This window comes from Myodes glareolus, chromosome 3 (genome assembly GCF_982192425.1).
Source record: "Myodes glareolus chromosome 3, mMyoGla1.1, whole genome shotgun sequence".
Lineage (NCBI taxonomy): Eukaryota > Metazoa > Chordata > Mammalia > Rodentia > Cricetidae > Myodes > Myodes glareolus.
Genome location: NC_142028.1, coordinates 67,523,376 through 67,749,086, shown reverse-complemented (window position 1 = coordinate 67,749,086; position 225,711 = coordinate 67,523,376). Strand labels below are relative to the sequence as shown.

At 39.6% G+C, this 225,711-nt stretch overlaps 3 protein-coding genes across 12 annotated transcripts; 1 reads left to right on the top strand and 2 right to left on the bottom strand.

Moving 5' to 3' along the window:
- Positions 1-1,713: 1,713 nt before the first annotated feature.
- Zmym4 (zinc finger MYM-type containing 4) lies at positions 1,714-120,738 on the bottom strand. 6 transcript variants are annotated; one of them, XM_085686597.2, is made up of 30 exons: positions 120,346-120,737; positions 88,335-88,380; positions 70,552-71,073; positions 68,756-68,817; positions 68,235-68,405; positions 60,386-60,470; positions 59,901-60,156; positions 53,441-53,615; positions 53,127-53,339; positions 49,796-49,946; positions 49,233-49,348; positions 48,613-48,888; positions 48,033-48,183; positions 47,163-47,335; positions 44,640-44,790; positions 43,335-43,475; positions 43,022-43,059; positions 42,016-42,160; positions 38,206-38,324; positions 35,897-36,068; positions 33,237-33,290; positions 32,329-32,508; positions 31,829-31,923; positions 20,647-20,818; positions 20,397-20,492; positions 18,868-19,019; positions 13,254-13,365; positions 11,585-11,833; positions 5,104-5,233; positions 1,714-4,054 (listed from the first exon to the last, which is right to left on the bottom strand). In XM_085686597.2, exons 1-30 carry the CDS (start codon positions 120,382-120,384, stop codon positions 3,847-3,849), a joined length of 4,650 nt encoding a protein of 1,549 aa, XP_085542723.1. In that variant the 5' UTR covers positions 120,385-120,737; the 3' UTR covers positions 1,714-3,846. The 6 variants fall into 6 exon arrangements, with proteins under 6 accessions (XP_085542723.1, XP_048290344.2, XP_085542724.1 ...); XM_048434387.3 differs by lacking the exon at positions 120,346-120,737 and adding an exon at positions 79,012-79,070 and having other exon boundaries at positions 88,335-88,367; XM_085686598.2 differs by lacking the exon at positions 33,237-33,290 and having other exon boundaries at positions 120,346-120,738.
- Positions 120,739-155,599: 34,861 nt separating this feature from the next.
- On the top strand, positions 155,600-171,659 carry Sfpq (splicing factor proline and glutamine rich). Of its 2 annotated transcripts, XM_085686603.2 has the most exons (13): positions 155,600-156,518; positions 157,133-157,321; positions 157,629-157,930; positions 158,034-158,129; positions 159,869-160,065; positions 160,169-160,253; positions 160,583-160,700; positions 161,472-161,520; positions 161,600-161,721; positions 164,017-167,225; positions 170,264-170,307; positions 171,108-171,192; positions 171,572-171,659. In XM_085686603.2, exons 1-10 carry the CDS (start codon positions 155,706-155,708, stop codon positions 164,152-164,154), a joined length of 2,109 nt encoding a protein of 702 aa, XP_085542729.1. In that variant the 5' UTR covers positions 155,600-155,705; the 3' UTR covers positions 164,155-167,225; positions 170,264-170,307; positions 171,108-171,192; positions 171,572-171,659. The 2 variants fall into 2 exon arrangements, with proteins under 2 accessions (XP_085542729.1, XP_085542730.1); XM_085686604.2 differs by lacking the exon at positions 164,017-167,225.
- An 18,895-nt stretch (positions 171,660-190,554) lies between these two features.
- On the bottom strand, positions 190,555-208,305 carry Zmym1 (zinc finger MYM-type containing 1). 4 transcript variants are annotated; one of them, XM_048434382.3, is made up of 8 exons: positions 208,174-208,305; positions 203,970-204,219; positions 199,415-199,589; positions 194,478-194,628; positions 193,755-193,892; positions 193,584-193,621; positions 192,791-192,931; positions 190,555-192,601 (listed from the first exon to the last, which is right to left on the bottom strand). In XM_048434382.3, the coding sequence occupies exons 2-8, from the start codon at positions 204,170-204,172 to the stop codon at positions 190,616-190,618; spliced, it is 2,832 nt and encodes a 943-aa protein (XP_048290339.3). In that variant the 5' UTR covers positions 204,173-204,219; positions 208,174-208,305; the 3' UTR covers positions 190,555-190,615. The 4 variants fall into 4 exon arrangements, with proteins under 4 accessions (XP_048290339.3, XP_048290337.3, XP_048290340.3 ...); XM_048434380.3 differs by having other exon boundaries at positions 190,555-192,931; XM_048434383.3 differs by lacking the exon at positions 208,174-208,305 and adding an exon at positions 202,609-202,788 and having other exon boundaries at positions 190,555-192,931; positions 203,970-204,103.
- Between the last annotated feature and the right edge of the window lie 17,406 nt (positions 208,306-225,711).

The following is a 225,711-nucleotide window of genomic DNA, read 5'->3' as shown; positions in this document are numbered from 1 at the left end:
CAGCAGTTCTACTGGCAGCACTTAAAAGTAAACACAAGTGTGCAGACACAAGGGTTCAGGCTCACACTTCCCTCCTCTCTGCCACTTACTTCAGTGTACTGAGACACTGCCTCTAAGGCAGATGGCAGACAGCGAAGACAAGGAAGAGTGCTGGGGAGGATGACAGCCCACTGCAGCGCAAGTGGGGCAGCAGGGAGCTGGACTGGCAGAAGACTGACTTTACTATTGCTGTTTTTACCACAGCACAAGTCATACTGAATACTTCATTCTGAGATGCAGAAATAATCTACAGATTAACATTTTGGAGGATCTACAATGTTGAACGTAAGGACTCACATGTATTTGAAACCAAGCAATTAGTGTATATTATAAAATTTAAAAATCTGGGGCTAAGGAGATAGGCTTAATTGGTAAAGGTACTTGTGGCCCAGTCCAATGACTTGAGTTCTATCTTGAACACATAGCAGAGGAGAGATCTGACTATACCAAACTATCCTGACTCCTAGACATGCATCATGGCATACAGACACAGACATACATATATACCTACCTACCTACCTACCTACCTACCTACCTTTGTGGCCAGTGAGATGACTCTGTGCATAAAGGCACTTTTGCTGAGCACTTGAGTTCTCCACAGAACACACAAAACAGGGAACTGGTTCAAGTTGTCCTCTGACCTCCACATGCACTGCTATTGCAGGTGTCATGAATACAAAAACACACACACAAACTATATATATATGGCTGATAAGACAGCTCAATAGATCTTAGGTGCTTTGCCAGCAAGCCTGACACCAACGTTCAATTCCTAGAACCCACATGATCTGGAAGACCCCAAAGCCTGCAACTCTCCCAGTAAGTTACAATATCTCACAATTAATAATATCTCAGGAATAGTGGGTGATGAAGTACCAGGATGGACAACGCTAGTATTGAAGAAGGTGGGGTGCACTGGCGCCTCATTCACAATTGCCTGAGCTTTCAAATGGCCACTATAAAGGACCTTTGTATTCACATGGAAAAACTGAAAACTCATTTGAAAAACCTATTTTATACATTCCATTTTGGAGAAAGGAATTTTATAAACTTAGGAATGTAATAGGGCATACACAAATGGACTCTGTAGAATTTAGTGGAATACCAAGACACTTCTAGAGCCCTAGAAAAAGCACACTTTATTCCCACATCCAATGTCATGACACTTACCCCAAGCCACCTCCTCTCTTATAGTTTCCTGAGATAGGGTTTCTCTGTGTAGCCATCATGGCTGTCCTGGAACTCACTCTGTAAACCAGGCTGGCCTCTAACTCAGGGATCCACCTGCCTCTGCCTCCCAAGAGCTGAAATTAAAGGTGTGCTCCACCAACGCCTGGTGACTCTTACCGTCTCAAACACTTACAGTCTTGAAGAGGTCTGCCTGAAAGGAGGCATACATATCACTTGGTATTTCCAGCTGTTGGAACTTTTAATATAGTTAAGAATGTCCTAAAATGGAAACAAGTCTTGAGAGAAAGAAAGCAAGTCATGAGAAGATGCAGGGGAGCAATGCATTAACTGGGCTGAATAAAAACCAAGGAACTTTTTTGAAAATTGCTTTCCTTTTTGTGTGTGTGTGTAATTTTACATCTCTTTGATCATACCAATAAGATCAAATAAAAATATATATAAATTTAAAATTCTTTAAAGTCACAAAGAAAAAGAACTCACCCATCAAATACAAATATACTATTTTATTCTATGGGAATAGTTCTGTGGTTCCTGCAAAGGGAAAATCCAAAGACAATTAAAGACCAAGGAACAGCAGGACAGGACAAGTTCAGGTTCTGTTTGTTGGTGTTTTTTTCTCACCCTCCTGGGGGTGGAGGTGGGGGTGTGTGATTTTTACATAATTTTAACAAAAAGTAAGTAATTTGACGCAATAAACAGCTACATTTATGAGGAATGACTGATGATCAACCAGTTTGAAATTAGTTTAGGGGTCCGAAGCCCCTGCACTAACATGCAGCTGAAGCTCTGATACAGTCACTTATCTGGGTAGTGGTTGTTCTCTTAAAATACATTTTTTTCTCTCTGGTATTTCATAACAATTTATCTACTAAGCTAACAATATTTGTTTTGTATACAACTATAGATGGGAAATGTTAGTGTTTGCACAAATCATAACTGATACAGCGGGACTGGACATCTGGTGTTTCTGGATGGTTTATTGGTGACTTATCAGACAGGTGAACTGCTTTCCCTCCAATCAAACAAGGTCTGGAAGGAAGCAGTTTCCCATCAAAAATGACAAACACAGATGGAATTAGTCATACAGACTGGGGCAGATTTACTTCTTTCACACAGTTCTTAGTAACAAAAAGGAGATTCGTTACAGGCAGAGGACAGAACCACCAAGTACACAATGTCAAAAGGCCCATTTAAAATTCTGTTGAATTTAAATGACTTATTTGTTTAAAAACAAAACAAAACAAAACTTGCTACCCCCACCTAATCTATGGGACTACACTGAAGTCTTTCACTTCGGAAGAAGCTTAGGACTCCTCAGTTCCACTGTAAACTCAAATTAACTTCAATTAAAGAAGCTCAGTAATTAGCCAACATTATTAAAAGCTTGATTCAAAATTTTATAGGGAAAAAACTGAGAATGGAGTCTGATAATGTCACATACACCTATGCCCTGCAATCCTCACAGAACTAAGACTGCTAGAATCTGGAATAATGCTGCTTATGGATATGTACTTGTACTCTAACTCCAGCATCCCTAACTTTCAAGTCCTTAGGGCAACAAGGTCAACTTCCAAATGTTTACTACGACCTTCCCTACCATAATTCAGATAGCTATGTAATACTGTGTCTTTGCGGGATCTCCCAAGTTTGTCAGAATCGTGGAGACAGAGTATTCCATTTGAAATGACAAGGGCCTCCAGAAGCTGGTGCAAAGGACAAGAAGAGTCACTTGGAAACAGGAAAGTAAAACAATGGAAGAAAAGCTGCCATTGGGGGGAAAACTGGGAAGAAAAGGAGCCTCCACTTCTGGGCAGCAGAGCTGAGGCTATGAGACAGCAGCAATAACGGTGTGCACCCAGAAGGAGGCTGTTAGTGGGCTTTCAATAATCAGTTCAAGACACCTGGGGTCTAAGGGGCTCCACAGATTTTCTGTGTACATGATCAGCTTGTGGACTATTATCCTTTTACCTTCAGTCACCCACATCTGAGAAGGTAAGACCAAAATGAAAAGGGGCACACTAACAGCAGTGGAGGGCGTTTCCCCAATGCGAGGGGCCTTCAGTCAAAGTACCAAAGGCTTCTATCCTTCACATATGTGGGTTGGCAGTGTAAATCAATCAAGACCACTGTCTTTTTACAAAAACATGAGTATTTTTATTGGATCTTCAAGGCTGAGTCCAGTGTCCTTATTTGATGTCAGTCTCAGCTCTGTACTGATTTCCTCCTGACTTTCATGGACAACTTGCTCAAACAGCCTACTGCAGCCAGGGTCTCACTCCAAAGCTACCCCTTTCTAACTAAGGTTACTATAAGAATTTTATACAACAGTTTTCCTTAAAAATATTCCATAATTTCTTATTCCCAAACAAAATAAGATTACGCACCACTCAGAAATTGGTTAGTCATTCGAAGATGTCTACGAACTCTCTCCCTGCCAATCATTCACACTCCTCCCTTCAGGTTTCACTTGCAGCCACACTGTGGCTCAGGAGCTGCCTGTTCTTCACGCCTCACAAGCGAGTCAAGAGGACTTGGGTTATACATCTTCCCGACAGCTGAGTGCATTCACAGCTTGGTGCACACCAAAGAGCATGAAAACAGGAACTTTACTCCATCTTAATCTGATAATTCAACATCAGAATCTTCAGATTTGGCTTTGGCAAGTTCTTCATGGACCTCCCTCACCATGAGAATGCGCGTCAACATGGTGTCCAGGGTTCCAGGGTCTATCGGGAATGTGGAGTACCACATGGGGCTATTAGGAACACAGGAGCGCTCAGGCTGAAGGTAGAATACATCATTCCTCTGCTTCACACTTTCAGAACTACCGACAGGAGGGAACGAACAAAAGAGAAAAAGGGAAACTGTGATCAGAACACAGGAAATATACATCATTCTTTCTTATATAATGATTCTGAACTTCTCCACAGGAGTAGATAGGGACACAGGCATTCTCCTCCCAAGAGTAACCTATAACTGAATCCAAAATGGTAGACTTTAATAGAGAGAAAGCACAGCTGGATGTGATGCAGACACCTGTACTCTGTACCTGAAGGTGAATGAATGAGGATTATAAGTTCAAAGTTTGAGGCCAACTTGAGATACATGAGACCCTGCCTTAAAAAAAAAATTAAAAAAAGTGGTGGCACATGCCTTTAATCCCATCACTCTGGAGGTAGAGGAAGAAGGATCTCTGTGAGTTCAAGGCCAGCCTGGTCTACAGAGTGAGTTCCAGGACAGCCAAAACTGTTGCACAGAGAAACCCTGTCTTGAAAAAACAAAAGAACCAAAAATGAAACATAAATCAGGTCCTTCATTTCAAATGCAGGTAGGAGTAAAAGCATGTCAATTCAAGAAAAATGAATCCGGAGGTCACCTAATGTCATTATTTCTTTGATCAAAAAAAGGACTTTTAGTATGAGTCACACATTATAGAAAGAGACTCACTGAAAACTTTCAAGCCTGGCTAAGACTGTATGGCTAAGTGGGAGAGCATGCCTAGCATGGTGATAGGCCTGGTAAGACTCCAGCTCTTTAAAATACAAAACTGAGTATCTGTAAAGCCTCCCCCTTATAGGTTTAACAAAAACCAATCTCAGATCTTGTTTTCTATACAAAAGATAAATATAGATTAGAATCTACAACACTGCAAAAGACCAAATGAGACATAAATTTTGCTTTGGAAGACATTTTTGGAGAAAAACTTCGTGAGAAGAGGCTTGCTTTTTAGCTCCAAATCCAGGCAGATAAAAGGATGGAGAAAATAGAAATCAGAGGCAGACCCAGTACCACAGGCCAACTATGCTTCTGGTTCCCAAAGACTTGTGCTGGGTGGTGAGTGCATTGTATTCAGAGCACAGAAAGAGCCCTTACCATTTTGACAGGTAAAATTCATAAAGTCGAACAGGACATCTCAGTGGGTTGTCAGTATTCTCCGCCATCTCCACACCCACTGGAGCCTCGTCATCTTCATTTCGTTTCCTCTTGCCAATTGTTAGTTTATCTTGAGAAAAAAAAAATCAAATGTTTGTATAAGAGAAATGCCAACAGACCTAGTGAGCTTTGCTGCAAGGCCAGAGATCCTGTCACTCCTTCATTCAACAACACTCCCTGAGCTCCTAATGTGCTAGGTGTCATTCAAAGTGTTCAGTTTATACCCTAAACACTATGCTTGTACTGTATCACATAAGTTCCTGTCCCCATCAACATAGAAGAGTGACGTGGCAAAAGGGACAGTGTTGGTGGTATATCTTCCTTTGGAGTTTGCTTTGTTAGTATACTGGATTAGGTACATGGTTCAGGGTTTCATACATGTTTCTTCTCCAGTATTATTAGGAAGAGTTGCCCTCTTTCTATTTGGACTTGTTTCTCCTTTGGGACATGAGCACTGACTCAGTTCTTGTTCAAATTCCTTCTCCTTGTGTGGTCTAAGAAAAAACATCTTAGGAAAAGAAAGTCTCAGCAGAGTTGGTCATCTGATAGGACTGGCCTCTATAGGGGCTGGGCTCTCAGACAATACAGAGTGCAGGCATAGGAGGGAGGTTGCTGCTTCTTATCTGTCCATTCAATCTAAACAGAGTTCCCAAGAGCCAGAGTGGCTCATGTGTTTGTGTGAGTGCACAACATTGTATACATATGTGGAGGTCAGGAGACAACTATAGAGAACTGATTCTCTTCTACTTTCCATGGGCAGGGGATCAAATTAGGTAATCAGGGTTAAGCAACAACCACTTTCCCTTGCTGAACCTCCATTTTCTTTTTTGGAGGCAGGTTTCTCACTGACTTGCAGCTCAGTCATATGCTACATTGGCTGGCCTGGGAGCTTCTGAGATGCACCTGTCTATGCCCTGCAGTACTGGGGTAACAAATATACATGGCCACTTCTGATTTTACAAGGTGTTGGAGAATCTTCACTCAGGTTCTCATGCACATTAGGCACTTTAGAGGCTGAGCCATATCCCCAACCTATTTTTCTTTTTATTTGTGGGATGGTTCTCAAGACAGGGTTTCTCTGTGAAGCCCTGGCTGTCCTGGAAACTCACTCTGTAGACCATGGTGGCCTTGAATTCAGAGATCCACTTGGTCTGCCTCTGAGTGCTGGGATTAAAGGTGTTCACCACTACACCCAGCCTCCAAGCCATTTTTTGAAGATCTGTTTTTATTTTATATGTGTGAGTGTTTTGCTTGCATGTATATCTGTGTACAACCTTCATGCAGTGCACACACAGGCCAGAAGAAGGCAACAGACCTCCTGGAAGCAGAGTTACAAACATCTGTAAGCTGCCATGTAGATGTTGGAAATAGAGGTCCTCTGGAAGAGCATCCTTTTGCAGAAAATTCCTTTACAGTTTGTGAAGATTTGTCACTGTGATTGGTTTAATATAGAGCTGCAGGGCTATAAGCTAGGCAGGACTTCTAGGGACAGACAGGACTCAGAGAGTAAGAAAGGCAAAGTTGTCAACAAGACACAAAGGAAGCAGGATGGGCAGTTATAGAGTAAAGGTAATTGAGCCACCTAAAAGAACGCAGATTAAAAAGCAATGGTTAATTTGTTAGAAGAATTAGTTAGGAACAAGCCTAAGCTAAGGCCAAGCTTTCATAATTAATAATACGTCTCCGTGTCATCTTTTGTAAGTTGCAGCCCAAAGGAAACGTCTGACTATATATGGCATCCAACGTGGGTACTTGAATATCCAAACATAAAGAGCCTGAGAAAGCTAAGAAACAAGCTAAGGACAAGGAGCCAGTTGTGGCTTTCTAGTCCTGCAGTTCCTTAGGTGGTTAAGTGTTTGGCATACCAAACATGTGGTAAGCTGAGTCTTGTGGCAGCTAACATGGCAATTTAAGATTTGTCTCATGCAGGAAAAAAGAATTCTGCAGGTATTCAGTAAAGATAGATCCAGAAGGGGAAAAAAAAAAACCCTAAATAGGTTATAGTGTGCTTTAAAAATTGTGCATAGGGTTAAAAAAGAAAAGAAAATGGGTATAGTCATAGAAAAATATTTATAAATAATAAGATAGTCTTTAAAGAGAGAATAAAATAATATAGACAAGCCACATAAAGATATAGAGTGTGGATCCTAAATGGTGTCTTACGGAGTTTGAATTTTTGATTGCTGATGAGGAAACAACAGCTGCTGAGAAACATGGAATTCTAACAGAGACTGCTGGATTAAGAATTCTAACAGAGACTGCTGGATTAAACCATCCTAGAAATTTTAAGAGTACCTTAATTTTTTGTTTTGCTTTGTTATTTTGTTTTTCGAGACAGGGTTTCTCTATGTAGCCCTGGATATCCTAGAACTATCTCTGTAGATCAGGCTGGCTTCTAACTAATCCACTTGCATTTGCCTCCCAAGTGCTGGGATAAAGGCATAAATCACTGCCGCCCAGCTGCAATACCTTAACTTTAAAATGGAAGTCAGGCCAGGCGGTGGTGGCGCACGCCTTTAATCCCACCACTCGCAGGCAGATCTTTGTGAGTTCGAAGCCAGCCTGGTCTACAAGAGCTAGTTCCAGGACAGGCTCCAAAACTACAGAGAACCCTTGTCTTGAAAAACCAATCCCCCCCCCCCCAAAAAAAAGTCAGAAAATGTATTGCTTTGGGGAAGAGGTTATTCTTTCATTTCCACAGAAAACAAAAAGCTGTGGATTCCTTCAAGGTCGAGATCAGGCTTCATGCTTCATCAGGGAAGACCCCTGAAAATCCAGGCTACAAATATAAAGAAATGAACCTTAAAAACTACAAGACAGGAGATGCGTATTTTATCAGCTTAGACATAAAACAAATTTTAAAAAAAATCATCTTTAGCTGGCTTGTGTACAACACACAGTTCATACTTGTGTTACTGCAGATATGCATGTTACCTCTGAAAGTTTGTTTCCAGAACAAGAGGACCAGACACCAATGAAAACAGGCGGCCCAGCCTCTCAGAGTGCCTCTGCTGCAGTTTCCTCAGGGTTCTGCATTCAGAACAGCTCCCTCTGATAGCTGAGGCGGTCCAGCTCCACACTATTCTAGCCAGGACTACAGAAAGCCTTGCATTTTTCAATTGCACAGAGACAGAACAAAAAATGTTATGGCTAGTTTTCCCAGAACTTGACAATTTTCTCAAGTTTCCTAAAGATGTCACTGCCACAGACAGCAGGAAGCACATGTAAAAACCACAGAGGGAGGGAGGGAGGGAGGGAGGGAGGGAGGGAGGGAGGACAGCAAGAAACAGTTATAAAAAGGTAAAAGTGAACAAAAATACCAAAAAACAAACAAAACCAAACAATGACAACAAAAACCATGACACCCACAATCCCAAGAGGTGGGATGATTGGTTTTTGGTCGCTCAATGGGTTATGGATGTTTGTCATCATTTAGTTGGATTTTAGTTGGGTAACATCATTTATTGTTACTAGTTATGGTCAGAAAGCTACACAAAAATTCAAGGATCTCTTTCTAAAAGGAAAAAGGGGATATAGTCCAGAAATGAGATAAAAGGGTAAATAACTGGCTCTACTTTTAAACAATCACTAATCTCAAATATTTTACACTGCTATGGAATTTTGTATATTAATATAAATTTAAGGTTATTTTGTTGCAACATACTGTACACTTTTCTACTCTTGTTTAAGGTATTATATCTGTATAGCTTATTTAGCAATGTAATGTAAATTTCTAGTTCTTGAAAGTTATTACTACAAACTATTTAGAATAATAAAAATGCAGGTTAGTAGTTAGTCATTTATCACAATTAAACTTGTAGTCATATTAAGTATGTTTGCAAAGACCTACAGAATATGGCATTTAAAATGTTTTAATAACCTGAAGCTTTACATGAAAGGGAAACATGTCTGTTTCTGGCAGCAACAATTTACTTAAAAAAAAAAAAAAGATGATGGGCATTGAAAACCTTCCATATGGAGTTTGCTTTATTTATGGCAAAAGCAAGTCATTTGGGTAGGAAATTGCCCTTGCCTCAACGGCTGACAGTTGGAAATAAGGCAACTGCCAAACTCTGCCAAGACAAAGTAGGCCAGTCCTTCAAAATTCCTGCTTCACAGAAAAGTCTGTCAGATATTTTAAGCCTGTAGGCTAAACATGAATGTTCCAACATTATATAGCAACTTTGGGGTGACTGTCCAGGCAGTCAAATGTCTCTACCGTTTCTATGGTTTTAGAAGTTTCTTGCTCTACTCAGGTAATATTATATCTTTCTGGTGTCTTTGATGGAGTTGAAGACAAGATAGTTAAAGTTTTCCGTAGTTATGATAGAAGGTAAATTAGGTACAAAACTTTGGACTCACCAGAACAGGATAAATAACAGAGTACTTTCTCTGAATACACATACCAAATACAAATGAAATAGATATTGTAAATGTAATTCTTACCTGATAATTCTTCTTTACAGTTTTATTATGTTAGAGTTAAAACCTTTCCTTTTTATTTAGACAAAAGGGGGAAATGTTGAAGAATATTCCTGTACACTCTGTAAAGATATGTCACTGTGATTGGTTTAATAAAGAGCTGAATGGCCAATAGCTAGGCAGGTAGTGGTTAGGTGAACTTCTGGGGATAGAGAGGACTTGGAGAGTAAGAAAGGCAGAATTGCTATCCAGACTTAGAAGAAACAGGATGGGCAATTAGAGCAAAGGTAACTGAGCCACATGAAGGAACACAGATTAAAAAATAAAGGTTTATTTGTTGTAAGAATTAGTTAGGGACAAGCCTAAGCTACGGTCTCTGTGTCACTACTTGTGAGCTGGCGGCCCAGAGGGAAGTCTGACTACAGCATCCAGTGCTCTACCACTGAGTCATCTGTCAACGCCTTCCCCAGTCCATTTTACAGTCATTCTTGACAAATAGTTTAGGGTTCTTTCTCTCCAGCTACCTCCACTATTTCTTTAAAACAAATTCACTTCAGTTTCCACCAAAAAATGCCTTGCAAGTAACTTAAAAAACAAGTTGAACATAATATGAACTTTGTTTTTTTTTTTTTGATTTTTCAAGTCAGAGTTTTTCTGTAGCTTTGGAGCCTGTCCTGGAACTAGCTCTTGTAGCCCAGGGTGGCCTTGAACTCACAGAGATCCACCTGCCTCTGCCTTCCAAGTGGTGATATTAAAGGTATGCACCACCATCACCTGGCTAATATGAATGTTGTTAAGCACCCAATCAAAAGTGGCAATATTAACTGACCGCCTCTCATTCATCCAGCTAATATCACCTATGAATACAAAGCAGACATTAAGGAGGAAAAAGAGGTCTATTTTTCCATCCCCCAGGAAGCTGAGAAAATTGTATTGCTTCAGGTCAGAGGCCACCTTGGGATATACAACTGAGTTCTAGGCCAGCCTGGGACACAAAGTGAGATGCTGTCTCAAAAAAGCAAAAACAAAACAGAAATACAAAGTGGATCACAGAAGCATCAAGCTAAAGCCAAGAGACGGACTCCAGGTGAAAAGGCAAGATGATCTTAATATTTTTTTAAAGTTAAAGGACAATTGAAAACAAGCTAATATGGATAGGATACATGGAACAACTATTCATTGATTTTAAGTTTTCACATTTCAAGTATGTATTTTATTCTTAAAAGTAGTAACAAAACTTGAAGAACTTGATATTGAAAAAATTAAGGCATTTGTGTCTATATGTGATGCACGAGCATGACGGCTTAATGCCAGCACTCAGATGGCTGACTAAAGAGGATTTTCAGGGGGGAAAAAAAAAGAGGATTTTGAGGTCAAGGATAACCTGAGCTATTACATAGTAAGATAAGGCTCAAAAAGACTAAAGCCAAACACAGAAAGTTTGATTTCTAGTTCTAGAATAATAGCATTATTTTTCAGACATTAAAGACAAAGAGTCACTTTGTTTGTTTTTGAAACACATGATCATAATCTACTTACTAAAAATGTCACTGCTCACTCAAGCCAACAATAGGTGAAAGCAGTCTACTTTAGGCTTGCTTCTAGGTTCCTTTAGAATTTTAGAATTGACTAAAAGATGCTAATTAAAACAGGATGTTCCAGTCAAAAACAAAATCCCAACAAATTAAATGCTAAGCAAGTTTCCTTTGATTAGTAATTGCTGACTGGTGTACCTGTAAATCAGTGACCTCTTCTAAGCATTATATATGTAGGTTACTTGGGATTTATCCAATTAAATCAGGGGGCTTTACTCAGTTACATCAAATTTCTAACATAAAGACAATAAAAACAAACCGAGGCAGTCTTCTCATTTTGAAAGATTATAACCTACTTGAAAACAGAGAAAAATATTGAAATGTTATAAGCAAGTTTCGGCCCTCCATGACTAGAATGAACTATCTTAGCATTTCAAACAGAACTCTCATCTCCAGCAACACACCTGGCTCTGACTCTTGCTTCTGTAAAGGTGGGAAGAATCTCAGGTATGTCATCTTGGTGCTGTACTTCAGAGTCCTGGTCCGTCTCATCACATGGGCAAAAGAAAGCTTCAAGTGCTCAGTAACATTCTTTAGTTGGAAATATTTGGTATTGAAAAAAAGGAGGGTGTTTAACAGGACAATTGGCGAATAAGCACCCAGCTGTTTGCATTCCCACAAATGCTCTTCTTCGATGCGAGAGAACATGTAACCTAGACAGGATGGGAAGAACAAAAGTATGTGACCTCTCAAACCCACAGAAAGAGCATTGCTCTCTCTCTCCACCCTTTTATACAGGCAAGAGAAGTGGCACCAGAAAGAACAGGGCAGAAGGCTCCAACTAGACAGACTCAAGCACTGCCCTGTGAGCAGTGGTTACCATTCCTCAGAAGGCCACCTGCGTGGAACAACTTTTTGTTGCAGAAAAGAGCCAGAGACAGTTTTATTTATAGACATATTCCAGTTTCATTCAATTTCCCTATCACAAAATATTTTCTTTAAAGTTTATAATCATTTAAAAACCCCAAAACCACTTTTAGCTCAGACAACAGAAGCAGGACACAGGCAGATCTGATCCATGGGAAGTTAACCAGCTCTTGCCCAGACCATCAAGCTCACCATTTGCCAGTTCCATGTGTTTAGTTACTAGGGAGGAACAAGTGGCTCCCTCCCTCCTATTCTCCCTCTCCCTCTCTGTCGCCCTCTCTTGGTTTTTCGAGACAGGGTTTTTCTGTAGCTTTGGAGTCTGTCCTGGAACTTGCTCTTGCAGACTAGGCTGGCCTAGAACTCATGAAGATCCACCTGCCTCTGCCTCCTGAGTGCTGGGAATAAAGGCGTGTGCCACCACCACCTGGCTTCCCTCTCATTTTTAACTTATTTTAACATTTTTAACAGCCATGTTCCTTAGGACCGACTGAAGCAAGGTCTTAAGAAACTGTACTAATCCTTGTACCTGGCTCTCCATGTCCCTTAAATTCAGCTCTAACGCAATGCTCTTTCCTGAACTGTCTTTACTGCTGCTTCCATATTCTATTCTTGGAAGATCGATCATCCCTGAATGTGACTTTACTACTTCCAAATCTATGCTGTAAGTCTCCTCTCTATTAAGTTCATCATGTAGCTCAGAATGATTCAGAGGTGCTCCAGAGCTCAACAGAAAGCACACATTGGTTGTTATACTAACTCGTCCAGTCAGAGCCTGAGAGCCTGAGTGAATCACAGGCTTCTCTAATGATACCAGGTTAAAGAATTCACGGATAAGAACAAGCAAAGACGTTCAGCACATGCTGACAAAGATCATCTGTGCATGGATAAATCAATAGCAACTAGTTTATTGACTCTACCAGACAAAACCATACTAGAAACATAAGTATAACAATGTAAATTTTTTCAGGTGTTAATCTCTATGTATACTGTTTGTTACTTTATAGTAACTGTTCACAGTGTATTTTACTAAAATGCTCCACAACAGATTAATCTAAAACAATCTCAAAAACTCAACTGCAAAAAAACAAAACAAAAAAAACCTCAACTGCATTACATCAGGACAGATTATATTGCAATATATGAAAATATTTTAAAAAGCAATTTATAAAAGTATACCATAAAAATAATTAAAACCAATTCCCTTACCATTAGGAAGTATTGTAGGCTCCCATATTTTCAAGAGTTTGGTAAGTTCAATCATAAATCTGGAATAGGGCTCCGTAAAAATGTTATCTATTCTACCATTTTCAAACAGGTACTAAAAGATAAAAGAATTAACACATACTGGTATAAAGAAAGCTCAAGATTAGAAAACATCGTAAGAAATGGTTTCCCTTAATGTCTGCTTTTGTAATGGTCTATCCCACACAGTTTCTAAGCATTTTACTGTAGGTTAAAATACCAGGATTCAAGTCCAAGGCTCTGTCATGGAAACTGGTCATTGTCCTTGGCACAGAATTTGCAAAGGAAAGTTCTTTATAAAAAGTGTGGGTGGTACAGAATAAATACTAAAAGCAAGAACCTGGAGCAGCAGGTAAGAGCACTTACTGCTCTTGCAGTGGACCGAGATTCTGTTCCCAGAACCCACTCAGCAGTTCACAATCATCAACTGTAACTACAGTTCCAAGGGATCCAATGTCTTCTTCTGACCTCTGTGGGGTCATAGACAAACACAGAGACATACCCAGGTGCACACACACACACACACACACACACACACACACACACACACACGTATATAAAACAAATACACATAAATAAGTAAACTTCTCAAATAAGAACCCTTTACTCTTGATGAAATTGACCAACTCTCCTCTCCTAACGTGTACTATGCTTGCAAATGTACTCACAGAGCTCTGTCTGCCATTCCATTAAAACAAACTTTCTCTTGAAACAATACAAACTCAAATTTAAGACCTTAATTGGGTGGGGAAGGGGCTGGTGCACACTGGAGAGCTCCTCTTACAGAGAACCTGAGTTCAACTTTTAGCACCCACATGGTGACTCACAACTGTCTGTGACTCCAGTTCCAGGGAATTGGACACCTTCTTTTGTCTTCTCTGGGTACCACACACAGACATGGTGCATAGACATCTATGTAGACAAAATACCCACACACATTAAAAAAAAAAAAAACTTATGGGGGGTGTGCTAGAGAGATGGTTGGCTTCTCTTGCAGAGAACCTAGTACCCACATAGTTGCTTCTCTTGCAGAGAACCTAGTACCCACATAGTGGCTAACAGGTATAACTTCAGTTCCAGGGGATCCGAAACTCCTGTCTGTCCCCCATGGACATACTTTATGCACATGGGATACAGTCATACATGTAAGCAAAAAACAAATAAAAAACCCTCATATACATAAAATACAAATGAGTAAATCTTTAAAAAAAAAAAAAAAAAAAAACACCAAAAACTACTTGGGACCTTCCAATCACAGTTCTCAACATTCTGACCCACACTCTGAAAGATTTTTTTGGGGGGGTGGGGTGGGGAGTGGACTGATGGGGAACAGGGTCTCTCAAATAGCCTTGGTTACTCTATAATTTATGTGAAAACTCACCAAGCTCTATCTGCCTCCCAGGGCTGGGATTTAAGGTGTGTGCCAGTAAACCCAACCTGAAAGGATCAACTATTAAGAATATTACAGAACAAAAAATAAAGAAATGCTTGGATAACACACAGTCAAAACAATACTCTGGCCAGGTGGCACACGGGGCAGATCTCTGTGAGTTTGAGGCCAGCCTGGTTTAAAGAACGAGTTCCAGGACAACCAGGGCTGTTACACAGAAAAATCCAGTCTTGAAAAACCAAAAATCAAAACAAACCAAAACAAATCTGTACTCAGGGTACAGCTAAAATATAAATCAATTAAGACAGAAAATATAATAAAGGATTATAGAACAAAACAAGGTATAGTCTTAATTTTTGTAAGAATCTATTTTATTTTTATATATATGTGTTTGTGTGCGTATGTGCACATGTGAGTACAAGCCAAAAGGAGATATTGCTTTCCCTAGAGATGGAGTCGTAGGTGGTTGTGAACTAAGTGCTAGGAACAGAAGTCACACCCTCTGAAACAGCACAAAGACTTACTGAGTCGTCTCTACAGCCTGAGCATTCAGTATTTTTAAGGTATTTCTCACATCTATTACAACTTCTTGTATCACTGACTATTTTATAAACTACAGAAATTTATTTCCATTTATATTTATCCAAGTCAATAACAAATATCCATCACTTCAATAAGAATTTGAGAAAGACACAATTTATGACCTTACTTGCCTGATAGTTTTGTTATTAGACATTAGATTTTTTTTTCTTTTTCCCCTCACAACGTTAGGTACTGAATCCATTCCTTGTATATAAAAGACCCAAGAAAAGCACAGTGACCTCATACCCTAGTCCCTATTTTTCTTCAAAAAAGTAATTTTCCCAAGTTTAAAATATAGAAGAAAGAACTACTTAAATTTAGCTAACAAAGCAACTATTAGTAAGATGTAGAATATGTTAATCTTACCAAATACATACTTTAAAATACATTAAAACATGTAAAATGCAAGGCTTTACAGGTGTCTTCACTCTGGGCAGAAAGGAGATAAGAATGCTAGTGTCTGCCACTCCTATTCAACACTGTTCTGAGAGCTCTAACCAGAACTATGCCAGAGAAAACTATAAACCATTCACACAGGAAATTAAGTTAAACGTCATCCTACTTGCAGATGACAGGACACAGACACGCACTTACGACATACCAGTAGTTAGAGCTAACATGTAAGCTCAGCAGGTAATGGAATATAAGCACAGCCTCTTTTCTCTGAAATACCACCAAACAATCCAAATAGGAAATTAATAAACAAAGCCAGGTGGCGGTGGTGCACGACTTTAATTCCACCATTCGGGTAGCAGAGGCAGGCAGATCTTTGTGAGTTCGAGGCCAGCCTGGTCTACAAGAGCCAGTTCCAGGACACGCTCCAACGTTACTGAGAAACCCTATCTCGAACAAACAAACAAAAACCATAAAGAGGGGCTGGAGAGATGGCTCAGCAGTTAAGACCACCAACTGTTCAATTCCCAGCAACCACATGGTGGATCACAGACATAGATGCCCTCTTATGGTATGTTGTCATGCATGCAAATAGAGCAGCACTCATATACATAAAATAAATAAATCTTAAAATAATGTCATAAAGAATAAAATATTTGGACTAGAGAACGGCTCAGCAGTTAAAGAGCAGATGCTGTTCTTGAAAAAGACAGAGTTTGGTTTGGTACCCAGCTCTGTTCCCTCCACTTGGGGCGGGAAGCAAGAGGGAGGGGATGTGTGTTTACATCCCCCTATAACTAAAGCACCAGTACTCTCCAATCTATCTTCTGGTCTCCATGAGCATTAACCTCAGAGGCACAGCCATCCTTAGATAAATATATGCACATACACCTAAGAATGAAAACTGTTAAAAAACAAAAAAACAAAACTAGGGAAGACGTAAATCAAACTACAAGCTATAACTGAAGGTAAAAATTACAGAATACCTAGGTAAATGGAAAGATATTAAAAGATTTAGATTTGGTCAGATAACAATATTCTCCAAATAATTTGTGCATGCAACATAACCTTTCTACCAAGGCATTACATGATACTCCATTAATATACAATTTTTATGTATTAATGCATGAAATGTAGTGGACTGCGATGACTATGTAAAAAGCATGTGCTATGCAAGCAGCACCTGAGTTTGTTCCTAGAGTCCTAGCAGGCTTAAGCTAGGTATGTAAACCAGGCTGGTCACCAACTCACATGATCCTTTCTGCTTTTTTTAAAAAAAACAAAATGCTGGTCAGTAGCACTTTAATCCGAGCACTTGTGAGGTAGAGGCAGGCAGATCTCTGTGAATTTGAGGAGAGGCTCGAATTCAGGAACAAGTTGCAAATTATATGTTTTATGGACCCATTTTGTTAAATAAAAACTAAATAAAACAGGGATGGGGAGATGGTATAAGAACACATGTTGTATAAGCATAAGGACCTGAGTTTAAATCCCTAGCACCCAAGTATAAGCTTTGCATGGAGAGGTGTGCCTGAAACCCCAGACCTGGAGTGTGGAGTCAGGTAGACCCCTGGAATTTGACAAATCAGAACTGAAAGAGCAAGCTTCTGGTTCAGTGAGAAACGCTGCCTCAAGGGAATGAAGCAAAGTGATACAGATACCTGACATCCAGGGCATGCATGAGCACCCACACACACATTTACACACATGTACCTGTCTACCTTTCTCTCTCAGACAGAGGCACAGACACACACAGCAAAGCAAAGCAAAAATATTAACAAAAAGCTGAAGATACTGGCTTAGCAATTCAGAGTACATGATATTCTTGCAACAGACATGGATTCTGTTCCCAGTACCTAAATAGGAGCTCATAACTGTCTATAACTCCAGTTCCAGGGGATTTACCCCCCTTCTAATTTCCGAGTGTGCAAGGCATGCACATGGAGACAGACATGTGGGTACTAGGAATCACATGCAGTTCCTCTGGAAGAGGAGCCAGTGTGTTAACAGCTGAGTCATTTCACCAGACCACAAGTTACTTTCCTTTGTTTATTTGAGACAGGTTTCTCTATGTAGTCCTGGTTCTGAAGATAATTCTAGACCTAGAACTCAGGGATCTTGCCTCTGCCTCCTGAGTGCTGGGATGACAAGTGTATCCTAGTCAACCTAGTACCTACTTTTGAAAGTAAAAAACAAAACAAACAAAAAATCCCACCTTGTTCAAGGTCAGACTAATACCACCCAGAGACAATAACCATTGCACACATTTTTTATTTCACCTTCTTATGAATTCATATCACTATGCCATTACATAGTAATAAACATAATTTATAATATAGTCATGTATCACTAAGCATTACATTTTTTTTTTGAGATAGCGGTCTCACTATGTAGCCTAGGCTGTCCTTGAACTTGCAGTTCTCTTTCTTCATCCTAGGCAGCTGAGAGAGCCGGCATATACTATCATAACCACATTCTAATTTATAAATAAAACAACTGGTTAGATACTATGCTCTATTTACTAAATCTTACATTTAGTGAGCATGAATTATACCCAGTAACTTTATAAACTTGTCAGAACTTCAACTGTGATGAGTGATTTTTGATTTATGACTATGCAATTGCCCCAAAATTTGTAATTTTCTTGCTTCAGCAACCCCAGTTATAAGATTATAGAGGCATGAACCAAATGAGTCCTAGCCAGACACAAATGTTAAAGAGATGTTAAATAAAAACTAGGGAGAGAAAAAAAGGTGAAAACATTCCTAAATACTGCACTCAAATTGCTGTGGAAAGTGCGCATTGCCTCCAGCTGGTAGAATTCTCACTGTGTAGCACTCTTATGAACAACTGATCTTTTTAAATGTATGTACTTGTGCATCTATTAATTTACTTTGTACTATTAAAGTGCAAATAAAACATTTACACGTACAGATGCAGTCACCTTAGTTGCTTCTAGGTAGGCTGTTATTTATGCCCTTTTTGTTCATTTAACTACAGAATACACGATCCCTTCCCAATGTCTATTATTCTACCAACAGTCTCACTTTAGTTTACAAAGGCTATATGTAAAGACTTTTAAATTGGGACAGTAGATCACTTAAGGAAAATGTTTAACAAATAAATGACAGTATACACTTATTTTCAACAATTCACAAGTTATCTCAGATGATGAAAATCACAATCAAACGTATAAGTTATTGAAGCTGATACCTGCTGAATTCCAAGGCACAAGTATAAGATACTGTCTGGGTCATATTTTTCACCATTTGGTCTCCGCACCTCTTGGATAAACTGGCATAATCCCAAACTCAACTCAGCAAACGTGCAGGACAGAATATCTTCCTTCAGCTTCATAGAGCGGACTGTGGAAAAGTAGAAGACATCTGAAACATGAGCTTGCAGAAATGTAGTAACACTACTGTTCACTGAATCAACACCAGTACCACTGTGCCACCCGAACACTGTACTGGATCACAAAGCATGGCTAACCAAGCGTGACGTTACAGTACTCAAGAAGCTGAGGCAAGAGAACTAGCCCAAGCCACACAGAAAAATCTCAAATCCATCAACCAAATAACAGATCCTGACTCAAGGATTTTTTTCAAGAAGAGAAATACAATTTACTGCACATGGTACAACAGATACTATAACAGAAAGTCTGTTTAACTGGGACTCCATCAAAGGAAACGAGGAATCCAGGCATAGTGGTGTATGCTTTTAATTACACCAGGTGGGAGGCAGAACCAGGCAGCTCTCCTTTGAGTTCAAGGCCATACTGGTCTATATGACAAATGCCAGAACAGCTAAGGCTACATAGAATATTTTTTTGTAACTTGGGGTTTCAGTAATTTGCCACGGCTGATATTGAACTAGTAAGCTCAAATATTCCTCCTGACTTTGCCTCCAGATAGCTGAAGATACAAAAACTGTATCTGGCACTGCAGCTGGCTCTCTTGGTTCCTTCTATAAAGACTAGTAAACAACAGGGGAATTGTTGCAGGCACAACGTCCAAACATAGAATCTTAAGAGCATAAAGGTAATACTTGATTTTTAGGGACTATGAGTCATCACAACACAGCAGCAACTGCCAGTTCTGACGAGAACTTGTATACTCCAAGACCAGCAAACAAACTACTAGCAACAAAAGCCAAAACCAGATATAGTGATCCAATTGTAAGAGAAAGGGTATAGTTGGAAAATCTCAAACCAAAACCTTTAAATAAATTAGCAGTAAATGAAAGCTTATGCAAATGTGATTAAATGGGGCCAAGTTCCATCCCAAGTACACAGCAGGGTTTGACAGTGTTGATCATGTGATTCTGGCTTTAGAGACAGGAAAGATACAGGAATGAAGGGGCTATGAAAATTCCCTCTGTTGTTAAGGATAGCTGCTGAAGCTAGGCATGTGGCAGGGGGAGTCTCTTCCTCCATCCTTTGCAGTGCTAAGACTAGCACATCTACACATCCGGTCGTTAACAAACTTATTAGGGTCCAGAGAGATGCTCAATGGTTAAGAGCACTGGCTCCTCTTCCAGAGGATGCAGGTTCAGTTCTCAGCAATTAACTGCCTGTAGACTCTAGTTCTAGGGGATCTGACAGCCCCTCTGGAATCTGCATGCACCAGGCGTGCAAGTGTTTCACAGATACATATATAGGCAAAACATTCATGCACATAAAATATTCTTTAAACCTCAATATTAAAAATAATTGATAGGAAAAGATACAGAAGAATATTTACCTTTACAACCTTGCTCTGAGGATTCTTGAGAGAGTGCCTGGTCTTGAACACTTCCTAAGGCATCAGAACACGGACTAGGAGAGGCATGTTCACCTCCTGATGGGATAAATGAGACAGGTAAATAACAATAATGAAATGGGATGAGTAAAGCCAAGCTCTAAGTCTTATGGGTTAATCCTTCTTCGAATATATTTATGACTTTGTTTCTATTTCCTGTATCTGCCTGACACAGAGTGTACTGAGGACTTACCCCCGCATTTCAGATCTCCTTGTTCTTCCTTGGCATTTTTCCATTGGACCCAATTCTTCCAGGCGTTCACCCCATACATATACTTCAGTGTCATTCCAGACACTGAACAACCTTGCAAGGCTCCTTGAATAAGACTCCTGGGTTCCACAGGCACTACGGACTTCTTCCTTCCCTGTGAGAATTCCAAAAATTCGCAAACTATAAAATTCACCCTTGGAATTTTAAGAATCTGAGTTCTCAGACTTGCAAAGTGAATAATCCTATTGAATAAGGAAATTATTTTTATATCCTAAAGATTCAGAATTCAGAGCTGAAAGGGTTCTAAAAATAATCTACTTTCAGACATGGTGATGCACACCTGTTACAGCACTTGGCAAGTGGAGGCAAGAGGATAGGGAAAAGTACAAGGTCATTCTGGGCTCCATGGAAAGTTCAAGGTCAGCCTGGACTACATGAGACCCTGTCTCAAAACACCAAGAACTCATCAAATCCAATTCATATAAAAAAGAAATTACTATAGTAATTATCAACATTTAGGTAACTGGGATATAGCCATTACCACGTGATACAGTACAAGCTCACTTCAATAGGTCATATTCCAAACTATAAAATAAGTCTCAATAAATTCTTTACACAAGATTTAGACTTAAAGCCAATAATGGAAAAACATCAAGAAAACTCTCAAATCATAAATTGTGGAAGGAGCAGCGGGTTGCGTTCCCGCCCGGATCCTGGCTAGCTTACCCCCAAAATAATACACGGAAACTGTATTAATTTAAACACTGCCTGGCCCATTATCTGTAGCCTCTTATTGGCTAACTCTCACATCTTGATTCAACCCATTTCTAATAATCTGTATGTCACCACGAGGTCGTGGCTTAACGGAAAGATTCAGTATGTCTGACCTGGCAGCTTCATGGCAGGCGGCTCTCTGACTCTGCTTCTTTCTCCCAGAATTCAGTTCTGTCTACACCGCCTACCTATGTTTTGACCTATCAGGTCAAGCAGTTTCTTTATTAATTGACCAATGAAAGCAACACATAGAAGACCTTCCTACACCAATAAATTAATAGTACACTTATAAATATTGCATAGATCAAAGAAGAAATTGTAGCTATGATTAGAAAATCCTGTTAAATGAAAACCATAAAACTTTAAAAAAATACTCTGATGGAGCTAATGCAGTATTTCTGTGATATTAGTGGAATATTCAAAATACCTACAAGCTTCTGCAAAACTTAAATAGCTCTGGCATTAACTTAGGCAGAACATGTGTCTAGCAATCATGAAGCTCAGAGTACTAGTAACAGTAATATCAAAAGAAAGAAAACTGGAAGAAAAAGACTCATAAAATCCACAATTTAAACTTTTTGTCTAAAAAAAACTAAAAGAGAAAACCAGATTAAAGAAGGCAAACCATGACAGCACACACCTGAAATCTCAGCACCTGGGAAGCAGAGGCAGGAGCATCATTGCAATTTTGAGGCAAGCCTGGTCTACTTTACAAGCAGAAACCAGCCATAGCTATACAGTATGAATGTCTCAAAATGACAAAAGAAAAGGAACAAGATAAAGAGAAAGGGGGCTGATGTAGCCACACAGCTTCCCACAAATGATGTGTCTTTAACAACCTACAAAGGAGGTGAGATTGCACCTATAAGAAACCTTAATGAAACTCATTGGGTGATTAAAAAAAAAAAAGACACAGAAGTAGAAGGAAAGTTAGCTAAGAATAGGAAGACAATGATTGAGACTAGGACAAAAAAGGAAATGGATGTGTGTCACATGCCATGTGAGTATTTCTGTATAAGAATATGTGTATGTGCTATGGAAAAATCCTCTGGTACACTGTATAGATTTGTCACTCAAATTGGTTTAATAAAACACAGATTGGACTGGGCAAGAAGTATAGGTGGTGACCAAACTAAGGATGATGGGATGGAGAAGGGCATAGAAGGAAAGTCACTGAAAAACAGGGGTGCAAGATGAGAATGCAGTACTTATAAGTGTAAGAGTTAGCTAGTAACAAGCCTGAGCTATCGAACAAGCATTTATAATTAATATAAACCTGTGTGTGGTAATTTGGAAGCAGCTGCCAGCACAGGGAGCGGGTGGGCAGGACAAGAAACTTCTGTTTACATGTGGGCACGCGTCATCTAAATACACCATGTGCTTGTATGAAAATACAATGAAACCGACTTTTATGTTTAATATGTGCTAATGAAAACATTAAACAAAGGAAATAAAAACAATGGGGAAAGGATTTTTTAAAAACTGATAAAATGAAAGTTCATCTTTTGAAAAATATTATTAACATCGGTAATTCTCCAGCTAGAATGAGTTAGGATAAAAAATAAAAATATAAAATAACAAGAACACTAACACCGAAGAGACAAATGATAAAGAATATTATTTATAACATTATTGTTTTTTGTTTTCTCGAGACAGGGTGATAATTCCAGTAGTCACAATGACACACACCTTTAATCCCAGAAGCCACACTAGTTGCCACAGAAACTGGGCGGTGCATGCCTTTAACCATGGTGGTGTATGCCATTAATCCCAGCCCTGGAGAGGAATATAAAACGAGAGGAAACAGCACTCACACACAGTCTCATTATGAGATTTCTGGATCGCCATTTGGGACTGAAGTCGAGGTAAAAGCCAGTGGCTTCCTGTTTTGCTTTTCAGGTCTTCAGGTTGAACCCCAATTTCAGTCTCTGAGTTTTACTAATCGGGCTTCAACCAGGTTTCTATGTAGCTTTGGCGTCTGTCCTGGAGTACGCTCTGTAGACCAGGTTGGCCTTGAGCTCAAAGAGGTCCGACAGTTTCTGCCTACTGAGTGCTGGGAAAAAGGTGTGTGTCACCACCACATGGCTGCTAATTTTAACTCATGAACTGATACTTAAATTTAAATAGAATATTGGAACTGGATTGAGGGCTCAACAATTAAGAGCACTGGCTCCTCTTGCAGAAGACATGGCTGTAATTCTCAGTATTCACATAGCAGCTCATAGCCATCTGTGACTCATTTCATAGGACTCAATGTCCTTTTCTAGACTTTTTTGGTTCCAAGCACACACGGTATACAGACATACATAAGGCAAACACTTACATAATTAAATAAAATAAAATTTTTAAATTTACACAGAATACTGCTATACCAATAAATTTGGTAACTTACAAATAAAAAAAAAAGTATTTACTCAATATAGTGATGGACACACACAGTGTCCCAGGCTGAGTTGGAAGAATATCAAATTGAAGCTCTGCTTAGTTTACAGAGTAAATTCAACACATAGCATGGGCAGCTAATTGATACCCTGACTCAAAACAAAGACAATTAAAAGGACTGAGTATATAACTCAGTGGAAAAGCACTTGCTTGGTATGCATGACATGGGTTCAATGCCCAGAATATATATACTCTTAAAAGATACAAAGTAAAAAAAAAAAAAAGCTTATAATAGAAAAGAACAGATAACCTAAATCCAAACACATCAGGTTTATAATTTAAAACCTTCTCACAAGGCGAGGTGGAGTGTTCACCATATGTGAAAGCAGAGGCAATAGAAGAACTTAAAACCATAACAAACCAGTGCACGCCTTCAATCCCAGTGCTCAGGAGGCAGAGGCAGGAACTCCATTAGTTCAAGGCCATCCTGGTCTACAAGAGCTAGTTCAGGACAGGTTCCCAAAGCTACAGAGAAACCCTGTCTTAAAAAAAAAAACAAACAACACCATAACAAACCGTTGTCACATCTGATCCAAAATTATATGAAGAAAATACATTAGGGAAAATGTATTTCACCAGCTTAAAAGACAACAATAAAAGAGACATTGGATCACTAGATTTAAATAAAATTCAACTGATAAAAGTCTACCAGGGTGAAAATTTGCAGAAAACTCAAAACAAAAGAAAACCTACAAGGGGAGCTGGAGAGATGGCTCAGAAGTTAAGAGCACTGGTTGCTCTTCCAGAAGACCTGAGGTCAATTCCCAACTACATGGTGGCTCACAATCTATAATGAGATCTGGTGCCCTCTTCTGGTATGCGAGCAGAACACTGTACACATAATAAATAAAGATATCTAGGTAGGTAGGTAGGTAGGTAAATAGATAAATAGATAGATAGATATAATGCAAGGCAGATTAGGAACAAAGCAAAGGTTTCTCTACTACTGGCCAGTATACATAGTAACATCCCTGAATTTCAATACAGGAAGAAAAAAAAGTAAAGGTATTCAGATTAGGAAGAAAAAGCTAACCTAACTTTATTCACAGATAATGTAACTGTAATGTAGAAAACTCCAAGAAATTTAGTGGAATGAAATGTTAGGAAAATAAGGTGAATATAAAAAACATTCAGAATTTTTGTAAGCCAAAAGTAAAATTTAAAAGTAGTATGATTTAAAGTATAGTGTGGTAGCAGAATGGGTAAGCTCAGCACTTAGAAGGTTGATTTGGAGGATAACAAGTTTGAGGTCAGCTGGGTTACTGAGTAAAAGCCTGCTCCAACCATTAATTAATATAAATAAATAACCTAACTTAATTGTAATGATATTAAGAATATAATTGATATTATTATCACCTTTAATAGAACGATGAATTGTAAATACTCATGAAAAAAATCTGTAAGCACTAGACTCATAAACATCTGAGACATTGTTGAGAGAAACTTAAAGTGACCTAAATAAATGGTCCTGAATTGAGAATTCAAGTACCACATAAGAAACGTGGGGAGATGCTGGGTAGCAGTGGCACACACCTTTCTTTAATCCCAGCACTTAGGAGGTAGAGGAAGGTGGATCTCTGAGTTGGAGGCCGTCAGGTCTACAGAGTGAGTTCCAATATAACCAGAGCTACACAGAGAAACCCTGTCTTGAAAAACTAAACCAAACCAAACCCTGGGAAGAGTGCAGTTCTGTGTATCTGGATAGAAGTAGACATACCAATGGGACAGGATATGTAGGGACAGAAAAGGCAGATCCATAAAGCTCAGTGAGCCATCCTGTCTCAAGGTAAGGTGGAGGGTGAAAGCAAAAAACTTAGACTTCTTGTGTCTCGGTACGTGTGTGCACACATGTACACATGCATACTCAGGTATACACTACACAGTGGCACATTAAACAATTAAATAAATCGGGGAGATAACATTTTTATAGACTAGATGGAACAACTGCTAAAGATGTCGATTCTAAGATATATAATATGGATTCAGGAAAACCCCAAAGAAAATTCCAGGTGCTTTTAAAAAAATTTAAAAATCAATAAGGTAAAATTAAATTTATAAATATGAAAACTGCAATTTAGAAAAACAATACTAGAGGCTGTAGAGATGGCTCAGTGGTTAAGAGCACAGATGGCTCTTCCAGAGGACCTAGGTTCAATTCCTGGCACCCATATGGCGGCTCTCAACTGTCTGTGACAGGAGATCCAACACCTCACACAGACATACAAGAAAACAAAAAACAAACTAATGCTTATAAAATATAAAAAAAAGAAAAACAAGACTTTACTTTCAACTCCAAGACCTACCGTAAAGCCACAATTTTAAAAAAAAAAAATGGTATTAGGGGTTATAGAGATGGCTTAGTGGTTAAGAGCAAGGACTACCCTTGCAGAGGACCCAAGCTTTAGGTCCTAGCATCCGTACTAGGCAGCTCATAACCACCTGCAACTCCAGCTCCAATGGGAATCTGGTATTTGTAGCCTCCTTGGAAAATTGCACTTAGTTGCATATATACAGATAAATACAATTTTTAAAAATAATAAAAATCTTTTTTTAAAAAAGAAACTTGATAATGGTATTAAAAATATTTTTTAAAAGAATCAATACAGCAGAATGGAGACATGAAAAATAGTGTGTGTGAGCGTGTGTGTGTGTGTGTGTGTGTGTGTGTGTATAGAGGGGGGGAGAGAGGGAGGAAGGGAGGGAGAGAGAGATGTTTACCATTCTTTTATGTAAAAGTACAAGTGTGTAATTTGTTGGGAGAAAGTTGATCCTATATATGTGTGATGCTGTAGGAAATGGATGGCCATGTGCAAAAAATTCAGCCTTGACTTTGAACTCCTGAAGAAAAATTTAGACAAAACAGTCCAGAAAAATCAAAGAAAAAAAATTCTAAGACTTCTAAAAGAAAACAGAGCTGGGCAGTGATGACACAAGTCTTTAACCCCAGCACGTGGGAGGCAGAGGCAGACAGATCTCTGAACTTGAGGCCAGCCTGGTCTACAGAGCAAGTTCCAGGGCAAGCTCCAAAGCTACACTAAGAAATGTAAATTTAAGAGTATTTTAGACACCACTTGTGAGACAATGACTTTTAGTTAGAATATTTTAAAGCATGAATTATCAAAAAAATAAAAACTAGTAAAGCAGAATTTCTCAAAATTAAAATATCGTATTTGTTAGTAAGAAAATAAAGAAGGAGGCTAGAGAGAAAGCTCAGCGGTTAAGAGCATTGGTTCTTCCCCCAGAGGACCCAGATTCAATTCCTACCACCCACAGGGCAGCTCAACCCTCAGCTCTCAGCACTAACCACTTAGCGGTCAGCGGTCCGTACTTGGCACTCCTTCTCAGGCCTCAGGAGTCAGCCTATAGGACTTAGCACTCAGCACTCAGCACTCATGACTTAGACTGAGCACTCAGCACTCAGCCCCCAGCACTCAGCACTCCTCTGGAAGCCCCCATCCTCTCCTGGGGACCTCTGGCTTGTGGCTCAGCCCCCCTCCCAGAGAGACACCCGGTTCCTCTGGACACACACACACACTCAGCACTGAGCACTCAGTCCTCACCAGTGACCACTCAGGACTCGGCATTCAGCACTCAGCACCTAGCACTGAGAAATCCTCTGGAGGCTGAGTGCTGGGTGCTGAGTCTCTGGGGACCTCTGCTTGTGGCTCAGCCCCCCTCCCGGAGAGACACCCGGTTCCTCTGGACACAGGGCAGGGCAGGGCAGGGCCCCAGGGCTTTTATGGAATTTTATTTCATTTTATGTCAGGGAATGGCGGCCTCCCTGAGGGCGGGGAAGGGCAGGGGACCCCGTGTCTGTGTCCGGGAGTGTGTGTCTGTGCTGGGGAGACGTTCACCCTTGGATTTTTCGGAAAAATCCGGGCCTGCCAGCCAGCCAGCCAGCCAGCCAGCCAGCCAGCGTGCCCAGGCCTCTGCAGCCCGAGCCGGCCGTCCCCCGCCCGGGCCTCTCTCCGGGTGCTGGGTCCTCCCGGCGGGGATGGAGGCCGCGTGCTGGGTGCTGGCCGCCGGGGGCCGAGTCTTCCGGGCCGGCTTCTGGGCGCTGGGTCCCCTCTGCTGAGTGCTGGGGGGGGGGGACAGGAATTTTTGAAGAATTTTTTAACAATGAGAAACGCGGATCTGCCGCCCAATAGTCTGTCAACTCCAGTCCCAAGAAATCTGACACCTTCATACCAAATATATAAAAATAAATACAAAGAAACTGGACGTGATGGTGCACACCTCTAATACCAGCACTGGGGAAGCAGAGGCAGGCAGAGTTCTGAGTTGGAGGCCAGCCTGGTCCATAGAGCAAGTTCTAGGGCAGCCAGGAATACAAAGAGAAACCCTGTCGGGAGGGGGGGGACGGGGGGGGGGGAACAACCACAAAAAGAAAAGACAGTGTGCTAGGAAGATTTTTGTCAACTTGACACAAACTAGCGTCGCTGGGAAGAGGGAACCGCGATTGAGAAAATGCTTCCAACAAATTGGCCTATAGGCCAGTCAGTGGAATCAGTGATTGACATGGGAGGAAACAGCCCACTGGAGGTGGTGCCACCTCTGAGCAGGTGGTCCTGAGTTTAGAAAATAAAGGTGAGCAGACTCTGTATCAGTTCCTACATGTAGTTTCTGCCTTGAATTATCTAGTATGCTCCACGGCCTTGGGTTCAACTCCAAACACTGCAAGTAAAAACAGGAATGAATGAAGGATAGTCATAGGAGAAAAATTCCTGATTGAAGAAAGGGATTATGTCCACATAAAAATTCAGCAGTATTAATGTTCACCTGTAATTTCAACACTTGGAAGGCAGAAGCAGAAATGCTGAGTTTCAGGCCAACCATCCAACAAAAACTACACAATGAAATAACATCCCTTTCTTCTAAAAACACCCAAACAAAACCAACAGATACAAAACAAACAAAAAGCGTACAACTCACTGACAACCACCACTCACCATACATCCAAAAATGAGGTGTGTATACTTAAGACTCTAAGATATTTTTCCAAAGATGGTTCACAAATGGTAAAAATGCACAAGAAAAGATATTTAATAACTTTTTGTCACTAGAAGACACAAACAAACAAACATATTACAATCTACTAGACAGGCTAAAATCCAAATGGACAAATGTTAGCAAAATCATGGTATTTATGAACTGTGCTACACTGCTTGTGTGCATATGAAACTGAACACCAGAGTGTAAGCTTTTTTGTGTGTGTGTGGTAAGCTTTTGTAAAGTTTAAAATACACTTAGCACAAAACCTAGTAATTATTTCTAAATACTATTCCTCAAGAAAATGAAAACATGTTTATGTGAAAATTTACATTAGAACGATCCTAACAGCTCTCCACATAGCCCAAAATTTGCATCACTTGTTAGGCAGAAACCAAACGGATGAACTACTGAGACACAAAGCAGCATGGATGAAAGCCAAAGGTCCTCGGCTGTCAGAAAAGGTACACTATGAAGACAATACCATATGATACTACTTATCGGTATTTTCAGTAACATCAAAACATTACTATTTTGTATTGATCTATATAACAAATTGTGGCTATCAACATCTGGAGATGAGAGTGATTACCAAAGACTAAGACATTTTTCATGTAATTGCTCAGGAGTAGCAGTGATTACACAATCTGTTTATTTGTCAAAGCCCACGAAACTATGTTTATAATTTATGAGGTTTGTAAATACAACCAAAACTCAGTTGTAAAAAGTAAGGCTACTCTTGTTACATGTAAGAGGCACAAGTGATGATAACTGCAAGGAAACACGATTTCCCAGACACAACTGGACGAATGCACATATGAGTTCACAGACCACACCAACAAATACAAGACCAGATGGGGTCCCAGCCCTAAGAGAGGGAAGTGGACACGGGGTCCCATTACTACCCAAGAAGTTATTCTAAGAGTGAAACCCACAAACAGAGGAAAAAACAGGTTTTGCCAATGGACTCTCCCTGGGTATATCAATCACACTACTGGGTGGTTGCATGCCCGGGGTAGTTGGCCAACACAAAACAAACTGACCAGTATTTTTTGTAGACATTTTTTTTTCATTTTAGTTTGTTTGGCCTTTTCTTTTTTTTTGTCTTTTGCGTGTTTAATTTTCCTTTTTGTGAGTTGCTTTTTTTTGGTATGTACTTCATTTTGTTGTTTTTGTTTGTTTTGAAAAAGAAAGAACAAGAAAATAAAGTTGTGTGGGAAGGAGTCTACAAAAAAACAGGAGGGAGAAACATGATCAAAGGATGCTTATATGAAAATTCTTCTTTTCTTTTAGACAAAGTTTTTCTATATAGCCCTGGTTGTTCTAGAACTTCCTCTGTAGATCAGGCTGGTCTGTCGCGAATGCTGTGTTTTTTTCTTTTTTTTTTTTTTTGTTGTTGTTGTTTATTTGGTGAAAATGTCTTCAACAAAAAAGTTTAAGACTACTATGTTTACTGTGCATATGTGCGATCAGGGTTGCTGGTAAGCAGAAGGGGAGGAAGGAAAGATTGAACTCAGTGAGTCATCTTACTGTTCCTGTCCTCTCTTTTGGGAAAACCCTTTCAATATGAAAACCAACCTACATGAATTTAACTAGTATTACTTTAACATAGAAAAGTTAACTTTTGATAAGAACATGTAAAATTAGCCAAATTTAGAGTTTAATGACAGAAAATTTAGATGTTTGTTTCATTTTTGGTTTTTAAGAGTTTCTCTGTGTAGTCCTGGCTGTCCTGGTACTCACTCTCTCTGTAGATCAGGCTGGTCTTAAACTCAGAGATTCTCCTTCCTCTGCCTCAAGAGTGCTGGGACTGTAATATTTAGAATTTTTAATGATCTTTAGTGATATGTATTTAGTGTATGTATGTACAGGTCTGTGCAGGAATCCCTAGAATCCAGAAGAGAGTGTTGGGTCCCCTGGAGTTCCAGTTATAGGCAGCTATGAGCTGCATAACATAGATGAATAATAAAATTCATGTCCTCTGCAAGAGCAGAAGATCTTAACTGTTAAGTTGTTTCTCCAGCTCCTGAATTATTATTCTATCTTAAAATTATTTACTTTTTATTATGTGTGTGCACATGTGCTTGCACATGAATGTGGACCTATGCATGCTATATGGTATGTATGTGTGTGGGGTCAGAAGACAACTTACAAGTCTCAGATTTCTCCTTTTACTACATGGGTCCCAAGGTTCAAACTCAGGTTATGAAGCTTGGTGACAAACACCTTTATTCTCTATGAATATACCTCAATGGCCTATTAAAAAAAAAGATTATAAAAAGCTCTCCCCCACACTTTTTTTTTATTTTATGTGTATGTCTGTTCTGCATGTATGTATGTCTATGCAACACATGTGTTCAATGTCTGCAGAGACCAGAAGAGGGCAGCTAATCCCCTTGACTGAAGTAATAGACAGGTGAACTGTCATGTGGAAGCTGACAATCAAATCTTGGTCTTCTTTAAGAGCAGCAGCAAAAGCTCTTTTACACTGAGCTGTCTCTCTAGGCCACTATAAAAATCTCTCCTTTTTTTTTCTCTTTTTTCTTTTTTTGGTTTCTCGAGACATGGTTTCTCTGTGTAACAACAGCCCTAGCTGTCCTGGAGCCCGTTTTGCACATCAGGCTGACCTTGAACTTCCAGAGAGCTGCCTGCCTCGATCTGCCTCCCAAGTACTGGACTTAAAGGCCTACACCACCATGCCCAACAAAGGTTTCTTTAAAATAATACATCAAAATCTATAAAGAGAAAAACAAAAGAAAAAGTTGTGTTTGAAAAAAATATGTAATAAATGACTTTTTTTTTTACACTAAGAAACAAAGGCGCAAAAAAACTTACATGTATGAAACAATACATGAAAATATTTGGTTTGGGCTGCTACAAAGCTCTGTAAACAGAAAGAACTAATAAATACTGCTAAAACAAAGGAATACAAATTTTAAAAAATTAAGCCTCTGCTTACTCTTCGTCTGGGCTGGGGGAAGCCATCTCTGTGTCTCCTTCTTGTTCGGGAACGTGCCTGGATTCCCTGTCCTTTATTAAGTGGGTCAAAGGATTCTGCAGTAACCAACAGAAAGCACAATTGAAATATGTAACAGATTTAAAGGGAAGCCAGAAAAAGAGAAGTCCTAATAATCATTAGTCTATTCTTAATTTGTGATAAAAGAGCTTTAACTATACACTTAAAAAGAACAAAGAACTTAACACATAAATGAAAAGTTCATTATCAAGGAAATCTTTCATAAATAGTTATTGTTGAAAAGATTTTTTAAAATTTCAAAAAAAAAATCAAATTAACCACATATAAGAACCTTATAACAGACATTTACATTTATAAAGTCAGGAAACTCTTGTGCCCTAGATAATTCCTAACATATCACAACTGCTTAATGATGCAAATATGTAACCTTGATAATCTTATGAAATAGATGGCCTTCAGTAGTCAGGTTAGGCTGCACAAACCTGAAGGAAAATCTGCCTCCAGATCTTGTTCTGTTTCCCCTTTGGAGAACTGTTTCAGTTCTGAATCAGCTTCTTGCACAGCATTTGACTTTAAGGCATAGTGATTCAGCTCTTCCTCCCAGCTATGCGGCGTTGAAACTGCCTCTGATTCAAGATCACCGCTATATGTGCTTCCTTGGTCTGAAAGTGATGAAAACAGGCATGATCTCTTGACATATTTAAAAACTCTAATGATTCCCTGCATGCTGAAAACTGAAAGATGATTGACAGATAATTACCTAGGCACAACTAATAAAATAAGTGTTGTTGGAAAGAAGACTCCATCAGTAAGTATTTGCTTTGTATGAGTTTCATCCCCAGAATCCATGCTTAAAAAAAACAAAGGGTCAAGCATCATAGCATGATGTAATCCTAGCACCAAGACAGCAGAGACAGGTGAATTCCTGGTGTTTGCTGGCTAGCCAGCACAGCCTATCTGGCTAGTTCAAGGCCAGTGAGAAAACACTACCATTCGCCACCCCTCAATGGATGATGATTGAGGAAAGAAACCCAAAGATGTCACCTAACCTCTATACACATTGGTTACATACATGCATGTATACCCATATTCACATGTACAGATACACACACACACACACACACAAAGAATTCAGCATCTTGTTTAACAGCTTCACACAACTGGATTCCTATTCTTGGTGAGCACTACAAAGCATCATCTCAATCTTTAAAACATTTGACGCAGTTATTATTTGCATTACAAATTAGCATAACAGTCAGTTTGTGTCCCTCATAAATTAAATTAGGAAAAATTATAAAATACTAAACCCAAGGATAATAATGTCTATGAGTTTCTATTATTAGCAGAGCACAGTATTTCTAAAAACTAAAATATATTTGTAAATACAAACCTTTTTCAAATATCTTGGTATCTAGAAAGAGTTCTTGTTCAGAAGTTTGAGATTCTAAAGAAGAAAAGCAAAAAAAAAAACCACATTGCATCTTAAATAAAATGATTTCGTGATAAGTACTACTCACAATAGAGACAAACAGACTAATAGGTAAATAGCCTTCTATACACAAGGCCAGGTTAATCATATAATGAAACATCTGTAATAAAAGAAGTTAAATCAACAATGCTGTCAGCAATGTTTACACTTCTAGGTAGCAATGTGAACGAAGCATGATGAAAGGGATTTTACTTTTGATTTTGTATTCTTTTGCTATTTGAAATCCTTTTCTAGAGTTATATATGCACACACACACACACACACACACGCCAAAAAAAAAGCGATCTTTTTTTACTTTTACCTCTAAAGGCCAAAAGATTTTGAATAAAAATAATTGTTATATGAGCATTAAGCACACAAAACTGAGGCCAACATGAGTCAATGAAAAATAAGGTCTTTGAAATGAAGTTCAGAGATTCAACATAGAAAAAAAATATTTTGTCAGCTTACTCAGGAAAACATTTTGGCTTTTCTTTTGTTTTTTACTGAAACCAAAGGGAAATTACTCCCACGTCCCATTTCTCTTTACTATATTCCTTAGCCACTTTACTTTACCTAAAGTGATTCCAAATGTTTATCTTGAAGTTATCTTACTTTCTAAAGCTTTTCTGATTCAACAATATACGAAAGCAAAGATATTCATCGTAAGACAGTGAACCTGCTAGGCGTGGTGGCACACATTTTTAATCCCAGAACTCGGGAGGCAGAGGCACATGGATCTTTGTGAGTTTGAGGACTGGCACCAAAGCCTGTCTCAAAATACAAAAAAAAAAAAAAAAAAAAAAAAAAAAGACAGAGAACCCAAACAAATGCTGAATAGCAGTGTGATGGAGAAGTTGCCCCACCCATTTGTGGAGACTAGTTTTCGCTATTATATAATTCAGCTTGGCTATATGAATCTCTTGCGTGACCATCTCAAATGCTAGAATAATCAATATGTGCTATCATGCCTGTCTACAAAAGGTAAATTTAAAGTAAGGTTTATCATCATCAACTTTTAAACTAAATATAGCATCAGAAGTTAAAAGTTGTTCAAGCAAAGGGATAATATTTTAATATTCTAATACATTAAAGAAGAAAATCATAGGAAATACTGCTAATAATAAATAAGCTTCTAATGAACTCAGTATGTATGATTTACAAATTTGATCAGTTAAGAGCACATTATACTCTTGTAGATCGCTCAGTTCAGTTCCAAATATCTACAAATGTCTCTAACCCCACCTCCAAGGTATCCTCTTGGCCTCCTTGGGTATTGCACACAAGTGCACAAACCCATGCACAAGACATATACTTATATGCACATAATTAAAATTCACACAAATCCTCATGTGGTGGTGGGACATGCCTTTAATCCCAGCACTTCAGAGGCAGTGGCAGACAGATCAGTTCAAGGCCAGCTTGGTCTACACAATGAGTTCCATGACAGTCAGGGCAACACAGAAAAACCCTGACTCAAACTACCACTAAAACACCACCCACCCCATTGCCCCCTTCCCAAAAATACAAAACCACAAACCTTTGAAAGATTCAAACCTGATGATAACACAACAGGAAACTTTGCATTGTTTCTCCATGTGTAATAATGCTCAAAAATTTTCCTAGTACCTATTAAGTAAAACCAAACACACCAGCTAGCTGGACATGGTAGCCAACGATGGTTAACAGCGGGGGTGACGGGAATAGAAGGATCAGCAGTTCAAGAGCAGTTTGGACTGCATGAGACCATGTTTCAAACGACAAAAAACAAAACAAAACAAAAAAAAACCCTCAAACCTCAAAATCTATCACTGAGTAAAAGAAAAAAATTGGTCTTTGACTCAAAAAACACAAAGAACATTACTCAGTTCATTTATAACATATGAAAATGCTTTTGTGCTTCACATTTCAACAACTGAATTTTCTCTATATCTTCCTGTAACTATAAATTAAGATGATACAATCAAGGTTAGAAAGCTTCCTGGAATACAAATCAGAAAGTTCCTTTTGTGTTGTGGGCCAAATCCTGGTTCAACCATCTCTTAATCTCTTAGCTCGCACTCTCTCGCTCATATATATATATATATATATATATATATATATATATATATATATATACACACACACACACACACACACACACACACACACACACACACACACACACACACACATATATGCCAGTACAAAACTAACATCCTATTTCAATATGAGAAATGTCAATTAAGCAATACTCCCTTCACAGTCTGGTTCGGAAGACTAAATGCAGGAAAACATACAATACACTTGACTATGAGGAGCACACAAGAATAAATAAATATCTATTATCATCATCGTTATTCCAAACTAACAGAATCAGACTTCTCTATAGGCAACTGAGCCAACAGGCTTTCTGTCCTATGCTTCTGTTTAGTAACATCAGCATGTTGTTGATTATAGATTACGAATTATATGCATGGAAAATAGATTTGGATAAATGGATTAAAATACAAAAATAACATGAAATTGAAAATTACTTCAGATTAAAGTAAATTGTAGAACTGTAGATGAGCTTTAAAAAAATCTTTAAAGACTACACCAACCTCCCTGGGATAGACTCTTCTCCTTCTCTTCATCCTCTGCAATCATTTCTGCCATCTCAAGGAGATCTGCTTCAAATGGATGTGTAGGAAGCTTTTCTTTAATGTCTTCAATACTCTCAGTAGTTTTATCTTCATTATCCACAGAGGATGGAATAAGCATGGGAACAGGCATCTGAAAGAACAAGAACCAAACACACACACACACAACTGTTCACTATCTTATTTTTATAAGACAGGGTCTGCCACTAAACACAGAGATGGCAGACTAGTTTGACTAGCCAACAAGCTCCAGCAATCTTCCTGTCTCTGACTTTCAAGCACTGGAAATATAGGATACAACTATGTGTGGCTTTTACATCAATGCTGGGCTTTGAACTTGAAGCCTGGTGCTTGCATAACAAGCACTTTACTGACTGAGCCAACCCCCCAAACCCCTGAGGGTTTCATATTTTAAAATTTTTTAATTTATTTTTATTTTGTGTGCATTGGTCTTTTCTATGGGTGTTAGGTCCCCAGGAACTGGAGTCACAGACAGTTGTGAGCTGCCGTGTGGATGCTGGGAATTGAACCTGGGTCCTCTGAGAGAATAGACAGTGTTCTTAACCACTGAGCTATCTCTTCAGCCCCCTGCCCCCAGAATTTCTTACACAATAGGTTTGTTGTCAGAATCTGTGAACTGGTGTAAATATTAAAATAAAAAAAGATACATTCATTGCTAAAGTTATGAATCTTGGTAGTTCATTTTTATAAGGCTAGAATGAATAAAATAAATATAAGCAAGAAAGATGATTAAAAATAAATAAGCAAGGTGGGCATGGTGTTACAAGCCTTAAAACCCAGAACATGGAAGGCAGAGGTAGATGGATCTCTGTGAGTTTGAGACCAGTCTGGACTACAAAGTGCTTCTACAAACAGTCATGACTACATATTGATACTCTTTCTGAAAACTAAAAACAATTAAAAATAAATAAATAAATAGTAAGTACTTTTCTGGATACTCAACAAAGTGCTTCTGAATCCTTCAAAAGAATAATTCTACAACATAAAAATCAGTTTTGTTTATATTTCTTGCTTAACATTTTCCAAACTATCAAATGAGAAATATACTTAATAAAAGATGAGTACCTTCTTTTAGCTGTAACTACACTTCAGAACTCTTTTAATTTTTATTTCATTTATCATCATCATAATCATTATGTTGTAGCATGTTCTTTGGAAATGTGTGCCATGGTCAGAGGATGATGGATGGAGTCAGTTCAATCTTCCTACCTTTACTAAGGTTCCAGGGATTGAACTCAGATCAGCATCCTTGCTTAACTGGACAGAAAGCACCTTTACCAGTTCAATGACCATGCTGGCCCATAATTCAGGATTCTAACATTCGTAGTTTCGAATTTTTCTTTTCTATTTGAGTGATCTCACTACCTTTTTTAGTAGTGGCATTTCATTTGTATTTGCCCGAAGATCAGAAAAGTAAAACAGTCACACTGGCTAGCATTAAAGACCAGGTAGCAATGACACACACCTATAATCCCAGTAGCCACACCAGTTTGCCATAGAAACCACGGGGTAGGTGTGTATGCCCTTAATTTGTTAAATAGAGAGGATTATGAAATGAGAGGAGACAGCTCTCAGTCTCAGTCTCATTCTGAGATTCCTAGAGGCAGGTTCACCATTTCAGACTGAGGTAGAGGTTAAGATCCAGCGGCTGGCTATTTTACTTTTCTGACCTACCGGTTTAACCCTAATACCTGCCTCTGAGTTTTTATTAATCATGGATTTACTTTATTTGTATGTATGTTTTGCCTGCATATAAGTATGTGTACCACAAGCATGCCTGAAACTCACAGAGGTCAGAGGGAGGCAGCAGATCCCCTGGAAGTAACTGGATTAACAAATGGCTGAGCCACTATATGGGTGCTAAGAATAAAACCCAAGTCCTCTGAATCTCTAAAGTACTTGTTCTGTTACTTTGAGGCAAGGTCTAACTCTAGCCAAAACTGGCGTGGAGCATACTATATAGCCAGGCTGACCTTCAGGTGGCTTCAATCCTCCTCCCCCAGCCTCACAAGTACTGGGATTACAGTTGTGAGCCAACATGCTACATCATAATGTTCTTTCAAAAGATAAAATATGAGCAAAAGAAATCTTCTACATTCTCCATAATAAATAACAATAGTAAATTAACAGCCATCAAACAAAATCAGGTATATTTTACCAAAACGCGAAACATTTCATTACACAGCTGTAAAATTATAAATGAGGAAAATGCAAGTTAAATTAGATTTAATCTTTCAATGATTACTCACAGGAACTGGAATCCCAAAGGGGACAGGAGTATACTGAGTATAAAGATGAAGAGGTATAGGAACAAACACTGGCACAGGGACTGGTACCACCATAACCCGGGGCTCACTTGGAGTATCTTCTAATGAAAAAATGCACACAGAGACAAAAAGAGTTAGAAACAATTTAATGAAATTCCATCTTAAAAGAGGAGAGAATTTGTGCCAGGCAGCACACACCTTTAATCCAGCACTTGAGAGGCAGAAGCAGGCAGATCTTTGCGTTCAAGGCCAGTATGGTCTACAAAGGGAGTTCCAGGAAAGCCAAGGCTATACAGAAAAACTGTCTCAAAAACACAAAAATTAAAAATAAACCAAAAAAGGGGGAGAATTTACATTTAAGAAAGGGCAGGTATTGAACAAATCATGCTAAGAATTAAATATGTGTATGTAGAAGAATGAATAACACCTCGATTTGTTGCAATGCAAAAATCAGTCCAAAATGAATCAGAAATGTTCATGCAAGGCAAGCAAAATAATTAAAAGTATGTAGAGGAGAAATAATTCAGGATACTATTCTGAGGAAAGATTTTTCTTTAATGTTTGACCCCCAAAAAAGAGGCAACAACATATAATTGAACAAAGAGATTATATCAAACTTAAAATGTTATACAGAAAAACAATTCGGGAGCTAAGGAACAAGTTACAGCAGGGCAGTAGTGGCACACACCTTTAATCCCAGCACTTGGGAGACAGAGGCAGGTGATCTCAGTGAGCTCAAGGCCAGCCTGGTCTATAGAATGATGTTCAGGACTGGGTTCATAGCTACTGGAAAATCCTTTCACAAAAAAAAAAAAGAAAGAAAGAAAGAAAGAAAGAAAGAAAGAGAAAGAAAGAAAACCCCAAAACACACAAAAAACCCTCACATAATGTACAAAATATTTGCAAATTATACATCTGACAAAAGATTACTATCTAGAATATAGAAGAAATTCAAGCAAATAAAGAGCAAAAGAACAACTAATCTGATTTACAATTGAGCAAATGGTCTAAGAGGACATCTCTCCAAAGAATACATATAAATGGACAATGGTTATAACCGCAAGAGTACACTCTAATTGAAGACTCTGATTAAGCGGTGGAAACTTAAGGAGGACTCTGATCAATGAGGCGGGGAGTTACGCCCTTATTAGGACAGCATACAGTAGTAGTTTTTCTGTTCTTAGAAAATTGCTTGTTCCCACAGATACTCATCTAAATGTCACTCACATCATGTGGTAACTGGGTTCAGGGAGTGGCATCCTCAAGCCTGTGTAACCCCAAAATGTTGTGCTAAATAAATCTTTTCTGTTTAATTAGCTGACTTGGATATTTCATTGTAAGGAAGTAACTATGTCAATAAAAATGAAAAAATATTCAGTGTCACTAATGATCACCAGGGAAATGCCTATCAAAATTATAATAACAGGGCTGGAGAGACAGCTGAGCAAAAAAGTGTACTTGCTTGTTCTTAAAAATGACCTGGGTTCAGTGCCCAGCACCAGCATCAGGTGGTTCAAACTACCTGTAACTTGAGTTTCAGATAACTCAATGCTCCCTTCTAGCTTCTGTGGTAATTTATTTGTACAAGGTGCAATAAAACAAAAATAAATTTTAAAAAAATTAAAGTGAAATATCATCACATCCCAATGAGAATGACTACTACCAAAAAAGAAGGAAAAAAATTCTGGTGAGGACAGAGGAAGGGGAACTCTCTTAATACTCCTGGTGGGCACTACAAATTAGTACGGCCATTATAAAAATAGTGAGAAGGTTCTTCAAAAATATGATGATTCCCAGGAGAACCAACTATGTAAGGGGAGCATGTCCTCTGACACGCTCTTCGTGGCACATGCATGACCACACAGGTAAGACAAAGAATGAGTCAACTCTACTGAAAGGAATCTTTCAAGTAAATTTCAGGGAATATGTATATTCACTGTTTAGGAACAACAGCCTACATGATGACAACTTTTCATCTAGGATTCCTTTCTAGTTTAAAAACTCTAGGACCTGTGGTTGGCATTAAGAGAGGCTATCAAAACAAGCAAAGAAGATGAAGGCTATGAAAGGAATTTGTGGGTAACTGTCTTCAATGTGCAAAAGAAATGGAAATTAGTATTTCTTTTTTTCTTGGTTTTTTGAGACAGGGTTTTGCTCTAGTTTTAGAGCCTGTCCTAGAACTAGCTCTTGTAGACCAGGCTGTCCTCAAACTCACAGATATCCGCCCATCTCTGCCTCCTGAGTGCTGGGATTAAAGGGGTGCGCAACCACAGCCCAACTTGGAAATTTTTATTTCTAAGAATAGTGAGTTTATGACATTCCAGTGATTACCTGCTCCAGCATTTAAGCTCAGCTCAGCACAACTTGAAATATTACTTAACTCTGGCTAACTGTGTCAAGAAGAATGGACTTCTCTGTCTCTGCAAGCACAATTAAAGCTTTTAAAACTCACTACAAGGGCTGGAGAGTTAGCTCAGTAGTTAAAATGATCCAGTTTCAAATCACAAAACCCACCTGACAACTCACAATTATCTGTAACTCCTTTCAGAGGGGATCCAATGCCCTTCTGACTTCCACGCACATACATACATGAAGGTAGGGCATTCGCACAAAGAAAATAGAAACTAAAAACAAACAAAAACTCACTAGGAGAGGGTAAGTCTCTAATATTTCTCATTAGGGGCTAAATTCCTGGTGAGTGTAGGCAGAAGGATAGGGTTGTTCTTCAATCAGTTTTCATTCACAACATGGAGGTTCTACCCAAAAACAAACAGCAGACAGGCTAAGAACACTGGGATTCTGGTCACTGGCCCCAGATCACATACTGAGCAGGATGACTGTTAGGAGAGGCTGAGTAAGAACACGGCATAACCCTGTGCAGAATTCAGAGAAGCAGTGCAGAGATTAGATAGAGAAAGACCCTAAGAAAGTTTGGAACCTTTCCAAGGCAACTGATCTTTTGTTTTAAGACAAAAGGTTTCACTACAGGTAGCCCTGGCTGCCCAAGAACGCATTATGTAGATAACAGACTGGCCTGAAACTCAGAGCTCTGTCCTCCTCTTCCTCATGAGAGCTAAGACTGAAAGGCAAGCATCACCACTCTTAGCGCAATTGACTTTTGTTTATTTGTTTGTTTTTTGAGACAGAGTTTCTCTGTGTAGCTTTGGTAATCCTCGAACTCAGAGATCTGCCTGCCTCTGCATCTCAAGTGTTGGAATTGAAGGCATGTGCCAACACCACCTGGAGCAACTGACTTTTTAAGACAATATAAAGGAATGGAGATAGGTGTTACATGCAAAAAGCACAAGGCTATACACACACCACTAAGTGAACACATATGAAAATGAGAAAATAGTATTGAGTTAAGAGCACATTAAAAAACTAAAGCATCTCTGAATTCAAATCCCACCTACATTACTCTAAAGCTAATGTCGAACAACACTGTATTATGAATTAGCTTCTTTCTTTTTTTTCTGAGACAGGATTTCTCTGTGTAGATTTGGAGCCTGTCCTGGAATTCACTCTATACACCAGACTGGCCTTGAACTCAGAGATCTGCCTGCCTCTGCTTCCCAAGTGCTGCGATTAAAGGTGTATGCAACCACCACTGGGCATATTAGCTTCTTTTTGAGCTACCTTACTAAGTTTCAAATAGAAAAATACCTTATTCACAGGCACATTGTGCAAACTACACAGGGAAATAAATAGAAGTAACTAATCTAGGAAACAGTACTACTGGGGTAAGCCAATGATCTCTTTCCTTAAATAAAATAATAAACTCAAGGAACATACCCGTCTGGCATTCTTTGTTTTGAGTATGTGGTTTACATGAAGTGGCTTTTGTCTGTGTGATGGGTTTGCACAATAAAGCCTTGTTCTTCAAAAGCCTTGGAGGTTGAGAAGGTGGAAGTTTCAGGGCATCTGTTTGAGTACTTGCCTAGGTTAAAATAAGAAAAAATTCAGAAACCAAACAAATTCAAAATGTTTTGAGTAATTATTAGAATTTTAATTTTAAAAGACTTATCACTGGAATTACATAGTAAAAATAACATGCAAATATGCTATTTAATAAATCAGATCTATTTTATGCCTGAAATATTACTAGTAATCAAGGAATATTTTAGGAAGCATCACCTGACTCAATGTTCTTACTGTATTTACTTATCAAGGAAAACTCTGACATCAGCATTCTGTAAGACACTGATAATCAATTCAATGGGGAGTGCTATTATTTCCTGACTGAGGTAGAAGCATAGTCTTAGAGGATGTAACCAAAATTAAAGGAATCACTTGTGAACACTCAATGTAACATAAAGGAAAGGCTGTAACTGTGGTCCAGGCATTTAGAGTTTGACACCAAAAACAATTAAAAAGTAACTCAAACATGAAAATTAGCCCAGAGGCTAGGAACATTTTCAAGAAATATCACTGTTTCATTCATGAGTTTTGTTCATTATTTTCTTCTTTAATCATTTTAAAGACAACGTAGACAACGTTGAGTGAAAAAAGTTAAACATAGTTATGATCTACGTGTAATGAGAGAGAGTATCATAATAACAATCTGTAAGATGAAATGACCAAATGCTGTAATTTACTTTAATTACACATAATTTAAAAACTCAGTAATTAATTTATAATTACCTACTAAGCATTCAAAGAACTAATGGTATGTAAAAAAAAAGCCTGATTAGATAACAGAAATTCTATTCAACAATTCTTTTCCTTAATAAAGTAATTAGCTCAGACATATGTAGTGAACATATATGAAATATACAATAACATTAATAAAATGACTTACATCCCCAATGATTTTCGCTGTTACTGTTGGAACTGCACCTTAATAAAGATTAAAATATAAATTTAGAATCTTTAAAATTATTTAAACACTAGTATTAAAGCCAATTATCAGTCATGATCATCTATAACTTTCTACACAATTCAGTAAAAGCAAGCAATAGCCTGCTTCTATACTAATAGTAGTATAAAACAAGGAAAAAAAAATATAGAACTGGAGGAAACACTTGTGCACCCTAGTGGTGCAGTAAGCTGCCAAGAGGTATATAGAGAATTTAACTCCAATTGTAAAAAAGCCAGTTCAATGCAAACTGTACCTTGTAAGACGCTGTTGGCATTTGCTGTGGGCTGAGCAGCAGGAGCACTTGCCAAAGATACCACATTAGCAATAACTGGAGTTGAATCTTTTCTGAGTGATGGGGGACCTGCAGATGCAGCTTGAACCATGGAAATACTTGCTGGTTAAAAGAGAAAGAAAGAAGAGAGTTCGTGTGACTTATGTTTTATACAAATCAACAGACCAGAAGAGACTAATGTCTCCAAGAGTAAGTCTGAAGCAGAGGAATAACTCGGATTTTGTTTCATCACTTCCTGACCTTTTGCCTAAGGTAAAGTGTAGTGTCTTTTCTTTCCCACTTAATTACTCAGATTTGGTTTGCTAGTTTTTGATTAGTGAAACTTAAGTCTCTCATGTACTTTTCCTTTGATTAAAAATACATCAGTCTCACTTAAAAGCAACAAAAATGCTAAAGGCAGAATTTCAAACAGTGACAATTACAAAGTAGAATTAATGGGAATTTAAGAGAAAGATGTTTCTTAAATCTTCCCTTTATATGTAAAGGACTTCCTAAGGAGTTTCTAGAGTAGGCCCTTACCTATCCTCACAGGGATACTATACTTGAACTCTTCTGAGTTTCAAAATAGGAATAAGTTGTGCTCCAAACCATAAAGCTAAATTCTAAAATTTTATGTCCAAAAGATGTATATTGTTGGTTGTTCATTGGCGCAACTCTTACTGTGTAGCCCAGGCTTGCCTCAGACACACTATGTGGCTCATCCTCTCCTTGAAGTCTTGACCACCTAGCTCAGTAAGACCAGAGATATGGTATCTCTAAACCTAACTATATATGGTATACTTAAAGGGCCATGTGATTTAGTCTTTATTTCTTTTGCTAGAATCTGAAATCTGTCATTATGGAAGCCAGGGTGTATACATAATTAAAAACAGCAAATGCCATTCATTCCCAGAAAATTGAATATGGTTGAACAAGTATTCTGAGTATTCAATAAAATGATGTAATTTAAATAGTAAAGATATTTGTTCAGTTTTGTTATTGTTGTTCGTGCTGCTGCTGTTGTTGAGACAGGACCTCTCTACGCAGCCCTGGCTGTCCTGAAACTTGCTATATAGAACAGGTCGACCTCGAACTCACAAATATCTGCCTGCCTCTGGTTCCCAAGTGTAAGGATTAAAGGCTATCATGATGGGCTTGTTAATGGTATTTGAACACAGTAAGGTTTGTATTTCATAAAATTATTGACAATGTATATATTCTAATCTGTACAAGAAAAGTAATTAACTCCTTGCACTGATTAAAGTTCATTTACTTGTTACATTTTACCTGAATTATTTTGTAAAGGTTGGTCACACAAAGTCTGCTGATGGCAGAACATCAAGATACAAAGCAGGTTACAAAAGTGTTTTATTTCGCCTCGCCATTTCAATGACTCACTGAGTTTACCCTGTCTCTTGCAACCATCACATTTGGCCATCTAGAAATGAAGAGAGCAAAGAAGGAAAGTTATCAGAGGCTGAAGAGATGGCTGAACTATAGGAGCATTTAGCTGCTCTTCCACAGGACTGAGGTTCAATTCCCAGCCTCCACACAGTGGCTCATAAAGGTCTCCAGTTCCAGGGAATTTGATGCCCTCTTCAGGACTCTGCAGGCACCAGGCATACATGGAGCACAAACACACATGCAAGCAAAACACCCGTAACACATAAAGTAAAACTAAATAATTTAGGGGAAAAAAAGAAACAAACTAAATATCTCTACAGTCTGACAGAATAAATCAGGATAACAAGTAAGAAAATTTAGAACTTAGCTTACAGATTTTTTAATTTCAAAATTTAACATGCTATTTGTTTGTATGGATATTTTTAATCTGACAAGATAAAATACTTGATTTATTTACAAAACTTAAATCATAAACTCCAACCTGACTACCCTAAAATAGTAAATGTTTCTACAATAATGATTTTAATAAATGTGTGTATGTGTGTGTATGTCTAGTACATGTGATTGTACATTTTAGAATATGCATAGGCAAACACGTGGCGGACCAACACTGACATAGGCAGGAGGGTCCTTCCTCAATCACTCTCCATCTTATTCACTGAAGCAGTGGTCTTTCAACTGAAGTCAGAGCTCATCAATTAGTACTATAGGCTTGCTCTGAAGGACTCTGCATCCTATAGTGGTATATTATTTGTGTTTTAATAAATAAAGCTTGTCTGAAAATCAGTGCAAAGCAGCCAAGCTAGTCCATACAGGCATATGGGAGTGGCTGCACACATCTTTAATTCCAGCAGCCACACCAGTTAGCCATAGAGGCCAGGCAAAGATGATGCATGCCTTTAATCCCAGCACTAGAGAGGAACATAAAACAGGAGGAGACAGGTCTCACTCTCAGTCTCAAACTGAGGATCTGTGGAGGCAGGATCGTCCATTTTCAGTCTAAGTTAGAGGTAAAAGCAAGTGTCTAACTGCTTTGCTTTTCTGATTTTCAGGTTGAACTTCAATATCTGCTCTGAGTTTTTATTATTCGTGCTACAGCATCCAAGCACTGGAATTACATGTGGCCTTTCATGTGAGTGTAGAGGATCCAAACCCTAGGACTCACACTTGTACAGCAATGACTTTAGCCACTGAGGCAACATTACAACAATCCTACCAATGACATCATTAAAAAAAAAATCACTTTTTAAAAACCAACTTAAAGGGCTGGAGAGATGGCTCAGTGGTTAAGAGCACTGCCTGCTCTTCCAGAGGTCCTGAGTTCAATTTCCAGCAACCACATGGTGGCTCACACCCATCTGTAAGGAGATCTGGTGCCCTCTTCTGGCCTACAGGGACACATGCAGGCAGAACACTATAAAAAACATTTTTTAAAAAAACCTACACAAGCAAAGGAGTGGAGATCATCTTTTAAAAAAAAAAAACCAACCAACTTATATTATTAGAGAACACACAGTAAGTATCAGTTTGAAAACAAAGTTTTATCCTACAAGTTGGTTCAATAGGTAAAGGCACTTACTGCCATGTCTGATAACCTGAGTTCTATCTGCAGGAACCACATGTTCTCACCTGACCTCTTTCCATACATGTGTATGGCATGCATGTAACTACACCAACACACATACGTGAACAAAAATAGATCAATGTAACAAAAGTAAAAATTAGTAAAAACAATTTTTTTTAAATCAACTTGGGACTGGAGAGATGGCTCAGAGGTTAAGAGCACTGACGGCTCTTCCAAAGGTCCTGAGTTCAATTCCCAGCAACCACATGGTGGCTCACAACCATCTGTAATGAGATCTGGTGCCCTCTTCTGGCATGCAGGCATGGAGGTTGAACACTGTGTACATGATAAATAAATAAATCTTTTAAAAAAAAAAAATCACCTTAAAGCCGGGCGGTGGTTGCGCATGCCTTTAATCCCAGCACTTGGGAGGCAGAGACAGGCGGATCTCTGTAAGTTCAACACCAGCCTGGTCTACAAGAGCTAGTTCCAGGACAAGCTCCAAAACTACAGAGAAACCCTGTCTCAAAAAACCAAAAAAAAAAAAAAGACTATTTCCGCAATGTCTTAAACTCAAACAAGATTTCTGTTCTTCACAATACAGAAGACAAATTAATTTATTAAAATTAAAAATTAATTTATTTAAATGAAAATTATTAAAAATACTTTAATGCCGTAAGTCAGCTGTATCTACTACAGAAAATTCTCCCACGTTGTACTAATTGTGAAGAAACAAAATACTTAATATTAAAGACATTTTAATAATCAAGTTATTCTTTGTACATGAGATTAAGAAAAGCTAATCTCCCCAAACACAGACATGTGAATGATTATTTCTTTACCTGATAAAACAAAACTGTATACTTCGACATGCATTCTTCACAACAGAAGTCTTCCACCTTCCCACCCAAATTATTCTGTATCAGTTTGGGAGATGTCTGTAAACAGTAACTGCACATTTTACAGTGACTTCCCCAGCGTTTCCCCAAGTCATGTTTATAAAGCAATTTGCAACCTATGAAGTCAGGAAAGATAAAATTAGTAATGGGGCAAATAATTACATTAAAAAAGTTTATAACAGCACTGTATCTCCATACCTGGGACCTAACCAACAGGCAGGTCAAGAAATCAATTAAAGCATCAAAACTAACTATGTGTGTGTGTGTGTGTGTATTGAAATATATGTCATGTATAGTAAGGTTCATTTCATAAAACTTTTGTTTTATTTGAAATGTGAAAATACACTAGGCTGTAATATGAAGTGTAATTATTTTGTGTGACACAGATCAAGAAGGATAACACTGCCATTTTAGAGTCAATCGAACCATTCTTAAACATGCACCTCATCTAAATAAAGAAAGCAATTAACTTCCTTTTGATATTCCTAGTCAAATGATTTATATTCAAAAACACAAATTTAAGATGTCATGAGAACTTAAAAATGTCCACCTTGACATGAGTACCTAAATGACTTTGAGTTCTCCATCAAATTAATGAAGTCAAATACATTCTGTGTTACCATCTTCTACATTGTACTTTGAGGTTCTTTCACTTCATTTTAATAACTATATAAAATTAAGACTACATAAAAACAGCAAATTATCAAAAGACTTTATAAGCATGTACAAAGGTAAACTGGCATGGTAATCCATAGACAACTACTTAAGAAACCATGACCAATGCTCAAGAGTAAGATGACTTTTTCTTTTTACCTTCACTACAAAATGACTTGTCAGCACCTGAGAATCGCACAGTCTCCTTTACAATTTTCTCAATTTTACAATATTCACACATTGCCATTACATTATTGATTTTCTTATATTCATCAGAACAATTTTTGCCACAGAACTGAAACATTTTACCCTGTAAAGAAACATTAAGCAGTAATTAGACATTTAGTTTGTTATGAAAATTTTCATCCTTCAAAAATACAGGGTATGAAGTTGGCCATGAGGCACAAGTCTGTAATCCTAGCACTCAGTAGGCAGAGACAGACAGATCTCTGTAAATTTAAAGCGAGTCTGTCTACATACTGAGTTCCAGGCCAGCCAGAGCTACACAGTAAGCCTGTTTCAAAAACAAAATACCCAAACAGTACAATTTTAAGATAGAAAAGAAAAATATATTTACAGACAGAACCATTTATATTCAAACTCTTATGAATGTATACTTTCTTGTATTTCCTTTGTATTTTGTAGAAAGAGGAACCACAGCTGATTTTAAATTTATAATCCTCCCCCCTTACCCTCCTATGTGCACAAGCAACCATAGCAGCTGTAAGTTCACACTTACCTTGTAGTCAAGAAGCTCTGGTTTTGTGGCAAAAAGACGATTACAGTGTTGACACCTAAGCTTTACCACACTTCGTGCAAACCCAACATGCTGGGACTGGGCAGCAAGCCGCTGGAGACCAGCTGCAGCAGAGCTGTTGATGGAGGTGGGGGACACAGCAGGAGTATTCCCTCCACCTGCAGAAACTGCTGAACCTGTAGGGATGCTCACAATTACTTGGCCCTGAGACAAGGGCACTACTGAAGAATTCATTCCAGTTGGTTTGTTGAACAAATTCTGAAAAAGTAAAACAATAAAAATAGGTCTATTTAACCACTTGTTGAAGAAATAGGAATTATGCCCTTACGTATGCCAAGCAAGGCTGTAGTAATGCAACAAGCTAGCTTCCTTGGCATTGAACACCTTAAAACTGAATGGTGCAAGTCTCACAGAAAAAAAAAATCTAATAATCTTCAAAACTACTATTCTCCCAACAGTGTCATTTAATTTTATGGAGGACAGTTAAGTGACTTCTAAGCTGAAAAGTTATAACAGAAACATACAACCCTGGTACAGTATGTTTGTACTACTACAGGAGGTGAGTCACTGACTGAAGAAGAGGAAGATTCCCGAAGTCCTACCTGGAAAGCTACCACACAACTGTAGCTGCAGAAGTTGCGTATACTTCCATCTGACATGGCTAGATGATACTGAGGGATTGCTGAGGTTTTACAACTGTTACACTGAACTTGTACACCTTAGCAAATGAAAGTAAAAGCTATGAGTCACACATGAACCTATGAGGAATTAAGTATCATAGACAAAAATTCAATTTTTAGATTAAGCTATAGGAACTGAAGCTAACCTCAATCATGCCACATCTATCAAAAACTAACTGAACATTTAAAAGTTTTAAATTTTAAATAGTCATAATCTACCCTGGAATTATAAAATAAAGGGATCTTGAAATATATTGGATGTGGACAATGAAGATACATTAAAGAGGGTATCTGTAATCCATTCAGTAAGGGGGATGCATAAATAGGTAAGCAATAAATAAGATAACAGGTAATATTTTACAATAAAAATGTGAAATATAATTGCCCTAAAAATCAACTAAATTTAGACAAAAATTTGGGTCAGCAAAAAAGTAGTAACTAATTTCCCAACTATTACAATTTATAGTTTATGAAAGCAGTATTACCTGCAGAAGTAACCATTTTAACTCTGTAAGCAGATAAGCAATTAACAGAACAGAAAAGTTCTGTCTTCCCCAAGCTATTGGTATTCTCAATCATTTCTGCTGAGGATCTCAATGATTTGCAAAGCGCACATGGTGTTATTTTGGCTGATTTCTAGTAACAGAATAAAACAACATTCATTTTTACTAAATTCATAAGGCATAATTCTTTGAAATGTTTAAACTTAACTCTGTTGAAATATTATGTGTGGTGTTAGGAATCAATCCCAGGGCCCTGCATGGTGCATTTTCCCCCTTACTCATGAAGAATTTTAAATCAGTAGTTTCCAAACGAGCATCATTACAATCTTCAGTAAAAAGCTTCACAATGGGAACATATATGTTATTCTGAAATTCTGAGTTTGTATATTACATATGTATGCACACAAAAGTGAAAAACGTTTCACAGAGCAACATACATCATGGAAACATTATGCTTTCATATACCTACTGTATTTCATTAGAAAAGTGTTAGATATAATCTAACAAATTTAAGATCTGATAATTGATTATAAATATTGTTTTTAAAAAATTGTTTTATACACTAATACAACAACTCTCCTTTATATTAGCTGTAAAGTGTAAAGCACTTCCTACAAGAGCTGCTACTTAAAAGCAATGAAGTTTTAACTTAAGGAAATCAGTAAACTTACTAGAAAAAAACAGTATCAACCTTCTCCATCAAATATCAATACATTCATTGTAAGCAGCAAGATGGGAGCAGATCTTGTAAACAAGGAGTCTGACAGAGTACTCAACAGAAGATAATTGTAAATACTATTACCTCATCACACACTTAAGAAAACACTGTTAAAGCTGTAACTAAGAGATTTTAAGACTGTTTTACCTTTCTATGGTAAATTGCAAAATTGATACAATGCATTATTAACATACACTTCGCCTGGAATATCTTCTAATTCCTAGATCAGAACTACAAACACAAACCTAATTTAAAAGGCATGAGTCAGAACTCAACTTTGTGAAGCTTTTGCTGACACACCCAGTCCCACCAACTATGTTCTCTTCGTGTACACAGTACACAAAACTGGAACTGGACTCAATGTTTAAATAAATTAAAAAAGAAAAGAAAGTGGCAGCAATAACCATCTATAACAAGCCAGGATCTGTATTAGTGTTTCTGCTCTTTACATAATCCTGAACACAGTATAGTTTTCATAGCTATTAATAGGGTTAAAAAAAAGCAAAGCACAACCACCTAGAATCCATGTTTTCCCTATGTAAAACTGTACCTGAACATACTGGATTGGTCTTACCCAGTACATTAAAAATCTTTGGTTTGGCGTTTTGCTGTTGTTGTTGGGGGAAGGGTGTTTGTGTTTTTGTTATGGAGATAGTCTCAATATGTAACTCTAAATGGCTTGAAACTCACTATGTAAATCAAAATAGCCACAAACTCACAAGTGTCTTTCTCTAACTCACAAGTACTGGAGACTAAAGATATGTAACACCATGCCAGGCCCGAACATATTTTAATAGATGAGAAGTATTTCAAAAATTAAAATTTAAAACTCATTCTTAAAGTAAGATGTTTTATTCTATTTCTCCTTTTACAAAGTATGACTAAACTTTTAGTGCTTGACACAATATCAGTAAAAGAAGGGCTTCTGAAAATGTTATTTTTTTTTCATTTGTGAGAGAAAAACATTAATATATATTATATAATAAAGTTGAACCCTTTTAAAAATTATACATTAGATTAAAAGTGAAATTCCTATAATTTTAAAAATGCAAAGTTGAATTTATACAGCGAGTACCAGGCCACCCAATGCTACACTGTGAACAAAAGAACTGAATGCAATAGTAAAACCTAACTACACTATTCTCTGATTTTGGTGGACTATATACAAATTCACTATGTATTAAATGGGGGGGAGAGGCCAATCAGCAAATGCAATAAATAGGAAGCCACTGCAAAACACAAAATATAAAAGCATTTACCATCCCATTAGGACAGTAGTCCTCAACCTTCATAATTCTATGACCCTTTAATACAGTTCCTCAGGTTATGGTGACCCCCAATCATAAAATTTTCATTGCTATTTCTTAACTCTAATTTTACTACCACTATGAAATCATAATGTAAATATCTGTGTTTTCCAATGGTCTTAGGTGAACCGTGAGTCATTTCGACCCCAAATGGGTCATGATCCACAAATTGAGAACGACTGCTTTGGGGTTCCCAATTATGAAACTAACATTTGACCAAAATTTACTGGTAAAATATGAAACAAAACACAAAACAACATAAGAGACCCTTATCATAGAGTTCATCCAGTTTATTCTCTGCATAATTCTAATTCACAAAGTAACAAATAACCCTCATTTATTCCATTTCATAGGAGCACTCAGGAGGCAGAGGCAGGTGGATTTCTGAGTTCGAAGCTAGCCTGGTCTAGAGAGTTCCAGGATATCCAGGGCTGCACAAAGAAAAACCTGTCTCAAAAAATAAACAACAACAAACAAATAAAAAACCCTCTTTACTAAGATTTTTACTTTCATGTTTACAACTGAATATATGATTCCATTTGCAAGAAAATATATGTTGTGCATACACACACACACACACACAATCTGGACCATTTTCGTTAAAAATAAATAAACAAACACACACACACATCAAAATATATTTCAAAGATCAGAAGGATACACAATAAAAAGTTAAGACCAGTTATTCTTAGGAGATATATTTTTGCTTTATGCTTGGGTTATTTAAAATTACTATTCAAAAATACAAATCACATCTGAAATAAAAGTCATGCCCTAGCCAAGCATAGTAAATGCAGATAATTCCTGCACTTGGCAAACTTAGACAAGATGGAGGCAAATAAATGGACTGGACCATATAACAAATTCCAGGAAGACATGGCTACATAATGAGACCCTGTCTCAAAAAACAAAGCCACACCCTATGCATTTCTTTTTGGTTTTTCCAGACAGGAGTTTCTCTGAGCAAATAGCTGTCCTGGAACTCACCCTGTAGACCAGGTTGACCTCAAAAACACAGGCCTGTCTCTGCCTCCCAAGCCGGGACTAAGGCATGAGCACAATCGCCTGACTAGAAGATGCATTTCTTAATGCATGTACAGAAATTGGGACAAAGAACTCTATTTCAGAACATTTAATATATATGCATTTGGTAAACACCAACTACACGTAAAAATATAACCAAATGTCTATCTCATTATTTTAAACAACTGTGTCAAAAATAATTTCTACCCAAAGGTTTTACTCCCCTGAAATGAAAAAGATACCAAGATTAAATACAATCAAATACCTGCTTGTATGAGGTGACACACATTGAGCTACAAAACTTCTTAGACTGTCCCTCAATCTGAAGTACATGGCACTGTCCAGAGCCACTGTAACAGTAACCACCACAGTTCTCACAACAGTTCATAGTCAGGTTGTTAGCAGAGCGAAATTTAGAGAAGCAGGCATCACTGCAGAGCTTATGGACCACGTTCTGGTAATTAACTTCATGTCGAATCTAAGAACAAAGTAACACCGAAACAACAAACACAGAATCAAACACTGTTCTCTAGGCATAAGCAATAAACTTATTCACCCAAGAATAAAGAGGTAACTTACAACAGCGTTCTTCTGACACATGCTGCATTTGGTTGAAATGCTATTTGTATTTATGGTAACAATGGGTTTTTTTTTCAGTTCATATGTTGACAAGCATGACTGACTGCAAAAATCCTTACTGGTGGTACTATTTTCAAACTGCGCACTGATCACATCCTTTGGATTTAAAATGTCTCTAAAATAATAACAAAGATAAAATAAGTCCCAGGATATCACATTTACTTTTGTGTGTAAAGCAACAAAATAAAACCAGGCTTATAGCAAAGGGAAAAGACATTACAACTTTTTTATTAAACCACTTTTATTTTCTGTGTATGAGTGTTTTGTATACATGTATGCCTGTGTATCACTTGGGTTTCTGGTGTGTTCACAAACCAGAAGAAGGAGTTTAATCCCTGGAACTGGAATTACAAATGGCTGTAAGCCACCATGTGGATGGTGGAAATCGAAGCTGAGTCCTCTGAAAAAATAGTCAATGCTCTTAATCACTGAGTTATCTCTCCAGCCCCCTGGGTCACTGCAATTTAAATTTTTATGTGTGTATCTGTCAATTTGTGAAATATATGTGCAGTATCTATGTATGTGTGTAGGTAGGTACATGTGCACATGGGATTTCAAGCCCTTAGGTCAATGTTTGGTGTCTTCTTCTATCCATCTCCACTTATTTTCTCAACTTGGAACTCAATGACTGGCCAGCAAGCTCTACAGATTAACCCACGTCCACCCCCAACCCTGCAGCACTAGGATTAGAGAACCTTGCTGCCAAAATGGCTTTTCCTTGAACACTGAAGATCGACACAGCACTCACTGAGCCAATTTCTCAGCCCTGGAATTTAAACTGTGAAATAAGTTTAGAGTTCTTCTCAAAAAATTTAGAGATTGTTGAGTTCTTTCTTAAATAGGTAACATACCACTTACTACATACAAGTATTATAACAATGTCTTCAAAATTAAAAAAAAAATACATTGAATGGAGCCATGTGTAATGATTCTTGCCAGTTAACTCCTGAATGCTGACTCAGGAGGCTGAGGCAGGAAGATTGCAAATTCAAGGCTAGACATGGCCACACAGCCACACAGTGAGTTGAATTCCAGACCCAGACAAAGAGTACTGATGAATAGCATCCAATGTAGAGGAGATTGAACATTTTAATTTTCTTTTTTAAAACCATCTGTATTTTCCAAGTATTCAATAAAAAATAATTACATATAAAATTATTTTCAAATATGTGCAGGATCTTGCGTGTGTGCGTCTCCATGTATATTGTTCCTTCTACCTTTTTTGCATCTTATTTTTGTTTTTGTTTTTTATGTGCAAGTATACTCAATGTGTGCACACCACAAAGGCTGAAGTCAGAGAACAACTTAGGGTTCCAGGACGTGAATTCAGGTGCTAAATCTTTGGAGCCAGTACCTTTACTCACTAAGCCATCTTGCCAACCTCCAAAACAGAGTCTCTCATTGAACCTGAAACTTAAAGATATTCAGCTAGACTGGCTGTCCACTGAGTTAAGAGGATGTACTACTCTATGCCTTCACAGTGCTGGTGATTTGAACTCAGCTACTCAGAGGGCACCCCGTTTTACAAATAAGCTATTTACCCAGTCCTATGTGATAGAGTTAAGCATGATTACTTAGATGTCCACAGCTAATAAAATTTAATATATAACCATTAGTAATGTAGACAATGAAGAAAATCCCTAAGGATTAGGTTTCCTACCACTCCAGCATATATCAAGGTATGGAAGAAACATTTCTCACTGATCTCAATAAATTTACAGACCAATTCTTATGAAAGAAAAAAGGGAAATAATCACAATTCCATTAGCATATATTCTGAAAGCTACAAAAAAATTACAAAAATTCTATGAATATCGTAACAAAAATGTGATCTGACAGAATCCACAAAATTATATTCCGAATTATTTATCTAAGAATTAAAATTAATATAAAACTTTTTAAGGTTCTTACTAAAAAAAAACTAAACATTAAACAATAATTAAAAATATAATTCAGCATGATAATCCTAAGGGTACGATAATGGCACACATACATTTGGTGGTAACTAGCAGCTATCTAATCGCACTTACGGCCGGCTCAACAAGAAGAAAAGGATGTTTAGTACTGGAAATCTAGCCAACTACCAGGGCCTAATGAAGTCATGGAACTTAGATGAGAACCTACATCTGCCACTTAACTAAACCGGAATAATCCCTAAATGTATTCTAAATATTTATTCTTGCACTCATAGTTAAGTGCACTTTTTACTCATTATTAAAGAAACTTCCGTTTGTAATAGACAAAGACCATTGGAAAAAAATAAAAACTGATCAAAATGTAGAAAACAAGAGACTGAGTGGTGTCCAGTAGGAACTAAAACATTGACAACACAGTTCCCACATCTGAGCTCAGAGATCCTTGCAGCAAAGGGGCAGTACTGCTCTAATGACTATGTACATTTACAGAGGAAAGAGCAGGAAAAGTCAAGTGACAAATAGGAAATGAAAGGTCTGTCAGTGGAAAAGGATAAAGCAAAATTGGGGGGAAAGTAAAATAAAAAATGAGAATAAAAAAATGTAAAAAGCCTGAGAAGACAAGTGGGTAAATAAACAGTGCTTAAAAAAAATTAAAAGAAAAATAGAAATGGAAGAGTAAAGAATAAAAATAGATAAAAGACTAAATGAGTGAGGTAAAACAGATAAAAACTGAAAACATTGAGGTAAGGCAAAAACACAAACATTTATTTTACGTATTTCTTATTTTTATTTTATATATAGAAACGTTTGCCTCTGTGTATATATGTGCATCATTGTGTGCCTGGTGCCTGAGGGGGCCAGAGGCAATATTGGATCCCCTCGACCTAGAGTGAAATGGTTAGGACTCATCATGTGGGTCCTGGGAACATAAGCAGGGTTCTCTGCAAGAGGAGCAAGTCACCATTCCAGCCCCAGTCAGAAACAGTTATTTCTGACAGGTAGGGAGAAAAATCTGTCTTCAGATAGATCAGTGATAACCACAAAAGGACAGAGAAATATGATAAAAGCAGAGAAAACTAACATGCATGAACATCAATATAAAGAAATATATAACCAATCATGTGGCTGGGAAGACAGTTCAGTCAGTAAAAGGCTTGTCGTGATAGCATGAGGATCTAAGATCGATGGCCAGAATCCAAATAAACAGCTAAATGTGGCGGTGACCACCTCTAATCCCAAAGCCAGAATAATCCAGACAGGAGGATGCTAGGACAGGAGCATTCCTAGGAAAAAATGCCAGTCAGCCTAGAGTAACTGGTGAGCTCAAGGTCAATGAGTCAATGACATCCTGCCTTTTTTTTTTTTTTGGAGTTTTTTAAATTTATTTATTATGTATACAATATTCTGTCTGTGTGTATTCCTGCAGGCCAGAAGAGGGCACCAGATCTCATAGACGATTGAGAGCCACCATGTGGTTGCTGGGAATTGAACTCAGGACCTTTGGAAGAGCAGGCAGTGCTCTTAACCTCTGAGCCATCTCTTCAACCCTGTCTTTTTTTCTCTTCAAATTATTTAACTTTATGTGCACTGGTATGAGGGTATCAGATGCCTTGGAAATGGAGTTAAAGACAGTTTAGCTGCCATGTGGGGGCTGGGAATTGAATCCATATCCTCTGAAAGAGCAGTCAGTGCTATTAACCGCTGGGCCATCTATCTGTCCAGTCCCAGGATATTCTGTCTTATAGAAAGTATACAGAATCCCTGAGGAGGACATTCAAGGTTACCCTCTGCCCTTTATTCATGTGCATATATATGTATACAGACACCTATACACATGTGTATGTATACATCCATAACCTCCCCTATACGCATACACATTAAAAATATATACATGGGCCAGGTGGTGATGACCTTTAATCCCAGAACTCAGGAAGCAGAGACAGGCGGATCTCTGTGATTTCGAGGCCAGCGTGGTCCACGAAGCAAGTTACAGGACAGGCTCCACAGATATACTGAGAAACTCTGTTTTAAAAACCAAAGGGGGGGAATGTGTTTGTGTGTGTGTGTGTGTGTGTGTGTGTGTATTTATGTGTGTGTGTGTGTATGAAAGGAGACATATTTCTGATTACCAATGTGAGTTTTATATGGTAATTTAAAAATAAGTAATAAATCTTTAAAGAAGTACATATGGTTCTCATGAAAGAATTACTGACATCTTGGAAATTACTGGCTCCTAAAATGATTAAGGATGTATAAGTTATTATATCAGACAATCAGATTTATTGCATAAAAAAATGGCAAACAAGAAAGGTAAAAATAAAAGGTAAAATAATTATTGTTTTCAATCTAACTTAATCATATAATAATTTGAAAGTACTATACTAGAATATGAAAACTTAGAATATAGATAAGTATTATTTGTTTGTTTGCACACCAGAAGAGGACAACAGATCTCATTATAGGTTGTAAGCCACCATGTGGTTGCTGGGAATTGAACTCAGGACCTCCAGAAGAGCTCTTAGCCTCTGAGCTATCTCTCCAGTCGAAAGGTGGAGGTTTAGTTTTTGATTTTTTGTTTTTAGTTTTCAAGACAGTTTCTCTGTGTAGTTCTGGCTGTCCTGAAACTCTCTCTGTAGACCAGGTTGGCCTCGAACTCAGAAGTGCAACTGCCTCTGCCTCCAGAGTGCTGGGATTAAAGAAGCGTGGCACCACACCTAACTTTTGAACAAAGAACTTTAAAATATACTAGTAATAATCACTGTGTTCCATAATAAATTGCTTCAATTTATTCCTTAAATTGTAAATCACCAAAAACACCAATATTATTATTTAATCAATTTTAACTTTGAACAAAACTAGATGAAATTTCCTACGCTATCCAAACAAAGCACATGGCTCTAGATCACTTTTAGACACATACAAGTATTAAAGACATTCACCAGATAAAACTATAAGCACTGAAGAACTGCTCCAAACTGAATATACCTTTTCTTAAATGAACAGTATCACTAAAATATTTTAACTTTCACATTTTTTTCCAGATTTTGGAATATTTGCACAAATATTATTGGTTAAGCACCCCTGATCTGAAAAATCTTAAGAATGCTCAAAACCACAAAATTTCTGAGTATGTTTATTATTTTAAAAGTTTTGAATACTGGGGTTTCTATTTGTGATTCTCAAACTGGATAACCTTAAAAGAAAATCCCAAAACAAAACAAAACAAAAAAAAGTAGCTGTGGTGTTATTTTAAGGAATAGGAATATAGCAAGGTTACCAAAACAAACAAAACTACAACTTCCAAAGGAGAACATGTCCAGTCTACACTGAGAAACATGAAACACAGTAATTTAAAGTGCGATGCTACTGGATAATACAGCCAAATTTAACTTTTCAGTTATCCCTGAGAGGTAAACAAAAACAGATGTGCAAGGATGATTGGGAGATATCACAGTGATTATGGCTGCCCTTCCAGAGGATCTAGGTTCAATTCCCAGCACCCACATGGCAGCTCATGATAGTCTGTGTCTCCAGTTACACACTTTCTTCGGCTTTCTACATGTGCCAAACACACATGTAGGCACAGATATACACGCAGGTAAAAACACCCATGAAAATAAAATAAACAGTAATTTTTAAAAGTTTAAAAGAGATGTGTATAAAAGTAAGTTATGAAAAAGTATCTACATATACTCAAATTTCTGTTAAGCCTATGGTCTAACCAATTCAGAAGACAAGAAAACTGAACAAGTGTAAACCTCAAAGATAATTAATAAACTGTAGTTTAAATTGAGAGGCAAAGAAGTATCATTCCTTTTTCTTTTTCTTGTGGGGGGGTGAAGTTAGCCTCTCTATGTAGCCCAAAGAGATCCGTCTTCCACTACTAAATGTGCTACTACACCCAGCTTCTCATTTTTTCTGAGTTGTTTTAGTAATAATTTACTAACCCCTTATAAAATTTATAAGGGTGATCTTAGTATTTCTCAAAAACATCAAGATAATTTTAATTAAGTCAAGACTTTTTTGCTATTTAAAATTTCAGTAGAACTTCTAAAGGTTCAGAGATACTAGATAAAGTGTATATATGCACTCACATGCATGCACATATGAGAAGTCATTTAAAGTTAGACAAAAATTTAAATATATTGCAACTATAAAACACATAGGAAACCTAACTGTAAATATGTGTTGCACCTAGGATCTATTGTCAGCAACTGCAGAAAGAACTGCTGCGGTGCTAGAAAAGTAAAATGTAAGGAAGCTTTACTAATGAAAAGGAAAGGGTTAATTTCAAAATCACTCCTTAAACTAAAAGAAAGCTGAGCACTTCCTACTCAGAAAAAGCTGAAAGCAGCAACAACATGGTGGCACTAAATTCTGTGGTATTCCTTTAAAAAAGAAACCATAGTGAAGTAAAAATTCAAATATAACACACAGGTTAAAAAACAAACATTAAGAAAAGATAATTTAGAACTCTGTTATACTTTGAGCAACTTGAACAAGTCTTCTTGGTAAGAGGAAGTGGCAGGCGGGCAGGTGGAACTGTGTATCCAGTGAGGCACAGTGTGGAGCAGAAGAGCTGAGTAGACCCTTTCCTCTGATAAGCAGTCTGCCCCTTCTGGAGGATTTTTTTACAACCGGAACAGGAAACTCGAACAGCTGTGGCTGGAACTGAAGGAAGCATTTTATTCATGCCAGGTGATGCCAGAGAAGGCTGAAAGCCAGTAGTCAACTGTGGAGCTTTAAAAAAAGGAAAAGAACATTGAAAGGAAAAAACTTACTTTTGATCTTGTATTTTATGCATCAGTACTATTCTAGAGCTAGTTTGGAACCTGCTATTATGGACTATACAATATAAAGGATTCTAAATGAACAAAGAACAGCCTGGTTTATTAACATAAGTAGAAATGACCTCTGATTTACGTTGGCCAGAACAAACACAATTCATTTATTCAGAGCTGATTCTTACCAAGAGGACTGCCACTGACTGAAAACACAGCACTAATTTTCAGTTCCCCCTCTGGAGTTTTTTGCTGTTGGCCATGACTATATTCCTTTAAAAAAGAAAAACAAAATAAATATAGAGAAAAGACTAAATTCCAAAAGAAATCAAGACATTTTACTGTTGCTGCATAGAAGTGGAAAATGTTTGTAACATTAACATTAATAAATAATGACATACAAAACAGTAAACAACTTATAACTAACAAGGGCAAATTTGCTTATATACGCTGAGAATAAGGACGAAAAAAACAAATGCTAGCTACCAAAATAGCCTGATGTAGCACTACTAGACTGTTTGTAAATTATTTCTGAAACTTTTCTTTAATATTATAATACTGTAAATTTTTGTTTATTATAAAAGTAATACACAATCACAATAGAACATTTATTTAGAAATAAAGAGAAAACTTCTATTCTGAGTTCCATCACCTCAAAAGGACTGCTGTGGCTCTGTGGTATATTTCTTTCCAGTCTTTTCCCTTTTCTAGTCAAAGAAAAGTTTTGTTTCGTTACAGTTATAATTATTCTAAATAATTTTTTATGAACTCATGTTCTGCTTATTGGAATTATTATATATTCTTGCATATTTCTCCAAAATAACATCTAGTGGTTAAATATCAGCATTTATAAGACCTGAGTCCAAGAACCAGTAGTCTAGGCAGTCTAAGAATTCTAAAAGAACATTTTAAACACTATATTGTTGAAATAACTAGAAAGAAAAAAATTTAGATTTATTTATTATTTTATATACATGAGTTTTTGCCTGAATATATGTACACTACATGCATGCCTGGTGCCCATGGAGGTTAAACAAGGACACTGGATCCCCTGGAACTAGACCTACATATGTTTGTCAGCCCCACTATGCAGATGCTGAGAAATAAACCCATATCCTCTCAAGAACCAGCCAGTACTCTTAACCTATGTGCCAAACTCTCCAGTCTAAAATGAGTTTTAAACACAAATAAACATTGTAAGTCATTTATAGACACCATACACCAGAATTCCAGTATATATTTTTCAGGGCTATTCTTTAACTGTACAATTATACTTTTCACATGTAACAGCACTAAGTAATAGTTGTTTTATAATTTTGACATACTTATTACAACAAAGCTTGCAAAATAATAGAGAACCATTATTAGAATCGTGGGTATCTCCGACATACTTCCTTTTGGTAGTGGGTATAACAATATACTATATAACCTGAAGGAATATTGATATTTATTATATATACACAGTGACAAGTCAGATTAAACAGTTGAAGCTGACATGAAATATGTACACAGGACTCAGGCACAGAACAAAGAGTGCCCAAATCCTTGGCAATTAGGAGAGCATTGTTCTTTTGGTGCTAGTTTTGTTTTTGAGGCAGGGTTCCTGAATGGCCTGGAACTTGCTAAAAAGACTATATGAGGCCCAAACATGCTGCCTCTGCCTCCCAAGGATTGGGATTACAAGTATGAATAATACAGAATATTTCTAAAAAAAAAAATTAAAACTTACTCAAAACTCCATGACTAATATAATATAGTATTACAACTTTTTAAAAAGGCAGCATCAGTACCATTTATTTTTTCTGCCTTTTCCTCAGGTTCTAATAGAGGGATGCATGGCACTGACATGTAATGGCAACAACGTTGGTATACTTAATGTTTACACATATTCAGCACAATGAGCGAAGGAATGCAATGATGAATATTACACCCCCACCCCAGTTTTTCAAGACAGGGATTTTCTGTGTAACAAAAACCCTAGCTGTCCTGAAAACTGCTTTGTAAAGCAGGTTAGCCTCAAATACACAAAGATCCACCTACCTCTGCCTCTGCTGGGATTAAAGAAGTGCTCCACACACCCTGCTGATGAATATCTTTTATCAAGTAGAATTACTAGGTTACAAGATCCATCTTAAAGATTTTTGAGACATTATAAGATTGTTTTTGTCCAAACAAAACTGATTTTTAGGTTGTTTGGGGTTGATGATTTGTTTTCTTTTTTCCTTTTTGTTTTTTAAGTTTTACAAGAAAGGGTTTCCTTGTGTGACCCTGAGTGTCCTCGGAACTCAATCTGTAGACCAGGCTGGCCTCTAATTCACAGACAACTACCTGCCTCTGCCTCCCTAGTATTGAGATTAAAGGTACACACCACCATGCCTGGCTTTCAATCAAAACTGTTCTGACTCCAATGGGGGGAAGAGGGAGAAGAACAATTAAAAGATTTTTCGTTCTTGTTTTCATTTGCAGCTATTTTTAATGTTCACTTACAAGTGCATTATACTATTACAATATTAACCTCAGTAGCATTTCTCATCAACATTTTTTCTGACTTAAATTTTTTTATGTATTAAGAGGCTTCCATTAATGCCAAAATTTTGACAATCTTTACCTTTGTGATTTCTTCTATCTCTTACCAAGTTTTACTTCCATAATAAAATAATAAGGAAGTGGTTTCACTGTTTATAATACAGTCCTTTAATCCAGGGATCAGCAAACTTTATCTGCAAAGGGCCAGATAGTAAATATTTTTGACTTTGCAAACCATATGGTCTGATCTCTATCACAACTGCCCAACTCTGCCCTGGTAGAGCAAAAGCACCCACAGACAACATGTAAATAAATGAACATGACAAAGTTCTGATAAAACTTTATTTCTAAAAGCAGTGGTTGAACAACAGAATTAAATATATGGTGGGTTTGATTTGACTAGCCACTGATAACTTGCCGGTGCTAGTTACAGTTCACTCGGGATTGGTAAACTTCTTTGACTAAATAGAATTTTTTTTCGTCTTAACAGGATCAATACAACATACTAAATCCTGAAAAAAATTTTATCGTGGGCTATGCTGTTATCAGTTTGATTAAACTTGCATCATACTATTCTGATGAAACTATACAATGTTTAACTGTTTACACGGTTTTCCAATCAACCTCTCCAAATACAACTGAAAGCATGTATACACCATATATGCTTATGTGTACACTTACTCCTCAAAACATCAGAAGCTAATCACCAGGATGTTTATGATATCTGTATCTTTAGGAATAGTCGACACCATTAACACTTTTTACATTTTTTTAAAAAACTAGTCTCATCATCCATGCGAGTCATCTTCTATCTCCTTTCTAGTTGCTACTGATAATACTGGCTCTCAACTGGAAAACTGATCCATAGAACTTACTGTTTTTTCTGTAATTATTATTTTACCTTCAACTCCACTTAACTATCAAAAGTTCTATTAATACTCTGACAAAACTATTACTTTATTTCCCATTTCTATTACATTCTATTCTAATTTCCTTTATAATACATTAGCATGTTTTGTGCCAAAGTAAAAATGCTAAGATCAATAATCTTTATTATTTTAATAGTTACAAGGTTCCCATAATTATGCTTTCAGAATTTGTGCTAGCATAGTTATTTCCTTGCCACAATGAACAGAATATACATAAGAAATGTATCATGAATTATGTGATATATCATTTGGTATATAATAAAGATACAGTTACTCAAAGTAACACTGTTGGTGAAATATCCCCTTTTTTTTTTGGAGACAAGGCTTCTGTGTGTAGCCTTAGCTATCCTGGAACATGCTCTGTAGACCTCCTGAATGCTGGGAATAAAGGTGTGTGCCACTGCCACTTTTCATTTTAAGACAAGATCTTACTGTATAGCCCTGGATAGACAGGAATTTATTATGTAAATCAGGGGCTGCCGTCAAACTCACAGAGATCAGCCTATCTCCAAGTATTGGGATTAAAAGCAAGTACTACCATACCTGGCAGGTACTAATTTTTTCTTAAATATTGACTTACCCTGACATACCTATACATATATTTGAAAGGACATTTCTAATACAAAAATTCTTATCCCAGAAACTCCATAACACTTGGTATGTCTATATCCCCTACAATGACTAGTAAGCCATGCTTTGTAAGAAAAAAATACCTGATGACTCCAAAACTTTCAAAAACAAAATAAAATACAACTAACTAAAAACCTGAGGTCAAATAAAAATTGCTTATCTTTCCCTTGCTGAACACAAAGGAAGGCCTTATTAATGCCACAGGATAAACGATGTTGAAAATGAACATCTCCTATGGCCAAATAAATGACATAGCTCAAGCAAGTCTATGAACCATTATTGTGAAAATTAGGCAATTTGCTTTTCCATTTTCATTTACTTCAATAAAAGACTAGTTCTCTCTTCATGACTGTGAGCAGAAAAGAAAATAATGAAGATATCAACATTAGTAATATCTAAATTTCAGGTCCTATGGAAAAATAAAAACTGAGATCTTTGGCTTTCTTTAAGAGTTTCTCTTTGAAAACTTTATCTAGACCGCCCCCCCCCCTTTTAAATCAAACCGCTAGCTACAGAAAAACAGTCTAACAAAAATAAGATGTAGATTATCAACCTAGATTGATTCTTTCCTGGCCATTTGGCCTTGAATAACTAAATTAAGCTATGACATTTAACTTCCTAATGTAGACACAGGATAATATACACTGTACTTAGACCACAAACTCGCAGTTGTTAGGAAGATTAAACAAAATAGTAAATATGAAAAAAATCAACAACTATTTTTTTAAACTACAGAAAATACTATTGTAAAATGCAATGAGATTAGAATGAATAAATGAATCTGAAAAGCCAAATGATTTTATGCTAGGTAAAAGAAACAAGAATATGACTAACAAGTAACTAAACACAATGGAGTAGAACTGAGATACATATACAGTCATTTCAGCAACCTAGTGGTCTGAATGTAGACCAACTTGAACAGTAAAAAGTACACTGAAAGCAAAACTACAAAACTAAGCAGAGAGAGAAGTCACTAGTAAATGATGATCAAAGAAAAAGGTAACCAGAGCCACAAATTCTATCAGTACGTTATGTTTGTGACACCAAATAAATAATATTTTGTAATTCCTACTTCTGGGCTATTAAGAATGAGTAAAATTAATAAAGTATTACACAGTACTGAAAAAGGAAGAAATTTGGATTTCAGTGTGATGGGAAAGGGTATAAGAAAGCATGCAGGAAATGAGGGGGGAGAATGTAGGCGGGAAGGGGAGAGTGAAAAGGAAAGAACCAGCATCTAGAGTTAGCTATAATTTGGTCTCTTCCCTTGCAGGATCTCTGGAACTACCACAGGTTTAACTGAAAACAGAAACAACTGCTCAGGGAAACCTACCTCTAGCAACTCATGTGCTGCGATTAGTCTACTGTAGAGACAGCACAAAGACCATTCTGTGACCCTGTATCTATCAGAACCTACCCACAGGACTGCCTACTCCCAAGAGACCAAACAAATAAGTACTGAGCACCTGAAGCAGTTCTTCCCCATCATTATAAAACTCAATATTCAGTATTTTATAACATATTTTTTAACTTTGAGTACGTGTATAGAATACAGGCACCTCTATCCATTCCATGCTATTGATACTCTCTAGCCACTGGAAGCTCTGTTTAAAATCAATACTAATAATTTTCCCCATACCTTCTATCCCCCACTTATTTAACTTGACCCTTTATCCTGAGGAAAGCTCAATGGGTCACATACCAAAGAAAGAAAAGCCTTCAGTACTCTGCCAGCATAATGATTTCTTATGAATTTTCCTCATCCACATGGGGATATGAGAGACTTAGACATGGTTATAATCTTCATATGAATGCAAGGACACATGAATTTTCCCAGGCAATCAGGACATTTACACCTAATTCAAATACCCAAGATTTCCACTTCTCCTGTTTCTACAAACTACTTTTAATCTAACATCTATTGAAGTATTTTCAGATTCCTTCTACTGCTTTGTTGAGCCAACTGCACTCATATCTACCCAATTTCTGTAGGTCTATCACCATCCTCATTTCTCTACCTGTTCCTTAGTGTTGTTAATTCTTGTCTGAGTTGTCACCTACCTCAATAAAAAATTTTGTGTCTATCCCTTTAAGAAGCACACAAACTGAAGAAATAGAATAGATCTCACTGAATTCTCTCTCTGGAGTTAATGAGCCACGCTCTGGTCGAACAGTTCGTAATTTATGGTACCTGGATCTTCCATGGTCCTTGCCACATACGCTATGCTGAACTAAATCACGTAGTATGAAACTTCCTGCTACCCCATGAAAAGATATAAAAACAGACATTTTCCTTTGTTGGGGTGATTTCTCTGAAGATTTCTTTTCTAGGTTTTTCCTTTCATCGTGTCATAGCAACTATTTCTCCTACTCCCACTTATTCATTTATTTATTAATAACTGGCTGATTGGGTGATTTTTCAGGATAGGGTTTCCTTTGTGTAGTACTGGCTGTCCTAAACCTCACTCTGTAGAACAGGCTGGCCTTGAACTCACAGAGGTCCACCTGGCTCTGTCTCCCAAGAGCTGGGATTACATTTAGGTGTGTACCACTACCCCGCTTACTCCTACTTTTAAACTATCCTTATTGAAGCTCTTCTCCAAGCTTTAAAGGGAAGTCTCTCTTTTCCTTTAAAGTCCTAATATGCTGTTTCTGATATACTGTATTGTGACTTTTGAATGGTCTACCTCACATGGCTCCTCTGGTCATGGTGCACCAAAATAAACACCATTTCTGACAGGCAATTATGAGTCAGCGCCTTTCAAGTAATCACCTGCCACTCCTTCTGTATCTTATACTCTATACCTGCCTAGTCTTTTCTCTCTTTGATCTGAAACAGGGGTGCTCTATAGATAACGATTTTGCTCCCCAGGAATATCTGGCTCTGTCTGAAAATATTTCTGTTACAACTGGAGAGGTAGAAGGCTACAAGTGGCAGCAAGTATAGGTAGAGACCCCACAAAACACAGAGCAGGTCGTCATAACAAAGAACGTGCTTCTTCTAAATATCAGTAGTGCTCAGGGTGAGAAATCCTGCTCAAAGAAGCCTTCACGAAAAATTCTTCTAAACATATATCATTCACAAAATCCCTTATACAGCAAAATAAGGAAAAGGTAAGCTTTCTTAGATACTATTTCATAGAAACAGCTAATCTGTGTTCTCTATTTTTTACTTTCTGAGTTCATGACATCTGAACCAAATACAGCCTACCTTCAAATAGCTGCTACTACTATATATTCATCGTTTAAATACCTTCCTACAGTTCACAGTAACTACAGCCTATGGTGTAGCTTCTTTCTTCCATTCCAACCACTGCAATGCCATCAATGGGTAACTTAAGTGACTGTAGAATTTCACTTGCAGGACTCCTATGACTTACTTCCAGAGCAGCCTGGAAACTGCACAGCTAGACCCTTATCCTTACTACTCAACTATCTTAAATTTAAAATCATGAATCACTCACCAACGCCTCCTTTCCAATAACCTGGTTCTTCAATTAATTAACCCATCCAAAGATATTTATGTCCACTAGCCCTCCTGAAAGACAGTTAGAGGCATATCTAACCTGTACCTCCCTCATCAGTAGAAGAAGGCTCTATGAATTAAATCATTCCACAAACCCATGTGCCACCCTCCTCCTAAACTTTCAGCCTCTTCTGTTGTCTCAAGTCTTGAAACCTCAAAGACTCACCAGTCCCCCAATTCTGTACTAAAATGCTCACAAAACCCACAGTGCTATTAAAACAGAGAAAATTCAAAGTCTTAATTACTCTTCAAGGAACACTTTCATGTAATTCTTGCTATAGTCTTGCAAAGCAATTCAAGTTGCTTCAATCACAAACTCTTTTCATCCTGTCAATAAACTATTTACTTAAGCACTTCCTCTTTCAAATGAGTAAGTTGATGTGTGGAACAAAAGGAAACAAGGAGGGGGAAAGGTCAAATGTTTACTTGAGCATTTTCAGGTTCATCTTTAACTCTGTCTAGTAGTCCCTGCTGAGGCGCCACTGCTTTGTCATACTCATCATCCAAAGGTTCTTCTTTAATTCTAATATTTGATGCAAAGGAATTTCCCAGTTCCGAACCAATGGATTCTTTATTGGCAAATGGATAGCTGGAGTCCTAAAACACAATATAAAGGATTAATAAATATTCAAATTTAAAAAGTATTCTTCTTCAGGGTTAATACCCAAAGAAAAGCTCACTGGAAATGAATTCTATGGACATACATCAGTGTCCCTATGCCTAAAAGCTGAAGAACTACAGGTCTAAATATCAAATGCAAATAAAGAACCTAAAAGCCAATGCTTTAAAAAAAAAAAAAAAAAAACTCCAAAGATGGCCTTATGCAAATTTTTTTTAAAAAAAAATCAGTGCTCTTTCTAACACAAGCAGAATTTTGAAAGTGACATAAAGAAAACTTTGACACTTGCCACGGTTAACAGCAATCTACATACACACTGAAAACTTACCCTAAAGTTTGTTTCTGGGGTTTGTGGTAAATGAGTATGTAATGTTTCTTCAACTTGATTAGCTATTGAAAGAAAACAAACAAACAAACACATGTATATGAATAACAAATCTTATAAAAAAAATGACCTAAAAGACTATCATTTGAAATCATCTCACTATTCCAACAAAGAGTGAGTGCGCTAAGTTCCAAAGAACACAAAGTTTCATTCAAAGTTCCACACAACCTACTCTCCCCTACCATTTAGCCTTACCACACAGCTTTCCTTGCTCAAACAGAACGGTGACTTGATTACTATGCTCTGAAAATTGTTTGTTCTCCTCTGTCACTCTTATAAATTTCCCAAGTCTCTGCTTTCTGTTCTAATACTTAGTTTCCAGACTCTGCTCAGTTCAAAACTCACTTCTATAGGAAAACATCCCTTGTCCACTAAGTCTCTCTCCTAAGAATTTCAAGTGAGTTAGGAATGTGGTTCAGGGGTAGAGCACTTGTCTTAACATGCCAAAAGGTCTGGAGTCTAATACAAAGCATGTAAGGGAGCTAGGCAAATTTAGACTAGGTGTGGTGGCTCACACACCTGCTAAACACTTAGGAGACAAGGTAGGAGAACTGCAGTGAGTTCCAGGTCAGCTTGGGCTGAAGATTAAGACTCTGTCTCCAAAGTGAAAAGAGCAATCACGTTGACTAACACCCCAGTTATCTACTCGTCTATTATCTTATCTTGCACATACAATCTTGGACTATTCAACTTATTAGCACCTCTACTTTCTACCTGTCTTGTCTCTTCTATTACTACACAAGTTCCTTCAGAAAAGACTCCCAGAACAATATCCATTAATAGATAGTAAAATATATAGATAACCTAATCAGATATATTAGAAATAAAGTACATCCTTGAACAATCTTTTATATAATAAATGTTCAGCTAAACAGTTACGCTTCTTCACAACACTAATTTGTTCTTTCTGCAATTTATTTCCTAAGATTGTCTGAAGAAGTACATGGATTGATATGGTGTAGCTTGCTTTCCTAAATATCAATTTAACATTTAGGAAAGGATTATAATCTTGTAAAAGAAAAAGTCCTAAGAATACAAAGATGAGTAAGATACAAACTGACTCTCAAGAAACAAGTCAATAAATACTAAATAAGGCATAAAACAAAATTCTGTGGAAATATAAGAAAACCATTCTTAGGAATGACTACAAAGTGGAAAAGATTTATGAATTATGCTTCATTGGATAAGAAGTAATTTTATAGGTGTATATATAAAGAGAGAGTAAAAATGAAACATCAAGAAAGGAAAGTATACAAGAAATGTGTGATACATTAAAGAACAGGACTAGATCTAGATGGGTACATTGTGCAAAGAGAATTGAAAGGAACTTCAATGAACTAAAACAGAAAATGGGGTACTTTGTTTCAACTCTCTAGTTTAGACTAATAGGATAGCAATTTAACTCAGTGCATACAGCAGAAAGACGCTAAGCCCAACTTCAGATTCTAAAATTCAACCAAAGAAAATAAAGAGGCGATACAAGCATCTTGCCTTTCATCAAAATATTGCAACTCAAGAAGGGGAAAAACTACGGCTTAGAGCTATTTTTCAACCACTTATACCACAACTAAATGTTATGGGGAGAAATTCAATCACTTTAAAGAACAAGGACAAAATAAAAAAGAGAGCTTACAAGGAGTTTAAAACTGTTCGTATTTCACTTAACATTACAAGTAATAAAAGCTCCATTATTGGTACTTTGTTATTGTGCTTTATGGCTCTATTCCAATAATTATTACCTGCTTTATCAAAAAAACTGCTTTTCAACCTTGAATCCAAACCTTTATGGGGTTTATCCAACCGTTTTTCACGTTCATGATAAGTTAAGTCTCTATTTTTCTCCTTTCCAGAAAATGTCTCTTTGCTGTTTTCTCTTACTAAACAAAAATCTTTCCGTATTGATTTAAAGACAGAAACCTGATCAAACTGTTTAGGAAAGTCTTTTTTTAATTTATTTTGAATTTGTATTTCGTTTTCATTGTCTGATTCATGATGAGAGGCTCTTCTCTCTACTTCCAAACTATCATCAGTATGAATTGAAGAAACCAGATTGTCCTTTGAACTAAAATCCTGTTCATCCTCATTGTCACTACTAACGACTGGAATTCCTGCAAGATCCCCAGAGCTCAAAAAATAATCATCTTCGTCCAGCAATGAATTTTCAGATCCTGTTTGATTCGGCATTCCATAAGACATGCTGGCAAGGGTAGGAGTTAAGTTGTGATCTGTATCTTCAGACATTTCTGTATCCATGACACCACCTTAAAAAGTAAGAAACTGTTTAGACAAGTGACAGTACTGAGGATGACCGCAGTTATAAGGTCTGTCTGCCATTTAAACCAATATATTTCTTTTTGTCAAACAAAATATAGGTAATATTACAATATTAATCATTTAGCATCTCTGATGAGAATATCCCTGACACTTAAGGAAACAGGAAGCTTAAACTTGAAAGACCAACTTCAAGTTACAAAGAAAACAACATGATATTGAGAAAGGAACACCAACTTCGGAAACAGACCTATTTGTGTTGAAATTACAGAGCAAAAAAATTCTCCATCTGTATATAAAACAATTTAATACTCACCTTGGAAATTAGTTTTCTGGTGAGGTTTAATGACAATATTTATAAAAAGCTACTCACAAATTAAAACACAGAAAGGAATATGAAAGTGATAATTATAATTTTTATATTATGTGTTCTGCAGAGTTGAGACTAAAACACTCATAATAATTTAACACAGGTCTTTAATCCCAGAATCCCATTTTTCTCTGCACTCACACAGATTCAATAAAGTAAAAGTTTACTATGCTAAGTACGCAAACATAAAAATAAATTTAGCTAACCTGCTACCCTTCATAACTCTAAGCCAGTCTGTCCTATTACAAAGATTCCGCTTTCCTTCACATACCTCTTTTTTAAACAAGTTTTACCTAGCTTTACTTTAACAACAAAGCATTAGTTCACTTGTCTCAGAACTTCCCACTAGAATTACCCACAACAACCTTAGAGTCACAGCCAACTGACTGTGTAAAAAACTTATCTCTTTGATATTGTACTTCTTCCTACATATTAATTTATTTTATATTCTGTTCATGGCTTCAATATTAGTTCTCCAAGATTCCAGGTTTCTTGTTTCACATACTCAGACTAAATTATTTTATTCATTTGCAAATACCTTGACTTGTGCTATTGACTTTTTCTTTCTTTTTTGGAACCATGGTACTTCAGGATGAAAGCCAGGAGCTTGTGCATTCTAGGCAAGCACTTTCACACAAAGATATACCCCAACTTTAACTTCCGCTTTTCTTCCAAGATAGATTTAGTGAGGCTGGAGAGATGGCTCAGTGGTTAAGAGCACTGACTGCTCTACCAGAAAACATGGGTTTGATTCTCAGCACCCACATTGTAGCTAATAAACCTCTTTATTAGCTATTGTAGCTAATAAACCTCTGTAACTCTAGTTCCAAAGGATTCCAAAACCTCCTACTGAATGCACAGATATATGTTCAGACAAAAAAATAATCACACACATAATATAAAAATGAATAGAACCGGGTGGTTGTAGAGCATAGCTTTAATCCCAGCACTTGCAAGGGAGAAGCAGGTGGATGTGTCTATGAGTTTGAGGTCAGCCTAGTCTACAGAGCGAGTTCCAGGACAACCAAGACTGATTCATGGAGAAAACCTGTCTTGATAAACATGAATGAATGAATGAATGAATGAATGAATGAATAGATCCCAAGATAGATTTAGGTACCTACATTTAATTAGCTCTCCTCCCCTAAGAAACTCCAACTTACCTAGGCGCAAACTCATTCACTCATTTCAAACATGCAGTTCTTATTTCTCCCTCACTTGAGTAAATGATTAACCAACTATTATTCAGGAAAAAAAATTACTTCAATCCTCCTTTCCCATGAGTAAATTCTATCAATGATATTACTTCATGTCTCTAAAATTAATTTCTTCTATTCAGTACCTAATTCTGACAGTCCAAATCTCTTCCTGTCCTCTACTTTCAGTGCACTAAATCCACTTAACTACCTACAAAGTAACTGCATTCTTACAATTCCTATGCCTAAATCACATTTAATTGGTCCAAGAATAGGCAAACAGAATCTTGTCAAAAACAAAGTCAAGACAGAAAATATTAATAGCATATTTGTTTTATCAGTTCAAAAAGATTTCTGTGGTTACCTCTTTAACCTAGATCTATAATCTAATAAAAATCCTTTATCTGTTTATTTATAATCACGATGTAACTATGCAGAGTCCAAATATAAATTTCCTTCAAGGTACCTTCTCCAAAGGCATGTTTCTAAAATGTAAGTTAGTCCATAACCCTTGATGATCTCCCACAGTCCCCTTTCTATAAAGGCAAGCCGCAGCCATTCATAGCACAAATGTGGTAAATAAGTACCACCACAGTTTATAAAGACAAAATGCAGGGTAAAAAGTCTGATAATAGTTGCTGTTACTTACAAAGCTGCAAAGATGATTGGGGGGAACCTACTAACAATATGACAACTGGGGTGGGAAATCAAGATTGGGAGTTCATAATAAAATCAAAATCAGAAAAATAGAAACCTTTATATGTTTACATCAGTAAAATGCTTGATAATTAGTGTGAAATAAAAAAAATGGAAAAATCCTAATTGTATGCTTTTCAAAACAGTTCACAAAGGGTTAGAGAGACTGCTTAGCAGTTAAGGGGACTTGATGCTTTTGCAGAAGACTTAATACACTTGTAGAGAACTTGGGTTCAGCTCCCAGCACATATATGGCGACTCACAACCACCTGTAACACCAGTTCCAGAATCTGATGTCCCATTCTGGTCTCTGCAGGCACCGGGCACTCATGTAGCACACTTACATACATGAAAACACCCATACGCATAAAATTTAAAAACTAAATCTTCAGAGCCAAGTGTAGTGTCCACTCCTTTAATATCAGCACTCAAAAAGCAGAAACAGGAAGAGCTCTGTGAGTTTGAGATCAGGCTGGTCTACATAGAGAGATCCAGGACAGCAAGGACTACACAGAGAAAATCTGTTTTAAAATAAATAAAGGCTACAGAATTAGCTCAGCAGTTAAAGAGAACTAGCTGCTCTTCCAGAGAACCTGGGTTCAATTCCCAGGATTCATATGGCAGCTAACAATTGCCTGTAACTCCAGTTGCAGGGGATTCGACACCATCAAACAGAAATACAGGCAGACAAAATACCAATATACACACATAATAAAAATAAAATAATTTAAAATGAAATCACACAATAGATGGTAAAAGGATGCTAAATTCTTTTTTCTTTTCATTTTTGAGACACGACTTCTCTATGTAGCCCTGGCTGTCCCAGAACTGGCTTTGTAGACCAGGGAAGTCTTGAACTCATTTGATCTACCTGTCTCTGCCTCCAAGTGCTGAAATTAAAGGTATGCATCATAACACCTGAGACAGACACTAAAATCTGAGGGGAAATGTACAATAAAGAACTCGCAGATGAGGCATCAACATGCCTATCTTCTCATGGCACACAGCAGAGACAGGCAGGAAATGAAAGACTGCACAGGGTGAACAAAATTGGAGACATTTTCATAGCCCTGCTTTCCAGTTACTTAAAACATCATCGAAAGAGATTAGGGAGACATACAGCCCAGCATTCTACCAGACTATAACCATTCTAAAGTAATCTTCTCTATTGAGCAAGCCATGTACTGTATACTCTGTAACTGTTTCATGAATGAAATGCATATAATAAGGTCATCAATTTAAGTTCTATAATAAATGAAAAAAATCAACACTAACAAATAATATTGCAAGAGATTTTTGATACCTATTTACATTAACAGGTAGGACAGAAAAAGACAGGCATTCGGAAAAACCTGACATGAAACTCACACGGAAATTACTTCCAGATAAATCTAAGTTCAAAATTAAAAAAAAAATAAGAGGGGGGAGGGGACTGGAGAGATGGCTCAGAGGTTAAGAGCATTGCCTGCTCTTCCAAAGGTCCTGAGTTCAATCCCCAGCAACCACATGGTGGCTCACAACCATCTGTAATGGGGTCTGGTGCCCTCTTCTGGCCTGCGGGAATACAAAGACAGAATACTGTATACATAATAAATAAATACTTTAAAAAAAAAATAAGAGAAGCCATGTTACGATTATTAAGTCAGAAGGTAATAGCCAATATTTTAATGACAAAAATATCAATATAAAACACAAATTTACTGAATAAAAATATAAAACAAAAATGCAACTACAAACACTAATAAAATTAATCAAAAAACAAAGGATAAAAGGTAAAATGACTTCATTACACTACATTGCAAAGGGCAATAAAGAAAAAACCAAAATATATAAAAGCAAGAATTTTAATAAACATTCCACACATAGGAAGAGACCAACAATCAACAAGAGAAATGTCAATTAATAATACAATGACTACAGAATGACAGTAAGACAAGAATGCTACAGGACAAGGTAAACAACTATGACCCCAAGGCCATGAAATATAGAAAGAAAAGATTGTACCAGAGATTACATGTGGACTTTGGAAAGCCTAAAATATGTACTGTTAAATCCTTTGCAAAAAATATTTTCCAACCCTTACAGTTAAATACTGATAGGAATGAATATAAACAAAAAAGAAGTTAGTTTGAGACCAGTCTGAGCTACATAAGAATTTTTGTAGACAAGGCAGACAGACAGACAGGCAGACAAACAGACAAACTGGAAACATTTCTTTTCACCAGTGAAGCAAATTAATTACAGTACATACACTAATAAGACTATTACACAGTTACCTTTAAAAATGAGGTGGCCAGATGTGGTGGCACACATTTTTAATCTCACCCTTTAAGAGGTGGATTTCTGTGAGTTTTAGGCCAGCCAGGATACACAATGAACGCTTCCTTTCATTTTTTTTTAATTTGTTTTCATATTTGTTTGTTTGTTTGTTTGTTTGTGGCTTCTGTATGTAGTAGCCCTTGGCTGTCCTGGAACTCACTTTGTAGATAAGGCTGGCCTCGAACTCACAGAGATCCACGTGCCTCTGCCTCCCAAGCACTGGGATTAAAGGCATGCGCCTCTACTGCCTGGCTCCTTCTTACAATTTGAATGTGGAAGTCAGAGGACAAATTTTGGGAGTGTGTTTTCACAACTTTTACATATTCCTTTGATCAAACTTGGGCTGTCAGGCTTATATTACAAGTGCTTTACACATCAAGCACTTTTGCTGGTCCTTCATTTAAATTTTGCTCCCTTGTCAATAGGGAATTTAAAATGACATCATTTTCTTTCTTTTCCTTTTCTCATTTTTTTTTGTAACAGAGACCCTGTTCCAAAAAACCAAAACAAACAAACAAAAAACAAAGGAGAACATGGATATCAATACCCTAATACACACTGTTAGGTCCAAAGCAGCCTCCCAAAATAGCAGTGCTAGTAAAGATATCTTAAATAGAAAGACTGTTGTTGTTACTGGGTAAACAGAAGCCTAAAGATTCTGTCCTCGAGGAACCTCCCTTAACCCACCCCTTCAGCAGGGGCTCTAGTTCCCAGTCAATCCAACAGCCTGCATCACCTCAAAGACTCCCACCCTGCTGACTGTCACAAAGCCCATTTGCTTTTCCATCATTTTGCTACTCTCTGCGAATACATGTTTCCACACATACATGTGCTCGGTGTGCATATATGTACACACACATACATGCATGTACACACATACAAAGTGAGAGTTAAGTCTTGGCAGTTAGGTCCCCAATAAACCATTTTTTCTACCCGTGGAATGGTCCAAGTTTGGGGTTTCACTGTGCTCTTGCTTACATTTGACGATAAAACCTGTGAAAGACAGTGCTGCACCCCACTCCCTACCCCTAATTTAAAAAAATTAAAAAAATTAAAAAAAAAACCTTTCTCTCCTAACTGAACCAAACTGTAAATATGATCCTCCTGGGAACTGATCATTTGTTTCTGCTGGCTCCTGCTACCACCGATATTTGATTCCAAATTTTAGAGTCTGCCTTTTCAGGCCCTTCTCTCTTCCACCCCTTCTACCCACTCATCTCTCGTCAACTATTCAAGTAAGTGTCCTCTAGAAGCTGCCTGATTTGTCTCTCATTGGCTTTCTGGAACCTTGCTCTGTAACTTACTACAAAAGTCAAGTCAGTATGTCAGGTATCCTCCCTACACCCTCTTGAGTGTCCTGCCCCATGAACAAAGTACCCCTGTCCAGGAGATCCTGGGCATCTGAAAAGTCTGTTCCCTTTAGGGACACCCTTGGATTGACATGTCACCATAGCACTTACCCCTTCCCATACTATTGGAATTCTCACCCTGGCAAGATTCCTATTTATGGCCCCTTTTCCTAAGCCTTTCTTTCCCACCTTGTCCTTCCTATGATGCTCCTGAAAATTCTTTTAAGGATGTCTCCTTTCTTGCCTGTTCTGTCACTCACTCTTATCTCATTCACTCCCTGAACAAACAGAGTTAATTCCAGAACAGTCAAGGCTACACACACAGGCTGAAACCCTGTCTCAGAAAAACAAAAACAAAACAAAAAGAAAGAAACAAAAAACCAACAGGAAAAAAAAGAAGGCAAATTTACAATTTAAAATCTTCATCATCATCATCTTCATGGCTAACAAGACAAGATAGTTCTGCAGGTAAAGGCACTTGCTGCTAAGCCTGATGATCTGAATTCAATACCTGGGACCAACAAGGTAGAAACAGATAACCAACTACCATAAATTATCCTGTGACCTACACACACACACACACACACACACACACACACAGACACACACGTAAATTTAATTTTCAAAAATAATTTTAAGCAAAGGAATCTCAAAAAGGCATAGACCTGCAGTCCTAGTACTTGGGAAGTTGAACCAGAAGCATCACAAGTTGATGGTCAGCCTAAACTACAAAGTCCTGTGAAATAGAAAAAAAGAAGGGAAAAGGAATGAAAAGAATAAAGAAGGGAAGGGACAGAGATTCCCTCGGTTTTATCAGCAAACTCTAATCAAAAAGTAATTATTGGGGGCTGGAGAGATGGCTCAGTGGTTAAGAGCATTGCCTGCTCTTCCAGAGGTCCTGAGTTCAATTCCCGGCAACCACATGGTGGCTCACAACCATCTGTAATGGGGTCTGGGGCCCTCTTCTGGCCTGCACACATACAGACAGAATATTGTAAGCATAATAAATAAATAAATAGATAGATAGATAGATAGTAATTATTAAGCTGCTGATCACAGGAGGCAGACTGATAAAACCACACAGAATCTTACACTTCAATTTTATACAAATTGTGTAAGAAAATCCTTTAAGAAGATAACTGAGGGGCTGGAGAGATGACTCAGTGGTTAAGAGCATTGCCTGCTCTTCCAAAGGTTCTGAGTTCAATTCCCAGCAACCACATGGTGGCTCACAACCATCTGTAATGAGGTCTGGTGTCCTCTTCTGGCCTTCAGGCATACACACAGACAGAACATTGTATACATAATAAATAAATAAATGTTTTTTTAAAAAAGAAGAAGATAACTGATACACAATATAAATGTATTAATCTTCAGCCATTCCTGGAAGTAGAATGAGAATGTAATTGATTTTGTGTAAGGATGTAGTGGTGGGAAGGTGTGTATGGTACACATATGAATGTCAAGTGAATAGGCATACAGAGGCCAGAGCAAGATGTCGGTATTTTGCCCTATCATTCTCAGCTATTTCCTTGAGATAGGGTCTCTTACTTAACAGAAGTCTGACTATTTTGGATAAGCTAGCTGGCCAATAATAACTCTTAAAGATTCACCTGTCTACAATCACTACCCACTCCAAATATCAGCATTAATGCCCAGCTTTCTATGTGGGTGCTAGGGAGTCTAATTAATGTCCTAACGCTTAATGAGCAAGCACTCTCACCCACTGAACCACCTTCCTAATCTCGTTGGTTCTTTCCGGGGTTTTGGTTTTTCGAGATAAGGTCTCCCTATGTAATCAGGGTTGTCCTAGAATTCACTATGTGGACCAGACTGGCCTCAAACTCAGAAACAAGCCTGCCTCTGCCTCCTAAGAACTGAGATTGAAGGCCTGCACCTGGAACCTATTTGATAAAAAAAAAAATTAATAGCAATTATCACCAAATGACAAAATGTTAAGAACTAGTTCAAGAGGAATCAGTCAAAGGTAACTATTACCTTGAATGTTACGTAATGAAGTCCTAAAAGTTAGAGTAAGAAGAAATAATTTCCCAGCACTGAAAATAAACAAAACAAAAAAGAAATTATGTGATTTTGTAATGATCTGTTCTGTCTCTTTAAGAGACAAGCCACGCCCACTCCCTCCTGTCTTCTGAGACAAGTTGATCTTCAGCTTCCAGCCTGAGTTCTCTCTCTTTTCCACTCAGAAGCAGCTTCTGCCTCTCCCCACTTCTCCCCTAATCCCCTTCTCTCACTCCCTCCCTCCCTCCCTCCCTCTCTCCCTCCCTCCCTCTCTCTCTCTGTGTTCTTCTCACCTTCTCCCTTCCCCCTCCATAAGCCACTGAATAAATATCCAACCTTATTCTGCATGGCATACCTATCCATGTCTCTGTCTCTTGCCAACCTGCTGCCACAACTGCCACTGCTTAGGGACCTGCAGCGTTTCTGCTGCCTGCCACCACTGGAAATCCTCAGCATTTTTAATTTTTCCATTACAGATTTGACCAATCATTGGAAGAAAAAAAATTTAGATGTTTCTCAAGTGCATCACTATAGACAAATTTATTTAAAACCTTGCTACATTTATTAAGGGTATTAGGAGTTATTTAGACCATTCTTGTAATAGGAACATACAGACACAAATAATTTATTTTCAAAAGGAACAAAAGTTAGAAACAATGACAAAAGGGCATAATAAAAACTTCTTGAAAATAATCACAAAACTTCAATGAATGACTAAAAAGAAAGGTGTTTATAACAAAATTAGCATAACATGTGACCTGCTACTAATAAAAATATATAATAAAAACACTAATTCACTGGCTGGGAATATAGCTTGATTGGTAGAGTTCTCATGTAGCAAGCATGAAGCCTGGGTTTGATCCCAGCAACAAAACCAGGTGCACTGGCTCACACCTACAATCCCAGCACACAGAAAGTATAGGCAAGAGGGTCAGTTATTCAAGATCATCCTCAGATACAAAGCAAGCTCAAAACTACCTTGGGAAACATGAGACTCCACTCAAAAACAATATAAATGAAAATGATAGGTTCTTCAGGAAAGTAAGTATATACCTGTTTCTGTAGAACCCAGGCATGACAAGCTCAAAAGAAGCCTGAGTCTCAGTAGTTTTCCCTAAGGCAATACCTTGTTGCAAGAAAACCCACAAACTCAGACTACCTAGGCACCACCCAGAAACAGACCATCTAAAGGAAATTTCTAAACTTCCAACCATTATAGACAGGATCACTTGCCTCCACACACCTGCTAATGTAACTTTTCTGGTGTTTGCCTTTAAATAATGCCCTCTAGAAGGGTGGGGTATCTCCTCTCACAGCTGTGCTGATGAAATCCCTGCTGGCTTGAATCATGCACAGAATAAACCTTGCTTTTGCATTTCAGTAAGTGGATCTCCTGGTGGTCTTTTGGGGTCCCCACAGACTGGGCATAACAGTGTTAAGGAAAATTACAATTTCTGTTTTCTTTTGTTATTGGATACCTAATCCAGTGTCTCATGTGGGGTAGGCAATCATTTTACCATTCAGATCTATATTCCCACCCTGATATGGAGTATCATGAAATTCTTTACAGAATATTTTTTTAACTATGAGGCATCACATTTAGATAATCTACAAGACATTAATAAGTGGGCTGCAGAGGTGGCTCAGAGGTTAAGAGAACTGACTGCTGTTCCGGAGGTCCTGAGTTCAATTCCCAGCAACCACATGATGGATCACACCCATTATAATGAGATCTGGTGCCCAGAACGCTATATACATAATAAATAATGTTTTTAAAAAAGACATTAACAAGTTCACGGACAAGATTCAAACAGACACACACTTAGGACAAATCCAACAAAATTCTAGTACATTTTTTGCTGTTTTATGGTTTTGTTTTGCTAAGAACATGGCCAAGAGGGCTCAGCTCGGCCAGAGGAGTGCAGGCCATGAACACACAAAACCCCAGTGCTAGATTCACCCCAGCACCACATAAACCAGCTATAAAGAAACACAGCTGTAAGTCCAGCACTCAGGAAATGCATGCAGGAGGATCAGAAAATCATGGTTGTCCTCTGACACAAAAGCAAGTTTGAGGCCAATTGAGGCTTTTGCATTTCAGTGAGTGGATCTCCTGGTGGTCTTTTGGGGTTCCCACAGTCTCAAACAAACAACAGAATTTAGCCAAAATGTATTATGAACAGGAACAAAACGCTCAATGGTGTGGGAGAATTGTCTGGATTCTGTCAATCACATATTTTAATAAAACGATGATTGGCCAGGCAGGAAGTATAGGCGGGTCAACCAGACAGGAAGCAGAGGCGGGGCAATGAGAATAGAATAAGGTTACGGAGGAGGAAGGTCCCTCCACCACTCCTGCGCAGACCACTGAGGAGGCAGCATGTAACTTGCCATGCAGAGAAAGGTACAGAGCCATGTGGCCAATGTAGATAAGGATAATGGGGTAACATAAGTTATAAGAGTTAACAAGAAGCCTGATCTAATGGGCCAATCAGCTTTATTACTTATAGAGATCTCTGTGTGATTGATTTTCCTTGGGAGTTGCCGGTTGTAGGGTACCGGGCGGACGGAAACCCCAACAAGCCGGCCCTCATGTTACAGCTCAATTTTCAGGGATGTTTCCCATCAGACTGTCACGACATTATACTACTAACTTAACATGGTTTTAACTGGTACTGGTACAAATAAAAATCAAGCAGTGGCTTTGCACATCATTAAGAAGAAGGTATCTACTACACGGTAATTAAAACAATTCATTAACATTGTGACAAGAGAAAAAGTATCCTACCCAACACTAAATTTAATATCAGAAGTCAGGCATGATGGTGCATGCCTTTAATCCCAGCACTTGGGAGGCAGAGACAGGTGGGTCTCTGTAAATTCAAGGTCAGCCTGGTCTAAGTACAGCCAGGCTGTCCCAGGACAGTCAGGACTATACAAAGAAACTCTGCATCAAAAAACAAAACAAGCCTGGCGGTGGTGGCTCACGCCTTTAATCCCAGCACTTGGGAGGCAGAGGCAGGCGGATCCCCGTGAGTTCGAGGCCAGCCTGGTCTACAAGAGCTAGTTCCAGGACAGGCACCAAAAACTACGGAGAAACCCTGTCTCGAAAAAATAAATAAATAAATAAATAAATAAATAAATAAATAAAAATTTAAAAAATTAAAAAACAAATAAAAAATAAGGCAAAATCAGGCTGGAGACATGGCTCAGAAGTTAAGAGCACTGCCTGTTATTTCAGAGAGAATGAGTTCAATTCCCAGCAACCACATGGTAGCTCACAACCATCTATGAGATCTGATGCCTTTTCTGGTGCGCAGGCATGTATGCAAGCAGAACATTATACATACATAATAAATAAATCTTTTTTTGAAAAAGGCAAAACCAATGATCATTGATTGAAATGTAACTGATCATTCTTAATTTATTTAGCTAGCTTTAGATAAATCTCCTATATCTAAGACTAGTGTTGAACTTGGTATATACTAAGGATGACCATGCGCTCCTGATCCTCCTGCCTCCACTACGGAAATGTTGATTACAAGTGTATATCACCATGCCTGGTCCACGCAGTGCTAGAGAATAAACCTAAGGCTTCAGACATGCTAAGTTTGTATTCTACCAGCTGACTATAGTTCAAATCCCTGTATCTACCATTCCAAACCAGGATTTTCCAAAATAAAACCAGGATTATCCAAAATAAAACAAAGGGGAAATTTGAACCACTAAGAAAAATAATAATCTATTTATTATCATTCAACTACATTAAAATTATATTCTACATATGCAAAGTATATCAAAGAGGAGAAAACACTACTGCAGCAACTAGAAAGTTCATTGTACCAAATATTTAGAGAATTGCCATAACCCAATAAAGATCAACAACAGGAAATGGGCAGCAAATTAAAAAGTCATCTCATAAAATTTTAAAATGGTCAATAAACATGAAAAACTATTAATGATTACTAATCAAGAAAATACAAATTGAAAACAAAATGAAGGACCAGCAGGATGGTACCTGACACCAAACCAAGCCTGGTGACCTGAGTTTGATTCACAGGACCCACATGGTAAAAGAAGAGAACAGATACCTACAAGTTGTACGCTGGCTCCTATCTATACATTGTGGAACAAACACACACTGCACAAATAGACAAACATAAATAAATGTAAAATGAATAACAAGTAAATACATAAAGTGAGTTACATAATTGTAACGCCCATTTTGTTAATATTTTTCAAGTCTGACAGGTAAGTATGCGCCAGACTTAAGGTGACAACAAATGTCAAATGAAATTTTCACAGGAATTAATTTTTGTTTCTTTCTTTATTTATTTCTTTGGTTTTTCCAGACAGGGTTTTTTTTGTGTAGTCCTATAGACCGGTTTGGCCTCAAACTCACAGAGATCCAACTGCTTGGGTCTTTGCTGGGATTAAAGGTGTGTACCACCACTGCTCTACTGGATTTAAATTTTGTATTCCTACAAAACTTGAGAATTTACACTCCTAAACTATACACAATTACCTACAAAAGGAAGTAAGTAAACTATACCTGGTGCCAAATTCAAGAACACCCAATATTCTCTCATTTATATGAGCTAATCATTGTTTTCACATTTCAAATGGCTGGTGGAAAAAAAAAAATGAAAGGAAGAACGCTTCCTGACACAAGATAATATGAAACTGAAGCACCCAAAACTTTTACTGGAAACACACTAACGCATTTACATATTGCCTATGACAGTTGAGCTGAATCATTGCATAGCTATATTGCTGCAAAAGGGACATCTAAAGCCTAAAATGTTTATTATCTTCCATTTTTAAAAAGTGTGGCAACCCTGCCACAGAGCGATGAATTTTAAAGGAGCACTGTAACAAACACAACAGAATTCTATACATTATATTTTATACGTATATTATGTATGTATATGACTGTTGAGCCTATGTTCATATTTTGCCTCTGTGCACCATGTGTATGCAATGCCCTGAGGCCAGAAGGCATCAACAAATCCCCAGGACCTAGAGTTACAGACTGCTATGAGCCACCATGTGAACTGAACCCATGTCCTCTGGAAGCACAGCCATGTCTCCAGTTCCTATTTCTATTATTTGTCATTATGTGTATGGAGGGCAAGGAGAGTACACATATACTGTGCATACAATGAATATGTAGAGATCTAGTGCAGTGGGTTCTGTCCTTCCATCTTTCTGTAAATTGGGAAATGGAACTCAGGTCACCTGGCTTGCATGACAAACACCTTTATCCAGCCTGCCCAGTCTGCACGGGGTGCTTTCTTACTTCTTATTAGGAAATATACAGAATAAGAATGCTCCGGAGGAAATTTTATAATAGAAAACTTGGAAACATCAAGAACTCCATAAACATAAGAACATATGTTAAAATGTTTTTAAGTTACTGCAGTGCTAGAGATTGAATCTAGTACCTAGCACAGGCTTGGATTTAGTTTTTCATATGCATCTGTGTAGCCTTGGTGCTCCTAGAACTCAATCTATAGACCAGGCTGTCCTTGAACTCACAGCGAACCACCTTCCTCTGCCTCTCAATTGCTGGATTAAAGACGTGCATTATCACCCGGAGGGCATTTTCTTACCTAGCAATTAAGGAGGAGAGGGGTGTCCCAACCCCAGCCTTTAATCCGGACAATCAAGAAGCGGACAGGCGAATCCCAAGGCCAGCCTGGTATACTGATTAAGTTTCAAGACAGCCAAGGATATAGACAGAAAAAAAGAAAAAACAAAAAAAAAAGAGGGAAAGAAAAAGAAAAAACAAAACGATGATGACTAGCCTAGCAGTAGTGGCGCACGCCTTTAATCCCAGCACTGGGGAGACAGAGGCAGACAGATCTCTGTGAGTTCGAGGCCAGTCTGGCCTACAAGAGCTAGTTCCAGGACAGGCTTCAAAGCTACAGAGAAACCCTGTCTCGAAAAACCAAAAAAAAGAAAAAGAAAAAGAAAAAAGACGATGACAAAGAAGCAGCAGCAGCTAAGGTAGAAGTATCAGGAGGTAGTTTTTTTTTTTTAAAGATTTATTTATTATATATACTATAGTGTTCTGCCTGCATGTATGCCTGCAGACCAGATGCAGGCACCAGATCTCACTACAGATAGTTGTGAGCCACCATGTGGTTGCTAGGAACTGAACTCAGGACCTCTGGAAGAGCACTTAGTACTCTTAACTTCCGAGCTATCTCTCCAATTCAAGAGATGTAAGCTTTTAAGATCAGTCTAGGTTATACAGTTTGCGGCCAGCCTGAGCTACAGAGTGAGATCTTATTTCAAAAAGACAAGAGAGAAATAGTTGGGTAGCTTGGGGAAAGACATTTGTTGAGCAAGTCTATAGATTTGAGTTGATCCCTAAAACCCACATTTCAGTGGACAGAAAAAAAAAAAATCAAATCCAAAGTTGTCCTCTGCCTTTCCCATGTGTACAGTGATATACCTGGCCTCCACTCTGAACATACAATAACAAATTTAAGTTATAATTAAAAGTAAATAAGAGAAATATTAACAAGAGTGGAACTCACTATTTTCCTATTAATAAAATAGAATTTTTGAAAGAACGAGAAGCATGTAAGTGGAATCCAAATCTTCAAAGACATCAGTATATTTCTGACCCTTCTATAATTTAACTATCCAAGGTTGTGTGTCATCTTTATTTTCCTAATAAAACTGTTCTTTGCCATTTAAACGAGAAAGATATACATATAGATTTTTACAAACTAGTATAAGTAATCAAAACAGATGTTCTGAATGTAAGTGACTATTTCATGAACAAACTAGCAATGCTCTTATTTTTCCTTTGAAATCTGTCAAGTTTGTTCTCAATGAACCTTACTCTATCAATGACATTAGCAGTTATTCAATGATGAGCTGGTATCTCAAGAACCTTTACTGAATACAAATCTTTAATGGAAGCTGAGCATGGTGCTGCATGTCTTTAAAAGATCCCAGCACTTGGGAGGAAGAGGCAGGCGGATCTTATTGTAGGAATTCTATTAAAACACAGATCCAAGCAAAAGTGTATTTACAGGAGGTATTTTAAAATTATTTGGTTAAAAAAATGGAGTAGAGGGGAAAAAGTAGTAAAAATGAGCTATAATAGTGGAAGGATGAACTCTACCTGTTTTAATATTTGGTTGTCTTCCTGACCACCAACAATGAGTTCAAAGATGAGCAGAAAAATCAAGGTGGTTCAATCATAATCTTTTTAAATTAATATACATATAAGAAAGTATAAGAAATGACAGGAAATTTCTACTCTAGAAACCAATTCATACCACTCTAGTATATATGGATATTATTTATTTTACTGAAACTGACAACAGTATCAAATGAGTTTACAATACTGTCATTTCTGTTAGCTGACTAAATTACTCAAATTGAAAGGACTGTTTAATGTTTTGACTTAAGCTTACTTTTACAATATGTGATTTTTGTCATACCGTCAAATAAAAAACAAGACAGAAATTTTTAAACACAATGTGTAAAATTAATCTAAAACTCCAAAAGTATAAACTTCCAGAGGACAGAGATGGTTCAGTACATAATAGCACTGAATGCTCTTCCAAGAACCTGTGCTTGACTGCACACACATAACAGCTGACAACCACCCCTAACTTCAGAGGATCCAATATATACCAGACATGCATGTGATACACAGACATACAAGCAAGCCAAATATCCATATACATAAAATAAAATAATTTAAGTCAACCAAGTGGTTAAAGAGATAGCTCAGCAGTTAAGAGCATGTACTGTTCTTGCAGAAAACCTGAGTTCAATTCCCATGACCTATGTTACACAACTTGTAAACTCCAGCTTCAGAAGAATCTGATGCTCTGGACTCCTCAAAGACCAGCATTCATGTGCACATACAGAAACAAAATTAAAAATAAATTTTTCTTTGTTTAAAGTCGATCAAGCTAGGCATAGTGGTAAATGTCTTTATTTCCAGCACTCAGGAGGCAAAGGCAGACAAGATTCTGTAAGTTCAGGATCGGCCTAGTCTACATATACTGAGCTCCAGAGAAGCCCAAACTACACAGTAAGGTCCTGTCTCCAAAAAAAAAAAAAGTCAATCAAACAAACTTGCTTTCCGGGAACATTACAAAGAAAAGACGGCCATGATCTTTTGCTGAAGACTCTCAAACTTGCTCTTTTAATTCCTCATTAAATACTGTGAAATATTTCATTATACATCTAAAATTTCTCTTCTGAGGCTGAAGTAATATCATTCAGTGGTAGAGCACTTGTTTATGAGAAGCCCTAGACTTAATCTTCAAGACAATAGACAGACAGACAGACAGACATAGACAGACAGACAGACATGAAGTTTCTTCTAGCTAGATTCTACTACTTGCAACAAGGACATTCAATAGCTAAACCCATTGTAGACTAAGAGAATTAGTAATTATTAGTTATCACTAAAAAAAACTGTTAGCAAACTAACTGTAAGGAGAAGGAAGGTACTCAGAAATATAGAAGAGCAGGTAAATGTAAAGAAAAAAAAAAAAACACACTCCCCTAAAGAATTCTAGATGACAAAATTTGCCATACATAAACAAGTATGAACATCCTGTAAAACTCAATTCCATTCTTTGTATTTATCCTACAAAAATATTTGAACAAATAAACAGTGTAGATAGCAAAACATATTCAGTATTGTTTATAGCAAAAATTTAAAACTGTTTATATGTTTACTGAAGGGAAGCTGGTTACATTGCAGCCCTGTAATAAAATACTCAGTAGCAATTAAAAGGATACATACAATAGGTCTATAGCCATGGACACAGGACTCTAACACAGGACAGTTGATTCCTGAACATAAAACCTCATATAGCATACAAATGTATACATTAATAGAAAAAGTCTGGAAAGATATATAATAAACTCTTAAAGCTAGTTAAATCTTTTGAAAATAGTAATGTTTACTTTTTACTTTATTCATTCCGTACTGTAATTGAATGTATTACTTTTATAATCTATCACACAACATCTAAATAGACTGCAAACTAAGCAAAAGCTTTAAAGAGAAAAAAAACAAGTGCAAGCTATACAATCCATATCAGCACAAAGTTTTGCCATGTTTTAACCCAATAAAAACTGAAAGAATATTTGCAAAAAATAAAAAAGAATCTAAACACCTCAACTTAATGACATTGAGGCTAAATCGAACTGGACCATCCCACAACTCAACACTAACTAAACACCCTAATGGTTAAATGCTGAATCCAGAAATAGCCTAACTATAACCATTTTTTTTCTCAAATAGTACTTACAGTTCTCTACAATTTCATCAAAAACTGCATCACTTTTCTGTTCAAACTGAAAAAAGAGAGAGAGAAATATCATTATTCTCAAATATTTCAATCTTACTTTTTGAGATCCCTTTAAACTCCCCAGGAGAAATTTGGTGTTCTTAAAATCAAAGTCACCCATGTTACAGTGGTGGCTACTGCTGAGTGTGTAGGACCTAGGAGAGAAGTAGAGTCAAGTATGGAGTAATTCTAGGTCTTTAAAACAGACAAGGAGCTAGAATGAAGCAGAAGCCTCTACTCCTGGAATTCATGGTACTCTGCTTTGCTTTAGCCTTCCAAGTGCTGGGATTTCAAGCAGCTGGCAAGCATTTCTCAGAGACTCAATGACAGAATATTTTTGGAAGAGAACACTAACACAGCCAGAATCACACTGATAAGCGATACAAACTGATATCAGAAGGTCACCTTTGTGAATTTCAAAATAGAGCCACTTTTGATGTTTAGTAACATACTCCAAATTAATTCTACATAATTATGCTATTTGACAATTTCTGATTTTCAGAAGTATTTTCTGGGAATTTAACAAAGTACATTGAGCACTAGAATCTTCAAATTTAATAAGAAAATATTAAAAACAGGAAAACCTGGCTCCTAACTGTCCCTTATTACCCAACTTTTCCTTCCATCATTAATCAACCACATAGCAATCTCACCTACAAAATATAGATGTTATCAAAACTCCCAACATCCATTAATAATTAACTGAAACTGGCAAGCAATACCAATTATACAAAATCAACATTAAAAAACAAATAAAAAACAGTAGCCTTCATTTATACCAACAGTCTATTCTCAAGAAAACAAACTATTGGGCTAGAGAGATGGCTCAATGGTTCAGACCTCTAGTTGCACTTCCAGAGGACCCAATACCTTCTTCTGCCTTCCTTGGATACTAAGTGTGCATACATATATGCAAACAAAGCATTCATACACATAAAATAAATATTCTTAAAAAAAGAAAAGAAAATAGGAAAATATTCCATTCAAAATAACTCCCTCCACAGAAGTATTTAGGAATACATCTAACCAAAGAAATAAAAGACTATTAAAAACAAAAATTTCAAGATACTAAAAAAGGAAAACATGGAAGATACTAGAACAGAGATATTCCATGCTACTAAATTAGTACAATTAATATTATGAAATGGCTATACTACCAAAATTAATTTAGAAATTTAATGCAATACCTAGTCAAATCCCAATGTCATATCTCACAGGCATAGAAAAAAATACAAAGATTCATATGGATCCACAAAATATCACAAATAGCCAAAGCATTCTTAAGGAGTAAAAATACTACTGGCAGTTTTATAATACCTGATCTCAAATTACACTATAGAGCTAAAGTGATAAACAGTCTGATACTGGCATGGGGTAGACCAATGGAATATAATAAAGGACCCATATGTAAAACAAGGCTGTCAGGCATGGTGGCTCACACTTTTATTCCCAGCTTTTAGGAGGCAGAAGTAGGTAGATCTCTGAGTTTGAGACCAGCATGGTCTACAAAGCGATTTCCAGGACTGCTAGGGCTATACAGAGAAACCATATCTTAAAAAACCAAACCAAAAAAAAAAAACTCAAAATAAATTAAAAAAAAATAAAACACACACAAGTACACACACAGACACACGTACAAATGGTCAATAACCATTTTTTAAAATCCCTAGTCATCAATGAAATGGAAATTTAAAACTACTTTGGAGTGGGGGGAAATACCTACGACAGGGACTGGGAGGACATAAAGGAGGGTAAACTTTCATTGGAATGTAGTATGAGAGAATAATTTTAAAAATAATAAAAATAAATAAATATTTTTAAAAACTTAAACAAAAAAAAGGGAAAAGCCAAGCAGTGGTGGCACATGCCTTTACTCCCAACACTTGGGAGGTAGTGGCAGGCTGAACTCTGAGTTCGAGGAAGCCTGGTCTACAGAGCTAGTTCTAAAACAGTCATGGCTACACAAAGGAAACACTACCTCAAAAAACGACAACAGAACAAAAAGAAAACCTACTACTCTGAGATAGCCCCAGTTAGAATGGTTGTCCACCATCAACAAACCTGACAACAAATGTTGGAAAGGCTATGGAGAGAAGGAACCCTTATTCACTGTTAATGGAGTTACAAATTAATAAAGCAACTGTAGAAAGGAGTTTGGAAATTTCTCAAAAAAATCTACAATATGACCTACCTATCTCACTCTCAAACATACACCCAAAAAACTCCATGCCCTACCATAATAATATTTGCAAGCCCATGTTTGTAAGTCCAGATATTACTACTTTATTCACTGTAGCGAGGAATTAGACTTAATTCATTTGTCCATCAACAGATAAATGGATAATGAAAATTTGCTGTATTATATAAAATAGAACACTATTCAGCTCTGAAGAAATTTTAAAATTTCCAAGAAAATGGAAAGACTTAAACCATGTATAATGCAAGGCTTCACAATCTCAAAAAGAAAAATAATCACATTCTCCCTCACATAAAAATACAGCCAGTAACATAGGCAAATCTATAAATAAATGTGTATTAGTACCATATAATATGCAGAAACATTCCACAAACCCATCAATGTCTCAGTCATTATCAGTAGATAGGAACTAAGCAGACAACCTCAACTAGACAATGTGCGGAGTGAAAGACTTTAGAATACTGAGTCCTAAATGGTATGCCAAAGCCTTCTCCTAAGGGCCCAGGAACTATGCAAGAGGAAGCAGAAAGATTCAAGCAGTCAGAGGAAAAGGAGACCACCAAGAACACAGGATCGTGTAAACACAACAGGACTAATGCACATGAATTCACAGGTTTTGCTGCATGCATAGGGCCTGCACACAGCCAAGTCAGATGGAATTCCAGTACGGAGAGAGGAAGTGGACATGAGCTATCTCCAACTGACGATCAAGCAAAGGAAAATTTAGTCTTTTCCAACTGCGTTTCACTAGATATACATAACACACTTAAGCCTAGCAGTTGATGGCCAATACAAAACACAACTCAATGGTATTCTTAGAAATTTTCTGTCTCACATTGCTTTGTTCAGGCATTTTTTTTAATTTTTATTTTTTGGCCTTACTGGTCTTTTGCTTGTATGTTATGATTTCCAATTCTGTGTTTTTATGAGTTTTGTTGTGTATGGGTGTATCTCTGTGTATATATATTTCTCGTGCTTTTTGTTTTTTAAATATAATTCTGGTTTATTTTATATGCCAGGTTTTTTTTCCCTAAATAAAGAGAGAAAGGCGACGAGGAGACAGATGGGTAAGTCTGAAACATCTGAGAGGAAATGAGGGAGGTGAAACCACAATCAGAATATATTGTATGAAAAAAATTATCAATTAAAAACAAAAAATTGGGGCTGGAGGGGTGGCTCAGAGGTTAAGAATACTGACTGTTAAGAATACTGACTGTTTCTTCTAGAGGTTATGAATTCAAATCCCAGCAACCACATGGTGGCTCACACGCACCTATAATGAGATCTGGTGCCTCTTCTGGCATACAAGGACACATGCAGGCAGAACACTGTATATATTCTCACAAATAAATAAAAAAAGAAGCTACTTTGTGAACCACTTTGTCTAAGAACTTTTAATATGACCCTAAGTACATAGGTATATAAGGAAGTATACAAATCAAATATTTGCTGATAATAAACAATAAATTTACTTAAAAAAAATAAAACAATAAAAACAAAAGTTGGAGCTGGAGAAATGGCTCATTAGTTAAGAGCAGTGGCTGCTACTCAGAGACTCCAAGTTCTCAGCAAGGACAAGTGGCTCAAACCTATCTATAAAGGGATCTGTTGACTTCTATCTGGTGCCCTTTTTGGTCACATATGTATACATGTAAATAGAGCATTCATATAAATAAAATACATACATAAATAAATCTTTAAAAAAAAAGTCAGATGTGGTAGCAGGCTGTGGCCTACAGGAAGGTTCCATCCAGCGTCTGTCTTCTGCAGCGGCTACATGGCATCTCCCTGACTCCTCTTCTTTTCTGTTCTATCTCTGCTTGGAATTTCCCCCTTGCTCTATTCTGTGCTGCCATAGGCCCAAAGCAGCTTCTTTATTAACCAATGGTAATAAAACATATTCACAGCATACAGAGAGGAATCCCACATTACCTCCCCTTTTCTGTCTAAACAAAATGGAAAGTTTTAACTTTAACATACTAAAATTACATATAATGAAACAGTTATAAAGCAAGCAAGAATTATAGTTAAAATATTTAATCCATTTACATTTGGCAAATTAAGGAAAATATTTATCTTATCTTTGTGAGTCTAAAGTTTTATATTTACTTTTTTATAATTATAACTATCTTTTTTTTAGCTCCATTAAAGGTTTTAGAAGGATATAATACTACCTACGTAAGCAGGAAGTACAATGTAAGCAACTTTAAAATCTCTAGAATTGACAGAGACATCTCACTGCCTGGACAGTCACTCCAAGTTTTTTTTTTAATATTTATTTATTTATTATGGATATACTATTCTGTGTGTATGTATGCCTGAAGGCTAGAAGAGGACACCAGACCTCATCACAGATGGTTGTGAGCCACCATGTGGTTGCTGGGAATCAAACTCGGGTCCTTTGGAAGAGCAGGCAATGCTCTTAACCACTGAGCCATTTCTCCAGCCCCCGAGGTTTTTTTGTAACATTGGGGCATCTATCTTTAGCGTACAGGCCCATAGCATCTAGTAGACTTTTTTATGAAGCAGAAAATTTTAAAGACAGTTTTGTCGATACTGGTAGTTTGTCAGTCACTTTTTTCTGTGTCTTCCAGAATGTCTGGCAGATATTATGAAGCAGGAACGCTGAAGGACTGTCTCACCTTCTTCAGGCAACTTTAGCAGTCATTTTTTGTGTGTGTGTGGGTCCTGCATGTCCAGTTTATACAGTGTACGATCAAGCAGTCCTGGCAAGAGCAGTTTCTTGCCCAAATGGCTGAAAAACTCCAAAAGGAGCCTCTTAGATGCCCATCATCCTCTTGAAGTAGATGCTGCTGCCAGGAGATTAGTCTCACTTGTCATGAAAAGTCCTAAGTTTTTAAAACATTTTAAATACCATATTCTGTTAGTCTTTGAAAGGTTTAGAGAATATCTATTCATCTGAAATATATCTCTGTATATCTAGATAACCTAACAAGCATGACTACAATACATGACCATTCATGACTATTCATCTGTATTTTTAACTATACATTACATTTTTAGATGAGCTGCACAAACACAATACCTTAATCAAGAGCAGAAATATACATAATAAAATTGACCTTAAATTTGTATTAATAAACCAAGATTCATACCAACACAAAGTATTCATCTCTATATCATATCCCCCTTATAACTGTTATAACAAATATTTATAAACAATTATTTAGGCAATTGGGGCATTGATTTTTAGACTACTTATTATTGATTAGGGGTGCTGTTAATCAGGTCTTTTATGAGGCATCCTGTGTGGTAGGTCCATTTTAGACAGCAACAGTCTTGAAGCTGTCATGGATGTTGTCCATTGCTTTAGTGGGTCTTGTCTGATCAAATCATATTAGTTGGGAAGGAATCTATAGCTTTTGTCCTCTGTGGAAACAAAAGCAGAACCTCTTTTCTAACAGTAACATACCCTTAGACTCAAATTTTTAAGTCAAGATACCTTTAAAACATATATATATATTGGTTTAGCTTAGCAGCCCATACAATGAAATGTCTCTGTACTTAGCTCATTTACAGCCAAAAAGTTTAAAGAAAACACAGTAATATACATAATCTAGACTTTCTGTTATATTTCTTTATGTGGCTTATCTTTTTACTCTATTACTTTTTTTATAAGTTTAGTATTTATTTTATTATCTTTACTCCTTTCATCTATGACTGTACTCTTATAACTATCTATACATACTCTTTTCCTCTCTCTCTCTCTCTCTCTCTCTCTCTCAAGCCTACTAACATTTATCCAGCTCTGAGACTCATTTAGCGGTCTTTTTTAATCTGAATTTGTCTTTATTGCATGCATATTTATAATTATTTTTTGATCAGGAGCATTTTTTTTAATGCTAAGCGAGCAAGGCTAGGACCTACTCTGTGGCCCTGCTTTCCACCCAGTCCTACATGGCAGAGGCATGTTCACTGCCACGGCTCCAGGATTAGAGCAGGTCTGTTACTATTAAGCAATTTCTAACACACTGCTCACAGACTCCATTTAAGTATCCGGCCTCCTGAAAGAGCCAGAGCTGATCATGCAACTAGCATGAACCAGAAAGCCCTCCCCTAAAGACATTGACAGTCCTCACTGTCAATGCTGAGTCAAGAAGACCTCTCTTAAAGGAGCCAGCAAACAGAGCCTGGGGGTGGGGTGCCTATCAAGAAGTTGCGCTACACTCTGTTCTTTCGTGTCGAGAATTTCTTTCCATTTTTTATTATTAGTGTACAAGGACACGTGTGCCACTGTGCTTGGCAGTCAGAGGACAACTTTGAGGAGTTGGAAATTCCCTTTCTACCTTGTTTACTGCTGCTCTGTGTATTCCAGGCTAACTGGCTACTGAACTTCCCAACAATTCTCTTATAACCAACCACCTCTCATCTTACCACTAAGTGCTGGGATTACAGATAGATACAACCACATCTGGCCTGGCCTTATGGGGTTTTGTTTGCTTCATTTTTTTGTTTGTTTGTTTTTTCTCTGTTTCACATCTCTGGCTTTTCTGAAACTCACTCTATAGACCAGGCTGGTCTTGAACTCAGAGATCTGCCTGCCTCTATGTCCAAAGTGCTGGGATTAAAGGCATACACCACCACCACCCAGTTATATCTGGCTTTTCATATGGAGACTGTTTTTATACACTGAGAAATCTCATGAGCTTCTTCTACCGAATTTTGTCTAAAAGCAAAATCAACCAAAAAAAAAAAAAAAAAACAACACAACTTGTTTTTGCTTATGTAAAGGGAAAGGGAATCAGAGGACCATTTTCAAGAGCTGGCTCCCTCTTTTCACCGTGTGAGTTCTAGGGATTGAGCTTAGGTTATGGCATCTGACACACTAAACTAGCTAACCAGTCCAATGCTAAAATAGTCAACATCATCTGGCATAGGAATTGCACTCATGAACTCACGACAACTACAGCTAACTGCTCAAGAACAGTAGTGAAAATCATGCCAACAGACATTACTGATTAGACTCAGTGAGTTCCGGAAAGTAAGGAATGAGTGGTAGTGAAGAGGGCATGGGATGCTAGAAGTGGATGTGATCACAGTACACTGTTTTGGGGCTGAAGAGCTGGCTCAGTTGTTAAGAACACTTCCAAAGGACAAGGTTTTGATTCCCAGTACCCACAAGGCTGCTCACAACCACCTGTAACTCCAATCCCAGAGTATCCAATGCCCTCTTCTAGCTTCTACAGGCACTAGGTGAACAAACACGTACGCAAGCAAAACACTCATACGCTAGATACATAAAAATAAAATGAATAAATTTAAATATGTGTGTTTGTGTGTGTGAAAGAGAGAGAGAGATAGAGAGACCGAGAGACAGAGAGACTGTATGTACGTGTATAGCCAAACATAATGGCACATACCTTTAATCTCAATACTCCAGAAGAAGAGACAGGAGGTATCTTTGAATTTGAAGCCAGCCTAGTCTACATAGTGTGTTTCAAGATAGTCAAGGTAATACACTATCTCTCAAAATAATAAAAATCTTTTAAAAATATACACTGATTACTATGTATGAAGTTATCAAAAAATAAAGAATATTATATTTCTAAAACTTTAATGTTATCTGAATGTTGACCATATAACTCCAGAATTATTAATAATTTGGAATATATGCTTTAAACTCTTCATTTAATATGTATAGTATGTACTAACTTGGTTTTAGTTCATAAAATAGGACAATTTTATGTTTGCTGTTGTAAAATTAATAGAGAGCACAATAGTAAACATTTTTATAAGAATTATTATGGTGTGTGTGTGTGTATGTGGTATTTCCATGTGCCTCCATTGTCTGGATAGTTTTTTACTTAATTCAAACAGCATTTCCTCCACATTATTGTTATGGGTACATATTGTTGTATGTATCTCTTTAAAGGAAGTTGTGAGATAAATTTGTAGAAGTGCAATAATTGTATCAAAAGTCACTGATAGTTATAATATTTGTGGATATTTGCAAAATTGTTCCCCAAAATATCTATCCTAACTCCATCTTCCATCTGAGTGCTCCTTCTCTTGCACTCTTACTATTGCTGACATTATCTGTATTTGTCACCTACAATCATCTGAAATTTACAGAAAGTTTGACACTCTTTGGCTTCTGTTTTTATGGTCATTTCTACTCTCCAATCCTCTAATTCACAACCGCCATAATAATATAAATTATTCTGAAATAAATCTTCAAAAGATAAACTTTCTACAGCTCAGAGATTTTCAATTAGTGCGCTATAAAATATTTAAAGACAGATAAAAATGTTCTTAAATTTTTCAGTATGATTTATACATTTTGAATACTGTAATAAGAAGGACTACTTCCAGGTTCTCTACATGACAGAGATAAAACCTAAATTTATCTTATAATTTAATATTTCATTCATAAATCAATTCAAACAGAAAGAATACTATAAAATAAATGAGCATGAGAGTCTTATCCATTTACTTTGGTCTTTTTTCCTCTACTACAGTTTTTTAGTGTCCAGAGCTCACTATTATTTTGTAAAACATTCATGCTTTTGTAATCATTCAATCCTATTATAATCTATATAACTGAAAAAAAGTATTTCATTTCAATTGCTTGCTACTGGTATACAAAAAGAATAAATTTTTTACTTTGATGTTTTCACTTGTAATCTTGTGAAATTCATTAATTTTAAAAGTATTTTGGAGATTTTACAGGGTTATCTATATATTTAACTATTTTGCTTGTAAATAAAAACAGCTTGCTGGCCAGTGGTGGTGCACACCTTTAATCCCAGCAGTTGGGAGGCAGAGACAGGTGGTGGATCTCTGTGAGCTCGGGGACAGTATGGTCTACAGAGCAAGTTCTAAGCCATCCAGAGCTATTACACAGAGAAACTGTGAAACCCTTTACTTCTTTCTGATTACTATGACTTTATTCTGTATTGAATTAGCTATCCCCTGTACTATATTAGCACAAGTAATAAAATTGGGCATCCTTGCCTTATTTCTAATTTCGGGTAAAAGTACTCCTTTTTTTTTTTTTAACCAAGGGTTATAGTACCTGTGGGCTTCAATGGACAGTGTAACTGTAATGTAAAGCTTAAGAGAATGGCATTTTAAAGAACAGCTGAGAGCCATGAAGCCTAAGCACTTGTCTTGGTTAATAGTACTAGTTATGCCACATAGGTACTGAGTGCTATATCATGTATCAGAGTCCAGATGTCTTTCCACCCAACACTGACTTTCCTATTAGATCTTTATAAACAAGTATTTTGGGCTCTTTAACCGCATCTGAAGTCCAGGCCCAGACCCAGATGAACTATTACTTTAATGGTCAAACACAGATACAAACCCCTGGCACACACTAAGTATAACACAGGTCTGGCACCTTCAAAAACAGTCCAGATCATCTCTAATGCCCTCTCACTGCTAGGACATGGCATCTAAAAGGCTGTTTCTCTCTCAACCTGTGCTTACAGTGCTGGAGAAAGTAGCTGCAGACCTGACTCAAGCAGGGAAATGAGAGCCAGGTTAAGAATGGAATCTGAGCCTGACTCCTTAAAACTTTCTCTGTATGGCTGTCTCAATCCTGGCACATTCCTTCCCTGAACAAAAGAAAGCAACTTGAGACTTACAGGACAGTTCAGCAGGTAAAGGCACTTGCTGACAAACCTGACCACCTAAGTTCAATTGCCAGGTCCCAAATGGTGATCAAAAAAAAGAACTGAAACCCAAAAGTTGTCCTCTAACATCTACATACATCAATGCACATTCATGTATGTATGTATGTATGCACACTCACTAAAATATGCAAATGTGCTAGGCGGTAGTAGTACAAACTTTAATGCCAGCACTCGAAGGTAGAGGCAGATGAATCTCTGAGAGATAGAGGACAGCCTGGTCTACAGAGAGGGGCTACACAAAGAAACTCTGTCTCAATAAAAAAAAAAAAGTAAATATAATTTTTAAAAATTAAAGGTATGGGCTGGAGAGATGGCTCAGAGGTTAAGAGCACTGACTACTCTTCCAGAGGTCCTGAGTTCAATTCCCAGCAACCACATGGTGGATCACAACCATCTATAATAAGATCTGATGCCCTCTTCTGGTCTGTAGGCACACATGCAGACAGAACACTGTATACATAATAAATAAATAAGTCTTTAAAAAAAATAATCCCTGCACTCAACAGGCAGAGACAGGCAAATTTCTATGAACTGGAGGTCAGCCTGGTTGCAGGCCAGCCAAGGCTACATACAAAGACCTTGTCTCGGGGCTGGAGAGATGGCTCAGTTGTTAAGAGCACTGCTTGCTCTTCCAAAGGTCCTGAGTTCAATTCCCAGCAGCTACATGGTGGCTCACAACCATCTGTAATGAGATCTGGTGCCCTCTTCTGGCCTGCAGGGATACATGCAGAATACTAAGAATACTGTATACATAATAAATAAATAAATCTTTAAAAAAAAAAAAGAAAAAAAAAGAAAGACCTTGTCTCAAAAAAAAAAAAATTAAAACATGAGATTTCTGGTATGGGGCAACATAACTTGTTTAGGATATGTGAGGTCTTAGGTTTAAATCAATGCACTGTAAAACAGCAATAGATATAAACCTTTTAATTTCTTGTCCTATTTTTAGTGAGTTGAGTCTACTGAAGCATTTGTCTATTTAAAGTAGGTGAATTAACTACACTGTTACTAATAACAATTATCTGTACGAGTTATCCCTCTTCAGTTCTAATAAAGTTCTTGTGCTTTTATTTTCTTTTTCTTTAATCAGTCTAGCTAGATTATTTTTTATGTTGATCTTGATAAAACTAACTTCTGGAATCATTAATTTTTAATTGATTTTTGTTTCTTATTGCTTTTTAAAAAAATCTGTGTATGTGTGGTTTTGCTTTGTTGTTTGTTTTTCGAGACAAGGTTTCTCTTCTCTGTGTATCTCTGGCTGTCCTGGAAATCACTTTGTAGATCAGGCTGGCTTCGAACTCACAGAGATCCGCCTGCCTCTGCCTCTCTGAAGTGCTGGGATTAAAGGCGTATGTGTGTTAATTTAAGTGTGTGTGTGTGTGTGTGTGTGTGTGTGTGTGTGTATGTGAGTATATGTATGTATGTGTTTAGACACAGAGAAGTCAAGCATCCATACAAGTCAGAGGACACCTTTCAGGATCCAGTTCTCTCCCTTCACCATGGGATTAAACTCAGGTCACCAGGCTTTCACACAAACTCTCTTACCCAATGAGCCATCCAGCTGTTTGCTCTATGCTGCTGTTTGAGACAGTTTCAATCTGCAGCCAGAGTAGCCTGAGCTCATGTAGTGCTGCTGTCTTGGCCTTCTGAGTGCTGGAATTAGAGGTGAGAGCTACCACATGACTGTCTTGTAGCTTTATTATTTCCTTCACTTCTTTTCATTTACTACTATGCTTTATTTGCCTAGTTTTTTTTCTTACTTTTTTATTGAGACAGGGTCTCATGAAACCCAGTCAAATCTAGAACCCACTATGACACCAAATCCACAACATCTCCATGATACGTCTGTATTATTAATGTCAGATAAAGTAGACTTAAAGAAGCTTTACAGGTATAAAATTATTTAGTATAATAATCAATAAGACATAATTCTATAACATGAAGGTTTAACACAATTTTAAAATAATCGAAAACATTAAAATAAAAACAGGCAAAACCTCCAACTATGTTTACTAGACATAAATAATAAATAATACTTGCCAGCTGTTAGTGAATGATAAAAAAAAGCAAAGACACTTTCTATCAATCAACTTGCACTAATTGGTATTTGTAGAAACATCATTTCAGACAGCTATAGCATACATTTTAAGTCTATGTAGAAAGAGCACTATAATGTACCACATGCTGGACCAGAAAAACATCGAATAATTGATTAAAAGAAATGTAAACAGAGTGGTGGTGGCGGCACACGCCTTTATTCCCAGCACTTGGGAGGCAGGGGCAGGCAGATCTCTGTGAGTTAGAGGTCAGCCTGGTCTACAGAGCAAATTCCAGGACAGGCTCCAAAGCTACAGAGAAATCCTGTCTTGGGAAAAAAGAAATGTATTATCTCACCTCAGAAGTTTGAGAAACACTAACAATAATTTCAAAATTTGTTAGTTAAAAATACTACTACTGCCAGGCGCAGGTAGCACATGCCTTTGATTCCAGCATTCCAAAGGCAGAGGCAGGTGAATCTCTGTGAGTTTGAGGTCAGCCTGGTCTACAGAGCGAGTTCCAGGACAGCTAGGATGGAAAGATGCTCAGGAAATAAACAAAACTTTCCACAAGTTTTGTGTTGCAATTAAAGCAGACCACAGAGAATATTACGCCTTCCAACAGTTACAGAAGGATTGATTATCAAATTAACAGATTAAGCAAAGTAATAGTATATGTCTGTAATCACAGCACTTGGGGAGGAGGCAGAAAGATGAGGATCAATGACAGTGTCAGCTACATAGAAAGTCAAGGCCAGACTAGACCAAATTCCCAGACTAGACTAGAAATTCCCAGAGGAGAAGGGAGTGATGAAAGATAGCACAATGGTTTGGGCACTTATTGCTGTTGCAGAGGACTAGACTCCTAATGCTCAGAGTGGCCAGGGATCCGATGTCCTCCACAGGCACCAGACATAACATGGTGCATACATATACAGAGACAAAACAATCAATAAAAATAAACAGATCTAAAATAAAAATTTTAAAAATAGACAGCAATGAGGCACTGCTGCTATGCACGCAAGGGAATCCAATTTGAATCCTAGCACCTATATAAAAGCCATCATGGAAAGAAGTTGTAACCTGGGCACTGAGAGCACAGATACAAGCAAATCCCAGGAACTCACTGGCCAGCAGATCTAACTGAAATGGCTAGCTTCAGAATCACTGAGGACTTCCAGGTTTAGTAAGAGACTCTCAAAAAACAAAATCAAAAAAAGGTGGCAAGCAATGCTGTGAGATGATGCTCTTGTACACTGTAAAGATTTGTTGGGGCTGGAGAGATGGCTCAGAGGTTAAGAGCATTGCCTGCTCATCCAAGGATACTGAGTTCAATTCCCGGCAACCACATGGTGGCTCACAACCATCTGTAATGACGTCTGGTGCCCTCTTCTGGCCTGCAGACATACACACAGACAGAATATTGTATACATAATAAATAAATAAATATTTTTTTAAAAAAAGATTTGTCACTTGTATTGGTTTAATAAAACGCTGATTGGCAGTAGCCAGGCAGGAAGTATAGGAATATAGGCAGGGTGATCAGACTAGGAGAATTCTGGGAAGAAGAAAGGCAGAAGGATGCAGTCACTAGCCAGGTACAGAGGAAACAAGGTGCCTTACTGAGAAAAGATACCAAGCCAGGTAGCTAAACATAGACAAGAATTATGGGTTAATTTAAGTTGTAAGAGCAATAATAAGCCTGAGTTAATAGGTCAAACAGTTTATAATTAATATAAGACTCTATATTTGAGACTGAATGGCTGCGGGACCAGGTGGGAAAGAAACTTCCATTTACAAAGCAAAATAGAAAAAGATATCCACTACACGCATGCACATGTACATCCACAGACAGACAAAATAAATAGGGCTGAAAGTTGAATTAGTTGTTAAAAGTACTTACTGCTATTGCATAAGACCTGGGTTTGGTTCCCAGCACCCACATGGCAGCTAACAACTGTCTGTAATTCCAGTTCAGAAAATTTCATTACCTCTATTGGCCCCCATGCCCTTTACTAGTCTCTGCCGGTGGCAAACAGACTGTATACATACATACATACATACATTACATACATGCAGGGAAAAACACTGAAGCACATAAGAAGTAAAAATAAATAATAAATACAATCTTAAAAATAAAGGGACCAACAATGTACTCAGTAGGTAAAAGGGTTTGCTGCAAAGTCTGATGACCTGAGTTCAATTCCCAAAACACACAGAGAAAGAACTTCCAACTACATGAATGTCATGGTGCACACACAAGGACATGCACACATGCAAATAGATAAAACATTTCTTTAAAAAAGTCAGATGAGAGCCAGGCAGTGGGGCACACGCCTTTAATTCCAACACTCAGTAGACAGAAGTAGGCAGATCTCTGTGAGTTCGAGGCCAGCCTGGTCTACAAGAGCTAATTCCAGCACAGTTAGGGCTGTTACACAGAGAAACCATCCCCCCCCAAAAAAAAATAGCAGAAGGGGTTGGGCAGTGGTGGCACAAGCATTTAATCCCAGCACTTGGGAGGCAGAGGCAAAAGGATCTCTGTGACTTCCAAGACAGCCTGGACTACAGAGCAAGTTCCAGGACAGCGAGAATTACTGCACAGAGAAAACCTGTCTCAAAATAAATAAATGAAGGAATCAAATAGTAAATGAATAAATTAAAAAAGACAGAAGGGTAAATACTTAATGCAGGAAAAAAAAATCTTTAAAATTCAAAGCAAAATGACAGTTTTTCAGACATATAAAAACTAACGAGCGACTGCAGAGATGGCTCAGTGGCTGTTCTTCCAGAAGACCCGCGTTCAATTCCCAGCACCCACATGGCAGCTTACAACTACTTGTAGTTCCAGTTCCACAGGATCTGACACCCTCACACAGACATTCATGCAGGCAAAACACCAATGCATATAAAATAAAAATTTTAAAAAGCTAAAAGAATTAAATACTAGCAGGTCTGTATAAAAAAAATGACATTTTTCCTTTTTTTACCTGATTTTGTCATCTTTTGTATTACTTGTGTATTAAAGGAAAATTGTTTGTGAGCAAGAAAAATTATACTATATGGAACTTAGGATCAACCTTAAAAATATAATGTAAATGCATGATGGATCAGATACATGGATTTTTCTCTCAACTTGAAAGCTATTCTTTTCTGCCTTATTTTATGTAACAAAATTAGCCCTTCTATACCTTCCCCTTTTGCCAGCTGGCAAAGTGTTAAACTTTATAAGTAAATAGTATTTGCTTATAAACGGTCCTCTCTTTCCATTATACTGTGTTTACCTGCTTATTCCAATAATGGCTTTCCCAGACACCAACTCCCCAGCAAGTCAGTATTTCTCTCTCTGTCAAGATACACACACATGCATTCAAGTAGTTTCGAAAACTGTTAGACCCTCCAGAGAGCAACTATTCACCAATTTCAGCAGTCGCTGATATGGGGGAGCTGCCCAGAAATTCTGCCAAAGTCCCAATTGATGACTTAGCCCAATTTAGTTCGTAGCCTTTTAGTAACTCTTGCAGTACCCTGGTGGGAGGTTTCATGCTTGCCAATAAAAGTCTGCAGAATCTCAAACCTCTCCAGCATCCAGTGGACTTCACACTCTCCAACAAGACCTGAATCTCAAGACCCAAGGCTAGGAAGTCAAGAACTGTCCAAATGCACTTCAGCTTTGCTACTCTATCTCAACCCTAGTTAAAGCAGTAGCTACCAGTTATTATATAAAACTACCATTCTATATGCCTTAGAATTCTATTTATATCTTAAAGTTACTTTTCCATTGTTGTTTCCTAATTATATTTTGTTGGGGTTGGAGGATTGAGACAGTCTTATGCAGTCCAGGCTGACTGAACTCAAGTAGCTCAGACCTGCCTCCACCTCCCACGTCATGGGACTACAGGTGTGCATCACCTTGCCTGGCTTTTCTAACTCTTGATATCAAACTTTCCATATTCAAATACTATATGTTTTTTGTCCCCTACTGTCATCACAAGAGACAGACACAATGGAACTGTAACCTGGTTGGGTTGTATCACTGGGCTATAAGTACAGGACCCAAACAGCAACCAGAGTGGTAATAAGGCCTGGCATGCAGAGGTATTGAAGGTGACCTCACTATCACCTGTAATTGGGTATGGTTACATGGCAAGCGAAGCAAACACGCAGAATACACTTCATTGGTAAAGCAGTAGTAGTGCCTACAAAGTCTATTACTTGAAAAGGATTCTCTATATATTCTTGAGCAGTTGTAGAAGAAAATAAATTTAGATACATTAGCCCAACTCAAATAACATTCAAGAACAGAGGACTATTTGCCATAAACTTACAAACAAACTCTACACAGAGAAACCTTGTCTCAAAAAACCAAAAAGCAAACAAACTTACAAACAGACCTTTAATTCCAGCACTCAGGAAGCAAACACAAGCAGATCTCTGTAAGTTTGAAGCCAGTCTGATCTACTAGTCAGTTCCTGAACACCCACTGCTCATTACAGGAACTGCTGAATTATAAATCAAGATAATTCAGTCTCACTGTTTTTTTTTTCCTTACCTGAGTAACAGCAATTACTGAGGGAAAAAAAAAATGTGACTCTGAAACACAATAAAGACAAGTGATTGTACCAGAATGAAACTAACAATTTCAAACCTTCAGTGTAAACAACTTATCCTTCTGAACATAAGAACTGCCATCCTTTTCTTTAAAGTCCTGGGTTTTTAATCTTTCTGTGACATAAATGCCTTGCAGAAAGATTTTCATTCACCTAAAAACTGGTTAACAATTCTACTGCCACTAGATCAATGGTTCTCAACCATCTTGATGCTGTCAACCCTTTAATACAGTTCCTCATGCTGTGAGGACCCCCAAACATAAAATTATTTTCATTGCTACTTCCTAACAGTACTTTGTTGTTATAAATTGTAATATAAATTTCTGACATGCAAGACATTTGATATTCAACCCCTGTGAAAGGGTTATTCAACCCCAAGAGGAGCAATGATTCACAGGCTGAGAACCACTGCATTAGATCTACAACCAAGACCAGCCTTGGCTAAATGGTGAATTCAAGGCCAGCCTGGAGTAAGCAGGGACGTGATATCTTTAAAGAGAGGAGGAGCTGGGTGTTGGTGAAACCAGCCTTCATTCCAGCACTTGGGAGGCAGAGGCAGGTGGATCTTTGTGAGTTCAAGGCCAGCTTGGTTTACAAAGTGAGTTCCAACCCTGTCTGGAAAAATAGGGGAAGGGATAGAAACCTGGGAGCTACATGTAAAAATATTCAATCACAGAGTGCTGTTAACATAGGGTGTTGTAATTTAACATAGGTTTTCTAACAGGTTACTTGGACACTGGTAAAAACTTAAGACAAAGCCAGGCAGTGCTGGCATGTGCCTTTAATCCCAGCACTTGGGAGGCAGAGGCAGGTGGATCTTTGTGAGTTCAAGGCCAGCCTGGTCTACAAGAGCTAGTAAGAGGACAGGCTCCAAAGCTACAGAGAAACCCTGTCTCGGAAAAAAACAAAACAAAACAAAACAAAACAAAACAACTTAAAAGACAATTACAGTCATATTTAGAAAAGTTGAATTACAAGAGTTTCACTGGTTTTATATGGAAGAAGGAAACCAGGGGCTTTAGAAAAAAAAAAGAGTGAACTTAACCTCTACAATCTGCATACCTACTACCCAACAATTAATATATTTCCTGCAAATGCCTAAATGGGCCACTGTTGTAGATAATGAACCTCTGCGCAAAAGAACCATTTTCATCGGCCGCTGTGCCTACTTAGAAGTTAGAAGAGACCACCACAATCAAGCTTAAACCAACAGCTAACATTCCTTCATAAAAGGACAGGGTAGGGAGAGTCACTGAATTTTCACCTCTGATTTCAGACACTCCCCCCAGCCATTTGCATATAGTCCCAACTGCAAAACAACCTCAGGGTCTCCAGAGGTGCTAAAGTGTATGGGTTAGGGTTAACTGAAAGGGTTCCATCTATGCAGTCATAAAGAAACCCATCACCCTACACTGGGTGAAGACTTTTCAGCATGGCTACTTTGGGGTTCATGCTCCAGGAAGAAACTTCTTTAAGTAACCCTAATACTCACTGGCTCCCCCAGGGTAAACTTTAATGGAATTGTACTTTTGAGATTTAGAGACATAGTGTAGGAGGTTCTTCTGTCTATGTGTTGCTTTCATTTGGTTAAATAAAAAAACTGCCTTGGCCTTTTGATAGGGCAGCACTTAGGTAGGTGGAGTAGACAGAATTAAATGCTGGGAAGAAGGGAAGACAGAAAGCCTCCATGGAGCTGCCAGAGACAGACATGCCAAATCTTTCCTGGTAGGCCACTACCAAGTGGTAATATACAGATTAACAAAAACGGGTTAAATCAAGATGTGAGAGTTAGCCAATAAGAGGTTAGAGATAATGGGCTAGGCAGTGATTTAATTAATACAATTTCTGTGTGATTATTTCAAGTATATTTCAGGTGTAAGCTAGCCAGGACAGCAGGCAGCCTGCTTCTCCTGTTACAGAAACAAAACAAAAGCAAAGGGAAGGAAATCACATAATATCTTTTTAAATATTACCACAGGGAAGATGGCTCAGTCAGTAAAGTGCTTGCTTTGCAAGTAAGACCTGAATCCTAACACCTAGGACCTACAAACAAAACAACAGCCAGGTTTGGTGGCATATACCTATAATCCAGTGATAGGCAGGCAAAGCAGGTGGATCCCTAAGGGCTCACTGGCCATGTGGCTGCCCAGATAGACACATACTAATCAGCAAGTTCTAGACCAATGAAAAGACCCTTGTCTCAAAAACCAAGGTGAAAAACAGCTCCCCAGGAGCAGCACTCAGTTATCACCTCAGGTCTCCACACACATATATACATACATGAGCACCTGGACACAACATACACACACAGTTCCACTGTAGAAGAAACCATGCAAGCAATCACCAGACTAAAGAAAGAATCTTTACCAGAAGACAAGGACAACTATAGAGTAGCAACTGCTCTCAGCTAAGTCATGAGTATGCTGACATATAAAATAACAGAATTTTCATGGAGGGAGAAGCAATAAGATCAGATGTCTAAGACAGGTCAAATAAGAATGTCTCTGTGTTGCAGAGTATTATTTTAAGATGTTTTGCTTTTGTTTATGTTGCATTTGTTTAACTCTATGAAGTGGTGGCCAGTCACCCAGCCAGCCATGGAATAAGAGTGGACGTAAGATATACAGAATGAAGGAAAGAAAAAAAAACCCAGATTCAAAAGTCAGTTGGAATAATTTAAGTGAAGAAAACCTGGCAAGAAGCAAGTCAAACTAAGACCAGGCATTTATAAGTAAGAATAAGCCTGCACAAGTGAGTTATTTAGGAGCTGGGAGGTGGGCCAAAAGAGTAAAAGCATAAAATACTGACATAACTCTCTGAAAGTCGGGCATAGATTTGGTGATTATTAGATTACTTCGGTGGTATTTTACAATTTTTATTATATATTACATATATACACATACTAATGTATGCATTCTGCCGTCATGGATATAAGCATCACATGTGTGCCAGGTGCACTCAGAGGCTAGAAGTTCTAAGAACTGAATCTGGGTCCTCCTAAAGAACAACCAGTGTTCTTAGACGCTGAGCCATCTCTCCATTCCCCTCTTAAGTGATCTTAAAGAAGAAATTTTCAGCCAGGCATATTGGCACAAAAAAAAAAAAAAAAAGCCTACTACCTTAAAGTAAGGAAGGGAAAAATAATCAAAATACAGAAACAAAAGTGAAAAGAAATCAGGAACTGGTATAATCTCAGCCCGTAATTTTACAAGGCTTCTCTGAGAGCCAATAAGTGAATAAAAACACTTGATGGCCTGAGCTCAGTACCCAAATCACACCACAGCAAAGAATCAACCTCTGAAAGCTATCCTTTGACCTTCACATGTACTCTATACACACATGCCCACACTCAAAACACATACCACACATACACAATGATAACTTTAAAAAAAAAAGGGGGGGGGGAAATGTTTCTCTTGAGTTCAGACTTTGGTCAATAAATGCCATTTGACAATAAAAAGTACAAGGAATTCTTCAAAAACTGGTTAGCTTTAAGGCTACCATAGTAACATGGTGATTAGGAGCCCAGATAAATCTTTCAAGGACAGAAAGAAAACAAACTTTCTAGTATTTCTCAAGGTAAAGAGTCCTCTGGACACACAGACGAATGGACAGATGGACACAGACACACACTTTCTTTAAAAATTAAATGGTTTATTTTCTTGTCATGTGTGTGCAAGTTTTGCCTCCATGTATACATGTATGTGCACACAGAGATAAGAAGAAGGTGTCAAATTCCCTGGAACTGCAGTTATAAATGGTTTTAAGACACCATAGGCATGCTGAAAATCAAATTCTGCTTCTCTTCAAGAAAAACAAGTATTTCTAACCACTGAGTCCCAATAAATTCAACTTAAAAACAAATTTTTTAGAGGCTGGAGAAATGCCTCAGTGGTTAAGTACACTGGCTGCTCTTCCCCAGACGACTCATTCGGTTCAATTCCCAACAAACACAGAACAGTTCACAAACATCTGTAACTCCAGTCCCAGGGCATCCAGTACCCTCTTATGACCTCCATGGGCAGGCACTTCATGCATGTGGTGCACAGACACACACTCAAGCAAACATTCGTATGTATCAAATAAAAATTAAAATCTAGGGGCTGGAGAGATGGCTCAGTGGTTAAGAGCATTGCCTGCTCTTCCAAAGGTCCTGAGTTCAATTCCCAGCAACCACATGGTGGCTCACAACCATCTGTAATGAGGTCTGGTGCCCTCTTCTGGCCTACAGGTATACATGTAGACAGAAAATTGTATACAAATAAATAAATATTTTTTAAAAAAATTAAAATCTAGCCAGGGAGTGGTGTACACATCTTTAATCCCAACAGAGACAGGCAGATGTCTGTGAGTTTGAGGTCAGCATAGTCTACAGAGTGAGTTCCAGGACAGGCTACAAAGCTACAGAGAAACCCTGTTAAGAAAAAACAAGAAAAAAAATCTAAAATAAATTATATAAGAAAAGAGCCAGGCAGCAGTGGCACATACCTTTAATCCCAGCACTCAGGAGGCAGAAGCAGGCAAATCTTTGAGTTTGAGGCCAGCCTGGTCTACAGAGCCAGTTTGAGGTTACACAGAGAAACCCTGTCTCAAAATAAAAAATAAAAGAGAGAGAGAGAGAGAGAGAGAGAGAGAGAGAGAATGAAAAAGAGAAGATGAAGCCTGTTGTGGTAGCACATGACTTTAATCTCTGCACTCAGAAAGAAGAGGAAGGAGAATCGCTATGAGTTCGAGACCACCTTGGGAGGGAGGGAGAAAGGGAGGTGGGGGGAAAGAGGTTAAAAAGACTTAGGAAGGAGTTAAAGTCTTCTGAAAAATCTAAGTAAACTTGAACTTGGTGATAATTTCATAAATATGACATCAAAAATACATGGTACAAAGTAAAACAAGCTGGGCAGTGGTGGTGCACACCTTTAATTCCAGCACTTGGAAGGCAGAAGCAGGTGGATGTCTAAAAATTCAAGGCCAGTCCAGTCTACAGAGCAAGTTCCGGGACAGCTAGAACTGTCACACAGCGAAATCCTGTCTTGAAAAAAAATAAAAATTTCACAAAAAGTAAAAAATTTCCAAACTTCTATGCATCAAAAGATATGTTCACATCAATGAAAATACAGTCCAGGGATGGGAGAAAATATTTGCAAATCACCTACTAAGAGTTCAACAGCCAGAAACTAGGTGACAGGAGCACATGCCTGTAATCCTAGCACCTGGGAGACTGAGAAATGGAGCTGACAAATTCTAGGGTAACTCAAGCAACACAAGTTCCAAGCCAGCCCCAGCTAAACAGCACGACCCTATCTCAATGAAGAGTTTAGTACGAAGAATACATGTATAAAAATTTCCACAATTGACCAATGAAAGACAAACTCAGTGAAGAACCAGACAAACAAAGATTTAAATAGACATTTTACCAAAGAGGTTACACCAATGGCCTATACGCAGCTGCAAAGATACTCAACATTATTATTAGAAAAACATGCCAGGCAGTGGTGGTGTAAACCTTTAATACCAGCTCGCGGAGACAGGCAAACGGATCTCTTGTTCCAGGCCAGCCTGGTCTACATAGAAGTACCAGAACAGCCATGGCTACACAAAGAAACCCTAGCTCAAAAATGGGGGGGGGGGGAGAAAAAGAAATAAGGGAAGAGAGAGAGAAGAGGGGAGGAGAGGAGGAGAAGGAGGAGAGGAGGAGAGGAGAGTAGAGGAGAGAAGGGAAAAAAAAAGAAATGAACAGAGGTGGGGTTGGAGAGAGAGGCTCAGTGAGTAAAGGCACTTGCCACTAAAATGGGCAACCTGAGTTCAGTCCCTAGGACCCAAAAAGTGGAAATAGAGAACCAATTCCTAAGACGTTGTCCCCTGACTTTCACATGTGCAACATGGCATGTCTGAGCACAAATACACTAAATGTAATAACAAAAAATAAAAAAATAAAAATTAGGGGGTGGGCTGGAGAGATGGCTCAGTGGTTAAGAGCACTGCCTGTTCTTCCACAGGACCTGAGTTTAATTCCCAGCACCCACATGGCAGCTAACAACTGTCTGTAACTCCAAGATCTGACACCCTCACACAGACATAAATGCAGGTAAAACACCAATATACATAAAATTAAAAAAAATTATAGAAAAATGAAGGGAAGCAGGGTTCAATTCCCAGCACCTACAATGAGGCAGCTCACAACCATCCACTCCTAGAGGATACACCTGCATTCACACACACATAACTACACACATGTGGCATTAGGGTTTCTATTGCTATGATGAAACCATGATAAAAGCAACTTGGGGAGGAAAGGGTTTATTTGGCTGACACTTCATAGACACTGTTCATCATAAGTCAGGACAAGAACTCAAACAGAGCAGGAATCTCGAGACAGGAGCTGATAAGGAGGCCACAGATGACTGCTTTACTAGCTTGCTCTCCATGGCTTGTTTAACCTTCTCAGAACCCAGGACCACCAGCCTAGAAATGGCACCATTCACAATGGGGTAGACGTGACCCCCATCAATCACTAATTAAGAAAATGCTCAGGGGTTAGAGAGATGACTCAGTGGTTAAGAGCACTGGCTGTTCCTCCAGAAGTCCTGAGTACCAACACTCACATGGCAACTAACAACCTTCTATAATGGGAGCCAATGCCTCCCTCTTCTAGTATGCAGATGAAAACATAGTCATATACATAAATAAATTTTTCATTTTAAAAAAAAAAAAAGCTGGGCAGTGGTGGCACACGCCTTTAAATCCAGAAGAGCTCTATGAGTTGGATGCCAGCCTGGTCTACAAAGTGAGTTCCAGGACAGTTAAGACTGTTATACAGAGAAACTCTGTCATAAAAAAATCAAAAAAGAAAAAAAAAAGAAAAGAAAATGCCCTCCAAGCTTGCCTACAACCAGATCTTAAAAAGGCATTTTCTCAACTGAGGCTCCCTCCTCTATGACCCTTAGCTTGTGTCAAGTTGACATAAAACTAGCCAATATACATACCTATAATAAAAATAAATCTTAAAAAAAAATAAATTTAAAAAAGATGCATTTACAAAAATCAAAAGAAACAAGGAAGCAAGCAAATCCAAGTCATAATAAGATGCTATCTCATATTCATTAGTGTGGTCACTGCCGAACAGGAAAAAGAAAATAAGAGGTGCTTATGCAGACACGGAAAAGCTGTAGTCTCCATACACTCCTTATGGGTGAAAAACAGTACAGCAAGTAGGTACAATAATCCTGTGGTGCCTCAAAATAACAAACACAGAATCTCTATATAACCTAGCAAATGCCAAGTATGTGTTATAAAAAAATGAAAGGCAGGGACTCAGATACTTCACAACAATGTTTACAGAAGCATTACAACAGACAAACCTACAAGACCAACTGATGAATGAAAAAAAAAATCTGATATATACAATGGGACTTTTTTCAGGTGTAAGAGGGAATGGGAAATTATGACACATGTGACAACTGGTATAACCTTGAAAATGTTATCCTGAGTGAATCAATCAGACCTGACAGGACAAATGCATGATTCCACTTACATGAAATATCCACCAGAGACAGAAAATAAGAGTTTGTCAGAGATGGGAAGAGATCTATGTGGAATGACTGCTTAGTGTGTAAGTTTTCTATTTGGGTTAAAATAAGTGGTGACTGTTTAATTACACCATAAATGTACTTATAAAACCATTGAATTGTACATTTTTTAAAGATTTAATGTATATGAGTGCTCTATCTGCCTGTATGACTTTATGCCAGAAGAGGGCATCACATCCACTACGGATGACTGTGAGCCACCACGTGGTTGCTAGGAATTGAACTCAGAACCTATGGAAGAGCAGCCAGTGTTCTTAAGCTCTGAGTCATCTCTCCAGCCCCATGAATTAACACTTTAAATCATTAAAATGAGGCTGGGCATGGTAGTCTTTAATCCCAGTATTCAGGATGTAGAAGCAGATAAATCTGTGCATTCCAGGCCAGACTGATCTACATGGTGAGTTCCAAGACAGCCAGGGTACAAAGAAGAAAGAAAAAGAAAAAAGGAAAGGGAAAGAAGCAGAGGGGAGGGGAGGGGAGGGGAGGGGAGGGAGGGAAGGAGGGAAGGAGGGAGGGAGGGAGGGAGGAAGGAAGGAAGGAAGGAAGGAAGGAAGAGAAAGGGAACAGAAGGAAAGGAAAAAGAAAAGCCCTATCTAAAACAAAAATAAATGGAAATAAAATATTAAGAAAAATTAATTTTTTAGTTATTTTAATCATAAAATATTAAAAACAAATATAAAACAGAAATTTGTAATACAATCAAAACTCATGATCTATTCCTTTATTTCCTATTCTTGTCTACATGCAATCCAATTTTTATATATTAAATTTTCATGCATTATATTACAGAGCATACTATGTAATACACATTTTTAAGTTTCATTTTCATTATTAATGTGTATGTACACTTATGTAAGCTTATGTTGTAGAATATTAAAGATTGTTACATTTTTTTAAGCCTGGAACATTTAATGATGCAAAGATGTGTTGCATTCTTTTATGCTGTATTTGTGTAACTCTGTAAAGCTGTGTTACTTTGCCTGTCTAAAACACCTGATTGAACTAATAAAGAGCTAAATGGCCAATAGCTAGGCAGGAGAAATGACAGGTGGAACTGGCAGGCAGAGAGAACAAAAAGGAAGAGAAATCTGGGAAGAGAGAATTGAGGAGCAAGAAAAGGGGGAGAGGAGAACATCAGGGGTCAGGAACCGAGCTATACAACCAGCAACAGAGGGAGGGAGAGGGGAGGGAAAGAACGAGGGAAGGAAGGAGGGAGGGAGGAGTATAGAATACAGAACGATTAAAGCCTAGAGACAAAAGGTACATGAGATAGTCTCTGTGTAGCTCTGGCTGTCCTGGAACTCGCTCTGTAGACCACAGATGGGATAATTTAAGAAAAGCTAGCTAAAATAAGCCAAACTAAAGCCCCTCATTCATAAGAAAGAATAAGCCACCTGACGGTGGTGGCACACACCTTTAACCTCCAAAGGCAGAGGCAGGTGGATCTCTATGAGTTGGAGGCCAGCTTTGTCTTCAGAGTGAGTTCCAGGGCAGCCAGACAGCCAGGACTGTTACACAAAAAAACTCTATTTTGAAAAAGCAAAAAAGGAGAAGGAAGGAAGACTAAGCCTCTTGAGTATTTATTTGGGAGCTGGGTGGCAACCCCCAAAGAGTATACCACATGCCCAAAGAGGAAACAGGGTATTGGATACTCTGGACCTGGAGTTATGACTGGTTGTCAACCACCTGATGCAGATACTAAAAATTCAAGTCCTCTGGAAGAACAGTAACACTCCTTTAACAACTGAGCCATCTTTCTACTCCAAAAAGATTTTTTTTTCTGTGTTTTGTTTTTATTTTCCAAGACAGGGTTTCTCTATATGGCTCTAACTATCCTGGAACTTGCTCTGTAGACCAGGCTGGACTTAACTCAGAGATCTGACTGCCTCTACCTCCAGAGTGCTGGGATTAAAGGCATGCACCACCATCACCTATTTTTATTTTATATAGATGGGTGTTTTGCACGTATTGTCTATGAACCTTGTGTGCCTGGCACCTGCAAAGTATAAGTCAGCACTGGATCTTCTGAAACTGGAGCTATAGATGGTTATAAGACCATGTGGATGCTGGGAACCAAACTCATGTCCTTTAGAGAAGCAGTCAATGCTCTTAACTGCTGGGTCATTCTAGTCTGTATACTTTATTACCCTAATATACTTTTTTTTAAGATTTACTTATTATGTATACAGTGTTCTGCCTGCATGTCTGCCTACATTACGGAAGGTTGTGAGAGCCAGCTTGTAGTTCCTGGGAATTGAACTCAGGACCTCTTGAGTGCTCTTAACCTCTGAGCCATCTCTCCAGCTCCTAACGTAATTTAACATTTCTTTTCTTTTCACAAAGTTATTACTACATGTCTTTCTACCTTTATCCCCTAAAAATAACAGCCTGAAGTGTCAGCCACAGCTCTAAGTTCATATATATGCAAGCATAGACACTGTCATGGAAAGTAAGTGTATTTTTACAAACACATAAACATAGTGTTTATGCATACTGAGAGTATCTCAAACTTACTACATGGAATTTGGGCATGAAAATGAATACAACTACAAAAATCACTTTGTAGTGTAACCATAAAACTGTAATTTTACAGAAAATATGACGGTCAGATTTAGATTTGGTATTTCATAACACAATTTTTAAGAATCATGTGTAAGCTACTTATAAACCTAATCTAAAAACATATCTTAAGAAAATTAAGGTCTTATAATTTTAAAGTATAATAATTCATAAATAATATTCCCAATTACCCTGGGTTTTGTTTGCTTGTTTGTTTCCAAGACAAGATTTCTCTGTGTAGTACTGGTGGCACATGCCTTTAATCCCAGCACACTGGAGGCAGAAGCAGGCGGATCTCTGTGAGTTCAAGGCCAGCCTGGTCTACAAGAGCTAATTCCAGGACAGGCTCCAAAGCTACAGCGAAACACTGTCTCGAAATACAGAAAACAAAACAAACAAAAAATATCAACAATAAAATGGATTATGGATGCAAAAGACTTTGGAAATATTGGATATAAGGCCAGAGAGATGGGTCAGCAGTTAAGAACACTGACTGCTCTTCCATAGGACACAAGCACAATTCCCAGCACCCACATGCATCTCTCTACTGCCTGGAACTCCAGTCCCAGAAGATCCAACTCCCTCTTCTGGACTCCACAGGCACTATAATGTAGTGCACACATACATGCAGACAAAACACTCATACACATAAAAACTAATTTTTTAAAAAAGATTTATAAATTGAATGTAGAGGCTGGACCTGGATTCAGTTAACTACACCCACATGGCAAATCACAACCACCTCTAACAACAATTCTAAGTTATCTAATGACCTCTTCTGGCCTCTAAAGGCACACACATACATGCAGGCAAATACTTATAAAATAAAAACAGATTAATCATTTAAAAAATATATTGGGCAGGACATCTGAAGAGAAAGCTCAACACTTAAGAACACTGGCTGCTCTTCCAAATGACCTGGGTTTGAATCCCAGAACCCATGATGGTTTCCAACCACCTATAATTACAGTTCCAGGGATTTCAACATCTTCTGACCTCTGTGGACAATGTATCTATACAATGCACAGACACACATACACTCTGAAGACTCATACGCATAAAATAAAAACTTTAAAAAAAATTTTCTTTTTTTTGAGACAAGAGTTTCTCTGTGTATCCCTGGCTATCTATCCAGGAACTCGCTCTGCAGACCAGGTTGGCCTCAACCTCATAGGGCTCAGCCTACCTCTGCCCTCATTTGCCGGGATTAAAGGCGTGTGCTGCTACCACCACTTGGCCAAAATAACAAATTTTGAAATCTATATATATTGAATACAAATATCCACAACAATTTATCATGTAAAAAGCTGTGCAGGTGTTTCATGTATTTCATGGTGGGTATTAAAAATAATGTTTGAGCTGGGCAGTGGTGGCGCACGCCTTTAATTCTAGCACTCAGGAGGTAGAGGCAGGCGAATCTCTTAGTTTGAGGCCAGGCTGGTCTACAGAGCTGGTTCCAGGACAGCCAAGGGTACAGAAAGAAATCATCTTGAAAACAAAACAATAATAATAATAATGGTTGAAATCTGGGATGTGGCCCAAAGGTAATGCATGAAGCCCTGGGTTCAATCCCCAGCACCAAAAAGGAAAAAAGATGTCACTTTTTAGATAGGGTCTCACTATGCAGCCATGACTGGCCTGGAACTTGCTGTGTAGATCAAGCTGGCCTCACAAACCTGCCTTTGCCTTCTGAGTCCTGAGATTAAAGCCATGGTCATTTCCTGCTTAAAACAACAAAAAGTTGATGGCATCAATCACTTTTTCACTTGTTAAATGGAACCCATGATAAAGAATATACTTAAAAAGTCTACTTTGTTAGCAAAGCACTTAGATTTTTCTAAGACATTCTATTAAGCAAATGACAACAGCATGAGTAGCAAATGAATCTCCGAATTTACGTTACAGTTAACTTATCCTTTATATTTCAATTAACAGACCACATGTTATACACACTCAATGAAGACTCAGTTTACAAACTGTCACAAATTGAAGAATTCAGAATTTCAAAACATATGAACTCCATATCAATATTCTAAACGAATTATTCAAATATACTATTAGACAACTTCATTCATTCTATGATTGGCTAGGAAGAGAACCTAACATTTTACAAATCAAAAATTTGTGTGTATATATATTTGGTTTTTTTGAGACAGGGTTTCTTTGTGTAGCCCTGGCTGTCCTGGAACTCGGTCTATACACCAAACTGACCTTGAACTCAGAAATTCACCTCACTCTGCCACCTGTGTGCTGGGATTAAAGGTTTGGCCACCACCATCCAGCCCAACATTAAATTTTAATTGTTAAAAATACTAAAATGGGGGGCTGGAGAGATGGCTCAGTGGTTAAGAGTATTGCCTGCTCTTTCAAAGGTCCCGAGTTCAATTCCCGGCAACCACATGGTGGCTAACAACCATCTGTAATGGCGTCTGGTGCCCTCTTCTGGCCTGCAGGCATACACACAGACAGAATATTGTATGCAAAATAAATAAATAAATAAATGTTTAAAAAATATAAATAAATAAATAAAAAATACTAAAATGCAATGTACTTAAAGACTAATGACTCGGTAAAGGGTTTTTGCTAGATGGAATAAGAATGTGGTAAACAGCTGGGCTTTGGTGGCACACACCAAATCCCAGCACTCGGGAGGCAGAGGCAGGCGGATCTCTGTGAGTTTGAGGCCAACCTCGTCTACAAGAGTTAGTTCCAGGACAGCCTCCAAAACTACAAAGAAACCCTGTCTCGAAAAATCAAAAGAAGAGAAAGAAAGAAAAAGAAAAGAAAACTGTATACAAGTATCTAGAAAAAAATGTCAATAGTAGAATCTAGGAGTTTGGGTATGCAGTTGCACCCTGAATTAAAGCTGTAGTTTTACTTTTTTTTTTTTTTTTTTGATTTTTGAGACAGGGTTTCTCTGTAGTTTTTGGTGCCTGTCCTGGAACTAGCTCTTGTAGACCAGGCTGGCCTTGAACTCACGGAGATCCGCCTGCCTCTGCCTCCCAATTGCTGGGATTAAAGGCCTGCGCCACCACCGCCCAGCTAGTTTTACTTTTCTTGATAGTTATAAACAGTTTCCTAATAAACTACTGAGGGAAAACATAATTTTAAGAGTAACAAACTCCCTAGGGCTAGGAGTGCACCTCAGTGGTAAAGCCTTGTATCCCAGACATTAAAGCCCAGCACTAGAAGAGTAAAATAAGAAAAAAAGAAAAGTACAAACCTAAACAGAGAACTCTCAAAAGAGGAATCTAAAATGGCTGAAAGACACTTAAGGAAATGTTCAATATCCTTAGTCATCAGAGAAATACAAATCACAACAACTCTGAGATTCCATCTTACACCTGTAAGAATAGCCAAGATCAAAAACACTAATGACAACTTATGCTGGAGAGGTGGTGGGGAAAAGGGAACACTTCTGCATTGCTGGTGGGAATGCAAGCTGGTACAACCCCTTTGGATGTCAGTGTGGCGATTCCTCAGAAAATTAGAAAACGACTTTCCTCAAGACCACTTTTGGGTACATATCCAAAGAATGCTCAATCGTGCCACAAGGACATGTGCTCAACTATGTTCATAGCAGCTTTGTTTGTCATAGCCAGAACCTGGAAACAACCTAAATACCCCTCAACCGAAAAATGGATAAAAAAAAAATGTGGAACATTTGCACAACAGAGTACTACACAGCAGAAAAAAATAACGACATCTTGAATTTTGCAGGAAAATGGATGGAACTAGAAAACATTATTTTGAGTGAGGTAACCCAGACACAGAAAGACAATTATCACATATCATAGGTGGTTTTGAAACATAAAGCAAAGAAAGTCAGCCTACAAACCACAATCCCAGAGAACTTAGACAACAATGAAGACACTAAGAGAGACTTACATAGATCTAATCTACAAGGGAAGTAGAAAGTAGAAAAAGACAAGAGATCTCCTGAGTAATTGGGAGCATGGGGACCTTGGGGGAGGGTTGAAGTAGGGAGGGGAGAGGCAGGGAGGGGAGCAGAGAAAAATGTAGCGCTCAATAAATATCAATAAAAAAGAACAAGGAAAAAATAAAATAAAATTAAGGAACAGGAAAAAAAAAGACAAGACAAGACAGAAACTCCTAAGTGGCATCCAACTCAAAGGCAACCCTGTATTCAAATCACAGATCAAAACCTTGGATTTTGCAGACTTAATTATGTAACACAAGAAAAAAAACTGCATTTCCTCAGCCACTAATGGGCTTCTGGTTTAACTATGAGGTTGAACTCACAAAGCACTTCACACGGGTTAGGCACACAGTCAGCACTCAGTGTGTTAACAGTGTCTGTCTTCGAGGCGACACTTGTTTTATGCTCAAGGAAGAAGCATTTCGGTTAAGATCCCATGACAATGTTTTAATCAGGTTGCGTTAACAACTATCCCATCATTTGAGGCCAATTCCAAAAGGAAGACTCCAGATAGGCGACTTGATGCTTTAACAAGCTTATTCCATCTAGCAAGGGGAAGTAAAAGAAATGCCTTTAAAAAACATTGCTCAATCGATAGTATTGCTCTCCATCTGAAGAAAACCACTTGCAATTATATTTTTTATAAAAAAAAAAAGTTTAAAGAGAAACTTTTACAAGGGTTCCAACAATTCCTATGTAGACAAGGTTTCACCTAGGCGGGCAGGCTGGCGGGGTACATCCTCCTAACGACAAAACTTGCCACTCTTCCACGCTCATGCTCCTAACTGCAGGTAAAGAAGCTAGACTACAACGTATTTCTCGTTCTCAAAAAATCAATAAATAAATAACCTTCCTCCAACATCAAGAGACAGCCCAACTTCTTCCGAGGTGAAGAGTACTGTGTCCACTTTGGATCTTGATAACGGTCAAGGGGGAGGGGAGAGTAAGCAGGAAGATGAATTAGCTACGGTCGGTGTTCCCGCAGAACCCTCCCGGTGACTGCTCTGAAGGCAACCCCTCCACGACTTCTTCCCGCCACCGCTGCCCCCACCTGACCTCTCCCCAGAGAAACTTCCACGGACTCCGTTGCCCTCGAGGATGCAGAAGCGGAGCCTGACACCTTGCGTCCCCGAGGCTCCCCGAGTACGCACCCACCGCCCCCAGCAGGGAAAGGGAGGGGACCCGAGCGGACCACGGCCCCCGCCCCTCCCCCTCGCCGCCGGCCAGCGAGCTTTGTCCCACCTGCAGAGAGGACCCCCGGGCCGCCCCGCCCTCGGGCCATCGACCACCGCGCCACCCACGAGCCCGAGGCTGAACCCGGCCGGCCGCGCCCCGCCCCCCGCCGCCCGCCCGCAGTCCGGAGCCCGCCCGCGGCCTCACCTCACCTACCCTCTTTCGGGGGCCGGTCTCCACCTCCCGCTCCGCCATGTTGGGCCCCGGTCGGAACCGCGGCGGCTCCCGGCGAGGCGGCCGCGGCCCCTCTCGGCCCCCGCCCACACTGCAGACACGGCGCTTCACTCGCGACGGTCCGGTCCCCTTCGCCCCCGCTGGGCCTGACGCGGGAGTGACGAGGGGGCGGAGGCCCGCGCGCCAGCCGCAGCTCCTGGGGGGTCCCACCGGCGTGCGCGTGGGCACGAGGGCCTGCCGGGGCAGGGGGGCCGGGACTCGGGGGGTTAATGGCCTCCAAAGGGGCCCCGTGAGTAGGATTATTTTCTCTCAGAGAAATTCCTCCGCCTGTGGTTTCTTAAAGGGATCTCTAAACCAGCCCCTTGCGCGCGTCCCTGGTGCGCAGGCGCACTACAAGCCCCTCCTCCCTTTCCCACCAAGCCCCCAGTCCTGAGCGTGCGCGGTGAGTGGCCCAGACTAGGCCAAATCCTGCTCGTCTGTTTGCTGCCAGCAGCTGCTCCCACCACTCAACTATGGCCGCTCCCTTAAAGGGACCATGACCAAGGGATGGTGGCAGAATGAAAGATCTTAATGAAAAGACTGCCTGGAGGACTAGGTGAAATGACAATGAGGGGTGCACATCACCACCCTACCCCTGATTACAGAGATATTGCTAAAAAGAGAAAATGTTGATGAGTTGAAGTTCTCAGGGAACCTTTGAGCATGAAGAATCCCAACTAAGAAGAAAACGGGACTGTTATCTTGAGGCAAAACCAACACCTTGCCAAGAGGGGAAGGATGGAGGCTACCAAGGACCAACTTCCAACCTTAAAATCAGATCCACTGGTGGCACTGAAGACAGAACCAACAACTGAAGATGCTCCAATAGTTATTTGTCATTAGAATAACAAAATGGGGCAGGATCCTAGACACCGGCTACTCCATTGTTTTCAAAGTTAACATTTCAGTATGGTCATTTGATGTAGATTAATTTAAGTCAAGATACTGAGTGACTGGTGAAGAACCTGAACCCAGACTGGAGTTGCATCCCTCCAGGATTTGGAATATACAAAACGGTCTTCAAGACAACTGGGCAAGAGGACATAAAATGTAAAGTGTCTTGATATTTCAAGAACGTGGTTGCTCTCCTGGGAAGATGGGCCTTGGTAACCTGCAACTGCTTTGTGCATCCTTTGCCTCCTCTGCAGGAGCGTGAGAATCTGACTTACAGGATAAGAACCGCACTGTCAAAACAGGAAAAGCCAAGAAGAGTGAGCTCTTTCTTTTCTGAAACACACTGAAGAAACCTGAGGAGAACGAGAGCTTAATTAATCCCTCTGCCTAGTCTAGTCACGAAGTACTCACACAGAACAAAACTTTCCTAATGAATCTTCGTGATGGCTTAGGGACAAAAGTGAGACATGTAATAAATACAAAGAAATTGGTTGGGGTTGGGTTGGATCGGGTTCCGTGGCTACGTAGCTCAGGCTGGCCTGGAACTCGTGATCCTCCTGCCTTGATCATCCAAGTGATTGGAGTGCTGGGATAATAGGAAATTCACAAAGAACTAATTTTTTAAAAGAACGTAAGTCTCTGATTGAAGTGTCATTTTCCATGACAATACTTACTCAAAGGGGACCCAGCAGCTCCTATACTCACAGGATGAGCCTGCTTCTGTGTGTCAGTTGGCAGGTTTTCGAACCCTCAAGAGCTTTTGCTGGAAACAGAAATGGCTGCAAGTTTCCATGCTGGCCCTTGCTACCTTGCTGAGACTGTTATCTTTAGTTTTACTCATGGGTAGAACAAAGAGAAATATATTCATTTCTACCAAGGAATTTTTTTTTTAATATCCTAGATTTTAGTTAACGTCCAAGGCAAAAGCAAATAGATTAAGAAAAGACATTTCCAAGGAAAGTAGGTAAATAAAAGACTGGATGGTGTCAACCTTTTTTACAGGCTGTAGAACACTCCCTTCTAGTAAAATGTGACAGTTTATAAGTGGAACGTCAATGGCCCAGCAGTGGTGGTGCATGCCTTTAATCCCAGGAATCGGGAGGCAGAGGCAGACAGATCTCTGTGAGTTCGAGGCCAGCCTGGTCTACAGAGTGGGTCCCAGGACAGCTGGGCTGTTACACAGACAAGCCCTGTCTCGAAAAACCAAAAAAGAAAGAGAAAGAAAGAAAGAAAGAAAGGAAGGAAGGAAGGAAGGAAGGAAGGAAGGAAGGAAGCCAGGGGTGGAGAGATGGCTCAGTGGTTAAGAGCATTGGCTGCTTTTCCAGAGGTCCTGAGTTCAATTCCCAGCAACCACATGGTGGCTCACAACCATCTGTAATGAGATCTGGTGCCCTCTTCTGGCATGCGGGCATACATGGAGGCAGAATGTCGTATAAATTATAAATAAATAAATCTTTAAAAAAAAAAAAGAAAGCCAACCAGCCTGGTCTACAAAGCAGTGTTTCAGCACAGCCCGAGCTGTTACACAGAGAAACTCTGCCTTAGCGCCCCCTCCCACAAACAGAAAAAAACAAAAAAAAATAAAAGCTGTACATATTTTTGTTGCTGTTTTTTGACCAACTATTGTTCTGACAGTTCTGAACAAGAAGAGTTTCCTGTTCAAGTGAAAGAAATTTACCTGACTGTGGACAATCACTCCTTCTGTGGCAGTTTTTTTTAATATTTATTTATTTACTTATTATGTATACAATATTCTGTCTGCAGACCAGAAGAGGGCACCAGACCTCATTACAGATGGTTGTGAGCCACCATGTGGTTGCCGGGAATTGAACTGAGGACCTTTGGAAGAACAGGTAATGTTCTTAACCGCTGAGCCATCTCTCTAGCCCATCTGTGGCAGATTTTTTAAGTGTTTCTAATGCATTGGTTCTTGGCCTGTAGGTTGAGACCCCACAGGGATCACATATTAGATATCCTATAATCAGATATTTACATAACAATTCAAAACAAGAGCAAAATTACAGTTATGGAGTAGCAATGAAGTAATTTTATGGCTGAGGGTCTTTACAACATGAGGAATTATATAAAGGGTTTCAATATAGCCAGGTGGTAGTGGTGGTGCATGCCTTTAATTCCAGCATTCGGGAGGCAGAGGCAGGGGCATCTCTGTGAGTTCGAGGTCAGCCTGGTCTACAAGAGTGAGTTCCAGGACAGGCTCGATAACTATGGTGAAACCTTGTCTTAATCACCCCCGCCCAGAAAAACAAAGGATTGCAGCATTAGGAAGGTTTGAACCACTGGTCTAATGTATTCATGACAATGATCTTAAAGTATCCTGCATTTTCCTGACATCTGCTTCCTTTCTCTCCCAATTCTCTATTAATTCTGACTCTCTTACTCATTTCAAAACCTTTTGCCAGGGCTAGAGAGATGGCTCAGAGGTTAAGAGCACCAGCAGCTTTTCCAGAGGTACTGAATTCAGTTCCCAGCAACCACATGGTGGCTCATAACCATATGTAATGAGATCTGGTGCCCTCTTCTGGTGTGCAGGCATACATGCAGGCAGAACACTGTCTCTATAACAAGTAAGTAAATAAGTCTATCCCATTATAAACAGTTGTAAACCATCATATGGTTGCTGGGACTTGAACTTAGAACCTGTAGAAAAGCATTATCCAGTGCTCTTAACAGCTGAATCACTTCTCTGGCTCCAAGAAAATACATATTTTTTAAAAACATACTATCTCATTCACCAGCTTGATAACCACCACTATAGTAGTGCTACCCCATTCAGAGTCCATAATGTGATCACGATTGTCCACTGTAAGTTCCGGAGTCGTTACTGTTTCCACCTGTACCACTGTTAGCACCACCAGAACTTCCTCCTTCACTGTTGCTGCCACAGCCACCCCTCACCCAGGTGACCTCCATATCCTGGTCCACCGTCACTATCGCCCTCTCACCTAGAACCAGAACCACAGCATGCACAAAGCCTACCTGCGAGCCCCTGATCTGCGATGCTTCTGAACATCGCCCCCAAATTCATTCCTTGTCACCTCTTTTACCATTATGGCCCCCTTCTTCCACCCAAGTTTCCACCACAACCAAATTACCTCCTCCATATCTTCCTTCACAGACCTTAAAGTGGCCACATCCACCTCCACAACTCCTTTGCCATCCTGCAGACTAAGTCATTTCTTTAGAAAGAGAATTTTCACTGTACAACTATGTATTAATAATGGGATATAATAGTTGTTCATGGTAGCTCATGCCTTCAATCTCAGCCCTTGGGAGGCAGAGGCAGACAAATCTCTGTGAGTTCAAAGTCAGCCTGGTTTATCTAGTGAGTTCCAGGACAACCAGGGCTACGTATAATAAAAATGAGAATAGGGCATAATTTGGGCTGGGCATGTTGCTCAGTTGATGAAGTGCTAGCCTAGCTCACGGAGCCCAACGAAGTTTGGTTCCCAGAGCAGCATTAACGTCACGGCAAAGTGCACCTACTAATCCCTGGCATAGGAAGGTAGAGGGAGGTGAATCAGAGGTTCAAAGTTGTCCTCTGACGCATAGGGATTTCAATTAAGGTTAGTCAAGACTACTTCAAACCTGCATCAAAAAATTGTGTGATACTTCTGAAGAAAAATTTTTAACAGAATTCACAAAAGGGGCAGGGCATGGTGGTGCACAACTTTAAGTTTTCCTGCCCACTGCCTCTCCCTGAGAGTGGGATCTCTCCCCCTTTCCCTGGTCTTGGGACTGACTGCCCTCCCACAACAACCAGGACCTTGAGCCTGGAAGTTTCAAACGTACACCCAAGATTTCGTCCTAAATTCCTTAACTTTACCTTCTCTCCCCAGTCTAAGTGTGCTACAGATTTCAGACCAACTATAGATTGTTCCAGCTCCAGCTCCAGGTGTTCCCTTAAAATCTGCATCCTGGACAGCTTCAAAGCAGCTAGCTCCCGCCGGTTATGAAGAGCCTGGACACCCAGTAAAGCAGCCTGCTCTTCCTGGACCAGCATTTCAGCCTTCCTGCCCCGCCCAGCCAGCCAACAATGACGTCCTGCTGTCAACCGCAAGTAGTCAGAGAGAAGATTACATTTGGCCCCTTAGCATTTGCTTTTTATCAATAAAAAGGCTGGGATGTTAGGTTTCAAACCTGGGTTAAACGACTGAGATACCTATTTAACATATCAAAGCAGACCCGCCACCTGGTTCTTCCAGCATCACAACCCCACACCCCACACACACACTCCCCATACCCCCCTCCACACACCCCCACACTCCTACCTGTTAACAGGGTCCTCCTGGAGCATACCCCACTCCTACCCTGAACTCTCCGTCCAGGGGGCTGGGCTGCTATTCCCTATATAATCCAACCATTTTGGTTACAGGCCCTCTTTGTATTTTGGATCTCGGAGCTGCTGCACCTGCCCTGTTTCCCCTCTTCCATCCCTTCCCCCTCCCCAAACACGGCTTGTCTCAGAGTCTTGTACATTCTGGACTCTCCCACACATCCCTGCCTCTCTTCATCACCATACATAAGAAAAGTCAGGGTTGATTTTTTGGTGTTTTGTTTTGTTTTGTTTTGTTTCTAGTTTTTTGAGACAGGGCTTCTCTGTAATCATAGCAATAGCTGTCCTGGAACTAGCTCTGTAGAGCAGGTTGGCCTCACATTCAAGGATATCCACCTGCCTCTGCTTCCCATTAAAGGCATGCACCATCACTGGCCGGCCACCACATCAACTCTTATAAAGAAAACATTTAGTTGGGATAGCTCACTTACAGTGTCAGGGGTTCAGGCTATTATTATGACGGGAAGCATGGCGACATGCGGGCAGATGTGGTGCTGGAACTGAGAGTGCAGGCAACAGGAAGTTGACTGACTCAGAGGGTGGTATCCCGAGAATAGGAAACTTCAGTGCCCACCCCTACAGTGACACACTTCCCCCACCAAGGTCTTATCCATTCTAGGAAAGCCACACCTCCAGATAGTGCCTTTCCTTATGAGATTATGAAACAACATTCAAACTATCACAGGCAGTACCCATAAAATTTCATCCTACTGAGTGTTCTGTTTATCACTGCACAGCTATGGGGTGCCCACCAGAGAAGACCACTCAGACACCGTTTATACCCAACTAAAAGTCTTTATTCCAGGCAACTGCAACTACACTCAGACATTTGGCACCAAGTCTTTATAATAAAAGGCTTTTTTGTTTTATATATATATATATATATGTGTGTGTGTGTGTGTGTGTGTGTATGTGTATATATATAATTTATTACTATAAGATATAATAACAACATAATTATAAATTAGAAGATTTGTTATTTTATATTTTATAGAAAATATAAATTATATAAAAAATATTTATATATAATTTATTTTTATTTTATGTGCATTGCTATTTTGCCTACATTTATGTCTGTGTGACAATGTTGGATCCCCTGTTACAGACAGTTGTAAGCTGCCATGTGGGTTCTGGAAATTGAACCCAGGTCCTCTGGAAAAACAATCAGTGCTCTTAACCTCTGAATCATTTCTCCAGCACCATAGTAAGTGTTCTTTTTTTGTTTTTTGGATTTTGTTTGTTTGTTTGTTTGTTTTTAGTTTTGGGCTTTTGGAGACAGGGTTTCTCTGTAGCTTTGGAGCCTGTCCTGGAACTAGCTCTTATAGACCAGGCTGGCCTCGAACTCACAGAGATCCACTCTACCTCATGGGTGCTGGGATTAAAGGCATGCCCCACCGCCACCTGGCAGCATAGTAAGAGTTTTTAAAGACAAAAACCACATCCTCGTATCTCGCTTGGCAATGCAGGGGAAAGTTTCTTGCAAGCAGTTTAATAGAAGCTAAGTAAAGTTAGCTGGGCTTATATTTTTTTTCTGTTTTTTTTTTTTGGTGCATGTATGTATATGTGTGTGGGGTGTGTGTGTGTGTGTGTGTGTGTGTGTGTGTGTGTGTGTGAAAGAGAGAGAGAGAGAGAGAGAGAGAGAGTTTCTCTCTGCATAGTTCTTACTGTCCTGGAACTCACTATATAGACCAAGCTGGCTTGTTGTGGGATATTTGATCAAATTGTTTAAAGGTGTGTGGCTGTTTTACCTTACCTACCTAAGATACCTGATTGGCTTTAAAACTGAATGGCCAATAGCTAGGAAGGAGAGGGTAGGTGGGACTTCTGGAGAGAGAGAGGAACTCCAGGTAGAATCCGACATAGTGGATTTCACCAGCAGACACAGAAGGAGCTGGATGTACAGAATAGAGGAGACATAAAGAGTCATGTGGCAGAACGTTGATTAACAGAAACAGGTTAATTTAAGTTATGAGAGCTAGCTGGGGACAAGCCTAAGCTAAAGGCCAAGCTTTCATAATTAATAATAAGTGTCATTATTTGGGAGCTGTCAGTCCCTAAAAAAGTCCAGTTACAAAAAAAAAAAAATCCAGTTACACTGGCTTTAAATTCAGAGAACTGCCTGCCACTGCCTCCCAAGAGCTGGGATTAAAGGCTTGTGTCACTACCGCCTAGCAAGCTGAAGCATCTTGTCCTCAGGCTTCTAGAATAGAATTAGTTAATTTTCTTTCCATGGGGTTTCCCACCAAAAAGATCAAATTCTAGTTAAACCTAAAATGGCCTCAACAAGAATGCAAAATGGAGGAAGCTTTATACTGTCTTGCCCTGTCACATTCTCTCCTGGTTCTGTGGGCATGAGGACATTACTGACTCATCCTGTTCTGGGGGTAGAGTCAATCCTTAGGATCAGCAGCTTAACTGAGCTTATTCTCTGTTTACTGTAGTCAGCTATACAGTTAAAGAGCCTGATCAGGACAAGAATCAATGGTCCAGCAAATGCTGACAGTATGGTGGTCAGCCGTGAGGGCCAGGTAAACAGAGACAGCCTGTATTTCTTTCACAAAAGGATAGGCCTCCACAGCTGTCCCTTTTATGCCCACTCCAAAAGTGGGCATAAAAGAAAAGGTCTAGGGCTGGAGAAATGGCTCAGAGGTTAAGAGCACTGACTGCTCTTCCAGAGGTCCTGAGTTCAGTTCCCAGCAACCACATGGTAGATCACAACCATCTGTAATGAGATCTGATGCCCTCTTCTGGTGTGCAGGCGTACATACAGGCAGAATACTGTATACATAATAAATAAATTATTTTAAAAAAAAAGGTCTGTATGGATTGACTATCCCCTTCCCTGTGTCTGTTCTTAATTCTCAAGTCCAGATTGTGGGTAGGAGATGACGACAGTGAGGTTTGTAGGTTCCTGTCTCCATACAAAGAGAAAGGAAAAGGATGAGTGTATTATTCTGGAGTAGTGATTTCAGGTCGGTCTTATCTGTAAAGGTCTGAAATCCACTGGACAGTCTATCTGCCATAGTCTAGGAATTATTTTCTGTAGAAGTCTCTTAGTAACTATTGGAGCCGTCTTTGGGTGGGCAGGGTAGGCTTCCATATATCCTGAGAAGGCATCTACAAACACCAGCAAATATTAATATAGGCAAAAGCAGAAGGATCAGGCTGGAGAGATGGCTCACAAGTTAAGAGCACTGACTGACTGCTTTTCCAGAGGTCCTGAGTTCAATTCCCAGTAACCACATGGTGGCTCACAACCATCTGTAGTGAGATCTGGTGTGCAGGCAAACATGCTGCATATATAACAAATAAATAAATCTTTAAGGGGCTGGAGAGATGGCTCAGAGGTTAAGAGCATTGCCTGCTCTTCCAAAGGTCCTGAGTTCAAATCCCAGCAACCACATGGTGGCTCACAACCTTCTGTAATGGGGTCTTGTGCCCTCTTCTGGCCTGCAAGCATACACACAGACAGAATATTGTATACATAATAAATAAATAGATATTTTTTAAAAAAATCTTTAAAAACAAAAACAAAAAACCAGAAGGACCAATTCCAATAAAGACCAGCTCCCAAAGTTCACAGGCCCATTTCTTCACGCCCAGTTCCTATATAGGATCTTCCTTCCCTCTTTGGGGTTTACGTGAACACAAATGGCACATCTAGAAGTGGTATATTTAATCAGGTTTTCCAGACTTGAAACAAACTCCCTGGGGCTGAGGAGTTGGTCAGCAGTTTTCAGCAGGTGAGTAGCTTGGTGAGGAACTGTAACCCGTGGCCGTCTCAGTCGAGCTGCCTGACACCATCCACATCCTTGTCTGTCTTGTGGAGTCAATTCTTGTTTGGCCCAGTCACTCTCATCTGGGGTGTATTCCTGGTGGTCTGGTAAGCGGGGCTCCAGCAGGGCTACCAAGACTCGGAGAGGCCCTCACTGGTTCTAGGGTCACTTATCAGACAGCCAAGTTAGCCACACTGCTGCCTCTGGTTTTTGGGCAATCTTCTATTTAGTGTTCCCTGCAATGGGCAATGGACACTCTCTTGAGTAACCAGATACCTTTCAATGGGACTAAGATTCTTCTCTATTTTTTTTAAAAATTTCTGTTCCTGCTAAGAAGTAATTCCCTTTCCCCATGTAGAGCCCCACGGACGTGAGCGATGGTGAAAGCATATTGGCTATGACTATATATGGGATAGCCTTGTCTTTCCCCCAGTAAAAGCATATCGGCTATGACTGTATATGGGATAGCCTTGTCTTTCCCCCAGTGAAAGCATATCGGTTATGACTGTATATGGGATAGCCTTGTCTTTCCCCCAGTGGAGTGCTCAACTTGCTGAGCCGAGGTTCACCTGCTTAAAGATTGTGCTCAGATAATTTTATCTTGGGTCACCACCACTGTTACTGCATACCTGATCCTATCTTGGAAGAAATTGTTCCCATTTGTGAAAAATTACCTCCGCTGGTGTCACCAACAGGAAGTCAACCAGAGCAGGCCTGATAGACTGGATCAGGTCTGTCACCTCCAGAAAGTCCTGCAGGGGTTCTGAATGTTATATTCCCCAGGAGACTGGCAGGATTGAGGCAGGATGTCTTTGAGTGGAATTGAGTGAAGGGTTGATCCAGAAACAGAACTTGGAACTAGGTCATCCAAGCTTTACCTATTCATCTCTGGGTTGCCCCTTCAAGAGAATTATGGATATTTATCATTGGTCTTACAGCAACAATCAGCAAAAACAGTGCTTCTCCTCCTCTCTCCTATCTTCTTCCTTTTTCTCCTCCCTTCTTCCTCCTTTTCCTCCCTCTCTTCTTCCTACTCCTTATTACTTCTCCTCGTCTTTTCCTTTGTAGTACCCAGGATGAAACTGGTAACTTTTCAAAAGCTACGCAAGTGTTCTGCTCCTAAACAATACCCAACGCGCACAAAAAAAGTAATAACAGATTTCTTTTTATTTTGTTTTCTTTTTTGCATACAAGGTTTCTTTTTGTAGAGCTGGCTGTCCTAGAACTCACTCTATAGACCAGACTGGCCTAGAATTCAGAGATCCACCTGCCTCAGCCTCCTGAGTACTGGGATTAAAGAGATGCGTTACCAACACCCAGGATAATAAATTTTTGTTTGTTTGTTTTCCAAGACAAAATTTCTCTGTGTAACTTTGGGGCCTGTCCTGGAACTTACTTTGTAAACCAGGCTGGCCTTGAGTTTAAAGAGATCTGCCTGTTTCTGCCCCCCAACTGCTGGGATTAAACGGATACACCACCACCCCTGGAAAAAAATAATTTTTAACAAGGAATTTCAATGTGGAATTCAAAACCATATCAGTGAAATGCATGATATTCTCTTACATTTAAATTCATTGGTTCATCTCATATCTTAAATGGATGAATGTTCTACCAATCAATTTATTTTGCAATCATGCAATAGTCATTTACAAAATAATGATATACGTCTTGGTATATATATCAGTGGTATAGTGCAGGTTCCTGGGTTTGATTGCTGTGGTAGCTTAAATGAGAAATGTCCCTCATAGACTCGAGCATTTGAACTCTTGGATCTCAGTTGAGTGGAGCTATTTTGAAGATTTGGTAAGTATAGCCTAGCAAAAGGAAGTACATAACTGGTAGTGGGATTTGAGAGTTCGTAGTCTAACCCTATTTCCACTTTTCTCTCTGCTTCACGTTTGTAGTTGAAAATGTGATATCTTAGATTCTTGCTTCTGCCCCCGTGCCTACTACTTAACTCTATGCCCCCCATAGTGTAAGGGCCATGATGGGGCTGGGCAGTGTAGTAGGGATAATCTTTTTGTACACTGTTGAGGACGTGACTCTGCCAAGGCAGCTTAGAATTGTTTTAATAAAGAGCTGAACGACCAATAACTGGGCAGCAGAGGATAGCTGGGACATTCAGGAAGAGAGAGAAACTCTGGAAAGAAGAGGGGTGAGGTTCACCAGTCAGACATGGAGGAAATATATGATTCATGGTACTGAGCAGAGGTGACAAGCCATGTGGCAGAACATAGATTAATGTAAACATGTTAATTAATATTATGAACTAGTTGAGAACAAGCCTAAGCTAAGGCCAAGCTTTTATACTTATAAGAAGTCTCCATATCATTATTTGGGAGCTGGTGGTCCAAGGAAAGACCTATAACATTTGGTGCCCAATGTGGGGCATGAATATTCACATAGAGTCTGAAAAAACTGGAAGAAAAAAAACAAGTTCTGAACATGGAGTCAGACATGGCTTCCTAGTAACTGCAGTCTTTCAGGCAGTTATATTGCTCATGGCATTAAAAAATGTGCTTCTTTAAGAGGCCCTGCTCGAACTCACAGAGATCCGCCTGCTTCTGCCTCCCGAGTGCTAGGATTAAAGGTGTGCGCACCAAGACCAGCTAAGGACTCAGTTTTCTTGAACTGTCTGGCCACTATGAGTTTGACCATGCTCCAATGAGTATATGGGCAGCACAAATTGAACTTGGTGGTGTAACATGATGGGGGCTGGCTTGTTGGGGTTTCTGTCCTGCCCGGTACCCCACAACCGACATGCCCCAAAAAGAAAATCAATCACACAGAGATCTTTATAAGGTTATAAACTGATTGGCCCATTAGGTCAGACTTCTTGTTAACTCTTATAACTTATGTTACCCCATTATCCTTATCTACATTAGCCACATGGGCTCAGTACCTTTCTCAGTGTGACAGCTTACATGTTGCCTCTTCGGTGGTCTGCGCAGGAATGGCTGAGGAAGTTTCCTCCTCCCTAGCCCTCTCCTTTTCTCATTGCCCTGCCTCCACTTCCTGTCTCGTTGACCCACCTATACTTCCTGCCTGGCCAATCAGCGTTTTATTAAAATACATGATTGACAGAATATAGATAATTCTCCCACACCATGGTGGTTTTGTTTTGTTTTTTGTTGGGAGAGAGGGCACAAGGGTGGGAGGGTGAATCTGGGAAGAAGGTGAAGCAAGTGTGATCCAGGTGCATTATATGAAGTCCTGAAATAATTGATAAAAGTATTATGTTGGGGAAAAAGGAAAAGGGAAAAAATAAATGGCAAAATCTCATTCATTAATGTCCTCACCCAATCTCATCATTAAAGCTCACAACACAGCAAAACTCTCAGGTTAATGATGGCAAATACAAGACTTCCAAAAATTCTAATTTCACAGGATGCTTAGATTTTCTTTCTTTCTTTCTTTCTTTCTTTCTTTCTTTCTTTCTTTCTTTCTTTTTTTTTTTTTGAGACAGGATTTCTCTGTGTAGCCCTAGTGCATTTTGTAGATAGGGTGGCCTTGAACTCAGAGATATGCCTGCTTCTGCCTCCCAAGCACTGGGATTAAAGGCATGTGCCAACATCTCCCAGCTTAGATTTATTTTATCAACAAAAACTGTCAGTTGCTGTTCTTGAATTCAAAGTTATAACAGGTCTTTCTTTGGACTGCCAGCTCATGAATAATGACACTAAGACTTTTTATTAATTATGCACACTTGACCTAGGCTGGGTGGTGGTGGTGCATGTCTTTAAACCCAGCACTCAGGAGGCAGAGGTAGGCAGATCTCTGTGAGTTCTAGGCCAGCCTGGTCTATAAGAACTAGTTCTAGGACAGTTAGGACTGTTAGACAGAGAAAACCTGTCTTGAAAAAACCCAACTCCCCCTCCAAAAAAAAGTAAAATGAAAATTTGGCCTTAACTTAGGCTTGTTTCTAACTAGCTCTTAAAACTTAAATTAATCTATTTACACTAATCTACATTCTGCCATATGACTTGTTACCTCACCTCAGTACCATATGTCTGACTTCATCCACGTCTGGCTGGCGGGAATCTCCCTCTCCTCGGGTTGTTTCCCAAAGTTCCTATCTCTCCTTGGAAGTCCCATCTATTCTCTTCTGCCTAACCATTTGCCATTTAGCACCTTATTAAACCAAACAGAAGATGCCTTAGGAGGTGAGAAAGGACAGAGACAAGTCTTCACACAGTGTACAAAAATATTATCCCAACATTTCTCCCTTTTAGTTTAATAAAAGGCTCTTTCTCTAATATCAATAATCTTTATACAATAAGAATAATTATCAGGTAAGAATTACATTCACAATGTCCAGTCTATTTGTATTTGGCAACTTTAGAGAAACTACTCTATTATCTATCCTATCGTGGTAAGTCCAAAGTTTTTTACCTAAATCACTTTCTGTCATAACTTTTATTACCAACCTAAAAATATCTTTTTAGGGGCTGGAGAGATGGTTCAGTGGTTAAGAGCATTGCCTGCTCTTCCAAAGGTCCTGAGTTCAATTCCCAGCAACCACATGGTGGCTCACAACCATCTGTAGTGAGGTCTAGTGTCTTCTTCTGGCCTTTAGGCATACATGCAGAAAGGACATTGTATACATAATAAATAAATAAATATTTTAAAAAATAAATCTTTTTAAACTTGAAATTTTTTCTTAGATAAACAACTGAAGCTATTATGTCTCTCAACTTCTATAAATTTTACATCTCTTTTGTAAGTTTCTTTTCTGAATTTGGTAACAAGAAAAACTGTTAAAGTATAGCAATCTACTCTTCAACACCATCAGAGACCTAAGAAGAATAAATATTACCCGAGTAAACAGGAGGTGCAGAGCAAACAACTTCCAAAAGTATAGAAATGACAAAGATATCTGGCTGCCTAAACAGTCACCCAAGGTTCCTACAATGCTGGAGCATCCATCTTCAACCTATAAGCTCAAAATATTTGGCAGACTTTTCTGTGAAGCAGGAATTTTGAAGGACTTGCCTACCTTGTCTTGGCAGAGTTTGGAAGTTGACTTCCTTTGTGTCCTACTTGTCGAATTTCGATAGCATAGTGTCACCAGCCTTGGCAAGGGCAGTTTCTTGCCTGGTAACTAATTTTGCCACATTTGAAGCAAACTCTATATGGTGGTTCTTCAATGCCCATCATCCTTTCTGAAGTAGATTGTTACCAGGAGCAGAAGTGTCTCACAGTCATCAGAACCTTATGTTAGTAAACATCTTCAACGCCATATTCTGTAGGTCTCTGAAGTGTTTGAGGACCACATATTTAAAATATAACTCTGTTTAACTTTGAAAACACATACATGAAGCTAAATAAAGCTTATTTCTTTCTACATTTAAACCCTTGTTACAAGCTTGATTGTTAGAGGTGACTAACTACTAAGCTACATTTCTTAATTATCATATACAGTTTGTAATAGTAGCATTCAAGGACTAGAACTTTACATTTTTAAATGAGTTGCATAGATATAATACCTTAAACAAGAATAGAAACATATATACAGTATGTTTTAATAAAAATAACATTAAATTTGTATCAATATAAAAAAATTCATACCAATGTAAAGTATTTCCCCCCAATAGTAGATAGAAGAGAAAGAAGGAGAGAGCAAAAAAAGAGAAAGAGATCCCTTAATCTAACCTCCTTTGCTTAGTTTCTTCCCTGACCATGACCAATAACAACTTGCAACCAACTCCCTAAATGACAACAAACATCCATAATACATCAAATGCGCAAAAACTACCCACCCCACCTCTCATGAATGTGGGCATTGCATTCTTAAAATTGCTTCCTGCTATCTGGGAGTGATGGCATCTTCAGTGGACTCTGAGAAAATTGGAATAATGGTCAAGTCCTGCCAGAGCTATCTGTATTTTTATCCAGTGTTGTAGAATATTATATTAAGATGTGTTAATTTTGTTTATGCTGTGGAACATTTGTTTAATGATGCAAAGATGTGTTGCATTCTTTTATGTTGCATTTGTTTATCTCTGTGAAATTGTGATTCTCTGCCTGTCTAAAACACCCGAGGGTCTAAAAAAGAGCTGAACAGCCAGTATCAAGGAAGAAGAAAGGGTAGGCAGGGCTGGCAGGCAGAGAGAATAAACAGGAGGAGAAATCTAGGAAAAGAGAAAGAAAGAAGAACAAGAAGAGGAGGACTCAAGGGCCTAGCCATCCAGGCAGTCATTAAGTAAGTGTAAAAGTAAGATACACAGAAGTAAGAAAAAGAAAAAGCCCAGAGGCAAAAAGTAGACAGGATAATTTCAGTTAAGACGAACTGATTAGAAACAAGTCAAGCTAAGGTTGAGCGTTTATAAGTAATAATAAGCCTCCATGTGTGTGATTTATTTGGGAGTTGGGTGTGGCAGGCCCCCAGAAAAGCCAAAATATTAAAAAGAGTAAAAGAACAAACAGCATTTTGGTGTTCCAACATGAGGCTAGAGTAAAAAACCAGCAACAATCCAGTTTCTGTGTGATGGAAAAGTGCAGGACTTAACTAAAATCCTGACTAGAGTAGTCTGTTGGAGCACGAATTCTAATTGGTATTAATAATAAAAACTCAGAATCAGATTTAGGAGTTAATGCTGCAGATCAGAGAAGCAGAGTGGCCAGTTAGTAAAGAGTTTGTACCTCTACCAATGCTCAGATGGAAGAGCCAATCCTGTCCTCAGACTTCTTCAGACTGACTGCACTGAGCTCCTGTCTCCTCCAGCCTTATCTTCCTCTCTCTACCTCCCTAGTGCTGAGATTAAAAGCATGTCATTCCTATGTAGTAGGATCACCCTAACCCTAGCTCTAACTGTAACCTAAAATTATTCAAATTATTTTCTTATTGTTACATTCCCTAGCTTTCAGCTTTTGAGTTAACTCTTTTGAACCATCCTTGAGAGAGTTCTCTTTTAGACTGGGTCAGTTTTGTGTAGTCCAGGGTGGCCTTGAATTAACAGAGATCTGTCTGCCTCTGCTAATTCAGCTAGAGCTTTGAAGTTGTTCTGGATGCAGAGTTTTGAGGAAACTTCTACAGAGGCATTCTGAGAGGCTGGATTACCTGGGCTACTTCTTGGTTGTCTGCTCCTTTTTTTGTTCTCTCTGAAAACACACAAATTTTAAAGGTGACATACAAATTTACATTATGACAAAAATGGAATGTGCAGTATGCATAAGTCAGCTAGAGATGATTCTCTGTTCTATGTCTGAGCAGGTGAAAATTATCTGTCAACTTTGTAAGTCCATTTGGACTGTATAACCAGTATTGGGGGATTACTCCATCTTGAGTTGCACAAGAACTTAATATCTGCTTCACAAATGGTGGATGCATACCATATGAAATTATGACTTCTTTATTTTTTTTTAAATCTAGCATTTTTATGGAATACCATTCAAATTATTCATAATCCTGGAGGAACCTGTTGTCTTCTGGTATTTGTCACATAAGCTAAGGTTGGTTTTCTAACAACTTTGGGGGACCTTTTTTTCTTTTTTCATATATTTCTGTATTTATTATGTATACAGTATTTATTCTCAGTATTCTGTCTGCATGTATGCCTGCAGGCCAGAAGAGGGCACCAGATCTCATTACAGATGGTTGTGAGCCACCATGTGGTTGCGGAATTGAACTCAGGACCTTTGGAAGAGCTGGCAGTGCTCTTAACCACTGAGTAATCTCTCCAGCCCCCTTTTTTCTTTTTTTTTTAATATTTATTTATTTTGTCTTAATCCCTTTATGTCTTAGTATCTTTCTCATTTTTTTCTTATAAATCTTTCTAATTTTTCTTCTAAAGTTTGCCTTTTATTAATCCATCTTTTATATTTTTCTTTTTCCTGTATTTCTAAAGCTGTTTTTTCTTTGCAAGGCCTTTGAAAGCCACTATGATTATGAAGAACAAAATATGAAATACCAGAATGATAGTAATCATAACCAGTATTAAGCCAACCTCAGCTATTTATTTTTCTATTTTCACTTCCTATTTTGTTGTTGTTGTTGTTGTTTTAATTTATTTATTTATTTTATTTATTATGTATACAATATTCTTTCTGCGTGTATGCCTGAAGGCCAGAAGAGGGCACCAGACCTCATTACAGATTGTTGTGAGCCACCATGTGGTTGCTGGGAATTGAACTCAGGACCTTTGGAAGAGCAGGAAATGCTCTTAACTACTGAGCCATCTCTCCAGCCCCCTGTTGTTGTTTTTTGAGACAGGGCTTCTCTGTGTTGCCCTGGCTGTCCTGGAACTAACTCTGTAAACTAGGCTGGCCTCAAACTCACAGAGACCTACCTACTAAGGTTAAAGGTGTGTGCTACCACCACCGGGCTGCAACAGGGCCTCTTAAAAGAACCTCACCTCTGTATTCTACAAGTACCTGGCCTGCCTGAGAGACTCTAGCTGCTAGGAAGCCTCTTGCTTATGCCTGGATATATATGCCCTACGTTGGGTCCCAGACATAACAAGTCTTACATGCAAAGATAAATACGGTATACTTCCACTTCTATGGTCATGCAAAATGTCACACTTCTAGAGGAAAAAAATAGACTCGTGATTGCCACAGTACAGGAGAACACGAGAAATGAAAAGCTGTTTCATGGTTTAAAAAATATTTTTATGAATTCTTTGAGAATTTCAAATATTTTGATTGTATTTACTCCTCACTCAGCTCTCAACCTCCTCTAGGATCCAGTTCCACTTCCCTACAATTCCCCCAGCTTCAAGTCCAATTTATGCTGCTTATTTACGGCTGGGTGTGGGTCACCCGCTGGTCACCTACCAGGCACTACACCCTTAAAGTAAACCGACTCTCGCGCCCCTACAGCTCTCAGCTGTCCATAGTTTCTTAATTAGGGCTGGAACTTTAAGAGCTCCCTCCATGTCTGTGCTAGAATACTGGCTGGCTTGGAAAGTTGTTTACTAGGTACTGATTTGGGGGTTTGATTTTGGTGTTCTTTTTGGTTTCTTCGTTCTCATTTTTTGTTTGTTTGTTTGGTTTTTGTTTGTTTTATTTCACGTGTTTTGCCTACGTATGTATCTGTGTGAGGGCATCAGAAGCCCTGGAATTGAAGTTTCAGACAGGTCTGATCTGCTATGTGGGTACTGGGAATTGAACCCAGGTCCTCTGGAGGAGCAGCCATTGCTCCTTCTCTAGCCCCTCGTATTTTATTTACAGGTTGTTTCTTTGGGGGGCAGGGTTTGTGACTGGTTTTCTCTGTGTAACCCTGGCTGTCCTGTAACTTGCTCTGTTGACCAGGCTGGCCTTGAAGACAGAGATCCACCTGCTTCTGACACTGCAGTGCTAGCTAGCATTAAAGGCCTGTGCTACCACCCCCAGTTTGAATTGAAACTCACTATGTAGCCAATGATGGATGACCTTAAACTTCTGGTCTTCCTGCTGCCGTTATCTCTCAAATTCTGGGATCACAGGTAAGTAAGTACTATAATGGCCAGCTACAATTTTTTTTATTTATGCATCTGTGTGTGTGTATATCTATAAACGTATGCGCATGTGTGTATGCACGAGACTTTGTGGGACATCTGACTTGTTACCCATCTTGCAAGCAAAGCTCTGGTCCTGATGGTGCAGCAAGCACTCTGAATGGATCGATAGATCCATCTCTCAAGTGTGTCCCCACACAGAACTTAATGTTCAACAATACCATGGGATCATTACAGTGATAACAACTAATTGTATATTCCAAGGTCATTGGAATAGATATGTTAAACATTTTCAACACAAAGAAAGGATAAGCTATGTGCACACACATATAATGTAAAGTGCTAGTTAAGAGCCTGCCTTAACTTCCCAGCCCATGCAATCCACTTCAGGGAGCGCACTACTATTTGAAACTATCGTTCCAGTGAATGTAAAGCTTCTGACCTCTGCCAGCACCTACACTCATGTTCACATACCCACATGCAGACAGGCATGTCTACACATGACTAAGTGTGTGGTGTCGGGTTAATGGGGTCACTCCAGGATGATTTTTGGCCTTTGCAATCTCAGGAAAGTCAGCTTCTGGTGAACTAACTGAAGCGTAGCAAAGACTTTTTATTGTTATGCAATTTACACCTTAGCAAGCCAAATTCTGAATACCAAAGCCTCTTATCTGAAGCTCCCCCAAAGAAACTAAAGCCAAAACTTTAGTCTTTTATTCCCAGTCACAGGATGTCTCAGTTTTCTGAGTTCTTCCACAGCCAAGTTTTGCATAGATTTTGAAGCTTTACGGAAACATTCAAATAAGATTTACATACTTCAAAAAAGAAAAAATAAAGAGAACAACAACAAAAAAAGGCTTCATGGGGTGGTGTCTGCCTTTAATCCCAGCACTTGGGAGGTATAGGCAGGCGGATCTCTGTGAGTTCAAGGCCAGCCTGGTCTACAGAGTGAGTTCCAGGACAGCCAGGCTGTTACACAGAGAAACCCTGTCTCGAAAAATGAGAGAATGAGAGAGAGAGAGAGAGAAGAAATTAATCTCTTTCTTAGTGTTTAGCGTTTATCACTCATACAGAATTACACTCAGGGTCCCATCTAATTTTTATGTCAACTTGACATATGAAGAATCAACTAAGAGGAGGAACCTCAGTTGAGAAAATACCTCCATACGGCTGAGTTATAGGTAAGCCTTTAATAATAATGCTGCCTCTGGGCTGGTGGCCCTGCGTTGTTTAACAAAGCAGACTGGGCAAGTCACAAGGAGCCAGCCATAAAGAGCACTTCTCCACGGCCTCTGCATCAGCTCCTGCCTCCAGGTTCCTGCCTAACTGCTTTTGATAATACCTTGCTATATGTAAATGTGCATGACATAGATCCTTTCCTCCTCAAGTTGCTTTTGGTCAGTGTGTCACAACAGTAGAAATCCTAAGACACCCAGGATGAGGCTCTGAATAACACAGGAGAGAGAAGAAACCCTTTGCAACCTCACAGAATTAACCTGCGCAAGACAAATATATATATATTCTTACTTTCAGAGTCCAGCTGTAGCAAACACAGACACTATATGGTCCCATTGTTCCTTGGAGAGCCCCCATAATGAATATAGCAGAATAATTAAAACCAGCGACCCATTTCCTCTCCTCCTATATCTACCTCATCAGCATCAGGGCTCATTCTGTCAAGTCCACTCCCTAGCCAAATCAACCAAACATCTGGCCTTGTGCATATATGCGGAAGCTAGCCAACAGCAAAAGGCACTAGAACAAAGATTAGCACAGTGCCCTATTAAGAAAGGAGGCGAGGAGAAGGATTTATATAAAGTTAATTAAGCTTAAGTTCCAGAAGCTCCTCATTTGCAAGTGCCCATGGGAGAGGTGGGAGCTACTGAGCTGCAGTCAGCTATAGAATAGAGGAGGAAGGAATTTGTGATCAAGAAACATTTGGGGGCCGCAGGCAGTACCCTAGTTACTCAGCCCGCTACCCCTTGCAGAATTCTCAATGAATTTTCTTACAAAGAAGAAGGAGGAACAACAGGAGGAAGAGCAACAGGAAAAGGAGGGGTAAGAGGAGGAGAAGAAGGAAGAATGGCAGCTGAATTATTTTCTAAAAATTGCCTAAAGATCTTAGCAAAAGGGGCTGGAGAGATGGCTCAGTGGTTAAAAGCACTTCCAGAAGTCCTGAGTTCAATTCCCAGCAGCCACATAATGGCTCACAACTATTTTAACCTCTGAGCCATCTCTCCAGCCCCTCACAACTATTTTAAACACGATTTGAAGCCCTTTTCTGTCATGTAGGCACAACTGTAAACAGAGTATTCATATACATAAATAAATAAGTCTTTAAAAAAAGATGTGAGCTGAGCAGTGGTGGTGCACGCCTTTAAACCCAGCACCCGGGAAGCAGAGGCAGGAGGATCTCTATGAGTTCCAGACTAACGTGGTCTATAGGAGCTAGTTTCAAGACAGCTAGGACTGTAACACAGAAAAACCCTGTCTTGAAAAACCAATGAAAATGTATTGCACATATTAACAACAATAACAAATCTTAGAGAAGTCAGGTGTAGTGACTCACATCCATAATCCTAGTACGTGGGAGTCTAAGGAAGGATCAATCCTGCCTTTGCTACCAAGTGCTGGGCTTAAGGCATGTACCACCACTGCCCGGCAAGACCCTGTCTTTAAATAATGATGATGATGATGATGATGAGAAGAGAGTCTGGAGAGGTGGATGATGACGATGATAACAATGATGATAATGATGAAAGTCTGGAGAGATGGCCCAGAGGTTAAGAGCACTGGCTGCTCTTGCAGAGGACCTGACTTTGGTTCCCAGCTCTCACACAGTAGCTCCAGTTTTAGGAGATCTGATGGCCACTTCTAACTTCTATAGGCACCAAGTATGGACATAGAGCACATACATATACATACATACAGACAAAATCACACATACACATAAAATAAATATTTTTTCCTTGTGTGTGTGTGTGTGTGTGTGTACGTGTGTGTGTGTGTGTGTGTGTGTGTGTGTGTGTGTGTGTGTGTGTGTGTTTTCCCCAAGGTTTCTCTGTTGCTCTGGCTGTCCTAGAATTCATTATGTAGACCAGGCTGGCCTCAAACTCAGAGATCTCTGTGCCTCTGCCTCCCAAGTACTGAGACTCATGTATACATGGCAAGTGTGTACTGCCATGCCAGGTTAATAAATATATCTTCTTTTTTTTTTTTTTTTGAGACAAGATTACTCTGTAGCTTTGAAGCCTTTCCTGGAATTAGCTCTTGTAGACCAGGCTGGCCCTCGAACTCACAGAGATCTGCCTGTCCCTGCCTCCCAAGTGCTGGGATTAAAGGCGTGTGCCACCACTGCCCGACTACTATTAATTCTTTTATCTCTTCCCCCGAAGTGACAGGATTACAGACATGTGCCACCGTACTGGCTTCTGAGGTTCTGGGCATTGAACTCAAGGCGTCATGCATGTTAGACAAGCACTCTACCAACTGACCTCCCCAGTCCAAAGCTGATTGCTTTTGACTTTGATCACTGCCTTCAAATCTCCTTCACAACAGTCTTTGCCATTCCTTGAGGTACATTTCAAAAACAATGTGTTTGTTCTGCCCATGCTGGGCACATTTGACATCCAGCATTAAACAATTGTTAAATTAATAAGTTAGAAGAGTTGGGTGCACACACCTTTAATTTCAGGACTCCGGAGGCAGAGGTAGATGGATCTCTGCGAGTTTGAGGCCAGCCTGGTCTATAGAGTGAGTTCCAATACAGCCAAAGATACACATAGAAACCCTGTCTCGAAAAATCAAAAAAGAAAAGAATTTAGAAGAATGAATTCTAGCCTTTATGGTTCCCAGCCTCTGACAGGAGCGCTAACAAATTTTTTAAAATTACCTATATATTTTGTGTGGGGAAAAGGAAGACAGCTCTTCTTTGCTGTTTATTCACTAAATCAGAGAGTTCCGACTATGAAGCTTGACGTTATAATGAAAATGCAAATTCATGGACTGTGTACCCAGAAATTAGATTCGATAGTCTGGGAAGAATTCAGGTGACTGCATTTTTATTTTTCTAATGCTGGGGATAAAATCTAGAGCCTTTTTCAGACTAGGCTAACACTCTTATTAAATTACATCACTAGCAACATGGAGCATCCCCCACCCCCTTTTTTTGAGATCGGGTTTCAGGCCTGGCTGTCCTGGAACTTGCTCTGTAGAACCAGGCTGGCCTCAAACTCACAGAGATCCGAGGACCTCTGCCTAGAATTAAAGGCGTGCGCCACCACCACCCGGTGGAGGCCACATTTTTTTAAGGTTCTTAGTAATTCTGAATGTAGGCTGCTTTAGCATTGCTAAAAATGGAACTGAATCTAGCTAATTTTAGCCCAAGACGGAAGCAGGATAAAAAGATACACAAGGGCAGTTAGAGAGGTGCCTCAGTGGTTAGGAGCGCTGGCACTCTTCCAGAGGATCCAGGTTCAATTCCCAACGCACACGTGGTGGCTCACAACCCTTTGTAATTCGAGTTCTCGGGGATCTACATCCTCTTCTTGTCTTCCTAGATACCAGACATGCATGTGATACATGGACATGCATGCAGGCAAAACACCTCTATTCTTAAAAGTAAATTATTCATTTTTGTGGTGGCGCACGCCTTTAATCCCAGCACTCAAGAGGCAGAGGCAGGCGGATCTCTGTGAATTCGAGGCCAGCCTGGTCTACAAAGATGAGTTCCAGGCCAGTCAGAACTTTCACAGAGAAACCCTGCCCCCCCCAATAAAAACAAAAAAGAAGGGTGGAGTCAGAGCAGATGCCAGCAGACACCAGGGAAACAAGATGTGAGATAATAAGCTATGAGCCTCATGGTAAAAGACAGACTAATAGAAATGGGTTAATTTAATTGCAAGAGCTAGTTACTAATAAACCTGAGACAAACATTTATAATTAATATTAAGACTCTGAGTGGTTATTCGAGAATTGGCAAGTGGGAGAGAAATGTCCAGCTACATTATATATTATATACATGTAACATATAATACAAACATTCAGCTACATATAACACATAATATATAATTATATAGGCAAATATTCATACACATAAATAAGTCTATCTATCTATATATACTTTAAATGGGAGGTGTTAGGAATTTTGTTCTAACGCAAGTTCTCTGCCGACACAAATTCCCAATCAAGCCAAATCAAAACAAATCAAATTAAAACATATCTAGGTTTAATGGGATTTCTGCGCTCTCGGGTGGCCCTGAGGGGGAACCCAGAAGGCTACTAACTTGACCACCAGGAGGAAGGAAAAAAGGACCACGTGTTCCTCTTTTGGGAGTTCATTTAAATACCCCGTGGGAGTGGTCGTGACCCCTCCCTAGACATCCTGGATTTGGAGTCCAGACCAATACAACTCTCTGGCCTGGGAGCTAGAGTCTAAGCTCCCTACTTAACTGGAGGGGCTGTAGATGTAACTCAGTTGAATGAAAAAGGAGAAAAAAAAACATGGCTACTCCTAGGTAAGGTGGAGGAGAAAGTTTATTGTAAAAGGAAGACTGTAGTCAGAGGTAGGGACACCTGGGAGAGTCCAGAGTGAGCATGACCAGATTGAACTGGGCCATGTGCGGAGAGGAGAGAGGGGAGAGCCAGATCAAGAAGCCAGGAGGGAGCCGGGCCGTGCTGGATCACGCCTTTAATCCCAGCACTCGGGAGGCAGACGCCGCCTGATCTCTGTGAGTTCGAGGCCAGCCTGGTCTACAAGAGCTATTTCCAGTTCCAGCCAGGAGGGTAAAGGATAGTTAAAAAGGCCAGGAAATCAAAGTGACTGGATTATATAGGGAAGGGAAGCTAAAGTAAGGGCAGCCCAGCTCCTAGGCTGTAGAAGTTTAGGGTAGGGGATGGAGTATGCCAGCTGGGAGGACCCTCTAACAGGAAGGGATTGAGGGCTGGAGGGTGATTCTGGCAGCCAGGATCCACTTTGATATGTTAATGAGCACCTCAGTTACATTTGTCCTGGGTTTGCGATCTAACTTCAATAGTCCAGAATTTCCCTAGCTCTACTGAAGCCCTGTGTTCAAACTAAGTAGTGTCAACAAACGTTTGTTTCTATTCATAAGACATCTTTGTTGTTTGCTTGCTTTGTTGTTTGTTTTTTTTTTAAAAAAAAAACTGGGTATAAGGCAATTTTTTGAGAGGATGGGAAGCAGCCCAAAGGAATTTTTTATGGAATCGGGTAAAACATCGTCCCAAAAGATTGGAAGTTTTAGATTTAAGGGGTTTTGAGCTTCTCTGGGATCAAACATTACAGATTTGTGAAACTGTGGTAATTTTATTTAAAGAGAGGTATTGGGATTTAAAAAAAAAAAAAAGGAGAGAGGAAGGAACCATTTGCTTCTGGTAGTTAAGGGGAGGGAGGGACAAGGCAGAGGAGCGCAGAAACGTGACCCAAACGGCTGGTTTGTCTGCATTCAGTTCAGTTTTACAAATCCACTGCTCAGAGTTTTAGGTCATCAGCACCTCGAGGCATCTCTGACGTGTCGGCATCTGTTCTTACCAAACCTCGGCGGCCAACTGTGCAAAGCAGCCCGAGCAGGCAGATCCTCCCGCTCGCTCGGATCTTTCCTCCCTGGGGCGCTGAGCAGGCAGCCGGCACGTGGCTCTCTCTAAATTCAGCAGCGGGAAGAAGGCTTGGGGGAGGGGTGGAAGGTGGAGTAAGGAACCGCTAACCAGGGCGTCTGGTTAGCGGAAAATCCACTCACTCTGCTCTGCACTCTACCTCTGCCTTCTCAGATTTGTGTCTGTTTAGAAATCAACCGTCTCTTTCAGTGCCTGGCCCCTTCCTGCTGCCCGCCATGAATCCTGAGGCCGGTGGGCAGCCTAGGTCTGCGGTCTGCGGGAGGGATTCATAAAGATGCTCCTGGGAGGAAGAAGCTGCAGTTAAGTGGGGCCGTGAGTGTGTGGGGTTTGGGAAGGAATGCTGCTTCCCAAGGACGCTTGTGTGAGAAAAGTGCCTGGAACAACCCTAAGGAGTCTGTCATCCACTATGCTGGAACAACAGAGAAGCTGAATGTCAGCCCAGTAGTGACACATTTAAATGTTTCCTTCATCTGAAGCAGTCTTTGCTTTGAACACAGGCAAACATGATTTACATTTACTTACCCGTGTCTTAGTGCACGAGCTTGAGCTTTTTCCAGATGCAGGAAACTCAGATTCCGGGTTGGTCTTCTCATTGAGTCCCTAAAATCCCCCAGGGCTGGCCACGTCCTTTCTTCTGTTACAGTGTTTAGCCTCACATCAAAGCCATGAGGGAGTTACTCTCACCTGTTCTTAGGTGAGGAAACAAACTGAGAGAAGAAACTATAGTGGGTCTGGTGGCCATAGGTCTATAACTATAGTCCCTTGGGAAGATTCTATGTTCAAGATTGGCTAGGGCTACGTGGTGAATTCAAGCCACCCAGCAACAGGTGAGCCCATCTCAAGAAGCAAAAAGAAGGCTGGGGATACAGTTTAGTGGGCACAGCACTTCATGAGCGTAGATGAGGCCCTCGGTACAGCCTTCAGTGATTGAAAAGTAGTTAGGCCAGAGAGGGTTCATTAAGAGCATGTTATATTTCTGATGATTTCCAGCATGCCCACGGCAAAGCAGCAGAATAAACTAACTACCTGTAACTTCATCTCTTCAGGCACCTGCACTCACATGCAAATATCCACATACCTGTGTGAGCATGCACACACACACACACACACACACAATTAAAAAAAACAAAACAAAAATGCAAAACCAAAAAGCACCCCCAAACAACAAACAAATAAATAATAAATAAGCAGAAAACCATAACTTTGAGCTTGAATTTTTCTTCTTTTCCTTGTTTTTTTTTTTGTTTATTTGTTTGTTTTCTTGTTTTTTAGGCAGGGTTTTTTTTGTGTAGCCTTGGCTGTCCTGGAATTCACTTTGTAGACCAGGCTGAAGCAGGCAGATTTCTGAGTTCAAGGCCAGCCTAATCTACAGTGTAAGTTCCAGGACAGCCAGGACTACACAGAGAAACCCTGCCTCAAAGAAAGAAAAGAAATTGGAAACTAACGACAGACAAGCAATTTTTTTTCACCAGTTATTCTCTGTCACATCTAAGTCAAATAAACTATAGCTGATTTTTACTTTCATTTCCAAGGGTTGAATTTGGGTCCTCACCTCCATGGAGCTGCACCCTCAGTCCCACAGGTGGGAAAAAAATGGTAATCTACACCATGTATGAAGAAAGATTCCAACTGAATATAATTTGTTCCATTAAGCTGGATAATTCAGTCTTTAAAGGCCCATATGCATACAGAGCTGGGCATCATGGCACACGTCTATAATCCACATACTTAGGAGGTGGAGACAGGAGGATCAAGAATTCGAGACCAACCTCATTTCCAAAGTGGGCTCAAGGCTAGCCTGAGCTACATGAGATCCTATCTCAAAGAAATAGCAAGCAGGTAGCCAGGTATGGTGGTGCACATCTTTAATTCCACCTCTGAGGAGACAGGATCTCCAGGTGCTCAAATCCAGCCAGGTCTACATCGAGAGATCCTGTCTCAATAAACAGCAGTAATAATGGCTAGTGAGTGTGATGGTTTACTGTGTGGGATGTTTTATCCTTTTGGCTTTTTTGAGGGGTGCACCATCCAGCTCCCAGATAAACCACAAACAGAGGCTTATTCTTAGTTATGAATACCTGGCCTTAGCTTGGCTTGTTTCTTGCCAGTTTTCTTATCTTAAATTAACCCATCTACCTTTTCCCTCTGGGCTTTTATCTTTCTTTCTTCTGTGTATCTTACTTTCCTTCTTATTCTAACACTGGCTGGGTGGCTGGCTCCTGATGTCCTTCTCACCTTGTTCTCTTGCTCCTTCTTCTTCTAGTTATACTCTCTGCCTGTTAGTCCTGCCTACCCTTGTTCCGACCATCAGCTCTTTATTAGGCCCATCAACGTGCTTTGACAGGCACAGTAACACAGCTTCACAGAGTTAAACAAATACAGTGGGGACAAAAGTCACACACCTGGAAATAATAATATTTCCCAACCGCTTATGTCTATAAACCCAGCAGCCAGTCCTGGGGAGGTTGGAGTAGGGGGACTGCTTTGAGTGTAAGGCCAGATGGGGTATATAGTGAGCTCCAGAATAGTCTGGGCTACACAGTGAGATGAGACACCGCTTAAAAATCAAAGCAGCGGGGCTGGAGAGATGGTTCAGCAGTTGAGAGCACTGACTGCTCTTCCAGACAACACAGGTTCAATTTCTAGCATCCACATGGAAGTTCACAACTGTCTGTCAATCCAGTTCCAGGGTATCTGACACTTTCACACCAATGTACATGAAACAAAGTTAAATAAATTATAAAAATATCTTAAAAAAAAAGAAAAGGAAAAGCAGCTAGCCGGGTGATAGGTCAGTTGGTAGAGGGTTTGCCTTGGGAACATGAGGATTTGGGTTTAATATGGAAAGTCCAAGGGCCCGAGTAAAAGGGTGGATGTGGTAATGGGTGTTTGTAATCTCAGCAATGTGTGGGCTGGAGACAGGAGGCTCCCTGAGGCCCACTGGGCAGCCATCCAAGGCTAACCTGCAAGTCCCAGGTTCCAGTGAGAGATTCTGTCTCAAAAACACAAGGTGAGACCTGGAGAGATTGCTTAGTGGTTAAGAGCACTTGGCCCTTGTAGACCACTTGGGTTCAATGCTCAGCGCTCACCTGTGTGCTTACAACTGTTTGTAAATACAGTCCCAGGGGAACCAGCAGCAGCACGCTCTCAGGCCTCTGCAGGCACCAGACATGCACAAGATGCATGTACATACATTCATACATGAAAATAAAATAAATCTTAATTTTTTTCTTAAGGTGAATAGCCGTCCTGAAAAACACCCCCCCCCAAGGTTGATCTCTGGTCTCCACATCTACACGTATATACTTCCATGTAAACATTCAAATGCACATGCATACTTTCACACACACACAAAGGAACAGTGAGGGTGGGAGGGAGAAATTCAGAACACTGTAGAAAAAAAAAAAAAGAACAGAAAGAAATCTCCTCATCTTTGCAACTCAGTGAACAGTGGCTATTCTCAATGATGCATTTGTACAAACTAGAAAAACTGGCCTGTCCGCAAGATACTAATTGGCTATTAGCCAGAAGTTGTCTTAAGAGGGAATGTCACTTAGTATTGCTCTCAGCTAAACAGAAAGTGCAGTCACCTTATTTATGGAAGGCAACATGGGATTTTTTTTTAAAGATTTATTTATTTATAATGTATACAACATTCTGCCTCCATGTGTATCCACATGCCAGAAGAGGGCACCAGATCTCATTACAGATGGTTATGAGCCACCATGTGGTTGCTGGGAATTGAACTCAGGACCTCTGGAAGAGCAGCCAGTGCTCTTAACCACTGAGCCATCTTTTCAGTCCCAACATGAGATATTTTAAAAAATCATTTATTTGTATTTTATGTACATTGATATCTTGTCTGAATTTATGTCTATATGAGGGTGTCTGACCCCCTGGACCACAAATTACAGACAGTTGTGAGTTGTCATGTGGGTGCTGAGACTCAGATTCGGGTCATTTGGAAGAGCAGCCATTGCTCTTAACTGCTGAACCATCTCTGTAGCCCTGAGGGATCTTTTCAACTCAAAGCTATTACTAATCATGTTGATGACAAATGTGTACATTATATTTGTCCTGGTTTTAAAATTTATGCTACAGTGCCAATGAGATAGTTCAGCTGGCAAAGCTGCTTACTGCCCAATGATGCAAGCCTTCTTTTTAACCTGAAGTTGGCTCCCAGAGTCCACATAAAAATGAAAGCAGAGAACCAATTCCACAAAGCTGACTGCAAAAGCTGTCCTCTGACCTCCATACACATTCCATGGCATGAACACACACACACATGCATATGCACGCACACACAAATAAAAAGTTGTTATTATTATTAGTTTTTTGAGACAGTGTTTCTCTGTGTAGTCCTAGAACTTGCTCTGTAGACCAGGCTGGCCTCAAACTCAGAGATACATCTGCTGTTGCCTCCCAAGTGTTGGGATCAAAGGCTTTTGCCATCATGCCTAGCTTCTAACATCTTCTTATGGCAAAAAATTCCTATATACAGGATCTGTCATTGAGCTATCATCTTCCATTTTGGTAATGTTATATACTATCACTTCCTTATTTTTTTCCTATCACTTTTAAGTGATTTTAAGTGGTAAATCTAGGAGCAATTGAAGGATGATAAATGCTTTTGAGATTTAAGAACTACAGAAACATCTAGGGAGTCATTTAGGTCACTTCAGGGGTAAGAGGTGATGGAACTCAGGTCACGATCAATCCGAGCTGATGTTGAAGGAAAACATTTCCTTCCCCTCCTCACGCCCCAAAGAATTCTCTGGGTGATATAGAAATAATTAAATATGTGGCAAATATAGTATGTTGTCTTTAAGTGACAAAAAAAAAAAGAAGAAGAAGAAGAAGAAGCAGGGAGACAAAGCTGTTAATCCACTTTTTCTATTATTTAGAGAGGCGATCTAGACACTGATTAGATCTCCTGGGAAATTTGAACCCAACCGCTGAAGTCAACCTTCAGAAAGGTTACTGGCCTAGAGTCTCAATAACAATGGGGAAATGGAGTATGCAGATCTAGCCAAGGTGACAGAGGCAGTGGCATGGCCACTGAGACACCTAGTGGTGACAGTCTTCACTGCACTTATTATAATTTGCCAGCTGGGCCCCAGCTGGATTCACTTCTTGACAAGAACTGAATGGCGAATTTAGAAGCTAGGTGCCCTCTTTCTTTGCCCCCAAACTGACCCCAAACCAAGTAATTTCAGGTTTCTGTTGGGTGACTGAAACTCCAAAGACACATGCCAATACATCCAAAAGAGAATGACCTGAGGAAAGTTGAGAGAATTACAAAGTTAAATTAACAAGAGAGAATTACAAAGTTAAATTAACAAGTGATAACCGATGTTGGATTTTCACAAGCCCTCCGGGTTCAGCCGAAGATGCAAATTTAGTTAATTGAATTAATATTCACTAGCAAGCAAAACTGTGTTTCATCAAGCATTATTATTCTCATCCCTTGACCTTCTAGGTCTGATAAAAACTCAAACCAGAGGATAATTATAACGTTCATGTATTGTAATTATAGCGTTTGAGTGGTCAGCTCACCTGCATTCAGAGTGCTACAAAGCGGAAAATGTGCTTCATGCCACTCAAGCACAATAATGCACTACTACAGAGCTACACAAAGAAACCCCGCCTTAAAAAAAAAAAACAAAATAAAACAAAAAAACCAAACTTGAGCCAGAGCAATAGCTCAGAGTGGGAGTATCTGCCATAAAGCCTCATCTTCCGAGGTTAGTTTCCCCAAGACCCCATGTGCTGGAAGAAGAGACAGAATTGACTCCTACAAGTTGTTCCCTGACCTCCAAAAGCATTCTGTGGCACACAGAGGCATATACACAACTACACAAAATAAGTAAATGAACACACACACAAGGAACACAAAAACCACCCGAAGGAAGCTTAGTCACTGCCCTCATGTTCACATACACATTTACCACTGTGTCTACACTGTTAACATGAGTGACTGTTATAAGAACTAAGTCCGGGCTGGCCACATGCCTGTAATCCCAGCACTTGGAAGGCAAAGGCAAGAGGCTGGTGGCTATGGCACACTGTGCCCACTCTCACATTGGTGCTGCAGGTTTGTGCACACTATCTGGGACATCTAGAGGACTGTGACCATATCAGGAAGAGAAAGAAGGAGGAAACTCTTGAGTGTCATCTGACTGAGTGCGGGCCAGGCTTGGCTGATACAAACCTATGAACCGTTCCAGAGTCTTCATGGGCTTTATCTTCTTGATCCATGACCATGCTGACGTTGATGTCCTTATAGGCTGGTGGTCCTATGCTGTGATACCGTACCTGGCTTTTTGGAACACAAGGCTAGACAATGTCTGTAAGATGTCAGCATATCCACTGGTTTTCCTGCTTTTCTTGTCTCATAAAGTGGGACCTGTTGGGTCCCTTGAGGACAGGTCTTTAAGCCCCCACTTGATGTTTTGCACTCTGTGGTTGGTTGTCCCGAAAACAAGAGTAAAAACAAGAACAAAACAGTCTTGTTTTCAGCAATGTTTCTAAAGATGTTTATCCCTACGGTGATGAGCTTCTTGCTTTTGCTGGCTCAGCCTCCCCTGCTGAGGGCTATATATACTGTGTGAGAAAGTGGAGTAAAGGCTTGTCTGCAGAACCTGAAGTTGTGTTGTGTGTGAATCCCAAGGTCCCTCACTCAGAAGAACTACTGTTACTGTGCTGGGGCTGCAGGACCTATTAACAGAAATGCACTCCAATATCCAGTAGGGGGTAATGATGTTGAATGAAGCTGGGTCTAGTCTGTCTTCCAATTGCTTTATCTCTCGTTCTGCAGGGCCATCCAGCCTTGTTGAGACCTAAGTGGCTGATACAATCTAATCTGAGTAGTTTTGATTCAGTAGAATAAAGAAGTCTGAGACAGAATCTCACGAAGCCCAGCTTGTTCTCGAACGCAATTTGTGACCTTAAACTTCAGCTCTTCCTGCATCCACTTTCATACCTGGCAACGCAGATATGTGCCACCATGCTGGTTTTTATGTAGTGTTGGGGATTGAGCCACAAATGTTAGGTGAGCACACTGAGCCATATTCTCAGCCCCAAATAAAGATAATTTTTGCCCTCCCACTAAATATTTAGAAATTATTATCTTCATGCTAGACATGGTGGCATATGCCACCTTGACACTCTTTTACAAAGAGTCTTGTTACACAGACCCTGGCTGGCCTAGAACTGTGTGGCACAGGCTGTCCTTGAACCTGCAGTGAGTCTCCTTAAGTTCCTGGGTGTTGGGATGATAGACATTAACCGCCATCCCCGTTTATTCCCTCAATTTGCTATTAAATCCGAAGACAAACATTCTTCTAAGAAGTTTCAAAAAGTTTCTGTGATGTGCTGATTACACTTTTCAGACTCAACACCTTTTGTCTTTTAGGCTAGAACACGTGGGTGACTTTAGAGATCCCTGTGTTTTGTGTTCATTGTTTTGAGACAGGATCTCTGTGTAATTCTGGCCAGCTGTCCTCTAATCTCCATATTCATGATGTGAGCACACACACACACACACACACACACACACACACACACACCATAAACTGTAAAAGGCCAAAGGACAAAACAAAACAAAATTTAATGTGACAATTTAAGGGATCTGTGGAAGCAGAGGAGTTGTTGGAATCATTTTATCAGGTTACCGTGGACCAGAAACAAAGGTTTTGTTTTGTTTTTCAAGTCAGGGTTTCTCTGTGTAGCCTTGGAGCCTTGACCTGGAACTTGCTCTGTAGACCAGGCTGGCCTCAAAACTCAGAAAGATCCACCTGCTTCTGCTTCCCAAGCCCTGGGATTTAAGGTGTGTGCCCACTGCCTGGCGACTGGGAATTTTTTTTAGAAAGTATTTATGCTGTGGGTACATCTATATATGTACACGTGTGCACATCAAAGGACAACTTGACATGCAGTCAGTTCTCTATCTTCACCATGTTTGTCGGAGTGATTGAACTCAAATCATCAGGCATGGTAGCGGAAACCTGTGTCTGAACTAACCATCTTGTTGGCCCAACACTGGGGGATTTGAGAACTTTTAAGGAAAAGGGATACTGACAATTCGTTGTTTTCATACTGAGGCTTATCAATACCTTCATATCCTATAAAATTTAGATTTTTGTTTTTGTGGAACTGAGGATTGAACCTAGAGCCTCAAAGTAGAAAAGGGCTTGCAAGATAGGCTAGCAATAAAGAGCTTTCTCTTTAACTCTCTATAATTTTTTTTCACTAGAGTCTCACTGTATAGCTCTTTTTTTAAAAAAATATTTATTTATTTATTCATTATGGATACAATATTCTGTCTGTGTGTATGTCTGCAGACCTCATTACAGATGGTTGTGAGCCACCATGTGGTTGCCGGGAATTGAACACAGGACCTTTGGAAGAGCAGGCAATGCTCTTAAACCACTGAGCCATCTTTCCAGCCCCTCACTGTATAGCTCTTGATGGCCTAGAACTCACTATGTAGATCAGGCTGGTCTGCAGTTTCCAGAGATCTACCTTTGCCTCTTGAGTCTTGCGATTATAGTATACCCAACATAATATATAATATTGTGATTTTTTTCTGTTTTTCAAGACAGGGTTTCTCTGTGTAATAGTCCTGGTTGTCCTTGAACTAGTTCTTGTAGACCTCAGGCTGGCCTCGAACTCACAGAGATCTGCCTGTCTCTGCTTTCTGAGTGCTGGGATTAAAGGCATGCTCCACCACTGCCCAGCATGTAACTTTTGTTTTTTGAAACCGGGTCTCACCTAGTAGTTCTGGCTGTCTGAGAACATGATATGTAAATGATGCAGGCTATGAGCCTCCAGCTTTTACTGCCTAAATTTTGGAATTACAGAGTGTCATCCCAGCCAACTAATTTTTGTTTTATTTTTTTGAGACAGTGTTTCTCTATGTAGCCCTCAATGTTCTGAAACTCTCTGTGTAGACCAGGCTGGCCTCTCAACTCACATAAACATACTTTCCTCTGCCTTCCAAGTACTAGGATTAAAGTCATGTGCCAGCACCCCTGGCTCTCACCCAACTAATTTTCAAAGTCACTTATCTGTTCATGAAATGTTAAGTGGAGAGAATAAAAAGAACAAAATCTCAATCAATCTGGTGGTTGCATGCCTTTAGTCCCAGCACTTGGGAGACTGAGGGAGGCAGATTTCTGACTTCAAGACCTGCCTGCCTGGTCTACAGAGCCAGGACAGCCAAGGCTACATACAGAAATTCTGTCTCGAAAAAACAAAACCAATAGAAAAACTTATGCTCCTCTCTCATGATTTATGTTTTTAAATTATTACTGTATACACACATGTAGTAATATCTATCTCTTTCACCCCTATGTAGGGATTAAACTGAGCCTTCTGCATGTCAAGAAAGCCGTAACCACAAATACGGTGTCCTATGCTCTCTAACCCAGTTTTCCTCTTTGACAAAGACTGTATTCGCTTAAGCCTAATGGCAAATTTTATAGTACTATAACAAACGTGTTCCCATTTTTGTTTTTCTTTTTTCTTATTTTTTTTGACGTTTCATGTGGCACAAGCTGGCTTCAAACTGAATGTAGGTGATAATGTAGAGATAAATGAACTCCTGATCAGTCTGCTTCCACCTTCCAAGTGATGGGCTCACATGCCAAACCTGATAGCCTCCAGTGGGATTTTAATTAAATAAAATCTTGTGGTTAAGCTCTGTGAGATTTTTCTCTAACTTCAATGACCGGCACAAGAATAGTTAGATAGCAGGTGCTCAATTTATAACTCTGAACTAGTGAACAACTTTTTCTGGACAAGAATAGCGGACTGTTCAAAGAAGAATAAAAGAGCCGGGACATTTGATTTCACGGGAAAGTTGCGAGGCATGCCCATTCAAATTTCTTCCAACAAATCACAGGGGCGTATTCACAACTCTTTATCCCTTCATAGGTCAAATGGAAACCTTAGCCCCTCCCTTCCTCCCGCCTCTCTCGAGGGAGCCAATAGGGAGGATTAAGAGGGCGTCATCATGTACTGTACTTGCTATTGGCTGAGATAACTGTCAATCTAGGGAAGGCGGGCCAGGCTGAACTGGCCTATTTAAGAAGAGGACAAAGGCGGCGCGCAGCTTGTGTCGTCCGCCATTTTGTGCGAAGCAAGGTGGCATCCACGTTCCCTGAGCGACTTCTCCGCTTCTGCCTCAACCGCCCCTTGACTGCAGCAATGTCTCGGGATCGGTTCCGGAGTCGCGGCGGTGGCGGTGGAGGCTTTCACCGGCGTGGAGGAGGCGGTGGCCGCGGCGGCCTCCATGACTTCCGCTCACCGCCGCCCGGCATGGGCCTCAACCAGAACCGCGGCCCCATGGGCCCCGGCCCTGGCGGCCCGAAGCCACCGATCCCGCCTCCGCCTCCGCACCAGCAGCAGCAGCAGCCTCCTCCACAGCAGCCCCCGCCGCAGCAACCCCCGCCGCACCAGCAGCCGCCGCCGCACCAGCCGCCCCATCAGCAGCCCCCGCCTCCGCCGCAGGACTCGTCCAAGCCCGTCGTTCCCCCAGGTCCCGGGGCTGCGCCCGGAGTGAGTCCTGCGCCGCCTCCCGCCGGCTCGGCCCCGCCCGCCAATCCCCCGGCCACCGGCGCCACGCCGGGCCCGGGTCCCGCTCCGACCCCGCCGCCCGCCGTCACATCCACTGCCCCTGGACCGCCTCCGCCATCGACGCCGACCAGCGGAGTGGCGACCACCCCGCCACAGACCGGCGGCCCTCCGCCTCCACCCGCCGCTGGCGCCGGGCCCGGGCCTAAGCAAGGCCCAGGCCCGGGTCCAGGCGGCCCGAAAGGCGGCAAGATGCCTGGTGGGCCTAAGCCCGGAGGTGGCCCAGGCATGGGCGCTCCCGGTGGTCACCCGAAGCCACCTCACCGGGGTGGCGGGGAGCCCCGCGGGGGCCGCCAGCACCACCCGCCCTACCACCAGCAGCACCACCAGGGGCCCCCTCCCGGCGCGCCTGCAGCCCGCACAGAAGAAAAGATATCCGACTCGGAGGTGAGTAATTCTACGAGCGAGCGGTCCGTTTCCCTAAGATGGCGGCGTCTTCCTACCCTCGGCGTTTTTTTTTCTCTCCTCCGCCACCCCCCCCCCCGCCCGCGGCAGCCCAGGCCTCCATTTTGTTGCCTGCCGGATGCGCGCTTGCGCATGCTCGCGAAGGCGGGGCTGAAGCCCGGCGGGGAAAGTAGTTTGCGTGGGGATTGGCTTCCAGCAGTAATGCTCATCGGGGAGGGCAGTTGTTCGCTTAGCGGTGGGATGCTGGAAGCAGGCCGTCCTTTGGGAGCGTTCTAGTGATGTTGGAGAGGACAGGACAGTTGAGCGCAATTCCCGTCTTCATTTTCTCGTAGATTTGTTGACGTCAGCATTTCTTGTTGATTGACATTTGCTGGTAAAGGCGGGTATCATTAAAGCAGTGTCTATAATCACGGCTTCTTTCTGATGGTAGAGTTGGAGATCCTGTTGGGTCCCCATATATGGTCCAACCTGGCAGTGTTTGTATGGAAAAAAGAATCGTTACGAATGGGTGATGTGGCCTATTTGGGGCAACCAGAATTGGTTTTGTTTGTTTTTGTTTTCTGGTTTAGTGTCTGAATTACAGTTTTCTTCATTAGGGATTTAAAGCCAATTTGTCTCTCTTGCGGAGGCCTGGAGAAAAAACTTACACACAACGCTGTCGTTTATTTGTGGGGAACCTACCTGCTGATATCACAGAGGATGAGTTCAAAAGACTGTTTGCTAAATACGGAGAACCTGGAGAAGTTTTTATCAACAAAGGCAAAGGGTTCGGGTTCATTAAACTTGTGAGTGTTTTTGGTTGTCTTTTACATACGTTCTAGAAAGAAGTGTTATAATTCCTTTTGACTTCTGTAAACTCTTGAAGGCTTGGTATTAAATGGAAAGAATTAATTGGCCTTTAAGTGTTTCGTCGTCGATACAGATCAGTATAGTGTGTATTGGGAAAGAAGCAAAGACAGACCTTTAGCCCTCGGGATGCTGGGAGGGGCTGCGAGAATACGATGCTTCAGTTGAGTTTTAGAAATAGGAAGGGTATTACACATTGGACATTGCTAGGTTTGAAACTGTTTACAATGTTTCTGATATTTACAGGAATCTAGAGCCTTGGCTGAAATCGCCAAAGCTGAACTTGATGATACCCCCATGAGAGGTAGACAGCTTCGGGTTCGCTTTGCCACACATGCTGCAGCCCTTTCTGTTCGGAATCTTTCACCCTATGTTTCTAATGAACTGTTGGAAGAGGCCTTTAGCCAGTTTGGCCCTATTGAAAGGGCTGTTGTAATTGTGGATGATCGTGGAAGATCTACAGGGAAAGGGATTGTTGAATTTGCTTCAAAGCCAGCAGCAAGAAAAGCATTTGAAAGATGCAGTGAAGGCGTTTTCCTACTGACAACGTAAGTTGTCTTTTGTTTATGAGAATTTTTTTTTAATCATTTTGGGGGAGAGTTAAAATAAAGTTGGAAGGAAGTTAAGGTGAGGAATTATTTCTGTTACTAGGACTCCTCGCCCAGTCATTGTGGAACCTCTTGAACAGTTAGACGATGAAGATGGTCTTCCTGAAAAACTGGCCCAGAAGAACCCAATGTATCAAAAGTAAGACTAAGCTTTTTGGTACTCAAAAGAGAAGTTAGTCGTTTCATAATTTTGCTTAGAAGTTAGGATTTGGGGTGTGTGTGTGTGTGTGCTGTGTATCTCTAGTTGGTCTAGAAATCTTTCATGCAGGCCAGACTGACCAAAACCTTGACCAAATCAAATCCTGATTTCTGTTTCCCAAGTGCTGGGATTATAGGTGTGAGCCATAAAGCCAAGTTTTAGGAATACTTCTTACAATGTTGCTTGAGTATGCTTAATACAGATCTCTGGCTCAGACAGAGTTTTTGTAGGGGGGATTTTGGGTGGAGTAGCTTTGGGTTTTTGGAAACCCAAAGGTTTCTCTGTAGCCTTGACTTTTAAAAGACCAGCCTGGCCTCAAACCCAGGAATCCACCTGTCTCTGCATTCTAGAATGCTGGGATTAAAAGTCTGTGCCAAGACAGGCAAGTTCTGCTTTCAGACAGAACTTGAAGTTGTTAGGTTATTTTTAAGTGCGTTCACATATGATGCTGATATATGCTTAAAATGCGTGAGAAATGCTTGATGTTGGTGGGAAAATAAGCCTGGATGATAGGAAATGGGGGAGGTGGTGTTTCTTTTCTACTGTGTCTTTTAATTTTTTTAAATTTAGACATTGGGCCTACCTGTAGACTAGACTGGCCTAGAACTCATACACCATCATGCCTTTATATCATAACTTACTCCTTGATTCGATATAATTTAGTTAAATAATTCATGGTTATTTATATCTGTCTAGGAGGCAAGTTTCAGGCCAGCCAGGGCCAGCAAGACTTGTCTCAAAAAAAGTTGGAGATTATAGTGCCGGGCGGTGGTGGCGCACGCCTTTAATCCCACCACTCGGGAGGCAGAGGCAGGCGAATCCCTGTGAGTTCGAGGCCAGCCTGGTCTACAAGAGCTAGTTCCAGGACAGGCACCAAAAACTACAGAGAAACCCTGTCTCAAAAAAAAAAAAAGTTGGAGATTATAAAGAAGGTGGTGTGTTGAGAGAAACCTGTTTAATTTTTTGTTGGTGGTGTTTTTGGTTTTTTTGAGACAAGGTTTCTGTGTAGCTTTGGAGCCTGTCCTGGAACTAGCTCTTGTAGATCAGACTGGCCTTGAACTAACAGAGATCCGCCTGCCTCTGCCTCCCGAGTGCGAGTGCTGGGTTTAAAGGCGTGCGCCACCACCGCCCAGCTCAGTTTAGTTTTTAATGTGTGTGAATGTTTTGCTTGCATGTATGTCTGTGCACCTTGTGTGCCTGGTTCCCAAGGAGGCAAGAAGAGGGTGTCGTAGCCTTGTGGATACTCGGAAACAAACATGAATCTCTCAGCTTCTTACTGCTGAGCCGTCTTTCCAGCCCCTTTCACCATAGCATTCTGATTTTAAGTTTTGTTTCTTGACATAGTTGATCAGAGTTGCAAGTTGAGGATCTTAACAATACAATAATATAGGGAAAGGATCGTGTCTTGTGTTTCTTTGTCTGTCCTTGGTACTGAGGATCAAATCCAGGGCATTGTACATTACGTTTACATGCTTATTCAAGTGCTTTATCATCGGGCCTGTATGCTTACAGGTACTTAAGGTTTTTCATGTCAGGGTTTCTTTGTGGTTCTGCCTGTCTCTGTCTCCCCAAGTGCTGGGATTAAAGGTCTAGTTTAAGGTTTTGATTTTTTTTTTTTTAAAGGAAGTCAGGTAATACTACATTCTCAAATTGGCTTTATATAAACTTTGCTTTGTCAGGGAGAGAGAAACACCTCCTCGTTTTGCTCAGCATGGCACATTTGAGTATGAATATTCTCAACGATGGAAGTCCTTAGATGAAATGGAAAAACAGCAAAGGGAACAAGTTGAGAAAAACATGAAAGATGCAAAAGATAAATTGGAAAGTGAAATGGAAGATGCCTACCATGAGCATCAAGCAAATCTTTTGCGTCAAGGTAAAAAAAGTTTCAGAATTTTACTGGTAAGGATCAGTTGACATTTTGAAATGGCCAGAGCCTCACTAACATGAATCTAAAAATATTAATTCCCAATGCTTAGATTTGATGAGACGCCAGGAAGAATTGAGGCGCATGGAAGAACTTCACAGTCAAGAAATGCAGAAGCGCAAAGAAATGCAGTTGAGGTATATAGTGTTAAATTCAGCCTTCACTTCTAGCTTGTAGACAAAATGTACTAAGTACACGCTTGCATTAGGAAAGCTTATTTTATAATGCTGCTATCTGTAGATAGTTATGTTTTATAGACTTCGAAACTTATATTTAACCTACACTTTGTAAAATTCTAATACAAACCCATTTGAAAGAAGTCATTGTCTCATGGCACTAGCTCGAGATTTCTTTCCCTCTGCCTTTGCTCTCGAGCACTCTGTTTAAAGGTCATACCTTGCTAGCCTCTTAAGTATAAATTATAAAGGTAGAGATGAAACCTTATGCACCTGAAAAACATTTGTAGGCAAGAGGAGGAACGGCGTAGAAGAGAGGAAGAGATGATGATACGCCAAAGAGAGATGGAAGAACAAATGAGACGCCAACGAGAAGAAAGTTACAGCAGAATGGGCTACATGGACCCAGTAAGTTTTGTGTTGTAGCCTAATTGGAGCTGTCTGTGGTGCCTAGCCTTGTAGGTACTGATGAGCGTAAAAAAAATCTACTCATTGTAAATGTATCTCTTGGTGCAGTTGCTTTGTATTATGTGGTATTGGATCACATTTCATGGAATTTTGTTTGGGTTTTTTGTTCTTGTTATTGTTTTTTTCTTTGTGTAACAGCTCTGACTTCTAATTTATAGAGGTTCACCTGCCTTGACTCCCCAGTGCTGGGATTACAAGGCATGCACCACCACTACCCAACTCCCTGGAGGGTTGTTTGTTTTTTTATTTTTTTTTTGAAAATTTATTTATTATATATAGCATTCTGCCTTTGTGTATGCCTACACGCCAGAGGAGGGCGCCAGATCTTATTACAGATGGTTGTGAGCCACCATGTAGTTGCTGGGAATTAAACTCAGGACCTGGAAGAGCAGCCAGTGCTCTTAACCTACTGAGCCATCTCTCCAGCCCCTCAACTTTGTCTTGATACTCTAACCAGTTTTCAGGGCACTTGCATACCACAATCAAATAGAAAAACATGCTTTTTTGAGGCAAGGTCTTGCTATGTAGCTACGACTGGCCTGAAATTCTCTATGTATTCTAGGTTGGTGTCAAATAGTGGTCTGCCTGCCTCTATCTTCCAAATGTTGGAGTTTGTGACTCCCAAGCCCACATAAATTTCTTGTGTTGAAATTTTCTTTGTACTTGATGTAGGTTTCACGTATAAGTAAGAGTTATTTTTCCCCCCCGCAGAGAGAAAGAGATATGAGAATGGGTGGTGGTGGAACAATGAACATGGGAGGTAAGTGAGAGAACCAAATTAAGGGCATAAACCAGAGCAGCAGTATTCTGTTGGTATAACCACTGTTTTTGTTTCCTAGATCCCTATGGTTCAGGAGGCCAGAAATTTCCACCTCTAGGTGGTGGTGGTGGCATAGGTTATGAAGCTAATCCTGGAGTTCCACCAGCAACCATGAGTGGTTCCATGATGGGAAGTGACATGGTAATGTATCCTGCGGGATATAGTACAAAGGAAATTCTTAATTTCATGACTTAAATGTTTATTTTTCCTCTCCCTTTTCTCTCTTTTTAAGTAGCTGACTGGACTTTTAGTTCCCCCACCATGTAACTATATACAATACTCAGGACTACTTTGGCAATGTAGAACTATGTGTGTGGTAACCGAAACAGATCTGGTTGCCAACAAGGAGTCAATGTTGTTGTATGTGGAGTTATCTTTGGCAATAAGTAGATAGGTGTTTTCCATTTTATTGTCTGTGCACTATTGAACCTCTAGTGCATGGCGAATCCAAATTTTAGATGCTGGATAAGGTTTTTCTTTGTCCAAGTGAGAGAAATGGCACAGTGCCATTCTTCGAGTTGGTATTTGCCATAAGTAGGAATCAGTCAAACTCAAGGCTTGTAGCCTTAAGCATGTTAAAGTGACAGGTAGGACTTTGGCCTATAATTGGTGTGGTTTCTATTTCTAGCCCATGAAAAAGAACTTGTCTAGTGTTTTGACTCGTCGTATCCCACCTGTTGGGTCTCTCTGTAGGTAACATCAAAAAGAAACTGATGTTTCTACTTTGCTACAGGGTAGCAAAAGTCAACAGTAATTCAAGCATACTGATTGTGTGCTTTTGTTCTGAACCCCTTGATGCAATCTTGATTTCTCTATGAGATAGCCTGTCAGGTGCTTTGCAAAAGCAAAGTGAATTCTGGTGTGAGTGGCTATACAGTAGAGTGCTACAGCTCCTTAGGGAACTGGATTTTGGTGGGAATAAATTTTTGCAACTAAATTGAATCCAAATAATTCATTTGTAGGCTTTTGTCACAAAGGAGCTGCATTTCATAGCTCAGGACTTATTTTCTAAGTAGGTTTTAGTGTGAGACCCCATTTAAAACCTGCCTAAGATTTCTTGAACATTTTAAGTTAGCTTTATAAATGGTTGGATATAGTGCTGTTAGGTTTCATCAAATATAATTAACATTTTGGCCTTTCTAGAAGGCACAAGGTGTATATATCAAATTTGTTGACTAGTTTGACATGTATAGTTTAAGTTCTGTCTAGAAAGAGGTTTATACATTTAACAACTCCCGAGTTCTTACTTAACTTTTGTAATATAACTCTGAAGCCTCAAAAATTTTCTTTTTAGCTCTTTTATAGAAGCCATACAGTTTTGAAGATTGTTTTTCAAAAGTAACAGATTGAGAGTAGTCTGTTCGAGCAATTCTGTAGTGTTTTAAGTTGAAGTTGTAGGAACAGTTAAAGCCTGGTGCATTCTTTTATTTTTTTTTATTTTCAGTAATGACCAGTAACTGGGTTATTTTGAGTAGAATTGTAATGGAATGCCTGTCGAGTTCTCTTGTTAGGATATGTGGGTTTTATTTTACTTCTTGTTTAAAGTGAAAGTCCCTAAAACTAGATGGAGTAGTGAAGTCACTCTGCTTTATTGCAGTCATCCTAGCTTGGAGATAGGTTTGGGAGATAACCTAAAACATGGAATCATAGCAAAGTGACAGTGTACTCCAAAACTGAGAAAAGGTTGGACTTTTCAATTGGTGGGCTGTATATTGTGTTTGTAACAATGCAGAAAGAAACATACTGTGCATGTCAGTGTCTGGTTTCTAGTGATGGCTCTGAAGTGTGATGTGCTGTGAGACTGTGGCAACGTGAGTTTTTGATCAAGGTACTGTGCCGGTTAAGTAAAAAAACTATTAGGCTTTTTTGTGCTTTTTCTTTTGTAGTCTGGTAGCATTTTTATTAAGCTTTATTTCAACCTTTTAAGATTTCTGCAGCTTTGCAGATGTGTCTTAAGCTCTTGAAAAGCACAAGGTTTCTTATGCAGCACATGCCACTAACTGGTGAGTAGGTCCTTGTCACTTCACTGAGTGAGTTGCCTTTGTCTGATTGGGCTTGTTAGGCTTGGAGATCATTTTCTGTTCATATCTGGACAAGTGTTTCAGCGGATTAATCTGATGTGAATTTCTTAGAACTCATTTTGGAATGGATTTTCACATCTGCACTAATTCTTAAATTTTTTAGCACTACAGGGAAGATCTATTCTTTGAAACAGGTGTATGAGAATGGCTCAAGTGGGAACATACCACAAGGCATGTATTATCTTAAACTAATTTTCAAATTACCCTTTTTTCCTTTCTATGTTCCCGGTACCTGTGGATCGACTCATTGGTGATTGTATCGACGAACGTTGACTACGGAACCTTCTAAAATATTTACTTAACACACATGGACATCAACTACATTTAATGAACTGTTAATTTACTGTTCCAATAGCGTACTGAGCGCTTTGGGCAGGGAGGTGCGGGTCCTGTGGGTGGACAGGGTCCTAGAGGAATGGGTCCTGGAACTCCAGCAGGGTACGGTAGAGGGAGAGAAGAGTATGAAGGGCCAAACAAGAAACCCCGATTTTAGATATTTAGGCTTTCATTCCAGTTTGTTTTGTCTTTTCTTGTTTAGATACCACTTTTAAATTCTTGCATTTTAGTAAGAAAGCTACCTTTTTATGGATGTTAGCAGTTTATTGACCTGATATTTGTAAATGGTCTGTTTGGGCAGGTAAAATTATGTAACGCAGTGTTTGCAACAGGAGAAAAAAAATTCTTTTTATTTACTTTTTTTTTAAACTGTATAATGTTTCTCAAGTTAATGGCAGTGTACCTTGTGCCACTGAATTTCCAAAGTGTACCATTTTTTTTACTGTGCTTCGAATAAATAGAAAAATAGTTATAATATTGATCTTCAACTTTGCCATTCATGCTTCTATGCACATTTAGGCTAGGTATTCACTTAAAGCATGAGCGTGTCTAGGCCTTTGAGTGGCATATGCCATTTCTGGGAAATGTATCTGGAGGCTAAGTATTGCTTTCTGCAAATGGTGTTCTCCCCCCCTTCCTTGTTTTAAAAAGAAATGCATATTGAAGTAGTTAGGATTTCTTTGGCATTATAGGAAGCAAGCTGGTGCTAAGCATTTTTAAATGGTTATTTTAGAAAAGTTGAACTGTAAATCTTAATTCAGGAACATGTATTAAGATTATGGAATGGGTATAAACTACTGGTAGTGAGAGAAAGGGGGTTTGGTTAAACGATCCCTTATGGCCCTATCTATGATCCTTTCCTTGGAAGCTTTTGAAAATGGAAAGATCATCTTGTTGCATTTCCCCTACTGTTTTGTTTTAAACGAATAAATTCCCAAGCCCTACAATTGGCTTGTATTGAACTTTTGCATTTGAATTAAAGATTGTTAAACATGAGGCCTTTCATGTATTACTTCAAGTGATTTAAAATATGGGATTTAGTCTGGAGAGTTAAGGGTTAGTTAACTATAAGGTAGGTTTAGCCTTATGTACTCTTTAACATACACCTCCTGTGCTACTTCTATTGAGCAAAATCTGTAGTCTGAAAAAAATTACTGGTTCTCTTTTCAGAGCTAGTTGTGACTCTTACCAAATAGGACTGCCAATAACCATTCTAACTATGGAGTTGACCTGACCTGTTTTTTTTTATCATTCTTTTTAACGTAGTACTAAACCTGGAGAGAGTTGCTCAGGCTATATAGTATAAATGCTCTTTCCTCCCACTGTAAGCTTGGGGGTGTTTCTACGATGTTAGTTGATTGTCAACTTCATTGAATTTCTCATTAGAACAAGAGACTTTCTGACTTGATAATAATAAAGTAGATTGTTTACTGTTGTCTATGAGTATAATGGGAGCTTGATTTTTCTTCCCAGTATAACTATGTTGAGGAAAATCTAACAGTATGTAAAGTAATTGAATGGCTTGGCTCTGTTCTTAGTTACATTTCCATTCAACATTATAGAACTTTCACTATGAAATGTCTTCATCCTTTTCACCTCTGTCCTTGGTGCTAATTGGCAAAAGAAATTCTAAATCACTTGCTGAGGTTCAGTATTGTGCTTGAGTACAAAAGGAGACCTATTGTGAAAACAATTGAATACTTCATGAATAGGAAAATACTGTAATTTTTCAAAGTCAACACTAGTGGATTATAAGAAGCATGCCACCAAATGGTTTTATGATTGACAGGTATGGTGTATTAAGAGAGAAAATCTCCTTAAGAAATACATTCATTTTTCTTCACCAGTACACTTGGAAATAGGTAGTTCATCATAATTTTAGCACTCTGAAAGTTTTTGAAGTGAAGTTAATAGTTGATGGTACATAAAGATTTTCTGTATGGAAACAAAGGTCTGGATTTGAGAGGAGTTCATTTAGTTGAATTGTATAGTAGGGACCATAATAATGAGAAAATTGAGGGGTGTTCACGGGACACCCATGAAGGGTGAATTTGAATGTATGTGGGTGGGGGCTGGAGGGGAAATGGGAAAATCTGCCTATAAAATTAATGTTTCAGTTTATTTTTCAGATAACATGCCTTTCTTTATAAGGGATGCTGGCACAGACCCCTAAAATAAGCTTTTGGTAGTAGTATACCTTTGAAGAGTGGTGAAAGATGCGTAAAGGATAATTTCCTGAGGTTGTGGCTTTTGATAGCCTTTATTGTGGGCTGTAGAGTTGCTAAACAGTGTTTAGCAGATAAGGTTGCATAGTGTCAACCAACATTGACTTTGAGTTTACTAAGGGTTGTAAACTACTGAGACTTTCAACAAGTCTTACATGTGATGGTTTTAGCCTAAGTGAATTTTAATCATCTTGAGTACTTAAACCAAAAGCTAAAGAGGAAACTTAGGGTGGGAGGGGGGGGATAATAGAATGTATTTTAGACATTTTCTCTTGGAAGAAATCAACTGCCCCTATTTCCTCCTTAACTTTCTCAATTATGTTTGTAGTATATAATCGAGAAATTTTTCTCCTTTTAAAAAAGTTTCATTCTCAGCAGAGCTGTGGTGATGCAAGCCTTTAATCCGAGTATTCGGGAGGCAGAGGCAGGTGGATCTATGAGTTTGAGGCCAATCTGGTCTATAGGGGCTAGTTCCAGGAAAGCTAGGACTATTATACAGAGAAGCCCTGTCTCAAACCCCCCCCCCCAAAAAAAAAGGTTTTATTCTCTAAGACAGTAATATATTTGATAGGCATGCTATAAACTGGACCCATTGACATACATTATGTGGTGAGACCATATTCTCTTGTCCCTAGCACAGTAAGTTTCTAAGTACATTAGAACCCACCACTCTTTATGTGTGTTGTACCACTAATACAAACACATAATCTGGGAAAACTGTAGTGATACACCTGTGAAGTTCTTACAAGCGGCATAGCATGGCAGATAAAAATTTTAGGTATTTGGCTTGGGCAAGCCACAAAGTTGTGGCGGAATGTTTTGTGGTGTTCTTGGACTGCAATTGTGCACTATTAAAGTAGTGGCCTGCTACATAACTGCGTTTAGCCAGCATTTCTGCAGTGCGTAACTGTGAGGAACGTAGTACCGCAAATGGCAATGGACATTAGGACCCGGATGTAGTATTCCTGCTTGCTCCAAGATTCTCATTGCCGACTGCATACAGGTAGGTAACAAGCAATATAATCTAACTTGGTGACTTGCTATGTGCTTTTATTCAGTGGGCATTCTGACATCACACTTCTGACAGTGAAATTACAGTGCAGCACCTGATACTTGTATGATAAGCTAGGTTAATTAAAAATCTGGGTGTGGGGTTAGATCTGTAATTTGTTAGGAAGAATTCAGTGTTTGAGATCTCAGAAAAAAATGCAAACTTGAATCTGGTGTGTCTTGAAGTTTTGTGGATTTCTTTAGTTACATTGTAACTGAAGATAAAATGGAACACATCTGGTGGTGGGGGAGGGAAGCAAACCATACTTGACCTGGGGTGCTCATAGCACCTTGGAGAAGACTTGTAGTATGTGACAATTAGTCTCCTTAGTAGCAAAACTTGGTCTCCCTTTGGTCAGCAATGTCTAAATCCATGATGCAATCTTGGTAATTTGTTTTGCAAGTTGAATGAAGACTAAATGACACAGGGTCGGGGGGTGGGTTTTTTCTGGGTTTTATTTTTGTTTCTTTTTGTAATGTGATCAAATTTTTCCAGATATGGGCTTCATGGGAACACTTTTACTAACTTGGGCTTAGATGGGAATCTTATGAGCAGTTCAAGTTATGTGGCTTTTCTAAGTATGTTTATACTCTAAACTTGGGGGAAAGTAGTGTGAAACACTGGCTTCCTACAGTTGAAAACATTGGGAATCGCTCCCCACCATAAGACTTCGTCGTGTTCTGTAGCATGAGTGCATTGTTCAGAGTAGCTCTTTGAACTTCGTGCCCTAGTTTTTAGGGATGTGATTGATTACAATCCAAAATGTTTAATAATAATCCCAGGAATACATAAGTCTTCAAAGCATTTTTCTTTGTTGCTTAGGACTTGAGCTTCCTATCCACTGTTGTTCCAGACCTCAATCAGTTTAAACCTTGGTGTTTAGTAGGTAGCGTGCATGAGAAAACAGCTTCCACTCATAATGCTTCCTGCTCTATAACTGGAAATTTGGTTCCTTTTGCATATGTGCCGCTGAAAACGTCAGGACTGTGAGAATTTTCTTTCACTGTATCAAGAAAAATGGCTTGCTTTTGGTCAGGCAAGTCAGATGGTGGGGCAGATTTGTATTTACTCCAAGCAAACAACTTGTGATTACTGATAGATGAAGGCAATGGTGACTTAGTTCCTTATACGATACAAACATACAATGTGACTTGAATATCACTCTCCTGCCTGGAACCCTGATGGGGGCATTGCAGTGTCATAGTCTGTTAAATCGGTAGCACAGGCTTGCTACCGTGGCTCAATTAGTGATTTTCAATGTTAACAAGAGCTCAGGTTTATTTCTTCTGAACAGTAACAACTTGTAGAGAATATACTTGATACAATATATGGACCTAGGGAATTTGGGGTGGGTGTTTTTTTCCCCCCATTGGTCTGCTTTTTAAGATTAGGCTTTTGTACTTCAGAATGAGAAATCATTAACTTAAGTAGATTCCGGCTAGTTTAATTTGTATGTAGGTGTAAATTGTGAATCTTGCAAGTTTATTGGGGTTTTAAACCACTCCAAAAAAAAAGGCCTGGGAATTAAATGGGTTTCAGTAATACTATATACTGAGGTGCTTGCATTGTATTTCATAACCTTGTTGCAACCAAAATAAATACTTTTTTAAAATGAAAACCTAGGTTCAGAGGTGTGATGCCAGAATGTATTATCGTACTGTTAGGCCCTTGGAGCAGATCCTGGTGCTTTCTGAAAGATGAAAGAGATACAATGGGTGCTCTTGATAAAAGGCTGCTCGCAGTCTACCAGCAATGCATACTCTCACTCTCCCTAATGAAGAGATGCGTGTGTTTAGTTTTGGACTTTAACCTTAATGGGGGTGCATGTCTCCTATTGTTAATCATTGTCAGCTGCAGTGACATGATCCACAGTCCTGCATTTACTGCTGCCTTTGTGTTAATGATTTTGGATAGGTTTTAGAGCTCTGGGGTGTTTGTTCTGGGCCTTTTCTTGGTTTTGGCTTTAGCTGATAATGTTTAGTGCTGTCTAGCTAGTGCAGTTCTCAAATGGCTCCCTACTAGGGAGAGAATCCAGAGGATTTAACTGCTCCTTTATCATCTGTCATTGCTGCTAGATAATGATTGGCAATTTTTTAGACGCAAATGTGGAAATCTCAACAGCTATTGATAACCAACCATAAAAATAGTGTTTTGAACACCAGTGCTGGTGAAAAAAATAGAAGATGAAAGGGCCTGGACATAGAATAGGGATAATTGGAGAATGGGGAAAGAATGCAAAACGATATAGTATCCCTTATGAATGGTCCATGTGCAACAGAGAACTAGCCCATATACCTGTGGCAGTAATGATATAGGCAGGAAGAAAAACCTGGAACTTGAATTTAAGGCTGAGCTTTCTGTTTCTTGTGTACCTTGCCAGGCCATTGACTTCTCCCTCAGAAAAACTTTTCCTTGCTGTTCCAGTAAGGCATAGCTTCCTTGCCCTAACTTTAAAACACAGTGAGGACTTGGAGGACAAAGATTGAGGCAAATGCATAGGATTGCAGGGTAAAGAACTGCAGTGTTGTGTGCTGTGGGAAAAGGGCCAAAGCACTCCTGGAGGTTATTCTACCTAGGGATGAAAACCATAGCAAATTGACTGGGGAAGCAGGGTGTGCTGTAGAGCTCATGGCTCACTTACTTAGTAAGGTAGATGTTGTCACACACCTTCACATAAGGGATAGTATATTTTGGGTTGCAGTCAAACTTCATTGTGCTCAGACTGGTGGAAATGGAAGTGAGGCTTTTGCATTTTAAAGAAGATAGTCTTCATCCTAATTCTGTCATCTACTTAGTACTTACAGAAGGAATAATTTTAGATTCCCCCCATAAAGTTTCTTCCTTTTTTTTTTTTTTTTAAGTGCTGCAACTTATTCCAGTCTTTAATCTCTGGAATTTTGCTCTTTTAAATTTGGAAGTTAACTAGCATTTTTCAAGCCTTTATCTTATGCCCTTGTCTTCCATATTAATATTTTCTTATTATTCTTTAGGTGAGAATGGTTGATGTTGGCTGATTTTGGAGTCATTACTTGAAGTAAGTATCCTTAGGAGTGTGAGTTTTAGGACCTGAGTTAGTGCCTTGATGCTAAAAATTATGTGGTTCTCAAAAATTTACCAAGATGTGTGAAAGTATAGGAATTTGGAGCACTTGTCTTGCATGAGACCTCATACCTGGCTTTGATTTGTAGGACTTCCATGGGACTACCCAAAACACTCACACATTAAAACAATTTTAAGTTGGGCAGTAGTGGCCTACTCTTTTATTCCTAGCACTTGGGAGGAAGAGGCACCTAGATTTCTGAGTTCAAGACCAGCCCGGTCTAAAGAGCTAGTTCCAGGACATCTAGGGTTTCCCAGAGAAACCAACCCTGTCTCAAAAGCCACAAAAAAGAACAATTTTTAAAATTCTTACGAAAAACTCAAAATGCTGCATGCTTAAAACAAACATGACCAGTTACAAAGGCAAGCTTGAATTCAGAGAGGAAATAAAGCTGTGCTTTCCTACAGTGATTGCAGGGTTCAGAGCTGCCTTGGTCTTTGCCACTTATATCTGTGCTGTACATCTATATTGTGTGTAATATATTGTATTTATAATGAACAATTCAGGGGCTGGGGAGATGACTGGATTCTTTCAGAGTTTAGTTCTCCACAAACACATGGATGTGGTACCTTTTTCTGGCATTTAGACATCGTTACAGAACACTATATATACACATAATAAATTTGAAAAGAAAAGGTGTTCAGTCTTTGCCCCCCAAAAATTACTTTTTGTTAATACCAGTACAAAATACATAGGCAAAATTTATGGGATGTAATTTAAATCTTGTTTTATAGGTGGATTAAGATGTTTGTTCTCAAGATACCACAGAACATGGGCCAACCAAGAAGGAAATTTCATGTTTAGCCTGAAAGACTGTAGGTAAGTAAAATGATGGTCAGATTTTTATATCCTTGTTTGTACTGGGATGGCATGGAGCTTGCTGTGAAGTAAAACATAACCTTTCAATTAACTTTTGGTCCTCCTACATCCAGAGAACTGGGATTATAGGAAGGTGTCACCAAACTTTGTGTGGTGCAAAGAATTATTAGGAGCTTCATGGAAACTGTTAGGAAGACCCTTGAACTATACCCCTGACCTTGCAGTTTAAACTCTTTGCTACTACAAAACTTCCACTAATTCCTTTTTTTTTTTTTTAGCAGTTAGGAAATATTGATTGGTTGATGCTAGACCTTATTACATTATGTTATAAATTTTGGTTCTTTGTTCTTTTGGATTAATCATATTTTTTAATTGACAGGATCAAGTGAGAGCTGTATCAGAAAATGAGTCAAGATGAAAGACGAATGAACTTACTGACATTTAATAAAGATATTTTAAAATCTTCATTGTCTTTTGTTCAAGTAGTGCTGTTCTTTGACTTTGTGCCTGAAGGTGGCAAAGATGAGTTTTCAAATTTGGTATCCTACACATACAAGATCAAACTGGGGCGTAGCAGGGTTACAAGAAGACCCAATGAAATCTTTCTTACTGGTGATGGAAGAACAGGCTAGTTAGTTAGTTGGCTAAGTTGAACCCTGAAACTTAGCAGATATTTTAGCTAGGCAGGTAGATATGAGTTCCAGGCCAATCAGGTCTACATAACTCAGTACATCCTGAGCTATAGACCCTGTTTTAAGACTTATTATGTAGAGGATTCTTACATGTGGGCAAAGAAAAGGACTATCCTAGACTATATGCCTCAGAATTTCAATAGATTAACCTAGAAAAGAGGGGATCAGGTCAGGGAGATAGCCAAGGTGACCTGAGTTTGAATTCTTTGGCATCCACATGATGGAAGGACAGAACTGACTCCAAAAACTTGTTCTTGACTTAAGAACTGCAGTGTACCTGCACACACAAACTAATAGCTTAACTGCTGAGTTGGTTGCTATGGGGTGGGGGACATGAGCCTTCATGTCATTAGTGTTTGTTCAAAGCATGTACTATAAAAGTATTCAGCAAACTGAGAACTGAAAATAGAGAGCTGGCTAGCAAAGCTGTTTGGCATTTTTTAGGAAAGTTGGCCAAGTCTAAAGGCCAGTGTCAGGGTGTGTAGATATAAGATCTTTTGTTTGTGAAGAAGACCTAGGTGCAGTTCCCAGCACCTATATGAGGTGGTAGATAACTCCCAGTTTCAAGGAGTCTAGATGTGTTGTTCCTCACATCAGCTCCTCTCCTGTAGTAGTGTACATTAATACATGTAGATCTGTAAAATTGTCAGTGCTGGGAAAGTCTGTCGTGCATTGGGAGGGGGGAAGCTTTATGCACTGCTAGTAAAATACACAATTGTGTGACCACTCAGAACCTGGAATTATGTTCAGTGTTGGCAAGTGGGGTTGCATTGAGTATTTTCCCAAGTAATCCCTTACTCTAGATATGAGTCTTAACTCTGAACCTAATAGGGATGTGAATGTTCTTGAATAAGTAGTTACCAACATTGAGTATCAATAGTATGTGTATGAAAACGGCCAGTGCAAGGTGATTGGGCGGAAGCAAACTGAGTAGCAGACTGAGGGAGGGCTAAAAAATGAGGGAAAGTGATATATTTCACTTAAAATGGTTTATTTTATTTTAACTGGAAATAGATGGGGTTTTTTATGAAATAGAAGTTCCCCTCCATTTATTTCTTCCAGATCCTCACCCTTTCTCATTAGAAAACAAGCAGCTATAAAGAAAAATAGCTCCAGGTAGTGTGAGGTCCCAGTACTCAGGAACTGGAGGGTAGTTCAAGGCCAGCTTGGTCTATAGAACAAGTTCCAGGACAGGCTCCAAGGCTGCAGGGAAATTTTTTTTTGATTATGTGTACAGTATTCTGTCTGTGTATGCTGTAGGCCAGACGAGGACACCAGATCTCATTACAAATAGTTGTGAGCTACCATGTGGTTGCTGGGAATTGAACTCTCCAGCCCAGGAAATTCTGTCTTGATAAAAGAAAAATTGCTTGCTTAGAGATCGGTGTAATCACTTAAGTTTCAACTTGTTCTCTGATTAACAGTACCTTAATGTCTCACTATTTAAATAGCTTCCTAAAGCTAGGCAACATGGCAAGACCCTGTCAACACAGAAATGACAAACCATGTCCAGATTTGATTCAACCCCTGAGAAATGACAAGTGCTACTGTAAATTCAGTGTTCTCGTTCCTTTTGGGTTAAAACATTACTGCCAAAGCCATTGGGGATGAAGGGGGTTGTTAGTTTGCTGTTTCACAGCACTGTCAAAGGAGGAAGTGATGCAAAGGCCATGAGGTCCTTGTTCCCTAAGGCTTTCTCAGCCTGGTTTTTGTTTTCCAAGCAGGGTTTCTCTTCAGCACCCAACTACTTTAGTTTTAGAGATTTATTATGTAAGCAGTGTTCTGTCTGCATGCATCCCTGCAGGCCAGAAGAGAACACCAGATCTCATTACAGATAGTTTTGAGCTACCATGTGGTTGCTGGGAACTGACCAGGACTTACAGAAAAAACCCCAGTGTTCGTAACTGCTGAGCCATCTCCTCAGTTCACCCCCCTCCCCCAACTGCTTTTAGAGAGGATAAAAGCTCCAGCCCTAATATTTTTTTATTGTAAAGTTTTTATTATACACATTGGAAGAAAATATTCAAACTTACTGTTTGAGGCGAGGTATATCAAACCAAGAACTTACCAATATGACTGGTCTGCTGATTATGGTAGCCTGATTGCTTTTGGGACACCCTGTCTCTGACAAGCAATCACCTTAACTGGGAACCATGGTCCTAGGTCCCACTCACACCACCAATTTTTTTTTTTCCTTCTGACACAAGGTTACTCTGTAGCTTTGGATCCTGCCCCAGAATCCTGGCACTTGCTCTATAGACCTGATTCTGACTCCTGAGTGCTGGGACTAAATGCATGGACAACTACTGCTCAGCCATTTATTTTAAATAAAGCAAGTATATGTTTTCTTCTGATTTATTTTTTGGGTTTTTCGAGATAGGGTTTCTCTGTAGCTTTGGGGCAAGATTTATAATAGCATTTAAAATGACATTTTAAGATCTGTCCTTCAAATTTTTATTAAAAAATATTTACTGTGCATTGGTATGAAGGTGTCAGATCTGAAGTTGGAGTTGTGAGATCTCATGTGGGTTCTGGAATCCAGGTCCTCTGGAAGAGCAGCCTGTGATCGACCACTGAGCCATCTCTCCAGCTTCCATCTATCCTCCCCCCCTTCTTTTTTAATCCCCTTTCATAGATAATTGACTTCAGGATTTCTCTGTATAACAGTCCTATCTGCCCTGGAACTGGCTTTTCTTGAACTCAGAGATCCACCTGCTTCTGTCTCCCTAGTGTTGGGATTAAAGGTGTGCTCTAAAGGGGCTTGAGAGATGATTCAGAGGTTAAAAGCACTGGCTGCTCTTCCAAAGGTCCTAAGTAAATTCAATTCCTAGAAACCACATGGTGACTCACAGGCATCTATAATGAAATCTGGTGCCCTCTTCTGCTGAGCAGGCATACATTCAGGCAGAATACTCTTCATAATAAATACATCTTTTTTAAAAAGGGGTGCATCATTGTCCAGCTTTTTAAAAAAAGGTGGATCTATTTATGTTATTATGCATCATTCCTGAAGACACCTTATTTAACAAGGACCAAGAAACTTCCAAGACCAAGAAAAATAAAATACTGTTGTACTGTTATGTAAGAAGTGAGTTCTTTTAGAGAAAATATTTCTTTTTGCAATTATTTATTTAGAGAATATATGTGTCAGAGGACAACTTGTAAGTCGGTTCTCTCCTTCAAGGGAATCTAACTCAGGCCTGAATACATATACATCAAACACAAGGAACTGGAGAGATGGCTCAGTGGATAAGAGCATTGAGTGCTTTTCCAGAGGACCCTGTTTTATTCAGAGCACCCTCATGCCACTCCAGTTCTTACGTCAGCGTCATGAGGTTCCCCCCGCCCCAGAGTCCAGTAGGAGGTCGAGTTCTCGAGTTCGTATGCTAAAGGAAGGAGTCTTTTATTTACTTATGTACAATATTCTGTCTGCAGAAGAGGACACCAGACCTCATTACCGATGGTTGTGACCCACGATGTGGTTGCCGGGAATTGAACTCAGGACCTTTGGAAGAACAGGCAATGCTCTTAACCACTGAACCATCTCTCCAGCCCCCAAGCAAGGAGTCCTTATTGCGAGCTTGAGCTTGGCTCCTCCATTCGTTCCAACGCAGCGGTTGGATCAGAATACTGAGCTCAGTTGTGGCAGATTTTTTTTTTTTTTGTAAGTTGTAAAGGATGGGGTGGGGTAGTGGAATTCTGGGATCAGATGGGGCTTTAACTTCTGATTGGGCAGGAATGGGGCAAAAGGAATCTTGTCAAAGAGGGATTGGTGTTGGCGTTGCAAGGAAATTGGCAAACTATATACATTATGTAAGCTATAATGTTCTGGAACATCTATTACTTGTTTATCTCAATTCTGATTGGTCCCTGGTTGGCAGTCATTGTAAGGGTGAGGCCTAGTACCCCTTTTTGCTGGCCTACAGTCTGTCAAGGCTGCACTGATGTTATGTTAGGCCTATTCAGACCTCTTCCTACACCAGACATACATATTATGGAGCACAGACATAAAGCACCCATATATACAACCCCCCCCCTTTTGTATTTAAAGACAGGGTTTCTCTGTGTAACAGCCCTAACTATCTTGCAACTCACTGTGTAGACCAGACTGGCCTCAAACTCAGAGATCCACCTGTGTCTGCATCCTGAGAGCTGGGATTAAAGACGTGTGCCCCAACCACCCAGCACAAAATAAAACCTTAAAACTATCTTTACCCTTTGAGGGTGTCTACTTGAGGTCATTATCATGTGAGAAATCTGTGCTCAGCCCTTGACACATGTTGATATCCAAAATCAGCAAGTAAGGGGGTTCAGGTTTAAAAGGCAGAAAGCTCTGGGGCGGAAGCGGACCAAGCTGGGCTGTTGTGGAACTGTGTTTAGGTGCTTCTGCATCTGGTGTCCTTTCAGGTGCTCAGTCGCCTTCAGCTCTCCTGTCCCTGTGACAGCCCTCATCTGTGTGCCCTCTGCTCACATCTTGTGACAATGCTGGTGGAAGACTGTGTCTTCTGGAGAGACAGTGGGAGGAAGGACCTCGAAATCTGGGAGCTCCCTGTAGCATACAGTCCTTGTGCTGTCTTTAAGGTTTCTCCCACTGCCTGTAGGTCTGATTGCCAGCTGATCGCCAGCAGCTCCCTGGCTCTGTGGGAACCCCCTCTTGACACCTTTCCCTGGGTGGTTGCCATTCTCCACTCCATGTTGCTCTTTCACTTCTGTTTCCTTGGATCGCCTCCCATGGAAACTACTGAAATCGAAGACCTCTTCTCAGGCCCTCCTTTTAAAGAAAGAAAACTTGGAAATCGATCAACCATGACTCTAAGAGACTTAGATATGAAACAGATTTTTTTGTTTTTTATTTTATTTTAATTTTTTTCGATAAAAGGTTTCTCTGTAGCTTTGGTGCCTGTCCTGGAACTAACTCTTTTTTTTTGTTTGTTTGTTTGGTTTTTTTTGTTTTGTTTTTTTGTTTTTTTTGTTTTTCGAGACAGGGTTTCTCTGTAGCTTTGGTGCCTGTCCTGGAACTAGCTCTTGTAGACCAGGCTGGCCTCGAACTCACAAAGATCCGCCCGCCTCTGCCTCCCAAGTGCTGGGATTAAAGGCGTGCACCACCACCGCCCGGCTCTGGAACTAACTCTTATAGACCAGGCTGGCCACGAACTCAACAGAGATCCATCTGCCTCTGCCTCCCAAATGCTGGGATTAAAAGTGTGTGCTACCGCTGCCCGGCCCATGAAACAGATTTTTTTTGCATTATTCTCAATTAAGAAATAGATGCTGACAGCCACAGCTGTTACACAAAGAAACCTTGTCTGTGGGCAGGGGGGGGGGGAGAAATACATGCTGTAGTAGGATGTACACCTTTAATCCCAGCAATCAGGAAGAAGAGGCAAGTAGATCTCTGTGAGTTCAAGACCAGCCTGGTTTGTCTACATAGTAATTTCCAGGAAGGCGGGGGGGGGGGGGGCAGAGGCAGGTGAATCTCTGGGAGTTTGAGGCCAGCATGGTCTACAAGAGCTAGTTCCAGGACAGGAAGGAAGAAAGAAAGAAAAAGAAATATATGTCCAAGTGTCTATTCAGCTTATATTGTCACTAATTTAGAGAGTGTAACTTGGCCTTTATTGTAGTATGATAGATGAATGGATCATAAATTTTATATATTTGACTGGAAGTGTATAGCTCAGGAGTAGAGTATGTACTTAGCATGTGCTAAGTCCTGGGTTCAATCTTAGTATGTAAACAAATTAACAAATTAAATGTAAATGTTTATATGTATATCTATGTGTAGTGGCATTTCATTTGTATTTTAATAAATAAAACTTGTCTGAAGATCAGAGAGGCTGCACTGGTCAGCCTTACAGCCCAGGCAGTGGTGACACACACCTCTAATCCCATTAGCCACACTAGTTTGCCATAGAAACCAGGTAGTAATGGTGCACACCTCTAATCCCAGTACAAGAGAGGCATATTAGACGGGAGGAGACAGTTTCAGACTCATTCTTGTTCTGAGATTCCTGGAGGCAGGATCGCCATTTTCAGACTGAGGAAGAGGTAAGAGTCAGTGGCTGGCTGTTTTGCTTTTCTGGTTTTCAGGTTGAACCTCAATATCTATCTCTGAGTTTTTATTAATCATGGTACATCTATGCATATTCGTGTGTGTGTGTGTGTGTGTGTGTGTGTGTGTGTGTGTGTGTGTTATTTTGAGGTAAGCGTTCTTTCTGTAGCTCAGGCTGGCCTGGAATTTAGCTGCCTCAGACACCCAAATGCAGGTGTTTACTAAAAGCATTTCTTTCTGGTTTTCTCTGTTGGGGTTGTTTGTTTTAAGACATGGTCTCTCAATGCAGTTCAGATTGGCCTGAAGCTCACTGTATGGACTAGGCTGGCCTCTGGCATGCTGGGCTTAAAGGCGTGTGCCACCATGCCCAACTTGTTTACTGTTTTTGAGACAACGTCTCATGTATCTTAGGCTGGCCTCAAATTCTCTGCATAGTAGAGGATGACCTTGAACTGTTTCTTTAAAAGATGGGTGTTTTGTCTTCATGCCCATCTGCACACCAGAAGAGGACATTGGCTGTTATAGAGACTGCAGTTATAGAAGGTTGTGAGGCTGTGTGGGTACAGGGAATTGAACTCAGGACTCTAGAAGAGCAGCCAGTGCTCTTAAGCACTGTGCATCTTGCCAGTCTCTCTCCCCTCCCGTTTTTTGTTTTTGTTTTTGTTTTTGTTTTGTTTTGTTTTTAGTTTTTCAAGGCAGGGTTTCTCTGTGTAGCCCTGGCCTGGCTGTCCTGGAATTTACTCAGTAGATCTGGCTGGCCTTGAACTCACAGAGATCCACCTGCCTCTGCCTCCTGAGTGCTGGGATTAGAGGTGTGTGCCACCACTGCCAGGCTTGCATTCTCACTTCTCTTCCTCCTTTCCTTTGGTTTTCTGTATGTTTTTATTTGGCCACTTAACTACTGTCTGTAGTTAAACCTGATCTCTATGAGTTGCTCTCAGTGAGGCTGAACACACATTGTCAATCATCAAGTTATTTAATTCAGGTTTGTCACACACTGTTTTATCTCATGTTCAGACCAGAAAGGAATAACCTGGTTTTTTTTAAAATTTTTTAATTAATTAATTAATTAATTTTTGAGCCTGTCCTGGAACTCACTCTGTAGACCAGGCTGTCCTTTAATTCACAGAGATCTAACTGCCCCTGCCTGCCGTGTGCTGAATTAAAGGTTTGTGTCACCACTGCTGGCACCCATGGAATAAAAACTAGTTTTATGATCTTGGTCCCAGACCAACAGACTCATAATCTCTAAGAATGAGACATGGAAATCTGACTGCTTTGCCAGGTTTGGGTAAAGCTGTAAATGTTTTAAAGCAATGAAAAGGGAAAACTTACTTGCCCACTGAAGACCCTTTTTACTAAAGGCATGTGCCACCACCACCTGGTGACTATATCATTTCTAAAAGTGCCACATTCTTTTATTTATTTATTTATTTATTTATTTATTTATTTATTTATTATGTATACAATATTCTGTCTGTGTATATGCCTGCAGGCCAGAAGAGGGCACCAGACCTCATTACAGATGGTTGTGAGCCACCATGTGGTTGCTGGGAATTGAACTCAGGACCTTTGGAAGAGCAGGCAATGCTCTTAACCACTGAGCCATCTCTCCAGCCCCCAAAGTGCCACATTCTTGAATCTGGTATCAAACCATCTTTTTAATGATATAATAAGAAGGACAAAACTAAGTCCCAATACCAGAAAAATCGATGTATCAGAAGAGTCACATAAGTCTTGCAATATACCATCCATATTGAAAGCAAAGGGTTATAAAATTCCTGGATGGTGATATTGTCTGTCATTATATAACTTTCAGATTTATGGATTTATTTATTACTCAAATGAATGTGCCTCATTATGGGTCTTTATTTAGGGGTAGACTTACAGATCAACAGTCTGTTGCATGAGCGGGGAACAGGAACCGAATCTAGTCTAGTAGCAGAGAGAGAGAGAGAGAGAGAGAAAATGCATATTTCTATATCTGTTTTTTTATAGTACCCAAGGCCATGCCAAAGTGGTCCAACATCTCAAAGGCCACTAGCTGAAGGAGTTCCCCAGCACCAAGCTCTGTCCCCAGCTGGTTCTTGTATTGTCTTTATTGTATAAATAAAAAGTAAAAGTGCAGGAGCCTAAGAGATGGCTCAGTAGATAAAGAATCTGGTTGCTAAGCTTGATAGCCTGAGTTTAAGTCCTGGAACTCACATGGTGGAAAGAAAGATCAAAGTTGTCCTCTGACTTTCACATGAGGCCTTCAACATTAATGGCACCCTCCAAAACCCCCACCCTGCACACAAATAATTTTAAAGGCTGGAAATAGTGGCACATATCTTCAATCCCAGTATTCCAGTGGCAGAGACCAGTGAACTCTGTGAGTTCAAGGCCATCCTAGTCTATATAGTAAGTTCTAAGCTAACCCGAGCTATCTAATGAGACACCTCTTAATCATTTTGATTATGTGGTTAATATTCACACATTCACACTTTCCTAAGTTTGAAATAGATGCCCCTTAGTTTAGATCTATTTACAACTCAGTAAATCAATGGACCAGAAATTGAATACATACATCCTGAGTTGAGAACAACACAGCTGAGCAACATGGTGAACCACACTGAATATACATATGCTGAGAATCTGGACCTCATAACTGACTGGGAGCTTCAGTCTGATGCTGCTGCCCAGAGGTGGAATTGTACCACATAAGCACAGAAAAGTGCCAAATCTCAAAATTCAAAGTATGGTTTCTCCTGAGTGTTTGTCAGTTTTTTCTTGTGATGTCACAAATTGAGCAAAACTTCTTGTACATGCCAAGTAAGGATTCGGACTCCACCGAGCTACATCCTCAGCCCATTTTTATACTTCTTCCCTTGTATTCTCCAAGACAGGGCTTCTCTGTGCAGCTGTGGCTATTCTGGAACACAATTTGTGGACAAGGATGACCTCAAAATCACACTCAGATTTTTTTTTTTTTAAAAAAAAGATTTATTTACCAGCATGTGTGCTTGCTTGCCTGTGTGTGTGTGCACAGTGCTCTTGGAGGCCAGAAGAGGGTACTGGGTCCTTTCAAACTGGATGCAGACGGCTGTTAGCTTTGATGTGGCTGCTAGGAACCAAATCCAGTTCCTCTGCGAAAGAAGCACTTTGTATATTATCTTAAAGTTGGACTCTTAAGCCAAACTATTATAAGCTGAAGAGTATCTTATGTTAATATCCAAGGAATAACTGGTTAATTACAAAACAGATTTTACTAGGCCATAGTTCAAAGCCTTACATTTATCAGCAAAGCCCATAAATCATGCCCTTAGAGCTTTTTTCTTTTTTACCCCCCAGACTGTCTTGTAACTGGCTCTGTAGACCAGGCTGGCATTGAACACACAGAGATCTACCTGCCTCTGCCTCTCGAGTACTAGGGATTAAAGGAGTGTGCCACCACTGCCTGGCTTCCCTCAGAACTCTTTAAGAATAAATTAAGACATAACTGGGCAGTGGTGGTGCACACCTTAATCTCAGCACTCAGGAGGCAGAGGCAAAGGCAGGTGGATATCTGACTTTGAGGCCAGCTGGTCTACAGAGTTAGTTACATAACAGCCAGGGCTACTCAGAGAAACCCTGATTTTAAAAGCACACAAAAATAATAAGAAAAAAATAACTTAATCTGTTCTACTGAGATAGTTTGTCTGTAAACCCCTCACATATTGGAAGCAGCAAAATAGGTTGCTTTCATTTGATGTGCTAATAAAGACAAGAACTTCTCGCCCTACACACACACATGGTGCATGGGTCATCTATGGACACACAAATAGATTAATCTATTGAGAGACAGGATCTATGCAGTCCTGGCTATCTGGGAACTATGTAGACCATGGTGGCCTCAAAGTCACAGAGGTCCTCCTGCCTCTGCCTCCCAAGTGCTGGGAATATGAGCTACCATGCTATGCTTAGATTACCTGTTTTATGTTCTACTTTGATCTTTTTAAGGAGTAAACCTTTTTTTTTGAACTAAAAATCATCCAGTCATTTATTTCTGTTACATACCAGAGCGATAATGAACATATTAAAAGGAAAAAAGTGTTTTTATGCCAACATGTTTTTCTGAGCTTCTCTTCTGGACTCTGCCATTCAGGAAACAGGGACTGCCTTTGCATTAAGCTGTGGTTCCTCTCCCTTTAGGGAGTAAACCTTTTTAATGATTTATTTTTGCCATGTGCATTGGTGTTTTGCCTGCATGTATGTCTGTCTGAGGGCATCAGATCCCCTGGAATTGGAGTTACAAACAATTGTGAGCTGTCATGTGGGTCCTGGGAATTGAACCTGGGTCCTCTGGAAGAGCAGTCACTGCTCTTAACTGCTTAGTCATCTCTCCAGCCCCCAATGACTTGTTTCTCAGGTGGTTGAGGACACCAAATATAAAGCAAGTTGAAAAGTACTAAGTTGCAAAATAGATACTTAACAAAGATACTCATTCTACTTTCCTGAAAGTATGTGTGAGATCAACCAAATACCTGGGAAAAAACCCTCAAACATGAATCTTTTGATTCTGATAAGATGGAATTAGGTAACCAAAACTAAATAATACATGTGGAAGAGGAAGCTGACTTCAGAGAAAAGTTCATGACTTTAAGGACTTACATGACAAAAAAATCAAAGAAAAGCACACGGAATAAACATTCAATATAGCAGCTATTAACACGTTTAGTGGGATGACAACAGCAAACAGTGGAACAATGGAGAAAGCAGACATGCTGATGGACATGTGAAGATGTGCCCTAAGCCTGATTAAAGTGTAAAAGGCACATGACTACAGTGGGTGCATCATTTGTGTTTTAATAAATAAAGCTTGCCTGAAGGTCAGCGCAAAGCAGCCACACTAGTCAGGCATAGAGGCCAGGCAGTGTTTGAACACACCTTTAATCCCAGCAGTCACACTAGTGAGATACAGAAGTTGGGCAGTGGTGGTACACGTCTTTAATCCCAGCAATAGAGAGGAATATAAGACAGTAGGAAACAGGAACTAGCTCTTTTTCAGCCTGAAGAATTCATTGAGGTAAGGGCTAGTGGCTTGACTGCTTTGCTTTTCTGATCTTCAGGTTGAACCCCAATATCTGTCTCTGGGTTTTTATTAACCATGCAACATTTGGCACCCAACATTTTGAGTATGAATTCATGAAAAAGTTGTTTGCCTGTGGCTTTTTGGCTATAGGCAGAGGCTGGAGCTGCATGTGGGGCTCCAATCCTACCCGGCTAGGCTTTCTTTTCTTTTTTTCTCCAAGCCTGTAAGCGAGTTTGGGATTTTCCTGTTGTAGTCTCTCTGAAATAATCTCCAGCTGCCACCCAAACCCCAGAATCACCTGGGCTCCAAATGCCACAGGACTCATCTGGCCTAGACTGGCAGATGAGTTTAGCAAAGGCAGGCATTGGATTAATAAATGTAGGTCAACAAGGAATAATATGATAATCCTGTGCCATTGGCAAACTCCATTAGTGACCTCTTTCAGGCCCTTATGCCAAATCTGATTCAGTCGTTTCCTGCCATCATAGAGAGCACTCTTTCCCAGAGCAATCAAAGAACCTAATGCCTATAAGAAACCAGACTGCTCTGCATGATAAAACAGCTATAGGAGAAAGAATTAAAAAATACAGGAAAAATCATAAAGCAAGTATTTTGGCAAACTTTGATAACTGAACAAAGACCAAGACTAAAAATACAAAGAAATAGCTGCGTGGTTGTGGTTCATGTCTTTTATCCCAGAATTCAGGAGGTGGAGGCAGGCAGATTTTTGTGAGTTGGAGGTGAAAAAAAAAACCAACCCAAAACAAAACAAATAAATGGCATTGTCATTGAAGGTCTGGTAGACACAGGTGCAGACATAACAATAGTTTCATCACAATCTTGGCATCCAAATTGGCCTCTTCAGAATGTAAATGTTCAGTTTTTAGAGACTGAAACTTTATCTCAGATAAAGCAGAACATGAGATGGGTTGAATGTATAGGGCTAGAAGGACAGAGAGGAATATTAAAATCATATGTGGCTAACATAGCAATGAATTTGTGGGAATGTGATTTGTTATAGCAATGGAATACTCAGGTTAATATTCCCCCAATCTTAGAAACAAACAATAGATTAACATGTTTCTGGGGAAAGTATTACAAGATATTAAAAATGAAGGGTCACTGACTATTCAGGTTGTAAAAGAATTGGGCACAAGAGCTGTTGATCTTTTAAAGGCAGAAAGAGCTAACTTTGACAGACAAACCTATATGGGTTAAGCAATGGCCTTTAGCACTAGGGGAAATGCAGGCTTTAGAATGGCTGATATAGGAGCAACTAGATGCTCAGCATATTGAAGAATCAACCAGCCCTTGGAATTCTCCTGTATTTTTTGTTAAAAATAAATCTGGAAAATGGAGAATGGTAGCAGATGTAAGAGCTGTTAATAAGGTGATTCAGTCAATGGGCTCTCTACAGTCTGGTATTTCTTTGCCTTCTCTGTTACTCAAACGATGGCCTCTTATATTTATTGATTTAAAAATTGTTTCTTCATTATACTTTTACAAGAAAAGGACAGATAAAAAAATTGCCTTCACAGTGCCTATTCATAATAATTCTCAGTCTGCTAAGAGTTATCAAGTGAAGGGCCTCCCACAGGGAATATTAAATAGTTCCACCTCGTGCCAATATTTTGTAAGTCAGTCATTGAAAAGGTATGTAAACAATTTCTTGAATCTATAGTTTAGCATTACGTGAATGACATTTTGCTATCTGATTCAAATGTAGATACTTTAGTAAGAATGTTTGAAGAAGTAAAGAAAATTTTGCTTTGTTGGGAATTACAAATTGCTCCTGAAAAAATACAGAGGAGATTCTATTAATTATTTAGGTTATAAAATGGTTTACAAAAAAATTGGACCCCAAAAGGCACAAATTAGGAGAGATCGATTGTAGACTCCTTTTCTTTTATCTTTTTTTTTTTTCATTTTTCAATACAGGGTTTCTCTGTGTAACAGTCCTAGCTATTGTGGAACTAGCTCTTATAGAGAAGGCTGGCCTCAAACTCACAGAGATCCACCTGCCTCTGCCTGCCGAGTGCTGGGATTAAAGGTATGCACCACTACTGCCCAGCTCAGTTGCAGACTCTTAATAACTTCCAAAGATTGCTAGGAGACATTTTCCATCTATGGCACACTCATTGGCATAGGTCCCAATGATCTGATTAAATTAAACACAACCTTAGATGGTGACAAGGATTTAAATAGTTCCAGGGAGAGGAACTATTAAATAGCAAAGAGGGAATTGGCTTTGATTGAAAAGGAACTACAGAAGGTACATGTGGATTGTGTGGGTCCAAATCTTAACTGTATTCTGGTCATATTACCCTCATACTGGGGTGTGGCCTCTTAGACCATATATGAGATGCAGAGCCTGTGTCTGCTCCTTCCTCCTTTTCACCGTTTGCTCTTCGGATTGCTGGATTATTGGATTTGATCTCTGTTCTCCATTCAGGCAGACAGAGAATTCTGATTTGTGAGTTTACTCCTAAATAAATAACCATCTATTTCTCAATTCTGAGCTAGTGTGGGATTTCTTTTAAAGCATCTGTGCCACATTAAAGGACTATTTTATTGCTACTAATCTCATAATTCTTTGCTTTATGTGTGTGTGTGTGTGTGTGTGTGAGAGAGAGAGAGAGAGAGAGAGAGAGAGAGAGAGAGAGAGATTCTCTGTGTAACAGTCCTAGCTGTCCTAGAACTATCTCTTGTAGACCAGGATGGCCTTGAACTGACAAGAGATCCACCTGCTTCTGCTTCCTGAGTGATGGGATTATAGGCGTTTGCCTCCACCACCTGGCTGGATTATTAGCATTCTATCATATTGTGACACTACGCCTGTGTCAGAACTCTAAAAAAGATTAAACAGTAAGAGCAAAATTTATTTCATTAGTTAAAGTGTATGAAAGAGATGGAAACCGATACTGGGGTGTGAGAAGCCTCAGATAACTGAACAAGAAAAATCCTATATTAAGGAAACAGCACATACACTGACAAGGATGTGAACTACTGTGGTGGGACTGTAAACCGGTACACCATAATTAACTAGAAACTGACCTACCATGCAATCCTGCATCAGTTCCTGTGCATTTACCCAAAGACTCCTGGCCACATGGTACACACACACTTGCACCTCAGTGTTCTCTGCAACATTAATCACTACAGCTAAGCTATGGAACTAAAAGACGTTTCCAACAATAAGGAATGGATGAAGAAAATGTGGTTTATGTACATAATAGAATGCTCTTCAGTCATTATGTTATTTACAGAAAAACAGACATAATGATCATATTAAGCAATAACTTAGCCTCAAAGATAGCCAGTGCATATTCTCTCTCATTTACAGGTTCAAGACTATAAAGAGATAAAATTGGGTGTGCACAAATGACATGAAAGCAGAAGTTAAACTATCTGGGACTACTAAAGGAACTACCAAGGAGGGTGAAGGCTCAGAGGGGGCAGATAATGGGGTGTGGAGAGCAATATGCTCAAAGTACATTGTAAAGTTGTATGAAAATACCATTATGTAATCCCATATAGTAAAATAAAAATATAAAAGAAATTCTAATAAGAGAACAAAAGCTTCTTGTATTGAGTGAGATGTCAGACACAGCAGAAGAGTGTTTTTAATTACGATGATCAGGGCTGTAGGTTTAATTCAGTGGCAGATATTACTTTTTGAGCAAGCAGGGCACCCTTTCCAGGGACCCGCAGGACCAAATCACACACACAAGACCACCAGATAGCCGGCTACAACACAGTGAAGCCACAGTGAAATTCTTTGCTTTTAAATTGACTCTTTAACAGCTTTTTTTTTTTTTTTGGTTTTTTTCCCCATGATATTTATTGAGCTCTACATTTTTTTTTTTTGCTCCCCTCCCCACTTCAATCCTCCCCCAAGGTCCCCATGCTCCCAATTTACTCAGGAGATCTTGTCTTTTTCTACTTTCTACTTCCCATGTAGATTAGATCTATGTAAGTCTCTCTCAGTGTCCTCACTGTTGTCTAAACTCTCTGGGATTGTGGTTTGTAGGCTGGCTTTCTTTGATTTATGTTTAAAAACCACCCATGAGTGAGTACATGTGATAATTGTCTTTCTGTGTCTGGGTTACAAAATAATGTTTTCTAGTTCCATTCATTTTCCTGCAAAATTCAAGATGTCGTTATTTTTTTCTGCTGTGTAGTACTCCATTGTGTAAATGTGTCACATTTTTCTTATCCATGCTTCGATCGAGGGGTATTTAGGTTGTTTCCAGGTTCTGGCTATGACAAACAAAGTTGCTATGAACATAGTTGAGCACATGTCTTTGTGACACAATTGAGCATCCTTTGGATATATACCTAAAAGTGGTATTATTGGGTCTTGAGGAAGGTTGTTTCCTAATTTTCTGAGAAATCGTCACACTGACATCCAAAGGGGTTGTACCAGCTTGCATTCCCACCAGCAATGCAGAAGTGTTCCCTTTTCCCCACAACCTCTCCAGCATAAGTTGTTATCAGTATTTTTGATCTTGGCCATTCTTACAGGTGTAAGATGGAATCTCAGAATTGTTTTGATTTGCATTTCTCTGATGACTATGGATGTTGAACATTTCCTTAAGTGTCTAACAGCTTTTCTTAAGGTATAAGATTAATATATATAAATATGCATAAGGTATACAATTTATAAGATTAACATAGAATTTGTTTATATAAATATTTATATATAACACACTGTATCACTTACATAACATATAATTTATAAAATTAATATATATTGAAAACTTTTTGTCATGTTCTTAATGGTCATATAGAGTACTAATTCTAGAAAAATGTTTCATATACTTTCCTGTACAGGACTTCCGGTTTGAGTATCTATCAGTTTTCTGCATGGAACCATGAGCATGCCTAACAGCAACCTTTGAAGTCTCCATAAGAAGGTTGGGGCCGGGGGCTGGAGAGATGGCTCAGCGGTTAAGAGCATTGCCTGCTCTTCCAAAGGTCCTGAGTTCAATTCCCAGCAACCACATGGTGGCTCACAACCATCTGTAATGAAGCCTGGTGTCCTCTTCTGGCCTGCAGACAGAATACTGTATACATAATAAACAAACAAATAAATATATAAAAAAAAGAAGGTTGGGGCCCCATAATGATAATTCCTCCAGGACTATGATAACACCACTAAGCTGAAAAACACCACCCAAAGATTGGCTTTGGAACACCAAGTGCTCAGGACAGTTTTGAGGTGGCTAGCTGAGATTGTTCAGCCTAACAGACTACTCTAGCCAGGACTTGACACAACCTCTGCATTTTCTACACAGAGCCTAGACAAGTGAATAATACTGCTACCTCTCCCAGGAGTTAACAATTGACCCAAAGTTTTCTTTTCAGGATCCCCTAAAGATACTGTCACCCCGCCCCCAGACAGCATGAACTAAATTTAATATGACGCCCACATTCCCAAGAGGTGGGGTGGGTGGTTTTTAGTCATTCAACGGATTATGGATATCTGTCGTTGTTTAGGGAGATTGGTTAAAAGTTCTTAATAGTAATGCTCAGGAAAAAACTTAAAAGGTTTTTTAAAAGATTTATTTAATTATTAACTATACACTGGTTTGCTTGCCTGTGGCCAGAAGAGGGAATCAGATCTCATTACAGATGGTTGTGAGCCACCATGTGGTTGCTGGGAATTGATCTCAGGACCTTTGGAAGAGCAAGCAATGCTCTTAACCTTTGAGCCATCTCTCCAGCCCTAAACAAAGAAAATTAGATTCAAGGTCCTTGTTTTGAAAAGAAAAAAGGGATATAGATATGATAGGACAAAAGGATAGATTACTGAATCTACTCTGAAAAGAAAAAAGGGAGGATATTGATAAAATAAAGTTAGACTATTGTATATTGTATACAAATTTTGTATAATGATACAAATTTGAGATTAATTTTGTTAGAACATATTATATATATACATTTCTACTCTTGCTCAAGATGTTGTACCTATACAACTCATTTAACAATGTAATGCAAATTTCTAGTCCTTGAAAATTATTATTACCAACTGTTAGGATAAGGAAATGCAGGTTAGTAGTTAATCACCCACTATAATTAAACATTAGGTATGTTTTCCAGGTCAAACAAAGATATATTTTAGATAGACAGGTCATCTTCAAAGCTCCAGAAGTCTACAGAATATGACATTTATGATGGTTTAACAATCTAGGTTCTCATTTTTTATGACAATGAAACATGTCTGTATAAGAAATTCACATGATGGCTTACCTCTAACCTTCCCACCATGCCAATCAGAAGAGCCACAGGATCCCACCCCGAAGACATAGCCTTGTGCCTGCCTGCCTGTCCACACCTCTCGTTGGTCTCTGAGATGCTCTCCTTTACTGCATAACCTTCCCTAAGTCAATAAAAGTGAACCCAGGGTGCATTATACCTTGGGGTGAAGACTGGGTGGTTAGCAACAGAGCAAGAGAGACCTTTGGCAGAGACCACAGAAGATGAATGAGTTTTGGCACAAACTGTAACAATAAAGAAGGCCCAGTAGATGAATATGGGACTAACTAGACCATGACTGGGGACCCAGTAAACTGTCCACCTCACATCTACCCTGAGGACATGCAGGTTGGAGATGCACTTCCCAGCACAGGTGCAGTTCAGTAGTAGATGAGAGCCAAGAGAAACATATGCATCATGGAACAATTCTAGGGGCTTGTAGCTCTCATGAATTTGATTCTAGTCTTGGAGACCTTATTGTGTCCAGGCCAGAAGGAACGCTACCTTCACAACATCTTTTCTATCCCGGTGACCCAAAGGCCCTCTTCCTAACAAGTGTCTAGAGTGTATGGGACTCCTTCTAGTCTGCCTTTTGCTTCCCCTGGAGACTGAATCAAGACAGCAGAATTGACCAAATGACTACTGGTGGCCCAGAGTTCAGGTGCTCTTGACTGCCTAGCTCTGAGCTGGAGAGTCCCTGAGAACCTGGAATGAATTCCCTGCTCCTGAATGATGGTCAGGGGCCACCTGCTTAAACTTCTTGGCTCTACTTTTTAAATGAGGCAGGTAAGTGAGAAAACCAAAGCTGAGCTCAGCTTTGCTGAAATCCTCCGTTCCTTCTGGAATGAGCTGAAGCAGATACTAAAGGGTGATCACTGCCTACTCCTTCACTCTGTACTTACACCTTAAGTTCAGTCACTCCATGTCTCTCTACCAGTGTCAGGGGCTTGTTCTAGCTAGGCCTCGTATCCTATACTACTGTACAGCTATTAGCTGGACAGTGGTGATACACGCCTTTAATCCCAGCACTCGGGAAGCACAGGCAGGCAGATCTCTGTGAGTTTGAGGCCAGCCTGGTCTACAAGAGCTAGTTCCAGGACAGGCTACAAAGCTACAGAGAAACCTTGTCTCAAAAAAATCCAAAAAATTAGTATCTGGTATGTAGTAGTTTCTCATTGTGTCAAATGTACATGTGCCTAAAACAATCTGTCCACTAGAATACTTTAAAAGGGAAACAGTATGTAAAAGTGGGTGACAAGAGCTCAAAAATTCAAGACTAGCCTAAGCAAAGTAGTAAGACTATCTCAAGAGAATAAAAACAAATATAAACTTTATTAGGATTCCAATAAAAACACAAAATTCTTTAAATTAAGTTCAAAGTTGCAAATCATATGTATCTTTCATTTGGCTAATAAACTTTTCCACAATTCCACTGAGTCTTTCAGGCTCCATCAACCTATTTACCAGTTCTTGCTCAACAGCCATTAGAGCCAGGCCAGTTTGTTTCTCTTGTCCCATGGTATGAAGTAAGTATGCTTTAAGATGAGGCAGTATGGAAAATGACTTTTCATTATTTGTTGAACTAACTGGCCAAGATAAAGCAATATGTAACAGTTTTGAGAGACAAGGGATATTATTGTGGAGACCATGCTGACTAAACAAACAGCCAAGGTCTATGAAGCTTAAGGAGCCACAATCAGTGACAAAGTTGAGATTTGCATACTGCCGGTAAAATCGAAGCTCAGGGATAATGTCTCCATCGAGTTTATAAAATTCTTGAACATGTTTAGCTGCTGACTCATTTAATGGTTCATTCCATTTAAACAATAGCTCAGAAATTTGTTTCATTTTGCCATAGTCAAACTCTGAAAAACATAACTTTAAGTTTTTTAACAAAGTATCCAAACCTTGGTAATAAATATTAATTTTATAGTGTTCATCTGCTGAGGTAGGAAAAAACATACTCTCTGAGTTGTCAGGATCTTCTGTTTTCTGAATTTTTCTTCTTTTTTGAAAAGAGGGTTTTTCAATTTCAAAACCCTTACTGGTTACTTTCTTACATATTTCATCTGCTCTATCACAGATAGTCTTGAAATACATTTCATCCCTTTCTGAAGATAAACACTCCAAAATTGCTTCGATTTTTGAAAACAAAGAGAAGACGTCTACAGTTTCACTTTGAAACTCTCTGGAAAGAATTCCTGTAATACTGAGTACTCGATAAAGAAATTTCAAACAAAATATAAATTCAAACTTGGTAACTGCTACCAATAAGTCATTCAGTTGGTCAGCCACAGCTGTGCCTGCGGACTGGCGAGCCACTGAGTGCAGAATCTCGATGACCTCTGGAAGATACTCTGCCGCCGACAGCAGCAAGTCCTCGTGGGCTGGCCAGCACGACTGGGATGCGTGTTTTTGACAAGTTTTATTTTGACTTAGCTTACACATGGTTTGCAAAGTTGCCAACATTTCTCCGGACATACGAACAGTGCTGAACAAAGAGCTCAGAGTATGTAGTGTCCTTCGGAGTTCTTTTACTTCTTTACAAAAACTAATGACTGCTAATTCAAAAAAATGTGCATAACAATGGACATACAAAATTCTTGGTTCTTCCTTCTTGAATTCTGTTACAACTTCATTAAATTTTACCCTCAAATTTGTGGCTAGATCATAGGCTTGACCACATATCTTATTAAAATCAATTCCGACCTGCTGCAGGTAAGCTTTGACATGCCTGTGTACGTGGACAGCAGTCATTTCCTCAATATTAACAAACCCCAGGAACCTTTCTTTAACGAGGACAGCACCTGAGGTTTTGTGCGGGTACCTCACACACACTGAAAGTTGTCCTTCAGTGGCACCACCAGCTGTCTCCTCACATATTATTGAGAAAGCTGCGGCGACACGGAGCTCACTCACAATGTCTTGCAGCATTTCAGCCTTTATTATTTCAATAATCTCCTCCTGAACTTGTGTACTGCAATAGAAATCACCATGTGAATTCAGAAGCCGAAACACTTCTCCTTTATCTTTTTCTCGAATTTCTAGTAATTCCAAAAAATTGCCTTTATTGATGGATGGAATAAACTGGTCATTTCCTTTTAGGAGCAAACACTGTTTTCCAAGAAATAAGATGCTTTCGATGACAAGCTTTAGGTACCTTCTATTTCCCTCAACAGGTTCTGAATAAACAGACGAACCATCATGTGGAACTTCGTTCAGAAACTGGTACTGTCTCCAAAACCGCAGTGACTTTAAATGCACTTCACTTTCTTCATGCTTCCTGAATTTTTCTAGTGTCTTCTCCCAGTTAGCAGTTCCTTGGGTTGCAAATGATCCTCTCTGGCAGGTAAAATTTTTCTGGTAGAACAAGTGGCAAGAATAGCAGAATGTAACATTATTACTTGTATTGGTGCTCGAATGTTGAAAGCATGAGCTACTACAAGACTTTCTAGTGTTCTGTGGTTCTTTTTTAACTTCGTGCACTGTGGATGTAGATGTTGGACAACATGGTGTACCATTCCCTCTCACAGATCCCATGCTGTGTACCTGCTGTACAAAGGACTCCCTGACGTTCTGGGCTTCCACACTAGGGCCAGCTGTGTCCTCAAAGAGCACTGGTGAAGATGGGAGGAGGCTTGGCTGCTCCACACTATTACCAACACCACTACTGGATTCACTGGGTGAGCTCTTAAGAAAAAAATGATAAAAAAAAATAACACTCGTTTAGTTGTTTTCAAATAAAAAATACCTGACACATCTATTATAATAACAAAGTAAAAGGCATGTTTTGTAGTATAAGCTCTTCTTTTCTTTCTTTCTTTTTTTATTTTCGAGACAGGGTTTCTCTGTAGCTTTGGAGCCTGTCCTGGAACTAGCTCTTTTGTAGACCAAGCTGGCCTTGAACTCAAGAGATCCGCCTGTCTCCCTCACTCCCCAACCCTGCCAACCTGCCAAGTGCTCTTATTAAAAGCACATGTGATGTTTTCTTTCTTTCCCTCCCTCCCTCCCTTCCTTCCTTCCTCCCCCCCCCCCCTTTTGGGCTTTTCAAGACAGGGTTTCTCTGTGAAACAGTCTAGGCTGGCCTTGAGCTCACTGAGATCGGCCTACCACTGCCTCCCTAGTGCTGAGATTAAAGGTGGTGGCGGCACACTAATCCTAGCACCTGGAGGCCGTCAGGTTGATCTCTGAGTTCAAGGCCAGCCTGGTCTATAGAACAAGTTCCAGGGCAACCAAGGTTATACAGAGAAACCTTGTCTCAATAAATAAACAAATATCTCTGTATGAAAACACACACACACAAAATCTATATAAAATTGAAAAAAATTGGGATAAAACTTATGTCTATAATGACATTTGTAGGTACAGAAGAAAGTGAACCTGTTGAAATAAAGCATATATTCAAGAGTTCATGCTCTAACAGTACCAAAAGCTCATGCAGCTTATTTCATATCAAGAAACAAAGAGATTCAACAATATGACAAAATATTGTTTATGTCAAATGTTTGTTTACCTGGTAAGAGATCAGTGTTCATGAACAGGTCAACATGGTCATTTACTAATGACACTATATTGCTTATAACTGGAATTGGTGGATATTTCCTTGGAGAAAGATTCTCTTTTGAAGCACTGTGTACCATGGAAACATTTACTGGCAAAAATAAACAAAAACTCTTTTTATAATTCAGGCAGAAACCAAAGTATTGTTTAATAGTAAGTGTTTTAGTTTTGAATGTTCTATGATCAGTGGGAGAATGCTAGTCTAACGTGAAGTCTGAGTGCAGCAGTGGGCATGGAACCCAGGGCTTCATGCCTGCTGGGCAAGTCCTCTAACAACCGAGCTCTATTACTGGTCTGTCTGGATGAGACTGGGTTTCCCTGTGTAGCCCTGGGTGTCCTAAAACTCATCCTGTAGACCAGGCTGGTCTGGAACTCAGAGGTCTATTTGCCTCTGCCTCCTGAGTGCTGAGATTAAAGGTGTGCACCATCACTGTCTGGCATACTATTTTTCTTTTTTAAATAAAAATTATTTAAATTGAGAGGTGAATGTTGTTACATAGGTGACAGGGTCTAAACTTGGGTCCTCATTCTTAACTGCTAAGCCATCTCATTTCTCCAGCACTCATTTGGAATTTTAACTCACTCTAATAATGGAAATTAATCAGTTATAAATTAAAAGCAAAGTATGGCTGTGTCACCCAGGACTTAGTACAACTTTGGAGTTGCTGGGTATTACCTGTTGAAGATTCCATCACCGCACTGTTGTATGAAGAAAAACAAACAGAGCAGAAAACATCTACGTTCCCCAAGTCATTAGTAATCATAATCATCTCATCCGAAAGTCTCAGCGTTTTGCAAGGAAAAGATTTAAGTATTCTTGGTGGTTTCTGTTTAGAGATTAAAAATAACATTCATATTTCTGGTATATCGCATGTAATGGTTAAACACTAAGCATACCTACTATAATTGCTCTTAGCTGAAATATTACAGACAAAAACAACTTTTTATACTTCTTTATAAACAAGGAGAATAGAGGCTATAACCATAAAATGAAGCAATTTGGTCGTTTATCAGAAAACTACCCTATCAATTAACAGCAATAGTAATAACGCATATGCAATGAAAAAGAGGTCATAAGAGAGGTTTATTATCCCGGGCAAACTAAGCCTACTGAACAAGAACACATGTCTAATTAGTTTTCTTTCCTCAGCACATAACATAACATGAGTTCAAGAAAGTCTTCTTTCTACCAGGGCTAAGGAGACCAAAAAGGGTACTTATATCTACTATGAAATACTGAAGCAGTAACTGTCTCTCTAGGCCAGTGGTTCCCAACCTTCCTTGTAAGTGGTTGTTTTTTACTCTTTAGGCTCCTTGTTATTTAGGGGTGTGTCACCTGGTTCCCAGATAAATACACACATGGAGACTTATTTTTTACTGATGAATACCTGGCCTTAGCTTGTTTCTAGCCAATTTTTCTTAAATTATTCCATCTACCTTTTGCCTCTGGGCTTTTTACTCTTATTTTTTATTTTGCCTTTTTTAAAACTGATTTTTATTGAGCTCTACATTCTCTACATTTTTCTCTGCTCCCCTCCCTGCCTCTCCCCTCCCCACTTCAATCCTCCCCCAAGGTCTCCATGCTCCCAATTTACTCAGGAGATCTTGTCTTTTTCTACTTCCCATGTAGATTAGATCCATGTATGTCTCTCTTAGTGTCCTCATTGTTGTCTAAGTTCTCTGGGATTGTGGTTTGTAGGCTGGTTTTCTTTGCTTTATGTTTAAAAACCACCTATGAGTGAGTACATGTGATCATTGTCTTTCTGTGTTACTTTTCTTCTGTATATCTTACTTTCCCTCTTACTCCGCAGCAGGGTGGCTGGCCTTGACACCCTCCTCTCCTTCTCAGGTATCTCCTCCCATTTATTTTCTCTGTCTGCCAGCCCCACCTATCCTTTCTTCAGCCTGGCTATTGGCTCTTTGTTGTGGGACAGTGGTCTTTTATCCTGCCACTTGTATTTTAATAAAATGCTGATTGGCCAGTAGCCAGGCAGGAAGTATAGGCGGGGTGACCAGGCAGGAATTAGAGGTAGGGTGAATAGAATAGGAGAATTCTGGAAAGAGGAAAGAGTCACCCTGCAGTCCTCCCCCAGTCAGTGAGGAAGCAAGATGAGACTGCCTTGCTGATGAAAGGTACCAAGCCACGTGGCTGATACAGATAAGAATAATGGATTAATGTAAGATGTAAAAATAAGTTAATAAGAAGCCTGAGCTAATAGGCCAACCAGTTTTAATGGAGACCTCTGTGCGTTTCTTTGGGACTGAACATGGCTGCGGGATCCAGATAGAACATAAACTACTGCCATCAGCCCTTTATTAGAACAATCAGGTGTTTGACAGGCAGAGTAACACAGCTTCACAGAGTTAACAAATGCAACATAAAAGAATGCAATACATCTTTGGATCACTAAACAAATATTCTACAGCATAAATAACATATCTTAAACTAATAGTCTACAATACTTCTTAATGCTGTGGCCCTTTAATATAGTTCCTCATGTTACGGTGACCCCCAACCATAAAATTATTTCTTTGCTAACTCATAATGGCAATTTTGCTACTGTTTTAAATCACACTGTAAATTTCTGATATGCAGAGTATATGATATGTGACCCTCAAAAGGGTCATGACTATAGGTTGAGAATCAATGCTCTAGGTTAACTTCATGGTAAAGAATCACAAGCACGGGGCTGGAGACATAGCTCAGAGGTCAAGAGCACTTGCTGCTCTTCCAGAAATCCTGAGTTCAATCTCTAGCACAGTGGGCTCACAACCACCTATAATGAGATCTGGTGCCTCTTTTGGTGTGTGTATACATAACAAATAAAGAATCACAGCATTCCAGGCAGTGGTGGCATATAATTTTAATCCCAGAAATCACAAGGTAGAGGCAATTGATCTCTGTGAGTTTGAGGCCAGCCTGATCTACAGAGCTAGTTCCAGGACATCTAAGGGTGTTATACAGAGAAACCCTGTCTCAAAAAAACAAAACAAAAACCAAACCAAAAAACAAACAGAAAACAAAAACAAGAATCACAAGCACATGCCAGGTACTGGTAGAACATGCCTTTAACTGCAGCACCCAGGAGACAGAGGTAGGCGAATCTTTGTGAGTCCGAGGCTAGGCTGGCCTACAAAGCAAGTTTCAGGACTGCCAGGGTTACAGATAACCTTTTTTTTTTTGTTTAAGAAAATGATTTATTTATTTTTACTTTCTGTGCATTGGTATTTTGCGAGGGTGTCAGATCCCCTAGAGGTAGAGTTACAGGCAGGTAAGCTACCATGTGGGTGCTGGGAAGTGAACCCAGGTCCTCTGGAAGAACCGCTAGTGCTCTTAACTGCTGAGTCATCTCTCCAGCCCCGAGAAACCTTGTTTTGAAAACAACAAAATAAAACAAAAAATCCCAAGCACAGACAGGTATGATGGCACACACTTTTAATCTCAGTATAGGAGGCAGAGGCAGGTGGATCTCCGTGAGTTCAGAGGTCAGCCTGGCATATATAGTTACTTCCGGACAGCAGGCACTGTCTCAGAAAAAGAAAAAAAAAATCACAAATGTTCAGTGATAAAAAGCAGCATATAAGCAGGAAGCAAGGTCAGCAAGTTCAGTGAAGAGTGAGGGGACAAAGGGAAAGGTTGTATATTGAGGGGCTTTGCATCTTTCTACATCACTGAAAGCAATGGTGAAAAAGAACCACTTTTTGGTAGTGTCTCTTTTTCTGCAGGGACTAGAGTATCGATAGAAGTGCTGGAAAACAGGCTGGTGAAATTGTTCTGCAGTTAAGAGTACTTCCTGCTCTTCCAGAGGACCCAGGGTTATTTCCCCATACCCAGGTTGAGTTACTCACAATTTCCTGTAATGTCTGTACCCCTTTGTCCTCCATGGGCACCTGTATGCAAGCGGTACACATGCAGACACTCAGGCACACAACCATGCACATAAACAGAAATAAACACATCCTAAAAGAAGTTATCCTATTCATTTATTTGTATGTGTGTGGAGCATACAAGATCATCCCATGAACGTGAAGGTCAGAGGACAATTCAGAATCAGTTCACTCCTTTCTTCCACCATGCGGGGCCTGGGGATTGTACTCAGGTTGTCAGATTTATTTTTATTTTATGTGTATGAGTGTTTTGCTTGCATGTGTGTACTGTGTGCATACATTTCCTGTAGAGTCTAGAAGAGGGCACCAGATCCCCTGTTGCTATAGTTATAGGTGGTTATGAGTGTCACGTGGGTGCTACTGGAAAAGCAGCTATTGTTCTTAACTACTGAGCCATTTCTTCAGTTCTAAATAAATTAACCTTAAAAAAAAAAAAACCAAAAAACAAACAAGAGCCATTGGTGGCCCACGCCTTTAATCCCAGCACTCGGGAGGCAGAGGCAGGAGGATCTTTGTGAGTTCGAGGCCAGCCTGGTCTACAAGAGCTAGTTCCAGGACAGGCCCTAAGCTACAGAGAAACCCTTTCTCGAAAAACAAAAACAAAAATAAACAAAAACCAAAAAAGCAAAAAAAGGTAAACAAGGCAGGCATACTATCACACCTTTAATCCAAGCAACATCTTTGAGTTCCAGGCTAGCAAGGTCTACAGAGCCAATCTCAGGACAGTCGAGGCTACTCAGAGGCTAATTTTTATTTAATCATTTATAAACATGAGTATTTTTTCCTTTGAGATGAGCAGCCCTAGCTGATCTGGAACTTGGTTATACAGACCAGGTTGACTTTACTCTGCCTCCAGAGTGCCACAGTTATAGGCATGAGCTATCACACCTGCTCCTCATCCTGTCACTAAATCAAATGATCCTGAAAATGACTCCTTCTGGGGCTCAACACAGGGCTCTTAATTTTTATTTTATTTTATTTTTTGGTTTTTTGAGAAAGGGTTTCTCTGTGGGGCCCCGACTATCCTGGAACTTGCTCTGCAGACCAGGCTGACCTCAAACTCATAGAGATCCACCTGCTTCTACCTTCCAAGTCCTCAGATTAAAGATGTGTGCCACCATCGCCCTGCCTTTTTTGTTTCATTGTATAGCCCTGACTGACTTGGAACTTGGTAAACTTGAAAAGATCCACCTGCCTCTTTACCTCAAATACTGGGATTATGTATTACTAGATCACAAAACATCAAATAGCAATCAAGCTATGTACTAGGTCCTACTTCATAGACAGAGATCAGAGCAGTAATTGTTTCTCTCACCCCACCACCATATCGTGGCTAGCCTCTCTGTTCTCAGGAGCACCCTAAGGTTCTCCTATAGGAACTGTCAGAAGTCTTTTCATCTTCATCAACTGTCAATCAAAGATTTCCCCAATGTTAGCAAACACACTCTCAGACTCTGATGAAGGAACAGCAGCTCTTTCTGCTTACCTGCGTCTACGCATTCGTATTCTCTGCACTAGTCAAGTATGGAGATTGTGCTGCCTGCCACACATCACACACCATGGAACAGTAAATCCCACAGTCCTTACACTAATTCATAATGAAACTGGCAGCAGAATGAAAACTTGAAAAGTAGGCATTACTGTAAAGACGAAAACAAGAGTAACAACGGCCATTTAAGCAGAATCCCTGAACTCTCCTAACTGTTGGAAAACACCCAAACTCACAGTGGCCGTCTTCTGACACAGGCTGCACTTCAGCAGAGTGCTCTCAGGACACATGGGGACAAATGGCTTTCCTTCTTCTTTGTAGGATAAAAGGCAAGATTGGCTACAGAAGTTTTTGCCAGAGCTACTGTCCTCCAACTGGATATTCTTCATATCCTTCAGATTTAAAATGTCTCTAAAAACAAACAACAAATGCTTTTTAAGAGGATGATAAAGTTATGGAGTAACACATGAGAGGCCCAGAACAGGATGTTGGGTCCCTTTTCCTCTGGCTCTTTATATTGTTTCTATATTATCCTGGCTCACTGAATTGGGACCTAGAGTCATTGTTTTGATTATGCTGGTTGAAAAGTGAATGCTTGGGATCCTTCCGCCATGCATTTACTCTAAAACAAAATAAGTCAATTTAGTTTTGAAAATTAAGGAAGTTGCTAACAAAACAACATTGTCAAGTTGTTTTAATCTGAACCTTGATAATCCCCAGCACACATATGGCAGCCTACAACTGTCAATAATTCCTGTTTCGGGGGATACAGTGCCAAGTGCCCTCTTCTGGATTCCATGGGCAAGGCACACACCTGATAAACATATAAGCAGGCAACATACCCACACACAAAAAATTAATTTGGAAGATACCCCATGACTGTCCTGGTTGGCTTCTACTGCTGTGATAAAGGCCATGGCCAAAAGCAGTTCAATGAAGAAGGGTTTATTTCAGCTTCCAAACGCCCAGGTCACAACTCAGCACTGATGGAAGTCAGGGCAGGAGAGACCACAAAGGGTGCTGCTTCCAGGCTTGATGGTCAGAGTTTACTCAACCCGCTCTCTTAGGCAACACAGGACCACCTGCTCAATGGCTATGCCAACCACAGTGGGACCCTCTCCCACATCAATCGTTAATCAAGAAATGCCCTTGTCTACCGGCCAATCTGATGGAGGCATTGTCTCAATTGAGTTCCTTCTTCCCAGATGACCCTAGCTTGTGTCAAGCTGACAGAAAATCAACCAGCAGTGATAAAATGGGACATAAAATACTTGTCCTGTCTATCAGTGGTTGATTACTAGACAGGAAATCTGAGTTACAACCTTCACCATCTTTTTCATGAATCACCTTTTCATATGAATATACACTAAACTATTGTCCAGCAGTGTACATCAGGCAGGTATTTTTTTTTTTCTTCTCTTTTCTTTTTTTGGTTTTTTGAGACAGGGTTTCTCTGTAGCTTTAGAGCCTGTCCTGGAACTAGTTCTTGTAGACCATTCTGGCCTCGAACTCAGAGATCTGCCTGTCTCTGCCTCCCGAGTGCTGGGATTAAAGACGTGTGCCACCACCGCAGGCCAGGCAGATATTTTTTGAAAATGAAGAAAGGCTGCCATTTCAAGGAAAACAACTCACAGTAATTACCATTGAGCTTGTAAGTAAAAATTAGAAATTTTAGAAAACAATTCTTTTTTTAATTTACTTTTATTTTATGTATATTGATATATTCCCTGCATGTATACCTGTGTGAGTGTGTCAGATCCCCCGGAACAAGTTTACAGCCAGTTGTGAGCTGCTATGTGGGTGTTGGGAATTGAACCCAGATCCTCTGGAAAAGCAGCCAGTTTGTCTAACCATTGAGCCATCTCTCTAGCCCCTGAATCAATTCTTAAGACTTAAAGGCTTTTCTGATGAAATTAGTGGTGATTTTTACAATACTTTCTAGTTCTAACTCTGTTGTGGATTTTTTATTTTTTATGGTAGATAAATGTATAAAAATATATTTAACAGTAAAAGTATAAAACCCAAAGGGAGCTGGGCAGTGGTGACACATATCTTTAATCCCAGCACTTGGGAGGCACAGACAGGTGGATCTCCATAAGTTCAAGTCTAGCCTGGTCTACAGAGTGAATTCCAGGGCAGGCTCAAAACTCTGTCTCGAAAAACAAACAAACAAAAACCCCAAACAAACAAAACAAAACACACCCAATGGAAAGTTCTACAGCTTCCATTTTCAATAGCTACTCCAACTGTATGTATGTTCATTGAGTTGAACAGTCTTTGAGCCCGGTTAATTTTGGTGTGTGATTTTTTTTTTTTAATATAATAAAGTTTAAAATTGAAAAACAAAAAGTAAAATGCTAACTATATAAGAAGGACCTTGACAGTTAACTAAAAATAACTGAGTACAAGTGTGAACTGGCTGGTATAAATAAATTAAACATTAATCAGTAAGCCTATTTTGGACTAGAATGACTTTTACTTTTTGTTTCTAATACTGAAGTGTAGAGATGATGCTTCCAAAACATCTTAATAGTTTTTAATAACAAATCTTCTCTTTGTAATAGTATTTTAAATATCATTTTTGAAGTTATCCTTCATTTTGCTCCATTAAGTAGAGAAATTAAATATTAATTAAAAAGATAATAAATAACTGTTAAAAAAGAAGTCTTAAAAGTGATTTAAAATGTTGAGACTACAATTGGCGGTGGTGGCGCACGGCTTTAATCCCAGCACTCAGGAGGCAGAGACAGGAGGATCTTTTTGATGTTTTAGTACAGCCTGGTCTACAGAATGAGTTCCAGGACAGCCGGGAAACCCTGTCTCAAAAGAAAAAGATGTGGGGCTGGAGAGATGGCTCAGCGGTTAAGAGCATTGCCTACTCTTCTAAAGGGCCTGAGTTCAATTCCCAGCAACCTCATGGTGGCTCACAACCATTTGTAATGAGGTCTGGTGCCTTCTTCTGGCCTTCAGGCATACATGCAGACAGAATATTGTATACATAATAAATAAATATATACATATATATAAAAGAAAAAGATGTTATGGAATGTGAAATTTTTAAAAGTCTCAATAAGGGAACAGGAGAGAAGCTCAGTGGTTAGAACAGGGGCTGTTCTCCCAGAGTCCCTGGGTTCAGTCCCAGCACTCATATGTTGGTTCATGGCTACCCATAACTACAGCTCCAGGGCATCCAATGTCTTATTCTGATTTCTCTAGGCACCAGGCAGGTATGTGTTGTACATATATGTAAGCAAAACACTCAGACATGCAACATAAAATAAATACAACTAAAAAGTCTTAATAAAAACATAGGTTATTACTACGAATGATAGCCTCTTCCAGTTTAAGCACAACTATCATCTTTCAACTGGTCTATTCATACTCCAGAGGAAGCCAAACCTAATTTTTATGCCTTAAAAGAACAACTTACATAATAAATTCTTTCTTGCATGAGTCTTTTTCAAAGCCCGTGACATGTAGAATAGCTGGGGATGAGGGAATGGAGTGCGTATATATTAAAGTGTCTTAACTTCTCAGGGTCTGTTTCCTCAAACCCAAAAGAAAAGGTCTGCATTGGGTGATCTCTAATGTTCCTTCCAGGTTAATGATTCTGCAAAAAGAGAAAGCAGGCTGGAGAGAGAGTGCCCTAGAACCGACAGGTAGAAAGAAAATTGGTAACAGACACAGCATAGTAGCGTAGGATTGAGAATACAAAGAGAGGGCTGGAAAGGTGGCACAGAAGTTAAGGGCACCGATTGAGGGGCTGGAGAGATGGAACAGAGCACTGGCTGTTCTAGAGGTCCAGGTTGCTGGGAGTTCAATTCCCAGCAACCACAACCACTTGTAATGAGATCTGGTGCCCTCTTCTGGCCCACAGGTACACATGCAGGCAGAACACTGTATAATTAAAAAAAAAATTAAAAAAAAAAAGAGCACTGATTGATTCTGATTGATTGCTCTTGCAGAGGACCTGGGTTGTATTTCCAGCAAACCACAACTGTCTGTAGCTCCAGTTTCAAGGGATCAAATGCCCTCTTCTGACCTCTGCAGGCACTAGGCATGCATGTGGTACACAGACAAGTAGACAAAATAATCATACACAAAATAAAATAAATAAACCTTAAAAAAAGAAAGTGGGACAAGAAAAAACAAAGATAAAGTTCTGCAGAGTTCCAGAAAATAGGACCTGAAACAAAAAACATTAGAAGCACCAGTCAGGAATTGAAGCAATCCTATACAAAGGGTTTGTGAACCTATTAAAGTAGCGCAGACAGCCCAGTGTGGTAGCACACACCTGTAGTCCCACCACCACTTGGAAAGTAGAGGCAGGAAGATCTTTGTGAGTTCAAGTCCAGCCTGCTCTACACAGTGAGCTCACAACTGTAGAAAAAGGATACATAGTAAGACTGTACCTCAAAAACTTAAGGGAATTGGCAGCAAACATGACAAAATTTGACTCCCTGACTTAAAAAAAAAAAGGAAAAAAAATAAAGATAACATATCATATATCCATTTTGAGCACTGAAAACATACTACTTTGATACTCCTAATTCCAACATTTATTTACTAAAACAAACAAATGCTACAAAGTTCTCAAGGCTTCTCCACCCTTTCAACAACCACACAAAACTACTTCTGAGTGATTTATTAAAGGAACGGGAAGTAGAAAGCAAACTGCACACTCACGAAGGAGACACATCTTCAAAGAAGATGAGAATACATAAACTTATGATCAGGACTCTGACCGAGATCCACATAGCAAAATAAAAGACATAATTTAACATTACATACCTTGAGCAGTTCAAGCACATCCTCCTGAGGGGAGCTGGGGAGTTGGCAGCTGAGCTGTATTCGCTGATACACAGTCTGGAGCAGAAGAGCTCGGCAGATCCTTTCTTCTGGTAAGCCGTCTGCCCCTCCTGAAACACTCTCTTACAGCCACAACAGGAAAGCTGGACCGCTGTGGCTGGAACTGCGGGAAGCATTTTACTCATGCCAGATGATGCCAGAGAAGGCTGAAAGCCTGCGGTCAGCTGTGCAGCTTTAGAAACAGGACAGGAAGAAACAGGATTTCACATGTGTAGCCGTTTACTTTAGGTTACTTCTGGACATAAAACTCAACCCACCCAAAAATATTCAAAAGCAATTTCAGAAAGTGGAGAGACTAGCGGGGCAGTGATGGCACACACCTTTAATCCCAGCATTCAGGAGGCAGAGACAGGTCTATGAGTTTGTGCCCAGCCTGGTCTACACAGCAAGCTCCAGGATAGCCAGGGCTATGAAGAGAAATCCTGTCTCAAAAAAACCAAAATACAAAAAACAAACAAAAACCCTAAAAGTGAATAAACTAACTGACTAATTGGCTATTTTATTGATCAAGAAAAACCATGATTGCTGGGTGGTGGTGGCATACGCCTTTAATCCCAGAACTCAGGGAGGCAGGGGCAGGTGGATCTCTGAATTTAAGGCTAACCTGGTCTACAAAGATACACTGAGAAACACTATCTTGAAACCCCCCCCCCCCAAAAAAAGTTATGATTAATTCTATTATCACTGTCTGAAAATGTAGAGTTTCTTTTCTCTTAAATTTTGGATTTGACAATATTCTGAAAATAGAGAATTGAAAGTAATGTATAGAATGTCTTCAAGGCAACTGGCCAATTCAACAAAAAAATGACAAATTAAGTTAAAGTTGGCTCAATGATTTGTATAAGGGGACTGAACTCCAAGTTATAGCTGCTATGTGTTTCTTTGGTTTGGTTTCCTCTGTGTAACAGCTCTGGGTATCCTGGAACTCACTGGTCTCGATCCACCTGCCTCTGCCTCCCAAGTGATAAGATTAAAGACATGCACCACTGCCACCTGGCATCTTTATTTTTTTTAAGTAATTATTTATTTCTTTTTATGTGCATTGGTGTTTTGCCTGCATGTATGTCTGTGTGAGGGTATCAGATCCCCTGGAACTGGACTTAGACAGCCATGAGTCGCTATGTGGATGCTGAAAATTGAACTCAGTTCCCCTAGAAGAGCAGTCAGCATTCTTAACCACTGAGTCATCTCTCCAGCCCCGTGCTTGTTTTGAGACAGAGTCTGGAATTCAGAGATCTCCCTGCCTCTGCCTCAGAAAAGCTGGGACCACAGGCGTGCACTAGCATGCCTGGCCTTTTCTTTTCTGTCATTTTTGTTTTTGTTTTTCAAGACAGGGTTTCACTGTAGCTTTGGTGCCTGTCCTGGAACTAGCTCTTGTAGACCAGGCTGGCCTCGAACTCACAGAGATCCGCCTGCCTCGGCCTCCTAAGTGCTGGGATTAAAGGCGTGCGCCACCACTCTGCACCCACCATTTTATTTTTGTACTAGAGATTTTAGCCAAATAGATAAAACAAGAAAAAAAAAGACTAGTGTAAATCTGTAATTATTCATGGATTTCATCACTGTGTATACAGAAAACCCAAAAAGAATCTATAAATTTAACAACATCAATGTAAGTAACCACCACTGCCTGGCTCTGTAAATAATCCCAATAAAACTCACTGGCTCACCAAGCTGGACTATGGTGACACATGTATTTTGGTCTGCTGTGAGATCGTTATCTGGGGTGAATATGTGTGTTGTGTCTCCCCAGGAAACACAGTCTTGTCACACAATGCTAAGAGAAAAGGTAACAAAACTGTTGAGTATAGTATAAATTCCAGCACTCAGGAAGTTGAGACTGGAGAATTTCCTAGTCGGGAGACTAGACTGAGCTATATGGCAAGATACCACATGAAAACAAAATCAATTTATGAGATATGTTACCTGTACTATACATTAAGTATTAAATAATTAGGTACCTCCAAAGCATTAACTTGTGTAATAGTAACACACATACAAAATTGGCCATTTCTGATACCCGATAGTTAAAATTCCTTGTATTGACTGGAGAGTTACAAGTTTGTATCAATCCTTTTTGAATTTTGGATTGCGAATTTCTTTTTTCTTTTTCATTTATTTATTTATTTGTTTATTTATTTATTTATGAGACAGGGCTTCTCTGTGTAATGCAGATTGTCCTAGAACTAGCTTGGTACACCAAGTTGGCCTTGAAAACTCTTTCACCCTTCCAGCCTCCCTGTTGGGATTAAAAATTTGCACAAGATGAGCAGCACTGACTTGCACATTTATTCACAAGTTAATAGAAGAAACTACTCCAGCTGCAGGGTGTGGCAGGGCACACCTCTGATCCCGAGTTTGAGGCCAGACTAATCTACAGAGTGAGTTCCAGGACAGCTAAAGATACTCAGAGAAACCCTGTCTGGAAAAATAAAAAACAAAATAAAACAAAACCAAACTACTATAGCAAGGGCAACAACCCCCATTAAAGCACTTTCCTCAGTCTAAGAATTACAAAGTTCTTGTTATGAGGGCTGGGAATGTAGCTCGACTGGGGGTTCCTTTCCAAGCCCCTCACAAAGCAAGCACAAGGGACGCATGCCTAGACCTGTTTGCTTCCCGAGTGCTGGGATTAGAAACTTGCTCCACCAGCAAACAAGAAACTGGGTTCTAGAGCAGCATGAGTCATGGTAGTGAGATCTTGTTTCAAAAAAAAAAAATTAAATAAGCAAACTAAGAAAAAGAGAAAAGAATGCTGATATTATACTCCAAGAAAGCTATAAAATTCTCATTGGTAAGCACTACTCTCCAAGTATTAAAAATATTGCACCTTCACCAAAGTGTGGTGGTGTCACAAGCCTTCAAACCCAGCAGTAGGGACGCAGGGGCAGGAGGACCTCTGCCTTGGAGATCAGCCTAGTCTGTAAAGTGATTCCAGGACAGCCTGGGCTATACAGAGAAACCCTGTCTCGAAAAACCAAAACAGCCTGGCGGTGGTGGCACATGCCTTAATCCCAGCACTCGGGAGGCAGAGGCAGGCGGACCTCTTTGAGTTCGAGGCCTGCTTGGTCTACAAGCGCGAGTTCCAGCGCAAGAAGCTACAAAAACCCTTTCTCGAAAAAAACAAACAAACAAACAAAAAACCCCACAAAACCAAGAAAAAGAAAGAAAACCCCAAACAACACCCCTCCTCTCTCCCAAAACCCTGCCCCTTCATCCAATCTCAGTTTGAACTTCCTATTTTGGACAATACTGAGGACTGAATCTAGGAACTCACTCACTGATACAATACCAACACCAGCACCAGTTCAATCGTTTATGACTTAGTTTCTTCTGGCTGGGATTCAAGTATAAACCTATTTGTAAATGCCGTTTCGTAGTTTGTTGTGGTGCTGGGTCGAAATTGAACCCAGGACTAGAACCTTGGGCTTGCTAGGAATGTACATGATCGCCATTCAACCCAAACTTTCTCCTAGTTTTCGTTTTTTGTCCAATCCGGCTTGGACCTCTTGATCCTCTGCCTCAGGAGCAGAAAGCAAATTCATGTTTTTGTAACTTATTTTATGTCCAGTGATGTTTTGTCTGCATATATGTCTGAGTATCAATTTTGAGTATCCATGAGGGTGCTAGGAATTGACCCGAGTCTGCTGGAAGAGCATTCAGTGCCTTTTTTTTCTTTTGTCCTGGAACTCGCTTTGTAGATGGGGCTGGTCTTGAACTCAGAGATCCGCCTAATCCTGCCTCCCGAGTGCTGGGATTAAAGACGTGTGCCACCCACGTGGGGCACAGCCACGGTTCTTAGCCTCTCAGCCATCTTTGCAGTCCAATGTATTTTTGTTTTTTAAACCAGGTCTCATTAAGTAGCACTGGCTGGCTTTGAACTCACAGAGATCGTCTCTGAGATTAAAAGTACGCGCCACCACGCCCAGCTTTTTACGTTTGTAAAAAACACTGCTTAGTGGAAAGAGCCACAGGTGTAACCAGAAAGACAGTTATGGAAAGGAGTCGAAAAGAGACCAAAGGCACCAAGCTCAGTCACCGCCCAGGGGCCAGGGGCCAGTGCAGCAGGAACCCTGGGAGCCCGGGAGCCGGGGTCACGACTTCCCCAACACTGGAGGCGTCCCACCTGTCGCGTCACCCTCCTCGGGAACGGAGAAATGCCGCCTCTCTCCGGAAAAGCGAGTCTGAGCCGCTCCACCAGGCTGATCAACTCTTCTCCAACTCAGCGGCGGGAAGCGCCACACAGATTCGCAGAAAACAGCCCAGCCGGCTCCGCCCCTCTCCCGGATGCCTTTGCGGCTGAGCATGCGCAGCGCAGCCCGCTGGTGTGTCGGGGCTCAGTCCGGTGCTAGGGAGGTGGATAGGGAGGGGCAAGAGGTCTCAGCCTTAGGCTCTCCTTGAAGTCACTTCTAGCTGCCTGCAATTTTAGTATTATTATTATTTTTTGAGTCACTTACGTAACCCTAGCTGTCCGGGAACTCACTATTGTAGACCAGGCTGACCTCAAACTCACAGAGATCTTCCTGCCTCTGCATCCCAAAGGCTGGGACTAAGGGCGTGTTTCACTACACTGGGCATATTTGGGTCCTTGGGTGAGCAAATCAGGAATTGAGAATTGAGGGCACAGGTCCGTAATTTCAGCTCTTGGGAGATGGTGGCATGAAGTTCAAAAGTTCAAGGCCAGTCTTGCTTAGAAACCCTACCGAACCAATCTAAAAAAAAAAAACAAAAACAAAAAACAAAAAATCATGTGCTTCCTACCAAGTCTGACTCGCCGAGTTCGCGTCACTGTCCTGGAAACCACTTACCCCTACAATAAGCACACAAACACAATAAAGACATGCATGCATACAGAAATAAAAATGTTGTTTAAAATGTAAATGTTAGCCTGGCAGTGCAGGCCCACGCCTTTAATCCCAGCACTCAGGAGGCAGAGGCAGGTGGATCTCTGTGAGTTCGAAGCCAGCCTGGTCTACTCCAAAGCTACACAGAGAAAACCCTGTCTCGTAAAAAGAAAAAAGGAAGGATGGAAGGAAAGAGAAAAAAAGGCAAAAAAGAAAGAAAGAAAGAAAGAAAGAAAGAAAGAAAGAAAGAAAGAAAAGGTCTTACTACCATCCTGTTCTGGTGGGCAACCAATAGCAGTGGTAGTGACTTGTATGGTTTTGGGGACCTCGGGAAGCTCCCTGGCCAACAACTCATAGAGAGGTAGCTCACTCCTGGTAATGAAATGACCCAGGGCTTCTGGAATCCATTTTATCCACTTGCACAGCTTCCATCTGTTGGGAGCACAAAGTTCTTCATGCTCACAGAGAGCTCAAGGGAAAGCAGGAATGTTAAACACGCATGGTTGTTTTTTCAGAAGGCTGGAAATGGGAGTTGAGGTGATTAAAATCCTATTTATATGACCTATTTGAAGGGCCAGCCCATATCAAGCTCCCACAAGCAGGACTGGGGGGTGGCTATATAGGTGACCTTTGTATTCTATGTATGGTCTGGGAATTCCCCCAGGCTCTCTCAACTGGGACCAGAGGTGGCTAAAAGCCCAAATGACTTCTATGCTACATGTATGACTGAACTGACCACACCAGATCCCTCCCCTAGGGCCTTAAGATAAGGCACATAGCCTATTGCTAGAATCCATCTTCTTGGAAGAAGTGAAATGTACTTTTTTTTTTTTTTTTTTTTTTTTTGGAGACAAGGTTTCTCTCTGTAGCCCTGGCTGTCCTGGAACTCGCTCTGTAGACCAGGCTGGCCTTGTATTGAGGTCTTTGATCCATTTGGACTTGAGTTTTGTGCATGGCATAAAGACAGACAGGAGGACCAATGGAACCGAATAGAAGAGCCGGATATTAACCCACACATCTTCAAACACCTGATCTTTGATGAAGAAGCAAAAAAACATCAAATGGAAAAAAGAAAGCATATTTAACAAGCGGGCATAACTGGATATCAACATGTAGAAGAATGAAAATAGACCCATATCTATCACCATGCACAAAACTCAAGTCCAAATGGATCAAAGACCTCAATACAAAGCCAGCCACACTGAACCCTATAGAAGAGAAAGTGAGAAGTACACTTGAACACATTGGCACAGGGAACCACTTCCTAAATATGACCCCAGCAGCACAGACACTGAGAAAAACAATTAATAAATGGGACCTCCTGAAACTGAAAAGTTTCTGTAAAGCAAACTTTAACCATATGGTTGCTGGGAATTGAACTCAAGACCTTTGGAAGAGCAGGCAATGCTCTTAATCACTGAGCCAATTCTCCAGCTCCCGAGAACTCTTAAAAGAGAAATTTAAGGGGCTGGTGAGATGGCTCAGTGGTTAAGAGCACTGACTGCTCCTCCAGAGGACCCGGGTTCAATTCCCAGCACCCACATGGCAGCTCGCAGCTGTCTGTAAATCCAGTTCAAGAGAATCTGACATCATTATACCAATGTGCATGAAATAAAGTTAGATAAAGTTTAAAAAAAAAAAAAGAGAAATTTAAAATGGCTGAAAGACACTTAAGGAAATGTTCAACATCCTTAGTCATCAGAGAAATGCAAATCAAAACAACTCTGAGATTCCATCTTACACCTGTAAGAATGGCCAAGATCAAAAACACTGATAACAACTTATGCTGGAGAGGTTGTGGGGAAAAGGGAACACTTCTGCATTGCTGGTGGGAATGCAAGCTGGTACAACCCCTTTGGATGTCAGTGTGACGATTTCTCAGAAAATTAGGAAACAATCTTCCTCAAGACCCAATAATACCACTTTTAGATATATCCAAAGGATGCTCAATCGTGCCACAAAGACATGTGCTCAACTATGTTCATAGCAACTTTGTTTGTCATAGCCAGAACCTGGAAACAACCTAAATGCCCCTCGATCGAAGAATGGATAAGAAAAATGTGGTACATTTACACAATGGAGTACTACACAGCAGAAAAAAATAACGACATCTTTTATGTCAATTTGATACAAGATAAAGTTATCTGAAGGAGGAAGACTCAATTAAGAAAGTGTCTCCATAAGATTGGGTTGTAGGAAAGCCTGCAGGGCATTTTCTTAATTAGTGATTGATGGGGTGGACCCAGCCTATTATGGGTGGTGCCATCCCTGAGGTGGTGGTCTTAGGTTCTATAAGAAAGTAGGTTGAATATGCCATGGGGAGCAAGCCAGTAAGCAGCACTCCTCCATGGCTTCAACATCAGCCACTGGCTCCATGTTCCTGGTCTGTTTAGGTTCCTGTCCTGACTTCCTTCAGTGATGAATCAATAAACACTCTTTCTTCCCAAGTTGCTTTGGTCATGGTGTCTTATTGCAGCAGAGAGAGTCTTAGTTAGGGTTATTATTGCTGTGATAAGACGCCATGACCAGCCCGGTGGTGGTGGTGGTGATGGTGCACGCCTTTAATCCTAGCACTCGGGAGGCAGAGGCAGGTGGATCTCTGGGAGTTTGAGGTCAGCCTAGTGATCTAAAGAGCAAGTTCCAGGACAGGCACCAAAGCTACACAGAGAAACCCTGTTTCGAAAAACCAAAAGAAAAAAAAAAAGACATCATGACCAAAGCAACCAATAAAAGAGTTTAATTTGGAGCTTATGGTTTCAAAGGTTTAAAGTTCATGACCACGGTAACCAGAGGCAGACATGACACTAGAGCTGTTGTGAGGCATTCACCAGGAAAGACTACTCTGACAGGGGTTTAAACAACAGAAAGTCTTTATTAGCCAGCCATCTAGTACATTGTGTGTTTGGAATCCAGGTGCAGTCCTGAGCCTTTCCCAGGTTGAGCTGTTAAGCATAAAACCACATCCTGGGTTGACACACTTCAGTTAGCAAGAAAAGTTAGCCAGAAACAGAACTACAGAAGCCAAAAAGCAAGGTTATTATAGTCAAAGACTTTTCCAGAACTGTGGACATTGATGGATTAGTTTTGGCAGGTGGTGATGCCTACACACTAGGTTCCATGGTCTGAATGGTCCTTCCATCATGACATCAGCTGGTGTTGTAAGAAGGTCGCTTGTTTGGTTCCTGACTGCCCAGACTCCCAAAATAACTACACAGAAACTGTATTATTTGAATCACTGCTTGGCCAATCACTTAAGCATATTGCTAGCTACCTCTTACATCTAGAATTAACCTATTTACAATATTTTATGTTTTATTAAGAGGCTCGTGGCCTACCAGCAAGATTCCAGTGTGTCTGTCTCTGGCGGTGACTCCATGGCTCCTTCTAAACTCTGCCCTTCTTTCTCCCAGCATTCAGTTTAGTTTTCCCTGCCCAGCTCTGTTCTGCCCTATCAGACCAAGCCAGTTTCTTCACTAACCAATGGTATTCACAGCATACAGAGGGGAATGCCATATCAAGTTGGGCTAAGGTCTGGAGGCCTGCGACATTCCCCACTGGTTCTATGGGTATCAGTAATATTGAGGATTCATCTGGGGACAGGGGATTATATCGTCTCCTTAGCACTAGTAGTGAGAACTAGGAACGATAGGATTAATAGCTCAGTCATGGTCATAAGCAGATTAGTTAACCAGGGGGACCAGGAGAGCAAAGATTGGTACTAGTTATTAGATTCTTGGTCTTTTTTTATTTTTTGAAGGCTGTTTCTGACCATGGCTAATCTTTCTTTAATTATCTATGACTGATTGGCATAAAAGCAACAAGTTACTCCCAATGTTATACACAGACTTCATGTCTCATATAGAGGAGGGCCAATTCTCTTCAATTTTGAAGAATGACCTCAGCTAAGAAATATAACTGAACTTCTAGATAGGATGTAGAATTTTCTAGATGGCCCAGGTGTTAGGATTCGGGCATTATGCTGACCTCCCCTGTCAGCGGGCAGGATGCACTCAGGCAGTAACCTGATCAATTCAGGGTCTAATGACTGCTATGTTACTACCTAGTCTGCCTGCATGCACTACATCCCCCTTTAAGAGACAAGATCTGCCCTCTCCTGCTCTCTCTTTTCAGACCCTCCTCTGAATAACCAGGCAGGCCATCGCACCACTTTCTCCTCTCTCTCTCTCTCTCTCTCTCTCTCTCTCTCTCTCTCTTTCTGTGTCTCTCTCTTCTCTTCCGTCACTCAAGTTCCCACAGGCTGGTTTCCCCCCTCCACAATAAAACTCACCATGTGAGTGAGGTCTACATGGCATGTCTGTCTCTCACCTGCCATCTGTCTCTCACCTGCTGCAGCCCGTTTGGCTGCCAAGGTCCTCTCTTGTGCTGTTTTACAACCTTGGTGCCATAAAATTTGTCAGGCTCTCCCAGCTTTGTAAGACACACTGAGACCCTGATGTCACTTTTCCAACTGAAGGATTGCTGGGCCCTCCATTCAACACTAGTAAGCCACTTCTCCACCTCTGACCATTTCCCACAAGTGAGGATTTGTTTCATCTCTACCGTGGTTTCTTGCCTGTTGGCCTTGCCCACAAGCCCCAGCAATGGGCAACCATGTGTTTCTCAGGCTCAGAGCCTGTCAGCCCCTATTCTTCTGTGATAACATAGACTACAGTGCGTGCCCACTCACCATGGCCTCTAGACATTTGTGTGATGACCCACTGGCCAGCGTGTGCCATCTCATTGGTCCACGCTGCATTTCTAGGATGCTAGAGTTCAGCCTCTGTATCTTTATCTCTACCTCACTCACGGAAAGGAAAATTTGCCTACCCCAATAGCCTCCTTAGATAGCAATCCATATGGCTGCTTATTGGCACTTTACACCCCAGTATTTTATAGGACGTTTACAACATTAGGCCATTGATCCAATAGGTGGAAATATGTACCCTATCGCCCCAAGCTCTCTCTGTTCTTCCTCCCTGTTCTTTTTGTTTGTTTGCCTCTTATTCCTGGTGTGTGATTTGGCCACGCTGAGATTCTCTCTCCCACCCATTGCTGCTGACACTGCTACATCGGTCTCCTGCTGGTTCCATGGGTCTCTCCGTGTGTGCATTCAAGCATTATGTGCGTGTGTGCACGTGTATGTGTGCTTGTGTGCACTGAGGGCTTAGGTTGATGTTGGGTGTTGAATTAGTCGGGGTTCTCTAGAGTAACAATTTACAGAATAATCTCTCTATATATAAAGCAAGGGGTTTGTTAGAAGGACTAATAGGCTATGGTCAGTTAATCCAACAATAGCTGCCTATCTATGGAAGGTCCAAGAATTCAGTAGTCATTTAGTCCACAAGGCTGAATGTCTCAGCTGGTTCAGTGTATGCTGGAATCCTGAAGAAGTAGGCTTTAATGGCAGAGAAGGAATAAACTTACTATTGAGGCAAAAGCAAACAGGCAAAGAGACTTCCTTTTTCCTTGTTCTTTTCCTTGTTCTCTACCCATATTAGAGGCTGCTCTTCCCACCTCAGAAGATCCAAATTAAAGGTATACATTCCAACTTCAAAGATCCAGATTAGAAGTGGATGTTATCACTTCAAATTAAGCAAAAATTCCCCACAGGTGTGCCCCACTTTTTGATTTTTGTTAATTCCAGATATAGTCAAATTGATAACCAAGAATAACTATCACCCGTGCCTCTTTTAATTGCTGCTTTTCCACCTAATTTCTTCAGATAGCGCTTCTCACTGAACCTGGGTGGCCAGCAACCCGAAGGATCCTCCTGTCTCTACTCCTCCAGTAAATATAGTGTATGTACTGCACACTCAGTTTCTGTCTACATTCTGAGGGGCTGAGCACAAGTCTATATGCTTATATAGCAAGCACTTAGCAACTAAGCCATCTCCCACCACAGTCTACTTAGCTTTTTTATTTTGTTTTGTTTTTCAAGACAGGGTTTCTCTGTGTTGTTTTGTGTTGTCCTGGAATTATCTCTTGTAGACCAGGCTGGCTTCGAACTCACAGAGGTCTGCCTGCCTCTGCCTCCCAAGTGCTAGGATTAAAGGCATGTGTCACCACCGTCTGGCTTAAAAAAGATTTTTAAAGATGAATGTTCTGTCTGCAAGTATTTCTGTATGACATATGCATGCCTTGGAGGTGAGAAGAGGGCATTATATCCCCCAAAACTGGAGTTATGGATGGTTGAAAGCTGTCATGGTGGTGCTGGGAACTGATCCCAGGTCTTCTGCAAGAATAAATGCTCTTTGAGTTTCAGGACATGCTCCAAAAATACACAGAGAAACCCTGTCTCAGAAAAAAAAAAGAACAAAACAACAACAACAACAAACCACAGCAAGAAGAATAAATGCTTTTAACTGAGCCATCTCTCTAGCTCCTCTAGTAGTCTTTGCCAGACTTGTTCGGTAGGTGTTCTTCATTATAGAAGGTCATGTAGCCCGAGCTGCCTTCAAACTTGGTCTTTAGCCAAGGATATAGCCTTGATCTCCTGTTCCTGATGCCTTACTCTTCTGAGTGCTGGAACTACAGGCATGCACCATCACAATCAGTTCAAAGATTTAAAATTCTTCAAAATTAAAAAAAAATCAATGTTAAAATTTAGAAAAACAGTATCAGCCAGGTGGTGATACTGCACACCATTAATCCCAGTACTTGGAAAGCAGAGGGAGGTGGATCTCTGAGTTTGAGGCCAGCCTTGACTACAGAGGGGGTTCCAGGACACCAGGGTTACACAGAGAAATTCTGTCTAAAAAAACCAAACCAAAACAACAACTTCACTCATACAGAGAAGTAGAGTGAACCATATTTTTTTAAAGCACATGCTTACTACATACAATATTACCTAAATAAGAATGCTTTGATGTTCTCTTAAAAGTTGGCCCTCTGTTCGGATTTCCCGCCTGGATTTACTCTGCTAAGTCATCGGCCAAAACAGTTTTATTCATTAATTAATAAAAGCAACACATATACAGGACATTCCACGTCAACCAAGAAAGAGTAACCATAAACTAAGCAGACTATGCCTCTCTCTCCTCTCATTTTATATTCCCTCTAGTGCTGGAATTAAAGGCGTGACTCCCTAGTACTGGGATTAAAGGCTAGGCACCACCACCTGGATTTGTTTCTGTATTGATTTTGCGTAGTCCACGGTGGCTTTGAACTCACAGAGATCTTTCTATCTCTGCCTCCCAAGTGCTGGTATTAAAGGTGTGTGCCACCACTGCCTGACCTCTAGTGGCTTAATGTTTCCCTTCTGATCTTTAGGCAAGTTTTATTTATTAAAACATAAATAAAATATCACTATATTTTCCATTTTTGTCTAAAATAAAAAGGCTATAACTATTATAAGAAAAACAAAATATAGTAAGTACTATAACTATATACAATATATACAGGCAATGAGTACATCAACAAGTCCATTTACAATTGACAAATTCAGAGAAAATAATCCATAGCTACCATATCTTGGTAATTCCAAAGTCTTGTACCTAATTTACTTTGTAATCATAACTTGCTTTCTGTGTCAGGTAAACAAGGAACAGTATAACTACCTAGTCTTCAACTCCCTCAGAGACCCAAAAAGGAAATAATATTAACTGAGTAAACAGGAAGTGTGAGCAAATGACTTTCAAAAACCTTGAGTAATGACAGAAACATCTGACTGCTTGAACAGTCACCCAAGGTTCTTCTGCAACATTGGGTCATCCATCTTCTACCTACAGGCCTAGCATACTGGACAGACTTTTCTGTGAAGCAGCATATTCTGAAGGGCTGTCCTTCCTTTTCTTGACTATGTTTGGTAGTCACTTTCCTTTGTGTTCTGCTTGTCCAATTAGGGCAGCATACTGTCAGCAGTTGAGGCAAGGGCATTTTCTTGCCCAATGGCTTACGTTTTGCCACATGGAGTTTACTTTCTTTGATACCCATCATCTTCTCTGAAGTAGATTGGTGCTACCAGGAGCAGATATGTCTCATTGTCAAAAAAACAAAAAAAGAACCTAGGTTATTAAAACATCATAAATGCCATATTCTGTAGATTTCTGGTGTTTGAAGATGACATGTGTATCTAAAATATATCCTTGAATAACCTTGAAAACATAACTAATGTGACTACAAATGCATTTACACTAGGTGACTAACTACTAACCTGCATTTTCTTATTATCCTAAACAGTTGGTAATAATAATTTTCAAGGACTAGAAATTTGCATTACATTGTTAAATGAGTTATATAGGTACAATACTTTGAACAAGAGTAGATATGTATGTACAGTATATTCTAACAAAATTAAAATCTCAATATACAAAATTTGTATACAATATACAAAAGTCCAGTCCAATGTAAAATATTTAAAACTAGTAATTGCTCTTTAAAAGTAGCCTCAATAATCTACCTTTTTATCTTATCACATCTATAGCCTCTTTTTTTTCAGAGTAGATTCAATAATCTACCCTTTTATCCTAGCATGTCTATATCCCTTTTTCTTTTCAAAACAAGAATGTTAAATCTAATTTCCTTTAAGTTTTTTCCTGAGCATTACCAATAATAATTTGAAACTAACCTCCTAAACAATGACAAACATCCATAATCCACTGAATGACCAAACACCACCATCATATTCTTAAATTTACTTCCTGCTGTTGGGGTGTGTTTGACAGTATCTTTAAGGAATCCTTAAAAGAAAAATGCTTGGTTAATTGTCAAGTCTTTTTTTTTTAATTGTCAAGTCTTGATAGAGGTAGCTGTATCATTTGTTGTCTAGTCTCTGCATAATAGGAAATTGCAGGACTTGTCTCAAGTCCTGGCTAGAGTAGTCTGTTAGGCTAGCTCATCTCAGCTAGCCACCTCAAAATTATTCTGAGCAGTTGGTAGTCCAAAGCTGATCCTTAGGTGGTATTTTTCAGCTTAGTGGTGCTACATCGCCCTGGAAAAGTCGTCATTGTGGGGCCCCACCCTCCTATGGAGACTTCAAAGGTTGCTGTTAGGTGTGCTCATGGTTCACTGCAGAAAACTGATAGAGAATCAGGTATAGGAAAGTAGATGAAACCTTTTTCTAGAATTAGTTAGTACTCTATATGACCATTAATATCATGACAAAAAGTTTAACATATATATGCGTGTATATATATGTATACACACACACACACACATATATATATATATTAAGTTTATAAATCTTATACCTAAAAGCTGTCAAAGGGTCAATATAAAACCAAAGGATTATGAGATTAGGAGCAATAAAATAGTACTTAAATTTTGTTTTCCTTCTGTCCCATATCATGGCTCTTTTGACATGTGACAGAGATTTTGAATTTCACTTTAATAAGCATGCTTGGGTTTAGAGAAGGAGAGAGTCACACTCCAACTCCAAAGCCAGCTTTAATCTTTAATTGGACTGGAATTACAAAAAAGACCATTTACATTATATGTCTCTAGAGAACAGCAGAAACAAACATTTGGGAAGATTTATGAAATTTTACTCTGTTGGAAATGTAAAACACCAGTAGGCCAATTTGCTATTTTTCTTGAGACATTTTTTTCCAGATGATTTGTCCCCTTTCTTCAGATGTCTCATTTGTCCAGTTGTCTTCAGATTCCTTATCTGGACACCTTATTCTCCTGAAAAAACAGAAACAAAAGCCCTTCCCCAACCCTAACTTTGGGGAGATTCTCTTTTGGCAAGTTATATCTGATCAAATGAAAAGCATTTGTTAGTATTATAGGTTAGCTCAGATTAAAAGATCATGATGGTGTGATGTAGGAGGTCCTTCTATGTGTTGCTTGTACTGGCTAATGAATAATGAAACTGTCTTGACCTGATAGGGACAGAACTTAGGTAGGCGGGGAAGACGGAACTGAATTCTGGGAGGAAGAAAGAAGAAAGAGAGAGGCCACGGATCCTCCACCTGAGACAGACGCTGGTTAGAATCTTTCCTGGTAAACCACTACTACATGGCGATATACAGATTAATAGAAATGGGTTAAATCAAGATGTGAGAGTAGCTAATAAGAGGCTAGAGATAATGGGCCAAGCAGTGATTTAATTAATACAATTTCTGTGTAGTTATTTTGGGGCTAAGCTAGCCGGGAAGCCGGGACAAACAAGCGGACCGGGCCCTCTCTCCTTACAACAATTGTGGATGATCTATCATCGCTTCTAATTAATAGTTGTCTCTTCTGATGGTATCCATAGCTTTTCTTCTCCTGTAGAAACAAAAGCAAAACTCCTTCCCCAACATAACACATGCCCTGGTTTCCATTCTAAGGTCATTACACCTTTAAAGTATATCTACTGATTTAATTCTGTAGTTTTTTTCTACTATCCAATGTCTCTCCATAGCTGCTGTTCCTTTCTTATTAGCATTTAGAAAATTCAAAGTTAATAAAGCATTTTGCAATCTATTTCTGGGGGCATTTATTATCCCTTTATGCTTATTTAACATATCCTTTAGAGTTCAATTTTATTTTTCTATAATTGTCTGTCCTTTAGGACTATGTAGTATATCTATAATATGCTTTATATTATAATAAGCAAAACACTGTTTTATTTTCTTAGAGACATGCTGGAGCAATGTCTTTATTTGTGCAGGTATATCCATGATGATCATAACTTCTAGCAAATGTGTGATTTTCAAATCAGCCTTATCCAAACTCAAAGCAGTTGCCTACTAAAGATGTGGTGAACATATTTTAATTTTCCAAATTCTACAAACTGAACAAATCTATCTGCCAGATTTCATTCCTTTGACTACACTTTGGGTTGCTTTCTGAAGGTAGTGGTGTTTTATTGTATAAAGAACAAGTAGGACATCTTATAATTTCCTTGGTTTGTTGCCACATGATGGAAAAGTCCTTTTTTAAACTTTTGCTATTGACATTTTTTTTAAAGACAGGGTTTCTCTGTAGCTTTGGAGCCTGTCCTGGAGCTAGCTCTTGTAGATCAGGTTGGCCTCGAACTCACAGAGATCTGCCTGCTTCTGCCTCCCAAGTGCACCACCACCGCCCGGCCAGAAGGATTCTTTTGGGACCCTGTATGACTTTAGTAAATGACTCAATCTTCTTTCCTACTTCTTTGACTTTGTCCTAAGCATTCAAAGATGATGCACAGCCTAAAGCCAGGATGTGGCCATCATACAGGGATTGCCTTTATATGGTAGCATAATGTCCTTCTCCAAGTAGTTGATCTTGGGAGATTTCCATAATTGTACCTCTACTTCATTGTTTAGTGGTCTTATCCTCTTCTTTCAACCAGGTCCTCCATTGTAATTGTGGACTACGTTCCAAGACTGCTGTAACCAAGTCTCTCCATTCTTGAGGGGTAATTCTATTACATGTTGACCATGAGTTTAATGTCTGCTTCACAAAGGGTGAATACATGCCATATGAGACTACTGTTTCCTTGAATTTCCTTAAATTCAACATTGCCACAAGAGTACAATCAGATCTTATAAAGTCTTGGGTCATCTATCATTTGGCAATTCCTGTAAGGTTACTGGATATATTAAGGTTGCTTGTTTGAAAGCCTTAGGCTATTCCTCTCTAAACTTTTAATGCAATGCTGAAATAGTTTCTCCTTTAAATTTCTCTGTCTGGATTTGAATATCTTTATGATATGTTTTATTAAGTTTTCCTAAGGCCTGTATTTTGGCTCTTATATCAATCATATATAGAAAAAAACCATGAATTATCAAGATGATAATTAACATTATGTCAATACCAGTTAAATTGATTATCCTTTCATTTAATTATTCCATTTTTAAATTATACATTGCATAATCATACAGAGATCTAAGTCTCTCTAATGTAATTGTGTTTCCCATTTTTTTAATGTGGAAAAAGAACTCTCTTTTAACTAATTTCTCCCTTGAAGAATTCCCAATTTTCTCACCAAATCTGCTAAACTTGACAATGAAGCTGTGAGGCTGAGTGCTTCTGTGTGGAACAATAGAAGTCTGAGCGGTTTTCAAGGCAGCTGCCCATCTTGCTATGAGCTCAAGTAGGGAGTCTAGGGAAAATAGCAATGAAAACCTAGTGGCATGGAGGTGACTCTGGCTGTATGTCGCTCCAGCATACGTTGATAGCTGTAAATGCCACAGGCAAAATTCATCAATTTTTACCCCAAAAGTTGGGTGCCACATGTAGCATGAATTCTAGCCGCTCTTAATAATAAAAACCTGGAGTCAGATATTAGGGGGTTAAAGCTAGAGGAACAGAGAAGCAAAGGAGTCAGCCACTAGAGTGGTCTTACCTCTACCATGGTTCAGACTGAAGAGGCAATCCTGTCTCTACAAATCCTTAGACTGAATTCTAAATCTACGAAACCTCAGACTGCAAGCTCAGACTGAATCCTCAGACTACATCTGTCTCTAAACATCCTCAGAATGCATCTGAGCTCCTGTCTCCTCCTGCTTATATTCCTCTCCACCCAGCCATATCACCCCCTTCTCCATCTCCCTAGTGCTGGGATTAAAAGGCATAGGATCCCAAGTGCTGGGATCACCTTTGTGTGATGCTATAAATATGTTTTATTACCACTGGTGAATAAAGAAGCTGCTTTCAACCAATGGTTTAACAGAGTAGAGCCAGGAGAAAAATCTGAACAAAAATATATAGAGAGAGCAGGCAGAGTCAGGGAGATGCCATGCAGCTGCCAAAGAAGACAGACACCCAGGAACCTTACTGGTAAACCACGACCCTCGTGGTAAAATATAAAATAATAAAAATGGGTTAATTTAAGATATAAGAGCTAGCTAGAAATATGCTTAAGCTATTGGCTAAATAATACTAAAATTAATAAAGTTTCTGTGTGATTATACTGGGTCTGGGTGGGTGTGAAACAGACAAGCAGTCTTCGCCTACAGTGTGAGCTCTGATTCTCTTTTAGGCAGATTTAATCTCATGTAGCCCAGGGTGGTCTTGAACTCACAGAGGTCTGTTTGCCTCTGTCTCCTGAGTACTGGGATTAAAGGTGTGTGCCAACACTGCCTGGTCTCTATGGCTAACCAGTGGCTTAGCTCTGCACTTTGATCTTCAGAAAAGCTTTGTTAGATCACAAACAAAATATTAATACAGCCAGGTTGTGGTGGTGTATGCCTTTAGTTCCAGCACTTGGGAGGCAGAGGGAGGTGGATCTTTGTGAGTTTGAGGCCAGCCTGGTCTACAAGAGCTAGTTTCAGGACAATTGGGCCTGTTACACAGAAAAAAACTGTCTTGAAAAACCAAAAATACCCCCAAACTAAACACAACAAAATATTTAAACAGAGTTGAACACTAGCACTTATAGCCATTTGTTCCCTGACTTCATTTGTAATATTGCCAACTGTCTCAAGCTCTTGTTCTTATGACTTTTCTACCACAATAGAGTGTACCCTGGAACTGTGTGCCAAAACAAAGTCTTCCTTTTCTTTCTTTCTTTTTTTTTTTTTTAAAGATTTATTTATTACGTATAGTATTCTGCCTGCAAGTATGTCTGAAGGCCAGAAGAGGGCACCAGATCTTATTACAGATGGTTATGAGCCACCACGTGGTTGCTGGGAATTGAACTCAGGACTTCTGGAAGAGGAGTCAGTGCTCTTAACCTCTGAGCCATCTCCTAAGCCCCAACAAAGTCTTTCCTAAATGACTTCTCAGTGCTTTTTTTACAGGCAACAAAACAAGTAACAAGTACATAAAAGCGGTACCAGAAATGGTGTAGACAGGTATAAAAATGTGCAGATTCCAAAATAAAAAGTTCAAGTAAGTTTGATGTTGCAGCCAAGACAGGGGCTGAAAAAGGGCTGGTGAAGTGATATTTCATTTGCATTTTAATAAATAAAGTTTGCCTGAAGATCAGAGAGTAAAACAATCAGCTATACAGACCGGGCAGTGGTGACACACATCTTTAATCCCAGTAGCCACACTAGTTATCACAGAAACCGGGTGATAATGGTGCACAGCCTTAATCCCAGCTCTAGAGAGGAATATAAAACAGGAGAAGACAGCTCTCAGACAGAGTCTCATTCTGAGATTCCTGGAGGCAGGATCACTATTTTGGACTGAGATAGAGGTAAGAGCCAGTGGCTGACTGTTTTGTTTTTCTGACTTTCAGGTTGAACCTCAATATCTGTCTCTGGGTTTCTATTATTTGTGCTAAACGCTGGAACTGGTAAAAAGAGACCTATTGCCCTGCACTGCACCAATTAGAAAAGTGCTCCACCCCAGGTCAACAGCTGACTGAGCAAAGCTTTCAACTTGTGAAATGCAATTTCATATGAAAGGATTTTATATCACTAGTGAAAGGGTTCCCTGCTCCTCAAAATCAACAGCCCAGGGAAGGATGTGTCATCAGACAGAGGCTGTTACAACAGCAGTCCCCTATTCGCAGGCTCTGTTTGGCAGCATTAGCCACATGGTATTGGTTCTGACAAAATGAAAGATGAGGTTGGGGGTATTGTAGAATATTGTATTACACTTCCAAAGAGCCACTGTGGCCAGGTAATGTGTAGCAGAGTTGAAATTCCTGCATGGAGGCCCTGAGAGGCCAATACATGAAACTGAAAATAAAGTCTGAGTTGCAGTGGAGACCTGGAGATCTCAGGATATTGGAGATGCCAGAACCATGAGATATCCACCAAAGAAAACTGGGTATGTGCCAAACAGAAAGGCTCAGCAGGTAAAGGAACATGGGGTTAAAGCCTGGCCACTTGGGTTGTTCCCCTAGAGCCCTCATGGTGTAAGGAGAGAAGCAACTCTTGCAACTTTTCCTCTTGCCTCCACTTGTCTTCTGGGACATGCACAAGCTCTTCCAATAAGTAAAGTTGAGGGGTTCCCTGCAGATGTCTTTCACAGAAGTCAGGAACCAAACTGCAAAGAGATAGGAATGAAAGCTCTGTTCAGGTTTACTACATTAATCTGCATCAAACTTCAGGTGGTCTGATGCCAGGCGGTTCACGGCCAGCCTGTTAAAACAGCACAATTTGTGGGAAAGTTCCTACGCAACAATCATTCCAATCCAGGTGCACAAAAAAAGCTTCAGGTGTGACTACCTAAAATTCCTTTGAAAAGTGCATGTGACCATGAGCGTGGGTTCTAGAGCTAAAAGGCCTAGAATCTGGGTGGTTTCTGACAGCACAGCGTTCAGCATGCTATAAAGTATATATGACATTCCCCTCTAAGGATGGGTTCTACTTTCTGGGAGCTAAAGATAAACATCTAGAGGTAGAGTCTAGGTAAACATTTTGAATGGGGTCTACCTCCACAGATAGCAAAAAGGTTACCAGGTTATTAAAATTATCCACTCCCAGCTTTCTAGATGGCATTTTATCTCCTCTGTTGAGCAGAGGTCCCTGCATGTTTAACATTCCTGGTTCCCCTAGTGATCTGTGGGTGCAAAGACCTTTTGTGCCCCCAACATAAAGCTATAAAAAAGAAGAAAGAAAAAGGAAAAGAGTGTGTATGGAATGGAACTTTCATTAAACAGGTATGTTCTGTTTGCAGCAGAGCTGGATGGGTAAGGCTACCTGAGGTTCTGGAGTCCAGATGAGACCACCAATATCTCCAAATTCAGACTTGGAGTTTAAGGACTTGGTGTTTGCTCTGCTGGGTTTTGGACTTGCTTTGGTCTGAGGTCTCCTTGCTAAGCCCCTATTCTTCCATTGTTGAATAGCAGTGCTTGGGGCTGGAGAAATGGCTCACTGGTTAACAGTACTTACCCTAGGTTCAATTCCCATCATCCACATCCGTTTGTGACTCCAAGATTTGACATCCTCATACAGACATCATGCAGGCAAAGCACCAAAGCACATAAAATAAAAATAATTATTAAAAATAGTAATGTTTATTTTGTAACACTGTATATTAGAAATATATAGCTCAAAAATTTAAAAACAATTTTTGTGTGCGTGCATACACATGGCACACATGTATGTATACTCTGTCTTGTAGGGATGCTGGGATTACATGAATTCTGGGAATCTAAATTTAGGTTTTCAAGCTCCTCCAGCAAGAGATTTACAGAGTCATTTCCCCAGTCTCCGTTTTTATCTTAACTACTTCTGTCAGCAACAACCCAATTTCCGAATAAGGAGACATTCTGAGGGTCTTATTGCAACATACCTTTTGAAGGATGGAAACACAATGAATAACAAATAGAGTCAAGTCTGTTATTACATAGCTAGATGCTGTCTCAATAATATAAGTCTCAACAGTCATATTGACCAAATCATGGATAGTCATAAAGATTGTAAATACAGAAAACATTCTATGCAGTATCTCAAAATAGAGAACAGGTCCACAAATCATATCTCAAAAACGAGGATTAAAAAACCAAATTTTAATTTTTCCAGACAAAAATTTACATTATATTAGAATTTCTGTCACTATTATGTGGAATGATACATAATTGTATAGCAGTAACTTTGATTAATAAATGCCCAAGTTTTATGTTTTCCTAGCATCTATCTTTTTAAGGAGAAGATCATTATAGAACAAAACAGAGTGGTGGGTAGTGGTGGCACACACCTTTAATCCCAGGTCTCTGGAGACAGGCAGGCACTCTGTGCGTTCGAGGTCAGCCTGGTCTACAGATCGAGTTCTAGGGCAGTTAGTGCTACACAGAGAAACCCTGTCTAGAAAAATTAAAAAAAAAGAAAAAAAAACAGAAGAGGGCATATACAGTGGCATCTAACACTCCTGATCTTTTTTTCAAATGCTTCCTTCCACGTTTTCATAGCTCAATATCCGTCTCTTTAAGACGTCAGCCAGAAAAGAAACGAGCATGCTGGGACGGTCGCTCGGTTCCAGGTCCAGGGCATGCTGGGAAAAGAGGGCGGGATCAC

Coding starts and splice junctions, on each gene's coding strand:
- Sfpq (XM_085686603.2), top strand. CDS start 155,706: ATGTCTCGGGATCGGTTCCGGAGTCGCGGCGGTGGCGGTGGAGGCTTT. Junction 156,519..157,132: donor AAAAGATATCCGACTCGGAG/GTGAGTAATTCT, acceptor TTTCTTCATTAG/GGATTTAAAGCCAATTTGTC. Junction 161,722..164,016: donor CCATGATGGGAAGTGACATG/GTAATGTATCCT, acceptor CTGTTCCAATAG/CGTACTGAGCGCTTTGGGCA.
- Zmym1 (XM_048434380.3), bottom strand. CDS start 204,172: ATGAGTAAAATGCTTCCCGCAGTTCCAGCCACAGCGGTCCAGCTTTCC. Junction 193,893..194,477: donor GGTGATGGAATCTTCAACAG/GTAATACCCAGC, acceptor TATTTTTGCCAG/TAAATGTTTCCATGGTACAC. Junction 192,932..193,583: donor CTACAAATGTCATTATAGAC/ATAAGTTTTATC, acceptor TTTTTTCTTAAG/AGCTCACCCAGTGAATCCAG.
- Zmym4 (XM_085686597.2), bottom strand. CDS start 120,384: ATGGCGGAGCGGGAGGTGGAGACCGGCCCCCGAAAGAGG. Junction 53,340..53,440: donor TGTGTCAGAAGAACGCTGTT/GTAAGTTACCTC, acceptor CTTTGTTCTTAG/ATTCGACATGAAGTTAATTA. Junction 11,834..13,253: donor GCCTACAATACTTCCTAATG/GTAAGGGAATTG, acceptor CATCCTGTCTAG/GTTACATGTTCTCTCGCATC.